Source organism: Struthio camelus, chromosome W (genome assembly GCF_040807025.1).
Source record: "Struthio camelus isolate bStrCam1 chromosome W, bStrCam1.hap1, whole genome shotgun sequence".
NCBI lineage: Eukaryota > Metazoa > Chordata > Aves > Struthioniformes > Struthionidae > Struthio > Struthio camelus.
In genome coordinates, this window is record NC_090981.1 from 16,756,977 (window position 1) to 17,012,367 (window position 255,391).

The 255,391-nt window shown below is 41.2% G+C and overlaps 1 long non-coding RNA gene across 1 annotated transcript; it reads left to right on the top strand.

The window, feature by feature from the left end:
• Positions 1 to 18,197: 18,197 nt before the first annotated feature.
• LOC138064215 (uncharacterized) lies at positions 18,198 to 143,607 on the top strand. Its single transcript, XR_011137491.1, has 3 exons — positions 18,198 to 18,254; positions 75,649 to 75,726; positions 143,473 to 143,607. It is a non-coding gene; the product is annotated as an uncharacterized lncRNA (long non-coding RNA).
• The last annotated feature ends 111,784 nt before the right edge of the window (positions 143,608 to 255,391 follow it).

Sequence of the window (255,391 nt, forward strand, 5' to 3'; positions counted from 1 at the left end):
TGAATAACACTAAGAAGAATTTTAAGTCAAATAATAAAAACTGCTAGAAGACTATAGACTGCTGTAGTGCAATAAAGATGATTGGGAAGGGGTAGGCAAAGGATAGTCTCCAATTGCTTGTTGTGTCTATATATTGAAATGAAATAATACACAATTAGGTAGGAATGGCAATGATATATTTATAAAATTCTAGCGGTACACTTGAAAATGAATTCCATAACGAAATATCTTTGCAGAGTTGCAAATAGAGTCCCAAATAATATTCTCATTTAATAAGATATTGCTTATAGATGACACAACCACTGCAGTGGATAACACGCTGTTTTTCTCCTAGTAATGCAAGGTATGAGGAAGCTGAATAGCTCTCATAAACAAAGCTCCTGGAGAAAAATTTATATGTGCCTCCAGCTTGGTCTCCAGGCTATTTCAGGTGTCCAGCTTAATAAAGCTCCGATGTTATTTGCAGTGTAATGAATATACTTAATGGGCTTTACTGTTTGTGCATTACAAGGAGTCAAAGGTAGTTTGTTGTAGAATTGCAGAGTTTATTGTTGTGGGATTAAACTACAGATAGATGTTAATAACTATCTGTTCTCCGTTCAACCTCCCGTGATGACTGACAACAGTCCTCGTATGCAAGAGGGGGGACCCACTGATCACTTGAGGTTCACGCTCGGGACTCTTTCATGTTAAGGTTTGCAAAGAATATTTCAGTTGGAGATGCTCAGTTTCGTCAAGTAGCTCGCTACCACGAAGGTTGTTTGTTTGTTTGTTTTAAAGGAGAAGAATGATTTGTTTGAACAAGCAAAATAAGCTGATGGAAATGAAACCAGAGACTGATTGCAAACTTCCCTTTCAAGAGTCTCAGGAAGTGTTGAGGATTCCACACAACCTTGTAGTTATTGCTTAGGCCATTTTATGATTTTTTTTTTTCCTTTCACTACTAAAGCTAGTACACTTTAAATTGAAAAATGAAAAAGTAAAACTTTAGGGATAGATTAAAAACCAGACTGGGGGGTTGAGGGGGGGGAAAGATAACTGAACTTGGTAAAAATATAGGAGTGGAAATAGACTGGGAATTCAGAGCTCTAGGTCCCGTTTATATTTCTGCCACAGACTGTTTTGCAAGAGCCAAAGTGACTTTTAAAAAATTCCCTGTGTTTATCTAATTCTAGAGTCTTTAAAATCAAATGTGATTCTTGATATCTGTGTCTTAAATGTGTAAATCAGTGCCGACCACTCTTGGAAAAATCTCACCTTTAGTGTCTGTAACTTCTTTATTTGAAAAATAATTGCAGTATTTACTTTTTCTTCTGTCAAAGATCTCTGAAAGCTGCTAAAAACTCAAGCTCTTTTGAAGTACCTAGCTTCCACTGAAGTAACCAGAATTAAGTATTTAATACTCATGGGGGCCTAGGTAAAGTTCACAGGACTAGGGACAGTCTTTTCTGCTCTTTGCTATGGTTTGCATGGTACAAAGACAATTCGGTGGCACTGTAAAACTGAACATACAGATCTTTTTTTTTTTTTTTTTTATTTTAAAAAGACAATAAATAGTCAAGCAGTAGGTTATTGGTTTCTATTTCCATGGTTTCTATTTGTTGCTGTACAATGACTGATGGTGACCTTTGATATTCACTCTACATTCATTTCACCCATTTGCAATGACAAGAAAACTCTTCCTATGAGGGAGGTAAATACTGTGAAGTTAATAGAGAGGATGTCTTCTGAATCACCTTTTCACAGATTCTTAGCAGGTTTGATAAGAAGTTAAATTACTTTGAGGCATGAGATTGTAATGAGTCACTGAACAGTAGCCTCTGAAGGAGTGCACAAGGCAGAATGATTTAGTGGTGACATAATTATGGGAACCGCTCAGCAGAGAGTGGGGCTCGTACTGGTCCAAAAGGTGCAAAACTGAAGAAGGGAGGAGGGCGAAGAGCCAGGGAAATAATGCCTCAAAACCAGCAGCCCAGTAAAATGGTTTTCACCAAATTACTTGAAATTTGTGGTCTAGCTGCAATTTGCTTGGCATTCGGCCTTTTCTCTATGACTTATCTGTTTAGTTCATTTGAGATTTGAAATATAGTTTCCAGTATGGGGTCGGAGAAATATGCGAGCCTACGTACGATGAACATAGAAGAGAAGACAGACAGATCACCTTAATTGGCACCCTGATAAAGAGCTCAGCTGCTTAATTGGGAAAATGTTATGCAATGTATTTCATGCCATATTTCTTGACTCTCACTAATGAGATCACAGGATATTTAGTCTATTTAAATGACATTTTGGTCTTGCCTGTCTCTAATTGACTGTAGTTTAACAGTTATGAATAGACATTTGCAAACACAAATTTTCTTTTGTGTGGCTCCGTTCAGTTCACTCTCCTTCCGTGCTTGACCGTTAATGAACGTACTGTAATAAGATTTTTATTTCAGGCACAAGTTTTGAAATTGGACAGCCTCAAATCAGACATTTAAATGCAATGGACTAATTTGCAAATGTCTCACCAGTCTTTAAGGCAGGGGAGCCTGAGCAGGCCTAGCTATGGTCACTTCAAACACCTCTGGCCCTAGCTGCCTGCGCAAACTCCCAGTAATGTTCACCACCTCCTTTGCAGTGGCGTCGGATAAGATTTGTGGCTGTTTTAAGCTCTAGGAGTAGTATAGCGGCACAACAGCCCTGGATCAATAGCTTAGATTAATACACTGTGCTGCAAACCGGAGTAGCTAAAGGAAACAAAAAATTTTTCTATCGTTTCTGTGGGTATGGTGGCAAAATCACCACATCACTGTAGCCTGGCTTAATATATCAGTGCAGTTGAGTGCAGAAAATTATGTACCCTCTTCCCCCCAAAATACATCCCCAGCCACCCCAGGTAATGTTAGTGTGAAAAATGAAGAAGGTGAATGGCACTAAATATGCAGTATTCAGCAGAATCGTTCCCTGCTTTACAGTGATGTAACTGAGAAGAAAACTGGGCCCACAAGAGCAGCCTGGTGGGAGAGACGGGTCTGTGGATGGGTGTTGCCATTTTTGGCACTCTCAGCAGCCCTAAACTGTCTGAAACGCCGTTCTCGGCCTGAAATGCCAGACAAGCGTGTCCTGACGAGCGTTGCTCCGTGGGTCGGGTCCGTCTGCCGGCTCGCAACGCAGCCGGAGACGCTGCGCGCTCTCCCTACCCGGGGAGCGAAGTGCTCGTGTAGCTTGCACGAGACCAAGAAGAGACCAGGTCATCATTATATCTGTTTGTGTTCAGGCATAATAAATAATTCCAAACATCTATGGGATGGAGAGGTCAGGGAAGATATCTTTTGCTGGTCACGTTGAATGTGGGAGGCATTGCGCATGCTATATGGCTGCTGTTTCACTGAGCTGCTGTGCTTTGGCACACATTAGTGTTTGGAAATTTATAACAAGAAACATCCTACTGGCCAATTAATATGTTCCTGTCCTTTATGGCTCCCCTCTCTAGGAAGTACCATAGAAACCACAGAAATTGTACATGCGGCATCATTGTGAAAGAGATGAAAATAATGCTGGGGAAAAAAAGGTTAATTTATGATAGTATATCTTTTATGTATTTTTCTGGTTTTAATTGTCATTAATTGAGAATTTTTAGATGATTAAAAAGCTGCTACTGCTAGTGCTGGGCTTTACAAAGTTTAAGAAAACAAGGACCAATTTAGACTCATGTTTTTGCCAGGTCTCTGCACATTGCTGCTTTGTGGTGGTGTTAAAGTACTTTCAAAATAGCTAGCTGACCTGTACCTATTGTCTGTTTCTGAGCAAAATTATTGGTAAAAGCAAATAGTATTACAAAAGTTGTTCCGTAAAGATACGATCCGGACTAGATGTGACTGAGACATAGGACGATACGGTCTGGGTGCAGTCCTTCTAATTGAAAAGGGCTTCCCAGGAACAGATATTAGATCATATTTGTTGGCAGGGAGCCCCAGGGCTGGACTTTTGACTCCAGGTAGGATTACACTTGGAGCGGTGTTGCTGCTGTTTTATTTGCATGAGGAAGCCAGTGCAGCTCCAGAGTAGATGTGGTCAGGTACATATATCAACCAGACATGATCCGATTGAATCCTTCTGTCTTTCATCAGTCCACTTGAGTGAAGGTGGCAATGGAAACCTTGCTTGCCTGCTTGCAAGGTGATTTCCCCATGAAGGGAGCGTTGGCGGAGGGGTGGTCCTGGAAGTGCCGGGAAGTGCTAAATCATCAGAGGTTGACAAAGACGCATGAAAATTTCAGAGTTCGGTCCAATGTCCCCTCACGCAGAGAGGTCCAGAATGTAAATAGCAGTGTTAGTCATCTTTTTGCAGCACCTATAACATTGCCATGGATTTCCTGGCATATTTGTTTAAATAAAACATTTTAATAAATAAATTGCTATATCCGATGCAAATGACTCAATCGGAGAGCAACGTTTTCCCAGCTAGTGTTTCATCAGATCTTTAATGAGGGCTGTGTGCTTAAAAAGTGGATTTCTGCAACACATCACTGTAGGAGGCAGAAGAAGGAAGCGCTGAATTTCAGACGCAGTGATTAACCACTGCAGAATAAACCCAAGGATTACTCCCCGAGAAACACTGATGCAAGATTCGCACGAAATTGCACTTGGCACAGCAGTCACAATCTGGTGTCAGGGCAAGAAATTTGGTAGCTGAAAATCTGAGAAGGGGAAGGGCAGGGGGGAGATAGGGCGATGGGGTTTTTCATTACCGGATACCGACGTAATGGCCGTTTATCTGTTTTGCTCTCTATATGCCCCCAAACACATGCACATACACAGGACGTGTGACTGTAAGATAAAAAGCATTACATAACTCACGGATGAGCATGCCGTGCTGTGCTGGACACAACGCTCAGGTCTCGTTGCCTCGCAGGCTTACTGAAAGCCTTTCCAGCCCCGAGAAATAATTAGCCAAATGGCTAACGTGTACCTGGTTCATCCTTGCCACAAAGAACTCAGTGTGGGCAGCCAGGTTAAAGCTACAAATGCCTGTCAAGAGACCTAATGGTGCAATGAAGGTGGCTCCGCTTGCAGCCACAGCTGCTCCAAGGAGGAGCAGGGGATGAAGGTCACCTTCGCCTCGTGAGGCGCAGCACACTTAACGTACGACATGGCCGAGCCTTGCCGTGCTGCCACGTCCGTTCTTGGCATCACGTGGCAGCACCATCCTGATTTAATCAAAACCCTTTCTGAGGAGGAAGTCAGAAACTGGTGTCAGAGTAGATGTGACTTCAAGCTTGAGCCCTTTTAATTTTGCTCCAAGGATTGTGCACTTGGCTTGCCTACTTTAACTGACCCGGAGGCTGATCCAAACATGGTTATTGAAGTGGAGCGGTCTTATTCAGTATATAATTCCTTTGGGTCAGAGATGGTTTCAGTATGCCTTGCTGTTCACGGTATTACTGAAGTTAAAGCTGGCAATGTTGATCCCCGGAAGGTGTTCATGGAAATCAGGGCTAGCTGCCTGCAGCAATGAACAGGAATCCTTAGTGCCTGCTGTGACTTGCTACATATTGCTGAGCATTAAAGGCCCATCAGGCAGGACGGTGGCTTTTCTCTTGCATAGGTCTGCTTCCCAGCAGGCTGGACCTGAATGTGTCTGTTTATTATGCTGCACGCTTCGATGAGCAGAAGTCTATTTTTTTGGCTCTGTAGTGCGGCGATATCCTGGTCCATTTCTGAGGAAGCCAGTCCTTAATGCTGAGATAATAACGGTAGTAAAAGGATGTCTTGCGAAATCCTCAGTTCCTCGGAAGCTATGATTTTTAAATGGAAGATATTCAGCTGCCTTTACCACACGCCGTACAACTCTCAGACTCTTTCTGTTCTTAAGAGTGCTCAATTGGCTTCCATACCATACAGCTGCTATACTTTGAGCCTGTCACGGCAAGAAGTTTCTATGTTTAACAGTGAGTGTGTTTGTGTGTGTTTTTTTTCTTTTTTCTTTCCCGCTCCCGTGTGTGCAGTGCTATACTCTGTCCAGGCAATGTATGTTGTCTCTTCTGAGCCTCAGAGAAAAAAATTGTGGCTTTTAAACTCTCTCAGCTTTCCTAGCTTATTGAAGCAATTATTTCCTAGGGCTTTGCTATACTTAAAATACCCTTTTCCCTTTTATTCTTTGATACCTGCCTTGCGTTAAATTACATCTTATAGTCTTGAATTACCTGTTATTGTACAGATATCAGGGATATATTATCGTGCTAGCAGGCAGTCTGGAGATACCTGAGTGAATGAGTTCCCTGATTCTTTGGTCACTCTCAAGGATTTAAACCTCATTGCGCTAAGAATGGTCTATGAATAGATGTTCACCCTCAGAGATTTTACAGGAAAAATTTGTCACTGAACATACTTAACGTTCTTGAGTTTTACTGAGTTTGCATAACAGGCAAAAAATAAAGCTATGTCTAGAGGTTTTCCTCCAGAAGGGAGAGAGGGTTTGCTAGAAAAGCCTGTTTCCACAAATTGGGCTTCCAGGTCTAATTTTCCTGTAAACAAAGCGTAATTAGGAAGCGTTCCTGCTCGGGAATGGCTACTCTCCAAGTCTGCATGGCACGATGTGGAGTGCCAGAACGCCATCCTTTAGCTTTGGCCCAACGCTTCCAGAGGGCTAGAGCTCAAAAAGGAGAAATCAAGGCTGAAATGAGCTGGAATCGTAATTCACGGACACGCAAGTTGAGAGTCCATTGCCTAAATGTAGGCATCTAATGCTCTTTGAGAGGTGGATGCATCTTGCCTGGAGGCTCCCCAGGTGCTTCTCCAGAAGGGTGCAGAGGTCCTGCACCATCTGCCAGCCCCATTCAGATGTCTCAGCTACCCCTCAAAATATAAAGAAAGATGTCCATGTTTCAGCACTAGTATCCCACTTTCAGGAGTTTGACAGTGAGTTCACATAGCCTTGGCCACACAGAGCTGTGAAAAATGTGCAATTACTACCTATGTGCTTGAACACAGATGTCCATACTGTGTTTTTATGCACCAGATCCAATTTGCTGCGCATACTCATAGGCCCTTTTAGAGCAGGAGATAATGAATGCAGACTTGCCACAGGTGAAGTTTATTTTGGCACTTCTGCTTGGTTTGTAACAGAATAAAAGCATATGCTTTCAAATACAAATCAGTGCACCACTTTACCCCCACAGCTGAGCAAATCTTGGCCTTAGAAATCTAGCTAATCTCTCTTCTTTTCTTTCTTCTGTGATAATAATGTGTTTCTGGGCAGTAAAAAAAAATCAATGCATCTTTTTAGAGTCAACCAACACCTTTGAGAAATACGTATAGTTTACTCCTCTAAAGAAGGTACTGGTGATGAGTGCACTCTTCTGACTTGACACGTTACATGTGGAGCTGGAGAACGCTTTTATCTGGAACGTGAAACATCAACAGGATATGACTTAAAGCCACAAATCTCAGGTCAAGATTTCAAATGTGTTCACAACTTTGGGAGTTTTCGGTCCAGCTTGGTATGGTGATGGTGGGTATTCAGCACATGTGGGCTGTACAAGCTGGCTCAGGCCCCACTGGAGGCTGGGTGAATGTGGCAGCCAAGAGCTACTTTATCCTCTGGTCCCTGGCAGCACGGTTCCTTCCAATGCTGCTGTAGACTGTCCTGTGGTAGTTTTGGGAGCTCACACAGCACTGCACAGAGCTAGGTAAGTCTATCCTTCAGCAAAATCTTATTTGGGCTTTTAACACGTTATTGATATGCGGCGTTTTCAGGCTTGGGATCCTCTTGACCGAACATGGTTCAACCCTCTTACCTTTAAAGTCATATGCTCATGTGTGAGATCCCTGTTGTGGATATCTCAGAAATACATAGGATCTTTGTTTTCATTAATGCTTCAGCAGCCAAATGATTAAAGGACTGATTCCTCTTTCAAGCCATTATCGACCTCGGGATAACTAATTGCAAATAGCCTACAAAAAGGCGTATGAGGAGATTCTTTTGCAGAGTGCCCATGTCCTGGTGGTAGGAGTGAAGCTATGGAAGTTCTTACAACGCACACTTAGTTGATTCCTTCACTGATGCATTAAAATTACTTCTGTTCTCTTCAGACCAATTGCGTTAAATCTAACTGTCACAAAATCCCACAGAGTCATTTTGGGAAGAATGGTGGGCGAAAACAGCTGGCAGCAGTCTCTTCTGCTATAAGTTACTGAATACCCCAAATTCTGAGAAAACTTCATGAGGGTAGACAAAACAGCACTAACCGAAAATGGACTATAATTCAAAAATCTGCGAGGTACACTACCTGATGATCAATCACTTCCCACGTACTGTGTTTGAGCAGTAAAAGTCAAACAAAAGGCTTCCTTTGAAGCAAAGCAGACAAACTTTCTCTGTGAGATTTTGTGGGTTTCCCTTCTACAGTCTATATCCCTCCTTGCCAAACTTTCTTATCTTTTAATTATGACAAAATAAAAGCTGATGAGGGACTGATCAAATGTAGTGTCATAGCCATGAACTATTATCTTCCTTCCAGTGTGTCATATATCCACCGGGGGTAATAAATCCTGCCTTTAGACTGTGACTTACCAGAGCAGAATTAGTCTGCATCATGTATGTACAGTGATCTGGACATTCACACAGGGATTGTGTCTTCTGGCGATGTGGGAGACCAACTATTTCTTTTCTCGACTCTTTCCTAGCTGTGCTACCAACAAGGTTTGCCTTGCGTTTCCCTTGCGCTGGGGCAGAGTCAGATGGGAGCGCAGTAGGATACAACCAATCTCAGGCAGGATGTCGGCAGCCCCCAGCACAGGGCTCAAATCTGGCAGCAAATGCACGGTATAATTGTGCTTTCCTTGGCCGGGGAGCGTCGAGGCCTGGCTGTGCAGCTCTTGATATGCTTCCTATTTACGTAGCACCTCCTAGTGCACTACGCTGATGGAGTATACCGGGATCAATACATCTGCCGTTGAAAGTGCACACCACTGAGGTGAAAGTGCATTAGTTGCGCTGTGCCAATGGCACTATGCAACAGCGGCTTATTTGTGTGTGCACACAGGGACGGAGGGACAAACATAAAAACTACAATATGCTAAGTGAAGTAGGAATCTGTTTGAGGAAATTATTGCTAAATGTACGTCAACAGGGTTACCCTGCTATGAATAACCTTTGTCACCGTTCTTCCGAGGTTCTGGGTTCCCGCGTTAATGCAGTAGATAATGCTTCAGTTACGTGTATCTTAGCCAAAGGGCTAGTGCAGCGTTCAGTGTGTGTGCTTGTGGCAATGCTTACCTTCTTTCAGGCCTTTCTTCTAGCTTGTCACATGCATCTCTGCTCCCTTCCTCCTTCAGGTTGGCTACACAGAACGAAAGAGCCCAAAAGGAGTCTCGCTTCAGCTTAGGTTTTTCTTCTAGTGGCTAGAAGCAGAGTGGTTGATATCAGTTTAGGATGAAGGATTTCCTGGGAAAAATGACCATTCTCTCCTATAGAAGTCAGTGCTTTCTTCAGTTGATTGTGAACATGCAAATGATTTGGTCCAAGAGTAAACTGGCTTTTATAAGGAAGGATAGTTGGCACTGAAGAGGGGGCATTCATACTCGAACTTTGGAAAAAGAGGCAAACGGTATGCTATCCCTGTTACCAATAGGGAAAATTGGGTACATATCTCTTAGTTGCACTGATTTACATAATTTACCAGAGTTAGTGTCTTCTCTCATGCCTTCTAGTATATTTTACATGTTTATTCCAGACTGGGTATGAAATGTTTCATCCCTTTTATAGCTGGATAAATGGATTGGTTCAGCTGATTTAACCTACTGAATTTCTTACTTAAAGTTTGAGATGGCAGGGGTACGAGCTTTGCTGAAACAGGTCCACCGTCCCTGACCAAGAGGCTCAAGTATATCTGCTAGCTGTACTCTTTTGACAAAGGAGTCTGTGTTAATGGCAGAAGTGAGAGTGTGTTTAAGGCGTGGGTATAGAATTCTTATGACCATTTAATTTCCAGCAGTGTGCTTGGCTTTCCAAGGGATCAAAATCTCTCATTTCAGTGAAAAACACAATGAAGTCTGAAGTGATTATCCCCTGCTAATCAAGCCCTTGGTTCCAGTTTCAAATGCTGCTAATATCCTGCCATGCTAATAGCGTTGCTTCTCAGCCACCTGTTAGAACAGCCAGGAATATATATAGCGTTTGCTTTTGGTGCAACCATTGTCCCGAACGGGATGTGTTTCCGCTTATGAGCTGCAGTGCAAATAAATGCTGAGCAGTGTTGCAGAGACACAACTGGGAAATTATTTCCTTAGCACACCTCAGAAATCAACATTTGAAGGACTGTTTTCCTCTTCTCATAACTCTCTTGGTTAATGAGGGGGAGTGTCATATTTGCTTTTAAAACAGACGAAAACAGGACCGCTAGACAACAAATAGGTATCTTTAACCTTATTCTGAATTAAAAACTTTTTTTTTAAATGAATAACAAAACAGTGAAAATAACATTTTAGAGGAAACTTCTTTTGAAGGCACGGGTGGGTCTCAAAATAACAATGATTTTCAAAGGGTTACCAGCTGTTCTGTCTCTAGAGAAACCTCTGGGATCTCAGCAGCACCCCTGCTATGTCTAACGGAGAGGCCCCTCTCCTGTGCTGGAGAACTGACGGAGAATGGTCCAGCAGAGCGCAGAAGGCTTGGTAATGATCTTTACGTTAAAGATGGGAGAGAATTCAGATGAGAGGGGAAGAAGGAGGAGAAAAGCAAAAAACAAAACAAAATACCCCCTCCCCGCCAAGCTTCCCTATCACAAGATTTAAGCCTGATTTATCACATGCACGTTCACCTCTACAGCCTGCCCGGCAGGGCAGGTATGCCTGGCTAGACTTTGTGCCCTAGCCGGGCTGAGCTTGGGTTGCTTCATGCTCATCCCCCTCTGGCTGCCTGCCGCTGTCACATTACTGTAATGCTCATCTAACCTTTGTGTTATTACATCAGGAAAGTGAAACACCTTGAACAACCTTGGCCTCAATGCTGGTATCACTCTTGCTCCAGCACGTGGTAGGATCCCGTGTGCCCCGCAAGCATAGTGGGGTGACCTGGCCCTCTGTGCTCCTCTGCCTTGCCAACTTGAGTCAAAAGCAAAGAGAAGTCATCTTCAGTCCCTAAAGTAAAGGCTGAATAAGTAATTGGTTTTCTCCCTCATAATAAAATAGTGGAGGAAGAGAAACTGTTCTTTGAGCTGCACATGGGAAAACACAGATTTTATTTATATAAAAGCTTGTTCATTGCAAAAAATTAAAAAACAGGGGTGATGAGTCCCTGCTAAATGATTGGGGTAAAAGAAATATATTAATAACTTTGCTGGCCAAGTAAACTGTAGGAGGATGTGGGACACCACGTGCTAAAGGAGTTTGAGGCCAGATTTTGAGATGCTGTGAGTATAAAAGGTGTCTTGCTACTAGGAGGTAGAGTAAGAGTGGGGAGGCAGAGGGGAACATGTAGCATGCATGTATTTGAATTTTCATTGACTTGTGAATCCTCTAAATACTTGAGGTTTGCTTCTAAACTGTAACATAGTATGTACCTGAAAAGTATCAAATAGTTTTTTTAATAGTTAATGTTATCTTCAAAATTTGGGACTTCCAAAAAAAAAAAAAAGAGAAAAAACTGGCAGACAGATTTGTTTGGGTTATTGCCACAATCCAAGCGAGTGGCTTGAGGAAACTCACCTGCTGTGTTTGATGTGTCTTGTCGAGCCCGAAATGGGCCCGGGGCAGGGAAGATAACTCGGTCGGGGGAAATCTCAGCTCTGACAAAGCCCGTGTCGGCATCTTTGTGCCTCTAGGGGAAGGCAAGACCCGAAACTCGTGGGGCACTGGGAGATCTGGGTGGGTTTCTGCCGGCCGAGCCCAAGCGGCAGGCAGGAAGGTCCCCCCGAAAGGTACATGTGACGCGGCTGACAGCCGCGAACGCTCGACGTCTGAGCAGGCACCGGCGTCAAACCCGAGCTCTGGCAGCCGACGCAGTCGAGATCGATTTGACTCCAGGTTGTGGCCTTTAGGGCGTAGGGTTTGGTTTCCCCATGCTCTGCCTCCAAACGCGCCTCGCGGGCTGCACGGAGCGGCACCAGCCCGCGGGCCCTGATCCGGCAGACGGGTGTTCGTTTTCCTTCTGCTGGCGAGGACAGACGGGCACCTGCAGGAGAGGGCACAACGCGGCATGCGGGACCGCCTGCTCCGTGTCAGTAACAGCCGATAACTTTTAAGAGTCATGCAAATGATTCTTAATAACTCTTGGCAGGCGGAAACAGCACTATTTTTAGTTTCTAGATAAAAACACATGACACATAATTATTTCCTTTTTATTATTTTTAATATCATGTGTACTTGCTTGACCTGAGGAGGAAGGGTTTTTTCTTTCCGTTTTTTCTTTCCTTTTTTTTTAATAGAGTTTTCTTTCTTTTTGCTTGCAACACTGCACTAAATTTCCCAAACAACCTCCGAGAATAAAAGCTAACCTACCAAAATTTAAGGGGCCAGTTTACAAGGAGTAGACAAAGATGTGTTTATTCCTGCTCAGGCGCTTTAAACTCAGATTAGGACCCACTTTTCTCAGAAAAGTATTGAAACGTCTAACACCAATTTGCGAAGGACGACTTTCACAAGAGAAAACTTCAGTTTCCGGATACAATCCTCTTTGATCATCTTTAGGTGACTGATCTTTATAGTTGGAAGTTGCTGCCAGTGAACATTCATCTTAAAGATTTGTACAGCTCCTTTGTTTTGTAAAGATGAAAAATAGCTGACGGTTTCGAGCTTAGCATTGAAAATCTTTTGCAAACTATTTAGAGCAGCCAAGTGATTTTATGCAGTAATTGAAATCAGTCATGAGACCGTACGTGTGCATTGCTACTGTAAGTCTTTAGAGGTGTTTAAGAATATTAGCATTTCTTCCTTTTAAACTACTAAAGCTGGCCGTGCTCTCTTCATGCCCTTCCTCTACCTGACATCTCTGTGGTCTCCTGATCTCAGCAACGGTATGAGTCAGTTATTACAGGACGTGGATTTGAAGTCTTAATGCTAGGCGAAGACCCTTGGCAGAGTTTTTGCTTGATTAAATGTTCCTTTTTTTTTTTTTTTAATTTTTTAACAATAGGCATATTTGCATGCAATCTGGCAAGGTGTTGCTTGTGCCTTTTGACGTGTGAAATCTGCAATGTCAAAATCTTTTTCTTGAGGAGTCCCAACTTGGAAAAAAGATAAGATCTGGATGTTTTTTGTTTACTATCTTATGTTTTGGTTTTTTTCCCTCCTCCTGTCACAAGCTGGGACATTTTGCTGCAAAGTAGAAGTCTGAATAACAGGAATGTTTTCTTAGCTTACTGCATTTGTGAAGACTGCCTCCGTTTCCTTGAAGGCAAAAGAAAATATAATGTTCTGTGACAATGATTAAATTACTGATCTCTTTCTCTTTGATAGTCAATGACCAGAGACGCCCATAGGACCATCTTCAATACGTACCTCTAAACCACCGCTCATAGTATTGACTTTTGGTTTGTTATGTTGCCAGCTCAGGAAAGCACAGTCTAGTCCTCAGGGACTAGGTCCAAGACCTAGAGCTCTCAGTGAAATTGAGGAGACTGCTGAATTCACAGCATCACTCTGGGCTTCCTCTTGGGACACTTAGGTCCCAGCTGAATATTTGGCTTGATAATGTAAACATATAAGTATGCATACACAGGCTCATATGCTTTCCACGGGTGATGGTCATAAACCTGTGATTGACTGAAGCGCTATGTAAAAAGTTAAACTTACTGTATGCCACTGACTGCTGCAGTTAAATCCTGACTGAAAGGCTAGCTCTACTGAAATTACTCTTTCTGACCTTCTATGTGGACCATCCAGGTTCAGAATACATTTGCAGGTGGAGGTATAGGACAAACTAATCCAAACTGACATTTTATAATTGTTATTAAATGCTGTTGTAGTGCTTATTCGGTAAGGTTTGACACATGAAGAATATGGTGCTGTATGAATTGTATAGTCATAATATCTGTAAAGATGTTGCTGGACCCTCATAGTTTGCATATGCCCTGCTAGTCTGAATGTACATGACAAAGGACACGCTGTACTGTTGCCTCTCGTTTACGGGGAGAAATTTAAATTTAAATACTCATGTCACGGCAAAGGGACACTTCTTCGTGTCCCATGCTTGTGTGCAAGTTGCTGGTTGTCTCCAAGTAGGAGAAATAGGGTGGCCGCGAGCCGCCGATGGCATGGCTTTGGAGGTGAGGGCATTGGCAGGTCTTCCAAGCCAGCTGGTGCAGCACCCTCAAAGTACCTGCCCTGAAGTTCACAGTGAGTTATAGAGAATGAATAAACTCAGATCAAAATCAGGTTGTACAAAACCAGAACCCTTGGTGTGGGTACGTGCTAGCGAGCAGGAAGGTGGCAGCTTGCTCCTCAATGTGCACTGCGCACGTGGCAGGGCAGCTTCTAGGACAGCCTGGCCGTCTTGGGAGCAATGCTGGGACTCGAATCTGAGCTTTCATTACTAAGGCACAGTGTCAGGACAAATTTCCGTGACCTCTTTTATACAGGAAGGCAGTAATGTGCAAATATTTTGATTTGTACTTGCAGAATTTTCAATGCAAATTTCATCCTCAGAAAATGGATCACATGTATGTTTTTTGCAAACTGCTATGCTTGTCTAGTCAATTTTCTAATGTTTAATACTTGAAAAACACAGATAAGAGTATTGCCTTGATGCTCAGTGCAATCAATAAGAATATATCAAAGTTTGTCAAATATAATCTCTGAAGCCACATGATCAACCAATGACAAAATTATGCAAGTCAACAAGCTTCAAGTGTAGAATTAAACTGCCACTGTCAAAAAATAACAGCTCTGTAAACTGAAATGAATCACAAAGTGCAGAAATTAAGATCTTCTGCGTAGTAACAGAAGATAATGCATCCATTTTTGCATGTAAAATCTTTTGTCTTGAAGAATGTTTAATCAGTTTAAATATAGCGGAGCATGTGTAATACTTCTACAACCAAAGACAGAGGTGACACTTCCTCAGATTTGAAGGGAAGTGCTTTGGGATTATTGCCAAGCAATTGACTTATCCAGTGAAGAAATGCAGGGTACTTTTGAGGACAAAAGGTGAGCACCACCTTTTGCATGGCCATGACAACGTGGCCCAGCTACTTACGGCAGCCGTGCATTTGGCTTAAAGGCAACCTGCCCTGATGGTGCCTTGCAGCTGTGCCACACTCAGTTTGCCTCATTAGTTCCCAGTGCAATGTCAGCATCTTCGCAGACAGGTATCGTTCCAGGGTCAGGGCCTAGAGCGAGAAATGAAGTTTACTGCAGGCAGTTGAACCCGCAGGGAGAATACCAGTCAGGCGACATAACGTTTTCCAAACTGGCCTTTGGCCAAGTCACTGGAGTCAATAAACCTAGGTTGACTGAAGAACAAAAAAAAGCACTGCAGGAATCTTTAAGGGAAGTTTTCATTCATTGTTTAAGCTCTTGTGCTCTTGCACGGTGCCAGATGTGGCACTGAGGACAAGCACGCTTTTAGTTAAATAGATAACTTGACCAGCCCGGCTGTTGTATTCCTGATGCCCAGTGAGTCCCAGACCTGAGCTGCAAGAACCTATGCCTGTTCAAACCCTTCTCTCTAATTCTGTCAAAGTTGTGAAATGCACGATCAGCGTTTCTGAAGTGTGGACAGTTGGTTTCAATTCAGTTTCCAGGGAATGTGAGACTCGCCTCGCAGGAAAAATAGGCCCTTCTAGAAGGGAAATTTTCTGTCCTTCTGAAGGCATACTGGCGAACCATTGCTCCAGTGTTTGGAGAAAAGGGCCAGTTACTTAGATAGACTCACATATTTCAGGGCCTAGATATTTCTCATATAAAAGTCACATATAAGTCACATAGAAGTCTCATATAAAAGTTTTTTTTTTTTTTAAGGCTGTGAATTTTGCTATAGTCCAGAAAGGAATGGCTAAGGCCCAAATGCCCTTTATTTAAGGTTCTTCAGGAAACGAATGCATTAGAACCAGATTTAACTAACACAAGTGCACGAAAATAATAATCTAATAAAACCCCATTTGTGGTGCATGAATGAATCATTATATAAATAGATTCTCCTGTAAATTTGAACAAGGTAAACAAAAATTAATTTGCTTCTTTTGGAGTCTGGAATAATCTCACAAAGCTCACCTATTCTTGACAGCTACACTGATTTTTCTCGTGAGGTCCACTGTGGTATTTGATCTAAACGGTAAATTTTAGCACATGTGCAGACTACTACTACTAATAAAAAAGGCAGTCCTTTTTGTTTTGAGGTATGAAAATGAGTGAACTGGAATAATTTGTTTTCTCATTGTTACCCCAAAACCCACCACCTTTTATACTGAAGAAGAATGGCTCTGTGAGTGTATTCCTTGACATCTTACCACTGCATATGAATCCACAGTTTCTGTTCCTGCAACTTTTATTGCCCCATTTGTTTGCAGGTAGGAGATCTCAATTTGCTTCTCTTGAGAAGTGCACTAAGGGTTGTTCTCAGGCTGCATTTGAAGTCTATTTATCCAGCACTCTCTTAAGAAAGCATAATCCACTTCAATTGGACTGAGGTTTGCAAATGAAAACTCACTTTGCAGTGTCAGGCCTGTTTCCAATTGACTAATGCTTTAAAGATACAGTTAGTCAGAAGGCACAGCTTTAAAGCCCTTAACCACATCAGAAGGAGAGGAAATACGTGTACGCAGGCTCTGGTGCTTGTGAGATACACAGACTTGTAATAACGCCAGTTAGCTTCAATTTTACACTCTGGTGCAGAATCTATCCCGTGAGCATGTGGAAAAAGTAATTTTGAGAATTGCAATCTCACAAAAACTTCATTTCTGCAGCTTCTAGTGGCCTACAGAGGTATGGTAGTGCCGAAGAGGTACAGATGTGCCAAATTCTGCTCCTATCCCTGCTTGTGTTGTTGACTTTCTGTGTCTTCAAATGCAAAAATTTTTACTTCAGTGTTGGTGTTTCTTTGAAAACGAAATGAAAAACCTCACCAAACTTGTATCAGCAGGGACATAAAACTGATAAAGATGTCATGAGGCTAGTTTGGCTCTCGGGCTAGTATATTTTTGGAACCATCCTGGAGTTAATGAGGGAGATTTATATGCATCATGATATTCTCAAATGGCTTTTGTGTGGCATGGGTTGCAGGATGAGTGGGGCTGACATGGTAGGTGTAAGAACCGATTCACTGAAGTACGTTGGGATGTATTTTATGGCGTTAGTAACTATAAGCTATGTCTCGGAACACCCTGATATAAAAGCTACAGCACCAAAAGATGCGACTCTGCAGTCAAGGGGAAGGAGCTATGGGAGAGTATGAATATGACAGCATTTTGTGTGAGAATGAGCAGGAAAAAAAAAAACATTGGGAGAAGGAGAACAGGAAGGGGAAAAACAAAGGACTTTCAGAAAGCCAGATGATAGCTTAGAATATATACAGGAAAAATCCAATAGAAAATGTGTTGGGGAGGGAGGGGAACCTATTTAGTAGTAGGTAATTTCCTTAAGGGAAATACATTAAGGGTCCAGCCTCAACCTATCCCAATGTGGGAGGATGGAAAGTGTAGGAAGTAGCTCATCTAAATCTTGAATCTTGACCTTAAATATAAAAGGAAACATACAAGAGTTGCAAACTTTTTCAGGTAGCTAAGAATGGATATGAGGGAAAAGCATTAACAGGTAGGGATGAATTTATAAAGGTCAGGCCATGGACTGAGGTTCGACAGGGTACCAAGGCAGCATTCTGTAAGTATATGAAGAGTAAGACGAAGAGAGAGAAGATGAAACCATCATTTAATGGGAAGGAAGTTAGATGGTGCTGAGAAAACTAAAGTGTTTGGTGCTTGTTATGGTTCGTTCTTTACTAGAAAGGCCAAGTGCAATCACAGCTGACCTCAACAAGTATAGAAATAAGTATCAAGGACAGAATAAGCTAGAGAATATTTAGCTAAGGCCAGTATTTCCAGACCCTGTGGACCTGACCTGAACTTTAAGAAACGGCTGAGTCCAGCACAGAACCATTGCCTTTGGGAATATCTGACTGGGGACTGCAAAAAGGCAATGGTAGCACATAGCTTTAGAGAAGAGGAAGAGGAGGAGACTGGCATTATCAGCTCTGCTCTAAGTTTCACTTCAGTTCCCAGAAAAGAACTGGAACAAATGCTCAAACTGTTTGAAAATACCCAGAAGATAAATATGGGGGTGAGTAACAGCCAAAATGAACTTGTTCAGGACTTCAATATTTCTGTAAATTATCTCTGTGGTGGAAAAGAGAGGGAGCTGAATAATTTCCTGTGGCACTGTGCCAAGAAGAGCTAGCACTGCACCAAGGGCTAGAAGGCAGGGGAAGGCAAAATGATCGTGGCAAATGGCTTACGATTTTAAAAATAAGATGCAATTCAGTAAGGGCTGCTTCAGGGAGGATATAGCGATAATGACATGGAATAAATCTAGGATGGGCAAACCCAAAGTAAATACCAATTTTGCAGAAAAGGTTCCAGCAGTAATAGCAGATCACACACTGAACACAAGTCAGCAATGTCATTCTGTTGTGTAAAAGGTAAACATCATCCTGAGATATCTAACTGGATCTGTCATCTGCAAGATGCATGACTCCTGTGCTCAACCCACACCCGGGGTGCCGGGTCCTGATTTGGACACTCTACTTCAAGAAATAGATAACTACATAAAGTCCAAAGTAAAGCAATAAGAAGGAGGGTCTAGAAAGTGTCAGGGGTGAGGGCAAACATAAGGAACTAGAGTGGAGAAGTCTAGAGAGAAAAAGTCTGAAGGGGGACCTGACAGCAAACTTCAAACACATGAAAAGTAACTTCAGAGAAGGACATCAACCTCTCTGGGCCCACTGTTGCTAGAAAATGAGCTAAAATTGCAGTACCTACTAGAAAGCAGCAGGTACTAGGAAAATATTACTACCAGTATGAGATAATTAGCTGAGCATTGTAGTAGACTGAAGGGGCTGAGGATATTTAAGGACTCAGGATATTTAAGCATGTTACAAATATCTGTACCCCGGAATAATAGAGGAGATGGACTAGAGGATCCATCTGGTGCAAATTAATATATTTGAAAAAATAAAAAAAATTGCACACTAGAGATGGCTGCTGTGGATACGCAGATGAATATACATGTTTTCTGCCTTATTGTTGGCACAGAGTATTCCAGATAAAACCACTCAGTGGCAACTCCTTTGGCATCCCTTATGGCCTTTTTGCATATGCTATGAATCTTTCTGTCTTATGGCTTCTAGAAAAATAAACCAGATAGAGGCATGTTCAGAGGTTATTTTATTTTATTTATTTTTATTTTATTTTATTTTTATTTTTATTTTAGGATCCTTGTTTCACTGAGGAATATCTGGGGGTAGAACAGAGTAGAACAGATGTCTGCTGCAGATACTTATTACATGGATAAGACATGTGTAAACCTTAATGTGTGCTTGAAGTTGTGAGCAGTAAACTGCCTCATAAATGTTTTCAGCTAATCTGATCTTTGAGAAGAACCAGAAATTTTGCTCGGCCTTTCAATGTGACTATTGGTGATTACGATGCCATATTCTTCCCTAAGTTTCAGCAAGCAGCACATGCAATATTTGCATTGGGCTAATGTCTTTTGACAAGTTGATATGTTTTTGCCCCCTAAGTGATCAGTCTTTCTCTTCATTTTGTTCTTTCATTAATAACTCTTCCAAATCAGCTGTTCAAAACAAATCAACAAACTGGGAAGGTTGCAGGTCTAGTGGTTTAAAAATCCTGGATTGTGGTGGTGGGGTCCATCTTTCATAGGCTATCAGAGCATTGCCTCTGAAACCAGACCAGCTGCTTATCCTGTCTGCCTTTCTGCTTATTCTTCCTGACCATACAGTTTTCACTGCATTCCTGATGAAGACTTGCACTAGGCTTAGACAGCTGGATACGTTTATTTTTTTCGTTACTAGCGGATAAAATGTTGAGACCTGACTCCGTCGTTTTTCCAAGAGATGCTGCACCTGCAGCAGCTCCTTCAACCTTGGGCTCTTGTTGAGGAGCCAGGAGACCGGAGCGAGCAGGCCTACTTTTATTTATGCTGGATATAAATCCCAGCTAGCTTTTTGCATGTAAAAACAAGAAGTTTCTGCCTGTCCCAAGTCTGACATCTTTCCTGCTTTTCTCTCTCTCTCTCTCTTTTCTCTCTCTTTTCTTAAGGAAAGGATCGAAAAGGCTCTGTTACCAAGTAAGGAACTGCAGGTGTTTTCCTCCTGAGCTTTACCCCCATCAAGGCTTGTTGTTCCTTGTGAGCAGCCACGAGTGTGATTTTTGCCTGCGTTGCATAACATGTTACATAGTCCTTGGTTCAGCTGACAACTGGGTAAGGTCACTGGCAGGCTCCCAGTAGGTCTGCTTAGAGGAAATCTTTGCTGGGCTAATACACTGCCAAGCAACTGCAGATTTAATAAGGAACTTTGCGAGGGAATTGTTACTTCTGGTGCAAAGAACTGCTGGTACAATTGCTAAGTGAAGTTGTTCTGAAGGTGCATTTCCTGTCAGCTCAGTAAAGGCATTTAATCTCCTCAAGACGGTTACAATTTTATCTGCAAACTACTACTTGCTGTGCCAGCTAAATGTGGGTGCATGGGGCAGGTGTGGCCAAGGGTGTGCGTACGCTTCTATTTTCATCTCAGGTGTAATAATGAGATATGTATGTCAGCAACCTGAGATAATTCACTTACTTCCAATTGCATCAGGAAGCACAACAAATGGAAGGAGAACTTGATCGTAGTCGCAACGTTATTCATTGAATATCCTTTCGGTCAAACACTGCGAATTTTATTGGAGCTATAAATTCCTTTGAAATTTGTGGCCTTGCCCTTATGAAGAAAATGAGCAAGAAATCTGGTCTAAGACACCTGGATCTTGGGTTTTTGAGATAGGTTTAAAACATGAAGCAAGTTTGCCCTTCCTTATTTTTTCACTGTCAGCAAGCCTGGTCCAAAGCCCAGTGATGGAAAGGATATTCATTTATGGTATTGACTTATGGCTCATAACCGTATTAAAAAAAGGGAAGAAGGGAAGGGATTATGCAGAGAAGGACTGCACATTCTTAAAAAGAATTAATCTATAATTCAAGGTACTTTGCTCTCCTAATGTAAGGAGGGCCCTAACCTAAATGCTTGCTCTTCCAGGCCATCGTAATTCAGTGGAGGGACAAACGGAGGCTGCGGAGGTGGGCATTAATCCTTAAAGCGCTCTTATCTCCATAGTCTCCTTTCAGATAAGAGTGCAAGCCATTGCACATGTAAGTAGGAGTACAGGTGGCACACATTAGTACTTGTATCCTTCCTATCACAAAGAATCATGTGATTGCACAGCCTGGCCTGCACAGTACAGTTGTCCTGGTGAAATCTCAGTTAACCTCAAAAGTTCCTTGCGGGAGTGAGCTGAAAATGGAAATCTGCTTTTCTGCTTTAGCTCTGTTTACTGTTATCTGCTGTCACTCTGCAGAGCTGTTACATGATGTTGGTGATGTAAGTGGCATTGCATCAGGATCACATGAGGCACAGGAGGGGTTTGGAGAGGTAACCCCAGGGCAGCCCCGAGGACAGCAGGGCTGGGCTGAGTCACGCTGCTCAGTATCTCGTGCACGGGCACCGCAGGGTGAGCGTCGGCCCCGAGTCCGCGTCTCCTGCAGCTCTGAGTCACCCTCCCTAAACATCTCAGAGTTCACGCATATTTTCCCCAACGGACAGGGTGTCAGAGCCAGGCTGGGAAACCCAAAGCGTCTCACTCAATCACGGGCAGCCGATCTGCTGGAAAGTTAATCCTGCCCCAGAGCTGTAGGACTCTAGAAAGGCAGGTGGCGTGGAGGGAACTCCAGGCCACTGGGATTCTTCTTCTCTTTTCCTTTTAATGTTAGTTTGCATGTTAGTTCTCAGAGGCATTTGAGGAAATCTATGGAGGGAAATGAGAATGCAAAGGAAACTAAGCTGCGGAAGGGATAGGCTGAATGCAAGCTGAAAGGAGCAATAGCAAATATGTGCCATGAAAGAGGCTTTTAAAGGGGAAAAAGAGGAAGTGTGAACTCTTCAAATGGGGAGAAAATCACAATTCCGCAATTATTTTGGAAGTTATCCAGTCGAATATAACAATAAAGGCTACAGTTCAAAGAATCATCTGAAACACATTCTCTTTGTTATTGACTATAAGAATAAAAAAAACACTTTGCTATTTTATGGTGCTCAGAGGAAGCATCAACCCTTTCCATACAGCATCAAACACAAATTTATTAGGGCTATTAATGGGGCAATGGCCTCATTAGCACCAGCAGCCATGTAAGGGACTATTTCTGTGTGCTACAATGTGGTCGCTGCTATGAGACCATGCAGCTGCCTCGTGGAGCCTGTGGTCAGTGTTGGGTAGGAAGTCTCAGTCTCCCTGCTTAAATTTCAACTACAGCAAGTGGAGGCAAATCAGATGGTGGAGGATTCAAGTTTTGGCAGTCTATTCCTAGAGATCTTTCACCTGTGCAAGGGTTAAGCCATACTGGCTGGCAAAACCCTAAAATGTGATAGGTAACATATATGAATAGGAAAAGACTAAGTGTTTTTGAGGCCGTTTTTGTATCTCGTCAAGCTGGAGGAGGGAGACCCAGGTCTGGTGATCTCGAAAAAGGGAAATGACGACTTTTTGTCAGAGAAGGCTGCTTTAGCAAAGCAACATTGTTTTCAAAGGCAGATTGGGTCTGATGATCCTTTTGTTTAAAAAAAAAAATTTCTTTTAAAGCTAAGAACCAGTTGAAACATACAGTTTTGACACTTCCTACATGACAGATTTTGAAACTTTTGTTTAGTTATAATTGAAAAGCGAGAATATAGAAAATAATATTTTGGAATTTAAAAAAAAGTACTGTCATCTTAATTGCTCTGTTTTGGTGCATTTCCTATACTGTTCATGAACGTGTCAAGATTTTAAATTCTTCTTTCCAGGATGTGAGTATTTCTTGGAATTTCAGTATCTTAATTATGGCCATTGAAAAGCTCAGGTGATCATGTCTTCAACAGGATGCAGAGCATAAAGTTCTGTAACACGGACCAGGAGAGTGCATAATGCAACATTTTAGATTTCTAGTAGGGAAAGAGACTCCAAGGGGAGAATTCAGAGGTTCAAAGAGAAAGAAAAAATATTTCGTTTGTTTAGTTTCAGATGGACTGGAGGAAAAGATTAAGAGGACAAACAGGGTTTGTGGTTAGCAAGACGGACAATAATGTAGCTGAGGTTTTTTAAGGGTGGTTAGAAAATAATTCTGTAATAATCCAACTTCTAGGTGCTTGGCATTGAAGAGCAAGTTTTGCTATCAGCAAATTGTTCCAAAGAGGCAAGTTGCAGGGATACTTGTACATCCTTCTGAAGCTCTTGATAATAGCTACCACCAAAATGAGAAGCTGGAACAGACTCTTCTTTTCTGGCAGGACAAGTCTTGCATCCTAACAGTTGATGAGAAACTATATAAAAGATGCAAAGAATAGCTATATTAATGCCAAACCCGCTCTTGACACTGCCCTTGAAATGTAGTAATTACTACAGTAATCACTATAGTATTACAAAAAATGCGTGTGATAGTGACAGTTCAGCCATTCACTTTGGGCCTCCTGCAAGAGCAGCATCCCTTTTCTGCCTTTGAGTGGTCCCTAGCTGCTTGCTGCATGCCTGCATAGGCTTTTTGTGATCGATTCACTAATCATCGCTGCGATGTACGATATTTGCATGAGCTTGGGAAGAAGCACTGCTCTTTCCAGCAGACGCTTTGGAAGGGATTCACATTTCACATGCAGCGTTCTGGTGCCAATCTGCCCTGGGTAGGGAATGACATCAAACAAACAAGGGATTTCCTTGGAGTGTGTCCTGGAAACCTGAGGAGTCCTTGACGGCATCTGACATCCCATTTGCCTTGAAGTTAACGTTTTCCTGACATTTTGCCTGGCTGTACCTTTATATAATTGTAAGCCATGGATTTTAAGCTGTCTGAAGGAGATTAAACTGTTCTCCAGACAGCTGCCACGGACTGATGCTTGGCATATGGATAATGGATAGAGTTACCAGCTTGGAAATGTGCTGGAAAATTAGTAGATACCTTTTATTAAAAGCAGTGCAGAGAGATTGGTGAAATTACTCAGAAAATTAGGAGACGATTGCTATGTTCTGGCAACCGTGACAATTTTTTCCAGAAGACGACTTGCTTCTTGCTTGTTTTCAATTTCCTATCCATGTATAATATATAGACACTCATATTTTCACTGGCCACCAGGGAAAAAAATGTTGCTGCAGATACATAAGACCAGATCTTCATTTTGCATAATGGATGAATTTTCTTCCAAATCAGTGCAGGGCTACTGTTTTACGCTAAAAGAAGATCTGATGTGTGGCCAAGAGTTATTGCTGCTCTCAGAACCGTTCCATGATAAATACTGGTGACTGGAGATATTCATATTGATATGAATATCTCTTAGCTGGTATTGTATCCTTCTTTAGCAATCCCTTTTCAAATTAATTCCTGCTGTAACAGCTGTGACCGCAGGGCTTGGTGTGCGTTTCCGGGAGGCTCCTTGCCGCTGTCTGCAACGTCTGGGAAGGATGAACTCGGTGCACACTGGAAAGCAGCTCACCTCCCATAATGCGAGCTTGCAAAGCAGCCTTGGGTCTGCCAGGATGTATCAAACTGATATCGCTGGCGTGCTGGTGTCTCGCGGGACAGGCTCACGCAGGCTGCGCGGGCGCAAGCAGTAGGTGGGAAGCAGAGCAAACCAGGCACGCAACCACCTTGAGGAGCCACCTTCTGCCCTGGTGCAAATATAACTCTCTCAAAATATTTTCTTGCTATATCTTCTAGCTTCTCCTAAGGACTCTAAATCCTTAGGACTTTTGAATCAAGTTCAAAAATTTGCCGTTCTACTGCAAAATTTGGTAACCAGCTGGCAGAAATGAAAGCCAATTGAAAACATTAGGGTGGGGTTTTCACAGGCATAATTTCCATTAAGGCTATCAATGCACTGTTGTGCAAAGACTCAGGAAAATTATCTGTGCTTGTCAAACTGTGCAAGTGGATTGTAATTTGCCACATGTTTAAGCTTTGCAAGTCATGGTGTTACTGAATGCAATGTGACCCAGTTTGGCGGAGCATGACGCCTAATACCTGCTGGTAGTCCAGGTATTTCAGTGCTCTGATATCAGTAGTGTTTCCCTTTCCATGGCGAAACATGAGTTGTGATATGCAGCTTTTCCGAAGCTCTCCTTCCCCCCTCCATTTAAAGATGTATTGTTTAAAGATAATTACGCACACAATGTCCAGAGAAGTTGCAAAGTTTTATTGCCTTATGAATGAGGAAACTGAGACAAAAATATCTTAATGTCTTTCAGAAAACCATTTAAATCAGGGCTGCATCTGTGTCCCTCTCCAAGAGACATCTTGTGTTATCACCACGATATTCCCACTTAGTGCTTCTGTGTGACCTCTTCATTTGCAGACAGGTCCCAATCAAGCAAAATCTTGGAGGTGAGTGTGTCTGAGAGTTAGGAAATCCAAACTTAATCAGCTCGAACAAAACCTGGGCAGCAGTGCAGTGCAGCAGCTGAAGCAGCGCTTCTGGTCTGCGCTTCCTCTTTCCCAAAGACATTGGACGGCTAACAAAGAAATTGCCTAAACCAAACCGAAACAAAAGATTGCCCTGTTGGAGGATGATGAACGGCTAGATCTGGGGCTGCTTCTAGCCTACAGAAGCCTTGGCAATGAGGCAGTGTCTCTGCCCAGTGAACTCTGAAAATACAGGTTATAATTCGAAGCCTGCAGGTAGGCCTGCATCGCATGTGCAACCGGGTGAAATATTGCTCCTGAAAGTGTAGCATCCTGAAAGCTTCCCGCTTACAGGGGTGTGGGCTGTGACGGCATAGCTGTGCTCCTATTCATGTCTTGTGGGGTAAAGTCTGATAGTCCGGAGTCCAGAGCTGAAATCCTTGGCCACGTTCCTGACAGCTCACACAAATGAGAAGCACACTGCAGTAGGATATCAATTTTAGGAATGTAGGAGTTGCCTCAGCAGTTACCAAAGTCGTATCTAAGACACTGATTAAAAATATTCTTCGTGTAGGTTGAAATAATGACACACATTGTACTGAATTGGGGAGGGGGAGGGAAGAAGTAATTGGATTTATTTTCAATAGGCAGTGTTGAAAGGGATCCAGCATGAATAGAGATATTTTCTTTTTAACAAGTTTCAAAGCTAAATTAAGCTAAACTTAGATAATGAGGGTATTGCTTTTATATTTGGGAGGTGCAAAATCTTTCCATTATTAAGATTTATAAATAGAAAATGACATCAGAACATTGCCTTGGGCATGATGCTACTCTCCCTGGAATTTTGCCATTTACTTCAATGCAAACAGTTCCTTCAATGACAGTGAGATGTCAGAATAAGTACTTAATAAAAAAAATCTTCTGAAATATTAATAAGTTTCCTATTGTTACAAAAATCAGAGAGCTGGAGAGTAGGCTAGTGAGGCTTAGGAAGGTCACAATAAGAGATCAGAAATATGACGGATGAATAAGAGAAAAGGAGGAGCCTGCTGAAACATGGTAGGATCCTGAAATTTCCATCCTGTGACAAATGGACAGAGATGCACTGAAATGATTTCAAGTAACGCCAGGGTCCGAGAATCCTATCTTTAAAATGCATCCCTCCACCAGGTCTTTATACAGGATTGTGTTGTTATCGGCTCTGATTCTCATGTCCGCTGTAAATTAAGAGTAATTTTAGCGAGCTTCTTGTAAAACTTACGTGAAAGTGAAATGAGACCTGTGGTTTGTGCTGTCACAGAATTTCTTGACATTTATTAACTTTGTAATCTATTTTGCCAAGGCCTTTCTTTCATCACTATCTGAATTAATGGTGAAGGGTTATATATACACTGATTCAGTAGCGGTAAAGGGGTTGTGTACTAGACTTTTCACATCTTGGCAATCTTTGCACATCAGTGAATACTGTATTTTAGCTATTAAGAGTCATATTCCCATCAGTCTGCCTAACAGCTGATTGATGTTATGCGTAGTGAAAATAGGGCGGAAAGGCAGTGCTTCAGATTTTTTTGTCTGCTGAAGTGACCGGAAGTAGAAGCAGCTTTAATTGTAATAGATGCTCTCTGGGCTCTGGAGGGGAAAGCTGCTATAGGAAGATGCTTATTCCTTGCATTGCGCTGACCACGGCTCTGACATCGTCTCCATAACCTGAGAGTGGAAATGGTATAGCAGTTTTCACCGCCCCCCCCCTCCACATCGTGTCCTGTTGTGTGTAATCCACAACATTAATTTCGTGCTATGTGCATAATCCAGAGGTGAATCTAGGTCTATGGTTTATAAGAGCTCTGTAATCAACTTGTCCTGAGCATCCAAGGATGGATCTGTGGCAGCAGCTATCGACAAGGCATCACGTGGCTTGCGAGGCAGTAGCACCAGCAGCTGCACGAGTTTTTCCCTTAGAGGCCGGAGCGCTGGGCACCTGCACCAGTGGTGGGTTACCACATTTTATGGCTAGATTTTTAGTCTGTTCTTTAGAAATTATGATTATTATTGTTGTATGTGTTTTACAGAATGCATAAAGAAGCTTGGGGAAGATGGAGCCTAATTAGCCTGCATTTTTAGATGGAGTGAATTGGCGTAGATGCATTGGCTTCAGTGGAATTGTACGTTCCCTTGCACCAGCTGAGGGAAATAACATAGCTGTACGAATCAGCTGCAGATGAGCTAAAAATGAGAAATGAATCCCCGCTGTACCACAAAGTGCGGGCTGCAAGAGCCAGCCAACGTTTGTAGTGCAGCTCATCTTTGTTTTTCTGGCATCAAGTGATTCCTAAAACTCCAGATGTCGCAACTCAAGTCTCCTTGCTTCTGGAAGGGAGACAAAACTCTTCTTTCAGATCAACAAGGTGCTATTTAGTTTGGAGACTATACTGTACTTACTGTACACCCAAGAGAAAGAGGGGACTGCTGCCTTAGAGGTCCACAGGATTGCTGGGCTCCCATCCAACACTGACATCTGCATAACGTTTCACTGACCTCCGAGGGCTGCTGAAGTACAAGGATCTGGCCATAGGTCTCTTTCCTGGACTTGGGCCTTGAAAGAAATCAGCTGTTTTTATCAGTCAATGCGGACTCAACCTTTATGGGAGTTAAGAGGGGAATCGACGAAGGTGCACGTGTAGAAACGGTGTTCAGTAACTTCAATGGCTTTCATTACTCAGACTGCTGAACTTGAGATTCGTCCTTGTGTCTTGCGGGCAGGCTGGGGACAGCAGCGGGCTGGTTTGGCGGGGCTGGTGCAGACGCTGCGTGGCGAGATGGGGCTGCAGAGGGAGCAGGGTGTGTCCACCGGGCAAAAGGCCCTCGTGCCTGCGTGCATCACCCCGCCAGGGATCCCTCGTTCCTCTGGAGTACAGGGTACCTTCTCCTGGTTCAGGAGGAAAGTGACTTCTGCTCTCTGGCTAGTTTCTTTGGTCTCTTCAGCTAGATACCTTAGCTTTATTTGCTACTCACTTCTATTCCCCCCCCCACACCCCATAATAGACTTCTGTTAATTTCATGTAACAAATTGATGTAAGTAGTTTTTCTTCAATATGTAACATAGATGAGAAAATGCTTTCAATAGTTGTTATCTGCATTAACTCATGAACAACTTTCCTTTAAATTCCTAGTAATTGCAATAGTTCTTGACATTCACCGTGCCTGCCTAGGTAGTTTTTGAGAAAAGGGTATTTTTGTTTGGAGAGTAAATAGGAGTTCCTGGAAAAATGGAGCAGACCTTTAATGTCTGTGCTGATTCAATAGTCAATGCATGCAAACCTTTCCTTGGTTTTAACAACTTTTTAAAAATCAATCTATTGTATCAATGTTGCTGCTTGTTCAGTTAGGTATGCCAAAGCAAGAAGGGTAAGCTCTTGTTAAAATTTTAGAAACGTTAAAGATTCATTTGATGGTGTCCCTAGGCTTTGTGCATGTTGTAACGTGAATAGATCTATCTGCAACTGAAATTTAAGAAAAATTTTAGTTGTATGAAATGTGAAAGAAATCTTGTAATTAATTATAAGTTTTTCCCTCATTATATTTAGATAATACTTTCTGCAGGATTTGAGTGAATCCCATAAGAAGGGATAAAAGTCCTTGACCACATTTCTAAATGTACCTACTTCTGTATTTGTTGAGATTGCAAATCCTTTTCCACGGTTCCTTTTTACTGGCATTTGAAAGGCACCATTTATGTATACAGTAGTATACTGTATACATAAAATGCATACCATTTATGTATACAGTAGTGTAGTTCACAAAAAGGCGTTATCTTCAAATAGGTGACATAATTCACTTGGCTGCTCTCTTAATTTTTATTGTTAAATGAGGAGTTTCAGTCCTGTACGAAATCTAAGAAAACTGAAGGTTAGAAATTTTTCATTTGATAGTCTTGAAGAAAGGGATATTACTTATGCAAAGAGCGCATACCCTTTAAAGAGACAAGCAATGATGTCTTGAACTTATGAATTCATTGCCACTGCTGAACCGAAGCTGTGGACCAAAACTCACGGTTTGGTCCTTTCATATGACTTTTACAGTGGTACCTCAGTTTAATGAGCTACATTGCAAAGCAGCCATGAGTGAGCTGGGACCTTCTAAGGCAAGGTATACACCTATGTGAAGATTGCTTCTGTCTATTTGCAAAGCAGAAGGGGTATATCTTCTGATGAGCCATTTCCTCCTGTTATCTTTCAGGTAGATTTGCACATTACAGGCTGATTGCAAGTAGTTTGCCTTCTTCACTGAAGTTAATGACTTCGCCCAAAACCTCATTTCATTCTGAAACTTTCATTTAAAAAATTCCCTGAAGGTTATTCCTAAGACTTCATCAGTGATACTAGGAATGAAGCTTTGTTTCTGTATGAGAGATGGCAATTGGATGCTCATAGGCGCATAAATATAGCCATGTATTTCATGCGCTATACACATTATCTACAGACTCCTGAAAAATCCCCAGGAGGGGGCCTAGACGAACAGGTCTTTGTCTAAAATATCTTTTAAGTCCAGGCTCCTCTAAGCATGTGACACTTTTTTGGAATAAATCATGGAAGTGCTGAAACGGGAACAGCTATAGAGGGGATTGCATCATTCACTGCCTATATTCCTACCTGAAGCAATCTCCTGAGCTGTTCTCGCACAGAGTGTGCTGATAGGCAAACACAGTCATGAACGTGTGACAGCTGAGTCAGACGTGACTCTGCTGCCTCTATGACTACTTTAATTCTCCAGGCAGATTATATGAGCTCCTTACAGCACCTTTTCTGGCTATGAATAATTTGAAATACTGTAACCGACATGACATAAGTTGACTATTTTTTTTTTTCCCCATTCTGGTATACTCAGTGAGGGTTATGTAGATGTCTTTGTCCCTATTGGATAATACTGTATTTATAAGCATAGTGTGCCTGGAGTGGCAAAGTGTGAGTGCATGTGGTGATAGTGTTGCTGATGAAGCAGAAAATGCAGTGGCTTATGATATGATTGTTTTAAAACCGTTTATGATGGGCGAGTGTAATTAACTTTCATCTTGATATCTTTCGGTTCTAATCCTTTTTGTAAGTGATGTGAGAAAGTTGGAGGCTTATACGTTAATTTTAGTAAGTCGTCTTGAAGCATGCCGTAAGAAACGAGGAAAGGCTGATTTCTTTCTCAGAAGTTTTGCACCAGGATGTCCCTGATGTTGCGCATAGATCATAAGGAGTGGTGGCTTGGCGTGCTGAGAGATAGTTAGCACGTGCTTTGTGGAAACTTTGTCCAGAGTGGTTTTTGTCCCCATTTAATAAATGTAGCCAGGTGATGTAGAGGTAAAGTCTGTGCAAACTGAGACGAATAATTTTGCACAGCTCCAACACAGTTTGCTTAAACATGTTCATACACTGCTTGGGAATTTATTTTCTTGGGTAAAGAGAAAGTTTTTTAAACAGCCCATATATCCACCTCCCTTCTCAAGCCAAAATTTCTTGTAGGAAGTGAATAAACACATATAGTGAGGAAACAATCAGTAATATGTGAGCTAAAAAAACCTAAGACCAAAGAGAGAGGGCTGTGGAGGAAGTTGCTTTCAGATGCCTCCAAAATCTACGATTTCTGAGCTGAAAAAGAGGTGGAAATGGATCCTACCTTGCATGCAGCCCCAGGTCTCACCCTCTCTTTAGCTAGCCAGCATGAAAACATACCAGCCTCCAGCAAGCAGGGAAGTTCCATTCACATATCTTTCTTTTTGCCCTTAATACAAAATCTCTTTGCATTTTAAAACAGAGTGATTATCATAAATATCATTTCTAGTCTGTTAGAACAAATTCCCTTCTGTGGACAATGAAAACCTTCTGAATGGGGTTCCCCAAAGCTTCCTGCAGAAGGCTCTTATCTAACCTTCCTTCTAACTTTATTCCTTCTAAACCTATCTAACTTTATTTGCCCACCAAATGGGTGACAAGTGAGCCTTGCTCTTGTCCACCATTTTCCAAGTTATGGGGAAGAACTAAGGGATATGAACTTCTCAACCCGGAAATTTTTACATGTGTACGCAAAATGCTATATGCCCTGTCAGTTTTGCTGGAACTATTTAGACCTTTTATGATCTTGGCTGTTGTAGTACTCTGCTGGAAGAGAAAAAAAAAATTGAACTCCACCTGAGGTGTTTAAGCTTTGTAGTGAAAAATCAATGCCTGAAGTTAAAAACAGTATATGAGAGGAAGACATATTAGTATGTCTGTTTAAATGCACACTGTTTCTTGCTGTTGTCCTGCAGCAATTTCAAAGATGTCCTTTCTTCAGTAGATGAAAGCTAGTAATTTAGCAGTTTCATAGCTATATGCTAGTGTTATATAATTAAGTCAAGAGGAAATAAATGGAAATGACAATCAACTGGTTTGTTTTATTGCTTTTACTTCTGTGTGCAAAGTTTTTAATTGATTTGCTACCAAAAAATTCTCCATCCTAATGGTGCTCTGGCTGTTTTGCCTGTTGCTATAAATGTTACTTGATAAGCCAAATTGTGCAAGAGACTCTACAGCTCCTTCTATACACCAATAATTGCTCAATTGCTCTCTTTTTTTGCATTTTCTTTCCCTTTCACAATGGGAGGAAACTGGAGTCTTTTAATATGTTTTCCAGGAGAAACAAGAGACTTGTCTTGCTTCATTACAACTACTTGGACCTGAGTTTAAAAGCAGATCACCCTGCTTTTGGGTGCTCTGTACTAGGATTTTCTTAGTCCTTTCTATTGAGGATGCTTTCCACCCAAATAATTTAGTATTAATTGGGTGAGGGAAGTAAAATAAAACTGACGCTAAATCTAGATACCTTGTATCCCAGGGTCTTTCCTTGGGACATAAGGCTGTCATGAGCAGTCCTTAAGAAAAGAAAGTGTAGTGCTGAATACTGGTAGCATACTCTGCACTCCAGAAGCTGGTAACTGGGTGCCTAAACCAATAACAAGGTCAATGACTTTTTGTTTTTTAAACTCCTCCCTTTTCAGAGGGCAAAGACAAATAAAAGGAAAAGGAACAAGCCAAAAAATCAAATGTAAGTGAAATCCCCAGCCACTATAAAATAACTCTTCCTTCCCTTTGTCTTCCCATGCCCGTTATCACTCTTGAATTTCACTGTAGGCCTAATTTTGGAGGTGGTGACGCTGAAGCTGAATGGGAAGGATGATTTACCTGGCTGTGCTCTTCTAAGGCTAGCTGGGATGGACAGCGGTCCGTTCCTGTTCCATTCCAGCTGCAGGGTTCGGCTGGCTGGGCGTCATCCCAGATGACACAAAACCCCATAGTGCAGTTCACTGAGCTCCTGCCTGCAGCACGGAGCCATTGGGACCATGCTTTCCCTTGGCTTCCCTGTGCAGCTGGTTTTCCCCCTTGAGGGTGTTTCTGGCCATCGTGGTGGTCCCCGCTGCCAAACACAGAGCTCTGCTCTGCTCAGCCCCAGAGCCCATGCCCTCGAGGGAGGCAGCAAGCAGGCTCTCCATGGGACCTGCCCTGGGTCCCTGCATCCCCTGGATCATGGCAGCTGCTGGCCAGAAAGGGACTCATGCCTCTTGTGCTCTTTAATGTAAAGAGATCTGCTCACCCTGGTACTATGGGTCAACAGGAATTTCATGTATTTTCAGCGTTTCTCTGAATATTGTTTCTGCTACCTGCTGCAGAGCAGTCCTTGATGTCAGCATACATGCCTGGCTGGAATAAGTTGCTTCTGCTCACCTGAATTTGAAGAAGTTTAAGGATGTTTATGAGAAAGGTTGAATAACAAATGGTTATGCAGCATAGAGCAGTGACACTGTATGCTGTGTACAGAACCCCATGATTCAAAGCCACTGTGTCCCCTTTGGTGACCTGAAGTTGAAGTTTTTATGCTTAGAGAAGTTTAGGTACCTGAGGTTTTAATTTTCTTGGCTGCTGATTTGGAATTAATTTCTTCAGGTGCAATTAATGTGGGCCATTTGTCTTTTCCATTCTGCCCTGTCAGATTTTTTTTTCCCTTGAGATGGCTAGCGCCTGGGTCAGACCTCCTTCCCAGTCCTGGTCCTGCCGCTCGTTGCTCTCCCGAGTGGTACGGCGTGGAGGCATTGGAAGGCTCCTTTCCTTCAGCTGAGCTGTCTGTGTGGCAGCAGCCTTGTGCGAGGTTTGTGATGGCTGCCGTTGTGGCCTGTAAATCCCAAGGCCTGCAAAGTCAGCGGGATGACTCTGGCTGATTTTGGTGGGCAGTGCGTGTTTGGCTGTACCTGGAATCAGAAAACTGGAATCAGGAAAAGTCCTGCTAAACCGGTAGAGTTATGCTGGTTTTACACCAGTGTGGGTTATGCTCCAGGAGTTTAGTATGAAGTACACACGCTCTCAGTGTTTGCTTTTGTGTATACGTAAGAATAAATAACCTCTCAAAACTAGACGCTCTTTGGAGACAGAAATGCCTTTTTCTTCTGTATTTAGATTGTTCTTATCAAGACACGGCCCAGGTTTGTGACCTGGATCCCCTTAATACAATTAATAATAAATAACAAAGGAATGACATAAACCTTTCTGGGCTAACATTTACAGACAGCATGGGAACCTCACCTCACGTCTGCATCTTTCTGCCCCCATCTCCTCTCGTGTCCTCATGCAAGGTGGTCTCTGCTGAAGAGGTTTGTGTCCACTGCAATATGTAAGTTGTCATCATAAATGCATATTCCAAATATTCATAGCACTTTTTTCAAGCTTCAGTGTGCACATGCGAGCTTTCTATCTTTGCTCTTTCCACCAATAATAGAGGCTTTCTGGCCACTGCCCAGGACCTTTTGTAGGCATCTGAATTATGGGATACCTTTTTTCCTCATTGGTAGGCCTCCAGCACCTGCAGTTGTATCCCTGAGATGTGTTTGGATAGAAAATTCTAACTTTTATTCTGGGACTGTTTTTGCTTTGATTTCTGCTTGTCATTAAGTTTAGTGAATGTGGTCAAAACCTGTCTAATGCAGGTGGACATCAAGGGCTTCATCTTTGGGGTTCTTGTCCTAATTAATTTTAAACTCTACTTTGCCTGCTATTTTTGCTAAGTTTATATCCTTTTAGCTTTTCTAGGATAATGCTGAGTAGTAGAAAGTTACTGGCAAAATATAGGTCTTTATTTTCGGCTATGCCGGTGTTTGAATAGGCTTCATTATCCATTATTAGTAATAACACTAAACAGCAGTAAGCGAAGATGCAGCCCTGTTTCATGTCACTTTTAAACGCTGCTGTGTAGTTGTTCGCCCCCGGAGAGAACTTGCTTTCCACCTGGAAGCTTGAGCTTAGCTGATGATTTTAGTCAGGACTTGGTAGCCAGGAAAGGTGATTGCTGACGCGGATCTGCCCAGTTGGTCCTGTGCGGGGGGACATCAGCGCCATGGCGTGGCTGGGTCACGGTGTTCCCAAAGTCAGGAGCGTTGCCTCACCGCAGGTCTCCCACATGGATTCAGCTAGCTCCATTTAATGAATGCCTGCATCTTTCTCACTGCTCGGTGTGTCACACTGAGAAGACTTCCCTCGTGGTAGAGAGCAATTTGATTTCTCTCCAGTTGCTCTAGTCAGTTGACATATCCCTTTCTGGGGTATTTTAACAATGATTTGATGTTTACGCTGGCCTGGAGGTGTGTTCTCCCCCCTCTCCCCCTGCACTTAATTAAGGAGGTTTTGGATGGTGCAATCAAGTGGTTTTTTGCATTTTTTCTTTGATTTGATCATCTCCTGCCATTTTGTTGTTTTTCAGCTTCTCAATTGCAGCCTGAGCTTTAGTAAATAGATAAATAAAAAATAGAAGGGGAAAATTCATCATTACCTAGAAATGTATTTTTAAATTGAAATTCGATGGGACTTGGTGAGTGAAAAAGGCCCATTTTTCTAACAAAATGTCAACTTGGTGCTAGACTTTGTATTGAAAGTGGTATAATTGGATTTCTGTGGAAAGAATATTTCGATATAAATTCATCCTTAAGTGAGATTCTCTTCAGTGCCTTATACTTCATTACTAAAAGGAAGGAAGAAAATTTCAGGAAGGGTATAATGTATTAGCACAGGATGAATAGAATAAATGTCACACTGTAGCTAAGATAAGATGTAATTCAGGAGCTAAGCTAACTTGCAAACACAAGACCTCCACACCAAATGATGTTTCATAGACCTTTTCCTAGATAACCTACGGAAAGATGGCCAGGAAGCCTTAAGGATATCCACGCCAGCAGGCAACTAACCATCTTTCTGAGTTTTATTATCTCTGTAGTATTTCTCAGGACGTGTACTGTGCCTGGCATGTGACATGCCTCAAATGTGCATTGAAACAATGAAGTGCTCTGATGAGACTAATGAACAAATGAGGTTGATGGCAATGTTTAAACTTGCAGATTTTAGAGATCAGATGTATTGCTTTGTGCTTAAAACAAACAAACAAAAAAAGAATTATATGACTATATCCAGGCTAGACTGAGCGCTGAGTTTAAAAATCCTTGATATGGCCAGATTCGCTGACTTGCTCTTGGCCTTCAGCACATCCTTTACATCACATTTAATATCTATATAGCAAGCAAAAAAGTAACTGTGAATGGTTTCTAAAATGAATTCTTACTTACAATCATAAGAAAACTTAGATAAAAAGTGTTTTGGAAAATATCCATTGTTACCCAAATAATAATCATGAGATAGTTTAGGCTTTGTGCTTATGCCCTTGCAGATGATAGATATGAGCAGTCATACAAAATATATACTTTTCAAGGATTCTTTAGTGGCTTGTAGTTAGGTTTCAAGCCTGGATGCTGCAATGGGTTCTGCACAGAAAGACAGTGGTCTCCTAATGGGTAGACTCATTGGTTTCTTGCAGAGGTCTCTATGGATGGCATTTCTAGCCACTTTGGGTTTTCCTCCATCTTTACAGTTTCAACCTAGAAATGTTACGATATCAAGTTAAAAAAGAAAATCCCTCAAAACGTGTTTGTTTGATTAGGCTTAAAATGTTCTTTCTTCTCTGAACCCCTCATTTGGAGAACAAAACAAAAGATAGGACTAATTCTCAAAAAATATGCCAGGTTTAAAAGAGGTCATTGTACACCTCCCCATATCTTTCCGTGAAAATCTTCCCATTTCATTACATGTTCTCCTTCTACTTCAAGACCAAGATTAATTTGTTTGTAGGGTCAGCTGAAAAGTAAGATAGTCTAGAAGTATGGAATCTTCAACTCCTTTCTCTTGCTGAAAAGGTTTAAAATGGAAGATGATCAACTACAGTTGAATGCTTTTCTCATTTTTGTCCTAAATGCTGTAAGTCAATCCTGATCTCCCTCCTGTTGCTGTTGCTTCTGTGCTGTCACGGAGTCCCTACAGCTCCACAGGGTTGTCCTTTAGGAATCAGAACACCCCCTCTATTCTTCTGGCCTGATGAACGTGTTTTTTTTCTAGTATGAAGTGGAACAACTCCAAAAGGAGACACTGAGAGTGTCTATAAAGTTTATGCATTTGCTGATAAGAGCCGCTGCTCTTTCTGGCCTCCTCCTCCTGTGTTTGGTAGTATAAACGAAACCAAAGGAACCGACTTTGGAAATGGCACTTGACTGGGATTTGGGATACTGAGGTCTGATGAGCCAAGCAGTACAAGGGAATATCTATAGTGGGATCAATGAGTCTTTTCCTTTATGTGAAAATAATTTGCAAGCGTCGATTTTAGCCCAGGAAGAGCACTCTGCAGAGGACCTACCCCTCTGGAGATCAGAAATGAGCTAGAAAGGAGGCCTGACTTCCCTCACTATGCGTCTTCGTCCTAGCCCACACCAGTTGCTTGAGCTCTAGTGATTTATCAGTTAGATTTTTTTCTTTATGGCCCTGAGTCACAAGCCTGACTTTGTCTTTCACAGCACTTGAAATCAGTAAAACTTAATAGCTTCAGCTCAAAGTTACACAGGCCTCCCCCCACTGAAAAGAGAATTAAGTCTTTCAGGCTCGCATGCTTTTGGCATAGGATGAGAGGGTGTTTGGTGGGGAAGGGTAGCAACGTTATTGTATGACAAGCCAGGCCATCTGCTGCTTTAGAAGGGATTATACTCTAGGGGATGTTATTTCTACGAACTCAGCTGCCCTGCCGCTCGGTCAGGTGGCTAGCTGGTTGGGTCCACGGAGATAACAGGTCACATCGCTATTTTATGTGAAACTTACAGGATAATACGGAAAAGGGGGATGCTCTCCAGTATTTGTGGATACAGCTGTTTTATTTATTCACAGTTACTGAGGTTTGTGTTGCTCATTCTCAATAATGCAAACCAGATTGCAATACCAGCGGGCAAGAGTCGGTTAACTTATTTTCCTTTGCTGCAGGGAGAGGTTTTGGTGTGAACAGTTTCACAGACTGCTTTTTAAAAAAAATCAGAGCTGGTTCTGCATACAGGGCTGGAAACTGAGGAGTTTTTTCCCTTAATCTGCTTACCAGGTGCAGGAAAAGCAGCTGTACTCTGTATTTTTTCATCTTGCCCTGGCGATGGCTTTAGCTGTAACCTACAGCTGTAGTACTCATGTTTTTACTTCATCCAGAGTCTCCTTCAGGCACTGACCTCGCCTGTGTTTCCAAGCTGCTGGTATCAACTAATAAGTTGTGATAGCTGAGGCCTTAAATTCCCTTTTTATATTTCACGTATACCTGCCACTAAGCTCATTCTGTGACTTCAAAAAAAAAAAAAAAGGAAGAAAAAAAGGGCAGCTTTCACCATTTTCAGGTCTAATGCCACCAGCACTTTTTCTTATCTTAGAAAAACCTTTTGAGAGTTTTTCAAGGCATTTTTGTATTACAACAGTATTTATAAATGAAGTTATTTTAGAAGATGTTTCCTTATTAACAGGTTTGTTAATCTGAGTGCTCTCTCTCGCTCCCATGCGCTCATAAAATTAAAATATAGTTAAAATTGTACAGAAACCTGTCATGTATAGCACTCTGTGTACACAAACTTAGCTCAGAAAGGGAGTACATGGGAAGCTGCGGAACAAAATCTGCCACAACAACTTCTCTTAGCAGTTTTATACGTCATGAATAAATACAGATGTTTTTCCTAACAAGTGCCTGGTTCACAGAGGCAGCAAAAGTACATGGGTTGTTTGGTATGTGGAGCTCATCAGAGAAACACAGAAATGCCCATCATAATGCAACACATGACGCTCTCCAAAATACATATGAAAAATGGCAGCTGAAATGCCTTGGCTACTAGTTTCAAATTGCCTTCTTGAGTGTTTGAGCAAGCAGAACCCTAATGGCGAGGTTGTATCTATAATATGGTGTCCTGCAGAGGACACTGGCCACAAGTTGATCATCCCAGTTCATTTAGTGGAACTTTATGGGAGGAAAAAGAAGAAACTGGAGAGGAGACTTATCTAGTATTTCAGAAAAAATATTAAGTAAGACTTCTAAAATGTCAATGCAAGGTTTTTCCCAAAATTTTCTTGTAAAAATTTGTGTTGTTTTTGCCAGCAGTATTATTTGCTTCAGATAATGAAAAGCAAAAGGGACTACAAATACTCTTAACTACTGTTATCACTAAAGGGAATGATCGGACTCCTGAGTATTTTGCAAGATGTGGGAAGAGAGGCCCTATTTGAACATAGCCTGCAAGGTCATCAAGGAAGTGAATGGGTTTTCTTCTCAAAACAGTATGTCTTTATGTAGCTGGTGTCGTTCCAGCTCTGCACGTGTGTGCATACGGTGAGGGAGGAAGTGGGTTCCCTGTTCCTGTCCGTATAAGCTCTTTGCTGACGATGCAGCGGCTTTGCTGAGCTCTGCTGAGGAAGGTCCCGCAGATGCTGTGGGTGAAGGTAGGAGTGCTTCCTGCAGCCTCTGTGCTGCTCATCACAAAATGCTCTGGGCTCATTGCTTTTAGAAAATAAGATGAAAAAGCACCCAGCTGATGACAGCCTTTCCCAGGGAATAAGGACTTGACAGTGTTAAAATATATTGTCTTTTCCACCAGTTTTTCAGAAGAGGTCCAGATTTGCTATGACATAGGTTGATGCGCTACAGTCTACAGTTCACGTTAACTTGTTAGGAGGGGAGTCAGACCGTAGTGTCTGTAGCAATGCATGGGTAACAGAAAGGCGTGGTGTTTGATCAGATCCCTCTTTTCCTTCCCCTTTTCCTCCCACTGTGGCTAATTACGGTTTCCTGAAAATATTACTGCCTCCTTAGAGCTGAGAGATGAATTGTCAAGCAGTGCCAGCTGAGGCTGTTGTTACACCAGGCTGTGCTTTCCGATGCTTCTAGACTGTGTGCTCATGTTTAGAAATCCAAAACTGGGTTCCCTTGGTGTTCACCCAGTGTTTATTTGTGCCACTTCCAGATGTGTTTCCTTGAATACTCTTCTCATATTCACTAAAGACAAACCTGGTAGCACTGTAAGTTTGGAAGGAACATGTGCTTATAGTGTGAAAGCTTCAGGTAAAGCCTCCCAAAATATCCTTTCCATCTCAGATTCAGAAGAACAAGAAACAAAGTTAAAACGTACTGGAAGCTTCATGAAGGCATTTCTTTATTTTCACTGATGGTTCATCATCTTGGTGTTTTAGCCGGTTTTGCTGTGAAATGGAATTTGGGCAGAAAGTCTTTAATGCATGTGCCTCACCACTAAGGTGGTCCTCACCAACGTGCTATAGTAGCTGAATCCTGTATGATCAATGCAAACTGTAACGCTGAGCTTAAGAGCTAAGACTGTTTTCTCAGATGTGAAAAGCTGGTTATGTATTACGTGCCACTCCTTCTGTAAAAAATTGCATTTCTCTTATGATTTGAAGATGTGCTGAGTCACTGGGTTTGCACAATACGTGCATAAGCTTTGGTGAGAGATGCAAGCATGGTGCTTGATGAAAACTGGACAGAAATTGGTGTATGAATGAGTGCAGCTGGACAGGACAGGGCAGCGTATCTGGACAGACTGCTGGAGACTGCTCTCTCTGCAGAGTTATGGCACAGCTTTATTCTCAGGTGCTGTTTGGAGGTTACCAATCAGGAGGTTCCCCTGTGCCGGAAGTGACTTTCTCAAAAGGATGGGTGTAGCGCACATTTTTACGTGCTTGACCATTTGGCAGAGATTCCCCTTAGGGTAGCCATGTCTATGAGGATCCTGGTTTGAAGCTTTGCTAGTGATCAGGGTGCATACACCATGAACGCTATTAATTCAGCTCATCAGCTTTTGTTTTTGACCACCGTTTTGGCATGCCCTGCTGGCAATGACAGCAGAATTATATTCAGGAGAAGACAGAGTCTGTAACTAAGAGTGGAAATAGGGAGAAAACTGCAACACATGCAGATCTGAATTACTGCAAAATTTGGAGTATGTAGATTTTTTTTGATTTAGTTCTGGCCATAAAATTGAAAGTGGAGCCAGACCATCCGAGACTGCGCTAAACAGTTTCCTGTGCCAAGGACCAAGACATGACCAAAAGCTGCCCAAAACTTCACCTCCCAAACCAAAATTTTCTTTTCTTCCTTAGTAAGTGTTGTACATAGAAGACACTGTGTAAGGGGGAAAGAAGCAATAGAGAGACTATGAATATAACTGAAGTTTCTGTGTGCCAAGAACATACAGGGTACAAATTAGGGATTTGAGAAAAAGAAATTCAGTAGGATAGAAAAAAAACTACAGATACACTTCTCAAAGTGTGGTGGGGCAGTGAGTAAATGCTGACATGAAGCTTGAGACATCTCTCTTCACCCCCTTGGTCTCTCACAGATATTGTAGATAACCTTGGACAAATTTCTTACACAAATTTAATTCACAAAAGGATGGAGACACCTATGTCTCTAATGCTTCTGTGAGTCTCAGCATCCCACCTCAGCTACTGCCCAGCTCTGAACTGCTTTAATTTCTGCTGACAGGTGTAACCAAAACTAGTCTCAACATAGCTGAGTGACCTGGCAGCCTCGACCATGCCCAAGTCTTGGCATGTTCCTCAAACTACATATTTCCTGCTTTCATCATGATTGGCAAGAGGTGTTTTGGAAAACTTACAAAAATGTTCATGTTTATGTGGCTTTTTCCAGGGAGGTGTGAGCTCACCCTTCCCCTGCCCCAACAGATGTAGGGTTCCTCGGCTCCCTCCAGGACAGTCAGAATCATGTAACTCTCCTGGTCCTGTGCTGATCCCTAGATGTGGTATCTTGCCTTTCAGCAAAATTTACTAGTTTACGGCCAGTGCTGAGCTAACTGTGGTTTTATGACTTCTGATTTGCAGGAGTTCAATGTTACAAAGTTAAAGGTTGCAAAAAGTAATTCTTTAGCCTTAGTTTTTACGTGTCTCAGTTCCTTACTTGTAGGCTAGGGGTAATATTATGGATATCACTTCATCCAAGTATTATGAAGATAAAGAGATTCAGATTTCTGAGTTATAGTCTACTGAATTACTCAGATACAGCGGTCGTGGGTCTCAAGTTAGAGAAACATTAAAAGTCCAGTAATTTGAGTTGTGTCATTCAGATTACATCAATACTAATTTTAAATTTTTCTTTTTCTTTTATACCATGTTTTTCTAGAAAGGTAGAGCTGGTGGGGGCAGGAGGGAGGAGTAAAAATGACTTGAAGAGTTGTATTGGGTTTTCCCAGGACATTTTCAAGGAAAAGAACTAAACCAAATTCGGCCCCGTATTAATTTTTTTGCTGCTATTTCACCTGAAATGCATGAAAAGAATTACATGGGGTCATAGTCTTACACGTGTTTCCCCTCCTACTCTGACACTCTGCCCATTCAGAGGAATATGACACTTCCCTATATTTCCTGGTTCTCCTGTTGCTTTATGGCAGGTTATAATATAGCCATGCAATAAGCCTGAGATCATCTTTCTTCGTCTAATCAGAAAGAGGAAAATAATAAGTAGTCTGTGTTGGAAAGAATCTAGACTTTTCTAAGAATCTCCTCATAAGCTTGTACATAAGGCCACCTCCACCCGCCCCAACTTCGTTTTACTTTAAAACTTATTACGTATAAATTAATTAAGAATTGATAGTGCAAGCATCGCTACTAGTGTAGTTAGTCGTAGACCCTTTTTCCTAATGGAATTTCACTCATTAAACAGGGAGATTTTCTGTAACAAGGATTTTAATCATGAATTAATAACAATAGTTAGCAACTTTCAAGCTTAAAAACCCAACTGAGCTTCATCTAGTCCTTCTTACATTACAAAATAGTAAGCGCTATTTTTATTCTCTAAACAAGGAAGCTGAGACTGAGCGTGTAAGTGGTATGCCCATAGTTACGAGGCAAATCTCCGACACCGCCAGAGTTTGAACTCAGAATTTCTTGGCATCAGGTGAGTCCTTGGTTTTCTATGTTATCAACCATATGATTGTTTGCATGCAGCAGGAATATGAAAGTATATTTAAAGGTCAGAGAGAAATCTGCCTAAATTATTTTACGTAACGCTTCCCTGGAGTTTCTGCCAGCTGTAGAAAATGAGGGTAGCCTTGCAAGAAAGGCTGTGCATGGTATTTTTCAACTCCTCTTGGCAGCTTCAGGAGAAGAGATTCTTGGGAAAGGCTCATGCTAAACGTTTTGGTGTTCATCAAATTAAACTGTTGCATCTTTCGTGAAGGGGCTTGCAGAACAGGCACTGATTCTTTTCATGATAGTCTTTTCTATGCAGAAGATGCCACGGAGAAAATGACTCCTAAGATAGTCATATGGCCACTAGGCAGAGGGATCAAGATAGAACTTAGGGTTGCTCTACTATAACTACATTAATCTTTTATTTTGGACGTTTGAAAGCCATAGCTCTGCTTCATGGACTTGACACGACACCTGAGGGTTTTAGAGGGCCATGTTTCCTAGGCAATGGATGCTACAGAGAGCAGAAAGCAAAGCTCCCTTCACCTCACAGAAGAAAAGAGAGGAAATGAGTGTTTATCTTCTGTTTTCCTGCAGAGAACATTATCTGACCCAGATTATCTGCTGTCTATATTATCCTGCATCTCGCTGAAGGCCAGGAACACGTGCACACCTTTAAACTTGTGAATGGTCCATTATATCCAACTACCTATTTTTTATATTCCTTATGCCAGCCAACATACTCACTGATAGCCTTTCAGAGGAGTCTGTAGAGAAGATAAACCCCACAAATGTTGCCCTCCACTACAGTAATGTTCTGTAAAGTATCAGTCACCACTTTTCCATAAATAATAAATGATCCTGCTGTACAGTTTTTATGTGATGGAACTAATTTCACTTTACATTTATTTTCCTCCCTCTTCTGTGGGATACTAAGATTTAAATGAGTAAGCTAGAGGCCGTATCTGTTCAGTGTGATGCCTTGCTGTATAACTACAGTCTGTTACTCAGAAGGAGGGATGTGCAGGAGGACTTTTGCTGTTTGCTTTATGAATATTCATATCCTCCTGGATTTATTTGAAAACTTCAGAAAGAGATGAGAGTTTGTTATTTGCAAAACATGTTGTGCCTCCTTTACCTGCACCTTGAAAAATCAGCGGAGGTCATACAAAAGAGAGGCAGGTGAAGTGGTTCACAGCTGCTATGGGCTATGAATGGCTATGCTGTATGGTTGGCACTTACACACATAGAGCACTTTTATCCCCAGGGGCACAAGAGTGCTTTAGGATCTATGTGCATGGTGCAGACATCATTTCCACCTCTGCAGAGCACTTGTGAAGCTGGGGTAGGGAATAGGTGCAAGTGACACTGTAAATGGTGCACGGTGGGAAGTGGCGGTTATGCCTCCGTGTACTGTGACGGCTCTCTGCTTCTATGGAAAGTGCCCGGGGATCTCCTAATGGCCAGGGAGCGCTGCCAAAATCTCCCTTTAAAGCCTTCTTGGGAAGCAGAACCGGTGCATAACTCGCTGATGGATGACGAGGCTACAGTAGTAACTGGCTGCGACTGAATCGTGTGGACCTACACTGGAGCTAGATTGTGAAAATTATTTCTGACAAATGTCTTCTGCTCCCAAAAAATGCTGGATTTCAGTAAAGGAAGGAAAAACAAGCTGTGGGTGTATGATATGACAAGAGAAAAGACTTCAGTGTAAGGCTAGTGCTTCTCAAAAGATAGTTTATTTTACTTGGAGTCTATGGGGAGAGATTAGCATTTTGGTTTTTCTTCCATGAGAATGCTGTTTACATGATGAGAGAAAGGGCTAGAAATAAAGATGAATGCATTTTAACTTCTGTGTTAGAAGTGGGTTTCTATGAGCTGTCAGAGGACAATCTTGCAGGAGATGAGGTCACCAGCTCACTGTAGAGAGAAATATATATAAATATATGTGTGTGTCTGTGTGTATATATATGTATATTTTTCTGATTCTTGCATCTTCAGATGTATTTAAAAACTATAGTTACCTTGATTATTGAGGGATAGACCTCAGCATTAAGGTATTAAGTCTCGGGGTATTTATTTGCTTGTAGGCACTTCTGCATCAGAACTCTCAATTCAGCACTTTGAAAGAAGCAAATTCCATTAACAGCTCCAAAATATATGATTAATTAACATCACTGAATGCATGATTTGCTCTTATAGAGCATCATAGCCCACAAAGAGCATTTCAAAAGCATTTGAACTTTATTAGTCCTATTTTTTATATATACAAAGGGATTAAAGGTGTGAGCAAGCAAGTTACCATAAAGTAAATTAAGGTGTGCTCTTACAGGCTGTCAGCTGCTCCCTGGTAACTGCATGTGTACGTGTTCCTAAAGCGCAGTAGATGTCAGGTAGATTACAGCTCAGAGGGATGGGTACGGGACCTCGTGTTTAGTGAACAATACTGCAAGACAGGAGCGTGCACACAAGCACTTGCTGCAGAGTAGTGGAGTCACTGAGAACTTGCACCACAGTTTCTATTACAGTAGCTCGCTCGTTTGCTTTTAAGTCTTAATTTCCTAATTAAGCTAACACCTCAATTTTTAGTAATGTCCCTGCTTCCTTCTTAGGTCAGTTCAGAGCTCTCTGAATAGCTCACTTAGGAAAGTTTATCTGGACTTATAATACATACATATGTATTTTATATATAATACATACATATATTTTGTATCAAACACAAGGAACTTCTTTACTCAGAATTAAAGTGATATGTATTGGGTTTAGCTTACTGTGGTCTAACTCATTTGCCTACTTCCTGTGCCTTAAGTTTCACAGGTGTGTAGAACAGTCCTTATATAGACATAGCTTTCTGAAATGCTTTTATAATTGAGGATGTAGAACATAAAATAAAGTGATGGCTGCTTCCTATTAGCGTGAAAGAAGTGAAGCCCTGTGCTGTAACGGCTTGAAAGAGTTCAGTTTTCAAATAGAGAAAGGTGGAAGTTAGCATCTGTGCCAAGCATAGCGATAAGCCATAGACATCTGTGCTGTAGTCTGCTCAGTATGTCTTAGGCTCACTTGCAAAACAGGGAACGTAAAACAGTAGTTTCACTGAGGCGCGTCCTCCAAATTGCAGTTCATGCAGCAATAAATTCTCCTACCTTGAGGAACTCTGTTGAATCATAAATGCACAGAGCTGGAAGAAAATTTTCTCCAGAGGTCATCCAGGTTGATGTCTAACCTGTTCAAGGAGAAACCCTTCAGTGAAGGAGTCTTTGCCACTGTGTTTCACTACACTTAGAGCTTAAAAAACATGCACCCTTTTTTGGAGTCATTTTTAAGTTTTTTTTTTTTTTTTCTGGCAAGTCTCCCAGTGGACACAGGTGAGGATTTTTCACTGGCTTCACATGTTTACTTTACAAACCTCTAACTCCAGATCCTTTTTCGTTATGTACTGCCGGCTGGCCAGTTATGCCCTATTCACTTGTGCATTTACTTTTGCTTTTTTAACTGTAGCCTTTTGCAGTTCTCTTTGCTGAATTTTATCCTGTTGATTATAAACCATCTCCCTAGGTTGTTGGGATCCTTTCGCACACCGATCCTGTCCATGCGAGAGCTTGTGATTCCCCTCACAATGATGTTTCCAGCAACTTTCTCAAATATTAAGGAGTGCTCTGTCATGCAAGTTGTTAATGGAAGTTTTGAATAGGATGAGATGTGGGACCAGTCACTGGAGCTGACCTGCCCTCCTTTCTGATGAGATTAATAGCTTGAATGCTCAGCTATACTGCTTTCCTATAAAACGTTTGTGCTGCTACACTTATTATTTCTTATTATAGTCTATTGCTAGTTGCATGGTTGTGCCATGTAGTTTGCTGCAACCTGCACCCTTGGCATTAGGCGGTGTGCAGACACAAAACCAAACGATAGTCACAGACTCAAAGAGTTTACTTTTGAAGTAGCAAAAGCTAACAGATCAGATAAAACAAGCTGTGAGGGGAGCGCAATATGTAATTATCTGTTTGGAAAATGGCTTCCAAACAACTGCATGCTGAACAAATACAGTGTTTGAGGTGGTACTGTTCAACCTAGAGAGTTAAGATGCCCAGATATGTGACCAAATGCACATTTCCCCTTGCCAAAATAGAGTATTTTTAAAAATTGCCTGAAAGTTCTGTTCCTGGTGTGTGATAACATATATATTCTTTTCAACTTTTCAATCCTTGTTTCATTTTAAGCACACTTTCACTGAACTTGTGCCTGTGCTGAGATTTTATAAATGGTTGCAGCAAGTCTGCAGAGCTTATGAATTTAGTGATTCAGGAAGGAACACCGCTGTAGAATGAATGCAGGTGTAATTTATCTTATCATTGGTGAACTTTTTTCCTTGTTCTTAGGGGGAGAGGCATATTTTGCATGCGATCTCTGTAGGAAACTTAACATTTTTATTACCCTTTTATGACACTGGTAAAATGAGTTTGTTCCTGTGTGTCTGTTTCATGTGATCACACCAGGAGGGTGTACAGTGTGTCTATCCTGCTCTCTTAAAGAAATGAGGCTTATATGGTCACATCCTAAGTGAATCTGCATGTGCCATCCCTCCCCCATTAATAACTTGCCAACCTATAAGTCTACTGTTGTCTCAATATGAATGCTTTGTGGTGCTGAGACATTTGGAAGTATAAACATATTTCATGAAGCTAGGCAGCAGATAAAGGGAGAGATTTTTGGTCTTATTAAGAGGAAAGTGGCAACGTGAGCTTAATTAACCCATAGCTGACACTGGAAGATCTATACATGACAGCCAGGTTAGAGATGCTGCAGCGACGGGAAAAGCTTAAATTGGACCTTTCACCAATTAGAACCTCAAGAATCCACTCAGAAGACGCAGTCGGTAGGAAAGCAGGCTTTGCTTGTTCTCCTGCTGACAGAAAGCCTTGTTATCTCCTGCTTTGATTGGTATTTTTAAATTTTAAGGTTCTGTAGCCTTTGTGAAAGCTGTTAGCTCAGGGCTAGGAAGCAGAGAGATCCCTGAGAAGAAGCTTGAACTCTAGGTTAGCAATGGCTCGTTCAGTTGAGATGGAGGTACCAAAAGGAAAATAGCCATTACATTAAGACTGCGAGCTTCTGAAAAGGGTCAAATACGTGAATAACCATCACCAGCACCTGCTCCCAAGCATGAGATCCCTATAATTCCCATCCGATGAATGATGCTAGCATCAAAAAAAAGTCAGGGCTCAAAGGCTGAGCCAAACAGTGACTAAGTTGTGGGATCCAGCAAAGTTCTCAGTTCATTTTCAAGTTAGATAGGACATAGGCAGGCGGTTGCCCATGGCACCGTTCTGAATTACTTGGAAAAGTTTATTCACAGCCGGAAGAGTGTCTATGCACATTCAGCCTTTGGCACTACTGCCAATGCTGTTGAAAATCGAGCAAAGTTATTGAAAGATAGGTAGCTTTCTGTTGGACCTGCACAGAAGGCCCTAAATCTCTTCCCATGGGCAACATGACAGCCTGTTTTGTCACGTGATCTGCAGGACACCTTTTTTTTTCTTGTAAGCAGAATAACCTGCTTTGAATGCAGACTGGCATAGTATTCCCTCTGAGAACTGGGAAGGCACATTTTTTTATGCGCAAAGAACAATGAAAGGAGAGTGAAATTTTCTTACAGGAGATGTTTTCCATCCATTTCTGGCATGGTGCAAAAGATAATACTCCGCCTTGGCAAGGAAAAGAATTGCATTCGCTTTGGAAAAAATCAGCCTGGGTTGGGTGTGCCAGCTATGGGCTTTGCTACGTGAAAAGGAATGGAAATTTCTCTGCTGCTCTTGAATAGAAAACATGATGAAATATTAATAATTCCATATTGTCTTGCTGGAACTTGTTACGTTTTAGAGAAGGAAAATAAGCAATGAATGCAAAGAAATGGTTGCGTTCGTTTTAGTTCCAGGACTTGTTTTTTATCATGCACATCTAGTTCTCGAGGAGGAAAAATAGCTGTACATCTGACAAGTAGCTTTTCATGTGAAAATGTGCCTGCATCTTTTTTTGCTAGTTTGGGAAATATACTTTGGATGCTGACAAAATTCATAGCACAAAATCAGTCATTTTGTGGAGAAGGAGTATAAAGGCAAATTCTGCCTCTGCCTTAAATAAGAGTAAGGGGCAGCGAGCTGCCAGGATCTAGCAGACACTGGGTAGCTCACTCCTCCACACCATGGCTATGGTGTGGCCCTGGGTATAAAGTGGAAAGAGCATTTGGGATGGATGTGTTTGTGGCATAACCAGTAACATGTGCTGCTGCTGTACTGCTGAGACGGTCACGCAGAATAACAGCCCAGCTCTGTAGCCAGATGCGGTGGTGTTGCTCCCCGAGTCAGGTGCATTACTCAGTGTGAATAACAGTGACAGACTCAGCCCCAGAGAGGGGTCTAGACCATGGCTGGTGCCAAATGCTGCTCGTTACAGAAGAGTTGCTGTTTTGCTGAAACGAGCCATGTGAGGAGGCACTGACAGCTTTAGTAAAGATGATGCACAAAATGCGGTGGATTAAAGGGTCTGCTTGAGAGCTGTTTGGTTTCCTGACTGAAGATCTGAACGTACCTTTAACACAAGGCAAGAAAACAACAGCCTAGCTTTTTTTTTCTTCACATTTCCTGGATGATACAGCAAATTGCATGAGGCATCTTGTCTTATGCAACTTCATGTCATGTTATACAGCTGATGCAGCCTGATGTAATTATGCTGGCTTATGCTGGAAGTCAGACAAGAAGCAGCACATGTTTCTGAACGGCGAGACATTGTAGTAGAAATCTCAGTGCTGTTTTGTTGCTTCGTGCAGTCGCGTTGGCTGGCAGAGAACAAAAACCTAGACTTTGCGGTGACGAAGCTTTCAGAAGTGGGAGGTGATGACATGAGCGTGACGGGACAAAACTTGAGGCAGTCCTGTCTGTCCTGAAGTAGGGAGATGCCTTTCCCCATACCAAGGAGAGACTGGTTTCATTGGGGCTGCTGTTACCTTCCCATGTTTCCCGAGAAAAAATGGGAGAGCTGCTTGCAGGTTAGGGCTTCAGTTCCTCCATTTCTTCTAGGGCCAGATTTAAGATCGGGCATCCAAAAGAGGTTAAGAACTGTTAATTACGGTATTCATGTCATTTCTGATGATGAAAATGGTCTGTACATGTCTAAGTTTTTGTGACGTACTTGATGTGTATCGCTCCATTCCCCTGATTCTCCTTCACTCTTGCATGCTTACTTGCTTTCTCTAGATGGGCAGATAACGTGCACTTCTGACTTTGTGCTTTTCTGCATACAACAAAACTGCTGAGGTTAAAGCCCTATCGCTTTCCCATGACAGCACCAAGCTATTTGATGATCTTTTCTTCTTCATAACCTCTCTTAGCCCTGTTCCACATGGATGCTTGATCCAGTAGAAACAAAGCGTAGCAGAAGCTGTATGACTTGCTCTCGCAATTGAAGAGGCACGGCGCAATGTAGGACATCAGTCAAGAAAATAAATATTAACCTGAGTGACTAGTGGAGAAAGGTATTCAGTCATGCATCACATGAGGTGTCGTTGCTCACTTGCGACTTTCAATTTCAGTGATCCAGGTACTTTATTTAAATACAGCTGAAAGCTAATTTCTGCATTCTTTCTGGCAGGTTCTGTTTTGGGGTACACATATGTGGCTGGGGAAGGGAATCTGAAGCTTGCCAAAGGCAAAATTAACTTTGTGCTGGGTAGTTTGCGATGTGTAACCATGAGGGCTGCAGAATAGCATGCCTTGATTTGACAAGGTACACCATAGCTCACCTTTTCAATCACTTGATTTCGTGGACCTTGTCAAACTTATCATGTCCATGGACATAAAATCTCGCATAACTAAATGTTAAAAACCGGGTTGTATATGACATACAGAAGCTTTCCCACGCAGCTCTATTTCAGAGCCAGACATGTCAAGGTCAGGCTGGAACATACAGCTGCTCAGGACTGACTTTGGGCAGGGAGTCACAGGACTTCCTCATGCTATACAAAGTTCAAGCAGCCTATTTTTAGGCCAGTCTCTGATGTAATAATGTGGGAATTACCATCGTATGTGACCTTGCCTCAAATGGATGTGAACACATGTATTAAGAACCCATATATTGCTTTACTAGCTCAGTGTAATGAAGGTGTGCCTGCCAGTCTGCATATGCTGACTCACCTTCTTCCAGTAAAATCTTTTCCATTTTATCTGCATCCCTAAAATACGTGGAAATATCTGTCTCGCAAAACATTTGAATCCACAAATGCAGGTGTTAAAATCTTCCTGTTGTGTTATGAGAAGAGAATAGCGAAGTGAGAAAGAGCCCTCCTAGACATGCGCCAGCCCGGCTGTGAAAGGAAAGAAATTGTTTAGGAGCTCAAATCTCATTGAAAATCTCTAACAATAATATTGTATCTGAATATTGCTTTAATCTGGCACTGTTCCCGAAAGGAGGAGCCCTGCCCTGCCACCTTACCCCAGTGCCCTGTCCTTATTCCTCCCCAAGTGCTGCTCTTCCCCTTGGTTTGGCATAAGCGCTCTGTTAGCCATGTGGTTAGGCTCCTGTCTGAGGGTGCTATTGAAAATCGAGTCTTCAAGTCTGCATAAAACATAGTCAAAGTCAGAACTGCTGTCCCATATGAAATACTAATACTTCAAAATTCATTGCCAAACCAAATGAGGACAAAGAGTTGAAACAAAAAATGATGTTTTCCCTGGAATGAAAAGTTCTGAAAAAATGATTCATAATTGAGCTGCTTCAGTTTAGCCTGTTGAAAGTGGACCAACACATTTCATTTTGAGTCATTTCAAAATTAAACCACATTTCCCTAGAGGAATTGTTTTCTCTCAGCAGTTGCAGTTCACATATCTTGTGCCCTTGTTTTCTCCCGTGAGTTGGATTGCATGTTGAGACTGCATTTCCCCAGGCATGGAGTGGCCTTCTCTCCCACTGCAGTTGATGTTTATGAAAATTTTTCAGTTTGTGAAAACTGTATTTTCTATTGAAAACAGAATTCTTGGCCATGTCTAATTAGTCTTTCCTCCAGGCCCTTTAAGAGTTTTTGTCCATGGCCTCTTTTTTCCCCTGCTCCCTTACTGCTTCTTAATCTCGTGTGTTGGTCTATATTCTACAGAGGCCATGTCTTCCCAAATATTTGTCCATCACCCATGGTGTTCTAGCCACTGTCATTAAGGAGGAAATTGCATATTATTGTTATTGTTGTTATTGGGCGTTGCGTCATTACGGTATGTTGTCAACATTTGGTACTCCACCAACATGAGTGGTGGCTGAATGTTTTTGTCCTACCTCTTTCTTAATCCAGGGAAATGCAGTTGGCGTCTGATGACTGAAGGCAAATATATTCAAATTATAGTCTTAATAATATTTCTAAAAGGCTTGATTCTCCGTTTCCCTGCAATTATTTACCTGTGATCAATACATCTTTACACTTGAATTTGATAAGCTTTTCCAACTAGTTTTCACTGAGGGAATGTTCTTGGAGAGACGATGAAAGCAGGCTGGATGTGGGTGCGCACACGCACATCGGAGAGCTCTGGAATGAGCATCTATTCTTTAGCAATTCCCTTAAATGCCTACATGGCTTGTTTGATTTTCTATTCACAGCCTGAATGAGTCAGCTTTGCTAAGGGACAGAGTAGCGCAGAGTAGCTCTCGGTGCCTGAGCAAAGGGCAGGACGGCTCCGTGCCTGCCGTGCCAGGCAGTCGGCCAGTAGGATCCCCTTTCTCAGTACCTGTCAGAGGAGGATGCTCTTCGACTCTTGTGCACAGCCACAGCCAGGCACACGGGGAGCTTTCCTGGAGTTGGAGGGGTTTTTTTGCACAGGTGACCCAGGAAAGGCCCAACTGCTGGAATTTAGGGCAAGTCCCTGCATGATCTGCAGTAGGCAGGGTCTCCTAAGGGTGGCACGAAAACAGGTGGCAAAAGGGCTCCTGCTCTTTAGCTCTGAATTTTATCTGCCATATCAAACCTCTGCACGGTGCATTATCAGCTTCACTGTGTAAGCTGGGGTGGGGGACTTTCTTTCCTTTCCACTTCCTTGCAGTGCTGGGCGTGTCACCCAGCAGGACCCTGACGTGGTTTGCAGATGTGGCCTGGGGCACTGCTGCCATTCAGGACCAGTTTGGGAAACCCTATTCTCTGCAGTCATGGCAGACTGATGAAGCTACTACTATTTTTTGTAATTCTCTGACATGCTTAGAATTTACAATTTTCTTCATTTCTTCCCCTTTCCAGCTCTCAGATATATATGGGAACTGTTTCACTAGCTGGGTCTGAAGTTCTCACAGCTGCTTTTAATTACTCAGTTTCCCTCAAAGTTATTTTTAAGACTCTTTTTTTGCCAACATTTGATATTCACACCCAATTCATAACTTAATTAAGAGCTCCACCCAAAAGTAATCTGAAATAAATTCCTTTCTAGGTGTTATCATACCGAGATTGTATGACTGGTGTCTCTGCCAAAGCTAGTATAAATTCCAAGGCATGGTTTTCTTGATATTAATAGACAATTATTTTCTGATATATGTTATCAGTTGGATCATGTTACCCGTTTGTATAGGATGCAGTAAACCTTTCTTTTGGTCACAGGTAGGAATCATGACCCTATTTCTCTGCTAGCCACTTAATTTGCATTATTCAGAAACCCACATAAATTAAACCCGTTGCAGTCAGCTGCATTCTCATACCTGTCTGGGCCTATTTCTCTTTCACTCTGTTAATTAGTGTAATTAATTATAATTAGAGAGTCATTTTCAAGCGATACTTCAAATAGTGTATCTGACAGCATTTCCTGAACCTCCAGCGGCTTCGTCCCAACTGTGTCGATACCAAAAGCTGCCGTGCAGGCTGTGTGGATGGTTTAGTGTCTGCTGTTTTCACCCAGATGTTTAATCCCATTTGCCATTTTGATTTACACCTGCATGAGAGCTGACTGTGGTTTGGGAGCTCCTGCTGCTGTCATGCTTCTCCTTGAAGGTCTAATGAAAATTCCCACCAGGAACAAGATGGCTGTGGGAATACGGCATAGCACAGGTGCCTTTATTTGATGTTTCAGTTCACCTGACAGCGCACTCGGTGTCCCAAAGCTGGGTCATTTCTGTCCTCCTGGAGCTCACCTTCACTCAGCTAACTTGAGATAGCCGCTGCGGCTCCGGCTGAGCTGAAACTGCGTTAACTTTCCTCGCTGAGGGACAACTTCCCTGCTTTTAAACCAGCAGTATCTCATTCCTCTGACGGAACTGCAGCCCCTGGCGTCTTTCTCCTCTCTAAGAGGAGATAGTGTTTTTGCATGGATGGCCCTGCAGGGTGGCCCTCTCTGTTTACAAACTAACTACCAGATTGCTTGGCCTGTAACTCCTTTTTTTGTCAGCCTTGAGATCACGCTTCGTGCCTTGCGGTAGTCAGCAAGCTTCTCCCTCTTGGACCAACACTTTGCCTTCTTCCAGTTGCAATTCGTGCTGTTCCAGCTTTCAGGTTGGGGAGCCTGGGATGAATGAGTCAGTCAAGCTGCTGTTCCCAGCCTCTCACATGCTTCAATATTGCTTTATACGTTTCCTGCTGGGAACTTGGTCTCCTCTTGCTCCTCAGACTCTCGCTGGAGACTACTGCCTGTGGCTCCTCAAATCCCTGCTGGTCAGCCCCTGTCTCCCTTCAGTGCTTCATCTAGTTCACCCTCTGTTCCATATGAAATAGAAGAAAAGGTCTTGAAATCATGAGGTACAAAGAAAACCACACACAAAGCAAAAATAAGTAGAAGCAGGGAGGAGACCAGTAGGAGACCATGGAGACAAGAAAAGAGAATATGGGATGGAAAAACATATTCTTCTGAGATGAGCAATTAAGTAAGCCTCTCTCTAGAGGGTTGCTCGTGGCTTCTCCATGATATAATAGCACAGCTTCAAGTGCACCGAGATCTTGCTTACTTATTTTTCAATTAAAACATCTGTGAATTGTTGGGCCAAATGATGTTTAGAAGGAGAGGAGAGAGACACTCGGTGAACTGTTTCACAGTTTCAGTGACCTTACATTTAGGTTAAGTATCTAAAGCCCTGGTCTTTTCAGGTCTCCTCTTATTTCTAGAATCATTTGAGATGTAGACATTGTGGAACTGAAATCCTTTTCACCAATGAAAGCAAAAGTAATAATAATGATTAGTACAAGTAGTAAACTCTTTCAGGGGTTCAGATTCTGTCAAATCTGCAGAAACGTGTGTAGGATCTGTCCATTACCTCTCCGTTTGTCTGACAGTGACACATGCTATGAACAGATGTTACCTTTCATTTGAGGAGACACACTTTAAGAAGCAGATTTTTAAACAATGGTCTGTGTTTTCACAGCAGCAAATGCAGGCACCAGTAGCTGTAAGGAGCTTGACATCAGCTAGACATCTAAATATGTGATTGTGCCTGCAGGCAAAGTACTCAGACATTTAAATTGTAGGAATTACATCTGCAGCTAGTTGTGTGTACAAAAGTGGGTAGGTAATGCTTGATGCAAATCCAGATTCCAAGGGTTTTATTTTGACTGCATTTGCTCATGGAAGGTTCTCCTTCCATTTTCACCATTCCTACGTTACCCAGTGGGGGTATAACACTGGTAAATATGTTATAAGCTTTATATAAACAGTGCCATCAAAAGAAACTACAAACCTAGAGCTTTACCACTTGCCTTGCAGGAAAACCCAGTTTTTTCTTGGTGGCCAGTCGGTGGCATCCAACCCTTAGGGAGCAAATCCACAGCGAGAGGAGGGGAATGCCCCGGGCGCGCTAATAAAGCTGCACGTAGGTCAGACCTGGTGGTTGCATGAAGTCCCACTGACCCTGCCAAAAATCTCCGGGGGTGATCGGGGCTACCCAAGCGTGCAGCTGCAGTTGCATTCTGCTTCCTGATTTATGTGTGTTCACTGAAACCACCTTGTTCTCGTGGGGTTTCAGGCCTGTGTTCACCAGCTACTCCCTGTGTATAATCTACTGACTGGGTGACCTTCCAGCACTGCTTTTATCATTCCTTACCTCTGTAAAACACAGGATGTATCCATTTAAGGTGGCGATATTTTTCGTGTGCTCCCAAGAAGCTGCTCCTGTTTGAAAAGAGGAAGAGGCAGGGCTGTGAAATAGCTGGCAGCAGAGCCTCCTGCGCTCACCTCACCTCACCTCGCTCCTTTTCTCCTCTGTGAAAACGTGTGTATTTGTGACTAATTCCCCGCAAGGTCAGGGGCGGGGGGGGGTCTGGGTTTGAGAGAGATGTTATTTCTGTTAAGTAGCATAGCCTAATGGGGTATAATAACCTCTGGGGAGACCCGCTAAAGACGGTGTACGCTAAGTACACTAGCAAGCTCAACAGGGGGAAAAAATAAACTCAAGGGAGGTAATCAGTGTTCAGTGTGGGAGGTAAAAGTGTCTGGTTGCTAATGACTCATGGGAAGTAATGTAAAAATTTCCGCTTCCTGGAGGTAGCAACAAATGCATTAAATAAAAACAGCTTTTTTTTTGGAATTTTGCAGTGGGTGATGTCAGGGCAGGAACCTCAGTTTATGTTGTGGCAATATGAAGTAAACTGATGAATTTGAAGAATTCCTAGCAGGTGAAACAAGACTGCACTGATAACCTCTAGTTTTCTAGAGCAGCACAGGCAGTTCAAGTAATAGTTACCAGATGCAGCTTGGTTTTCCCATTGCTAAATATGGTCAATTCTTTTTTTTTTTTTTTTGAGGCTTACATTATTGCCCCGCTTTAACCATTTTTGATGCTAAATGGTAGCATGAACGTTGCAATTAATAGGCATCCCATGGGCTGCAGGTCAGAAATCATTCTTTTCATTCATCTGTTTGCCATCCTACCCCTTTGGGCAGAAGTTTTAAGGCACCTAGTTCGGCGAGCTGCTTAATTCATGTTGTGCTGTGCCCTGGCTCCGACAGGGACGTGGCCAAAGCCATGAGCAGTGGGAATGCTGCTGCAGTGGTGACAGGGGTTTTGCAGCAATTCAGCCTCTCTCCTGTCATGTGCTGCAGAACATTTGCCACTTATGGGAATAAGGAGGTACCGTGGAGGGGCTATAACCTATTTATCTCACCTCCCTTAGGAAATCTGTCCTGTCAAATGTGTCAGTGTTAAGGTATTTTCTTTTGTCTTTGCTAACCAGCCTCTGCTGTATTCATAAAACTGAGCCTATATCACAGGATAAGAATAGTAATACAGTGAGGTCATTTTCCTTTTTTTCTCCTCCCCCCCCTTTATTTTTTTTTTAAATAAACCAGATCTATAGTATGTGGTTTCTGATTCTTCCCTTCGGATGTGCTGCGTGTAGCTTGATTGGCACTTGAGTTACAGCCACTGTGTTGCTTTCTTAAACCAAATAATATACAGTTGTAAAAAAAATTTGTTTTTAAAGCTTTGGGAAGAAAAGATATGGTCTTATAACTAATGCTAAGCCTAAATGACAGTCACGAGCGTTAAGGTAATATTAGAACAAAGAGATCCAAGAGATCCAATTTATTTAGCCATAAAGTGCTGCTGCACTTCAAGCAGTTGCTATAACAAAGTTTTGTTAATGAACAGCAGTCCTGCGTAACTGTTCAATAGCACTCAGGGGCTTGCCTGGGTATGGAGTTGCTTCATTAGTCAGATAAGAGTCTTAATGGTGTTCAAAACAGAATAGCTCAAAGCATACAGTAAGAGCTGCCTAGGACTCATATTGATTTCAGACAGGTATTTGCCGTGGTAGCTTCATGCAAACTGTCCTTATCTCATGTTTACAGATTCTCCCATCTGATTGCACTGGGTTTGTGCATCCCATAAAGGATGTTCATCATGCACTCCAATACAGTATAAAGCAACGAAAGGAGGTAGAGGTGGTATGAAAATGTTTAAACTGCGAATGATACAGGTGTATTATACACATATCTTCCATATAAAACAGCAAAGCAGGCCCCAGAATTTTCTCCAGAGGGCTACGTAAGCAACTTAAAAATAACATGTAGATGAAAACTTAGATGGAAGCATGTGCCCGCGTGTCCCTTGCAAGGTGAGTGCAGCTGGCGGCAGTGCGGGGCAGGCCGCCTCCTCCGCCTCACGCTACCTGCCTGCTTCAGAGCTCGTGCAAAAAGCAAACCGAGCTCCTGCTGCAGCAGTCGAAGCAGCTGCTTCGCACACAGGTTGCTGGGGGACCTGGGTTGGGGAACCCCCCTCAGGAACCCCTCAGAAGTGAGTAAAAGATGCAAGTTTTAGGGCTCCCCAAAAAGATGCTTGGGATTCTGGGCAAGGAAGCTGCTTTTTATTTTTAGATTTTTAGTGCCCTCAAGGAAGGAATATGTTGTGCAGCTTCTTAAATAATTGAGATTGCAACCAAAGTCATACCTGATCATTCATCCAGGTCTCCTCCTGGTGGAAAGAATTCACAAGGTCTTGATCATTAAGAGCTCAAGGTCATATGTCCAGATGTTGATGCAAATTTTGAGTGTATCTGTTGATAAACATGTGAAAATTCAAAGGTTGGATCATTTTAGTTGAGAAAGGTCATTGCAAATCTCATGAGACAAGGCTTTCGTAAGAGATTTCCCGTAAGTGCTAAGATCATTTATAAAGATTTTACATATAACCTTTTTTAAGGCTTTGCGTTTTGAAGCTCCCAATCTTTCAATAAACTAGAGATGCTAATATTACATAAAACAGCAATCTAAGATTTTTAAGTGCCTCCTCCTGCTCTTGCCCTCCTTCACCCCCCCTCCAAAGGTTTTGTTATGTTTTAAGGGTCTTGAAAGTTGAGTTGCTTCTTGTTTAATTGTAATTACTTTGTTCAATCTTACTTGGTACAGCTCAGGCATTCTGTTGTCCTCATTGCTGGAGATAAACTATTCCAGTGTGGTGTTTGTTTCTGCAGGCCCGAGAGATATTTTTAAAAGAGTGGGAAACATTTCAATCAGCATACTTTTCAGGGCATGCTGTTAAATGCCAGTGGATTGCAGAGGTGTTTTTCTGATACCAGTAATGATATATATGTAAAGATACCAGTAATAATTCACAATTACATAGCATTTTCCATCTGACAATCTGTTATCACTTATAGAATTCATGGTACTCCTACAAGTTTGATTCTTCTGTCCCTATTTTACAAGCAAGAGTTACTCCAGGGATTCATGCCAATTTTCCAGACATGCATGAGTTTTTTTTCTTCTCAATTCAAATTCTTAACTACAGAGAGCTGTAGTCCGATTTTTTAAAAGAGCTGAGCAGCCACAATTGCAAAGACGATGGATTAAGGGCGTCTAGTGCTTCTGCATGCCTAAAGGTCCAAACATCTTAAACTTTGTACTCTGGAGTTGAGTGATGTTGGCACACAGTGTGGCTATAGCCCTGAATTAGAGTCCAGGAAATTCTCAGAAACCTTTCCTCTGAGTTCTTCAGTTGAAGGAGAATATTTCAAACTCTTTATAGTTATTATTTTGTCAGCTCTTATGTTACTATTGGTTCTTGTTTATGTACGAGAACTGTTATGTTCTGTGCCTCTGTCAAGCATCGCTTGCTAATCAGGTGGAAAATAATTTCAGTAGCTGCACCTCCAAGACAAATATTAAGATACAAAACTGTCTTCAGAATTAATCACTCTTCAGCTCCTAAGATGCTGGTTTCCCTTCTCTGAGAGCCTTTGTGCGCTGAACTGACTTCCCATAAAAGAGGCATTTCAAACTTAGCATGGTTTAGGCAAAATGTTGTGAGAGGGAAACACACAAATCAATCAGAAGGGGAATTAACCCAAATTGATGGTATATACCTAGCTTGTGTGAGATCAGTGCCAATGATTTAAACACAATGGCATTTTCCAGCCCACGAGCCAGAAAAATACTTTGGAAGACACGGGTACACAAATTGTGTTTACAGTTTACAAAAGGTTAATGCTCTTGGACTCCTGCGAGTGCCGTGTGAAGGCTGGCTGAAACTTTGCTCCAAAAGGCAGTCCTAACACGGACAAAACAAAATGTTCCCATGGTCCGAAGTGAACTTTCTCCTTATGTTGGTGCGCTTCTGGGCAGAGAACTTAATTAAGAGACTGCTGCACCACCAAAAGTGTACTTTGCAAGTGCACCAGTAATCTCAGAGAGGCACGCGTTAGCATCCTGAGCCAAACCATGATGTCAGGGTCATAATTTGAAGCCCATACCTCAGCTCTAGTCAATGCTGCGATAACAGCAGTGCATACTTTTACATGAAATACACTGCAGCTCAAGTCAATGAAAAAAGCTCTTTAAGGCAGCGCGATGTGCAGACAGCATGATGCTGAAGCATAATGTTTTCATATGCTGCCTGCAAGGGAACTTTCCATTTATTATATCTTGTAAACAGTTTTTCCTTAAACTGCCTAAAACATCTGCTGGAAAGGTCATGAGGAGCTTCTGGACCTCAAGGCTTGTTAGTACTGTGGTCGTAAGGAGATAAAAATGAGTCACAGTGCACTGACTTTTCTCAGGGAAATACACAACCATGAATCTAACTTCCTAACTTGAAACTAATTAGGAACCCCACTGTTTTGTAAAATATTCATCAGTCCATGTGATAATATTGACTCACCATTCTCTTTTGTGTGTTGCGTGTCCTACGATGCCAGAAAAAGCAAAGCAAAGCAAAACAGATTTGTTCCTCCAACTCAGTGCGACTGGTGTGTTTGAATGCATAGAAGGCGGGTAATATACAGAATATCCAAATATAGAGAATATCCAGAGTATGTGTATAAAATGAACTAAAAAAGTAAAGCAACACCCAGTTGAATTAGAATACCAAAAAATTTGAGAAAGTAGAGCAAAGAACTACCCTGGAGATTAAACATAACAGCAGTTTTCTATCGTGAGATTTCACAAGGGCTGCAAACTCCTTGAAACACAGCTATGGTTACGTTTTTTCCGTTGCTTCCACAAAAATGAAGGCTCTGCCATTTCCCAAAGCTTTGAGACAGGAATCGGCTTGAGCTTCCCACCAATTTAGGCAAAAGAAATTGCAAAGTGGGGGCAGAGCAGGGCTAGGGCAGGAGGAAGAGGAGAGGGCGGCCGAGCGGGCCGGTGGGAGCCAGGAGGGCCCGAAAGGTGGCGCAGAGCTGCCAAATTGGGAGCTTGCAGGGATTCTGGCGAGCCTCTCCCTGCCTCTAGGCTCCAGTAAACCTGTTTCCGTTGGCCTCGTGGTGCAGAAACGGTATCACCCTATCTCTGTAAAACCAATTTTAGCAAGTGTCCGTTTGCTTTTTCTTACTGATCGTGTTTGGCAGATGTTTCGGCAGTACTGGAAGTGGCTCAACAATGTTTTCATGTAGATTTATAAAAACATCTTTCAAGGTTCATCAGTAGGAGTATTGCTATGGATGTGTTCACTTAGCTGCTTATAAGACATATTGCATGCAGTGGCATTTTCTTGGTGGTGTGCCGAGGATCGGTTTGCCCTTGCCTTCTGGGTTTGCCCTGGTAGCAGTTACAAGGGTTGTCACCTCTCAATATTTTTATCATGTGTCTAGCAATATGTGGTGTCCTCCTCAGAGCTTCAAAATCTCGATTTCTGGAAGCCTACTTTTATTTTTGGCATGTGCTAAAGAGAAGCTGGAAAACACAGCTTCTCAGGGACCTGAAACACTTAATACTTTCATACGAAAACGAATGGCATTTTTCAACTTGCTTAGAAGTCAGCGCCCTTGTGAGACAGGGAGCTTGATAAAGTCAAGGGTCTTGGTAACATCCATTATTTGATTCTGGTGCTCAGTGTACAGAGCTCCAGAAATCGCATAAAATGACACCCTTTTTGTGTGTCAGCCCTGTCAAGGAAAGGCCAGGCGAGCGTTTTGATTACCTCTAGGAACGTTGTGCTGTCATCTTGCATCTTCCTGAAACGTCGCAGGATACGGTAGGTCTGATTAGTTCAGCAGAATTTGGGGATTTGGGAACTTCTGTCATTTTGGAGCTGATTCCTTTTTGGGTAGAGGAGAGGAGCTCAGATACCACAAAGCCTGGGGCTTTCCCCACTACTCTTGGCCACTATTTTAATTTGCCTTCTGGGCTGTTTAGGATATTCTTAGCCAGGATCAGACACATAGGTTGGTGGTCTTGTATGAAATCTCAATTGTGAGGCCTTGGAAAGGTCTTCTAGTGAGCTCTCAGTAAGTTTTGAACTTTTGGATGCTTCCTTGCTTTGAATCATCCAAATTCTGGACTTTTTAGAGGGTCTCTCATCATTCCTGGCAGAGACTCGTTCTACTGCTTGCAGACTGGAGCGCTTGTTGTAACACAGTCAAAATGATAATTTAATTAAAAGCAGCAGTAAAAACTAAAAAGATGTTACTAGTTATAATGCCCTTTAAAAAAAAAGCCAAACAGATTTGTTCTTAATTAAAATTTCATAAGCTGATATACAGGGCCACAATGAATCGATGTGGGGCCGATATCAAATCAGCAATTCAATGGAGCTTTTTAGTTGATTTATGTTTGTAATAGAGCCTTTGAGTACTTGTAGGTGCTGTGAATGTATGCTCCCCCTCTGGCATTTTTAACACAAGTTCTTGTGTTAATTATATTTGTTGAGGCGCTGCTCAAAACATTGCTATAACAAGCTTCTCCTTATGTATAGTTACAGGAAATTTATGGCAACAGAAACCCCAAGCTTTTCCATGGGCTGAAATCTATGGTGCCACAGGTGTTCAGAAACTCCAGGTCAAATCAGGTGAGATTAGTAGGACAAAAAACACAGTTCTTAATGTATTTATCTCTCCTTTTCCCACTTTCTGAATACTGCAGATTGCTTCTCTCGAGTGCCTTAAACTTGACAGAACGCAAACACACTGTTGTCAGCCAAACCTATGGATCTTCCTGCAGGTCAGGAACAGTGGTTTGTTATCAGCTAAAGCAGAAGTAGCACTCAAGGCTGGGCAGAAGAGTTGAGGAAAAATAGATAAATTCTATTTATGATCTCAAAAACGACTTGCTGGTGATGAAATAAGCTTCTAAAAAGCCGTAGGAAAAAATCCCCTCCCTCAGATGTCGATGGGGACAGTTGCTGCAGGTAGTGCGTTCATGTGACTGTAATGTTTGTGACCCTAGGCAGGGAGCGTGAACTTCCTACACTTATCGCTGTACAAGTACATAATAAAAAGAAAGCTGCAGTGCCACAGAATTTGCAAACATTACTCAGGAAAGGATTTATGGGGAGGTGGAGCTAAGCAGGCTGTAGCTCAGCCAGGAACGTTACCTGGTACGAGGTGAGGTTTTGTGCATCGCATGATGTGCTCCCTGCTCATCTCGGAGCTGCTCACGCCCCTGCAACTTACCCACTTAGATGAGTCCTTCCCCAAAGAAACTGAATCTAATAGGCATAACCAAAAGTACTTAATACTTTGATTTTTAAAAGGTAGGCTTTATACATAGTTGTTAAGGGTGTAGTAAAAAGCAGTATGACAGCAAGGTGGATGGAACCCAAATAATCAAGATTTGGCTATTTAAACTGCCCCAGAGGATGACAACGTTCTGGTCACGGAGGTGGGGTGAGGAAGGACTGATGTGCTGTTTGTGTGTCCCAGCCAGGGCTGGGCAAGGGACTCGCCTTTGAGGTGCCAGAACTGTCCTGACATCCCCAGAAACCCTAGTTTTCAAAGGACAGGTTTCTGAGCAAGTGGAGCCAAGAGGTATTCTGTATTTTGCCAAGTGGTCAGATACAATATTAAAAAAGCCAGCAGTGCTGGAACACTACGTAGGAAATCCCTATTGCTCAGCATCAGGCTGTTTGCTTGGCTTGATTTATTAAAGGGGAGATGCTGAGTGAAAAATTGAAAACCCTCAGTCAAGCACTCTCCTCTTCCCCTGTCCTCCATCCCCCATCAGTTCAGAAGAACTCCTACAAATATCTGGGACAACGGAGGAAGATGACTATTTGTAAAAAAGGGTTTGGTTAATGTGTGGAAGAAAGCTCTTTCAAATGAAACTAGGCTTATTTCAAACACCTGGATTGCTATTACCAGGTTACTACTTTTCTCCCTCACCCAGGCAGGGCACTTTGCATCTGACTAACTTGCCTTTGATTTTAATGCATACATTATACAAAGCTAAAACCACCGAGTGTAAAATCTTGAAGACAATATTGATTATTCTTTTAAAAAGAAGATGGCAAAATATGACACTGTAATAATGCCCAGCCAAGTCTCTTGTAATATAATGAGTGTTGAGCTATGTAGTGCTTTGTTTTTAATTAGGTTCTGGACTGGTCAAACAGTGAGGCACAGTGCCTGTTTAAGAAAAAAAACATATCTGTTAGAAGTATTGCATATGATAAGTATAGACCTTGAATATTAATGAAAAATGGGTTATTGGACAGAAACCAGGGTACATACTTTGTTAAATTAATTAGAAGAGACATATAGTGTTTGTTCATGTGACTTCCATGTATTTATGAAATAGGTACTAATTTGCAAGGTAACAGTCACATAGAAGGAGACTCTTTAAGTGCTGCTGATCTTTAAGGGCAGAAGATAATTGATCACGAGGAGGAAACCTGTATGGAGTTGTACGGGTTAGCGTGCTGGAGAGAAGGACAAAGGTTGGAAACCTCTGGGCAAGGCTAGGTGTGGAGGCGCCAACAGTGACTCCAAGTCACAGGATTGGTCCAGTTGGAAGCCGGAGATCACTACGTTCATTGAGTGTAACTGCACTACACTGCTAGTTATAGTGCAGGGTTTGGTGAACAGCGGTCTGGTGAACAGCAGTTTTGCATTCAGCTTTTTCAGTGCGTTTATAACCTTGCAAAGCCCTGGCCTTTCTAGTCTGTCCTCACAAGGGAAATGCTCTATAAACTTGAGAGGCTGAGACCAGAACTGCACACAGCGCTCAAGATGAGGGCAAGCCAAAACTTTATACAGCGGAGAGATGGTACCCTCTGTCTTTTCTCGGTACCATTCCTGAGGATGCCTAGTATTTTCTTGGCTGTTTTGGCCACCACTGCACATCGAGCTGATGATTTCAGAGCACTGCCAGCAATGACCTTGTGATTTTTTTTCTGTGTTGTGGCTGCCAGTTCCAAGTTCAGCGTTATTTAGGTATGGCTCAGGTTATTTTTGCCTAGATACTTTACTTCTATTCAGATCACTCATTTGACACTCTTTTGCCCATTCCTATAGTTGTGTGAGGTCTTTCTGGAGTTCCTTGCCAGGGTGATGACATTTCACTGCTTCCAAGAGCTCAGGCTCCTCTTTGGACATCTCCTTTCCAACTCCATTTTCAAGGTCGTTGATGGAGATGTTGAATAAAGCTGGTCCCCGCACTGATTCCTGGGGGATCCCACTGCTGACTTTTCTCCTGTATGGCAAGTTACTGATAAGCCCTACCCTTTGCTTCCTACCCTTTAATGAGTACAAAAGGCCACTTCCTCCAATCCCCTGGCAACTTTGCTTCTTTAGTAGCCTTTTATTGTTTTCCTACCAAAATCCATTTCACCATACGGGTAGCTTTGACCTCTCCAAACCCATGCTGTCGTACTTTGGCCCACCTTTACGCAGATATGTGTGCTTTTTGTGGTGTTTTAGTTGCTATGATTTCTCTGTGTGTATGAGTCATCTGAGTATAGAGTAGGCTGCGACAGAGCTGTGCAGCCTGGCTGTTGCTGGAATATGTATTCTATCGTATCTCCTCCTCAGTTTCTCAGGAGCGTATTCGCAAATGCTCAGAATATTTGACAGTGCCAGATAATACATCTGACAACATTGCAGGGTTTAATACGGCTGGAGGTGAGAGCATTGTAGCTGTGCCCTTCAAAATTAACTCCTAACAAAAAGAAATGGAGCAAACTTGCATTTCTTTTGGTGTACAAAATTGTCCAGTTTAGCCCCAGATGTTTCTCTTTTATTACCTACTTTTAAGGATGAACGAGCTGGATAGTTGACTCTTGATCCTTCTAGAGCAAAAGACGTCAAACTATACATAATATAAACTAAAGCTTACTAAAGAGTTGCCTTACAGCCCACTTCCCCTCCTTTTTTAATGAGATCGTGACTGTATGAAGCTGCATGGAAAAGGAAGCTTAGGTGTTTCTCCAGCATGGCTTTTGAGCAGCATTTAGGTATTTTGCATTGAAAGCGCAGCTCTGAGAATCCATGTGCGCTTGTCGCTTCACCAGCACAGTTCCTCAAGTGCCTAGTGCTCTGCTCCTGCAAGTGGACGTGGCTGCCCAAGCTCATCACACCGGAGCAGGCTAGCACTCTCCTGTCCCCTGAACCTGACTGCACTCCTCTCTGTGATGCTGTCCCATGGCCTCTCCTGCCATGAGTTGCGCATCTGTCCTACATCCGATAGATTTTGCTCCGTATGTGTATGTCCTGAAGGTCACACTTTTGGCACACTTGCAGGTCTACTGACTGATGGATACTGAATCTAGCTATATTGGCAGCCCTGAGCTGATCCTTGGAAGGGAATATAAATGTCTGTTCTGGTGTGTGCATCCGATGTCAGTGGGATGGGGAGCAATGCCCACTGCTTCTCTGAGATGAATACCTCAACATCTAACATGGTAGTGGGTTAGTGCTGTGCATGGCAACACCTTTTCTCAGTAGGATTTCCAGAAAACCTTGCAGCCCTGGGGCAGTGAGATCTGCCAGGATTAGGAGCGAGTCCTCCACAGTCTTAATTGAGGAAAGCAGCTTAGTCTCTGTGCCTCATCTTACCCATCAGTAAAACAATCACAGAATCTGTGTTGGGGAAGGTTTTTTTTAGAGGGAAGACATAAACTCTTGGATGGAGGACACAGAAATATCTCATTGGTAGAAGATATTGGCATAGATGTTCCTATCCTGTTTCTCTGGTGATCATACCCCTCTTTCCACACCTGCTGCTAGCGATGGCTTAGTTCTGATTTTGAAATTGTTTTCAAAGAGCTTTTTGTAGCAGAGTGATGGTGAATGAAGCATCCAGAGGCCTTATCTTATTTTTGGCTTCCTTCCATTTCTGGGTATGTTGCTGTCATGCCGTCCTGCATAACATCTGTTCACTTCTTTGGGTGTATGTTGTACAAGACAGCACTGAAATGGCAAAATAAACCTTGTCTGCTGTGAGCAATTAACTCTTCTGCAAGTTATATATATCTGGAATGTTTTTATGTGTTCATAAGCAATAGATTCCATATTTCCTTTCTCACTTTATTATGTAAATGGCAAGATAAGATCTTGTATCAGTACTAATATATATATTTAATCAACCTTTTTTTAGTAATGGAAACGATAGTCAGTCCACCTACCTTTTTGGGTCTTCATTCAATTCCTGCTACTATGGTGTCTGAGTTTTCATTCACAAGCTGGAAGTTTCAAAGAATGTCCATCTTTATTTCTGTCGGCATCATCCATCAACTACTAACCACATTTTTCCCTTCTAGTTTTTATTATTGGTATTTCAATGAAATAGGAGAAAGGATTCTAGTCTATAGCGGGTGAGGATCATATTTCAGAAATGAAGAGGCAAATATTTCTAGTTAAGCAGTGATACTTTTTATTATAGGAGGTAGAAAGAATATGGAAGGGAAAATTCAATTCTAAATTTATTTTTCAAGGCCTGTGCTTTGGTGGGCACAGTGAACAAAAAGGCAGGGAAGTTCTTGGTCTGGCAGAAATTCTGCAACATCTAGCACTTAGGCATTGAAAGAAGCTACCAGAGGCCAGTTACTGTGACTGTAGCTCAGAAGTTACTACGGATAAGATTTTCAGGCCCAACGTGGCTTCTCCATGCAAACGCTATGGCCGTGGTAGACGTGGACAGAGGTCTTCACATGTTGATGCTGGCAGCAGAGGGCTGGGAAATTGGGTGCAGAAATATTTGAGATGGCTGTGTAAGCAGCATAGTTTCGTTCATTCGTGTTAACTCTTTCTGAGAGTACAAATACGACAGTGCAGTGTCAAGGGTCATTGCTACCAAATTGCATTTGTAACTCCCCTCCAACCGGGCACTTTCAGAATTGCCTCCTGCCATTTCTCCATTCAGCTCTTCTTACTATGTGAATTTTTTTCTCATCTCCATCTTCTTCAGTTTAACCACTTTCTCATATTATAGCAAAAGTTTTATTGCAGTCAAGATCTATGAGACTTCCTGCATTTCTAATTTATCTTATTAGACATATCCAGTTAGTCTGCCATGATGAAGCTTTGGCCTAATAATGCTGTATTTTTTTCCCCATTTAGCATGCATCTTCACTCTTTAATTTTATTCTCACCTCAAAACGTTGGTGAACGTGGGATAATGGGCATATGGTTTCTCAGATTACTTAACTCTTTTTCTGAGATATAGGTACGATATTTGCTATTTTCAGGACATCTCCCTGGTGATGCTAATCAGTTTATTAAAAATCCTTACAATTTTAGGTAACAGTTGTTTTTCCATTGAAGACCTTTTTAAACACTCTGCCTCTTTGCAGTGAACATGTAAAAGTGCTCGAGCCCTTTATAAAATAGAACCATTTGGGGAATAGATTTAAGATAAAAATCTCTTAATTATGGGCTTTATATATGGTTACTGCTGTTGTTTCAGTACATACAGACTATTCATACATTACAGCCTTGATTATGCAGCCCTGCTTTTCATACTGGACTCTCACCAATTTGCTATTTTCTATAATTGATTAGGCTTATTGTGTGCTTCTCTTTTCCTTTCAGCTTTAGGATAAATACACCTGTTACTGTGAGAGAGATTTATTGAAAGTGATGGAGTCACTTAAGATGTTGCAGCTGTACTTGCACCAGACATGAGCCGAAATGTTCTCCAATAAAAAGCAAGAGGCAATTAGACCATAAGTCATATGTCAATCTATATACTGAATACACTACACCCAGCAGTTAGCTTTACAGCCAGTGCAAGTCCGCTGAATCCTGTGGAGTTGCACCAGGAACAATCTCAGCTCTGTGAGTTTGCCACAAGTCCTACAAAAACAGAGACTCCAGTAAAAAGTTTGGAGATTCCTTAGAAAGAAAGATCAGCCCACAATCTTAGACAGTTTCTTATTGAATATTGCTCTGCTCTAATGCAGAACTTTTTCTGTCTTTGACGCACTTTCAAGCTGGGTCTTTTACTTAAAAAAACACTGCAATGTTCAAACTGGAAGGAGAAGGGGAAGAAAAAAAAGAGATTCAGTGCTTCTCAGAATTAATTATTTCCTCAGTTAAGTCTCATGACTTTCCCAGATGAATTTAGGTCAAAATAGTCAAGTATTATGTCTGTGGGAACCTGCAAGTTAATTTTTCTTCTCTGGTGCATAGAAATGGTGAAAGGGGAAAAATGAAATTGCTCACAGGTGGGAGAGGACACTACATTTCCGTATTCCTTGTTTGTTTAAGGCCTCAGCTGCGCTGTAAATCAAAGAATACTCAAGAGGACACTCTCCCCTGAGATATAAGATGACTCCAATGGCTCATTTTTACCTCCAGTGTGTGCCAGTGTGTGCCTTGTTACTGCCCGAGGGAGTTGGGCCCTCAGGGGAGTATGGTTTCGCGATCGGGAAGATCTGAAAGGGGCATGTTGTCCTTTCTGCCTTTGGACATGTGAATCCTGCTACATTCCTGCTCCTGAGAATACGCAACAAAAAACAAAAGCCACGTGGGATTATTTGTAAAAGTGATTGCTTGAGGGTTTTTTTTTTTCCCCCTATAATAGGATGCATAACTAGAGTTCACAGGCCACTCAGAGCTGGAAAGAAATCTGCAGGCGCTTTCAAAATCCTTCCTCTATTCCATTTCAGACCGTTCTTAACTTATTAGAGACTTAAAGGGCATCTGGACTGTCAAGGACGGGGCGATAGGGGGAACAAGGAGATAAGTACAAGCTAAATGACAGGGGAGCCTTCTGCAGGGACTAATAAACAGCCCGGGGGGGGGAAATCAGAGCGGGTGTCTGCAGCGTACAATGGGGACTGGAGAGAGGGCTGCAAAGAGGAGATTAACTCTGGAGCCTGGATAACCTTATTGCCTCTGATAACAAAGATTAGACGCTTCAGCCACTTCCTGCTATGCGCTGCGCAACCAAGACGAGAAGAAAGTGGAATTTGCAACATGAATAATCTTGGTTTCTTTCCCCCCCGAAGCCATTTTGGCCAATGCTGCCCGTAACAAGCAGCTCTTATTTGAGCAACAAACCATATCGATTAAAAAGCCCATTCGCTAAATGACAAAACAGAATCCGTTGAATCAATAAACTTGAAATATCAACACATTACTGACTACTGATTTTGATTGCTATTATTAGACAGCAATTGTTGCTCATTTTCTTTTTGTTTGCACTTTAACTGAATTGTGTTGCAAGCGTAAATTTGCTGTCCTTACGTGCCCTCTGCAATGATATGCCTGCTTCTTCTAAAGCAAAATATTAATTAATAAACTACTGTAAAAGAAAGCTAGGAATGGACTCCACAAAGTCACCTACAGGTACAACACTAGTAAGCCCTAGTTTTTCCTATTCACATTGTTTTTATCCAGCTTTCTGCAGTTAGCATGCTGTGGCTTATCTGCTGCTGTCTGAGGGATCAGGGTTTCTGAGATTTAATCACGCTCCGCGATGTTAATTCCCATTTCAAACAAAAGATCCGGATTTTTGGAGTATCTCAATCCAGAGAGAGTGACCTAGTAATTTCAAATCACTCAGTGGCTTGTTGTGAGGCAGTAAAAAGTGATGTACCTTTTCACTCTTGCTGTTACCGGGCAATTTCCACCCTGAAAAGAGAAGGAAATGAGTTGCCAGGGCTTGGAGTCTTTCACTAAGGCAAGATGTATAAATACAAGCCCAATTTAATCTATATAGTGCATATTTTTCTTCCCCTCCATCTCTGTACCCTAGTTCTCCTCTGCCATTCTGTCAACGTGTGAAGGGAGGGGGGAAACCCTGAAAAATGCCCCAAACTTGCCCTACTTTGGTTTTTTCCTGCCAGATCTGGGTTGTTTGTTCAAAACATTTGTAAAGAAAAACAAAACAAAAACAAAGTACAAGCAAAAATCAATACCTAGTTTCAAATCTAGCAGCTTCCTGCTAATGACTAAGTTGAAATTCACCAACAAATTAAAGTATTAGAGGGGGAAGAACGTGCTTAAAAGAACTAGAGCTGACTGTAGCAAAGGTGGAGCAGAGCTTTAGCTTTGGTACTTTTGCATAGTCCTACTGACGTGCTGTAATTGTACTAGTTTCTGCCATGTGAAAATATGACCCTATATTAATGGACAGAGACTAGCTCCTGTAATGAAAATACGCCAATATCTGTATTTCATGGGGTTAATTAAATACTACAGGAAATACTGATTTCAAAAGTTGTTTCAAGATACCTCGATAGCATCCTTCAAAAAAAACAGTGTGACGCAATATTGTAGAAAGAATGACATGTCACAGAATTTAAGAAATAGATTTAAAGGAAAAATAGTCAAGGTCTGTTTATCTACACACAAGCAGACATGGACACACGTGCGCCCAGAGTTAGCTAAACTTTGGCCTGAGCCAGTGCTCAGATTGCCCTCCATGTGGCTGAGAAGCAAAGTATTTAGGTGATCTGGTGAGATGTGCTGCAGAAAGGTTTGAATTAGGATCTGTGATTGATTTTGATAGTTCTACTGCAGTTTTGCTTTTCAAAAGTCCCAATCAGGCATCTCAGCTTCCTGTTTTGAACACTTGCCTGTCTATCTCCCCACGGTTGTGACCTTGGGAAGTTTTGTTTCCAAGTTCCTTTGAAGGTCCTGTGGTGTTGCTGGTTCGATATGATTTTAGACTTGTTTTCCTTTGACTATCTTAAATGTTTGCATCTTTTCACGTTTCTGGGACTGAGCAAATCTAATGAACTGTTACAGAGAATTTTGACTTTGGAAGAAGAAAGAATTAAATAGAAACAAGTATCCCTTCCTGACGTAGATATGCACGAGCATGCAAACTACTGGATCAGATTCAGCAGAGTGAGATAGGGAATAACTGAGGTTGTTTTGTACAGGTATTTTCCTTTACAGTAACTGTATCATTTTCTTCCCCCTTATACCAAAACCCATTAAAATATTTCACTATTTACTGCATTTTTAGCACAAGAAAGTGTAACATAAGGGAAGGTCAATTCAGAAGTGTTTTTTCAGAGGAACTCCCCAAATGCCTAAATTAAGAAGCTCATGCTTTGGTGCCTAGGAAGCCATTGGCATCCCTTCGTGCGGTGGCAAGCGGAGCCTCGTCGCCCCAGCAGGCCAATGGCCTTCCCGTGGGAAGGCCTTCCTGCATGACCTGGAAGAAAGCAGTGCACAGCTTGGCAAAGCATACTCGATTAAAAAATGTCCTGCTCTGCGATGGAATGTCAGGGTCTGGCATTTTTCAACAGACATCACCCTAGACTTCGGGCTGTTTTGGCAGATATAGGAAGAATTTGCCCTCAGCAACCACGAGGGAAGCCTGCTTGTTGCTATTCCTTATCATTGACTGTCGTATTCTAATTGTTCCCCTGAACAAATACGTTCAGGGGAAAAAGCTGTCCTCTTTGGGTATGTCTTGCTGGGAGGCACTATGCTCGAGGGAATTCAGTATTATGATTATATAAGAGATTATATAGCAGAGGGGCAAAATGAAGGAGGAAGCATCGAGCCTGTTGCCTCTTGCCAGTTGCTTGCCCCAGAAGCAGCTGAACATACCAACCCGTGGACATAGCATTGCCTTTAGGCTGCCAGGACATCGGCTCCTGTGACTTCAGGAGTGCAGAGTATACTCCTTGAATTTACGACCAACAAAATCTGCTGTAATGCAGAATAGGAAAGCTTGAGATGCAAAGCACATTCCTGTTGTAAACATATTTGAAGTAAGTTATTTGTGTTATCTGCTGAAGACTTTTTAACCAAGATCCTCCAAATTATTTTTGGGTCTGACTCCTAGCCAATCACTTTGGGGATCTGAGGCCTTCACGATAATCAACGTAATGTGTGTGATTCTCAGTTTCTCAAGCTTAGATCCACTTGGTGAAAGTGCAAACCGAAAAGAACTGCTTTAATAATCTAATGTGGCCTCTCTAAAAGATAGGCTATTAAAGAGAATTACATGTCCTGGGCAGTGTTTCTTCAAAGTAATGGTTCTCTCTGTAACTGGTATTTAAGAAACCTGGTCCAAAAATAGTAGGAGATGATTATTGTATAAACTTCAGTTGGAAAATTGTATCAAGCAAATTAATCTTCCAATTACCTCTGATCATAAATAAGTATTTTGGTGGAATGTGGTGTATCCCTTAGGTCATGTTAAGAACAGTCTGAAAGTGTGTTATAGAAAAAGTAGATATAGCATATCAAGTATGAAATAGTAACACCTTGCCAAGTGTCCTAGAAACACACCTCGCCAACAGTTTTGTCCTATTTTCCGAAGACCTTTTAAAAAATGTAATGATGAAAACGTGACAATACGGGGGAGGAGAGCACAAAGTAGGAAGGTCACAGACATTGTCTTTTATGTTAACATTTGATTAATGCAAATATTTAGCAGATTTTGTTTATCCATTGAGGTGGAAATGAAAAGGTGGGGGATCATCAGAACAACCTGTGCAACATGGTGAAACATTTGCTTTGTATCTTGTTAAAAGACCTAAGAACATCAAAACAAATGTGCAAGGTGTTATGGAGAAGGATGTGGGCTACCTAAGCCTGCCCTTGGGCTGACAAGAAGATTTGGGAACTGCACCTAGTACAAGACAGGGGTTGTTATAGCCTGGTTTTCTGTAAGGCTGCTTCTTCAGCACAACCTCCCCGCTGCCGAGACCATGGCCAAAATAACGTGTGCCTGCCTGCAAACGTCACAGAGGTGTCTCCTGAATCTTAGTTTTCGTTTCGCAGGAAGATGGCTATGTTTGCTTAGATTTTGGATAAATGGAAGTAGCACAGAGAAAATGTCCTTGTGGGTGAGCGGTGTAAACTGGAGCAGATTTTCTCTCTCCCCCTCTTTCTGTAAGTTTCGGGTTACATTAAAACATCCCTGCCTTTCCACTCCAGTAGGGCAGTGAGGTGAGAATGTGTACGGTGAAAGGTGACCAAAAAGAGAAACAAAATGCTTTATGATACTGTAGTTGTTACTGAAGTGATAGGAACGTGACAAATGCTTCCAGCCTGAAGCTGGCTGCTGACAGAGGCCCCCAGGGAAATCTATGCCATCTCCAATTCCACTCCTGGCCTCCTTGGCGTGGCTGTGAGGTCCAGTAGATCTGCAGCAGATCAGCCTGACGGGTCTGGAGCGACTGCTGGAGCCTTGGAGGTCATATGGGGAAGTCCCAGGTACACAGCTAGTAGGGTTGCGAGTTCAGGATTCATGCTGAATTCAGCACATCTTGCTAATGACAACAGTCTCTTTTTTAGAACTAGTGTAACCAGTGTGTATTGGTGTATTTGCAAAATTGTTCATGCTACGTGAAAAAAAAACAACCCACAAATATGATTACTTCTCTCCTTTTGGACTACCAAATAATTTTGTCTTGTGTTCTATCTTGGTGTCAAGGTAGAATCTTCCTAGGTTTTAATTTTCCTCCTATCACTGTTATCTTCTGTGACAAAGCAAAAATAATCTGTTAACAGTAAATGCTTGCAAAATCGTGGTGAAAATTCAAGGAAAAGAACAAGGAATATGTGCATCTTGGGGTTATAATGCTAATGGCATTAGCACAGACAGGTCTTTCGAAGTTTTGAAGAATATTTTATTTCTATTTCCTGTTATTTTACATCAGTTGAATTACTTAATTAGCTTACTTACAAACGAAACACTGACTGACTCTGAAGCAAGTCTACAGCAATCAGACAATCGTGTCTGGATAGATCATGTATTCCTGGAATTTTTGGTGGAATTATGCCACTTTCATAACTGAAAGGGCAGCTCATTTGTAAATGAGGTACAAAAGGGAAATATATGAGATGAAGACTGCAGTAAGTGAGCATAAAGCGTTAAAGATCTTATTCTTAGAGTGTAACGTCGTGTTAGGTACAAAAGGTGCTGGGTAGGATGCCAGAAGATGTGGGGGGAGCAGCATGGAGTTGGTGGCCTGGCACAGGGCTTCCTAGCAATGTGAGCAAAATCAAATTTTAATTCCTAGAGAAGAGAATAGAGTAACTCGCTGCTGTCTTCAGTGGAGCAGCAAAACTTACTTTTCTTGCAGCGTAAAAGTTTCTGGGTAGGGGGAAAGGAGATAGCCAGCAGGGTCTGGGGGTCTGGAGTGCCTACGGCAGAGGGTGGGAGACCTTCTCTCAGATCACCCCGGAGGAATCCCTAGGCAGCCGCCTGCTTTGCCTACACATAATCTGGCCTTGCCAGGAGGCTTTCTAAGAAACAAACTTAAGATGGTAGTTAAGATGGTAGTTAACAAACAGCTGGTAGGTAAGAAATGGGACCCTCTTCGGGATTCGTATGGCAACTAGTGTGAACTGGGATACAGAGAAAAGGGGCAGCTGGGGAGGTTGAGGAGCGAGAGAAACATGCTGCAGGGTAATTCTCAAATGGTGCAAAAGGCAGGAAGGTCTTGCAAACATTTGGATCTATATATAGACATATCTTAGATAAATGGTCACTATGGTGACCGTTTTGATTTTTTTTTCCATAAAAGCCAGCTGGTTTCTGAATGTATGTATTGTTTCTTGGAGAAGAGAACACACAGGACTTCTTTGTAGTGAACACAAAAGTGATTTTTTTTCCTCTAAATTTAATTTTTTGCAGGCTGCTGAACACAGATAAACCATGTCCTTCTCAGATTTTCAGGCTAACACAACCCAGACTGTGCTGCCTAATGTCACGGTAAGTCCTAGGCTGTGTTAAGCAGAGGAAAGCTGAAGTGAAAGAGGAAGTCCTAGGTAGAGTGACCAAGGACCTCCCCTAGCACTTGGCCATGGCCCATCTTGCAGGGAAAAGAATTAATGGCAGCGACCACACTCTGGCCTTGCCCTGCTCGACCTCGCTCTTGCCCTTGGCTGCGTGAGAGAGCTTTTTCTCCTGTGCACAACCCCGGAGGCAAAAACTCAACCCCATGTACACGCTGAGCTTGGGGCAAGAACAGGGGCTTGCGCTGCTGGCAGCAAGTGGGCTTATCGTAACTGTCTATCATTTTGAGACGCTTCTGTAATGCCCCAAGAACAAGCCCTTTGCAAATATTTGCCTGAAAGATACCTGTATGCTATTTTAAAATGATACATCATCCGATAATATATCTAGTAACCATTCTATGACGTGTAATTAAACCAAGAAGCCATTTAGGCAGAAACACTGTGGCTTTGGAGTGGCTGGCTGATTACCTGTAAAGTGTTTTTTCAGAGCTAGCTCTGAATCAAAAAAGTGTATGATCATTACAAAGTTGTCTATTTGCTGCTGGTGTTCCAGTATAGTAGTCCCTCAACATAAAAGATTATGAACTAATAGCTTTGAAACACCATAAGGACAGTAAGATACCTGTACAGGAACTGTAATGCATAGGGACCGGCTTTTAGATGATAATGCTTGCCCTTGCTGCATCCTAACCACGCAGTGGATTTATAGAGATAATACAATTCAAATGTGTTGCAACCAAATCTAAATGTAGTTACTCAAAATAGTCATTTTTAATTCTTCTTTATGTCCATCTCTCTCCCTCTTTTAAGCCTTTTAACCCCTATCAAGAGGCATTGACATGTATTATGTATGCTTTGCATTACTGTGTGTCAGTATCCTTTCCTTTGTGGGGAGGGGATGGAAGATTTTCTCACTGGCATTGAGGCTGATAAATTTAAGTGTAGTGCTTTTATCTCTCCTGGATTGTGTCTGTAATCTAGATTTTGCCTCTTGCCTGCGGTTTCCATATTTCTGTCCTGTGGATTCCTGTAGCTCTCCAAAACTGGACTGACAGCTTCTTTTTCAATAACACTGCATTAGCATCGCCGCTGTTTATTTGGGTTTCTTAGCACAGAGGGTCACATCCTAAAACTCTGCATGTACTAAGCAGGAGTTCAGAACATACAAAAAACTACTGTGACCAGAGTTCGTCAAAACTGCTAAGTTTTTTTTTTGTTTTTTTTTTTGTAATATAGGAACAGGGAAAAAACGTTCTGTGGCTGCTCGGCAGCCTAAGGAATTGGAAGAATCCCTGTAGCCTTTTCCAAGTTTGCGGCTTGCGCAGCATGTTCTCCCTGAGCATCAAGTGAAACTCTTATTGCCATAATAGCTGTAGCAGGAAAGCATCGTTGAGGACCTCTCCCCTAGTAGAGTGCTGTGCTTGGGACAGATGATCTGCGCAGTCTCGTTTTCTCTCCCTGGAGAGAGCTGCAGAAATTATTTAGTGCCATCTATGCCTAAGGTGAACTGGCACTGGCAGTTGCGCTCAGACCTTTCCGGGTTTTCTGGGGAAGGAGCGGGAGGGAGGAGGAGTGAGATTTTGTGTAACATTTCACGTATCTCCCAGCAATGGTACATTTGTGCCATGTTTTGTTGCTCCAGAGAGTTAGGGGATGACAGTTAGGTGGCTTTCTACTGGAGTTAAAGGCCACCTGGAATGACAAAATGAATTAAATGCCAACCATTTGCTCCCTGAAGACCTTTGTGCTTATTTATGATGACAGCAAGACAGTAGGCAGAGGAGAATGCATGCAATTTAGAGAAACAATTGAAAAAAATATTGGAAATTAGACCTCTTCCTCTTCTTCATTCCCCCTCTTTGCTCCTACACATGCAGTATGCATATCAAGTGTCACTTGATATGCATCGTGCCACAAGATCCTCAAGTGCTGGAGCATTTCATCCATGTATACCAAAAGAGAATTTGACTGCACACCTTTTGTAGAAAAAAATGTCGTTTCTGTGCATTCTGCTATCTAGGGCAGTGCAAATCTTACTAGGGTATTGACTGCTCTTAAAGCTTTTGGCAATGCATGTTCTACAAAGATCATGGTGTTACTGAAAATCCTGAGGCTCTTGTTTCACTGAAGTCTTTGACCAGCTCTTCAGCTTTCTCAGGGAAATTACAAAGTTAAATAAATGGAGGCATGCACCCCTAGGAAGGAAAATCTTTTCTTATTCATTCTCCAGCAGTAGCATCCTGCCCTTTTCTGGCAATGCCTAGCATCTCCTTTTTCAGCTTGTAGCATTCAAGTTCCAAATAACTGATTTCTCCATCAGTATTTCTTTAAGGACCAACACCAAGTGCAGCAACGGAAACTTTGAACGGGAGTTTGCAACAATATATTGGCAACCTCATATCTTTAAAGTATTCTTGCTCAGTGATCACAATGATATATTTTTTAGCTTTAGTGTGGGTGACACAACCTTATGCAGGAAGACGGCTGGTTATTTTTGCTGGAATTTGCAAGCACTTGTTTGCCAAACTTCAGAGAAGTTTTGCAAGGGAAAAATGTCCACACAAGTTGAGGTTGGAGGGGGGCAATGTTGGCTACTGGGAAAGTAAGCTTACGTGCACTTCTGGTAATTCTTCAGGATTACCACATAATTGAAGCTTTCAAAGTGTGTTAGGCAAATAAGGTTTCCCTCCTTTTGAAAGATGTGGAAACTGATGCACAGTTTTGTAGGCAGATTTCAGGCTCTGTTTAGCTGAGGAGGAAAAAAAAAAAAAGCAAAACCATGGACAACTTCAGTTTTTAAAGTTACAAACATAGCTCGGCTGAGTGAGGAGAGGGCACTGCTTCCTAAAGCTTGATTCTTCAAAAAACATCTGGTTCTACTTTTTATTGACTTCATGGGCCATTGGAAAACAGTGGCATGATTTCAACTGTAGTGATCCATTTGAATTTTTTAGGCTTTCTCTCCTCCCCACGAGTAAGCTGTAGTTCTTCTTTATATTTTTCAGCCCTTCGGACATGGAGTGCACGCTGTGAGCTCTCAAAAGCCTGGTCCACCTCCTATATTGTAAAGTTAAGGGTGTAGCATTTTCCTACTCAACAATATTCCTGAATTACTGCTTTCCTACTTAAACAAACTGCCCTCTAAACAATCGGTGAACTTGGACCGGTTTCAGTAATGTGCTAGTACAAAATGTTGTTGTGTTAGCAATAGCAGTGCAGGTCACGCGCAACAAGTGCTTGTTCTGGCTCCGTCGCAGTTCACTCTGCTTGTCCCATTGCCCTCTTACGCCGCAGCTATAAAAAAACTTTGATAATCACAAAGTTCCCCTCTATGAGACTGGAAGTGGAGTTATGCTTACTGACAGGTACCCAAATACATAAGTGAGCCCTTCCAAGAAGAACTTGGTAGGAGGTGGCTTGCAGGGAAAAAAATCCGGAAGCTCGGTTCCAGTAAGGCTCGGTATTAAACGGTCACATTGGCTGCAAGGGGATTTAACAAGCCTGATTAAAGTCCACGTGCAGAACATTTTTTCACCGTGCAGTATCCCACAAGTGGAGGGTACCTTTACAAACAGGCGTTTGTGTCCTTTCTGTGCTTGCAGTGCTGTACAAGGACGGCGGGCTGGGAGAAATTCTCCTGGGCCATCAAGTCCAGGCTTCCCATCACAGGCAACCCTGTGATATATGCCTTTTCCTAAATTGGTGCAGCTCCATCTATCAAACAAGCACTGGTTTCGTCATGTCATGCCAAAGAAAGGAACCTATTTAAGATGCTTCCTGTTGTCATGGTTAGCCAGCTTCTTTGAACTGTCAGCCTCAGTTTTATGGCTGGATAGTTTCTATCCCCTTTTTCTTTCTCCTTGCTAGTTTCTTCCTTTAGTTTACATACTTCTCTCTGTTCTTGATGTTTGCTCTTGATTTATAGCACAATGATATCACACTTTAGGCTCCTTTTTGCCTCTCCAGCCAGGTTACTTGTCTTAGTCCTCTCTCACAAGATTGCCTCCCCATACTTCTGAGGAGCTAAGTAGCTTTTGCCTGCAACCATGCCAGACTGAGCTCAACTTTCCACGGCACAAAATAATTCACTTTATTATTCTGACAACATGATGTCTGAGGGTTACTTGATGAGTATATGATGTTCCTTAAGCAAAAGGCAATAAAGAGATATGTTGTAAAGAGAAAGACTAAGGACTTCACAGAGAAGCAGCTTTGAGCTTGAATAATCGGTCTCTCAGTTTCCTCCTTTTCTAGTGGGTAGTAAATTGTGTCGGAGATAAAACTGGTGCATTGCATGGCCCTTACGGCGTTGCAGGGCAGTTAGGCCATGCTTGGAGATCGTACAGCCCTCTTTCCCACCATGCATCCGGTGGTATAGATTGAACAGAAGACTAAGAGGATGCCTTATGTTTTCCATGCTTTATGGTCTAGCACAGCCTAGTAACTGTCTAGCTTCAAATTGAGGGGGAAGGGCCTGTAAAACTGAGGAGGAGGCAAACACACCATCTGGTTCTCCGAGTTGTGTCTTTCATTAGGTAAGACTTTGATCTGGGCCTATGTTAATCAGCAGCAGTGTAATTATCTGCAAAGTATCATGTCCACAAACCACTGAAGTATCGTGCCCTTAAAATCAATTCTGCCATCAAAAACACATGTGAATCTCTCAGTGAAGTAAAGGAGAAATAAGTATATATGTGTACACATATAAATATAGTGTACGCTATATTTATATATAATAATATATCTAAGAAAAAAAGCTTTTATCTGTGGGGGCTAGCTAATGCTCCAGGTTAGATGGACAGTACCGACCTATATTCATCATTTCCTTATCCATATAGAAATCATCTGGATATTTTGTGCAACCCTCTCAGACAAGTATTGAAAAAATAGAGCAAGACTGCAGGAATGATCAAGAGCGTGGGAAGACTCAGTGTGGTAATGACTGGGATGGATACGCTGGCGCCAGGTCTGCCCTGCCGACTTTTGCCCCTCTAGCTATCAGTCGCGGTGAGGAGAGGGTTGAGCCCTACTCATGTAGCTACACTGGCAGAAGTTTATTGTGTGAATACAGCTATGTTAGTAATGCATTTTTATTAGCACAGTTTGATCTTTTGCTTGTGGAGGGGCAGTTTTACTGTAGGCAGAAAGAGTGCTGGTACCCGAATAATGACATATATGTGAGACCACAAATGACAGGGAGTACCATGCAAATAGATGAATCAGTGACGGTGGTAGCAAAGACAGATCAAGAACTCTTATTCTCTGTGTTCTGCAAAGGAAGAATAAAGTGGCACTTAAGAAAACAGCAAGAAATGCCAAACTGATAAATAGAAGTAATACGCAGGTGTGAATGCTAAGCTCTGTAACTCATTGTCACTGGAATTACTAACGTCATATATATATAACAAGTCTCCAAATTAATCAGTCACATGGTTATACAGAGAAGGAAAGTGCCTAGTGGTGTTATAGTTCGGGGAAAAACATTTTGGAAGGGTTTCTGGACTTATGCCAATGTCTAATTCAAGGATGAGATGCCATGTCAGGGGAGGGAGGGATTGCCCTACATTTTGCCTGCTCCATGGGTTTTACACCTCCTTTGGTGCATTTGCTACTGGCTACTGTCCAAGGTGGGAAACTGGAGTAGAAAACCCTGGATCAGCTCCCCTGGATTATTTCTTGTGTGTGCTTCCCTCTGAAAATACACCTCTCCGCAGTTTGGTGTGACAGCAGTTCGTTTCCGAAGGGCCAGATGGCACAACGGGGGGAGCCCCTGAACCTTCACCACTGGGAAGTGCTCCCCGCAGTTGCAACTTCTCCTGCGAACCACTTCCAGCCCCATGGGAGGCTCTTCAGGGTTCATGTTACAGGATTTACCAGTGGCTAGAGACAAACAGACCTCTTCCTAACATTTTTCAGTGACATTTACCAAGTAGCATGCTAATAACGTGAGGTCAGTTTATGTAACAGTGATGAGTGGCAGGATTGCCAAATACCTGTGTATGGTGGCATTAGCATATGCTCTTATGAATTAAGGTACATTTAGATATGTTTTCTCCAGTAGAATTAACTCTGGACTCCGCATCAAGAAGCTGCTGTATCAGACAAGCTCTTCCCTACCTACATCTTAAATGCAAGGGAATTATCAAGCTTAAAATTGGGAGGTTTTTCATAATAGAAATATTTCAAATTGATTTATAAATAAGGCTTAAATTGGTTACTGTTTAGCAGGTTTTATCTAAAATCTCACTTTCATTGCTTGCTTGAAAATGTATCTTGGTAATAGTGCGCAGAATTGTTTGTGTTGGAGGTATTCAACTTGCCTTTTCACAAAATGTTCTATTACTGGCATTGCACAGTTCTGCAGCTTAGCTTTTTAGCCCACTATGTGTTGTACAGTAATTCCCAAGAAGCACAGCGCATTGCAACATGAAAAAAAAGCATAACATTCTCAAGGCTTTATCTTGACCTGCTTGTTCATGTTGACTTAAATGATGCAACCTTCAAATAATTAATGTACCTTTGACACAATGAGCATTAGGGTCAATGAAAGAATCCAATGTAAATATTGCGATCATCACATAGTGACTGCCTCTAGTTAATGCAGCTTCATTTTTCATTGTCAGGAAGGTTATAAATGATTTGTTCTCAGCAGGTCAGAGTAGGAAACGCAGTTGGACTTTAAAAAAAAAAAAAAGTAAACAACTTCCTGGGAAACTAGTAGGAAAAGGCATATGAATTCCTAGCCTTAGGAGGAGTCTCAGACAAGGCAGCGCAGGCTTTCCCAGTCTAAAAATTCCCCATGGGAGAATTTCTTTGCAGCCTTAATTTCCTCTGGCTGCCCCTTTCCAGCCTCACTTGCACTGGGGGGCTCTTCACTCTCTCCCAACCCTAACCCTAGCTGAGGTGCCCAGTGGTAGGAGAAGAGGCAACAGTTGCAACAAGGGAAATTCTCATTAGATGTAAGGGTTTTTATTTTCCCCTGCCAACAGGGTGCTCAAACATGGGAGATTGCCCAGAGAGGTTACGGACTCTCCATCCTTGGAGATACTCAGAACTCAGCTGGGCACGGCACTGTGCAGCCTGATGCAAGTTGCCCTTGGTCTGAGCAGGGATCTGACCAGATGACCTCCAAAAATTCCTTCCGACCTAAGTTATTTTGTGACTCTACATGTCTTGTAGAAGACATGTTGTCATCCTAGCGCAAGCTTTAAGGGGCACAGGGCGTGAAACAGAGAGACAACTTTGATGAGATTTTGAGAATGAAATGTAGGGAAAATGGGGGTAAAAGTCAGGGAGAATCAACTCTGGTGAGGTATGTGATTACAGATAGAGATTTATCCCTCCTACTGACTATATTCAAATACCTTTGTTTCCTGTGGTTACCCAGGACTGCAAAGAAGAGGAGTGAATTTTGGTGGGAGAAGAAAATTTTTTCTCATGATATTTGTCAGAACAAAGAAATCTTAAGGTTTACCAAGTAGGACTTGCACATTGATTTTGTTGTTGTTGCATGTGTGGGTAAATTTTTGGAATATTTAGTTGTAGGTACCTCTAAACCCCAATGTGTGATAGTCCTCAATTCTCAGCTCACACAATTAACACTTTCTCAAGTCTGCCAAAAATTAATGTGAAATAGCAGAAGAATTTTAAGTATAATCAGAACTCTTTTCATCACATCTTTATTTACATGTGCAGCTCCCTGTTAAAGGAAGGCTGAAGGCACTTAGGTGAGGGAGCTTATGAAAGTGGCTTATTGTCTGGGCAGGAGAAGAGTTTCTCTGCGCTAAAGGGAATCTCTTTGAGATTGGCATGAGTTTCTGTGTGTTTCTTTCCTACTGAAAAGAGAAACCAGGTGAATTAGCCTAACTTTAGCTCTTTAAAAGATCTTCTGTCCATTTAAAGTGTTGAAACCAGGGTCATGCTGACAGTATCTCTGTCAGTTTTTAACTATTTATTAGCCAAAAGTCTGATCATGCTTGTGTGTGGAAAGGCAAAGGCAGCCTGATTATTTTCTGTAGAGCTGCCAATTTGGGTTTTCTTTGGCTATATGGAGTTAGCAAATGATGTGTGTGCGTGTGAGAAGACAAAGGGAGAGGACCTGAAAAAATGAAGACAAATACACGCCAGGACATGCTGGTGTCCTGCTATGGCAGATTAGCAGCTGCTTTGCCTCCTCCTCCTCTTCCTCCTCCTCCTGCTCCCCACAGTCCTCAGGGAAATGGACATTAGAGCCCAGCGTCCGGCTGCTTCCCCGACTGGGAAGGTCAGCGACCTGACCCGGCTTTCACCAGCGCCCGCTCCCAACATTAAATGTTTAACAAGGTGATAAGAGCTTGGAGGATTAGTGTTTGGGGGAAAAGGTTGCGACCTCTATAATTGGGCTCTTATTGAATAAAAACGGGCGTAAATGATGTATTTCAGAGTCTCTATTTAGCAGGAGGCGATGGAGCAGACCGCGTGCACTCGGGCCTGAGGGGGAGAAGGCCATGGAGCGATGGTCCCTGACGTGGGGGGAAGGAGATGACAGCTCCCCTGGGGCTCGGTGCCAATGGCTAGGAGAAGCAAGGGACGTTTTTGATGAACTGGAACCTCTCGGGCTATGGATTAGCTCAGCCACCTGCCCACCTCTTTCCCCACTGCATTTACAGAGCATTTAATGGCAGCTGGGAGGGTCCCTTCCAGACCTGCTGTCAGATACGGGCTTTCTGCTCGCATCAATCTACCTGTAGTTAACATCGCTCTGGTTTTAGAATGAATTTCACCATATTTCATTTCTTTTTTTTTTTTCCTTGAATTCAGAGGATTTGACCTTTTATTGAGACTCGGGGTCTAAATCGACGCAGATGCTGATGCTTGGTTATAAATTTTTGTCGTATTGCGGTAAAATTTTGTACGTGTGTGACCTAAAACAGTGTCAGAAAGAACTAGATTTACTTTGATATCTACACACACCATGACTGCAAAATATAAATATATATGTGTAATGCATATATTAGAATTCTGTTTTAACTGTTTTAGTAGGTACTCACACTTTTGCACTATGATGTTTTGGCGGTTTTTTATCTATAGCTCCAGTTTTCAAGTCAGCAAAAAAAGAAAAATACCCCATCACTAGATTTCCACAAATAGTTTACATAACTGCATTTCAAAATAAAGCAATATATTAGCTAAATATTCTCTGAAGAAAATAACTGTGTGCAATTCAATTACCACTGGAATTAGAGCCCCTGGCGGTGACGCTGTCTCTGACTATGACGACACAACCGGATTCTGCGTCCGTTTGAGTCCTGCTTGTGCCGCTGCAGCCGTACCCTGATTCCCTGCCATGACGGCTCGGCTTGTGGCTGGGGTGGGAGGCACAGTACGTGCCGGCAGGCCCCCCGTCCGGCTGCTGCCGTGAGCAGGGGCATCCTGCAGCACCGCTCAGCAGCAGCGACAGCAAGCAGACTTTGCAACCCTCTGAAGCCTTCCCTTCCCTCCCCTTCCCTTCCCTTCCCTCCCCTTCCCTTCCCTTCCCTCCCCTTCCCTTCCCTTCCCTTCCCTTCCCTTCCCTTCCCTTCCCTTCCCTTCCCTTCCCTTCCCTTCCCTTCCCTTTTTTTTCTCATTTCTCCTTTCTTTCTTTGCTCTTTTGTCTTTTTGCTCTTCTCTTTTTTCTTTTCCCTCTTTCCTCTTTTCCCTTTTTCTTTCCCTCCCCTTCCCTGCCCCCTACCATTTCCTCCTTTTTTCTTCCCCCTTTTCCTCCCTTTTTTCTTTTTCCCCTTTTTTCTTTCCTCCTTTCTTATTTTTCCCCTCTTTCTTTTTTCCCTTTTTTTCCCCTTTTTTCTTTTTTTCATTTTTCCAAGTCCTTGCAGTATCTTTGCTGACACATCAACTGCAACTGTCAGAGATCAGGATTCACCTTTTGTCCTTTGCTTTCGGAAAGGAACTGAATGAATACTTGACATTCATAGTGGGACAGACACTTGATGTTTGTAACTCAAAGCATGCACTAAATCCTGCAGAAACTAGGCCCTGGTATTTGTTTCTTGATACTTAGAAGCCTGTTTCTATTGCCGTGTTCTTTTTTGGTTTTTTTTCCCCTTAGCAGTTAGTTTGTCTGACTAACAGTATTTGGAAATAATTTCCTTTACTAACAACTTCAACACGGTAATATTTGTACCTGGAAATATTAACTTCCTTTTGGCTATCAGTTTCTGTAAGTTTTTATCTCAAATCCTGTATATGCTCCGCAGTACTCTTTTAATGACTTCCTTCTATGACCTATCCTCAGAAAACAAAACTCTCTTTTTAGCAATGGGCATGTTCATTATCTCCACTGACTAATTTAATATGATACTGCAAAATAGTCAAGACAGTCATGAACATAACTAAATGATAAAAGCGGGTATTTTTACCCCTAGATATGAGATTTTTATTGCCCCTGCCCTTTTCTTTTTACTGAAGAGAATTGCTGGATTCAGCATTTGCTGACTTTATTTGGAAAGTACTTATGGTTTGTGCTAGTGCAAATGATTTAGAAATGCAAATAGTATATTTTGAAAGCAGTAAAAATTCCTAATGTACACAGGGTTAATGTGAGTTTACAGAGAAACCCTGCTTACGGTAGGGAAGGTTTGTTCCCAGTCACTTCAGTGCATGAAACATTTGAGCTGCAATTTTAATTATAGTGAATGTGATCTGCCTGGAGCTGCAAAGAAAAGTCTGAGGTCCCCATGAGATGTTTCCAAGTATATATGTGCTCTTAATTTTCTGCTATAATTTGTTTCAAGGAATTTCTTTCAAAGCAAATAAGGGCACAGTTAAAAAGGAGATGGCTTTCACAGAAGGAGGACAAACATTTCAAGGAAAACACCCATGCAGGAATAAACAGCTGGAAACAGCTGGAAAATGACAGACACCTCGATTTGTCTTTTGGGATCAAACTCTTGGGGTCTGTGGGCAAGCTGGGGCTCCTGTGACTGAGTCAGTGCTTTTGGACTATTCATTATGAACAAGAGTGACACTCTTTGTTTACTTCAGATTGCAGTTAGAGATTTTCACTAATGAGTCATCATTATGGGCGGTCGCTGCTGGTAAAAGATCAAAGGTAAAATCCAGTGATGTATAAAAATAAGAGTAATGGTCAAAATCCCCAGGAGGGAAAGGGAAGATTAGGTCACCCACCTCTGTGTACAGTCAAATGGCATCAGTTTGCTGTCTGCCAGCAGCTAAAACTTCCTCGAGCCCGTTGCACCCAGCCTGGCAGAGATTAACACGTAGCAGCATTGCACTTGCAGAATGAGGCCTCCAGCAAAGGAGGTAGTCAACGACATCCTGCTGAGGCTGGAAACATAGGCATCTGATTAGGCTACTTTTTAGCAGCAGAGCAATCAAGCAATCATATCATTTTGCTGGTTATGCTGCTACATCCGCTCATATAGGCAGTTGTGGAGGCTTCTACATCCTCAGAAGTGTTGGCATCTGATTGCCAGCAGCGAGCATATGCTGCCTTACGCATCAGTGTAAGTCTTGGCCTAACTGACCCGTAATTCCCGTTACTAGAGAAGGAGCGGGCCTCATCCCAGCTCCATACCCTGTATGGAGCCTATGTGGGGAGAAGGGAATAAAGAGATGGGCTAGGGGCTGTGATCACGCACTGCCTTGGCAAAGTTCTGCCTGATGGTTTAGGCCCAAGATAAGGAATGCCTTTGTGAAGCCATGGGAAAGGCGTTTTAATGTCTTAAATCTAATCTAGTTTGGAAAAAAGCGAGATTAGCAGCAGGGCATGTCCTTAGCTAGAAGCATGAAAGCTCAAAACTGACAGACTCTTTTGACTCTCCCAGTTGGGCATACTACCCTCCGCAAATATGTCCAAATGCAGTCTCTGATCGGCTCGGAGTTATGCCCATCTGTCTGGATAATAGTGGCATTAACTCACTTTCTGCGTCTTTGGATAGCACCCAAACCCGTTCTGCTCCTCCATGCAGGGGGCAAACGCCAGGCCAAGAGGTGCCTTTTATGGGCAGCCAGGATAGCCCTGAACGTGACATCTGTTCTCCAAGAGGTCCTCTGGGTCTCGCAGAGCCTTTTGTTCATTTTTGCCTCTGCACCGGGGAAGGAAGGATGTTCGCATGCCTAGCTGCCAACAGCTCTGATTGTTTTAGAAGCTCTGACAGCATCTCAGGGTGCCAAAATACGTGCTGTAATAAAATACTGCCCCAAATCCTGGAGCGCTCAAGCCGTACAGTGTAGGAACAAAATAAATTGCAGTAGGGGGCATGCAAATGGTTACTAGGTAGGTCTGGCGCATCCGGTTGACCAGGAATTTGGATAAACTTACAAGGTAATTTTTGCCTTCTAATGTGGAGAAAAATGGAAAAGAAATACTTGAGCCTTGGGTTGAAGGAAGTACAGGTTTTGTGAAAGATGTGGCAAAAGTGTTCCTTCTCTTTCTGTTTGTGACAATGATCATTGTGCTAGCAGCAGGATTGCAAACGGCTCACAAGATCTTTCCAGGCCAGCTTAGTGCAGCCAGACAAGGACGACTAACGTCGAGCCAGGTGTCCCCAATGAGAGCATGCACACAGGTGACCATAGATTGGGTGGGAAAGTGTGAAAGGAAATGTGAGGTCTTGTGGCATGGTCTAGGGCAAGCATGGCATGGTCTAGGGCAAGCACACAGGAAGATTTTTGACAGTGACTGAAGTGATATTAATCTATAAGCTTGCTTACCTGATAGTAACTTACTCCTTTGTCTATTATACTCTGTCTCTCCAAGCCATACTCATGGGTATTGCTAGAAGGCTTCCTGGCTTCTGTCAGCTACAGATCTGGTTAAGGCTGATATGTATGTTACTCTAAATAAACCATCAAATATATTCAAGTGTTTACTGTGTAAGGTAGAGTGTATTTTTAAAGTTAGCTGCTATTTTTCTATAATAATTTTTCAATAACTTTAACATTTCAGGAAAAAGAGAGTTGTGATTTTTATTGCTTTGAGGAAGACAAAACTGTGTTTTCATTCTAGCCATCAGTTTCCTAGATTGACTTTGCTGTCATGAAAAAAACCCACAAAAATTCTTGCTTCTGGACCTTTGGAAAGTAAGGCCAAGCATGTAGAAACCTAGATGAAAATGTAGGCCTAATTTTTCAGGCACGCCTTTCTTAAAATCTTGGTCTGAATGCTTGGAGTGTTTTGTGTCGCTCATTGGCCTTGCAGTCAGCAAAGTTTAAAAAAAAAAAACACATGAATTTTGAGACTGAAGGAACAGCTGCATTGCTTCTCTGCTGTGGCAAAGCTAAGCAAAATACCAGAAAGCATCAGGTAATTTAATAAGGCAATTGCATATGAGACTTAAGTAAAGCATACCAGATACATATGAATGATGCTATTGTGTTATGCTGCTGGTTTGCTAAGAAAGCATCATTTAAATGACTGTGGAATTCTAAGGTTTTATTTTGATGGGAAAAAAAACCCTTAATACACGAAAATTACTGTGATTTGATTTAGAGGATTTAATATATATTTTTCCAGAGTAAGTCAGCTGATTTTTAAAAGCGCACTTCATTCTTCCTCACTTCAGCACTGCCACTGATGTTTTACAAACAGGGCTAATGTCCTATGCAATTAATGTGAAGGTTTGTTCCAGGAGAAAGTCAAAGATGGTAACATCCCTCTTAAACAAATATCCCTTTTGACACTCCATCTGCAGTAATAGCTTTGAAGACTGTAGCATCTGTCTAAACTGTAAAATCCTGTGTCCATACTATACAAAGAGATAAAGCAGAATAAAGTGAATTCTGGTTAGGTTAGGTTTTCAGACCTGCGTTTATCTTTACAATGAATGTTAATTAAATGGTAAATGGAAAGTTCATTCTGAAAAGCATGAAAACCTTCAGCTTATTTTTAATATAGTTGTAATTTGACGGAAAAAAGTTTAAGAAAATCCAGCAGAAGATCTCTGCCTTTAGTCAGAGAATATAAACCAGCGTGTCCAGCCAATCTCTTGGTCTAGGTCTTATGTGTTTTATCCATATCTAACCACCTATACTAGTGCAGATTAAAGGAAGCAAATATTTGAATGGCACCAAAGGCCAAGAACGAGTGCTTTCTTTACATGCAGCCAGACAGGCTCCCTGAAAGGAAATCTGCTGAGGGTTACTAAGCACAGAGCAAACACCTTTATTTCAGTAAGGTGCCAAGCCTCAAGCTGTTGGAAGCTGGGAGAATATGAGGGGAAGCTCTATATGCGATTTGTCTGCTCTTCCCCTCTCACTTGGGGCACCTGCTTCGGGCCACTGGCAAAGACAGCATTGCTGGTTGCAATCGACCTTAGGTCTCACCCACTATGGTACGCTTACGTTCTTAAACTAATAGAAGCTTTGACTTTCTTCCTTATCGAGCAATCACAGCAGGGTACAGAGCCCTCTCTGGTCAAGAGTATGAAAGAGAAAATGGCAAAGGACCTCGGTCCTGCATTAGGTGGGCAGTCAGATGCCTCAGAACGGGCTTCTCAAGTCAGGCAAGCTCGTTAGGAACTAACAAAAGCTAAAGAAAGAAGGACACCAAATCTTAAGCCTCCCCAAAGCTGATTCATCTTTTTCACCTACCTTTGGGTAAGTAATCACACACACCTATGATTTTAATCAATGGAGCAGAGGTCACTACTTCTTTGTTAAACAAAGCAGGAAAGATATTTCTGTACTAGCCTTATGGTTAAAACATTTAGCCTGGAAGTGGGACACCTGAGTTCATTTCCTCTTTCCCACCAAAGCATTTCAAAACCACACTGATCTCCTCTCTCCAACCAGTAGAGTGTTCAAACAATCAGTTGACGGGCTGTTTTGCTTGGAGAGATCCTTCCTGCTGAAATAATGCCTTTCTGTGACACAAGCACAAGATTAACTGGGTTTGCAAACGGGTAGCATGATTCTTTAGCCCAGTGATTAGGCTGCTCATCTGAGTAAGGGAGTTTGGCAAGTATTCCAAATATTGATCTGTAAGTTAAAAGATGGGAATCACATCATCTCTATCTTTCTGTGTCTGACAGCATTTTGTGAGAAGTCCAGCTTGGTGGGTATGTGGGAGGTGTGTTTAAAGCTTACCTCCAAGGCCTTAGGAGGAGAGGGAAAATTGCTTAGGGTTTTGGTTCTTCATTAGTTAAGCAGGAGATAGAGTGACTCAAAGTGGTCTTTCTGCTTACATGCAGAAGACTTGGTGCCTAGGGAACTTTGAGTCAGACAGATAGCCTTGGGAAACAGTGGAAGTTAGGTTTTCAGAATCATAATTTCAGCTTCATAATTGTATATGCCAGCAAGCTTGCATTAGGATCTCAACATGAGAAAAGCAAATGCCCTGCAACTGATTTTATGTGCAAATCTGATTCCTTTCATGAAATCAGAGCCACGTCTAGAATGGAAAAGGTCCTGTGATTGCACAGAGCTAGCTCAGGTCTGGAAGCAGCATGGCTATGTTTGCGCAGCCCACTCAGCAGAGCTTTTTAACTTGGGCACAGCGTCTCCTAAGTACAACTTCCTCGCAAGCCTGCACAGCTCTGCGCAGTGTGGGTATACCAGCCTGGTAACTCTGCACCACTTGTCTTTGCACGGTATAGGCCCAGTCTAAGTCTTGTGTCAGATTTAGTGCTTAGTTTGAATTTCCACCGGTATTTAGCTGTATAACATGCTCAATTACATATGTCTTATTCTAATAAACGCTAGTGTCACTGTATACTCAGTGAGACAACAAGCCTGCAGAAATCATAGTTGATCAGGTAATTAGAGCATGCAATGACTTTATGCAAACTGTAATATGCATCCAAAAAGCAAAAATAAATGAAAGGACCACTCCTGTCCTTCCTGAACAAGTGCCTTTAAAAATTCTTCATGCACATTGAGGTAGTTACTCTTGGTTTAGAGAACTACCATCTTATATCACCCAAAGGGTCAGAAATAAGCAGCATATTTCAGGAACATTTGTCTAACCAGTTATACAGACTTTTCTTTCTACTTCGTTTGTCTCATTTCACCACATATGCTAGAATATGTAGAATATGTATACTCCAGGAAAATAATATTGGAATTTAAAGACAACATATTACCATTAATTCTTATAAAAAAGTATGTTCACACTCCTTTTCAGTGTACTTGAACTAGTGGTAGAAAAAGTAGCTTGGTACTGCAAACTATGTGAAAGCTAAATTACCCATTGCAAGGAGTTTGTAGTGTATGTTTGAGAACAAATACATAGTTAATTAGTTTAAATTTCAAGTTAATTAGTTTAAATTTCACAGGAAGCACTTTTTGGTGAAGTATCTGTTCACTGATCTACTGAACGTATTAAAGTCAAGTGAAAGAACTTGTGATATCCTTTAACAATGCATCATGATTTAAAGCCAGATAGGATTTTGTGTAACTTACTGGAAGAGTAGTTGCAAGGCTCTGCAGGATAAAAATGAAATTTTGATAACTACAAAACTCTCTTCCTAATGTTCCTTTTTGGAAAGTACATAGGAAATAACATACTCTTCTGAAATAGGCCTTCAAATTTCAGGCTGCAGATGCCTGCTTGCTTTATGGCAAAGTTTTATGGGGGCATGAAAATGAAGCTGATTATAGATATGTCTGGAGTGATTTTCTATCATTTTTGTTCTGTGGAGTTTTCTTCAGTTAATGTAGACTCTACCTACACTTCTCTGGTGTGAAAGTGGGGAAAAAAAAATCTCAGGAGCCATAAATGTAATATGCAGCTCCATACACGCTGGTGAAGAATTTCTGATAGCATCTTAACAACTGCTTCATGCTCTGCAGCATGTGGGATGCTATGCTTACTCCTCCAGTTGAAACATCCGGTCATAATTATGAGCTTATGATCAAAAAATAATTGATTCAGGCCGTTTAACAGGAAAAACTGCTGTTTTAAACTGCTGAGAATATCTTCCAGAAGAGAAAATGTGGGCTTGGCCTTGGCGGGCTGCTGAACAAAGAAAGGTGCTGTTCATTCTTCATTCTTCTGTTATTTATTTATTCTGCCTTTGCTACTGTTTCACCTTTTTACGCACAGATACCGTAAATGTAAATTGGCTATGTGCCATTTGTAATCCTTGAAAATGTTGTTTATTGTTCCAGAATTTTTCTCCGTATTTCCTTTGCTTTTGCATGTCATTTTCAAAGTTCACTTGTGTTCTTTAAATATATGTAAGTACTTTTTGTGTGCATGAAAAAAACTCTTTGTTTAGGTTAGAAAGGAGAATTGCAGGTACATAATATTTCCCCATAATTTCCTAATAGTGCTCCTCGGTCTTGCTCAACTATATGTTTAAGAGACAAAGACTGTGGTGACTTGATGGGTAAATGTTGAAGACTTTACCTTTCTGGAAGCAGAAGGGCAGAACATACTAGGAAATGTGATCTAAGGCTGAAGGTATCAGCAAATGTGACACCTCATCTTTCAATTCCTTTGGAAAATGCCTGTAGAATTGGTTCTTTGGTGCTGTGGCTGCCAATCATCTGCTGCATCTGCTGCACTCACAGAAGATTTTATTTTTTAAAGAATGATTTCGTGTCAAAGGAGTGAAGTATGGGGTCAGAACATGATTTTTGAAGTCATAATTTGTCCAATTTCCCAGGGCTAATACATTCATTTGTCTTCAAAGTACCATGTCAAATCAAGTATCATAAGGGGCCATCTTAAAAATGCACTGTTAGCAGCCCAGGTTGCTACCATTGGTTTAAGGCTGTGACTCCGTAAGCCTGCTCAGTTGGCAATACAACATTGTCCTGCTGGGCTCTTGTCCCTTCAGTGACAGCTCAGCACAAGGAATGGGACATGATAAGACCTAGATGCTTTAGGTGTTATGGCAGAAAACTTAGTACTGAACATACCCTTTGGCCTCATGTAATAAAATATCTTGTTTTTGTGTGCAGGGTGTTTTCAGTTCCCATACTACTGAGGAAAGAGTGGAAGAAAGCGTCATTTTTTTTTTTTTATTTAAAATACCAATTTTGTTAAAATCAACACAAGAGATCCTGGTATTAGCAGATCTCAACACTCCTGTGAGATCAGTGTTGAGGTGCTTTGCTTAATCAAAAAGTGCTGCACCTTATTTCTCTGTATTTCAGTGCTCAGAAAGCTCTCCAGCTGTACAGCAGGCCAAAATTAATACTCTGTCTAAAACAGAAGCCATCAAAAGCCTTTACTGTGAAAATTTTTGGGTTGAGATCTCTCTTAATGTTACAGGTATCACCAAAGGCTTAAAACGTGACCAGCTATGGCATAAATAAGAAGTGCTCCACAATGTTTGAAGTCTCCATTCACCTGCTCCTAAAGATCGTTATTTTCCCTGAGCATACTGAGCTGTGCAAAGGGCAGAACAAGGGTCTTTTCAGCTATCCTTTTTGGTACTGGTCTGCGAGCACTGGAAGGCTGTTCCGGCTGGTCCCTCTTACGTGCACGCATTGGGCAGGGTAGGGGGTCCCCAACTGTTTTCGATTACTGAGTCCTTGAGAAAGTCCCTCTTCTTGTCCTTGATTTGTAGCTCACTCCCAGTGAAAGAAAGTGGATTAAGCGTCTTCACAAGGAGCACCGGGCTGGCCACATTTATGGATTCTGTGTTTAGTATCTCACAGCTAAACACATCAACAGCTCACATCATCCCCCCACGTCACGTGTGTGGCAGGGAGCTATGGAGATTGGACGGGCGCTTGTGCCGAGGGAAGGGTGTGCGTTTCCCAGCAGCTGGGAGCAGGCAGTGGCATGGGATGCGGGTGGGAGCAGGGCTGGCATAGGCCGAAAAGGCACTTGCGACTCCCTGGGGGAAGCAGCTGGGCTGGGGAGGGCAGGAGGAACTGGGGAAGAGGCACCTGGTAAAAGGGTGGAGAGAGGAACCTGGTTCCAGTTCCTTCAAAGTGCCAGTGAAAATTTGATTTTGCCTATCCTGTTGGGAGGTTTGGGGCATTTTGTGGCATAAGTTTCTAATGTCTGTGAGCAATCTGAGCCTCTAGGCAGGGTCCCTGGAGAGCTTCTATGCTTTTGGTTTTGCAGTGTAGACGTGCAACATAGTTAGGGTCCCACAGAGGCTTTCAGTCTGTGACCAGTTTGTTTTACTTATGACGGTGACATTAAACCACTGATTATATAAATCCCAATATCAGGATGCAGGATCAATCCTGGTGCTTCTCAGACTAAATACAACTAGCTAGCCACTCATTGCTTTGTTCTGACATGGAAAATTTTGATGCTGCCTCACGGTCTTTTGCTTGATACTGATACAATGGTATTTTTGTCACACTACTGTCAGAGCAGAGAAGTTGGGAAGTTATGCCAGACCACAGCTGAATGAAGTTTAATTAAACTTGGAATAAGTAACTCTGAAAGATAAAATTCTTTTATGTTTCAATTATGATGAGGAGGCCTTTTATGCTAACCAAAAAGCTGATTTCAAACTTCAAAGGAATATTTGGAACAACTTCTGTACCCTAAAAATGGAGAATACACTCAGCTGTCTTCTATTCCCTTGCTTCTCTCCTCTCTCCCCCACCAATTGTGGTTTCATTTGACCCAAAAGCATTTCACTTTTGAATCTGATCCTAGCTCAGACTGTAAAAGCAAGTCTTCTATTAAGGCAAATTGTTTAATTGATCAGATTACTTTCAAGGAATGTACAACACTTATTACTTTCCTAAAATTCCATTAGTGTCTTTAGTAAAACATTAGTGGCACGATAACAATATTAATTATTAATCTGCTATTTAAATGTTATGATTTAAAGTCCAATGTCTGCATGTTATGATTGAAACTAAGTAACAGAGCTTTCATCTGCTAGGTTTTCCATTGCTGAGAGGGCTGGTGTCAGAATTTGTGGTGAAAACCAAACTGGGAGAGTTGATTGGAAAAGTTCTCCACCTCCACGTTTTTGCCAGCCTGGCCAGACCTGCAAAAACATGTGCAGAATTGTACCTACTTAATACTCTCACTTTTTCTGCAGGGACTGTTCATGGGCTTAGCAATATTTCTTTACAGAACTGGAATTACAGACATAAGTCCTTACATATTCAACGCCTGACCACCTCTGTAGCAGGCACTGAATTTGTGGCAGACCTTTCTCCAACACCGCAGAGAACAGTGGGGTTTGAGAAAGGGATTAGAGGAGAGGAGAATTTAGGGAGATTACTGAGCTAATGGCTCAAGATATTTCCTATTTATCTGGTTGTAAGGACAGCATATCCTAGGCTAACTGACTTTTAAATGTGGAGCTCCCCCAAAATATCATCTAATTATTTCTAGCTCTACCTACTGTGAAAGGTGATAGGAGAAGGAAAAAAGTTACAGTTTGACTTGGCAAAGCTCCAGTTCAGCTGTGGACTTAATCTCTGTGGATATTTTATTGGCTTGTAAACCTTAGTGCTGCATGCTAGTCCTTATAATACGTATACAGAGGGGTGTACCGTGGTATTTTAATATCTCCGCATGATCCCTGCGCACTGAGAGATGCTATAACCACCATGGAGAAGATTTCAGTACAAAGGAAATCTCCATTTCAAACGCGTTCAGTGTTTAGTCAATAAACTCATCTGGCTTTAGGCTTAAAAAGACATCTGTGGTAGTATAAATCTGGCACCATCACTTTTAGGAAGAAAAGATCTTTCTGCTTCTTCCCTGGCACAACTTGTCTCTAAAGAAGCATCACTCCAGAAAGAAAATCCTTTTCAACAGACAAGCACTCCCAGAAGTGTGTATTAGCTATCAACTCAAATGAACCTACATGTAAAGGACACTGAAATCTCACTTGCCACCCTGCCCCTCTGGGTGCTGTATGGGTTCCCAGGCACATTAATTATACTTTGCTTGGCTCTTCCCCAGAGAATCCTGAATAACAGGGGCAGAGGCTGCTGAGCTCAATCACCGCAGCTTATATTTTGTTCCCCTGAGAGCATCTTTAATTAATGCGATGCTTATTCTCAGCAAACATGTCAACTCTTCCATCTCATAGTCATTTATTAGTGGCGCAGCCTCATGTGTACCACTGATGGAGATACCGTTTGCTGGTGTTATGTAAATAAACTCTTGTAGTTGTGGGAAGTTTAGATGTGGGACTTGAATGATTAAATATAAAGAGATGCTGGCAAGGTGGCAAGCTGCTAAGTGTGACCTAGTTCAGCTTCTTTTATCTGTTTGCAAAGCCGAATCCCTGTGGAGTGTTTTTTGTGAATGCTGTGGTGATGGGAGCTGGAGAAATTACTGTAAATGCTGAAGCTCGTCTGAGAAGAGCAGTTTGCAATGACTTTTGAGATTTTAACATTTTGTTCTAGCTTTCGATAAAACAGTTCAGGTACACATTTTCTTTTCTCCTTCCCTATGGAAATTCCACCCTGGAGTTGGAAAATGATCATCAATATTAGTATATTCTTGCAAAAATCATTTTTGTGTTAATAAAATGGTGTATTTTGAGGAAAATCATATTTGGAGAGACTGTATGTGACTAGTTGTACTGAAGTGGAGAAAAAAGGAAAAAATTAAGTCTTCCCAGGAGCTTTTTGGTTGCCTTGTTATAACAAGACCATATATCCCTAGTTATAGCTGATGTCTTTTAAACCTCTAAAAAAGCTGCTATTTAATACTCCATTCTGTAAAGCACTTACTCATACCTCAACTTGTTTTAGGCTAGAATTTAAAAAAGGTTCCCTAAACTTAGATCCTACAAGGTTTTGTGTGGCTGATGCCTAGCGTGGTTTTTAAATGGTAGCTGTGCGTACAACACTGACAGGAACAGGAATATCTTCGTTTGTGAGTTGTGTGCCTGGAAAGCCAAGTGCTCTAATATCCCTACGGTTGTACTTACAAATGTAGAGGGCTTTTTAACTGTTGAGGCAAATCTGGAAATTTGCCTTGTAAGCACTTCTCCCACCCTACTCCAAGAAATCTGAAATTTAGAGTGGAAAAAAACCCACCCCTAACTGTTCAGCAAGGGTGTGGGTTGCTTTTTATGATGGGTACAATGCCTGAGGGCCTTGTGAGACTGAGAGAGCAAATCCAAAAGTACAGACAGCACCATCCTCTTCAAGTGGAGCTCATAAGGTAAAACAGCTCAGAGACCTAACATTGTTAATTGCTGCTTCTCAGAGCTTTATGAAAATATATTTTGGTTTATGTGGTAAGATCTGAGCTGGCTGCAGTTCTGTTTCTTCATGGCAAGAGAGCGAGAACTGGGTATAATTGCTGACTGGTGGTATAAATACTTACCTCTCAGCCCTGCCAGCAGTCAAAGGCTGTTAGCAATTCCCTGCCTCTGGTAAACACTTACAGTCCATAATTATAACCATTTCTCACCCCTCTCCCTCGGTGGAACTAACCTGCTGCCAGCTACCTGATTTTTGCAGTACTTTTGCAACCGAGCTTTTTATGACAATCTGGAGGGTGTGAGCCATCATGTGGAAAGCTCTATTCTGGAGATAGGACTAGCAATGAGATGCCACTATTTGGGGTTATAGCATGTGCTGTTTTGCTGGCTCAGTGACATCCCAGGGAGGAAGGACATGCCTTGCCTTTCCCCTTCCAAAAAATGACTGCTGTTTTGGCTGTGTCCTGACTGTGGTTTTCAGAATTGCATCCTTATGGTTTGGAGAACTTTAAATATGAGCCACAGGAGAAGGTAAGGTGATTTTCTCCAGAAGGCTTCTCTTCAGGGCAGAAGACGTTTACAGAGCATTGCTTCTTGAAGGTTGAAACAGCTCTGGTAAAATGCCTTTCCTGTTAAAATAAGAGCAGGATGGCAAGGGAGCGAGTCAACAGCAATAAGCAGATGCGTGCAGAGCTTCCCAGGGCACCGCTTCCCAGGGAGCTATTCATCCCCTGTCTACCCCAGTCCCTGTCTCAAGCTCTGCTACTGAGTCACTCTCCTGTCCGGCTCCATGGCCAGCAGGCACTGCTACTCTTCCCTTGCTTTTTCTTTGGCTCTGCTTTCTGACTTTGCTGCTACTTTAAAAGATTCACCTGAAGCACTGGAGCCTTACAAGCTGCTGAAGAGAAGATGCCGATGCTGTTCAGAGAGCGGGGAAGGGAGATGAGCCCAGGAGGTGAGCAGAGGTGTACCATTGAACCTGAGATGGCCAATGATCATAAGCGATTATTTAAGGATGTTACAACTGACAGTCATTGGCTAATCGATCATATATTTTCTCTTCTATTTCTTAAGTACACAGCTGCTGTGTTTGTGCCATCCCACCATCAACAATACACCACTGTTGTTTCTATCAAAAAGACTGCTCTGTGAACTCTTTGACAAAAGGATGGCATTTGCCACTACATAAATAGGAACAATGAAAACTTTCGAATCAGGGACTTTCTATTTAACCTTCGCCATTGCCATGTCTTCTGAAACCATGACCTTTTTCAACCTTATAGCAACTTTGCTAATTTTCATCTTCTCTAGCTTCAGTGGTATATTCTGGCATAGACCTATCCTGATTGCTACCGATGTCTAGAAATAGATAGCACCGCAAAAAAAAAATCAAATCGGCTATCCAAAAACTTTATCTGGACTGTCATAATTTGTCTTTGGTAACAATTTATTGCTTTTAATTTCCTTTCTCCTTTTTCTCCATGTCTTCAGTGATCCTTTTGCTCAAAATCTGCCTAAAGCTGCTCTGTAGAGAGATGATGCCTCACTTTGGAGATGAGGCCAATTCACACCAAAAGTGCAAATGAACACAATTTTTCTTCTGCTCTTCTATATTTCTGTATTACAGGCATATACAACATGACTTGGCACAAATAGTACTTGTGGCTCCAGAAAAATCCTCTCAGAACACTATAAAGCAGTTTTCATAAGCAGAATTTGACACCACAAAATTTCCATGAATATTTGATCATATAAAAATAGGTTTGTTTTGGCTGTGTTTGTCATCCTTTCATGTAATATCATTGCAAATATTCTAACAAACAAGTTTGCTGGCAGCTGTGCTAATGGGAAGAATACATTCTAAATGAATTCTAGACTATTCACATGTAACACGCTTTGAAAGTGCTTTTGGATATCTCTTGCCATGAATCTGAATTCAGTCTTATTTCAGCAACGTTCAGATGTGCTCAACATCTGAACTGATCTCTTTGGAGTTATCTTCACTGGGATACAAAAGCAGTATCGTGGCTTTTGTCCACTGAAAATTAACAACTTTTGTATTAGAAATATCGATTATACAACAAGGAAGTTACTGTGTACAGTCTGCTTGCCAATAATTATGTATGTGGAGTCATGGCTCTGCTCCAGAAGTAGTTCTGGAAAAAAGAATTAACATGAAACATTAGAAACTGGATAACTACAGCCTTGGAAAAAAATGCTAATTATAATGAATTATTCCATCCACTGTAATTCTAAGTTAGGATTGATGTGCAGTGGAGGAAAATTGTTTTGGAAAGAGTGTTCAGAATGTGTCTATGTCTGCTCAAGCCAACATTAATTCTCCTTTTATGACAAAATGAATCCCGAATATAAAAAGGATAGTCCAAAAAGTCCTTTGTTGCGATTTCTCTTCCTCGGTTTCTGAGGGGCTTCCGATGATAAAGCCCGTGATAAAGCACACCTGTGAGCAGCATCTGCAACTATCAACTGTGTTATCGGAATGTTTTTGTTACATGCAGTGATATGCTCTGAAAAAGTTTTTCAGCAACATATACTACTTGCCCACAGCGTATCATTGAAAACAGTGTTTAGGACTAGCATCTTAGCATTCAGAACCAGCACTCTGAGAATTCTGTTTTTGTGCAAATCAGTTGTGGTTTATTTTTTCTACAGATGTCCATTCTATTCTTTCAGAATAAGAAGAAATCTAGTATAAATGCTTGTGTAGATTTTATTAAAACAATTAGATTAGTTCTAAGCTTACTTTTAAATTTAACTACATTGACTGCTTTCTAGTGTATGAAATTACTCTGTTAGTCTTATACTGCTGGGTTTTGCAAGTTGTCTACTATAAAAGAAAAGGATAATATCTCTGCAAAATATCTGAACTAGCTCGGTAAGTGTTTGCTAAATAAAAAAAGATACAGCACTTGACATTCTTTTCTCACCATTCTTTTGAAAATTCTTGTCCCTGCTCGGCTGTCTCCATAAAGAGGAATAAAGCTTGAATCTCTCTTGTTGATGGTTTGCTGTTGTGACCGTTTGGATGAATGTCTTGATGTTTTTATCAGTGTTAGTGTCACCCCGTTAAGAAAGCAGTAAAACGCAGTATACCTTTCTCTCAGCTTTTCTTAGTATTGTAAAATAAATGCATACCCATGGTGTAGTCCAAGTCTCACATTGGGCACTGGTAGATATCTCGTTACTTTTTTGCATGAACAAAGAGAATAGTATTACCAATAATTTGTAATATTATTTTCAAAACTTGTGGCAAATAGTGTTTGTTCAGGTTATTCTACATGCCATAGTCTCTTCAGCGGTGTGGAAAGATACTTGGGTTATGCCCAAATGATCTCGCTTGGGTGCTTGAAAGTATCGCTGTGTTCACAGTAGTGAACCTTTGCTAGGAACTAATTGGTTTGATTCCTGCTTGAAGCTAATTGTTCTGGCTGGGACATCTCACCAGCAGAGCCAGGCATCCTCCTGTTTATGAAATTAGCTCACCCAAAGCTGACGTGTTTCGGAGTGGCCCTGCTTTCTGCTGCCTGGGTGTCTTGGGAAACACTTGGAGTGTGCTTGTTAGTGCAATCTATTTGGGGCTGCAATATTCCCTATATACTAAAAAGAAGATATCCCAGTAGGTGATATCCTCTCCACATTTCTGGGTGGCTTCTTGCCTTCTGAGTCCTGGTCACCCACTGGGAGACCCAGGAGTCTTTGCACTGGCTGGACAAGGCCCTTGGTGCTTCTGCGGAAGAAACAGAGCAGGGCAGGCTTTGTGGTCACGGGGCAATTCCTGGAGTGCAGGCTGATAGCTGTGTGTTACTGTGAAGTGCACACAACCACAGAAAAGCAGATGCTAAGAAGAGATAAACTCTTTAAGGTTGAATAGTGAGATATTTTATCTATACTTTAAAAAGCAGAAGATAATAGTAAAATTAAATGAATTGAAACCCAGAAAAATTGAAAGCAAGCATGTACTGTCCTGATTCTACTTGGGCAATGCTGACATCCTGCATCGCTTAGCAAAATACTCACTTGTTTGGAAATCACATTTCTCTGGATTAGTTTTGGGCTTCCAGTATTTCTTCACAGTGTCACAGGACTGGAGAACGTGCGTGTGACCTTTTCGATGTTTTGCTCCTGAGCACGTGTCATGCAAGGTGCCATGCAAGCACACTGGCAAGGATGTAAACTCATCATGAATCAAAAGTGTGTACAGCAGCATGCTTTTCAGCAAGAAACACACAGCTGGTCAGAAAATTTCTGAAAGAACAATTTTCTATCAGAAAATGATTAGCTTGAATGAATACACTCTTAGCAATTTCTGCATAACGAAGAAGACATCAAGCTGTCATTTAGGCAAATGCCCATTTTTGTGGCTTTCTAGACTGCCCCAGATGCACACCTGACAAGTACAGGTAGGGCTCCCTGGGTTCCCCAATGCCTGTGCCTGTGGCTGTGGGCTGCTCGGTGCTGCACTGGCTGTGCCAGACCGGAAAGCCGGGATCCCCTACAACCACCCGGAGACTGGCAAAGTGCACAAGTCCCAGCTTTCCAACTCTCCAGGTCCTTGGTGGCGCTCTTGGCAAAGCTGGGAAATGGAGAAGTCCTGTGAACTCTTTTTTTGCCTTCCTCCTTCTGAAACATTGAAACCTCCCCCTTGGGAGAAGTCTTTGGTGTTTTCAAAAATCCACGTGTTCAAATTTGGGGCTTATCTGCCAATTTCGGTGCTAGAAGAACCCCAGAGCCTCACTTTTTCGTGGACGTGCCCAGCCGCTTCACTGCCGCTGCAAAGTAGGAGCTCTGCCGGCCATCTGTGACCCTCTGCGCCGTCAGAAGCGGTGCGCCGAGTTCGGCAACACGGCCGCCAGGAGCCTCGCGGGCAGGCCCGGGGCGGCTCCGCCTCGGCGAGGCAGGATGCGTGAGGCGGGGGCTAGCCTTTTCCTCTGACTTCTTGACGGCGCTGAGCTATAAAATAGTCCTACACACCTGACTGGGAGTTTTGCCAGAAATACGCGCTTTCATCTACACTGCCGCCTTCACCTCCTCACGCTGCCGGACGGGGCTGTAGCCCGTCCTCACCACCAAAACCTCTCTTATGTATCGGAGCGCTGGCTCGGTCTCCACGCCGTGGCGTTTTCCGCAGTGCCGCTCGGTGGTGGCAGGAGCTTCCCCCGCTCCGTGGGACGCCGAGGCCGGGAGGCGGCAGGACCTCGGTGGGTTTCCCTCTCCCTGTGGTTACATCTCGTGCCATTCAGCTCTTCGGGGCTTCCCCTTGAGGCCCGCTTCCTCCACCGAGCTCCCGGCCCTTCTCCCCCGATTAAGCCTCATAAAAACATATTTCTGTCTGAACCTCCGGGTGCGGAAATCACCAGCGCCTGCACCCTGCCGGCTCGACCAACGCGCGGCACCTTGAACTGGCTTGAACCAGCCCCGGGGGCTGGCGGGTGGGTGGCCCCATGCCCTTCGCAGAAGCGGGGCCACCTCTGCGCAGAAACCGCCTGGGGCGGCCGCCGCAGGATCCTGCCGCCGCGGGGCCGCCTCCCCGGCCGCCCCCGCCGCCCGGCAGCTTTCCAGTAACAGCCCGGGTCGAGGAAACCCCGCCGCTGCGCTCGCCGCCGCCACTTTCTCGTAAGCGGCCGCCCGCCCTCGCCTCAGCGTGCCCAGCGTGGCGGAGCCTCCTCGCCGCTGCCCACCTGGCCCCGAGGGGCCGATCCTGCCGGCAGGGCACGGCCCGTGTGTTTGTTGGGAGGGGGGGACACCAAAAAAGGGCATTAACCCCAGAGAAAAGAGGTGCCTCGGCCCATGAGCGCACCCCGGAAACGCAGGGCCCAACATGGCCGGCGAATCTGTAGCCCAGCAGCGGAGAAGTTTGCTCTTCGCGCCTCAGCCGCGCTCGGCATGGGGACGTTTGTCCGCGAGCGCCCGGTGGTTGCCCCACAGCGCTGTTCGCCAGCGTTGGGTTTTGCTCTGTTTTTGCCTCGCCGGTGAACGATGAGCCTGAGCCAAACCAATTCCCTTTGGCCTGCTCATAGCGACACTGGGTCCTTCGGTAGGATTTAATACCCTGTAGGCCCCTCTGTTTTGGTGGGTTATTGCTGCTTGAAACCAGTTTGAGGCGGAGAAGAATCGGGCTGCTTTCGCTTTCCCCACCAAACCTCTGGAAAATGTTCAGGACTGGAACAATATCCTATTCTAATGTTGTAACTTCTTGGTATAATAATCCATTTTAAAGAGCACTCTGACTGACGGCGTAGCCCCGTTATTACAGCTGACCTGCGAAGATAAATTACTGTGTTCTTTGAAATTTATTACAAATGTACTCTCCGATCAAATGCAAGGCAATTGGGAATAAGCCAACGTATTAAATCTAGGCTTTTTCACTTACGGGGATATCCCAGCCTGCCTCGCCCATCCCTCTCCTGCTCTTTTTGTGCCCGGTTTTCCAGGGCAGCTGGCAGTCGTGGCCTGCTGGAGCACCCCTGCCACTCCAGCTGTTGGAGGAGCGAGCTGTCCCCTGACAGCAACCTAACGCCGTAAATGAACCGGAATTGTCGCAGATAAATTCCTGGTGTTGTGTTTTGTACCCCACCCTTTCTCTCTTGTGTCTTGTCACACATGCCTGGCTTGCAGACCTTTGTCGTTATATGTAATGAGTAATACCTGCTTATATCTAGGCACTTACCTAGTTTGTATCAAGATTCAGATGTTTGCCGTTTCTATGTTTTAGGTTTATCTGCCTATTTCAGAAGGTTAGCTTCTTAAACTGATTTACAATTTATTGGCTAGACTTATTTTTAGTTCACTGTGCTGAACTGATTTAGGGTTTACGTTTGAAGGTGTGGCTTGCTGTAAGACATAGGCTTACTCTATGGACAGCTGAACTGAGCTGGTGCTGTCCATATGATAATGGCGTGCTGCTCCACAGTTAAATATTCTTTCCTGCACTGCTCCCTCAGTCAATATTTAAAGAACCATTAATTCAAACATTAAAATCGAAAGCCAGCTGGCATAGCAAACTTGACCCAGGGTTGTACCAGGTTAGGCAACATTTGTCCTACATAACAAAGCCGAGTATTATACATCCTGGAACACGCTCATACAAAACAGTGTAGATGAAAGAGAAGCACGTCAGCCTGGCCTGTAGCTGTCTGCATGTGCGTATACAACCGGCCTCGGTGCAAACACCGCTGCAAAAAGCACATCTCACAGTTCTGCTGTTTGTCAGTAGCTGTTGGAGGCCACCATAGCAAAAAGGCACCTAGTCAAAGAAATGGCTTTTGAAAATTTTAGCTCCTCCCAGCTCCCGCATATGAGGGAGGTGAAGTCTTCCTCGGTTTGTGCACTTCACAGTGCCTGGCATTTGAAATAATTTGGTAAAAAGGAAAGAAAGAAGACTTAGTTTTAACAAGAACTGGAAAAGATAGCTGAAATCAGTGATAATTTGATGTATTAAACAAGTTAAATATCCATTTCCTTAAATGTCTGTGTATTTACCCAACAACATAATTAATGGTTGCATAGAAAGTGAATTTAATACATTAAGCAAAGCAGCTGTATGAATTTAAGGGTTATATCTTCTGTTTAAGCAACTAATACATCCACTCATTTTTCATACTTATATTAGTGCACGGTAATAGGAGTTTCAATACACTTTATTTTCAGTACATAAATATGGGACAATCGTATGTACAAAACATGAATACTTTGCACAGAGGACCAAAATAACAGCATGTAACATTTCAGTTCCTGTCATGTGTTTTTTAGAGATTTTTTCCAAGTAAAATAACTTATGACCATTTTGCTGTATTCATAGTACACACCTGTATATGTGATTTCTATATACACATATTCTTTATTTAGAAGCATATATAATATTATTATCCTGAAAGGTGTTAATGATTTTCATTCATTTCACAGATACAGATCTTGCTAAAGGATACGCTTCCTTTGAGGCAGATGAAAGCTGCAAGTGATCCTGATCCTCTTTTCATAATGATAGCTGAAATCCGTGGAAGCCATCACTCTTCCTCAGTCGCTTCTTGGTCGCAGTGTAAAGTCAGAGCACTGACTGATTTTGTCGTGGCTGAGATTTGTTGAAAATAAGTAAGCGTATCTGACGTAAGAGAGCAAGGGGTAGAAAATGGATGGCAAAAGAAGAGTTGATTGAGTGTAACCAGAGAAATGTGCTAGCTCCAGTTGGCTTGGACCTGCTGAAGAGGTGAACATGGAAGCTGTGAGCAATGAAACAGCTTGCTACTTGTTTGTAATCTATTCATGGAACCACACTTAGTTAATTCTTTGAAGATCACACCAAATAATTACCTGATTTGTGCATGTTGTTTTCTGTGGCAAATCACCACCACCTGGTTGATCCGTCAGGCCAGTATATACGAGGCACAATTTAGAATATGTGATGCTCCAGACAAATCTTTAAGCCGCGTGAAGATATGATAGATAAATGTAAAAGAATTTAAATGCTGAAGCCAGGGTTCTGCAGAAGAAGAGGATTCTGTTCTGGCTTGTGTTAGAAACAATGAGTGCCACTAGGGTCTAGTATTCATCTGCAGATGAGGTTGTGCGTGCTTCTTTTCATAAAACTTTGTTCCTGCTTTGTTCCCTGTGGGTTTATCAAAGTTCAGATTGAAATTTTAGGGTCTGCACAATTCCTGACTGAAATGAGTGACATTTCCAAAGCAGATAGCTGAGCTTGGCTTCTGTTTTGGATCAGTTCCAACTAGAAATGGTGCCACAGTTCCCAAGAATGAAATCGAGGAGGAGTATTTTTCCATGTGGCAATCAGAATTAAAATATTATCTGTGCAGACAGCACCATGCTTTGGAGCAGATATTTAGTATTTGAAAGCAAGGATCTGCCCTGAGTCAAGGATGCATCTCTTGAGGTCTCCTCTTTTTTGTTTTTCCCCAAGCTTAGCCGTGTGATGGGGCTTAGTCTAGCTGACTGATTTTTGACAGAACTGCGCTGAGCACGTGCTCTCAAAGCTTCAACCAGTGATTTCCTTGCTGTTCTTCTTATGGGTGGAAGGTATGGCCAGAGCAAGGAGAGCTCCTCATGTTCTAAATGCTCCCTCTGCTGGTGCTGCCTTGGAGGAAGAGGAGGAAATGTCATGATGGAGTATCTGGGGTGGGAGATCTGGGAACGGAGGGAGGCAGGAAACGTAGCAGAAACGGAGGTGGTCTGTGGAGCATGTTGTTCATAACGGAAGGGAGCCAGGAGCCAGGGTACATGGACAAGGATAGGAGACAAAAAGAGAAGATGGAGCTCTGTGGAGAAGGTGAGAAACAAGAATTGGGAAAAAGCAGAGAGGGCAGGAGGCCGAGACTCCATGGGGGACGAGCTGAGGTTTGGCATATGGGTACCCAGTGGCAGGAGCACACTCTCCCTTCAGGAGATGACTGAAGACATGAGACTTGATAAGAGTGTTGGAAATTTACCCAAGATTTGTACTCTGCCTGACGAGTTGGGGTTTGGACAACGATGCTTGGGATTATCTGCCTGACGAGTTGGGGTTTGGTCAACGATGCTTGAGATTATCAGCCTTTTGTGGAAAATTAAAGATGTTGTGTTTAAAACATTCAATGTTGTAAAAACAGTTAACTGAGAAGTGAAAAGCTGTCAGCCAAACTTGGAAAAGTTCAGTTAGGAAATGTCACATGGTGATAGACTTTGTAAAGGTGTAACCGTGTAACCTTTGTAATGCAGCTTTGTGAGATGTAATACATATCTCAACTGCATGAAAAAAAAACCTTTAGAGCCTGCTATTTAGCACTCTTCACTCAAATGCTTGAAATTAAGGAAATGTCAAATATTGGGGATTCTTAGTCGACTTTATTTTGGCCTTCTTTTCTACCCATTGAGTGAAACAATTTTACAATGGAAAAAGAATGATTTCGTTAGATAATTGTGTCATAATGTAAATGTGCAGGGTCTTGAACGTGCTTGTGCGGACAGTCTTAATAACAGCATTTCATAACTTCAGGGTATGCTGCATTTCTTTTCCTATGTATTACAAAAACAGTTTCCTAAGATGTTTTTTAAACTAGTACATCCTTCCACTTTTTCTCTTCACCTGTAAAATCCCCCTAGCTGCACGCAACAGGCTGGGCTAGGACGTTGAGTCTCGGCTGGGGTTCTTACTGCAGCACGAAGCACAGTCACTGGCTGGGGAGGCGGCTGTCACCTTATAGGTGCTCACTCATGAGGAACAGTCCTCCTTTACCTATTTCTTTCGCAAAATGACAGTGCTCTGGCAGTCGCTTGTGATGGTATCTGATAGTGGTGGTGCTCTTACGATGCCCCTGGCAGCGTAATATGCCTCCACTTAAGGGTGTTTGTGTTCATCTCGTGATGGTCAAAATTTTCTGAAGGCAAATGGACATTTTCCCAGGTGCCTATTTCAGTGAAATTGCTTGGGGAAAAGAAAAGGCATCGATATACTCAGAAGGCTTTCTGAAATTTGCTGTATTTCTAAGGCCTTCTTTCAGGCTTCTTTGTATTGGAGTTGGATTGGACTGAACAAACCTGTGGACCTTCTGTTGGTGATGCGAAGGCCCTAGGATGCTGTGTGCCAGTCTCTGGTGGGCAGCAGGGTAGGCTCCGCGTACATTGCTGCTCCTGCCTGAGTGTTTGTGAGTTGGGATAACAAGTAAAGAGAGGATATGAGGAATTAGGCGAGTCAAATGTGTGAGTTCTGAGCTCTTGGATACATTCAGAGAGCAAGACAAATTGAAAGAAGATAGGAGGATGTTTGAAAATAAACAGGACATGGCCAAGCAATCAATAACTGCCTGAAAAAAAAAACCCAAAACCCTGTTAACTCAATCAGAATCAAGGTTCTCAGCAAAGCAAATATATGTAGCCAGTCTTGAAATACGTAAAAGGGTGCTTTAAAAAAGAAGAGAACAGTCTGTCTTCCATGCCCATGATAGTGAAGCACTGGAATGACTCGCTTGGAGAGACTGTGGTGTCTTCCTCACTGGAGGTTTTGCAGAACAAGCTGGACAAACAGCAGTCAGCAATAGTCTACGTATAGTTGGGACAGCCTTGGGACAAGGGGAGGGATAGAATATTGGCCCCACGAGGTAGAATGACCTCATGAGGACATTTCCAGCCCTATTTTTCACCAATGCTGTGATACTACCACTGTGCTCGTATTCTTGCTTGTCCCTTTTTTGCTGCACTGCCAGATGTGCCTCACCGTTGTGCAACTTCTGCAAAACAAGGTTGTTTATGCTGAGCAAGGCCTTTTGCATATTACTGCAACAACACTCCTAGGAGCAAAATTGGGGCAGGTGTCTTCTGAACACCAACTCTTCTTAAAATGTCGATGAGCTGTTTTAAAGCATTTCTGGAGTATGCTGCATGTACTGCATGGGTTGTTCCTAGGTATAATCATTCTGTCTCAGGTCAGCCTGTACAGAGAGCGGGAAGGGGCACACCTCTTTGCAGACTATTCTAGCCTTGTCCTTCCAGATCTAGTTGTTCTGAGGAGAGCAAGGGTAGAGTCTGTGCCACCAACACAAGGTAGACATTGCATGTTGCATCTGTCCAGTGCCCAGTGAAAATGTCACAGATCATACGGTGCTTGTAATCAGTAGCAGCTGTCATCCTTACATGAAATAGAAGTAAGGTCCCCTTTTTCTCTTACATGCAGACCCTTCGTTTGTAATTTGTGGTATACTGTCAGACAGTATAAAGAGGCACTGCAGTGTTATAATACTGCAAGCTGCAGACCTGATCCAAGAAGTTCTTTAGGGTATATGAGCAACCCTGTTTATTGGATTCAATGAGACTATTCAGATGCTTATAGTTAAGCATATGCATAAGCTTTTTGCAGGAGGTAGGCTTGAGGAAAAACATTTTCTAATATTTTTATATTGACAATTTCCATAAGCATCAATTTACTTTATAAAAATCAAGTGTGGAGCAAAGCAACTTTATTAGCACATACCACAGCAGTACATATGTTGCAATTTCGCTATTGCAACAGGTGTTTTAGTTTGTTAAGACCTAGGGATCAATAACTAAATTTACAGAAAAGCCAGCTGCTTAGGAGGAGAGTTAGGGGCTGTTTTAATGTGTCAAGTACTATTTCCTTGGCCAAAACTGAGCCTCTGAAACAGTATCTTCCAAAGCATACCAATAACAGCCTTCTTCTTCTGCAGTCTCAGACTTAAAAAAAAAAAAAACTGCAAAAAGTATTCTGGCACACTGATCTTATTTAAACATCTCTTGCTCCCAAAGAATACAAGGTCACTGAGCCCTGCAGAATTAGGTATTTTCTTATTAGGTCTTCCAGTGCAAGCTATTCAGTTAACCAATGCATGAAAAATCAGTAATTGTCTAGGATGTTCTCTATTCCATTTATAATTCTTCTACAATTTAAAACACGTGACATGTACCACTTCTTTGAAAGAAGTTATGGACCTTACATAGAACAGGCCAGTATTGCAATATGTATCATTGTGCTAATCCAAAGCCTAGAATAGATTAATTCTGATGGGTTTAAAGTTCTTTAGGAATAAAAAAGGAATAGCTGGAACTATATTCATGTAAATATGTATAGATATACTTGTGTCTGTATTTATAAAAAAAAGGATGCTGTGGATTACCTCTATTTTGGCAATTTAAAATGAATGGGATTTTTTTTTCTGAAATTACTTGGGAATAGTAAGAGGAAAATTTGATAAGAGTCATCTAGGAGTTGCATTTAGAAAAGAAACTGGATGCAATACATACTGGAGGAAAGTTCCTCGATGCCAATAGGTATATAAAAGTGTAGCTGTGTTTGGTACTCACATTATCAGTAATCTGTTCCCAGCGCTTGTACCAAGGGCAGCTTGTGCCCTGCTGCCAGGTAACTCCCCAGGGAAGTACAGAGGCCACAAACCCTGCTCCTTGGCTGCCGTGGTCCTTTTGACCAGCCTGTGCCTGCCGTCTTCAGGCCTCGCTCCTGCCTCCCCGCTCTTGGACTGGGCCAGCGGAGCCTAAGTAGCCTTCCTAAGGGCGTGCAAGCCCCCTTCGGGTCCAAGGGTTACAGAAGGAGTGCCAGTGTTGCCTATCTGCTCGCCAGGAGGTCTGCACCCCTCTCGGTGAGGTACTCACCTTCCAGAGTCTGCTGCGGTGCCCATGAAGATCAATGGGAGGACTGCATTCGACCTGGGTGCCAGGGAAAGTTGCTGAATGAAGTGAAAAAGTGAGCAAATACTGTAATGAGTGCAAAATGAATTAGTTTTTAGTATTATCTCTGATAGAAGCTAATAAACGGCCTTAAAGTCCCACAAGCCTAGTAATTGCCAGTTTTGAACTTCAGGATAGGGCATAGTTACACCGCCACTTGGGTTCACAATGTGAAGAGATGACTGAGCTATGACCCCTGTCTAGTACAGTAGTTTTCAAGTTCTTAAAGGTTTATATTTTTACCTGACAAATTCCTTGACAAATATTTAGTGGGTCTTTTGTGAGTATCAACAACAAAGCTGTAGCTTTGTTTTAAGAAAAAACTCATAGAACAGGAAACGCTGTCTGAAATAACTTCTCTTTGACACTCTTGTAAAATTCGTCTGTGTAATGCTGTTGGGTTGCAGTTACATATAGTTGTCTCAGCACCAACACCTTTTCCCTGTTCTGGTTTCTGTGACTTTTTGCACTCCAGAATGCGGTCACAATGTTGACATGTCGTTACATTCAATGAGTCTGTGGTCTGTAATTTATTTTTTGATTACCAAAAAAGAATAAAGCTGTCTCATTTGAAAAGTAGATAGGTTTGTTCTACAAACATTTATATGAGTTTTTGTTATGATTTATTCATTTCACCCCTAAGAAAGATAAACTGCCTGCAGTTTGGTCCCATTTCCCCAAATGTTAGGTTGTGAGGTGCTTTTTCACAAGACCAATTTAAAACTAAAGCACTAATCTACTGCAAAAAACATTTTGATCATCATTTTGATGATCAAAAAATCCTTTAAACATCTGACTCCAGACTCAGGTGGATGTGCAAACTGAAGCTTTCTAAGTGCATTTGCATTCCTGACAGTCAGTTTCTGAGTTCAGAATTATTCTCTTCCATTTCCATGCCTAATGTCAAACGTTTAAACTGAACCCAAGTGCACTGCCCTGAACTCTTTCCCTTGTCAAGTGAGCATGATATCGCCAGCAGTAAAAAGAAATAAAGATTCCTGAAATCGGGACTTAAGGCCAAAGAAAGAAGAACAAAACTGACCATGAGGCAGTTTAGCTTAAGCGATCTTTGGAGGATGTTCGTTACCAGAAACTCTCTATCTCCTCCAAACGTAAGACAAGAAAAATAACTGTAGTGCTTCAGTTCTCACAGAATTGCGGAATCACGGAATGGCCAAGGTTGGAAAGGACCTCTGGAGATCGTCTAGTCCAACCCCCCTGCTCAGGCAGGGTCATCTAGAGCATGTTGCACAGGATCATATCCAGGCGGGTCCCTCTTCCACTTAATGTTTCCTACCTTAACTATTCCCTCCTTGGAACCTTCTGCAGCTCCTAGGATGGGGCAGCTTTGCACCTCCTCAGACCAGCTGCGCATGAGAATGGCATTGCATGGAAACTCGGCTCTAGATGGACCTCAGGAGTCACAGCTTCTCCAAAATATTCAGCTGCCAGCAGCCTCCTATTTATTTCAGCTGCCAGACTGGTTTAATACCCTACAATTGGAGTGAAGAGCATCAGGCCTTTCCTAGCAATTCATTCAGTTGTAAACAGGTACAGGAGTTTCTTTTTCCTCTTTATCCTGCTTCAGCAGGCAAGACTGCTCCTATGCGAAACGCAGGCGCCATGGCAAACACTGCCTTCTTATCTGGGGAGTTCTCTCCTCCTTGCTATCTGCTCCTGCTTGCACAGCAAAAGGGCTGAGTAATGATCGGTCTGAGGGGCCTTTTCTCTCCTTCATGCCGTGTGTTTCCTGTGGCCTCTTTAAAACTTTTCCTTGATGATTTTCTCCCACCGAATATGTTCCTCTGACATCGCTTTGGAGTGCTTTGTGCGGAAGACTCCTTACTTAGCCTGCCTGAGGGAGAGGTCATGGCCAACTGTGGTAGATCTCTCTGCCAGGTCTTTTTAGAGTGGGATTTTCCCTTCCCTCTGGTGACCAGCAGGAGAAATGGCGACTGCAGTGAAGAGCTGAGAGCCTATCTCCAAGGGGTGACACACTAAAAAGGTACGCTTTGGCTGGGATTCGGTCCTGGGAGAGGCATGATGACTTAAATTCTGGCCAGGAGACTCCTGTGCATTGAGGTCCTCTTCCCTGGGAACATGATGAGGCAAAGGTAACCTTGCTCAAAGATGAATGCTTTGTTCTAAATCAAAAGACAAACAGATGCTGAGAGCAAGGAAAGCGTATATGAGGTGACTCAGAGCGAGAGGGTGTACCCTTTGCCTCGATGACTTGGTCCTTGAAGCGTTGGTAGACATAGGACTAGATTTATCCAGATGTCGGTGGCGCAGCAGTCACAGCACTAATTTTACGCTAATGACTTTCCCCAGATCAGAAGTGCAGCTCTCATGCCTTCAACAGCTTCCTGTACAGTAGTGCCTGGCTGAAACGTGCCACTAACACTCTGCTATGTCAAAACTGATGTGCCTTTTCCTCCTGCCCTCACTTTGACTCCTCTCTAAAATTATCTTTGTTCCTGTGTACTCTTCTTCCTGTATAAAATGACTTAGGTTCTTGTCTCCTATTTTAGACAAGGCAAGTCCAAACAGCAGAGAGCAAAAGGCTTAGCTAATCTCCTGTGAAAAGTCAGTTGCAATTCATGCTGGGACCGCAGAGGAATTTTCTGGACATCTATATGAACTTTAACCACCCTTTTATGAATTTTATGAGCGTCTGTTTGTCAGGAATGGTGGGACTGTGCATTTAAAAACAAGCATCTTCTCTAAGGCAATGTAAGGGCCCCATCTTGCACTTTGGCTAGTGACACTGCCAACTCTAACCGCGACTCGCAGGCAGCAGGGTTCCTGGCAGGCGAGGGACATCCGCAGTGCAGAGCGCAGAAATGCTTATCCCAGGGTACAGCTGTGTCATCATGAAACTGGAATGTACAGTATACGCTTTCCACGAGCATAGCTCTGAGCACAGAAATGTGTATATGATCAACAGCACCTGCCCCTCTGTGGAGCAGTTCAGCTGTTGTGATAGCTGATGAGCTAAATTTAAGGTCTGCACATGCTTCATTCTATTTAATACCAACCAAAGGGAGGTTACAGGAAAAAAACCCCAGCTTTGGGATCTACATATGCAGGGTTTTGAAATATTTTTTCCTCTTTTATGCTTATATTTAGCTGGATCTGAAGTCACACCATTTTTTTTTAAAGTAAAAATCCTGGTGGATTATGTGCGGTTCCCCTTATTACACGATATAACGTGACTGAAAATAAAGTTGTAAGTGCTACATGATACTATTTGTAGTATTTCTCTTAGAACTTCTTGCCTTCTCCTAAGATATATTGCCACATTTTTCAAGACATACTTTCAAAATCGCAAGGGAGCAGGTTCATTCTTGTTGAATTTAAGAGATACAATATAACAATTTTAACTAATTTCTTCATTATTTCCTCAGAGTATAAAAAATGTTATGACCACATCTTCAGAAAGATATTCAAAGCATCAGAGGCATACACTAAATGTGGTTTATTAATCATGGAGGGAATTGAGATGCTGCATGTAAGAAGCATGCTTTCAACTTGACTCTGTGCCAAAAAGCCTTCTTCAAATTCTTTTCCTGCTCTGGCAAAGCATAGCAAATCATCCCACCACACAGACATTTCAAGGGTATTTTGAGTACTGGCAGCAAAAGCAGAGGACTGGAAGAAACCTTAAAGGCACAGTACCTATATTTGTAAATTATGAAGTCCTTAGTCACATTTATGACTATGTGTGATGCTACTGTTTGTCAGCAAGTCGTATACAGACATTTATACTGCAAGAAAGTCATGCTTCCTACTAAATTCGCATTAAAAGTCATGTTGCCATACAGTTCTGTCCCTCTGTACAGCATTACTGTAAACGAGATTCCCCTCCATGTATTCGAGAGTGAGTTCATTCAGGTCACTTGATATATTCCAGGCGTCGTTACGGGCACAGGTTAAACGTTAAACTGTTATCTGTCTTTGAGAAAAAGAAACAGGATGGAGAGAACTGAAACTTTGCCCCGTTTGACAGATAAAAACGAGAACAACTCCCAGTCACTCTTGGGTTGAATTTCCAGGGAGACAGAAAGAAGCATTTGCTTCCGACAACTAAGAGCAAAGAATATAGAGAGGCAGGCATGTCTGTCCAGTGTTTTGTGAAAACAAGTGTTTGCAACCAGCTAAACCCTGCCTCGCAGTTGTAGTAAACAAGCAGTGATGAGGCCGGTGCCATGCTGACTAGCTGGTGTCCCCGAGCAGGTATTGTATGTCAACAGCCCCGCGGTGGCAAAGCCAAGTTCGAGTGGCAGGAATTTAGCGCTTGGCAAACTCGTGACCCCGAAGAAAGGCCACTGTGCTTGTCAGAAACATAGCACAATTGATTCTGATTAAGGAGGGAGAGGTAGAAGCCTCCACTATGCATTGGGATCATACTCTGCTTGGTATGAAACATGCTATTTGTGCTGTGAGGGCTGCTTAATAGTTGTTTTTTTGGGTTTTTTTTGGCTTTTGAGCTGCATAGCCAGATGTATTCTCTTTCACTTGATTTAGGGAGATTTAAGATGAGCTCCTTTTCCTTCAGCGCTCAGAAAATAGCACTTGTATGTAATTATCTGATGCAGATTATGACCTTTGGTTTGTTATAAGTAAAGATCTGGATCATTTTCTGGCCTGTACAAACTGATTGCCCTTTAGGAGTACTTGCTTAGCACTCTGCAAAGGGATGTACTCCTTAATCCGAGTTATACTGTAAGTTATAGTAATATTGCCATTAATGCACACAAGAGTTCCTGTTGAATCTGGCATGAGCGCAACCAAAACGTTAGCCAAATTCTTGAATATATTCATGGCTGTGCACATTTCACTGTGTATTTTTGCAAGTGAGGCCTTGAGTAAGGCATTTTAAATTACCTGTTCTGAGTTTTAGATTCATTGAATAACTTTGGTGTATTAAAATGGCACCTAAAGGAGGAGGAAGTTACGTACGTTGGAGACTTGACAGCCATCTATAGTGTATCACTGCCCAGCACAATGTTTCCAAAGCACTCTGTTTTCAGTCATGTATTGCTAATGCTGTTGTAGCCATCATAGGTAACTGATTTGAGAGAGGCAAGCGTGACGGACAGAAGAGCAGTCGGTGTGGCGGAAAGCTATTATAAGTTGGGCTGCTAATAAGCTTTTCCTTATTCCTACAAAACCTTCCTTGCCTTTTAAAATCTTAATTGCAATCACAAGTTTCATATAGTTGATTTACTAATATTACGCAGGATCTAAGCATGTGTAAAACACCTTATTCAAATAATGCTGATTTTGGTGGTTAATTATGGCACTGACTAGTGTTCCTGTCCAGTCCTTTTCATGAGTTTTGCTCTCTGAGAGAATATACATGGATTGTGTTTGCTTTCAACAGTTAAAGACGTTGGGAGCGTTACTTGCCATGGACTAGTGCAACAATGAAGACAATATGGAAGCAGTTGGCCGTCAAGTAGAATTTAGCACTTGGTGCGAGATAAATACTGACAGCAAAGGTTTCCTTTCCATTGCCTTATTTCTCCCTCTCTCTTAGTGCACGGCCTTGCCACTTTTCACCCACCATTTTTTCTCTTCTGTAATCTTCAGAATTGTACTACGTGTACTAACATTTACAGATATGAAAAGCAGCTCATTAATCAGTCACATTGATCCATATAATGTTATGCATCTGTTATATGAGAAGGTAAATGGATCCCAGCACACGAGTGAGAACTTTTTTCCCAAGAGCTGCGCTAAAAAGGAGTAGAAAGCAAAGCAAGAACACCACGGCATTGAATAGCATTTAACGTTAAATAACTTTGCCTCCAGATTGTTGACTGCAGCGTAACCTCTTATTTGTGTCTGTTGTGTGTCTGGTCCAGCAAATAAGTACTTAGTACTCTTTTAATGAAAGAAGATCTCAGTTCCTGGTAGAGAAGGAGGCACAGTGTTCTTTGCTGAGTCTTCTGTGGCATTTCGGCAAAGTGCTGACTAGCACAGCCTATTCCCTTGAGGCAGTCAATAACAACAACCCTAGCAGTGCTTTCCTCTACAGTCTGTGGAAAAGACCAAAGAGGCAGCCAGAGACTGAACCTTAAAGCTCAGCGTAGGAGAGAAGGACAGAGAAGAGCAAGACTAAAATAACCAGTGGCTCTAATATAAGCTAACTACAAATTTAACACTGAGAAAATGTCAAGATTCAGGATTTCCTCTAATCTGCATCCAAGCACAGTTCTGGTTTAGTAGAAACAGCAGTCTGAACTGTGCAGCTTGTGTCGTCCCTTATTACTGTATTGCCATGGTGCATGATGTTGTACTAGAGAAGAAATAGAGTAACAGAATGGAGGAATGGAGGAGCAGATAGAAAAAATGGAGTAACATGCTGTAAAGCCCTTAGGAAGCATAAAGCAGCCAAGGTCTGTGTATACTGGAATCAGTGTAAATCTCTGTTCACTTAGGAAGTAAGTAAATGGCAGAGAACAGCAGAATAAAAAGGAATTTCCTCCAATGGAGATTAGCCAAATAAAATCAATCCTGCATTTTTCCTCCTTTTTTTTTTTTTGGACAGAAAAGGCTACTCTTCATGTTGTCTTGGCATGTTTTGAATTCCTAATACATTATTACTTAGCGCTGCTGAGATTGGAACGCTGCTCCAAAATGTGGCGTGTGTGGGACACTGCTGTTTGGTCAAGGTAACGTTAACTTAGTCTGGTCAGATAGAGGTTTATTGAGTTTCCACTTTATTGCTTCACTTGGGATGTGAAACTTGACTGACCTAAAACTTCACCTCATATAACCTAGACAGGACGTGGATAGCCCCTGTATTGTCACCAGTTTAAAGAACGACATTTTTGAAAAAAACAGTCCAAAACCCATATTTACCTGCTGTAACTGCTTCTGAGTATTTTGCTGTTCCCTGTGAGTAAAAGTCAATGTTATTTATCCTTATAACATCTCTGTGGTGACTCTTAATTCATATGGATGAGGTCTTTTTTTGGATAGCAAAGTAAATTTGGCTTAAAATAGGAGCACAGAACTATTACCATAAAAAAAAAAAATTTAATATGAAATACAGTTCTAAAAATGGTTTTCTAACCAAAGGAAAACTGTGCTGGCAGCTGTATAATTGCAAAAGTAAATTTGATCTGTGCCTGAAAAAAATTACCAATTAAGCCAATTCTAAAATGCAAAAATAACAAGAATGGTTTTGAGAAATTAATAAGAGCTACGACCATCACCAATGGCCTAACCCAGTAAGATCAGGATTTGCTGTTAGTTTTTGCATATTTTTATGTTTACAATGGTAAGGGGCATTCTGGAAGTGTTCTTTATAAATGGGAGGCTAGCATTCCTAGAGAACTGGAGAGCGGTGATCCTAAATTTATTTCCTAGAAAAACAGTAGAACGAATAATAGTGCAGTAAAGCCTGCAACATAACAAGAACACAATTAAGGGATAGCATGACTCTGTCAAAAATAAGTCATGCTATGGCTGGTAACAGGCCTTCTGCGTTGGTCAGAAGCAGTAGCTATGACATACCTTATATACAGGTTTTAACACTGTCTCACGTAATATCCCACAGGCAAGCTAGAGAGTTACGATCTGCACAAAACTGTGGTTGAGTGCAGAAGTACTTGGACCATCATAACCAGACAGTAGGTTTTGGGGGGAGAAAATGATTGCTGAAATGAAAGGAAATATCAAGTGGGAATTTGGAGATCTGTGTACTATTAAAGAGCTTCATTTATGACTTCAGTGATGGAATAAGGGGCTTATCCAGTAAGTTTGCTGGGATATCAGCTTGGGAGGACCCAACTGGAAAATTGCCTGGTTTAGATGCTGCATTTCAAGAAATATGTAGACTAAGACAAGAACCCAGTAGAGAGAAATGAGAATCATCAGAAGTGTAAAACACATGAAAAACAGGAAAAGATTGGCAAACATGCATTAGTTGAGTCTGGGCAGGAAACTGAAATAAAACTGCAAATCTGCAAGGGATATTTAGGCTAGAAGAAAAACGTTTAAGTGTAAGGCTAGTTCAGTGCTAGAATATGAGGGTTATGAGACCTTGTTTAGGAAAGTGCTGTAGGTTTTTAAAGAACGTGTTAGATAAAGACCTGTCAGGACTAACTTTAGTATAGTTAATGCTATTTTGGGCAGAGGACTTCTGGTACTCTTTTTTATGGTTTTTTTTTGAAAATACTGATTTTTTCTTAAACTTTTGTCATTTTGCCTCAGTCATTAGTGCATAAACTCAAAACATGATACATTTACTCACAACTGGATCAAATCTGATCCTAATTCGGTAGCTTAATTGTTTCATAATATGCACGACGGAGACCTGAGAAGTGGTAGTAGAAAACCTCCTCTGTCAGTTTGACTGTTCCTGAAATAGGGTGATTTTACAATTTTGAATGCCACCAGCATTGTTTGTCTGCACAGGTTAAAAGCTCTGTGACACTGCTTCTTCAGTATTAAGAAGAGGACTAAACAGACAATTCAGTTTCCTATCCTCTATTCAGTCTTGGAATTCTCTACTGAATTTAAAAGTAAATGTGCTACTGTTAGGTTTTTGAATGTGAATACCTGTCTTGGGCCGAGACCTGCACATTAATAGCATGCCAGTCTTAAAAGAGCAAATAGACAGTGGTAAGTCTTGTTTGCAAATGATCTGTCCCGGATGAGAACGGATAACAAGGGCATTATCAGTCATCTGTGGTACCTCTGCCACAGAAATTATAGTGGTACGATTGTTAATTGTTGAAAATCATACATATGCTCCTAAACTGCACAAATGCAATGAGTTCAGCACTTGTTGGGAAGCTCCACACCTGTATTTCTGTGCTATAGAAGTTGTCTGCACATGATTACTAAATGTCACATTTCCCATAAACGCCATTCTCTCTGTTCATGCACTGAGGAATTGCTATATACTTCTGCAATAAATCCAGAATGCCACAAGCATTAGATTTACTGCAGCATGCATGTGACATATGCTTCTTACAAATCTCAGATTTGCTGTTTGTGTTGTAAAGTGGATGCATATAGGTAATGCTGGCATTTCTGACTGGCTAATTACTAGAAGTTCAGATATTCTGAAAAAAGGCACCTTCCTTATGCTGCCTGAGAAAAAAATTGAAAGTATAGAAGTACAGTGTAGAGGATATGATTTGGGACCTGGAATGAATGGTGACCTTAGGGAAGGAAACTTTTATTTCTTTGTATGTCACAGGCGTATTTCCTTTTTTCTTTGCAAAATTGAGACTTGAGCCCAGATGACTTCATAGATTCATAAATAATATGAGTAATTGATGAAGGTTGTCCTGATGCTGTACAAAAACCTGACTTCTGTTGCAGTCAACAACCTTTCCTGTACTGTCAGGGCCAAAAAGCTGATGCAGTCCCATCTCATGAAATGGTATTACGACTGCCACTCCAATTTTCATGGCCTCTTATGAAAAGTGCTGTTAAGCAATAGGACCTAACTAGGCATGAATCCTGCTGGGCTGACAGCCATGCCTTGCATGTTTGTATAAGACAAAGGATATAGGCAGAATGCCATAACCGACTGGAGCAGACCCGCGAGCACGTGACCTCCTGTGTGTGTCAGTTCTTCCAGGACGACAACATGTACTCTGGGTGTATGCAAATAACATAGTCTAGAGTTGGTTTATGTTCAAGTTTTCAAAGGGTGCGCTTAGAGGGTTGAAGAGGGAAAGGGAATTATTAGAAAGCATTGTTTCCATTGTTCTTTTCACAAAATACGCCATGAAAGCTGGAGAATGCTGGGCAGCCACCTTCTTTGTACTTCTCACTTTTTTCCTCTCTCTGTTCTTGTTGTAACATCCTGGGCTTAATGGGCTGGAAAGTGATGGAACTGCACGATGTCAACACCTGATCAAAACCAAAGAACAGAGAACTTACTGCGTCCATTTGACCGCACTGTTCAGATGAGCAAATCTTCTTCACTCCACTGGAGTAATTTGCAAAACTCTCCTTAACAGGGCCAAGATTTCATCCCACTTAAATGCAACTGCTTGAGTAATTTATAAAGGAGCTTTGGCTGAGAGGACAAACTCTGTGTCACTTTTCAGCATCTGCATTGCTACTCCCTACTGCAAATTTTTCAAAAGGGAGAAAAGCTATATTACTGCAAAAGGTGACTTCAGCAACAGACCTGATGCCTGGCTGGAGTAAATTGGTGTGAACCTATTGATAATCAATGGATCGGCATCAGTTATTCTCTCTGGCTGAAGAAGTGTAACACTAGATGTGTGGATGTGAAAGGAATTACATGTGTTAACATTTCAGCTTAGCTGATTCATAAGGCACCCTTCAGATGATAACAGTAACAGTAACTGATGACTCGCTTTCTGTATATACACATATCTAGACATATCTATAAAAACCTGTACACGTCTAACCTGATTTGCAATATCCAGCAGTCGTGTGGCTACTACCAATTTCAGAGTTCTAAAATCTCTGCCTACAGCTCACTTCACAGAAAACATGTTAGAATGATGTTCTAAAAATTACCTTATTCTGATTTTAAATTTACTATAAGCAGCAACAAAATAGTATAGCTAAGAAAAAATTCTGTACGGTTGTCATCTTTCGAATGCATTTATTTTATAATATTAAAATGAGCAACAAGATGTAACTCTATAGGAATATGCTATATATTAATAAGCTTCTTGATTTTCAGAGCCAGCTGCGTTTCAATTAAGAACTCACAAAAGGTCACATTAAAGCCCTTTGTTGCCCAGGATGGCCAACGTATTTTGACCCAATTCACTTTCTATCTCTTAAGAAGATTATTCAGTAGTCACAGGTAAAGCAAACCTGCAACTTTCTCAAGTTTCAGCTCTAAAATCTGCCAATGTAACTGACTGAGCAAATCACCATGTTTGATTTAAAATGTTTAGCAATCTAAATAAATAGAAAAAATGAAGGTATTAAGTAAAAAGTGACAAGTGCTTTATATTAAGTGTTAAACAATATGTTAAAATAGAGTCTATAAGCCGTGTCTGAAATATAATATTTGAATAACCTCTACTGCTAAAAAGCATAAAGAGAACATGATCCTAACTTCATCTTTTCTCCTGTGCTTGTCTTTCATGGGAGCTATAACACACAGAAACAATGAGTGTAGCAGTTGCATGGAGGATGGCACTTACTGTTTTTGTGAGAGGAGAAGTGTTGCCTGAATGGCACTATCTACAGTTGGCCCAGTACACTTACCCATGGGATAAATGTTGTGTCTTCGAGGCAGGGGAGAGAAGTCCCCAGCTGGCTTCCAGGCCTGGGCAGATATGACATGGGGCTGTCAAGCCCCCTCACAAAGCAGTGCCCCTCTTTTTCTTCCCAAATCTCTGCCATCCTTTATCCTGTCCCAGATGTCCTTTCACAGCTGCCCAGTCCCACCTGATTCATGTTTGTAATACTCCCAATTAAAAAATTAGTAATTAAAATGAAGCCCCCTTTGCCCATATTACTCCCAGCCTTTACACTGTTCCATCTGCCCATTCCCAGTCCCGTTCTTGTTTTTAAAAGACTCATTTGCATGTGATCTTGTCTCTGCCAGGATTCCCCAGTGCCATCTGCTCCCTTCCTAGATGATCAGTCCCACCCAGATCACTGTTTACCGTGTACCGAACTCCAACACATTTTTTAAGCATCGGTTTTGGAGAATGCTTTTGTGATTCTCTACCAAAGTGAATTCCTGTCAGCCTCTTCCCACGTTGCCATGGCCATAGAAACAGCATTGTTCCTTAGATGGTCCAGCATATTCCCAGATAGGTGGTGCCATTGTCAAAATAACCTATCAGTGTCCCTCAGGCTACGCAATGCATTTAGTGCTATTAGTCATTTAAAGTGTTCTAGCTCCAGTTACAATGACAAAAGAGTATCTTCCCAAACTCAATATCCTCTTCATGGAAAAAAAATGTGTATACCATTAAATCTTATTTCTTCCAATGTTATAAAAAAATACTAAGCTCACATTATACGGCTTGGAAAAAATTTCAAAACATACCTCTTTCTTTCATTTTCCCTCCTTCCAGACATTTTCAAGGCATGCTCTGTTTTTAAAGAGCAGCAGCAAGTGGCATAGTGCTGAAACATTTATTTGGGGAAATAGTAATTGTCTATCCCTTCCTCTTATCAGAGAAAAGTCTCTCCTTATCCTTGTTCTGGCAGTGCATGCGGGTGACCTGCAATGCTTCTGCTACTCTTTTCCCCACGCCCCGTCCCTATGAGTAAAGTGGAACTGTGGTACTTTCCCATGACCACCTTCCTTCCCATGAATGACCAGGGGCTTCTTTTAGGTGACGTGGACTTCAAAAAATGCCTGCACATGATATTGAGATCCATGAGTTTCATGCCAGCACTTCTTTACTACACAACACAGAGGAGATGTACTCCTCACCACGGGCTGCCTGCACCGTGCCAGCTGTACAAATTCTCCTTGAGATAGCAACTGTATCAGAGCAGGAAAAAATCCAGGAGTATTTTAACCTACTTCAACTAGCTTTACACAGCCATGCATTTGACACAGTGATGTGGCTTCAAGTACTGAGTATCACAGAGTTTGCCCTTCTTTGGATCCAGACCTGTGATGCTGGGAGAAGATTTGCTTGTAAAATATACTGCTACTGAATTTGAGGCCAACAAATATTTACAAAGAAAAAATAAAATGTACTTACATTTTTATATGACTTCTTGATGGCTGTGGAATCTGTTACTTTGAATGTGGCAGATCTTTGAATTTGAAAAGACATTCACTTTCCTCACTTGATGTTACCCCGATGGGATCTGAGGGTGGGATGGGGAGAGGTTGTCCCCTGTGATTTGTACACACTCAAACCATTGATGTGTAAATATCTACAGGAATTATGTCAACTCAGAAAGTAGATTTTTTATTTGATATTTGAGCGTCTTCAATACAGCGGTGTTTTGATAATAAACACAAGGTTGCTGATGCTATCTATGAAGTACAGTCATAGTGTTTGTGTCACTGTTGCAACTGCCTTTATGAAACCTAGATTTGAACTCAATTTGCATTGTCTCCTCTTGTTTCCCAGTTGAACTTAATATATATTTCTTAAAAGTAGTTTTTGGAAACTTTGTCTTAGTATGGTTTCTATGGTTTCTTTGCTGTCCTGCAGCTCCAAAGTCTTCTGTAGTTTTCTGAAATGAAAAAAAAGATAATGATAAAAACATCTGTAATGCTTTTAGAGCAAAGGTTCATAACCATGCTTCATCATATAAATCAAAATCACCTGCTTATTTCTCTAGCAATTTCTTATTTATTATAAAATAAATAGTAAGATTGTAGAGTCACACGATCATGTTGTGAACTTGTTTATCTGACGACCAGGATCTTAGAAACTATAGCCTGTGCACACCAACTAGAAATGTTCAGACATCATATGTTCCCAAATATACATATATTAAATTAGCTTAATTACTCTAGCTGTGTACATCTGAAGATCGGACAAGGTGTTAAGCCCTAGAAGATCACTGGAACCAGTAATTCCACGTAGGGATATAATTATCTTCAAACATACTGTAAGAACAGACTAAAGTGCTTTATTTTGGAGTTAGCTTACTTACTAAACTTTGTAGAATCAGTTGGAAGACGAGTACTAGTAGATGTGGCAGGTGTTTGAATTTGAAAAGACATTCATTTTCCTCAGTGGATGTTATCCTTGATGAGATCTGAGGGTGGGATGGGAGATCTTACAGCTAGTCAGATGAGTCTGCCTGAACTCCCAAGCAAATCGACGGGGAAAAGGGGTAAGATTGAGTTTCTAATGGTATTTTTCTAATGTTTAGACTATATTGCACAAGTGTTGTACCTGAGCAAGGCTCTCAGTTCTGAAAGAGCCTGAAATTAGTCATTAAGGGGGCAAGCTGTTTGCTCATTGCCACAGCCCTTCATCAGTTATCATGCAACAAAAACCATTTTAAAGAAAACTCATTGCAGGAATGAAATGGGCCAGTTGCAATAGCACTGTGTTGGAGAGATCTGGCCACATAAACGGCTTCCCTTGCTTTCTTAGATGGCCTCGGAAAGAAAGAGATTTACAGAACCCATAATAACGTTACCTGAGGGTCCCGTCTAATAACAGAGTTGTAACTTACTCCTCGATTTATTCCCACCTTTAAAATCACTCTCTCAAAAACTTGCAAAACACTGCAAGGCTGACAACTGCTCATGCTCAGCGAGGCCCTCTGGGAACGTGCTCTCTCTGCCAAAATCTCGCTGTGCTATCATCCTTCAGCTATTGGTGAGCCTCCTTTTCTTGCCGCCCTTGGCAGAATCTCGACAGTAAATTCTTTGCGCTGTGGCCATGTCTGTTGAGAGACTAGCGTACTCTTCCTTGACCCAGTGTGCAGGCGGTAGTGTGATTCAAATGGAAAAGGTCACTTCACGGGATAATGTCACTTTAGGCAAGGTATATCTTCTTTTCCAAACAGTTCCCATATAATTCTCTAACACAAGAAAGTTATTTAAGACTGCTTTTCAGGGTCTAAAACCCACTGTAACACAGTGGGACAAGTGGGTGTAGTTAACATTATATAAGTGAGCATTCTTGGTTTACCTGAGAACGCTACCTGAGCCACTTATTTCGCAAATGGATGTATGTGTAACTGTCTTTAGAGTTAAGCACGAATTAGCCTAACATCAGGAAGTCCAAAAACTTGTTCTAATTGCTCAGAAACCTCAAAAAACTTCTATCTTGTATTAAAAAAGAAAACATAGTGGTGTTATGCCCCGGGTTGAACAGAAAATTTTCTACATATGTGGTGAGACTGCAATTTTAGTATTACAGCAAAATCAGACACAAAACAACCTACCTCATTGCACAGTTTCTCCAGTGTTCTCCTAAGACATACAATCCCTGTTTAATCAGACTGTATGCACATGTCTTTTATAAAAACTATAATTCCAGTTTTTAAACTGAATCTAAACTTAGAGGAGTGGCTGTGGCACTCAAGCAAGATTTAAGCACTAAGAAAAAACACGGAGGTACAAATGCGAGTCTGAGCACCCACAAAGTATATCTGGACATTGATACATTAAGTTGACACACCAGCTAACCGTGGTTCACTGAGCCCTTTGTTTCTCACCCCGTGTTCAATACAGATCATTAATAACATCTACATATTGTGTAGCGTTTAATGGTGTAACTGCCTACTTCAAAGATTCACTAATATGTAATAGGCTTCTCCTGCTGCTTTTGAGGTCTGTTAACTGTTGGTTTTACTGCAGAATTAAGTTTTTTAGTTTGGGTTAACGCCCTCTGGCACTGCCTCCACAATATACATTTGCATTATGAACCTGGTGCAACATCACCCAATTCAGCAGCTTGCTGTAATGATCTCTTACCCTCGCCACGATTCCCAGTCACAGTATGCTTCACATCTGCAAAAGGTCACTGTGCTGTGTCTTCTCCTCAATTAAATTTTAATTGATAGCACAGCTGCAAAAGCTGAAAGTTCAGGTAGGAAGCCCTGCAGCGTACCCCAAATCAATGGTCACTGCTTCCTGTTCGTGGGCTATGCCACTGGCATGGGCACTTCTGCCATATAATTTGATTTATTGGCTCATTACCATGAATGTTTATGGATTTTAATTGTGATAGCTGGGCATTGTTATTATTAATATTTGTACCCCTTTTGGGTGGAGGCTACTGCGCTTGTCTTAAGACTTGGCCATAATAGCCAGTGTCAGCTAGGTCACATTTACTTGTGAATGCTGCCACCTACTACAATTTCTGGGTTGTTCCGGAAATTACAAGTTGGAACCTGTGTTTTATCACGTCGCTTTGTAACCGCTGCTACCTGGAAGAAGTGTTGCTACAGTACTAAATGAAGAGGGACGCTAGAGTATAAGGAAGTCATTATAAAGTTATGTGGCAATTGGTTGTGTATGAAGCAATTTCTAGCAAGTATTATCTTAACTGATTGACCTGATTAATTCATATTAAATACCGACAAAGCTATTAAAAAAAAAAAAAAAGAGTTCCCCTTCCCTGCTATGAAAAACTAAGGTCTTTTATGATTATTTGGAAGAGATTTATAAGTACCTATATGAACATAAATGCTCAGTGCAAAGTAGTTCCATCAGAGAGTGAAAAGAAGAGGAAGTGATGGAAGTAATTAAAACGGAATGAAATCTTTTAGAAAGAAAGTGAACTGACATTCAGGGGATATGAGGTACAATGAAAGAGAGACAGTAATTGCATAAGATCTTAATGTACTTGCCAGCTCTCCACGATGGTGACTAACTGTACCACAGTTTACTATGCACCCTTGAACATGAAGGACAAATTGAATTCATCACCTTCCTGGTGCTGTCATAATCATTCCTTGCTGTTTCACAGAAAAGCAGGAAAGTGATTCATCGGGAAGCTGCTCAGTATGTTGTGGGAGTACATAAATAACTCCATTGACCACAGAGGCAGTATTATCAAAATGCATAAAAACATCAATAATACGGATGTACTCAATAAAGGGAAAACACATTCAGGGAATAATAAGACTTTGTCTTATCCAGTATATACTCAAAGATCAAGGATCCCATGCTTCTGCACAGTAGGGCATGGTAAGTGTGTATTAGGGGATGGCATATTTTGTGGTAATCCATTCTGAATGTGTTTTAAGAGACTTCATGTTAAGTAGTAGTCTTTGATTTCTTTTTTAAAAATCAGCAATTTATTGAGTCTTCTAACAAGATTTACATGAGAATAGCCTCAGGATATTTGTTTTAATTCAGATTCATCTGAATGTACACTGAATGTACTTGAAAATCCCTGAACTGAACATAGTGGAGGCTGAGGTCTCTCCGTTGACCCATAGAGCAATCCAACAGACAACAACTTCTACCCGCTGTTGCCTTGTCTCCGCACCTCGGCCTCTCCCAGCAAGACCGTGCCTAGGATGGGTGGATAATTCAGTCTCTGCACCCATCAGGATGTGTAGGAAACTCACGGCATGGTAATTGCCTCTGAAAATGTCACCAGATTCAGAGGGACCTTCAGCAAAAAACAACAGTGTAACGTATGTTTTAAGATATATATATATTTTTGCACAGAGCGGTACAGCAGGTCCTATTCCTAATGCAGTGGTACAAATGGGAAGAATGGACTCCACTGAGTCTTTGCTAAAGCTGGGTCTCCCAAACCTGCATTCGGGCTGTTGATGAAGTTAACTCACAGTTAAAGTTTATGCATTCAAATGTAGCAGTTCCTGTTCATTTGAATTTGTGTTGATCTTTGTGAGCAAAGCATGTGAATTAGAGCTGTTATCGTAAGTGTGGGGGTTGTTTTCTAGCAAAGGAACAAATGTTGATAATGATGAGGACAAGCCCACACTGTAGTAAATACCTTTCTGCTTGCCTGTCCTCATTTGTGGAAAACTAATTCATATGCTTGTACTCTACAGATTTTTAAATATTTGTTCAGAGGAAGACTGTTATTATCCTACGCAAATACTCAAATGGATGAGAGTGTGTGCAAGAAATCTTCCCTTTCCTTAGCCTTAAGTTATGACTGGGTAAAAATGCAGTCTTGTTGTTGGGGACCACAGTGGCACTGCAAGGCTAAGTGAGTACAGCACTGCTTGGAAGAGGCAGAAGGAAGGTGGCTGAAGCCTACACATGGTTGCACGCTCAGCTCTTTCTACAGAGGAAGAGTTAGGTTGTACTCTTTCAAAGCTACACCTTTCTACATTACCTTGGGCCATACCTGTGTAAAGTCCATATTCCAATGCACTTATATGTGCATTTAATGGCAGGCTCAAACTTGAACAAAAGAGTAGTAATTTCTAGGAGAGAGGATATAAATGGATATTATTGAAATTCAGCACTTCAGTATTAGCTATTTCCCCGCTATTATTTGGGGCAAATGGAGGAAGATACATAGTGCATATTAAAGTGGCAAGAGTCTAACCATTATTTTCCACAACTGAAACGTACGATAGTAACTTGAATAGAGGAGAGTTTTGAGTGTATATGTGATTGATTCATATATTTTGCTCACAGTCCTAGAAAGGGACCAGTATTAATGCAGCTGTATTATACCCTATATCACTGAGACACTACCCATGGATAATGTTTAATATCAGCCGTGATGGTGTGTTTTTTCAGATTGTTCAAATGAATATGATGTTCATCCACCTGCATTGCAAACAGCAGGCTGTGGCTAATTTGGGAATGTCTGAAGTCCTTAGTAGGTAAAGTGATGTGAATACATCAGGATGTGAATTTACAGAGCACTAGCGACTCTCTACTGATTCTACTAGCAGACAGTGTTAAGGCACCCTAAAGATGCCTGTATGCAAAATAGTTCTCTCCACTTTGAAAATTTCATGTATGGTGGTCATTAGAAATATGCATCTGGGAATCAGTGCCGAGCAACTAGTGTGCTGCGCGTTCACCCCCTTGTCTCACTGCCTTTTCCCTGCGCAGGCTCTGAGCAGCAGAGTGCAGGCACGGGGTCCAACACAAGCAAGCTGCTGTAGCTTAATGAGTTATTGCTTGTCACCAGCGCCACTGCAGCTGACCCTGTGTATGCTGTGCTGTTACACACACAAGCTGTGAATTTTTGCCTAAACATCAAAGAGGGGAGGTTGACACAAGCGTACTGTGACCAAGCTGCTCAGTTGTCTCAATCATTGGCTAAACCACATTTGGTTGTACGCCCATAACCTAGCATACATATTCCTAACTTATTACTTAGGACTGTTGACTCCTGAGAGCCTTCTTGCCAGGCCACCTCTATACCAGAAATTTTTTTACTGTTATTTTCCAGGTTGCTGCAGTATAGGCTGCCTTTGGTCATTCTTACTATTCTGAGCAAGACCAAATGGCTCAGAGGTGAACCTCTAATGAGTTGCCTAAGCTGCACTTTTCATTGCTGCAACAAGTGGTGATGCTGCAGCAATGGAGGGGTATGGGTGTGATGTTAGCAAGTGCAGTAACGTGCCAACTAAGAATCAGGAATTTAGTGAAATTTAATTTAGTTAGGACTTGGGATTTACTTAGGACTGTGTTGACTTGAGCTAGAGTGGGTCTAGCCTTGAGTATTCATACAGAGAAGAGAAAGTGGCAAGAGCACTTCCCCAGGTCCTTCCGCAAACCTGGCCACAAGCACAATCATTGCACTCAGATGGAAAATGGCTAGGTGGGGAAAGGGAAATCCTGGTTTCTACAGACCTGGTTTTGGCAGCAGTCAGCTTGAAACCAACTGATTTTCGAAAGCTCTTTGGTAATCTGAGGATATATGGGGTAGAAATACAGTGTTTTACATGTATTTATGCATTTTCGCCTAACCTCAGTCAAGCACCAGTTAAAAGCAGACAGATAGCATTAAAAATTCAGGACATTGGCTTTGCAATGCTGACACTGAGGTGAAACATTAACCTCAGCTTGGCAAGTTGGCCATCTCAGAGAGTTGCTAAAGAAAAGAAGAAGAAGCAGCAAAACCAAACTGCAATTATCTGCCTCTTGTTTTGCCTGCAGTTTTCCCGGGATATTGAATTAGGAAGCCTAAATCTCCTACCTTTTCTTTATTAGTGGTGAGTTTCAAGTGGCTGGTTGACAGTGGGATCTGTTCACATCTATATTGCAAGAACCAAAATCACCTCCTGTGCAATGTCTGAAGCAGGAGGAAAGGTCTCTCTGTGTATTTGGCTGTACTTCTGCACAGTCAGTTTTCCTATTTTCTGGTTTGAATAAAAAATCTGTTTCCCTTATCTTTGTGTAGCACTTTCCCACAGAAACACAGGAGTCAGGCATGTTACAAAACCATTCAAACAGGAAAACTGACTTAGAAAAACACAGATATTTGTAGACTTATAAAAAAATCAGAATCACTTCCATTAACTGAAAAGGCTTATTTCTCATTAAATTGACCAGTTTAAAGCTGACAGCAGTGCTTTGGCTGGTGTGATGAGGTATCGCTGCTTCTCAGAGGGCAGAAGTCATTATCTGATCGCATATGAGATTGCCACTGCCTCCACCCTCCTATGCCAATTGCAAAGCCTGTCATTAGAAGCAGCAGCATGTAGCTGGGTTTTTCAGGAGACCCATATAAAGGGACAAAAAGCAGCAGGCTCCTGGGAAAAAACAGAAAACTTGGCAGATTTGCCTGAGATAATTGTTGTTCTCATGGTTTTTCTGGTCTAGCCTGAAGCAGGAAGAAACAGAAACAACACACACAGAAGTGTGTAGCTATTCTGTTTCCAACCTAGTTTCATAATCTCAAGAGGTCTGGATAGGTTTCAGAGAATCGCCAGAAGTTCAGATGCTTATCTCAAGAGCACCTCTGACCCTTTTAAGGCTCACCGAGCATGAGGAGTCCTGTGTAATTCGGGCTAGCTGCTGAAAGGCCTGTCCTTGTGGGGTTTGGCACTTTGCTGTTCCTGGTGAGAAGGCAATTCAGGAACACTGTGTAGAGCTCAAGTTTGTGCTGTACCTGAAAAAAGATCTCAAGTACTATAGCCTCTTTTCTATTTCCATTGCCCGTGAATGTTATTTAGTGTTTTCGTGTTATGTAATACCTTCAAAGCACTTTTTAGACATTGGCTGATTTTCTAATTTAACATATAGCATTAAAAAAAGAGGGAAAAAAATCTGGCATGTTATCTAATCTTCCATCTTCTCATACATATGAGAATTATGTTGTACACAGAGAGGTTTTGAAAAAAAAAAAGAAGTAGGATTTGCCCTTCTAATAGGGTGCACGTCTGGCATGCACAAGGGAACCCATGTGGGATGTGCCTGTGAGAAATCTTCTGTAGCAAAAATAGGTCTCTGAAGTGGTGCTGTTGACTTACAAAATCAGGCTGCGGTCCAGCAAGCAGTGAGCCTGATGACTGTGCATGTGTACGAGCCCGCTGCACAAGATGGAGCTCTACGTTTGTGCAATATTACGTTTGTGCTTATGTGTTTGCAGAATCAGGGCCCAAGTACAACTGCTAGAGAGTAAGATTTTGTGTGAATAGGAAATCAGAAGCTGTTGAAAAAAGGCCTCACAATCTCTCTGCGTTTTTCAGGCACAACGTTTATTAAAGCATAATCAATGTTTATGTGGCTAGGGGAAATGATGAGCAGGTTCTTTAATACTTTGACTTTTATGGCAGCAAATACATTGGATGAAAATTCTGCCCCATGCACAGTATTAAAAATAAATTCACAAATTTTGCATTGTCTTTTTTTTAGAAAGTGAAACAAGCAGCCAAGCCCCACGACCACTACAATGGGTGGGTATATTAAAACAATTCCAAATATTTTTTAAAATCCTTTAGTTCTTAAGAACTCCCTTCTGCCTGCGCTGTGAAGTGACATCGCCTATGTCAGCTCTGCAGAGCAAAGCTGCAGTGATAGCGGAGACAGACCTGTCCATGGGGCATTTCTGCAGGCAATTGCTCTGATGCTTGTCATTCAGCGTCCGAGTTCAGGTGTGAGGGCAGTGCGTAACTTGGATTTTAACATGGTGTCCTAGCTCCAGCCTGGGGAAGGAGCTGTGCCGAAGGATAGTGTCCCTCTTCTTCCTCCTCCAGAGCTAATACTTGCTAACAATTCACATTACTTTGGCTAGCAAAGACACTCAGTTAGCGACTGAGGTTTCCTGTGCTGCTCTGTGAGTTTGTAGGTCTTTCCTGGCGCACTGCCTTCATGGTTGTCACCTAGCAATAAATGTATTTGCTCTGGCTGAATGTGAATTGGGCCTCAGATATTTTCAGCTAGCATGTGCTATGCTTGTCGTGTTTCTGAGGAAGCCAACGCAGTGCTCTTAACTTTCCCCTCCATGAAGGCATGCCGCTTGTCAAGCTATCTTCACGAGCCATAAAACCTCTTTGTTCCCTCATGTAAACAAACAAACAAAAAAACATTTCTTGCAAATAAACAAGGAGCAAGGCAGAGATATTTGGCATCCATACACAGCGAGTACTGTTGGTCCGACATTCCTGCTCATGGGTTCAGAGCATGGGGCTGGAGCTGTATAGCGGCCACAGCAGAAATGTTAAACCATCAGCCCAAATTCATACCTTGCAATGGAGCAGAATGGCTAGTTACTGGAAAAGAAGAGTTTAAATCTCTCCCATGGAAGGAAGATTGCAAGGTAACTGCCTTGAGTAAAGGCTTTTCCAAAGTAGCAGGACTTGGCCAGCTATGAGAAATTGGTGGGATATGCAGAAGGATGTTGCTGACCAAATCTTTTGAGGAAAGTTAAAAGACAGGAGTTCGCAGGAAAAGAGCTGCAGATTAAAGGGGGACTTTCCCTCCAACATCTGCCAAGTGATTTTTCCATAGAGTGCTGTGCAGAAGTTTCCCTTATAGGAAAATGATTGTAAAAAGTGGTTCCTTTATAGTTTGTTCCTTAGGTTTTCACTGAGGAGTTCTTAGCTGTGATTGTGCTTTGCTCTTTGGAAGGGCATTTTTTTCAACTTTCGGTTGACACTGTGTGGGACCGCTGTCCTCAGGGGAAAATGAGCATATGTCCAACACATGCTCATTTTCCCCCGAGGACAGCGGTCCCACACGGTCTGTTTTGCATTAGTCACTAAATTGTTGGATTGAATTGATGTTGGAAACATCCTATCTCCTGACTGCATGCACAACGTTTAACATGCAGGCACTCTGGACCAAAAGGTCCATTCTGTGCTACCGTATTATAGCTGCAAAATAATGATGAATGCCACATCCTTAACCTTTGGAGTTTTTGTCTGTAAGAGAACTGAGAATCCTCTACATTAGTCTGTGCTGATGTTTGATTGATCTTCAAACATGTGGGGAAAATAGCTTAATAAGGAACCTTGAAATCAACATTTTTTTTATTTACATGTTTTGGTCTCCCTGTCTTATACGTTAGGGGAAGTAGGGTCTGACTTATAAATCTAGTTCCTATTCCAAAAAGCTTTCTTGGACCCTCACAGATTGTTAACAAGGAATATTTCTTCCTACTCACATTTTGTCCAGATTATGGGCACATTGCTAGGTTAAGCACTTTCCAAATGCCTAGACAGAGTTAGGCAAAGAGTCTATTAATGTGACCTGTGCTAAAGCAGGAAAACAATTCTATCACATCATTTGAAAAATCATAACTAGTTCTAAAAATAAGGTTAATTTTTAAAAAGGTGTTTTGGCAACTTAATATCTAGTAATTGCTGTAACTCAGAGGCTATAGAAAGTAAAACAGATAAAACCAAAGGATAGCGCATTTATCATCACCTGTACGCTCATAAAATGAAGGGCCTGGAACTGATGATAATGATATAGTAATTTGCGATAGGAAAATCATTTTTGTGGCGTTTTGTTTGTTTGTTTGTATGCTTTTACATTACCAGCTATTTGAGTCAATTGTGCAGAAATGAGGTTCCAGGTGAGTTTTGAACTCTTCTCATGAGTTTGTGAGGTTCCCTGGGAGTTAATTTAAGTAGAATAATTTCACTGCTCTTCTAGTGATGCAGGTGGAAACTGAAGGTACTTAATACCTCGCAGTACTGCGAGTACCTCGCGTGCACACACACGCCGCTGTGTGCTTATCTCATATATACGCGCACACAGGCGTGCGTACAGACACAGACATCTTTTCTGGAAATGTGTACATATTTAAAACACACATATACACACCTAAGGGTTTTAACCTGATGAGAGTTGAAAGAAACTGTCTTCTGCATTGTCATTTTTTTCAGAACAAGAATTTCTCTGCAAGAAAGAAGCTGAGATTTCTCTTTTAGAGTGAAATAAACCCAATTGTTTAGTACAATTGAACAGAGGCTTCTCCTCTGCTCTCCCTTAAGCCTTGCACAACTCTGATGAGTTGTAGGAAATTCTCTAAAGCATGTGGTAGCTTCAGCTGTGCTAGTTTCGGCTGATTTTTTTCAGAAATTGCTCAGCCCTTGGCAATTTCAGGGCCTATAATCTCTGACACGAAACCTGGCTCCTTGAAACTGTGGGCCAGTCCTGCAGCGTGGAATCCCACAGGCAGATCCATGCAGAGATTAAGGAGTATGAGCCCAAGTAGCTGGGGGTGGGAGACAATTTCTGAGCTCCTCTGCAACTTCTGAACTTGATGCACAGAGGGGAACAGACCTGCTCAGGTAGGCAGTTGGCCTTTCTGTTTCATTTAATATAGGGCTGGTGTTTTAGTCATAAATGAACCACTAAGTTAAAAAAAAAACAAAGACAAGCCCCCTCCTCTTCTGTTTGTTTGCTACTAGTGGGAGGCAAAGGCTGACCTGAAAATCATACCTTTTATGTTTTGATTTGCAGCTTCTCTCAGCAAGGTATTGATGAGTCACGATGGCTCACATTCGGCTTCTCTAAGTCCTTTTGTATTATTTCTCCTGATTCTCCTGCTTAACTCCTCTCTGCTTGCAGCCCCCAGCAAATGTCATTATTGCCAGGCTCTGCCTCCTTCTCCGGTCACTAGTTGTGCTGCTCCTCCAGAAAGAGCGAAGGGCAGAACAACTGACTAACGACCCCGGAAAGCCCGTGGACGGCAGAGGCTGGAACACCTCGATTGCTCACAGAATTACAGGTTGCAAGTCAGCGCGTGGAAGAGGAAGACAAGGGGTGAACAAGCTGTAGTGGGGGAGGCCAGCAGCGGACCTTTGCCGGTCTCCCCCATCCTGTGAGCCATGCTTCTCCGGGGCAGCAATGTGATGGCTTTTTCTTCTCTTTTTGGGACAGAAGAAGGCAGAAGAGACAGAAGGGGGCATCCCATCTTGGAGCCCTCCCTCTAGCTCTTTTCTTGTCCTCCTTTGGGGGCAAATTACCTATGTTGTGCTCCTATGTTACCTATGTAACCTATGTTACATGTATTTTCACAAGGCTTGGGTGGGTGCAACAAACATCTGTGCATTTTTGCTACATTATTGGCTTAATTATGGGAAGCTTCAGTGCCTCCTTTTTGCCACCTTACGGCAACATGTTGGCTGCTTGTGTGTGTACATTCATGCGTGATTGCAATACATTTGGGTATCCACAGCACTTGGGGGTTTCAGCAGTATAACCTTGTGTTTATTTTAGCCTCTGTGGAGATGGGATGATAAAACTGTATTTTGGTATATGTGCGTTTGTTGAGTGTAGCTCAAAGCTGCAGCTATGGTGGGAAGCACACATTGCTGTAGGGCCAATTTCAAGTGTACAACAGGTCTTCAGCCTCTAAAAATGATTAAGTTTCTTTTCAAGGAGGGGCAGGGTTCCTAAGGAGAGCTGATTTTGATTATACCCAGGAGGATGGGAATGGGTGAACCTCAGGCTATAGTGACACTGTTAAAGCCAAAAACGTCTTGAGTCCCATTTTGTTTCGGTTCTGGTACTGGAAAATCAGTTGTTTGATTTCTCAGTGTCTTTCCACATGTGCAAGGCATTCTTCTTGGAGGTACTGAGTTTTCCCTGTGTCACAAGTGTGTTTGCTGCTTTAGGGTTTTAGAATGAATACGCAATTTCAGCATTTCAGGCATCAGATTTCAGTTGTTCTTTCACTTGAAGACATGAATTAGTAGCTTTCTACCCAGTCCACCTCCACAGCCCTTTCTGAAATGATCCACCTCTCTGTTTCTAATATTCAGAGCGCATTGGTGAAACTTTTAACCCTACCCTCAGATGTGAAGAGCCCATTTATATGAATGGAGTGGCTAGCAGTCTTTCTCCCCAGTTTGTCACCTTGGCAGTACAAAGAAGGCTCCTGCTGTCCCTCCTACTTCCAACGTCTTGGATTTGCCTCAGAGAAAATACTTTTAAATACCTCACTATTTCGACATCACTTTCAGTGTGTTAGCTTCTGAGTTGATTCACACAAGCTAACCTGATGATCTGAAAGAGGAGCAATTCTGAGTTTCCTTTTGTTTACTGTGAAAGTTTCACTTGTTCAACAGGAGCAGTTTTTTTTTTCTCTTTTGGCTAATGTAAGTAATTTCTGCTTCTGCATTGTAAATTTATTTTAGTGACTTGAGACTGTATGATCAAGTTCAGCTCAGTAGAAAAAGCGCGTTTTCACTACTCTCAATATGAAACAGCTGAAAATAGTGTGAAAATTAGCTTGCAGGTGGAAAATATAGCAATTACCCTAACTGCTTATAACTTTGTAAGGAAGTAGAATAACTCTGGTAACCCTCATACTGTCAAATAACTGTACAGATAGAGTACTTTAGCCCAGAAGGAGAAGTTCACAGGAACAGGAAAAAAGTGGAAGAGAGTAGGTTATCATTTTGTCTCAGGTACCCTCACTTTGATACTGCATGAGTTTCCTGGAATTCATGAAATTCTCTTGAATTTGAGTTAGTCATAAGAGCAGAGGTTCTGGGTCAGCCCAAAGGTAAACTTAGACAAAATCCTGTCTCTGAGAGCTGACAAAGAGGGGTGTGTGTGTATGTGTGTGTGTGTGTGTGTGCAATATTGTGCTTGCTTCATTGCAGCTTGAAGCATCCTGTTTGCTTTTGAAAATTTTCACTTCCTTTTGTGAAGTACCATGCATTTTTTTTGCTTTTCATAGAGTAAGTAAGATGAAAAGAGGAGCACAGGGGTGTGTGGGCTGCTACTGAAGAGCTGAGCTGCGGGCCCACGCTTTCTCGTGGTACTTCTCGTGTCCCCAGACGTCGGGAAGGAGGAGAGGTGATCCCAAACTGATGTTTGCTTCCCACTTTTCTCTGGGTAGATCTATCGAACAGTGTCTGTTCTGCCCCGAAATAAATGATGGAATGCATTTGGCAAAGGAGGACAGGAAAATAAAGATTCTAATTTTTATGTTCTTTACAAGATGTGTTAAAATTTAAACTTTCGTGTGTGGCTGCACACACAAAACCTTTTGCTAATCTAACTGAATCAGAAATGATCTTTTGTCATTTCTCTCCCTGCTTTTTAGAGTGGCAGTCAGTCTCAGAAGATCAATTAGCTCCTTAAAAGAATTGCTCTGTAGTGCCATCTGTTTTCCTCAACGCTGTAACTAGACATAAACACAGATATACCCCACATATATGTCAATATATTCATATATTTTTTTATTGGAAGATAGAAATCTTTGTATAAAACATCTCAATTAATGCAAACATGCATGGGCCTATCTGTGCATTCCCAGCCATGCACTGTGTCCTTAACATCTGCTAGGCTCCATTTAAGTTATTATCGTCCATATGGTATGGCCGTGAAAGAATGACAGATCAGTGATGTAACTGCCGGCAATAGCTGCTGATGCTTGCAAACTGTTCACTGAATGAAAGCAAGAGATAAGTGATTATTCAGACTCATGTTACCGAGAACAAATCTCTTCACTGAGCACTAGGTTAATTAATTTTCTAGTGTATTAATTATGTAGCTTTGCCTGTGGTGCTCTGCTGCAACTCGGTGCAAGCTGTCTCACAAAAGTAGTAGGCAAGGAGACCTTAGCAAGGGAACAAGCTATTTCTAAGTAAGTACAAAACTCAATTTTTTGACACAGAGGGATGCTCGAATTTCAAGCCTGCGATGCCAAGCTGCTGAATGCAGCTCTTGAGAGCATGAGAGCACAGTAGAGGATATGTCAGAATTGATTTCGGATATCCTGGGACCTATGCAAGTTGCAGTCAGAATGTGCACCCTCCCTTAGCTCTTGGTCTTGAAATTATTTACAGAATTTCCTTAGCTAATTATTTGCTATGCAAATCAAGTATTTTCTTTTAAATTTGTTGCTTTCTAGGTTCAGTGATGTGTCTTTCCCTCTTTCGTAGTTATTAGGTCTGGTCAGGACTTTTTTCAAGCAAAAATCAGTAGAGTCAGCATTAGCGTGTCAAAATCCCTTTCTTTTTAGGGAAAAGGGACCTAACAGGTCCAGTTTTAACAGGATGGGCCTCTCGCGTACAGTAAGGAATTTCTGCTCAAAACCTAAGACAGTGAGCCTTCTCCTTTACCTCAGCACCGTGGGCATCCTAGAAAAATGTACTTGCCTGTGGTTTCAGCTAGACAGAGTGGCCCTCTGCACATAGGTCTTCTGTGTCCCGGTGCCTACCCACTGGGGGACTGAATATTTTGAGCTCGGTTACTTTTGCTTTCCTGAAGGTTTTGACTTCATCTCAATGCAGAATAGCAATATTAAAAAAAAAAAAAAAACCCAACAACACTCACTTTTTGCAGAGTAGGTAAACAGTTTAAATTCCGGGTCTACCTGGAAGTGCAGAAATAGGAAAAATATGTGGATTACCTCCTTGAAAATATTTCTCAACTGTGTGCCTTTGGTTTGACCTCTAATTCATCTCTTTTTTCCAGCTAAACTATCCTGAGCATCTTAGTCTCTCTATCTTTGCAACTTTTGCTTTTGTTACAATCCTAATGGGCTGACCAAAACTTTATTTCAGGTGAGTTTTTCATGCACCGATTAAATATAATGATATACTATTTTACTTCTTATAACATTTTCTTTTTTTTTAACCTTCTTTTTAACCATCTTTCCATTACATTGTCCACAGCATGGGGAGATATTCTTTTCTGAATCATTCCTTATAACTAGCTTAGGACTCGGTAATGTGAGCAAAGTACTTCCTCCAATGTACATTAGTTCACCTTCGTCAATGCTAAATGTCATCTGCCATTATTTTATCTGTGTATCTAGCTTTGATGGGTTCTTCTGAAGTTCTGGCCAATTTTCTGTAATTCTGTTTAAACAAATTAATTTCATCATTGATAAAATCTGGCACTTCCCACTCCTTTCTCCTGACTATTCATGACTTCTGCTCCTAACGTGAAAATCTTTTCAGTGCTACCCTTACAAAGTTTTGCCTTCCCGACTAATTTTTATTTTCCTCTAATCACCTCTTTTAAGGGGTATTCTCAAAATCAACTTTTGAACAATCATCTATCCTGTGCTGGATAACTGATATCCTATAAACTGCCTATAAACTGACCTAAAGTCACTTTGATTAGACTGATAAAGATGAAGCTGTGAGTTTTCATTCTCCTTTGTCACTTCTTTCAAAGTGTATTTCCAAGTCCTTCTCTATGGACCTTCTCAATTCCAAGGCAAGGAGCAGAGGCTCCCTGCCGGGCAGGTTTCCCCCCAGCCTCAGGCACCCTTTAACCCATGCCACTTCCTTTGGTATTGGCAGCACTGCCTTTCTCCTCATGGTCTGCTTTGCCCTCTCTGCAGCAGTCCCTGGTGTGAGCGTCAGCGGCTCTGCCACGTTACAGATGTGCAGCATGGTCTGCTGGCCTGCGCGTCATGCCACAAGCCTGGAGAGCTTCCTCTGACTGTCATGGTGTTGCTGTTGCCTTGGGCAAAGAGTTCCTTCTCTGATGCTCCCCCTCTCCAGGGGTCTAACAGCTTACCTGCTTTTATGAGAGAGTTGTGCAAAATAATCAGAAAAGTTAACTTAGGTGTCTTGAAGATGAGAAGTATGAATTTCAAACCAGCCTCCAGATATACGTACAGCAGCATGTCTGGAAACATGTGTCAACACAGAGCATTTAAAAAGGGAAGAAAAAAAAGGCCTAAAATCTCCACCCTTACAGTTTGTCACAGTATTCTTCTGTTTATTCTCCTGTTTATTCATTATTCTATTCTTCTGTTTACTCCTTCTATTTATGTGTATTCTTCTGGCAATAGACAGTAGAACAGGATATGCAGGAGGCAGGGGCTGAGTAATTCAAAAGGATTGAGTAATACAAGATACCATGTTGAAAAGATGTAACAGATTTATAACTCCAAACTCCAGAAGCAGTTCCCTTCCGGTGCTAGAGGCGAGCTTTTCATTACAGCAAAAGAAATTGATCTGACCTACATGTAACAGCTAATTTAAATGTAAAGTATGGGGTCTTTGAAAAATTGATCTCTTTTTCCCTCTCACAAGTCAAAGTGGCTTTAAAAACCAGATTCATTTATTTGTGTGTTTCTATTTCTTGTTAGGGATGGCTTCATGTTAAAATTTTTATTAACAAATAAATGAAGCAGAGCTAGCAAAATGCCTGCAGACAATTAGATAGTAGCATTAACAGCATTAATAGCACTGGTTTGTAGTTCTTGGTCTCCCAAATGCTTTACAAATTGAAAAAAACCACCCCCAGAACTTGAACTGAGGTATTACGATTTGGATAAAAGGAAACAGGAAACTGAACATTCCCAAACGAGTTTTTATGCTTTAGTTTTGTTTTTCACAAAACCAAGAAGCTGTGTTTTTGCAAGACCACAGCATGGCCTACTTGAACATGTTTTGTCTTGAATCAGATATGCAAGCATGCACGGAAAGCTCATATTTCAGCCAGTGATCACTTGCACAGTGGCCCATGGTAATTTTGCAAGTACTTAGCAATGACCTTAATTATTCCAACATTCTGGTTATTGTTTGGGACAGTAGCCAGTAAACAGAGTAAAGTGCTGAGCAAAGGAGGGCAGTTCTGTTGCTGCTGAGGAGGCCGAATTCAAGGCTAACAGACACAGAAAGTTGAGCGATGCCTCCAAACCAGCAAAGCAATTTTCAGGAAACTGAATGCGGTCCCGCTCTTTCAGAGCCTGTTGCAGTCTGTTGTCGCTCCTGCTGGTTGCTGGCTTGTAGAGCTGATCAGAAACGGGACTGCTGTCCCACAGGGATGTTGCCTATTTCGATTCTCTTTTCACACTGAAATGAGACAAAAAAATTGAAAAGAGGATGTGGTAGAGAATAAGAAGAGAATGAGGATGTACCTAGGGATGAAGAAGTTAATCATGGGCTAGCGGGTATTTCAGGAGGCCAGAGTTCAGTTTTAGGTTGAAGATTTGAGAGCCTGTTTTGGTCAAGGGAATGTGGTTGAGCTGCTGACCCCTCATACAAGCCGAGGAGAAGTGCTAAGGAACAGCTTGGCATGAGGGAAGGAGAGGAGAAGAAGGTAGTGAGTATCTAGAATAACTTAGACCCAGATGTTTGGCCACTTCAGTTCTATACCTTCATGCTTCATCCTCCTAGACATTAAAAAATCACAGATCCAAAGTGGCTTCTAAATTAAAAATGTCACAGTCCTCCATGACCGAAATATATTTTCACTGTAGAACAAAGGACAAAGTGAAAATGTGCCTCTGTCGCTTCTCCCACAAAATGTGGTGGCTGCTTTCTTAATAGGGCTCCAAGAAAGCACTAAACATAGCTGCCAGTCACTACCTCCTGCAGAACGGTGCCAATGAGACCTAAGAGCAGAGATGCTTTTCTCTGCACCTTGCCATTCTCCTGCCTGCAAGCCCATGCTTTATGAGAGAAGCCTATATATTTGGTATTTAAAAGGGGGGGAAAAAAAAAGAGAGAGAAACTTGCATTTCACAAGGGACGTCAAGTGTGAATCCATGTGCCTGCACTATCAGCTTTGCATTCCTGAGTGTGGTGTGTAGAGTGTGGAGTAACACGTGTTAACTGATAGTAAGCCACAGAGCAGGCTACAGCCAGCGCTCAGGGGAGATTTAATTTATTGTTCAATGGAATGAATGCTATTGTGCGGTGACAGCTGGTGCACTGAATGACACACAGTGACTGCTTGACTGACTCACAACAATAATGCCCCGAGAGGTTTGCACATCAGACTGTCTCGGGGGAATGCAGAAAGGAGGTGTCTGAGGAAAACAGGCTCTGCTATGTATTGCCTCTGCTAGTGAACCACCAGATAGCTTTTGAAAAAGTGAAATCTGCTTGTGCCAAAGTGGAACAGACTTTCCCTCTAACTTGAATTCTGTTTTCTTGTGGTAGGTGTTTTTGCCCTTCCTCCCACTGCTCAAGCTACAGAACTAGTGAATATGAGCAAGTAAACTTAGTGCATGCTTCCACGTGCAAGATGTTCTGCTTTTTCATGCTTGAATTTCCTTTGCACAGAGATTGTTGCAGCCTAACTGTTGGTGTCTGCAATATTTGTGTCCCACCTTATGTCTTAGGGACCCCTATTGTTCTCTGCACTAATTGCAAAAGGCTTGTTCCTGGACCTACGCTTTTCTGATATGTATCTCTTTCTACACCAGTGTACTGGCAAGCCACACCTGACATCTGCATACATTCAGCTAGATTTCTGTCTGAGTGGAGATAGCTAAGTTGGTTCAGAACTGTGAGACTGGGCTGCAAGTTGCATTGCTTTTCCGCTTGTTTCCATGTGGATGGAGTGCGTGCCATATGTTTAAAAGCAAAATTGATAAACTGTTGATGATGTTCTCATACAACATAATAGGCTTTCACTGCTGTGCAGGTATTCCTACCAACATGTCTAACTGAAGTATATGAAATTGTGTGTCTAATTCAGATGATGCAAAGAACTGGAGTAATGAAACTCAATTGCTTATATTGTTCAGGAATGGCAAAACATCTGGGGCATTATAAGCTGTATAATACATGTTTAGGTATTGAAGAGCCTTTCTCTCTCCTACATTCCCCCAGACTAAGGGCTTAGCATCTTGCCTCTATATTCCCTGCTTACTACGCTTTCCATATCTGCCTTCCAGGATCCTGAGCTACCAGAGACTTGCACCCCCAGCCACCCGGAGATGCTGCACCCACTACCTTTTACATACCTAACTCATAGATCTCCAGGACATGTGATAGCAAGCAAGAGTGGCTTATAAGGACTTAGAATCAGCACCTACAGCTGCAGGTAGGGTTACGCCTGAATCACTGCCAATCACTGAATCACTGAATCACTGGCAACGCTATTTCCTTCTTTTTGCTACATTAATCTATGGGGCAAATGTAACGTGCTTGCTTACTCTAATGTGTGATGAGGCAACATCTCGTCCCTGATTCATGGCCTCCTGTAGAAAGATAACAGCTGGGGCTGGTGCACTGTAGCCGGTACAACTAGATCTCACAATCAGATTGACGCCAGTAGAAGGCACGTGTGTTTGGCTGTAGCCTTGCACTACAGTCCTTCCTCTCTCCTGTCACGGTGGCGGTTGTGCTTCTTCACCTCCTGTAGGCTGTATATTGAATAAAAGATGTGAAAGGGGTGGGAATGGCAGCAGCCAGTGAGCTGAACAGTGAGTTGTTGTGAGCTGCATTTTGATCACCACCACATAACCGATGGAAACTATAAAGCGGGCAATCCAGACCACCTACACTAAGTGGATCACATATTTGGTGGAAATATTTGCTTGCAAATAATATCAGGTATTTTCTAGGAGGTCACGTGAACAACAATGATCTTAGATGCATTTGGGGGCTACGTGAAGATTACTTCATTATATGCTCTGGTTTAACATTTCAGAAAGTGTGATATTTCTGCTCTGCAGACATGCTGAGAACTGGGGTATGATTGTTTCCATTGCTCAGTGTCAGAGGACGCTAGACTGTGGTCAGCTGGTGGAAGAGCTTGGTTCCTAACGAGATTGGCACTTTACTGCTTCCATTTGCCTGGAAAAGTTGTTGCATTCTTTTAAGCAGCCCGGGAAACCATCCTTAAAATAAACAGGAGTCACTCAGGGCCTCTCCCCCCACATCCACCAGCTGTGCTTTGCTTGCCTAAAGAAACTTCTTCTCTGTTCCCTCCATTTTGGACTTTCATTTTACAAAACATACAGGTGTTGAATACGCCTCAGTTGCAAAGCCCAGCAGAAATGGCTGTGTTTGCAGAAATTTGGTGCATTACAGTGTCAACAGTACTAAAAAGTCACTACAGAAGAGCCATTGTCGCAGCTTCACCATGACAAGTGTGATATCACTTCTAAAAAGGCAGTGATTTTACTTCCATTCATGCTAGTGTGACTGGCAGCAAAGGTTAGCGTGATATGAAAAGAAACTTAATCTTTTGACTTCTGCCTAGATTTTATCATTCTGCAAACAAATGATGTCAGTTCGTTTGACAAAGAACTGTGAATATTTGACTCGTACACATTTCTCCTGTTGAACTGTAAATTTAGGTAGTACATGATTTTCTATCTGCTCCATTTATTGCTGGGGAAAAAAGGGACGTTCTTGGACAGCTATCCATTTCTTCTGAGGCTTCTCTGAGGCTCCTCCCACTCGATTCTACTAAGTCATTGTTGAAATGCCCTCAGGAGAGGTATGTTTTCTGCCCGGCTAACTCCACGCTCATTTGCACCGTGCAGATATCTGAGAAAAAGGCTTGTAATGGGTCTGGCTGTTCCATCTAAGATGCATTCCTCTCCACCACCTGTTTTTGTTTTAAGTTCTTTAGCTACAATACATAACTGAGCAGCCTGAGAAATAAAAATAAAGCATAGAAAGGTGAAGAAATGGAAACGCACACACAGCAGAGAATATTTCAGAGGACAGTCTATGGTTTATGCTATAATTTGCATTGCAGACTATTGGTAGTTTGGCAGGTGATATATATCTGCACATTTTAATGTGGCAAGCAGTAAAAAATTATTATAAAAGCAATGTTTCTTTTTCCACATAGCTGTGAGTAGGATTTTTTTTTTTAATTTTTGACCATAATATAAGGGAACACTTTAAGACTGTATTTTGGCCCTTTTAGCAAAGACGGCCACATTACCCAGGATTATGGTTTGCTTTTCAAAACTTCCTTGGAGTTCTCCGCACAGCAAAAAGCAAAGTGGTAGCGATGATGCCAGAAGATAATCTGCTGGCAATAGAAGGTAGGAATGTTGTTTAAGGTGCATGTAATAATAAAATATCATCCTAGTCCTGATGCCATTAAGTTTTATCAGCTACTTTCTGACTGGTGCAGAATCAGAGCAGTGCAGAGCTTTGTGCTGGTGGAGGCAGGGTGGTCGTACTGGGGTGTGTGAGCTTTTCATCTCCGACACAGAATTTCTTAAGTACTTTCTGCCAATCGTACTAGCAGACTGACAGTGCCGTAGTAAAGCATTTCGGTATTCAGGGCACCATCCGCCAGGGCACTTACCCTCTTCCCTCTGTTTCCCTCCAGCCTAGTACACTGTGGGCCTTCCTTCAGATCTGTGGCCACCTTACTGGGACACTGCTCATGGCAGCCCAGCTGTCTGGCTATCCATCCCTCACCGGTGCCCCTCATCCCAGCCCTGCCGGGACTTGCCTGTGGGTCGGGTCAGGACCGGGGCCTGGATCAGTGGGGCCGGTGGCGAGGCAGGGGTCCGGGTGCAATGCCACAGGGGCTGTTGTTGCTCAGGCGGGGGCCAAATGGGGTCCTCAAGGAGAGGCACCTCTGAGAAATGGCACTAACTCACATCAAATGGAGTTTAAATGGCTCTGAATGCCTCGTTGCAGGATGATCCCTGTTGGTGTAGACTGATGGAAAAGTATCTTGCACTTTTTTTTTTTTTTTAAGTTTCTCTGCCAAATGTTTGGTACAACGGGCAACAGTTTAAAGCTCAGTCTACCAGGCTAGTAACTAGCAAGGGAAGCAACCCTTTTCTCTTGGAAATGCCACTGTGCCACACCGCTCACTATTAAAGGTGTGAAAGAGAGAAAAAAATGATATACCACGGGATAGTGCAAAGACTGTGCGAGACACTTTCTCCGCACCAATATTCAGCAGTTTGTCTGACTGCCATATGGTAGGGCCATATGATTCCCAATTGAAAGTGATATGGAAAGGAAAATGAACATCGGAGATGATGTATGGGGTGCATGTGTGAGATGAGTCAAAATAGAGTCTAAAACTATCATAAAATTAGGAATGTAGATTTCCCTCTGACTAAACCTCTTTGTAGAACTGGGTTATCATATATTTTTATTACTGTAGTATATCACAGTTGTTAAAGGCCATGCTTTGTGAGGCAAACAGAGATGAATAGGTTTGGTAGCAGTTAAATATATTGCTGTAGAGAAATAATTGTCACCTACAGCCTATTCAAAAACTACCAGGAGAAAATGTTCTGTATTGCTCTTGGTGACCCTTTAAGATTGGTGCACACAACTACATCTGCCTTACTGATTGATGGCTCAGACATGACATATGGTCGTGGTGTAGGAAAACTGCAAATACCATTCAGCTTCTAGATGGGATCTTTACTGTCTATGTTTGCTCATCTCTAGGTGCATGCGCAACATATATATTCCAGCAAAGAAGCTTTATTACAAGAAACATTTTTTTGGAATTAAATTTAAGTCTACACACTTACCAAAAGCACATTTCAAAGTTTCAAAGCAAACTTGAAATTAAGCAAATTTCCAGTTGCTTGGTAGCTGTGCAATGTTTAATTCAAACTTCAGACTGTTATATATAGAACTGGTTTAATTGGGTGATGCAAAGAAAAGCCTATGACTTCATGGGGATTGTGTAAGCATTCGTAGTCATCTAGTCATGAGAGATGTTACTGATAATCACTGTGAATAACTGTAAATGATGCTCTGAACTTAGTTGATGAGTGGGGAATCATTAAAAACGGCAGAACAAATCAGACATTCTGAATAATTTGCTCAGTTCTGTTCTGTACCAATATCTGATCGATAGTCTTCTGCTGGCTTTTACATGTTCCTGCATTTCTAAATTTACCATCTCTCTCTCTCTCTCTCTCTCTCTCTCTCTCTCTTCCCTTCTTCTCTCCTCTCTATACCTAAATACATTGCTCTCCCTAGTGAAAGCCCTGCCTGTCTCCCCAGCTACATTGCAGCTGAGGGATTTCTGGTGTTGACTGCGACTGGATGTCTCCACCTTCTGGCTTTCCAGCCTGGTAAGCAGTCAGGGGAAAGCCTTCTGCTCTGCCTGCAGCCTGGTTAGGCCAGGGGGCTGGCCACAGGGGCCAAGAGCTGGGTCCACCTAGCAGCGATGTGGGGTGGCTGTGAAGGTGAATAACTAGGGATGTCTCTATCTACTTGCCCTCATGAAGGGCTCCACAAAATCCGGGGTGTCTCTTGTTCTGTAAAACATTTGGTTCAATAAAACAGCAGTATTTTAGGAAGGAAATGCTTTCTTTAGTTAGCCACAGACATGAGTATTGTGTCTTCTAACATGACCATTTATTAATGCTTAGACTTTTTTCTTTCAATTTGGCTAAACATTTCTAATCAAGAGCTCAGAGGCCTTGGTGGCTGCAACTTTTTGGTCTTAGGTCACCAGTGACTGCTGGTTTGCAAATGCCCTATTGCCTTTCTTGCACCCCCTTATCATTTACCAGGAATATAAGAAGGACCAGGATACGCTCATATAGGATGGTGCCCTGTGCTTTTTTATGATCCCACTTATACCATATCCAAGACTTCAGGTTTGTTTAGCGCTTGCCGTATGCTAAATGTTTGATAATACAAGGTAAACAGGGGACCTGTTTTGGCACCTGCTGAAGGTTTTGGCATCCTGTGCTGAAGGGTTCAGCTTGAAAAGAGCTGGGAAAATTTGAGCTGAGAATACCATTGGCAGTGGCTTTTACTGTTAATCACAGTGGGAAGCAGGTTGATAATCTAGTGCTCAGCTGTGACAGACAGGCACTACGGAAGAAGTAGACTTCTGCACTGTTGGAGGTGTTTTTGGAAAGTTCAGTACTCTACTACCCTTACCATAAGAAGAGATTAAAACTGGAGATTAGAGTGAAAAGTCAAATAAGGATAAGTTTATTGGCTGAATTATGTGTAAAAAGATGGGTATTACCTGGTATTACCTGTGGTGAAGCCAATGCAATCCTACTTTCTCAATCTCTCTCATTTTATACTTAGGTTATCAATCAGATCTCGAGAGGTGTGAAAGTATTTCAGTACAGCCAGATGAGGACACTGGGATTCTCTGTTGCTTGACTGTCATAATACCAGTATACAATCGTAAAATGACAGTCCTTTCTGAAGTGATTTAATTGTGAAGACAGTACCTTCATCTAGATTTAAAATAACCTGGCAGCTACTGGAATTTCTTAGCTGGTCTGTGAAGCCATTCACTGTACCACACTGCTGGTGGTTTCTTCTTGAGTTCTCTTTGCCACTGGCAGGCACTTTTTCAGAAATCTGAGTAAGATGACAGTAAATGAATATACTCTGCGCTCACCTGTCTGAACTGAGAGCCATCAGTACGGGGGAGATCAGCATCCAGGCATGGGAAAATTGCATTTAAAGAGAATATTATATTCTACATGCAGTATTTGTTTTCTGCTTATAGTGTGAGAACACGGGTTAACATTTGAGTTTTTCTGCCATCTAGTGGCAGAAAATTGGTCATGGGAGGCACAGCTGTGGTTTTGTCGCTGGGAAGAATAGACATTGCTTCTGGGATGAACATACATTTCTTCCTTGGAGAGTTTAATGGTTAAGCAGTACTCTAGCACCAATTTTCTTTGAGTATTTTACCTGAAGAGAATCAGAAAGTAGATCTGCATTTCTTCACCAAATTTTCCAAGTCTATATGCAAGTCATTTTGTCCTGAAGACTTGAAGTGCGTACAGGGAGGAGTCATCACTGTGGTCAAGGGCCTGAGTGAGGCAAGGGTACGAGAAAGGAGGAGGTGAAAGAGGGAACGCAAGTCTCTGAGATACTGAGCACACTTATCTGGCAGTCCTCAGCACTTCTCAGATGGTGCCCCACGGGCTCATTTAGCTTTCCCCAGTGTCTCAGTTGACATCAGAGATATTGCCTTTCAAAAACTCTCAAAACTGGAAACTCAAAAGACAATACATGCAAGTGCATCTGAAAACCAGCATGGCCCTGTCTCAAGTGCAATAGCTAAATGAGTGAGACCCCCTGAGCACGGGAGGCTGTGACTGTCGTTCTGTAAATACTGTAACACTGTCACTCTAAACAGTTTTCTTCAGTGTTACGAATTTGGAGATAGGGGTGAGAGAAACAATAAAACAGTGGCTTGTTCTGCTTCTACCCTTGCATCCTATTCCTGGTGCCTGTTCTTTATTTATGCCATGATTTTTCCTCCATGCTACAGAATGAAAGATGCTTCCCCATCATCCTTTTAAGAGTCTTATTACAAAGAGGTATAAAAATATCTGCAAGAAACTAGAAGGTGAAATCTAATATTGCTTAGCACAGGGAAAGAAAAATAGTTCTCTAGGGAGATGTGTAATCTGGCAGTGCTCATCAAAGCAAGAATTTATATAGCACAAGAAACATCACTGAACATTGTTTTCTTCACTGTATTTACTGGAAATTTATTGTTTTCCTGGGAGGGCCATGCAAACAGACAGAATCAGGGCCTGGATATTGTTTTTTTTTTTTTTCTTGTCAGATGATGCTTTGTTCTTCATAAAAAGATGAATGTCTTGTAAGTGCCTGAAAGATGAAGAGACAGTAATTTGTTTGCTGACTCCTAATGGAAATACTTGCATGGCATATTTCAAGCTGACCCTCTAACACAGCACGTTCAGTTCTCTGTTATTCCTTATTTTAAAAAATTCAGGACTCTGATGAAAAATCTTACTCTCCACAATAGCTATGCTGACATCTTGTTTAAGAACTGAACTCTATCATTGCGGTTTTCTTCTGGTTTGTTTGTTCCAGTTTGAGGCAAAGGCTTCCCAAGGTCACAAACTGAGCTATTTAGCTTGAGGAGTGACAAATGATGAGGGAAACTGAGGAACCAGAAGTAAATCAAATATTTGGCTGTGAAACACATAAATAATACAGCATCTTAGTGCATTCTTGTCTGTGAACTTTCTGTTACCATTGCTCTGAGATAGGAACGCCATGGAAAATAGTTGATGTTATACTGTGTGGAAAAGATGAGACCACTACCAAATAGTTGGGAAGATGTTTGTGTTCTTGAAATCAAACGTAGGAGAGGAAAGGATGCTTACCTCAGAAAAAACAATGGTGCCACTTTTTGTCATGCATCATGATACAGTTGCCTGGTCTTTAGGGTATAAGCTGCAGTCAAGTCATAAGTTTCACATAGACAGTTAAGGATTCCATAACAAAACTCTGATCAGCATTTTCTACAGGTTGAATTAAAAGTGGACTTTGGCATGGGACAAAGGGTCTCTGTGACCCATGACAAATCCCTTTGTCATTTTGTTGATTAAAACATTCTTATTAACCTGAGTGTAGTGCTTTCATTTACAGAAACTCTTTCCTGATAATAGCACTTTGAGCATAGCTTGAGTTACTCTGTCTCAGATAGCTTCCAGAAAATATCTCTTCTCTTTCCCTGTTTCCAAAAGCTGTAACTGCATTGATGCTCTAGCAGGATGACTGTTTCTCAGCTGATCTCAGCACTGATTTTTTTCTCAGGACACTCTCTGAAATGCTGCTGACTGAACAGTGTGTGACTCGAGTTCCCAGAAAAAAAAGTGTCTTCCCAGCAGTAATTACATTTCTGCGTACTGCCAGGCACTACAGAACTGTTGTGAGAACATGAAGTCGGGAAACGCAGTGTCTGCTCAGCACAACATTTTCCAGTAGCATCATTTTCAGCTTCTCTTCATCATCAGCCTCCACTGTGTCTTAGCTATTTGCCATCTCTATCAGCTTCCAGACATACCCTTTTAAAGGCCACAACACGTTCAATTGACTTAAAATATCTAGATTGTCTTGGCATCCAGTTGGAGGTTTTAAAAAATCTCTTCCTTCTCTCTTCATATAATAGATGTTAATTCCTTCTGCAGCCTTTATATAAACAAAGAGTATTTTAAAATTATCCCCGTTTTTGTCAGATTTTCATTTTAGGTTGGAATGTCAGCACGAATCCTGTTATATTCTCTGTATCACAGAAAAGAATTATTTCTAGCTGAAAGATGATTTAAATATTGTGTACTTGCACGGCACAGAAGCCCCATTGCAATAGTATCCATCGTAGAACTGGTGGTTGACTTTGTACATTTCTTTTCTTGTCCGTGATAGCGTGGTAGAGACAATAGGAAAATAATGCCCAACAAGTCACTCGCTGTCCTACTGCTGAGCTGCTACTGCCAGCTCTTTGCTAGTTAGCCGACAGCAAGACATCAAAGGGCCTTTTTAGCTAATATTTTAACAGAAGTTCACAAGGGCTGGGTGATAAAAGGCTTGTACTCTATTCTCCCAAAAATCCGGGTGTGGGTTGGGAACTGGGGAGAAAACAATAGGAGCTTCTGTGTAGAAGTGTTTGGAAGGGAAAAGGCTAATTTTCCAGCAATGCTGGAAAAGCAGAAAGAGGGCTCTCCGTTACATCAGAAAAGGAAGAGCTTAACTGCCATGTTTTAGCTTGTGTGTGAAATAGCTTACAAGCCAAGTCTTGAGCGACTCGTCCTAACTGGTTTAAAAACTTTTCTGCTTATATATTTTTTTTACAACAATCCTAGGAAATTTTCTGAAATGAACATTTCTGCAGGAGACGCTGATGGGAAGATTTATGTGGGGGAAAACAAGTGAAATGAACAATCCAGTTTTTTGATGTTCACTAACGCTTTCATGTCTGGTTAAAAATTCAAACACTCTGAGAAAGTTAACAACATTAACTTTCTAAAGGGTAGAAGTGGGAGGAATTAACTAGCTGTATTGTGTATCACTCTTGCAGACAGGGCTGCATTTGCGCTTTAGAGAGGTTGGGACATGACAGGCTACTCTTTCTTAGGTCTTGAGTAACTTCAACAAGCAGGGTGGCTCCAGTAAAGGGGATTCATATAGTCTAAACATAGATTCATAATTGGATTAAATATCAAAGCCTAACTTAGAAGTACTACTTTATGAGCTACAGATATAAAAGGAATTTTTTTCCTTACTTCAGTGAATCAAGGAGATCTTTAGTCATCTTCTGAATTCCAAACCTGTTAAGTCGTTTCTTTTCCCTCCCCTTAGTGCTTTGCTCTGAATTGTGAACAGCAGCCTGCCTACCAGGGAAATAGAGAACAGGAGGTAGGCATGGTACAGTCTTTCCTTTCAGTTGCGTTAACATCACTTTTGCTGAGTTGCTCTAGCCTAGAGTAGAATTTTGGCAGTAGAAAACCCAGGTAGGGCATAATGCCTCTGTTCATATAATTGTTGGATTATTTAGATGTGTTTTGAAATTATTGTTTTGTTAACTGTTCTATTTAGCAGAGAGAAGAAGATGTGGGGAGCTGTACTTCTCTATGGCTTGAGCAGGTGTGGCGTTACAGGTAATGTGCTGCTACTGGTCAGGCAGTAAATGGTTCCTGTCAGACCGGGTTCCAGATGACTTCTGAGCTCGCCATGTCCCTGGTGCTGCTGTGAAGCTTTCCACAATATATGGCTTTCTCTTTCCTTAGTGGTTCTCCTTCTTTTGTCACATAAGTCTTTTGCTGTTCTGTACGTGTTGTTCAAGTATTTCTGTGAGATGATGGGACTGCGTTGCCGTTGCCCTGCTTGTGATGTGCTGCCTGCATGTCACACAGTGATATGGAGAAGGAGATCAAGGGCATAAAGCAGAAGTCTCAGTCTAGTCCTAAATCTCAATCTAGCTTTCTATCTGCGATGTGAGGAGTCAAGCGTTGTAGCCCGGATTGTACGTCTTTGCCAACGCTCACCTCTCACTTAGCAACAAGTTGCTGCTTTTAGATATAATTCATACACCCCAGTGATAGTCCCCAAGAGTCAGATGTTGAGCTTGCTATTTGAAGGCTTTTCCAGTGATTCAAAGAGAAAAAGAGAATATCTTAGCCTAATAGGCGCCTCTGCTGCCTCCACAGAGTCACAAACAGAGCAGTTTCACCTTCACTTGAGCTCACCATATCTCCCAGCTTCTGAGACCATTATATCTCCCATCTGAGACCATTGCTGAGGGAAAAGCTTCACGTAACAGTATTGAAGGTCTTTCAAGGTCAGGCTTTTACTTACAGGGCTAGAAAGAAACGAAACAAGCGTATAGTTCTAGCTTATAATTAATAACAGGGCTAGAGATTCAAAGCTTGCAGCTATACCCATAAGCATTGCCTTAGGCCCTGAACAGCCTCCATTTCCGCTCATATTGCTTTGGGATTTGGCTTCATTGCAGATGCCTGGCTGGTTCCACTGCAAGTGAAATATTTTGGGTGCTAATTGTGTCTCCTTCCTCACTTCATAACTGGTCAGCCAGCAGGTGTATGAGCTATAAAAAAGGTGTTGATGACCCCTCTTGAGATGGGTGGCCTGGATTTTTAAGGGGTTTTCTTTTAGCTGATCACAACTTTGTCCAGTCTAGCCTGCTCCATTGATACAAAACTATGAATAAACTTATGTTTAACTTTTCACATGACACCAGAGGTATGTCTAGGTTCTACTAAGTCCATGATCTCTCTGTTGCCAGCTTTTTATAGAGATCCTGTTCTCAATACACACATTAGTGCAGATGCCAGACTCAGTAAAAAATACCACATTGAGATATTCCCATGAGAACAAGCCTTTCAGTTCTCCACTTTTACTTGGTGTTTTGTGTCATAGAATGTCACTCATGTTTTGGATACAACCAGAATTTTTTTTTTTCAAATTTCTTTGCAAAATGAGAATCAATATTATTTTCCCACTTCTTTGAAAAATGTAGATAAAAACATTTGTGTCCTATCATTCCCTAAAAATTTAGTTCTAGGTATAGGATAGTTAGTTGTATTCACAAACATTTAGTACTTTTGCATCATACCCAGAGGTAGAGCAACAGATACATAAAAGAGAGTTCTGCTCATCTCAAAGTCTGTACCAAACTACAGAGAATTTACGTAACTTTAAAAAGAGTTCAAGGAGCCAAGTGATTCGCTTGCTGAGTAAGTTCAGACACAGTGGATGCAATACCTCATAGAGAAAAGACTTTAGTAAACCTCAGTTTTCAGCATTTGTTACTGCTGTGGAAATGGGGAGTATTGTCTTTTGCAGATGGATAGCATTCTCCAGGCAAAGGCTGTTCTCCTTTGGAGAATAAACACTCTACACTATTACAATTGGGACGTTTACTGCATGTAATGTAAAGATACTTCACAAGGTACCTTTTAAATAATGCTAGGTACAATTCTACCTTGCAGTAATGTATTTCAGTATATGATTACCATCGCTGTCAGGATCTAGGTGCCCTACGCATGATCCTGGACTTTATCTCTCCAGATTTGTTTAACATCTGTCCTAATTTAAAAAATACCTCATTGTATTTGTTGATTAATGCTGATTTATTTTTTATTGCTGGGTATTTTTTGAGCAGCTGACTTCCAAAGTCAAATTAAAACACAAGTACAAAAATAATGCTTGAACATCAAATTTTTATATTCTAGCAATATTAATAGCCCTGTTTTCCTATAATTATGTTTACTGTGATAATGCTTACAGTGACCTTTTGGGTTTTTTTTTCTCATTAACTCATTTCTAGAGTCCCAAATGATGTTTTTCTTTCTAGCTATTGATTTCTTATTTTCTTGCACTGCACCTTCAGTTCATACGGTCTTGCCGGTCTCCAATCTGCATTCAAAAGACATAGACATGCAACTGATTGAATTCATCTTCAGAAAAAGTACAACACACGCGTCCTTCTGCAGTTGGATTATTGTGGTTTCAGCGATATCTCAACTAGCCAAATTTTAAGGCTTAGTCATTTCAGTCCTCTTGGCTTCTTTGCTAACGCAGGATATTATTTAGCTTAATAACTGTTGCTGTCCATTCTGCGAAGTATCAGGCTGAGAATGGTGAAGTCACCTCACCAAGGCCATGAGAAGGTGTGCTGGACACGCTGTGAGCTAAACATCTGTCTGACAGGCTTTAGCACATCCCGCAACATCCTGAACAGTCACCCATCTTTCAAATTAATGTCACTACCTCGTTTTAAATTTCATGCCGCAGAATGAGCTGAGAGTGGTTTTCACCTCAGCTTCACATGCCCATGCTTGTCTGTGCAGTGACTTTTTTCTTTCTTTTCTTTCTTCTCCATTTGTGTACCCAGACTGGACAAAAGGGTACCTAAACGCACGTGTAAAAACTGCCCCCTGTTCGGGAGGCTCTAGGGACGATGGCGTGGAGACGAACAAGCCTAAGTTTAGGTCCTGCAGGGAGACCTCTGTGACAGCTTGTCCTCGTCAGGGCCCCAGGGGTGCTAACGGGCTGTAACGGCCTCAACTGGCCTCACCTGGGGCCTCCCCCACACCCCACTGGGGCCATTTCAGCTCAGGCCCACGTGAGGTGCCTGCTTCTGGCCACCTCCTTCCAGTGCTGCTTGCTGCCCTCCCTGTGCTGGGGTGGCCCTGGCCTGGTGTGTCCAGCCACCCTGTGAGATCGGGCCGGAGTCGGTGCCATGAGCTGGAGGCAGTGTGGGGCCAGTGGTTTGCTGCTGCTGGGCTGAGCCTGCTGCCTTCTCAGGTACTGTCTTTCCCTGTGTTTCTCCTCTCTGCATGCTTGTTTTGGCCCTCCTTTACGGTCAGGAGGGCTTTGAGGTGTGGCAGCGTGATGTGTGTGTGCTGTAATGCTGGTGTGATGTGGGAACAGGTGAACAAATGTGGTGGGTGTGGATGATTGGGTGAGTTTTGGTGAGGCTGGAGAAGAGGCTGAGGTTTGTGATGTGCCCCAGTGTGGGACAGGTGAGCTGGGGGCAGATGATGGCATTTTTGGCAAAATGGCCCATGTGATGTGGGGTTTGTGCTGATGTCTGTGCTGCCTCGAGGAGACAGGCAGTGCGTGGCTGGGCGTAAAGCCAGGCACTGACCCTCCTGTCGTGGGATGGTGGTGGCAGCGCCCCCACCAGCTGCTGGGGCACCCCCCACGTCGGGGTCTCTGCCGTGGCCCAACGCGATGTGACTCGGTTGCTGTTTTTCCCTGTGGTCTGAGGCTGTTCTAGCCCGGTGCCGCGAGGTGTCAGTGCAGGCTGCAGCTGCGCGGAGGCCTCCACTGCTGCCGAGGCCTCTTGGAGAGGGTTTTGCACAGTGTTGTCATTAGAGGTGGTTTGACTTCTGGGCTGAGGCCTGTGACAGCCCCAGGCAGGTTGCTGCTCTCAGCATGTCTTGGGCTCAGTATCAGTTGCTAAATATGAGATAGATAGATATAGATATATGTATTTTTTTTTTCTTTTTTAATGCTTCGTCATGGAATTTGAGTTCTGTAGAGATGCGGGCATTGCCGCATCCCATTGCTCTCCTGGCAAGGCTGCTCCTCTTCCCCCTTTATTATCCAGCTGCTTAAGGAGTCGAGGTGTTTTTCTCACTTCAGCCAGCTGACAGGATAAATATGCATTTTTGCGTGCTCGAGTATTTCTCCCTCTATTAGAGGGTCAGTCTGCTCTGCCTGACGGGGCAGCAGCCTGCCTCCTTCCCCCCTCGCATCGTGGCTAAGAGTAGCGCCTTTCAGTGAATGAGGACAGGGAGCTAGGTGGAGATGCGTCCTGCCTGCAGGAGCCGCTAGTTTTTATCTTCTGTTTTCCAAAGACAATTAAAATGGTTCTGAAAGTGCTCAAATATGGCAGGTGGTGGTGTGTTGCAAGGGGCGTGTGGAAAGCCCAGGTGAGCTGAGCTGGCGTTACGGCCCCAAGTGCCAGCTCAGCGTGTCTGGCTGAGGGATATGTGAAAGTGGCTGGTGATGGGGCCATAGAGGCTTTGAAAATGCAGGTAGCATGCAATGTTATGGTGCTTGAATAGCAGCAAAAACCTACTAGTTTGGTCAAACTGGCAGAGACCTTGGGTGGTGGCTCTGTTCCCTGAACAGAGCTATGGGCTCATTAGTCTAAAGCTGGGTTTCATATACTGCTCGACTTTGGTTTTAATGTGGCCACTGCATCACTATTTGCACTCTGAGAAAATTTAAGTATGTATTTTTTTTCACTCTTCAGTGCTCTTGAGGGGGTTGCGATGAAAGCAGTCATTAAAGGAACATAAACTTAGTTCAAGTGTCAGAAGATGCAAATTCTTGGGGATTTTGTCATGGCTCAGTCTGTTGCAGCTCAGTTTCCCATCATGCTTGCTATATATTGTGTCTAGGTGAAATGATCTTTTTCATTTTAATCATATTGCAATGTAGGTGTCTTCCGTAATCATAGTGACTGTGTATTACAACTACAGCATTTATTGTATCCTTTACCTTGTTTAAATGTGGGCTCAGCTTTCAGCTATATATGGGACAGACAGGCAGGCAGGGGAAGCACTCTGCTATAGGAACTTTGCTGACAGTTTGTCAATCTGAATAGAAAAACCTGAAAATGTAGGTTGGCAGTCTACATGAGACAGACTACATAATAATGCGCTTTGGGAAATGTTATTATTAACTAGAATTATTATCTAAAGACTCTTATATTCTGAGGCTGCCACTTTTATCATATTTTTAGTATTTATTTTACTTTAAAAAGCCAGAATATGACAGCAGGTGTCACTCTAGTAGTAGTAAAAGTGAGAAGAGTAATCTTTTTCTCTCTTTCTTGCCAAATGTTTTATTCTTTACAGTCCTCATCAGAGAAGAGGATCAAGAGCACCATGGTGTTTGTCCTGGTCTCCTGACTGTGGACTTATCGGGAGCCCGCTCGGCTTGTGTCAAAACTTAGCAGCCTGAAGAGGGTTTGGGAACCTTTAACACAGCAAGATAAGATGTGATTATTTTGCTTGGAAGCAAGAGACAAGAAGAGACATTACATTTTGGCAATAGCCTTTTGTACTTTCTCATTTTTATTCGAACCTGAGAATTTTAGTGAAATTAAAGCACAAATACTGAGAACCAGCCACATACTTTTAACTTCCATATTTCAAATAGTGCTCCAGGCTACTAGCCTCTAGCTCTGTAATGAGGCATGTAAACTAATGCTGTGATGTTTAGACTTGCAGGGCTCCCTGGAGCTGTTCTGTCTTTCACACTTGACCAGTGAGCTTTCTAGGCTCAATCATTCTGCTTTTAGCCTTTATTAAATGAAAAATTCATGTCTGGAAAATGACAGGTGAAAGCCACTGAATTCCACAGGATGCTGCTGAAAATAGCATCTTCCTAAAACAAGATTATAAAAATGGAATAGAATTTTTATTGAAATGGAGAGTGATCAGTAAACCCAGGAATCGATCAGCAAAAGATACCACATTTTAAATAACTGTAGCTTTTTAAGTGTTGAGGAGCTGAAATAATGCCTTGGTGGGTAAAATGGACAGAAATAGAAAATAGTGATTATATCTCTTGGTTAAAATAGAGATGACAGGTCTGTTCATTTGTGTTTCATTAGTGTTAGCTGATTGCGAGCTGAGGAAAAGCTTCAGAGCTTCAGGAGGGTTCTTCTTTCTCTCCAGTCCTGGTTGTGGAATACAGGACAATCAGGTATGCTTCCTGATGCTGTTCTTAAAATTACTGGTCTCTCCTGACTACTCTAGCTTGCTTCAATATAACATTTCTTGTGCTCCTGGGAAGCGTGCTTCAGTGTGTAGTGTGTTGCCCATTACTATCAGTATTTCCAGCAGGTTTTGTTTACTCCAGCCATCCTTGAGGGACAGATAAAATATTTTCTGGAATTATGTTATGGCTATGAAAAGAATATAGGAAAAAAGTGGCAACCAACCAAAGCCCCCATAGCCCTGTGTCATGAATCGGTGTTTCCAATGGCACTTAAATCCCACTACTGTACTAAGTAATAAAATACCTCCTAATGCAAAGTGAAGGATATAAATGACTCTAGCAATGTCACAAATCAATTGAAATCAATAGCCAGCCTTTCCTGAATTGCAGCGGCTTTACTTTACTAACATAATTTATCTTTACAAGTGTGCTGCCTCAGATTATAGGTGCCAAGAGGAAAAAAAACTATTTCAGAACTGGGGCTGCATGAAATTAAGGGGCAATGAAAGTGGTTTAAAAGAAATGGAGGAAATGAGAAACCTGGCTAGAATTCATGTGAGATCTGAACCAATGTAAATCCTATCCCGAAGTTCAGAAGAAGTTCGGCTGTGCCTCTTCAGTGTTGTTTAGTGCTATGTTTTCATTCTGCTTTCCTAGTCCTGGCCAAGATACTGGCTGAACCACCGTAGGAGAGGATGTCCTCGCGCTGCTTCCGGTACCTCTGGAGACAAATGGTGCCTACTCTATTAAAAGGGATTGGTTTTTTACAGTTTACCTAGTTAAGACTAGGTAAGCTAAACCTAGTATAGGTTTAACGCAAGTACCACAATTCTAAAAGCATTTTGAACAGCTAACAGCTTTAAGAGTAGATTGTAAAGTCTTAATTTTAGTTGATCGTTTGAGGCCAGAGTCTTTGCAGCAAAGGAATGGATCTGGCTGCTCATCAGTGTCCATATTGTTGTGTGTAATGTGGCTGACTGCAGGAGAAGAACTAGAAACAAGAAATTACACTGCTGAAAATTTTAAGCGCATGTGTTTTAAAACTAGTGATTAAATTAGAAAACTGCTGGTGAGGCACACTGAGCAAAATCTGTGGGTACTATAATTCTACCTGCTTATAGGATCAAGAACTTCAGGAGAAAATAACGCCTTGTTATATTTCTGAAAATTTCAGCTTTTTGTATACTACTTTTCTTTTTAACTTTTTATGTCTTCCTTTTACTGGAGCTTTTGTCTGGGGATTTTGCTATAGTTTGTAAGACATTTAAGAGGAACTTGATTTCAATCCAGATGCACTGTGTGCTTTCACAGTCAGACCAGATATTGTAAGCCACTGCCTTCATTTTCTTTCTGGAGATGTACTGTGTGGGCAGTATCTGTTTTCCGCTTCCAACAGAAAGGCTAACAGTGTCTGTAATAAAACTTGTAAAGAATAAAACCTGTTGGGGGAAAAAAAACCCAAAACCTGTTTTTCTAACAGCAACAAGAAAATACTGCTTAAAGTTAAGAACATTCTGTTCTAAATAAAGTGAATGTTTTGCTGAAGATGAATACATTGCAGGGGGAGTGGAGAGAGCATCTCATCTGTGTTTTTAGATCATCCTTTTAAAAGGAAGAATCTTTTGGGTTTTGTTGTTCTAAATAGCGTAGGGAGCATAGTAGATGCAAAGTGTCTAAAACCAGTTCTGGAGTTACCTGTACTCTGTTATTTTCACAAACACAAACCCCTGTTTCCCCTGCACACTTCCCAGCAAGTATTCCTAAGCTTTAAGGAAAACAAAACTATCTGCCTTGTATTTCTATCCCAATGGGTATTTGAAGTCTGCCTGCATTTTTAAGTCTACCTAAATAAAACTTCACTTTAAAATCTCTTGTGGGAAGAGAATTCCATAGCACCAACACAGCCAGCATTGAGATTTTGTACACAGTGCTTTAGTTTGGATCAGGAGCGCACTTTTGAAATGAATCTCCCACTTTTGTCCTCTTACTATGCTCTGGTTTGGGTTATGGAGCTGGGGGCAGAGAGGAAGGTCAGTTGACTGGCGTAGGGTGAGTTTTATATTGGTGGGGAGAACTGGGAGCTCAGAAGAGGCTCCGCTGTGAGAAGAGCTGGTCCAGACTGGGCCCCAAGGAGGTGGAAGTTACTAGTAAGGGAGCACCTCTGGGTCTTGTTTCGTTACAAAGGAGGAACAACTGCAGAGTTGTGATGGGACAGTGTTGCCTGAGATTCTGGAAATTTCTGGTCAGCTGAAGCCTTGCAAGCAGTGGGACTGCAGGTGACTGAGCGATGGCAGCGCCTGAGCTGGAGTGGGAGGAGGTAAAGGGGAGCAGCTGATGGCTACTCTGATCCCCAGCACTGCTGGGACACAAGGGGCTGTGCAGGTAGGTGTGTGCTTCCACTGTCCCTTTCTTTAAAAAGAAAAAAACTAATTTTTTCTTTCCTTTTTTTAATGCGCTTTAAATCATGTAGTGTTAACAAGGATGAAGCCTCTGAAAATATCTGCTGGCATCTTGATTTAACATCCACTGAACCCAGTGGTCCACCTGTCAGAGCTGTAGTTTCAGATTACCCTGTGATGTGAGGGGTGGGGGGGGGAAGTCTTCAAAATGCAGTGTAATCAAAATGAAACTGTTTCCCTTGTTGCACAGCTCCTTAGGTTTCATTCCTCCCGCAAGTGTAAGGAGAGCCAAGAGTTTACCAATAACTGTAAAAGGCTGTTCGAGTGTCAACAGTTGCATGGGTGTTACATTCTGCACCAGCATGAATACACAAAGCTCCTGTGGTACCACCCAGATCCCTGGGAGATTGGTTTTTGGGATCATGTTCAGGACACATTATTTCTTCCTTGGCTTACAGTCTCTGTCTGCCCATGGGGATATCCAAGCAGATCTCATGTTATGCTGTTACCCTTGCTACATGTGTTATATGTGATACTCTTCAGTTAGGGCACTGCTTGGTTTAGCTTTGCTTCCCCCTTTTCCCCACTTTAAATTCTGTATACCATCACCATACTATATATATTTATTTAAGCAACCGAAGCCTCACAACTTTAACAGCCACTTCTTCAATATATGGTAGTCTAAGGGAGGTTGTAGCCTTCCAGAAGACTGCACTGGAACTACATAAGTCAGGAAACAAATCTGTGATGATTACAGTAGAGAAGTAGGTGTGAGCTCCCTGGCAAAGACAAGACTATGATAGTCAAGGTTTGAAAGGTGATGATTAATTGAAACCCTGGAGTGTGAAATGAGATGTCCAAAAGTAACATTTGTGCCAAATACTGTTTGTAACTTACTTTCTGCTGCTTGGTATATCTGTAAATGGGAAGTCCTTCCTTCAGCAGAAACGTCAATGATTAAAGCTCTGTAAAAATCTCCAGGAATGGAGAAGGAACATTGGAGACCAAATGGTTCTCAGCACTGTGTAACAGTCATCACTTTGATCTGCCTCAAAGATGTTTGCTTCAAAGTTATTTCTAAAAGAAGAAATAAAACTTGAAATAGGGAAGAAAGGGAAAGCAGTGGGTGAGCCTTAATGTATTAGTTTTCTGTTCTTCAGACTGTTTGGTTTCTGTCTTGGAGTGAATGCAACATGAAAAAAACATACATGAACCGGGGGGTGGGGGGAAGCAATGATTTAAAAAATAACGATGGTAAATAGCAGTGGCATTGATCTGGTCATTTATTTTTTTTAATCTGTTAGGCTGTTGACCACTGAATCTACCCAGGGAAATACTGGGAATATTACATTTGAGGAACAGAAGAGGGGGAGAAATGGAGGAAAGGGGAGTATTCAAGGGGGCAATATTAAGCATCTATAATAAGCACTAATATTGGTCATTATCACTTGATTACATGACATTTAGTCTTCATATATTGCATAAGCTCCTGTAAAAACACTTTCTTACCTGAAAGATTGTATATTACTAACAGTTTTATTCAGTGGGCTAAGCTGTTGAGATTTAGCTATGCTATCTTCAATTACAGATGACTAAAATGTACTTATGTATGTGTAAACAAGATGTATTAATCAGATGCTGCCCAGCTGATTGTCCAGCTTGTGAACTGCAGCTGTCAGCCTAAGGCACTTTTCTTAAGCATAGTGTCTACAGTTACTATTTCTTAGATTTTTATGAATAATTAATTGGTCCCTCCTTTAATGAAAGGTGCACAAATAAAGTAGTGCTAAGGCATTTATCCAAATACTTGACCTACCTCCAAAAACTATGTGACAGGCTTGAGTGATGAGTACAGCTGAGATCAAGATTATCTGGGTACTACTTCTACTTTCCTTTAGTTACACAACAATTTTTATTATAAGGAAAAAACCCTGTTTTCTGAAGTGATCAGATAAGAAGTTATTTGCTTAGGAAATGAGTGACACTTGGTTATGTGAAAAACTTGTCAGAGGTTCTAATGAAATAATGTATGAACAGGGTGTAACTTTGGATTTTTTTCTATTAAAAGGGGAAATGTGTGGAAAGGGGAAATGTGTGGAAACTACTTTAGAAGATCAATAGCATTTTGAAATAAGGTTGTCCAAGCTCATCATATTAGTGATACCTGAAGCATAAATGTCTATAAATAAAAACTGAATAGCTGACCTGTTTTAAAAACAGCTTACTTCTCCTCTGAGGTGTGTTCTGCTTTTTTTTTGCATTTTTTTGCAAAGCAGGCAATTAAATGCCCTTCCTGACACTTTATACATGCAAGAAACTGGCAGAAGCTCGCTTGTCAAGAAAAGCAAATGACATCCTATGCATGTCTAGAAGACGGAGTTTAATTTGAGCTCAAGTGGGGGGAAATTATATAAAAACTAATTAGTTAAAATTTAAGGAATATAAATACAAGGAATGACTGTTTTCTTCATCTATTTTTATACAGCTACTTCTTCCAGAAAACAGGAGTTTGTAATCACTCAAATGTGTCTCCTAAATTCCTACCATGATTCTTTCATGTAAGTGGGAAGAGAACTATACACTCCACAAACTCCAGTACTGGCTTGCTGACAATGAATTTTGCTGAATCTAGGATCAAAACTGGAGCCAAATTTTGGTCTCTCTCTGGATATGTATACAAACTGAATGGACAGTGGGGACTGAGACAAACATAAAACCTCCAGCTTATATCTAGTAGGCTTTTAATGGAGCATGAAGTGTGTAGCCTTTGCACCAATGGTATCATTGTGGGTTTTGCCTTTATTTCAGGAAAGTGAATTGAGCAGTAGATAAACACAAATTCCTCAATAGCCAAAGAATCATCCAAATGGTTTAGGGTGCTATGAAGAGGGCTAACCATGCAGTGTCTTGGCAGTGTGGTCTACATGAAAAACAAATGAGAGAGGGAATTAGACTTGTGGTTTTAACTAGCTGCTACTTCGTGATAGATTTTAGCTTTTGTCTTTGAAAAAACAGATTAATCTCTGAGGAAACACATTTGGAGTCTGTTGAAGTCTTAATCAAGTAAATCAAATCAATAATAAAAATGATCTTTTGGACATCTGTTTTTCTTGGAACACTTGGTGGTCATCAAGGAAAATCAAAATCCGCCTACATATTTGGAGTACACTTTGCATCTGAGGAAAAAATGGAGATAAAATTGTTTATGGCCCAAAGGCTTGCCCTTTTATGGGAAAAGCATACTGAGATGATGCATTGATTGTTCTAGTACAGCTGTGACAACCCAATGATGCAGTATTTATGGTATTGATGGACTAGTGAGAAAGCACTATATTTTTCAAGGAGCTTCCTATTAATGTTAAATCCAAACCAGGGATCCATAGGCAGTATTTCTTATGCACCCCAGAGTCACAGAAGATGCTGAGCAGTGCTGTAATGACTTAACCTGTGACAAAGCCCCACATCTTATTTCCTTTGGTTAAGTGCATGAGAACTGAGCCATAATAGTAATTGACCACTAAAATCTACAGCTGGGTAATAAACTTTCTATTTCCCAATATTTCCGTCCATTCAGTCTCTTCCCAGAGACCTTCCTCTGTAGTTCTCCAGAATTAGTTACAAAAAGCAATTACTTTTTTATGGCAGATTTAATTAAGTCTTTTTTGTAACGAGATAAAATTATCAATCCTGCTAATATCACAGAATGATTTCGTAGGTGGTAATCTGTAACTTGTGAGACTTTTAAAAATTTCTTATATTTTCCTGTTCTGGGTTTTAAGCAAGGTCATGGGAAAGGAACCCTAATAAAACCAGGGAGCATGGGAAAAGTACTTGCTTTTGTAGAGGTAAGCAGATCCTGCATACTCTAATGTTAATGAGCTACCATGCCACACAGGGTCTCTTAAAAAGCTGAGAAGACACTGGAGATTTTGGAATTTGCATGAAAACAGTGGTTATAGTTGCAGTAAGACAGGCACTATCAGATAGGAAATGCGTAAACATTAATCAATTAGTTTGGCTTTAACTTCTTGAAGCGCTGACACGGCAGCTATAAAAATGCTCCAAGTGGAACACTTGAAGACTGGCAAATTTTAATGAAGCTGTGATCTTGGGTGGGAAGCAGCACAGCTCCCTCCTCAATGCATAACCTGGAAGCACGTGGCCCTCTGTAGCAGTGGCTAAAATGCTTTTAATTTTCCTTACTGCATCCCATAAGATTGTATGGCTGTGCTCAAAAACTTGAGCTGCCAGAATCAAGGCTCTTTATATCAATTCAAATACTTGTTACCCTATATATTTATGTTGTGATCTGTAGTCATAAACTCATTTTCCAGAGGATGTATACCCTAGCTGTTGTATAGCATTAGTGTGTCTGTGCGGCTAGTTGGTATTTGCTTTTGCTTATTGTTTCTTTGTGACCCTTACCCAATGCATCTTGCGTGTTCTCCAAGCGCTTATCTGAAGAGTTATTAGTTTCCTTGGGGACTTGCTGTGGTCCTCATTGCTAGAAAACCTAAGTGCTTTACAAACATGAATAAATTCACTAGTCTGGATCCTCAGGGCAGCTTCAGCTGCTTTCTGCTGCCTTTTTCCAATTCCCTGTAACGGTTTGACTCTTCCAGTGCGTGCCACCAAAGAGGCAGGGACTATGTGTACCATCCTTAAGCCTGTCGTTTCCAAACTATGTGCTTGGCTCCAAATCTTTATATAGATTAGTGTGTGTGCTGAATGCAAACCCATCTAATTTGATCTTGCAGAAAGAAAATGATCTTACGACTTTTACTCATTCCTTTTTCTTACAGACATCTAGATCAGCGGGTTGTATTTGAGGACCTGTGAAGAAGTCATACTAAGGATCTCAAAAGAAACTCTGGTGCACAAACTGCCCTCTTTCTAGTCAGCAGACAAACTTACTCCTGAAGGTTTTTACTTGTTAAATATGGCTTTAAGTGATTTGGTCAAGAGTAGAGTAGTAGCATTACACTGTAGCTTCATTCTCTTTTCATCTGCTCCTGTCTCTTAAAGCAATTCTGTAGAAACATTTGTCCTTGCAGCATTTTTCTTATGGCTAATGTTTCTGTACAAGGCTTTTTTTTTAAAAAAAAAAAAAAAAAAAAGCTGATGCAGGTACATGAGGTCTAGTGTAGAAGGCTAGCTATCTTTAAATAGTCAAAAGCACCTTAGATTTAAAGTCACAAGAAGCTTTAAAAGAAAAATATTTAAACCAGAAGACAGTCCCTGTAATGATAACAAGCTTCTCCTTCTGTACTCATTTTCTTGCTTTGACTTTTGTGCATCAAGTTTGCATGGCAAACCCAAGGACTAGCATCATTAAAAAAAACCCAAGTAATTGTTTTCTTCTAAACTCGGTCCTCTGCATGTAGATTTGTCTCTAGGGGATCTTTTTGCTTACATTTGCTTTTACTTTCTTTCCCACTCCTGCAGTTCTTTAGGGACAACTTTCAGTTGAAACATGAGAACTTAATCCTGCAAGGCTGTCTCCTGCTTTCTTTTAGCCCCTTTTAAGATCAGAATGTGAATTTAATGGGGAGCTCCCAGGAGTTCCAGTGGTGCCGGTTAACTAGTGCATATCTGCATGTGTGTTTTTTCCTTCTGGCTAAATTTCAATGACAAGGTATTGCTCTAAATGCATTCTCTCTTGAAATATTGGAGTAGTGGCAGGAATTCAAATGTACACACTTGAATAGCCATCTGTTAGCCATTCAGCAATGTCTTTGTACTTTGCAAAAGATGATATTAAAATGTTAGTATTTGTTATATTTAATCAGCATAGTAAGGTAGGTATCGCTTTTTCACTGCTGTGCTTTTATTAGGAATTTTGGGCAGCAACCTTGGGTGCCTCAGACCTGTGGGGTGCCTGACAGGGTGGAAAGAAGGGGGGTGAGTAAAGTGTCAACTGGAGTGTTGCTGCTGTCTGAGGCGGTTGCGTACGCCGTCCTGTGAACGCACTCTGGGTTGTTTCTTCTGCATGCATTTATCATTAAGAGTATGCTGCTTTAGCTGACAGTGTGCTGCTCTGAATTACAAAAATAGCATCCAGTTAGAGTTTTCCATCCTAGCTGGAAAAACAAGAAACTGGTCCTCTCTCCCTCGACCTCTTTTTGTTTCTCTCCTCTCCCTCTTCTCAGCAATATGGGTATCCATGTCTGTTCCACAGATAAACTGAAGTTCAGGGATACAGTCTTTATCTAGTCATATTATGATATATTTATAGAGAAGAGCATAAAGCAAAGGGAATCTGCCAATTTTTTGTGGTAGTTTTTAGATTACAGTTGCAATACCTGTTGTGCTTTGTTACTCCTTCTGTTATCTAAAAGTTGAAAGGCAACAACTTCTGAAAAGCTTCTGATCTAGCTTTTTCCTATTTGCAATAGCACTAATCTTATCTGAAGCACTGAAAAGGACTGGAACCTTTCAGAGAAGATAAACTATCTGATTTCTGTACTCCTAGCATTACTTGATATGTGCAGGCTTTTGGATTTCATAGTCATGCAAAGTTCTGCTGTAAATCATGGCTGTCTTCAGTCATTAAACTGAATCCTTTCTGCTTAGGTTTTCTGCAGTGTTTTTGATTAGTGAGGGTGCAGTCACTGGAAGAAGTTTGGAGTCCAAGGGGAAAAGCTTTTGCTGAACTGCTAATTCACAAGGTCGTCTAACCTGTGTGTAGTGTGGGCTTGCTTGACTTCCATTCCCGTGAACTCTTTTCCCTGAGCATACTGTAATTGGTTTATTCATCTATAAACCACTGTTTTTTCTTTCCTTTCTGGAGAAAGAAGGGGAAAACTCAAGTTGCTGGAGCATTCGGTGGTGCTGGTTGGGATGGGGGGAATTGCTGCTTACTGCATTCAGTGTGCTTTTTAGGAGCTAGCCATTTGGACAGGCAGGTTCAGGAACTGGATCCTACCTGCTAGTCCTCATGGCAGAGTCTTAAATTGTGTCAGCTTGTTTGCAGTGAGCTGGAGCCTTTGAGCTCTCGCATAGCTCTGGTAAGGTCAAATTCAATTCCTTAGTCCAAATTCAAATCTTATGCAAGGCTCTGTACCCTGGGGGTCCTGCCAGTGCCCTTGCCAAGGATGGATCATCTCAGAGGATAGAAAGGGAGATGCAGATCAAAGCTGTGGGTCTTCTTTCTTTTTTCCTTCTCTTTTTCTTCATATTGGTATCCTGATATCCCTCAGCCCCTTTCAGCCCTTTGGGATAATCATCCAGTCAGGCTTAACACAACCATAATCCTTCCTTTAAACAGATTCCTTCCTTGTACTTGTCTTACAGTAAAATCCTTTGCATTTCCTGTTTGAGGCAATGGGATCATTTTGATAAGCTGGCTGCCTTCACTATATAAATGTTGGAAACTTTTTCTGGTGGTTTATTGTTAGTGGGAGGACACTATCCTGAGAACCCAGATAATTTCCAAGTACAAGATAGTTCTTAGAAACACAGCTTCACTTTCGTGAGATCAGTATTATCACATTAGACCTGCAAGATGGTGGGATTTCCCTTCTAGAGACTGGAATACATGGCCTGGTCAAGATAATTCTGTCTCTGATTACTTTACTTCATTCAGCTTAAATCTCCCTGTGGGTTTATTTTACTCTTTGGTTTTTAGCAATAGACAACTCTTATTTCAGGGGGAGAGAGGCAAAAGGAACCAGCAGTGAGTGATAGCTGTACACATGGGGGAAGTGGGCTGGGTTCCCTTGTCTGTAAAGAAAGATGTTCTTCCAGAAGGTAATCCCTAATGGGTTCCCAATGTAGGTGTTCTGCATCAATTTCAGGAAGAGCTTTGCTTCTTTTGAACTTAGTCTCACAACTTATGTACCTAATTTAGAGGCTAACGTCAGCCTGTGCACACCAGATTGCCCATGTTCACTCACAGTGACAACTTGAAGCAAAATTGGCTGAGAATTGCACGGCAATTTGCAGACACACAGGAGCAATAAAACAAACAAAAAACCCCTGAGCCCCTTCAGTACTCTAAAGCACAATGCACAACACCAAACCACACACTTGATACTTTTATTTGCATTCTCACAGGAAAACTAAGGATTATATAAGTGCGGTGGGACCAACACTCCTCATTCCTGTTGGATATGTGTTGTGGGATCCTGGGGCATGGCAGTTGTTTTCTTGTCCTGATGTGCTTAAACTGTTCCAGGGAAAATTGTGATCCCCTGATCAAAGGGAGCTGTGGTGTATGTTACAGATGCCAATTTCATTCTTTTTTATCGATTTAAATACGAAAGGATATAAATTGCCATGTGGTTAAACTACTTCTTGCTTTTTATTTGCACTGGCTGGTTTCTGTGTTGACTAGGATATCTGGGTGCATGAGATGGAGAAAAGAAGGTTTTTCTCTTGTTATATTTAGCTAAATCAAAATGCAGGAGTATTGGACTTCTCCCGGGGTTGCCTGTTGCAAAACATCTTCCAGACAAAATGTCTGACTGTGAAGGGTTAACTGAAATTTTAAGTTTTGGAGAACTTTCTCCAGTAAGCATATGCAACCTTTTTTTCCTCCCTTTTTGGGGTGGGGTGGGACAATGGAGCCAAGGCAAGAGAAGCTGTGGGACTGCTGTAGTTTTATGCCGAGAAGCTGCAAAGCCAAATTCTGTGATTGTGCAGAGCTCTCGTGTGTCCCTTAAGTCAGTGATACTCACTGGAGTTCAGCACTTAAAAGCTTGTCTCCTCACTAGCCTACCCATTTCTCTTGAGCTCTGATTCTTTGCACCCAACCCTCTTTTATGCACTGCTTTCTAGCACAGTGTAATGAGATTTGAAGTCTTCAGTAAATTAAACCTGGCTGCTTCAGACTACTAACACTGTTTGCAATTTCACAAGGCAAAGGTTCAATCAACCCCGTATCAATGCAGTGCAGACCTCAAGTCACAGCAAGAAACTACTCCCATACGCTTCATGGTAACACACTAGAAACCTTGGCCAATACATGCAATCCTCTGTTACATGACATGCATCGCTAATAAGGGTCTGATCCCAGTATACATTGGACTTTTATGTGATATCCCTCTTTAGAATGCCACCAGCTTTTTATTACTCCAGCTGTGACTAAAGCTAGCATCGGGGAGAAGAGTATTTCATGTGCAGCTGCCATATCTCTAGCAAGAGATCTTTTACCAGCTGGGTCACCATGGATGACTTTACCTTGGAGGCTTTTTATGTACCTCTTTTCATCTGCTTTGGCAACTCTCCTGCATTAATTGTAAAGTGGGTAGAAAGCAGGAAGGATTTCTCTTCTTCAGCATTTAGAAGACCTTCTATTCTCCAGGCAAAGCCTAATAGGCCTTGATTACACACAGGAGAAAAGAATAATTCAGCTGAAACTTTGAAACATTTCTAGGTCATGAGACTACAGTGAAAGAATAATACTTTTTAATGGCTGGTTTTCAGAGTTTATGACCTATATGCAATCATAAAAAATGCCAGCGTAATGAAATCAATCTTTATATCTTTGAGGCAAGTTTGGAGTTTTGAGTGAAACATCTGAGAAGGGACAGTCTGGTTGTGAGATGGGATAGAGGAATGGGACGTATGTGCAAGTAATGCTGTGTCTCACAGATAAAAGGTGACACTGTACCAAGGGAGTAAAGAGACCGAGAGCATTAGCCCTCGTGCTCTCCTTCCCGTATAGCTCTATGCCTGATCAGAAGTTGTTTTTGTGCCCAACTCTAACAGTATTGGGGGGAAGGGAGTCAGGGAGGCAAATGTTTCAAAAAAACATAGCTGGATTATTCATATACTATATGCTGGTTAACAGCGTAAGACGACTTCATGCTTATGACACGTCTTCTATCAAGAAGCAATTTTTGTATGTGGATTGCAACTAAGCTTTTACCTGTTTGCATGCATTTCTAGCACCTTCTTCAAACCAAGCTCTTTTCCCTAAGATCAGCTCAGGCTCCTACAGTGGCTGGCAGTTGCTATCTACCTGGTGAAGATTCAGATATCCACTTTGCCTACTTTTCAGCAATGACAAGAGTTTGTCATGAATTCCATGCATTGCAATTTGGTGTAGCATGATTTTTCTTAAAAGTAACTGGTGAATAGGGTTGCTATTCCTTTTCAGTCTTCTGTAGAAGGTTGAAAAGTCATGTCTCAAAATAGTGAATATAGTATTCATAATGTCATTGCAGCAGAAAGCTTTTTGTTTTCTTGGTAGTATACACTGGACTAGTTCAACGATCATGTGTTGATTACATTCAATGATCTTGCTGGCCCTTCATCTTGCCAATTTCACTTTTCTTGCTTGGCATCCTGGATGTTGTTTAAGCCAAAATAAAGCAATGAGTCTCATTTTAATTTCTAGTTATATTTTAGCCTCTTTCGGTGTACATAGACTAAAAATTGAACTAAAGGACTATCAACTGGCATCCAAATCTTAAATGGTAGCTGACAAATCTATTCTTCTCTTTGATTTATCAGCCCCCACTGTTCTAATGACAACATCATCACTGATTAAACAAAATGCAAACTGAATTTGCTTCCAACTTCTAGCTTATTTTACAAATATGCAAAGTATGCCAAAGTGAAGGAAAATGGTTGTATTTCACTTTTTAATCTGCAAAGATGGTTGTGTTTTCATAAAGAAAAAGGAGCAAGTTTGCATATTATTGTACATACTAATGAAAATACAGGTCAAGTCTACAGTTTCTGATGCTTCTATTGAGAATAGGATTCAAGTATCCTTATGGAAAAGATGATGTGATGTAGTAGTGTCTTTAATAGCACAGGTTGGACTCCATGCCCCAGGCAGACACTGCTAACTTCTGTTCCTCTGAAACAAAGGAGGACTTTGTTGCAGGACTCTGCGGGTGCTTGCATGTGGTGGGTGCCATGTTTGGCAAAGTGGCCTGTATGCCAACAGCAGTTCAGGTAGGAATGTGAGCGTAACGCAGTTTTTTTTTTTGTTGACGTGATACGCACGAAGGGTGTTTGCCCCAAACCAATCATGTTAGAGATGATTGTTAGCTGGACTAAACAGTAACTGAGGGTGAGTGTGCAGGGCATTGCACTGCTTGGGACTTGTTACAGAAGGATACTTAGAAATTTGTATGTGTTCATTAATGCTGTCTAAGGGGCTCGTACCGTATTTTTTGTTTTGTTTGTTGCATTACTGATGATCTTGAATGTATAGACTGCTAGTTAATTGCATGTCATTAACAAATCAATAAACCACTTGATCCTGATTTGGTTTAACAACATGGACCAAGTGGTTTTTTCCTGTGACAAGTTTTATTCAAATAACTGGACAGAAGAAGGGCAGGCCTAATAAGCCAGGAAGCTTTATGGAGAGTGTCTATGCATACATTACATATAGCTCTAAATGAACTAAACCACTGCAACTCCAGAAGAGGTCTTGATTTGAGCATCAAAGAGACTATGCCATCAATTTTTGCTATATGCAAGCCTGAAAGTAAGTCTCTATTTCAAGGATAGAGCCCTTTCAAGGGGAGATGCCTGACATCTGCCCAATGCACTTTGTTGTTGTAGTGGCCTGGGTGCTATTTTAAGTCTAACACAACATAACAGACGTTTGGATCACCTTTGCTGACAAGGCCAGAGACTTTCAACATGTTGAAAAATGACGAGGAACATTAGTTCTGTTCCCTTCCCTAGAGCCTTTCCTTGCTGTGTGGTCTTAGGTGTTTATGAGCTGGTCTGCTTTTGGACAAGCTGTTGAAGGAAGAAGGGTATGGTGGGTTTTAGGCAAGATATGAAGTATGTGTGACAGTGTTTTTTTTCTCTCAGGAGAAGCCTGAGGGGTCTCTTCAGTTCTGCTTCTTTGGCAGTATGTGACTAAGCTTGAGATGTTGGGGTCAGGCTTCTGGCTGTCCTAGAAATGACAGGGAGATAGAGCTGGTGCTTAGATTTCAGTTGTCTCCAATTGTTCATCCTTTCTGGCATGTTTCAGGGCTTTTTGGTTATTCTCTGTCCCCCTGTATATGTTTGTTTATATGTTTATGCACGCATACTATATACATTTATGTATACTTGAGTGTATACTTCCATACTTCAGTATATACTTCTGTTACACATGCTTATGTTCTTGGGTTATACTCTCTCTTTGGATCTGCCTAACTAGGTTTAACAAAGGAGATGATGGGAACGTCAGTTTTTAAGCATGCCAAATTACCTATTTGTCCTCTCTTTCCTCTGTCCTCCTAGTTCTTGTGCTTTACAGCTCCTGCTACCTTAACAGTATTAATGCTCATTTCATGAAAGTAAAAGCTTGACTGACTGGGTTGTTCCTTTAGGACTTGCTTGAATATTACATAAATTCACTTGTTTGGCCAGAAAATGTGAATTAAAATAGTAGAAAAGTGTCAACAAAATATCAACTGAGTGGGCAGGGGCGTGGGGGGAAACTGTGATGCATTACCTATCTAGGGTAAAGAAAAGGGAGAGTAGTAGACACTGGACTCCTCCAAAGTGGAAGTCGAAATAGTCCAAGCTGTGAGGAAGAGGGTGGTATTGCTTGTTAGCAATGCAGATGCAGGTGATCCGTGAGTAAAAGCACGGCTTATTGGTAGAGATGGTTTATCTGGGAAAAAATGCATGTGCTGTTAAGCATATACAGCATAGAAACAACTTCAACCTGTATCCACAAACCTTGTCTTTCCTAGTCTGCCGTGGCTTCAGCATCCACGCCCGTAGAATTAAGCAAAAGATTATCATTAGTTAAAGCATCTGAGTATGCGTGTCCTACGAAAACCTTTGGATTTACTTCAGTGGCTTGTTTCACATGCTTCTATGGTTTGGTTTATCAAGGAGTCAATGTAATTTTTTAAACAAACTGGGTTAATGACCCAGTGAGTTAATGACACAAAACTGAAGTAGTTGGGGGGGGGGGGGGCAGGAAATCATAAAGGCTTCTTAAATTTAAAAAAAAAACAGTGAGGAGCAAAATCCTAACTGAAACTAAGGGAGAAATGTAAAGATAAACCTAATGCCAAATTTCTTTTTCTAATACAACTGAAGTGATACTATCCTTTCAATGAAAGATTCACTTGCATCTTGATGTGTCATTTAGTTAGCAGTGAAAAAGTTTCTTTCCTCAGTAGTCAACTATGAGAAATCATGCCGTCTGTGTAGATTAAAATACTTCACATCCAACAGCAAATGGAGTTGATGAAATGGAGACTCAGTGTCAATCTGTCACCCATAGTATCGTTTCCTTGTTTTAGCCAGTGAATCCTTTGCTGCGGTCTTTCAGACGGGGTATCATCAGGCTGCAGCACCTACTTAAAAAACCCCAGGATCAGTCCAAATGTGTTGTGAACTTAAATTACTGACTGTAAAGCTGGCCAGCTGACTGGAAATAAGATGGAGAAATACTAGCTCAGATAGGCGACAGTGCTAGTATACTTATCTAAAACTGCATATAAAAGGTGTCAGAGAAATGGGAAGGTGGTGTCTTCATGCACAGCCATGGCAAACCACGTGGAGCTGCACTGAGTAATGAATGATAAAATTAGCAGTGACAGCAAGGCCTCTGACTGCAGTCATCTTTCTGAAAATAAATGGAAATGTAATGGGTTTTTTATCATGTATTCCTCATTCCAACTAGACATCATCCCCCAAGAATATTGTTTGGACGAGCCATTGAAGGGATTTTAAAAATGCCTATGTGCTGTAATAATGTACTAGGCAACATATCACTAGATAATAATTAATTGTCTTTCATCTGTCACATTTTATTTCAAGGTTTTGATCTAGTAGTATTAGTCTCGTTTCTTTTGCTGGCCAGAATTTTCTGTTGTAGGATTGTTGTTTTAATGTTGTTTTTAGTCCTAAAGCAAAGAAGAACTTACCAGCTCAAATATAAACAAATTATTGGGCTGATCAAACCTTTTTTCTCCACATTTCTGCTTTACTGTAGTCACTCAGGATGGACACAAAATTGTAGAGATAATATCGGAAAACTATTTCTGGGATACTTTTGCTGTGATTCTAAGAAGATTGAGTAGATGACACTTGCACTTCAAGAAAGAACTTCAGTCTTGATGGAATTAATGGAATAAAATATCATTTTATATGAATTTGAACGCATATAAGAATGATGTTACATTTTCATAACCCCAAATAGATAGAGATCTAACTTCTGGACATGTTTGAGCAGGTTCTATGGTGCTCAGGGGTTTCGTCCTGCAGATCTGTAGTGTATCCTTCAAGATATGTACATTCTTGATGCTAAACTGAGCTCTGAACTCTATTTCCTTGGTGATCTTGCAAGGAGAAGAGCCTACCCTCTGACTCTTCTCTTTGTGAGTGACCTGTCAGAGAAGTCCACTGTGGGCTTCAAAATGTGTTAAATAAAGGGACGTCTCAGGGTTCTAATCTATTGAAGTAATTGAGCGGGTATTCTCTTTCTGGTATTGTAATAAATCCCAATTGGTTCTCTAGCAATAGATGCATTAGCTAAACACATTATACCTTGGCATTAGGTGTGTCTACTCTTTGACACAACTCTATTAGAAAATAGCATCGTGTTTTTTATGTACTCGCCTTCGAAGAAACAAAAGCTAGAATTCTGCATTGTGCTCTTAGAAAATACTGCTCAGGAAGTGGGTAGAGCAAGAGGAGAACAGCTATCACTCTTTTCTCTTCTCCAAGTGTTTCATGGCAGACATGCAGCAAATGTTCATGTTTTCTCCTTCCTCCCCACCAAAAAGCCCTCTATAAATCAGTTTTCTTTCTGACAGAAAATCTGTCATGATGTGATGTATTAAACACAAGGTAAGTCGTGGACATACTATCTGATTTGAAATTAACAAAACTGATTGAAGTTATCCTTTTACTTAAGTGGTGTGCTTTTGTGATTTTTTTTTTTTTTAATATACTCCTTAAAATGACTTTCTATATAGTAAGAAAGTTCCTTAACTGATCTTTTCCTGCTGGCTGCCAAATAGAACTATTTTTGGTTTGTTTAATCTTTTCTTTGGTTTAGACTTTGCTTTAGGTTGAGCTTTATAAAATTAAACCTTAAGATAATTTTACAAACACTGTGGTCTACCAACAAATCAATGCAGACTTAAAGATTATTTACTGGCAGCTTAGTGCAAATATTAAAGCATATTTAAAGTTCTTCTCTCCTGAAGCCATTACGATCCCAATTGATGGGATTCTAGGGTTGAAATAAACTGAATTCTTGCATTATCTAATGCTCTTCCCCCCACATCCCTTCTTGTTAACATCCTTTAAAATATGTGTGTGTGTGTATAGGTATATATACACACATATATATTTATATATAAAAAATAGACATGAACTGACCCGTGTGCTCTGTTGCAGACCCATCCTGTTTTTTTCAGTGCTAGGCTGATAGGGAAGTAGGGAAAGCTGCCAAATTAACATAGAATGCTTTTAGTGATTTAGTTTACTCTTCATAAACTGTTAAGGCACTGATTACTGTGCCTGACAGTTAATCAAATGGCTGAGTGATATTTCCATAAGCCTGGAAAGGATTGTGTAATTGCCTCAGCAGAGATCTTATACGCCGCAGATGCCTCTGGCAGGATAGATGCTGTTGCTGCCTTTTCAAATGAAATGCTGCCTCCTCCCTTTGTTTCTGTGACAAAATAACATCGCATTTAACAAACTGCCTTGGCCCAACAGTTCTGCTGCGAACAAAGATCCATTCCGGATAGCTCAGAGACTTGCTTATAGCATTGCGGTGATCTCTAGTTTATGTTTCTACAATTTAAGCGCATCAACGAGGAATCAAGAACTTGGCTTGCTCTTTTGCCATTGCTTTGGAGAAAATTTGACTGTTACGGTAATCAATTTTTAATTACCCTTTCTGGCACTATAATAACATGGTGATTAGTATTTCTGACAGAAACCTGGAAGACAATTATGCAACATGAATTATTCAGAAAAGTGAAGTGACTGCTTGGGAAATGAGTAATAGCTCCAGCATTTTCTCACCTGAAGGGATCTTGGAGGAAGCCCTGAGCTTGTGCATCCTGTGACATGCTGTGTTTCACAGCCGTTCGAATCGCGAATAACAAAACTTGTCTAAACAGTTGTTAGTTGTTATTACTTTGTGCAATAAAAGCTGCTATTAATGCCACCATCTAGCAAATTATGTATGAAAACATAAGGAAAGATTTCTAAAACTAAAAGCTTTCCTCATGATTTGCATTCAGCTTCCCTGCCAAAAATTTTGGCAAATCCGCTCCGCATGGCATCTTTGTAATTCTTTTCTCTCCAGTTAAGCAAAACTGTAACTTTGTTAGTGGATGGTTCTTTCAAAGTGGGTAACTTTCTGCTTCCTGGGGGACTGATTGTTAATTGATTTGTTTTAGGCTTCCTTTAGGCTAACATAAGGTGATGTACGCATGCAGCCATCATGCCACTCGCTAGGTCTATTGTAGTGTTTAAGTGCAGTGACTGTTCTTATTCTAGCACAAAATACAGTTTTGTGCTTTTCTATCTGTACAAGCAGTAGGAGGATGAGTTTGTACCTGATTTTTAATTATAAAGTCATAATAGAAGCAACTGTGAATCAACCACAGTGCCCCTAATCTAAAATTCTCATTAACTTCAACTTTTCTGGGCTGGGTTTTGATAATCTAAGAAGGTGTTATTAACCTCAGAGAAAGATGTGCATTTTGAATTGATAAGAGCTCCTATATAATATAGAGGAAATATTGCCCAGATAACATGTTATGGGAAGCAAGTGAGGAAACAGTAGATCTTCAGCTGACATCTGTAAAAGTTTCTGGAATCAGAAGAGATGATCATGTACTAGCTAATGGCAAGTAGAAATGACCCCTCTGAAAGGCAAAGCATTTGCTGTTCATGCTCACATTTCAACTGTATTTGCCTAAAGGAAATTTCCTGAAGGGACTGCCTGCTTCATTTCTCCTGTTTCCTGCCTGTCCCCATGAAAGAGACAATCTTTCTCAAACATGTTAAGTTCTTTTCCCCCCTTCCAGCAGCTTATCAGGTAACAGAACTTCCAAGGCAATTTTAACTTTTTTTAGGTTTTGTGAAAGTGTAGGGTACTTAACCAGGGTACATGGAAGTGTGTGCAGGGCTATGGCAATATTACTCGAGTCCTGGTGCAACGCAGCATCATGCTGGCAGCGGAGTAGCATTAGTTGAGAGCAAGGGATTCAGGTAATAGTTACACTGATGAGATGAATCAATGCTTTGGACAAAGAAGCTAAAGAAGAGAAAGGCCCAAGTCACAAAATATGGATCAAGATTATTTTTATATATATGTATATGTATTTTAAGGAAAATACAGAAGACTCTTACAACAGAGAACCTTATGGGGCAGTGGTGGGGGGAATAGGGGAATGCATGTCTTATATACAGATCAAATGATCTGCAGTAGGATACTGGAGTTGGTCACTTTCTGCTCTAGGCCAAATGTGAGATTTCATTTTATTTAAATAGCTTGTGTCTCAGATATGACGCATGCTGTCCCATTTGCTTTGCAACTTCCTTAACCAAAGGAGATGAGAAGCCAAAAATACTGGCTGGGCACTTTGGCCTGACAGCTGTTTCAGGTCAGAATAGTCCTCAGCACAACTACCTCTTTTCCAAACAAGGGTGCCTCATTTTGCCTGCAGATAGAGCTAGAATGTGAGCACTGCAGAGGAGGAAGGGTCCAATCTGTGTCGGCTAAATGCAGATAAAGGAAAGGAGTATATTTTTTGCAAAAAAAGTGAAGGAGACCTCACCACTGTGCTGTAGATATAATTGACATTGCTCTTGATTTTTAATGTTTGATTATTCTTCTCTAGTTGCTAATAAAATTCTTAGGTTTTATCTGAGAGATCAGTGGGGAAGCTGGAGGGCAGAGTGAATGTAGCTTGTCTGAGGTGACTTTGCAGGCTAATGGCAGGGTAGCAATAGATTCCTGTTCGGGCTTCTGTCCTAGGCTGTGCTGGAGAAACTCTAACTTTGTTGTTATTATATTTAGCTAAAAGGAAAGGGCTTTATTTTGTGTGTTAATAACTAGTTACATGGCTTTTTCATGACGTTTACGTTCTGAAATATGTCTTGGTTGGAACGTGTTCCTAGTTCCCAGAGCTCTGGTAGGTAAGAATGGGAGGGGTGGTATGTCTTTTCCTTAATACCAGACACTCTCCCTAAGCATGTGGCAGACATAAGAAGCCCTAATTTTTAGGATTTCCAGTTCAATTTTGAATCTGACAGTCTTTTCCCACATGATGTTTACATAACTTGCTCAGCTTTTTAGGCTCAAATATCATCATTCCACATTCAGTTACTGTTGCTTGTACACAGTTTTGAAATAGCAGAAAATCAAAATCCAATAATCCAGTTGTCCTCAAATTTAAAACTGCTGCACGTGTAGTTGGACCATGAGAATATATTGGCACTCATAAAAGTCAGTTTTAACTGAGCAGAAATAATTGAGACAGGCATCCAACAAAGCAGAATTGTAAAAATAATAAAAAAAATTGCAGATCCAAACTTTCTCCCTTAAATCTCATCTTCTGCAACTAAACTTCCCAAAAAACTCCTAACATCAAATTAATTTTATACGTACCTATATATATAAGTAATCAGATGAAAGATAGTTTTAGATAAGAAACAAAAAATGTATATTTTCTCGCATGCTCTTTTGGGATGTTGATTAAAATGTTCCTGAACGAACACATTTCAGAACAAGTCCAGATTTTCCATGCATACATTGGAAAAAAGCTTTAGTCCAAAAGTTCTACCACAGGATATTGCGACTGAATTTTAATCTCTTCCACTATTAAATATTCTAGCTTCATATTATAACTGTGGAGTTTAGTATCAGTCTTGCTAAAATGCTTTAGTTTCCAATCCATTAAATTGATGCGGGAGGTATGGCTTTATATACAATTGTTCAGCTGAAAACTGTGTTCAGTCTCACTCTTAATCCTTTTCCCAAATACGGGAGTGCTGGAATGAGGGAGCTCACTTAGGGGTCTGCAAGCTGACCCTGATTCTGCGAACCGCTGTAAGAAATGCATGCAACTTTGCTTAGTTTGAGGTAGCTGAAGTCTTTGACAGTTTGGACACATTTAAATGATGTGATGCAATGTGAAATTTTTGATGTCTGGAATCAGTCTGGGTGTGGAAACAGCTGGATTACTAATGCATGAAGTTAAATACTCGAAGTGGATCTTTTGTTTTTTCCAACTTTCATATAACATTTGGGCATAAAACCCTACAAAGGAATAAGGGGATGAAAAGGAGAAAAAATTTGGGCTGATTGTCAGCAAACTTCTGACAATGAGATTTTTCAGGCTATGGAACAGCCTCCTAAGGAAACCATCTGGCACTGGCAAAGAGACTGGCAGAGTCTTTGGCAGAGTTGCATCCATCACTACTGAGTGTAATGACTCAATTTGGTTTTATATTTTAATAATAACATGGTGTTCTCATGGAGAAATGAGTGATGTCTGCTTGTCTTTACTGCCTTATGGTCAGTTGAAAGTATACGCAAGAACAGACTCAATCTTTTGGTAGATGTAAGAAATCAGTTAAATGAAATTCTCATGAAATTCTCATTAGTGAAATTATCATTTCTGTGAATGCTTTTGAAAGCTTTTGCTGTCAAAGCTCTGTGTGAGGCAAATGCCAGGTGGTAGATTCCGCAGAACAAACTTTACAACTGTATTGTATGGAGAAGAATATATAGCACAAATCGAAAGCATGTTACTTTCAGGCTAGTGAATTTAGAGCTTTTAATATATATTTATGTAGCTAATATAGGCAGTAGTTGTGCAAAACTGTTCTGATTTAATACAAACATTTTGAGGATAAATACTATAAAATACAAATTGACATGAACTTGAGTTTGAGTGGTGGCTGAACATTGTGCATTTTAGCATTGTCTTTGTCTTGTTAATGTTGTCTACTCCACTCAAAAGTAAAGTGTAATGTTTATGGCTGACCTTAAGCTTTCACACACTCTTAATAAACTAAATGTCAGACAGAAGCTATAAGGTTTGCCCTATCTGTGAAATTTCAGGTTGTTTCCAGCAGCCACTGAGTGGCATGAAACACTCTTAAACCCTGAGGATTTAAGACAGAATTCAAACTGCTCAGAGGCCAGGTCCTTCTTAGAATGAACAAGCATTACTGTGGTTACCATATTTTCAGTCCTTTAAATTAATCCATGAGGAATATAAATGAATATAAAAAAAAACAAATGTAAAAAATGAGGTCTTCCTCTTTTTTCTTAGGCAGTGGTTGTACTGTTGACTGTCAAAGGTCTAACTCGGACTCAAGCTGTGGCTTAGCCATATTTAGGATACACAACAGGCAATATCTTTAGTATATAGCTTATCTGAAGCTCAGTGTGTGTGAATTCATTTGAAGCTATACCTTCTATGCAATCTTGCCTCCCTAAATGAGGCTATATTCTCGGATAATAGTAACTGGCTGGATGATATAAACTGGCTCTGTCAGCTGAGGATAAGGGACAGACCTGAACTGGTGAAGTCTCAGGGTGAAGGCCAGGCACCTGAAGACCTTGCAAGAAAATGGTCTTTTTATGCAGAAATGAAGAGACAGGCTGGAGGCAGCATTCTGCAGAAAGGAAATCTGCTCTTGCTGCCAACAAGGGAAGGAGTTGCTTCTGGTGGGACTTAGTATATACCTCATTGCTTGCCAGGTGTCAGATTAGATCTCGTGAACAGTCTCTGAGGACCTATTAGGTCACCTCATTGACTATAAAGCCAGAGGGCTTGGAGACCTGAATTAGATGTGAGAAGGCACTCTAGGAGAGAGGCGTTAGCAAAGGCTCTTTCCAAAGCAGGTACATTTGAAAAGCACAAAAAATGCTTCCTTACGCCATGGGTTCCGCAATGAGAAAGACACTGCATATTTAGGCTTATTAAAGTTTGGAGGAAGGAACTGTCAGATTCAGGGGTTTGGAATAAGAAAGCATTCTATATTTGAGTAACACTGATCTTGGAGCTTCTGAATAGAGTATCTTATGTTTACCATGAAGTATTTTTTCTGAGATAGGCTAAAGTGACAGAATCACATCTGTAAGGCAGCCAGAATATTTTTTGGCTAAGCAATTAAAGTTCATGCAAAGAATATATACTTGAATCCGATCAAGCAAGTTCTTTTAAGCAATTAGACAAAAAATAAGAATTCAAGATCTTAGGCAGAAATCTACTTTTTTTCCCCCCTTTGTCAATTCATAGTCTTTGGACAAACATCGTGTTCTTATATAAATCTGTACAACATGCAGTTCAGTTGTTGCCTCTGGGCCTAGCTGTAATTTAAATGGCACGCTAACTGGTAAACCCTTATAAACTTGATTCACTCTGTAATGGGCAACCTTGCCTCCTGCCCACTGATGGTAGTTTTTCAAAAGTCAGGTATAAAGTCTTGTCCATTCAGAGCGTGAGATCCCTTTAGCTAAACTTTAGGGAACATTCCCGATTTTTTAAAAAAGCTCAGATGTGTACAAAACTGAATTGTCCTCTCAGCCTTTTAACGTGGTCCTGAAAAACCACGGGGCGGGGGGGGGGGAGGGGGGTCTAAAAAGTCTACAGTCTGAAGTGTCAGTTTATTCTTTCCTATAACTACCATGGATAGACAAGTTCTGTTGATAAATAGTTCAGCATATGGGGACTTGGGCATGTTTTTGGTGAGTTAACGTTTCATACATGAAACTCTTATCGTCTATGGTTAAGCAGATTGTACACCACATTAGCAATTATGCCACTAGGTCTGGCTGGAAAAATGAGGAGTTAGGCTGCTTTTCTTAGTCATCCCATTTGAACTGTCTGTCGAACAGTCAAATATCTTTTCATAGTGCTTTCTCTCTTTCAAAGTGCTGCTAGGTCTTCTGATCTAACATCTTTCAGACTACCCTACTTTGATTAGTTTCCATGCTTTCTCTGCACTACAGCATGCATCTTTCATTAAAGAAAAGCCGTTTTTGGCATGAAAAGGAGCTCCTGCTGTTAGCTGACTTGGGAAGCTCTTATAATGCTCCATTGCATATGCTGAAACTTGGCTAGAAATGAAACCTTCATGTTCCTGTTATGTAGACTCTGTTCTTCTAAAAATGGAAGATATTGGCCAACCAACCACTCTACACATTACAAAATGAGCTTTCAGGTATTCATCGGATCTTTTATAAAACAGTTTTGTTTAGGGGGGATTCAGCTTTCTGCTGAAGGTCCACAAGCTCGCTGCTGGCAACTAAAATGCTGCTGGAGTGCTTAATACTGCACAAATAATGCCGAGCTGCTGTGTGAAGGTTAATTGTGCACCCTTCAAGTTTTGGTCATCTGAGCTTTCTTGTCAACATATCCCAATAAACTGTTGGGCTAGGGCCATTTGAGGCTGGCTCTATATTGTGTACAGATTACACTAGAGATCTGTACAACATAAGGGCATAATAGGACTTTCTATTTCAGATGCAACTTTTTTCCTTCTTTGTTTGAGAAGGCACAATATTGTTAAGTTGCATGTGACAAAAATATACTAATTTGGAGGAACTAAATGTTCTGAAGAGTGATAAATAGCTGAGGGGTCTCCTCTTTCTATCACCAATTCATGTCAAGCTGAGCCTGAACTCTTACCAAGTAACAATTCTTTGCTACCTTTTCAGGACTGACTGAATGGCTTTATGGCAAGGGAGAGAGATCTGCTAGAAAGTGTACCCCATATTAGCAGTGAAACCTGAGCAGACTTGACAAGGAATCAGTCACTGAAACATTGCCTTCGCTAGCCAGAACAGAGATTAAGTATGCAGGTGTGCTTTGACAAAGAGAAAAACACTCCTGACGTGATGATGATAATGAACCTCATATTTGCCTAAATGAAGTTTCTGTTACAGTCCTCTGCTTTATCCAGAGTACTGAACAGTATTGTGCTATAAGCTTACTTGATTTCTTTTTCTTGAGCTGCGAATTTAGTTAACTTGTTCCTTACTTCTCATACACTTATTAGCAGCTCTTCTATTTGTGAGGTTTGTATAATGGAATAGGATCTCTCTCATTAGGTGCTGCATACTGATGTTATTAGGGAAAATTAACAATAAACTAGGGGGAAAGAGGACAAACTATTACTGCTTTTTTAATGAACTGTAAATCTTTAATGAGTAGTTTGAGACTAGTGGAAAATGTGATTAATTTTGTCTTTGACTTGATGAAGACTAAAACCATTATTGTTGTCATAAAAGTCAAAACCCCTGGAAAGGGTCAAAAACCACTGGCAGAGGCCCATCAGCAGTGTACTTCATAAACATCATTCAAAATTAAATATTTTAGGTGTACAGATGTATGAACCATAAAATAGAACAAGAGAGTTTGGAGAGAAAAAGAGTCCAAGATGAACAGGCAACTAGCACTGGAAAGCAAGGGATCTGAGTGAAAGAAGACTTGAGGAGGGAAAATACTTAAGGTTAAAAGCATTAGGAGAGGAAGAGCATTTTTAATAAACTGAAAGAACATAAGAGTTGAAGAGAAGAAAATGGAGAATAGATTAACTGGTAGGAAAGAGCAAAATAAACTTTTTTAAGGCAAAATAAGATCTGATAACGTACTTGGTAAGACAGTTGCTCAGGATGACACAAACCTGAGGGTTGTGACAGAAAGCACCACTGTCAATGACGGATAACTGAAGAACCATCAACAATGATTTCAAAACAATACTTAAAAGCAATATAGGCTGAAAAGGACTATCACTTTAACTGGGTGGTAATCTCCAATTAGACAGGGTGCGACTTCATGTACCTATCTCTGAGGGGCTTTTTTGGCCTTTAACTGAACTCTCTGATTCACCATGAGTGTTTATTTTAAATATCTTAAAATAGATAGTTGAAGGACAGTGGCTTGAATCATTGTGAGCAGAGGACAGATGATTGCATTGACTTCAACATGTCAGAAGATAGAAGTTGTTCGATCATCAGTGTGACTTGCTTTAAATCACCTCCTTTTGCCTGTTTCCTCCTCCCTAGAGGAAGCTTGAGCCTACTTGGTCTCGTAAATGTTCATGATATTAATAAAAGCAGGATGTGCTCCACAAAGCAAAAATACTTGTGGAAGCAAGCAGGAGTTTTGGAAGGTGAACATGAGGCGAAGGAAACCCCGATATCCTCTAAGGGATGGCACAGTGATAGCATGCTCCAGGGTGGCGTTTTGGCCTGGCCTCACTGATTTCTTCCTACCTTCCGGGGACTGAGTTTGTACCGTCCTTTATCTAATCACAGGTTAAGGAATAACATAAGTATAGATGTTGTGTATTTTGAGGAAGAGTGTGTTTTGCAAGAAGGCAGAGTAAGGACTGATGACTGTGCTTTGTGTTAGTTTCCTTCATAATACAGATTTTGGGCCAAGTCTGCCCCTGTTGAATGAGACCCTTAGCTAGGTATATAGCCTAGCCGCTTTTTCCTGTAGCTTCATACTTGTGTTTGGATTGATGCCCAGTTGTGTCTCAAGGCTCAACAAACTAATGCAGCTGCCACGGCTGAGAGGTGAGGGCCTTCCCCCAGGGTGAACCCAGCTCTCCAGCCATGGGTGACCCCTCCGTGCTGTAGAAGCTTCTCCAGGAAGGGACCTTGAACAAAGGGTCACGGCACTTCTGAGCACTTCTTCAGCTGGACATGCAGGTGTAGCGCCTCCTAAAGTGCTGAAGTGGCTACTGTGGAGAAGGGGAAGAAAACACATCCATAATGTTACTGCCTTTGACTAATACCAGTGGGACTTGCTTTGGTGCTCTCCATATGCAGATGTGTGTGTGGGCAAGGCAGCCTCGTGGATGAGTTTCTAGTTGCTTACCAACAGGTGGAAGCAGAGAACTCTTTACCTTCTCCAGGGTAAAGCCGCAAGGTTTAGAGGTTTCTCCCTCCTGGCTTTGCTGGCATGTTTAGCTCAGATTGTCTTCTAGTCTCGATTGCTATTCCTCATTGTAACAGAAAATGCTTCTGTCCTGCGTTTTCTGTTAGCTGCAGAAGCAGAGTATATTACTGCTTCTGTAGATGGACCTTTTTAACTGGAAGCAACTTGCAGCTAAAACCTGGCTTAGCACAATTCTCGAGTACTGTGTGGTATGACCTAAATTGGTAGGAAAAGACAGACTTGTACAACCATTATTTGGTTGTACAATGGTCTGTAATGGATATTTTGAAGAATGTTTCCTAACCACCCTTTTAGTACACAATCAGCGTTTGTTTTGAACAGACTGCTGTGGATTTACAATAGTCTACAAAATGAATGACAGCTCTGCAAGACAAACGTGGCAATCCATATCCTGTTGTCTTTCAATTTGGCATCAGATGGAAACAGCATCATTTGGCTTTAACAGTTTTTTCCCCTCCTTTTTATAGCATATATTTCTTTACCTGTGACTTAAGGGACGGTTTTTGTTTTTTTATTAACACTTTTTCTCTCAGATTGTCCATGTCTTCCTCTCTGTGTATCCAGCACTGCTTATGTACAATTTCTTGCAGTAATCTGCTACATGTATCACTTATTTGACAGATATGTTTTTTCTAGATTCCTTCATTTACATTACTACTTTTCCAAAGGTACAAAATCTTGGCAATTTTCAGGGTCAGTACTTGAAGGATTTTATAAAAGAGAAAAATATACCCTCAAATCTAGAATAAAAATATATATATAATCCCAAATTCTAGATATAGCACACTCTTTCACAGTGATTATGTTCAAGAAGTTGACATCTTCAAAAAAAAAAAATGTTAATAACACTTAAAACCTAAAGGCATGCATTTTCTTCCTTACCTGTCTTATACACAGGCCTTGATTCTGGCCTCTATTTCAATTTTAATTCAATTTACGTGCATGACTCCACCAGACTCACAAAATTATCGCATCCCTGGGCTCTAGCTCACGGGGAAAGGTCTAGTGTATGCAAAAAGCAGTGTCAGCATATGGCTGCCCTCCTTTTTCTCTCCCTCTGTCATTGCACAACTCATTTGCCTGTTTCTGTACAGCAAAGGTAAAGGGAAGGCTTGATTATTCATCTCCTAGTTCTATTTTCAGTTCTACGATGGCTTCTGGTCAGAAGGACACCCAGAACAGCTCAGGCCAAAAGTCCAGCCAGCACCATCCCCAGCGCCAGGCAATGTCTTTTGGCAACAGATATTGAAGGCATGTATATGAAAAACTGTTGGTTGCTTATGTTTGATCCCTGGCTAGAAAGAGAAGCTATGCAAATTCAGTCAAACTTATGGACTAAATATTTAATGCTGCTGTATAAACTTAGAACTACTTTAGGTTTTTGATCCATATGGAGTTGTAATTTTAACTAAGTAGTTAACACTTTCAGCCTGTTACAATTCAATTAAAAAGAAATATGAATATAAAAAAATAACAGCCTAACATTGACAATGGTTAATCATGTGAGTCACTTGGCTGCTTATTCTTTGCTTAAAGTTGCATGTTCAAGTGCTTGAAAGATTTGGTAAATGGACTGGATTGCCGATAAATATATGATGGAAATCTCGTATCTGCTACAGTGTAAGTGAACTTTGTCCTCTCATGCTTTCTTACAGATACCTAAGTTTTTTTGTTGCTAAGCAGTAGTTACATTAGAAAGAAACCACTTTGTAATCTTTACATGTTCTATTATGCAAAAGTGTGTTCTGAAGTCTGATGGCGTGATCAAACAAAGGAAGAAACTTTGGGGTTAAGGCTTATAAATTAACTCAAGAAAACATTGTTTTTTCTTGAAGTAATTACAGAATGGATATAACAAGAATAGGAAGCGAAGCTAGCTAAATAAAAACTGAATTTTAAACATTATTACATTGGTAGGCATAGAATAAGATTCTTAATGTTCCCGGTCTTTGCCTGTATTTCAACTGAAATACATCTTATTAAAATGTGGTTGCTCTTAAACTCTATTTTGTCATTATTATTCTTTTCATATACTTCCATATTAATTAAGAGAATAAAACCAGAAGTATTTAAAATACCAGGCAACCACTGGACTCTATTCAGCTCAGCTGTAATTAGAAACCTGAGAACCTCAGTTCTGAGACCTTGAGGAAACTTGATTTGTGATAACAGGAAGGAAGTAGACTTTTTTAAATCTTGTTGATCAGAATAATTCAAAAAGTGCTAGACGTGCAACGCATGGTTGCTATTCTAATGGCACAAAAGCTTGCAGTTCAATGCTACCCCAAATGTCCTCCTCTCTGAAAGTGTTGTTCTAATGTGCTTTTGTTTACTGCTGATTCTGGGAAAGGGGATGGAGTGGAAGTACATAAATTGTGGTGAAAGAAAAGAGTTGAGGCTTTGTCTTGAGTGGTACATGTCAAAACCTGTTATTTCCAGATCATGAAACTCTCTTCAGATTCCTGGTAAACTCAGGTCAGAATATCAACGTTTTATTTCGTGAAATGAAAATATCAGAAAAATAAATTCCAAGCTGGAGAAATGGTTTGGATCCGCTCAACCTGTTTGTACCTTTACTGAAATGGGAGTGCTCTAGCATCTGACACTTTTAGACTTCGGACTCGCAGCACAGTGGGATAGCACCTGTGAGCCTGCACGCCAGGGCTCTGCCCCGTAGGGAGATCTCTGTGCATGAGTAGGCTCGCTGGGCAAAACCTGGCCCTTCAGGTTGCAATGCTGCACTGAGATGTGGTTTTCATCGCAGTAGAACCATTATCCAGTGGAAAAGGGTCTTTAGCAGTGTGGCCACGTGTTTTATTCTCATTAATCGTGATGACTATTTAGCTAGAAAGGAAGCCCTGTCTTAACCTGTGTTGTAGAAATGGAATTCAGGCCCCTTTCAGAGAAGCCGCTGTTAAATTTTATGAACCTGGGGAGTAATGGCTCTTCAGAAACACTCTTTTTGTGTTACACAACACACAAACATGCATTAACTGTTGTTGGCTAAAAAGGCAGGAGAAAATAGATACTATCCTGGTTTTGCAAGTGGGACTGAAATGCACAGGCTTGCCTAAGGCTGCACACTGATTTTGTGGTACAGACAGCTCTTCCACTCCAGTGCTTTAATTCCAGGAACAAATCATCATTTTAAAACGTGGGTTTACCTGAATCTCTTAGAAGCGACAATTCTTACATTTCTATCAGTGCTGCTCATTTCTGATGCTGCCTTTCTTTGGTAGTTATGCAGTCTCAGAAGAGCAGCCTTTTTCCTTATGTTTTGTTCAGGTTATGCTTGATCTATTAATAATAAAATAATAATAATAATTAAAGCTCTTATCCTGCTGAAGTTTGAGTTCTAGAGTAGAGTCTCTTGTGGCTGTTTAGACTAGTACATCATCCCCAAATGCAGTGAATAATCAGAAAAACTGATATTCTTCTAATAAGAATACAACCTTACCCAATGTTATATGATCAGCCCCTTTACTGAATTTGCAAGTTAAGTAATATTAATAATCTCCTTCTCTAGTCGTCTTGTAGAGGGCACTTGTGTGTACATGGACCATTCTGATTTTCTTGTTTATGGATTTCTTATGCCAAAGTCTCTTTAATGCACGTTGCTTTAAAAAAAAAATTTAGTTATGGCAAAGTTATGTGGTGTTTTGAAGTTTTTTGGGGGGAGAGTGTTTGAATGGCTTGGACACTGAGCGACCAATATTTGTCCTCAAACGTTAGTATTTCAGTGATGAATCGGTCTGCATAGCATTTTGTGAAGATGCCCATAAGCACAAGTTCAGTCATCTTGCTGTTTATATCCGAGGGAATAATGTTCTTTTGGAAAGGTTTTTCACCTGCAAAGTACTGGGTTGGACCACTGTATGCTTAATTAAGATTGCTAAGCCAAGGAAAAAGCAAGTAAATCTAGGGAAATAATTACTCTCTTGTAATTAAAGTATAATATGCTTTAATGGACAAGCATTTACTGACAAGTTAGAAAATCCAATTAAATAACATCAACTGGGATCATTAACAGAGCAAAAAAAATTTCCATAAAACAGATGGCATAATTCATTAACTCATGCATTGCTCATGAATTGTACTTCAGGTACCAGTTGAAGCCAGGCTTTGTCTGTATTCCTCAGCTTTACACAGATACCTTCCTGTTTGGGACCCTTCCACAAATACTCTGTCCTTGTTCTGCATTCTTTGTCAAGGGAAGACCTTGTGGTCAATCAGTATTTTAACAATGGATTTGCCACTCTTGTATAGAAACCAACACTAGTTCTGAGCGTACTTTCCTCTTGGAGCAGGAGGACTGTGCTTGCCCTTGGAGCTGTGGGGTCATATCACTGTCCTTCTGAGGCAATTGATTATCTCTTTTTTTAGTCACTTTGATATCACTAATTTAGGAGGACAGATTAATAGTTTGCAAAAAAAAAAAAAAAAAAAAAAGGTCGGGTGATAAAAGATTTCCTGGTTTTCTAGCCAGGCACACAGAGTTTGCTAGAAGCATAATGAATTATTCCTGCCTAAAATTGCTCACACAAGAATCTGAGTCCATAATTCAGATCTCTCCTGGGAGTGGGCAAGAGGGAGGCAGAGCTTCTGAAGTAGTCGTGTAGCTCTAGCCAAAAAATGAAGTTACCGTGCAGGCTTCTACTGAATTAGGGGCAATTTTCTCTTAGCTGATAGTTATGAGGGGGACTTGCAGGTGGTCATAGAACTGACTCTCTGGTGGAGGCAGCACAACAAAATGCAGCCAGATATTACCAGTAGGAAAGGTGCAGGGCAGGATGCTTTTGTTTTGATTTATTCCACTTAGTAATCAATGAAGTCACCATGAATGGTAATGGTACCCTGTGACCACTTCCTAGCATCTTATTCTGTGAAAATGGTTCTTTGTCAAAGGTTTTAATGCTGGATTCTTTTTTCCAGAGTTACCAGAATTTCCATTTGAATAAGAAATTTTTATGCACCTAATCAGGCTTTCTTGTGAAAGAGGGAGATGAGAACTAAAGTGTGACTGTCATTCAGAAATAACAAACAAGCCAAAAGGAGGATATCTGCATTCAGGCTCAGTCCTTTTGCATATGTGAGCCTTCAGAACAATTGTAGAGATAATGATCCAAGCCTCTTCATAACTGCTGACTATAATGAAATGCAGGCTCCTAGTTACTTTGAGTTTTACTTTTGATAAATTAAGTTTATATTTAGAGAGACAGGTTTAAGGATGTAGAACAGGATAAAAGGATTGCATGTGCCCTAAAGGAGCTTACACCATCAATGCTGAACCGGTGTTAGAGGAAGCCCTACCTTCATTAGACATGGTGCAGATAAGGAGTTACTTAACCTGAACAGCTGAAATGTTTTTAAAGCCTTGTATTTGCTGCTTATTTTTTGCCTTGTTTTGCCATTCTTTGTGGTCAGATTAGGTAGATAAGTATGGAAGACAGTCTAAGATGAAGGATAGATGGATTTCTTTCTCTGCTTTGTCAGATTTAGAATTCATTTCCTTCTGAATTTGACCAGTAATTTTGTCTTGGAATGAAGAAAGGATGATCTCTGGTTTGGATTATTTCCTTATGATTCTGTTTTTTAATCTGTTTTTTATATACATACATACAAAAACACAAAATCAGAATCAAATAAACCCACCTTGTCAGTCTCTGCAGTCTGTGATATGCATGCTTACAACTACTTATTCATGTGTCCTGTGGTCTTCCCCCAGCATGCTCTCCTGCCCTTGGCATGCAAAATATGTCTGTATCTATGCATTTATACATAATGGTTAGTTAATGTCCTGTTAACACAAGGTGTGTATAGTATAATATATGTTATATATAACATTATAATGTGGTATGTTATGCTGTGCACATTATAATGCACTGCATTATAACTTTTATGGAGGGGAAGATTTGAATTGTTTAAATACCAACGAAAGGGCTTTCTTTTTCCTTTTAAATGTAAATAATTCATCTGAGTGCTATATATGATAATTTAATACTTTTCATGTGTTCGAAGCAGTGTTAGATTGTTCTTGTTACCTACATAACTGCCTGACTTTTGTCCTAAAGTAAAAACTGTGTTTAACTTTAAGAATGACTTCATTTTATTTTACATATAGTTTATTAGTGTACTTGTTTTAAAGGCAAGGAGATATCTGTCATCTTTACTTTTCTTTACATCTTTACAATCACAGAATGGTTGAGGTTGGAAGGGACCTCTGGGGATCACCTAGCTTCACCTAGCTGGAGATCACCTCCCCCCTCGGTTGGGAGGGGTCAGCTCAAGCACATTACCCAGGATCACGTCCAGGCGGGTTCTGAATATCTGCAGCGAAGGAGACTCCACAACCTCTCTGTTCCAATGCTCTGTCACCCTCACAGGAAAGAAGTTTCTCCTCATGTTCAGGTGGAACTGCCTGTGTTTCAGTTTATGCCCATTGCCTCTTGTCCTGTCGCTGGGCACCACAGAGAAGAGTCTGGCCCCATCCTCTTGACACTCCCCCTCCAGATACTTGTACACATTGATGAGATCCCCTCACAGTCTTCTCCAGGCTAAACAGGCCCAGCTCTCACAGCCTTTCTTCATAGGAGAGATGCTCCAGTCCCCTAATTGTCTTTGTAGCCCTCCGCTGGACTCTCTCCAGCAGTGCCATGTCTCTCTTGTGCTGGGGAGCCCAGAAGTGGACACAGGACTCCAGGGGAGGCCTCAGCAGGGCTGAGGAGAGGGGCAGGATCACCTCCCTCGACCTGCTGGCAACACTCTTCCTCATGCGCCCCAGGATCCCATTGGCCTTCTTGGCCACAAGGGCACACTGCTGCCTCATGCTTAACTTGTCGTCCACCAGCACTCCCAGGTCCTTCTCGGCAGAGCTGCTTTCCAGCAGGTCAACCCCCAGCTTGTCCTCGTGCATGGGATTATTTCTCCATAGGTGCAGGACCTTGCGCTTGCCTTTGAACTTCAGGAGGTTCCTCTCCGCCCATCTCTCCAGCCTGTCCAGGTCCCTCTGAATGGCAGCACAGCTCTCTGTGTCAGCCACTCACCCAGTTTAGTATCCTCAGCAAACTTGCTGAGGAGGCACTCTGTCCCTTCCTCCAGGTCATTGATGAATATAATGAACAAGACTGGACCCAGGACTGACCCCTGGGGGAACACTGCTAGCTACAGGCCTCCAACTAGACTCTGCGCCATTGTTCACAACTCTCTGAGCAACGGTATTCATTTATTTTGACATATCAATTTTTGATGTTTCAGCATAATTAATGTTAATTAACATCTCCTGACCTGTATAGATAATGATTTGCTGGGCAGTTGCTGTAAATCTGTGATTTCCCAGCTTTCCCTCCTTTGGTCACTTCCAGTATTTATTATTGGTTCACCTTTAATAGAACTCCTTTATTATCACTTCTCTGCTTTTTTTCTATACTTCTTCTCTCCATTTTCTTCTATGCTAAGTTGGCCTTTTCATCATGTTTATTGCTCCCCAAAGCTGCTCATTAAAAACACGTTGTAAATATTGCACGTTTCAGTGGTGCTTAGCCAATACCAGGAGCCTCGTAGAGAGGGAGATGCTACATTTCTGAAACTGATTGGTCAGGGCACAGGAACCGGCCACACACAGCGGTAGTGTATGATTCTGTAACAAAGCTGACTGCAGCACAAGGGAGCCAAATTTAAATTGTTCTGTCTAAGTGGCTGTTGGGAGAGAAGGCCAAGCTTTGCAGCTTACTGGTTGAGAAGGCTTTAGCAGAGCACAACACATTGATCTTTGTTATAAGCTAGCCAAAAAAAAAAAAAAAGAATACTTGTGGTGGGTGCTCTCTCTCCTGAGGTGTCCTCTGAAGTTCTTTCCTCCTCTTTGCGTGTGTCCAGATTTTAACTAGCTAAGACATTGGTAGCTATACCAAGGTTTCCAGCAGTAAAGGGAACCACAGGTAACCATAAATAGAGAAGCAAGTGTTTCAGACAAGAATAAGACAAGAAGAATCAATATATTTGAAAGGATTAACGTGTGGAAAGAGCAATTAGCTACTCCAGTTTTGGTTCCCCTTGAAATCAAAGGAGGAGTGTTGTCAAGAGATCTGTTCTTTCCTAGCACTGGCCATAGTATAAGCCAATTAAATTTCATGAAAATGTAGAAGACTGTCTACAATTTCAGCCTGCAGCAATCCTTGATTGGTTTTGTTTTATTTCAGAATACTATTGTATAGTTTACAAGAATAACTACTACATATATGTTAAAGCTATCTTGATGTTGTGTGTTGATGTGTTTTACCTACTGATAGCGTAGGAGAATGTCAACTGTATTTGTAACATTTTCTTGAGAATATACATCATTATAGCGCTAGAAAACTTATCATTGTGATCTTTGCTATGAAGCATTCTTCCTCTGCAAAAAGCCTCAGGTCTTTATTATTCACTTGGACTCTCAGACTGCTTATCTTTTAAAAATACCTCCTCTGGTATCTTTGGAAATCCTGGTATGTCCTGATTTCCCTGTGGAAACACCTAGGGAAATAATGTAAAAGATTACCCAGCTGTAATGTGGGGCCTACGGAAGAGATTTAACTGTTTCCTTTGCAGAAGTATAATCAGAGTTAAAAATACCCACGAAAGCTATATGCTGGAGCTGTGCGTTTATTGGCAATATTGGAACTCCATATCAAATCAGTTTGAGATTAATATGCTCTTGGATGTGAATTTTGCGAGAGGCTCTTTTGTCTCACCAAGCTTCCATGAACCAATTGCAGTTTCCTCAAATGTACTAACAGTTTACTAAACATACCTTTTAAACTGCCTTAATTTCTCCACCTCCCTATAGATTACCCACAGCACACTGCCAGCAATGTCATGTCTAGACAAAGTGTGTATATTATTCTAACTTTGAAAATGAAGCAGGCAGGTCATCAAGTTTGATGAAACTTAAGTCCTTTGATTGGCAGTGCTGCAAGAACTCTGATTCAAAGAGGATGGAAAGGGTAATGGTTTAACTATGGCTCGGAACTGGTATAACTTATGGGAACTGCCTTAGCGTATGTGCTTTGGGAACTGAGTGTTATTACTTCAAAAGTATTGAGCAGAAAAAGAAGAGTCTTGTATGTGTGTGCATGTTATGTTGCTATGATAATGCTTTCCTGTCAACGTATACCTTTCCTCACTTAAGCAATGAATGCACGCAAGTAGTCCTCAGCGCCCCTTTATGATTCCTTACTATTAAACAGGACGTTAGTTGTATGAACAGTTTGTTTGAGAAGCATTTCTATTGCTAGATATGAAGTGTTAAGAAATAAATCAAAAGAAAGCTTGCAAAAGGCATTCAATACAACTTTGATTTTGTTTTTTTTCTCCTTCACCCTCCAAATGTTGTTTGATCTAAGCTAAGAACTAGCCATGCTTTTCTACCTACCTGAAATCTTCGTAGTTCATGTCAAAAGAAACATAGATCCCCATACTAGCTTTTGGAACTTGTAAAGCTTTGGTTTTGAATTACTGTTTTTCATTCCTTATGTCAATAAATAAATTTTCATCTGTTGGCTGCCCTGAATCAAGAGTTCTAGATATATGATTTGTCTGCAAGAGTGGAGTGCTTTTGCAGTATTATGAAAAAAGCTGTGCTTAGATACAATGATGTATTTTTAATTTTGGAAGCATTGTTGTAGTAACAAATCGTAGCCTGCTCTGTAATCTCTTGACAAATGGTTAAACTTTTGTCTGGATCATCACCCTTCTTGGCAGTGGGTTTTACTGTGTCTTGCTGGCAGTGTCTGTGTTTATAAAACTTATATGAAGCCTTGGCAGGTGACAATGTATAGGCAGAGCTGGTTAATACTATATGAAGAGAGATTTCCCAAAGGTGTTTCTTGGTATAAAATGCCTCATTCAATTGCTTTTGCCTCAGGCTATTTTACTGTCCACTGCTACAGTGACCTTGCAGATAATTATGGCTTCACACAAACTAGCAGTATTACAACACAGAAATGGGCATTATGACAGTAAGTTAGCAGTTATCTACAAACTGCACTGGAGAAAAAAGATTTGTTGTTACTTCCTTCCAGCTTCACAAAAATGTGTTTAAATAGCTGTAATACTTAGTTTCTGTTAGATAAAATTAGATAAAAGCCCTTTTATATTTCAAGGTGAACACCTTGCAGTGAAAAATATTGAAAATTACATGTGATTTATATAGCTTTGCTATAGATAATAGTATAAATTTCTCATTTTTTTTAATACAGTCAGTTTAGAGCCCAAAGAATATATATTATATCACTCTATAATGAAGGAAGTGCAGAACTGGTGTTCCCACAGAATTTGTAAGGCTACTGCTGTTCTTATGCCTGCCTTGGGTATCTGAATTTCTTAGCAGCAGGCCAACGATAATATATGTCCTTTCCAATGAAGGACATATAACTTTCTTTGAGTTATATCCTGAAAACACATTTCTGTAGAGTTGCACATGCACACAGCTGTGTGATCATGTCAGCAAAGGACTTACTGATGAAGTGCACATGCAAAGGAGTAGTTAAGCTTCCTGGGATAGAGTGACATAGATTAGATTTTTGGATGGTATAAACTGTTTCATCTTCCTTCAGAACAATAACCAGATAGTCCAGATAACTTCTATTTTATGTAGGATTTTCCAGAACGTGTTCCACATGTAAGAACACTTGGTGTTCATTGGTAGGTCTCAGTCTCTCATGAGGACTTGGGGTATTCTCCATAAGGATAGTTTCTGCATCCTGGTGGAGGCATGAACGTAAGTTTCTGATCACAAATTAATTGTGAACGAGAGCCAACAGACCCAATGAAGAACACTGCATGAGGGGAAAGGCAGGGATGAAAAAAGATCTTGAAGAAAAGCGATCTTAATGTACAAAGATATTATGGAGACCAGGTCAGACAACAGTGTGCAGGCTTTGTGTTTAGTTTCACTTTTATTCATTTGTAATATGGGGGGTTAGTGGTCTGGTACTAGTTAACTCACCTTAGTCCTCTTCATGGAATAGCTTCTTTGGCCTTCCAAAGTTAGTTTATATGAAGGATTTTGTAGAAGAGGTGTTGATGGAATGGAAGAAAGCTGCGGACTTAACTATACTTTATAAATAATATATATTAAACCTTTCTGCTCTGTCTGAGGGGGAAAAAGCATTCATAACCTCAGCAGAGACAAACTGGAGTATCACGTTCAGCCACAAGAGCTTTAGGGAAGTCCTGTTCTGACAAAGCTTGTCCAGGTTGTGGGCATCCTTGGACGGTCAAAACAGTGGCTGTACATAACTTCTAAAACACTCTTTCCTGTATCAATCACACCTTAGATCTGACTTAAACATTCTCATTTTGATACTCTTATTATTTCTACAGATTGAGATAGCAGCTTGTCTCCAGTGGGTCAACTCTGAGCAAAATGCTTGGTGTTCTTTGCTTTTGTTTAAAGCAATTACAAATAAATTGCTTTGTTTTTTGAGAAGAATGCTTCATTCCTTTGCTGTTGAGGTAAAAGTTAAAGCCAGAAAGTGCTTTCTTGAATGTAGTATCCTGGATAAAACAGCTTCCTCATGAAAGACAGGAAACAAATTCATTGCCCTGCATTTTACTTTTTCACAGCTAGACAAAATCTCTTTTAAAAAAAAAAAAAGCTAATTATATGGGAAATCATCTCGGGAGAAAATGATTCTTTTAGAAACTGTCAAAGAAAGCATCTACCTTCAAGAGTTCACTTTTGCTTTTGAAACATATCTACTTTTTAAGAATAACATTGATTAAATCTGTTATCCCTGGGCATCCAGGTTGTAGATTAAAACTGCTGGAAGGAAAGGACACTTCAGCAATATGTTTAAGCCAGTCTGGGTCCAAAAGAGAAGTTGCCATTTTTGTATGGTGCTGTTCAGAATTGGCTCAGATTGATGCTGCTACTTGCCTCTTCCTTATCTAGTATGGTGTCACTTTTTCCTGGATAATACAAAAAAAAACACACACACACAACCCATACATTGTATATTCCAGTTAGATTAGACTGTGCCTTTAGGTCCACATCTGTTGCCCCTGGCTGCATCCCCTAATTCTTTAAGTCTAGCGCTTGCATAGCCTCGTGCGTCATAGCCCTTGGCTGTGTAAAGGAAACCTTCTCTAGGGAAGCTGCTAAAGCATATGTCTCTTTCTTATTCCAGTCGTCTTCCTTTAATCATCTCCTTAGTGACAATATATACCCATAATGTACCTTCAGCAAAAGGGAATTGGGAATGAGAAAGAACAGAGAGGCAGCTTATTTAGCGCTAGAGGTCTAGACGCTGCTGGGCTTTCTGTCGCATACTGCATCTTCCAAGGATGAGCAGGACCCAAACGACCACTCATGCCCATATAACAATTGGCTTCCAATACATCCTAAATCCTGCAAAAGCCCTAAAACTGGGATGCGCTTAGATGCGCGACCACAAAAGGTAGGCATTGTGTCTGAAAGGACACATTCCACGCTCTACACCAGTTTTGGCTGAAACCACTGTGTGAAAATTATTTTTATATCCTACCCTATCGTTGTAAGCTTAGAGGTGCTGAAAGAGATAAACTACAGTTGTTCCATCTGTGAGGGAGTCTTTGAGTTTATATTGAATGGGTCTGTGGGAATTCCAATGGGTAATCAAAAAGCAACATAGAGCGTATGGAAGTGTTATGACCACAGCTGCCCTCCTGGGTGGAGGAGGGCATATGTCATACAGAAAAGCTACTCTTCCAGAAAACCCAGATCAAGGTAACAGTATTGATCAAAAGTGTGGAGCAGCTGCTCTTCAGCAAGACTTTCAAAGGATTAAGATTCTTCTTGAAAAAGGGATGATTTTGGGAAGAACATGACACAAAGAGAAAGCTATTAGTAGCATGGGGAAAGGGAATAGGAAATAATTGCTATTTCTTGCCACACAAACTAGGAAGCAACAAACAAAATCATTCACTAACAAGTAGAAAAGAAGACAGTATTCTCACAAGGCATAATTAAAAAGTGAAACTTATTACTACAGGATATTATGGATGACAAAAATAGATTTAACAAATTAATGGAAGTCTGTCAGACATTATTAAGCACAACGATGTGGGCTCATCTAGTTCAGGATAAACCCAAAGTTGGTGGGATCAACTTGAGGAAGTGTCCCTGAGTGCTTGCCATGTTCTTATATGCTTTGTGTGAGCATCATAAGCCAATGACTGACTGAATAATCATAATAGTAATTAAAAAAAAACCCTGACTCTGAACAAAGAGTCTTTTATGGTGAGAGCTAAATATAGTTCACAAAATGATATGCAATGGGGGTCTCCAGATTTTCCCTATACCCTGTAGTGCAGTCCTAATCGCCAATAACAAAGATGAGGCAAATAACAGCCTTTGCGTCCAGGAAGACACTTGAGAAACCAGTATCCTAACACACAGGTATCAAGTTGAATAGCCTTTAGGTTTTCCAGTGTTAAGTCCTGTAACTTCAGTGGTATATTGGTGGGAAAAATTAAAAGTGACAAGCAGTTAGAGTGCCTTTTTCCAATGTGTGATAGGAGACATGAGTAAGAGTCCCCTTATTCTTGTACTCTTATCCTTGAGTGCTTGCTCAGTTATTTCTGAATAGTTGAGCTCTTTAGAGTATCTTCAGTTGGGTCCTTTAAGTGACTTGGGTTATTTTGAAGACTGCTCTCCAAGGCTTTCATAACAGCTTATTTTATTACTGTTTTCATCTGCAGCTCTGTTCTGCTCCAGTCTGCAGGGTGTCAAGATTTTATTCTGCTTTGCAATGAGACAAGATTTCTCAGGTTGGATTGATTTAATAATAATAAAAAAAATGTGAGGACATCTAAAGATATAAACTTAAGGACATATAAAATAATTATTTTAAACTGATTTGGGGTGACAGATGTATTACAATAGTTGAATTCCAAGGTTATTTTTGAATTCAAGGGAGACTGCATTGCCTTTGTCTAGAAGTATGCATATAGAAAAATGTGAAAAAAGTAGGTAACTTAAATCCTATATGTAGCTGTTTGTAGCAAATAAGCATGTAGAAAGCAAGGAGGAAAAATAAGTGATAGAGCTCAGTTAGCAGGGTGTTTTCACTGTGTAGAATGTACAGCTCGCTCCTCAGTGTAAGAGGACCTCGATATAAAAAATACTTGGATAGCAAATGAAAGCTGTAAAATGAAAGAGGGGCCATGGGAATTTGGTTCAGTATTAAAGCTCAAAGCATGTCTTTGCCTCAGTAGTGGATTGTAGTCCCATATATAATATTTGGGAGATGCGAGGGATTAAAAATTCTCTACGATGATAAGTAATCTTGCATGCAAAATAAATTACGGTGAATGGCAAATAGAACGCTTCTTTTAATGAACTCTTTGACCTTTCAGTAAAGAAATATGCTGACTATCTCTTCTGGGTAACATATTGCAGCATCACAAGCGATACCTAAAGCGTGCCTAATTTTCAGAGAGGGCAGGTAGAGAGTGCTCCCCATTTAGGCACTGGAGGCAGAAACATAATGCAGCAAACCTTAGACCAACAAGTTAGTGCTGTCTTGTGATCTTCCTGCAGAAGCTGTTATGCAAGGATGATTATAGCCTACTTTTATGACAAATTGTTCTTGTAGCTGAAACTAAAAGCATACCCTGTGAAGACTGTTTAAGTGGTATGAAGGAGATATGATGCTATACATAAAAAGCTTTCCCCCAGATTATTTATGGGTACATATTGGAAAAATGGAAATTACCACATTGATAAGATGGAAACTTAGAATTGCCTTCTAACAGGGTTGTTTCCTTCCTAGAGTAAGTGCCAGTGTACACATACAAAGTGTTATATTGTTCCATTCTAGTCTTAGTGGGTGTGTGCAAACTGCTCTGCTTAAATTTGAGGAATTAGTTGAAATTCCCTTGGACTGGCTTACTATTTTGTATCTGTAGTGCTCATTTCGGTTAGGGAAAGCTCTTGGCCTAATTTTCGGAAGGTGACAGTGAAGAGTATTTTCACTGGATGCAGCATCCCAGAATTTCAAGGACTCTCTTCACAAAGCCAAGCATAAGGTTAGCGTATCTCTGGGGATAGAATTTTAAGTTATAGCTAATAAACTCTGGATCCTTCTGCCCTTAAGGTGCTTGTCTGCATCTAGGCCAGTCCAGGAATGTTTGTTTATTCCTTTCTGCCGGGATACTTGTCTGCCGGGATAGACTCCCAAGTCTATCTTCAGACTTGATTCTAATTCCCATGGCAAAACTCACAGGTATGTCTTGCACCAGCTGACAGATGCAGGAAAGGCAGAGTTTGCACTCTGTAGAGGCTGAAATGCCCATTTCCCACAGCTTGGGGTTGAGGTGCGTTGCGCACACGGGAGAGCTGATACCTTATTCCTGGCTTGTAAGCAAGCCCATAACTGGGACAGTAAACTAACACATTTTATAGGACTAAATAACAGATTTTCAAAGTAGTTTTAACTTATATATGCGTATGCTATCTATAGCATTTCATAATTCTGTGACTTTTCTTATTTCTTTCATACTGTCTTGCCCCCAGTGCTGTGTCCTCTTTATGTGAATCGGCTCACAAGAGCGTTGAAATGAATAGCTTCAATGTTTGCAAAGAGCTTGTCCAGCTTTCTTGCAGCTGAAAATGTTCAGCAAAACCTGCTGTTAGCTTCAGTTGCTTTGAAACTGATTTTTTTTAGGTTGAATGACTCACTAAAAGGCAGCTTTCCCCAGCTTTACATGTAAGAGCAAATAGCGCTTTTGCACAAAGATCAGTGGCTGCAGTTATGTGATTTGTTTATACAAGTGATTATTTATTTATTTTTCAGGTATTTAAATAGTTTTCCATATACTTTAGAATCAGGAAAACTTCTTTAATTTACTGTGAAAAAATTCTATTAAAATATTATGATTATCCTTAAAGCCAGTGCCATGTATTTCATATAAATTGCTAGCACTGAAGTTAAATGTTCATGGATTAGCTCTAACTGGCAAAAATCTCCTTTTAAATTGATTGGACTTGCCCACTGGTCCAGGTGTAGAAAAATAACAATTTTTGATCCTGCAATTTCAGTGAAAGTACAAAAGCACTTCAGGCAAAGACCTGGGTATGGCAACAGCAACAGGATCCTGCTTTGGCTAATCCCTTCCTGTATTTAAAGCTTAGCCATAGCTATCTGCGGTAGATCTGCAAAGAAAGCACTTGAAATTACAACAAATGTGAACGGCTGGGAAACGCGTTGACCCTGGAAATCTCAGCTTAATCTTTTCTTGCCTTCCATCAGCAAATCGGTTCCTGTTATGCAATGAGCCTTGAGAGCTATCAGCTGGGATTTCAACTGCAGATTGAAACTGGTGGCTGCAGATATGCCATATGGGTGAAAAGGATTATTTAGTATGCGGTTCTCAGGTTGTACTATGTATGTTATGCTTAAGGTATCCCTTTTTTTTTTTTGTATTGCCCTGGCATATGGCACATATACTTTGGATCTGTCTTTATTCTTTATAACAGTTTTTGTCTGGTGTTCTTGCTTTTGTTTTTGGTCCAGCAGTGTTTCTGTATTCCCCTTCTGGAGCACTCCCATATTATGTTTCCTTGTGCCTTATCAATGTTCAGAGGAACCTTGCATTCAGTCTAAAACGTACTATTACAGTGTAAAGCTTGGAAAACTGAGGAAATGGTCTTACCATTAAAAAAAAAAACAGAACTCTGCTTTCACTGACCCATCCACTAGTTATATAAAACGTCTAAAATATTTTCTAAAAAAACTAATAAAAAAGGTTGTAATAGGATGCCTTAAGATGTTTTCCTGCCCTCTGCTTGGTGGAATTGTAGTCTATTTTTTCCTCCCACAAATGTAGCATGTGGGTTTGTTTTTGTTTATCCTTTTTTGATTATGCTGTATTGAATAGTACAAAATAGCAATTCTTAACTAAATTTTGAACGATATAGATAGGCATGTGGCTCTTGGAGTAAATAAATCTGTTGCCTGGAATCCTGTACTGCAGTATGAGTCTACCTTTGATTTCAGTGCTGAGACCCACTGATTTTGGGGCAATTCTGTTGCCTAATATAGGACCACTGCATATCAACACAGATGCATATCGATGACTATTTCGCTATTTTAAAAATATAAGGCATCAACCAAAGGCTAAGAGCACTGTGCTTTCTATAGGCAGAAATACTGTTCAGTAAAACCATTTTGAAGTGTTTTAATTCTAACTAGCTACCACTGGGAAGGGAGGATTTTGGAGAGAGAAATTTCATGAGGAATTTGTCTTTTTTTTTTTTTTTTTTTGGTCTCTGACTCTGACTCTCCCTGTAAAATTTCTGCCAGCCTGGGGCAGTGGCAACTGGTTTAGGAATCTCAGTTTTATGCAGGTATAAAAAGAAAAATATGATCTTTGCGTGGATAGATATGCAGCCTCATCCTGCTGTTTGCAAGCTGGAGTCTTGCATGCTGATAAGCTTAAAACCTTACTTGAGGGGAAAATCTGTTGAGCAGCCTTTCCTAATGAAACACTACGTAGGAACAACCGTAAAAGTTGTACGGAGAGCGTATTTAAGCTTAATCTAATAAGTCACTTTATTAGTCAAATGAAAGACGCTGGTCTGAAGCAGTAGCGTGCAGCATCATTAATTATCAGTAAGTTCTCGAGCTTTTTGCTTGACATAAAACAGAGGGCATGATATGCAAGTTGAGGTCTGATCTTTCCTCCTTTGCGAGATGTGTGTTATGCTCTGCCTTCAGCTGCTAGTTAGAGCTTTATGCATTTTGGGTGTCCTCGGTGACAGTTACTGGCCACTCATGGATGAAATGCCTGTTTTCTACTGTCAGAAGTCTATTGGAGAGATGTCCTGAATATTTTTTCTGTGGATTTGTGTAATATGTCTTTCTGAAGCAGTACGAAAAATATGTATTTTTTCCATTTGAGAATAGTAAAAAAACTGTTGATGAGAATGTTCAGAGACTTCTTGGAAGGAATATTCATTTAATCCTACCTAACTTGCCTCTTACTGCAAGTTTCCAGGATCCTCTCCTGTGCACAATCTCTGCTGCATAATCAAACTTTCAAGTCACAGCAGTGAAAATAGCTGTTAGGTTGCTGTCAGTTGGCTGTGTGTGAGGAGCAGCTGAGATCAAATAGATTGCCGTGTTTATATTCCTTGATCTGATGTTAATTATTTCAGTGTACGTGACCTGTTCAGTCTGTCCTAAGGGAGGACAGTTTGAGACATAATTTGTCTTATTTTTACTTTTTTTCGCATGTTATATGTCCACTTGGAACTCAAAGACCAGGTTTGAATGTTATATATGAAAAACGGCAAGCAAAATTTTAAAAAGCCTCACAACTAGTAGGTGCCTACCTAAAGTGCTGTCTAAGCTTTCAGCTGCTCACAGGTGAACTGAGGGAGCTGTTCATTCTCTAGAGCACCACTGAAATGCTGCTGTTTCTCATAGCCTCCCAGCAAGTCTTGCACAATATAGTGCATCTTGTTAAAGTGCAAGCTTTGTTTCACAATGGCCAGGATATGAGCTGTCCTTTAAAAATTTGGATTCTCGGCATTGAAGGTTGGAAAAAAAGCTTGAGAATGTGAACTAAGTTCACTGTAGAGGCTCAGAAACCAGAGGATGAGTTAGAAGAGCTTAAACTTAAAAATTAAAAATAAAACCACGATAAAAATACAGGTTATCCTATGTGAATGCAGGCAGTTTGCCTTATTTCCTCCTCTACCCTGCTCTTGCATTGCCTACTTAAATTAAAAGTCCCCCATAACAAGGACTCTCTACTAATAGGTTTGGCCAGCACAGCAGGTATGAGTTACTGCAATACAGCTATATCCTGTACCATTTATATACACATCTCATAGATTGATCTACTGTACATATTGTATAAATTATAACTGTCCATGCTTTGCTAACATGGACTTGCATTATAGTTTAGTCAATCATGCATTCTTTCTCTGGGCAGTAATAAGACATGTCACTTTTCAGTGTGGTGTTCAGTTTCCTTTGTTTTATTGACAGACAGGTCCTTCAGATGCTCTTCAGCAAATCAGTTGTATTGTGGTTAGTGTTCTAGTCTTTTGGAGGAATGGAGATGTATTAATGGGAGTTTCCTCAGCTAAATCACTAAAATGGGAAAAACTATGTGAACTATTTTGAGAATTTTCCACGTTGTTCTTACTACCCTGGATCTGTATTTCTGGGCAGGATTCGTTAGCCTATCAGATGAGTTTAGGTTATATTTTTTTCCTTTTAAAAAAACAAGGAGAAAAAGCTTACATGTTTATAATCTTCACCCTATTTGAGAAACAGTCTCATGTTCCTTTCATATGACAAAACCCAGACCATGAGTCTCACTTATAAGTGGAAATTATTGAGCTTTCCATTTGGTGACTTTCAAAATGTAGAGAAGTTTATATTTTCCTAGTTTTGCTGCATTAGGAAAGTGAAATGTCTTAATCATAACATCTTACTGGAGAGACTTTTATGATTGTTAATGTCTTTAGAAGTTCTCCATATGGATTGTAAAACGATGGGGCGGGGTGGGGGAAATCTCCTGTTTGCATATGTCCTGATGAAGAGGATATGCTAGGTTTTGCTACGCACCTAATTATCTGAAATTCCTCCAATAAAATGCTTTCTGATGTTTGCAAAAATCTGTGCAATTTCTCAGATGTGCAACCAATGATATCTTTGACTATGTCTCTCTTTCCGAGCAGAAAAGGCTTCAGTTTCCATTCTGTTTGATGTCAGGGGAAAGACTGAAATAATTAGCAAGAGATAAAGCAGTCTTTAGAAGGAATTGAAGGTTTCACTGCAGCCTTTCCAACCCCCAGAAGTGTAAGGCCTCTTCTACCCTTCTGTAATTGGTACTAAAACACAAGAATATTCCCAAAGCTCTAGGCAGGGGCTTTCTGTTGCTGGAGGGTCTGGAATTTGCATATCCTTTTCTGGACCCTCTTGGCTCTTTGGTGTGTTGATGCACCCAAGAAGACACTTCTTGGAAACAATTACTTCTAATGGATCAGCCTTTTTTTTTTTTTTGTTGAGGAATATCTCAAAATTTTTGGGAGAGAAAATTAGAGGAAACTTTATATCTGCTATTTATCATAAACTTAATGCCTGATATTGCATGTGCAATTTATCTGGTATTGCCTACTTTTTCTTAATCTTTGAAGATTGTTTTATTCTTCATTATTTATAAAGAATGTAATGTACTTTTTGGTTATTTTAGATATTATAACTTAGGCTGTCAGAGCAGTATTAATAATAGAAAGATCCTATATTTAAAAGTCTGCATGCATGGTACAAAGTCTAGGGATATGTCAAGTATAGTCCAAATTAATAGTGCACGTGTTCTGTGGGAGAGAAATTTAAAGATCTCAAGTGCCTTGCAGTTCAGGAGAACTGCTAAACTTCCAGAAAGTCACTAGCATATGAAATTAAATGCCTTTGCTGGAGCTCTCTCTTTTTTTTATGCATATACTGACTGAGCTATGTAGTACTGAGTTGATTTAGAAGACTTTTTTTTAACCCTTCTGGTTTTAGGTGTTTTATCAGCAAGACCTTCATCCTTTATCATTTTAGTATTCAAAAAATAAAAAATTTTGTAGTATAGACAAAAGAAGTTGGTCCCAGATGGCAGTAGTAGTAAAGGTTTACTTTCAGTTATTTCCTGAAAAAAATAATGGTACTTGCCTAAAAAGAAAACAAGATAGTGTGCTTTTAGCTGACTTAAAATCAGTTTTGTGAGAAGGGGATATTGCATCTTGCTCATATGCAGAACGCTGTTCTCATGGAAAGAACCCTTGTTGACTGAGGAAGAGCAGTAGTAAAGCGGAGTGTAGCTCTGCCTACCGACCATCTGGGGGTAGGGAATCCACCAGTTGCTTCAGCACGGTTTGCTGGAGTGAATGAACACAGTGCTGGATATTGTGGCATGGAGCGACCAGTGATGCCTTCTGCTACACCCTTCCAGGTAAAATTCAGGCTTTGGAAAGATCCTAGGAATGCAGGCTTCCTTATGAAGTAGCCCATATCAGTACTTTGTACTTAGGACATCTTTGGATAGCAATGGTTAAATGCCATATAAAACCAGGAGGTTTTTTTTCCAGTGAAATCTGGTTCTGGAACAGCGCTGCGAACGAAGGCCTCTGTGGCTTGTTTTGCTGTCGTCTGGCTCAGTGCCAACTCCTTATGTGCTCTGGATGAGACTGGATGAAGGAAGAGATATTGAAGTGACTGACTAGCCGTCAACCATGAAACAAACCAAAATCGCCCAGCAACACATATGAACTACTGATTTCTTACTCCTGAGGAAACCTCAGTCAGGCCTGCCAGGTAGTAGGAACAGGGGCCGATGGGCCAGAATTTGCCTTAGGTGTGTGAATCTTCTGCAGTTACAATAATCTGAATGTGTTCACACACAAGTACATAAAGCAGTGACCTTTAAGGCTTGAAGGTTGAATCTCTGAGCTGATCTTGAGCATACACTGCATATGACACTATTTGAAACTACGGCCAGTGACTGCTCCCCATATGGTCTCCGACGAGTAGAAGGTGCAGATTTGAGCACGATTTCCTAGATCTGCCCGATTATGCTCTTTCTGGTACATGACTGGGAGTATTTTGAGCTACTTGCCTGTGGTTCCACTTACGGAGCAGTCTGATCCCCTGATATCGGCCAGAGCTCAGCCTCCCTAGCGTTGTAACACCTTTCTGCAGAAGACTTGAAGAAAACGTGAGCTCTAGCTTCTGTGACCTCAGAGATTTAATCCTAGGCAGATGGTTCCAGCTGGTATGTCGTTCTCCCCAAAACGGATATATTAAGCCCAAGTTTGTCTTCCTCCAATAATTATTAGCTGTGTGTCTCTGTGGGTGAAGAAACCAGAGCCATGAGAATGTGAAGTCCCATAAGAAAATGTTGTAGACCGCAAGATACAGTATAATTGTTGGACCTAGGACAGAATAGTCCTGAAATAAATCTAAATCTTTGTTCTTTGTTTAATCATGCTGTTAATGCGTATTCTTTTACCCAGCTAGTCCTTTTCTTTCTATTCACTTCTGCTTTCCTGATTTCTGAGGGTTTGGAGATGGTGAATATCACTGCAGCTGATAGAACTGTAACTGAGGCTTTGCTACCACTGCTAAAGATAGACTGTAGAAAGCTAATTTAACAGAGACTTGAGGCATATTACAGGTGCTAATAACTTTTTCCTCATCAATCAATTTAATAACTCTATTGAGTTATGCATATGCCTAAGTTTGTAATATTAGTAAATCAGATTAGTCAATGAAGATTAAAGTAGCAGCCTCCTAAAAGATTTTAAAATGTCTCATGATTTTCCCTTCTTCATACCTTATTAAATGTGCAGAGATAGAGAAGTTCAGAGAGCTACTCGGGTTTATTTGCAAGTCTGTCTCAGAATCAGGAAGGAGCTTTCTGAACCCTCATCAGTAGTAAGGGAAAATATCAATATTTGAAGGCAAATGGCTTTATAATAAAGTTGAAAGCCACCATCTGAGCACCTGAATTTTGCAACCATTGTTTGAGGTACAATAGCAGTAGAGCAGCCCGTAATTTAATGCAAAGAGTTTCCATCACAAAATGAAAGTAATCCTGAACGAAGTTTGAGAGCTTAACTGACAGCTTGAATGAGGAAAGATGGCATTTGCAGTCTACAAAAGCCTAAGATGAAAAAGATGTAGTAGGATAGCATTGCAGAATACAAAAATGTTGCTATGGTAACTGTGTTTTCTGCACGGGCTCTTCTTTCTAAGAAATGTTGTATGTGGGTGCGTGCTACAAAATTGTATATGTGATGCAGAGAACAGAAAGGAATTTTAATCACGATTCACAAGAAAACTGGCTGCACAAACAAGCTTTTATACAAAGATGTGGGTGGTTTTAAATGGTTGCTTAAATTTCTAATGAAACAGATGTCAGAAAAGATTTCTCCATCAGCTTCTCAAGTACCAGTCTAACTGATTTTCTTTTGTTCTAAAATACTTTCCCAAAAGTATTAAAAATAACTCCTTTTTTTGGCTCCATGGAGGACTGCTACTGGTTGTAGATGAGCTAGGGAGGGGATTGTTATTTTCTGAGTAATAGGGGAGGATGCAAATTGATAGGGAATGTGAAAAAAGGAAAAAAAAATCCCTACTTCAAAAACACGTTTTTTTTAGTTTGCTTTTCTCTTCACCTGAGACAACGAGGTGCATGTCTTGAAACATGTTACTAGTGGAAACTTGTAGTGACATGGAGGGAAACACCTTTAAGCCAAACAGCCTAAGGCAATACAGAGTTGTGTTTATATTTGTGCCTGATTTCCAGGTCAGTATGGGTACGCATACATATGTAAACATAGGACTCAATCCCTGGCATACTATTGAGTTCTCTATTTAAAAACGCAAAACAAAATAATCAAATGACAGAGATTCCCACTAAAAAAATAAAACAAAATAAAACCTGGTCCTTTGCCCTAGATTTCACTTTTTAAAAGGAGCACACTTATCCCAATTCCTATTTTAAAGACAGAATTCCCTAACTCTATTTCTAAAATGAGATAATGAGTTCATCAGTGAACCAAGCTGTGTTTCTTTCTCCACCCTCACCAAGGAACGTGCGACTAGCCATGCAGCATCACATCTGTGCTCCATCTGCTTCAGGATTCTGCCCCAAACAGGCGCCAGTGCTCCTGGGAGGAAGGTGCAAAATTCCGTATTTAGATACGCGAGAATCTGCATATATTTACTGAGTCTTGTGGTTTTCAGTATACCTTTCTAATTTATGTGATGCGATATGCATCATGTGGTTTACTTCTCTTTTAAAACTTTTGCACTAACTCTAGGCAGTCTTGCTAGCAGTAGAAATATTCTCTCCCTTTTTAAACCTTCCAGAGCTCTTACCTCTACCCCTTTCTGTGGTGTATAGGAACAAAGAAGCAGAAAAAGGAAGCCCTGAGGCATCGGGGGAATGGAATGATATATTTTGACATTTCCTTTCATATTAGTTGAGAAACGTGTCCAAGGGACACCGCTGGCCTGAGCTCTGAAGGCTTGTGCTTTGCCTTGTGTTAAACCTTTGCTTTCTCTCCGCCTCCAGGCTGAGGGAGATGGACTGACTTCTGGCTGAGCAAAGGTAGCGAGTATTGCGTTACGTTGTAGAATTCATAGCGGGGGAACTCCAAAGCACGTGAAAAGGGTAGCCAATAACGTTGACAGTTTTAAAATGTGTGTGTGTACATATGCATGTGTATATTTATTTATATATACACAAATATATAAATGCTCACCCACACATGTGGTGTAATATAATATACTCTCTCTAGATACAATATATAAATACATACATACATGCAGGCTAACCCAATAACCCAATATCAGGATATCTTGAAGCAAATTGCATGAGAGGGAAGACTTGCTTTTAATTTCCGTGATGTGCTCCAGCCTGCGCCACAGAGGCCAGGCTGTTACACCCAGTCATCCTACACCTTCTAAAGCTGTTAGTCTACCAGATAAAATGCTTCTTGGCTGTCAGATAACTTCTCCTGGAGAAGCTGACAGGCACATCCGTGAGAACGAGGAAAAAGCCACTGGCCTCTCAAGCTGCTCAGAATACTTCATGTGAAGGAAAGGCAGGCAGTGAGCTGCTGCATGGGTCAGAAGTGTCGAGGGGAGAGCTCCTCAAACTGAACGACGACTTCTCGTTTTAAACTTCTGTTGTTTGAAATGAGTCATCATTGCTGATCTTGTGCTTGTATCGATTTTATTTATTTTGTGCTGATCTTTCAAACTTGTTATCAAACAAAGACAGGTTTTTAATGCATCCTGTTTTCAGTGTGAGAGACAGTCTTATAACTATTTTCAGTAGAACGTTTCCAAAACTGTTTTGAGATACTGGAGAAAGGAGAAGGTTTTCAATATTTTCAAAAATGAACATTTTCCTCTTCAAAAGTGAACCCTCTTTTTTCCTCTCTCTCTCTCTCTCTCTCTCTCTCTCTCTCTCCCTCTCTCTCTCCAAAAGTGAACGTTTTCAGAGAAATAGTTCTGCTACAGTTGGATCTTTAATTTGCAGTTATTTCTGTTAGATTGTATTGAACCACTTTTTGAAGTTGAAGTCAGTGGGGCATTTTCATGATCAGAGTGAGAGAGCCAGATTAAAAAAAAGAAAGAAAGCTTCAAGTAAGACTTGAGTAAAAGAAGGCCAGAAGCTGGAGTGGGGAGGATGGGCAGGATGGAGGGAAACTTGGTCTGGTCTAATCACGCAGGATGGGCCAGGTAGATCAAAGGGAAGGTGAGGCAATAATAAAGCAAGGTGTGTACATGTCACTCGTTTAATCAAGTTATGGTTACAACAATTTATAAGCCTTCTGGTGGGGAATGGGGGGGAAGAAGGGCAAACGGAGGGGGTCAACAGTTGATGTCTCCGTAGTTTCCAGGAGACTAACCACGTGCACCAGTCTTTCTTACCTGCTGTGCCCTCGCTACCAGCTAATGCAGTTTGAGGAGACAGCAGGATGCACGCAGGCACATTACCATGCAGGGATGTGAAAACAGGGCACTATCTTTAGAAGTGGCTGCAAAATGTATGCCTCCAGGGTGACTGTTTGTCATCATCAAAAAAAGAAAAAAAAAGTTATTTCACCCACATTAAAACTTCTGTGGGAGCCTACAGCTTAAAATAAACTTATGGGAAAAATTCCATATTGTGTACATTGGAAGAAAGATTTTGTTTTGACTTGTTTCATTGTGGCTTATATTTTTAATATTTAAAGAAAAAACTATATCTATCAATATACATGTGTTTGTGCGAGTATGTGTGTATATATAGACAAAATGTGTGTATATATATTGGTGTGTATGTGTGTATATATATATGATTTGTCTGTCTATATGCTATCTAGAAGCAAATCTATTGGAATTAGCATATAATGCAGAAGACAAAAATGCTGCGTCACCAGACTTGCTTATCTAAAACAAAATAGTTTAAACTGTAGTGAAGCAGACAATATACGAGTATTTTGCCAACAGAGATGAATTAAAGGGATACTTTAAATACTGATATCCATGATTTCTAGCTAAGCAGACAGTATAACTGATCTAATATGGTGCTCATAGGGATTATATTTCAGTAAATATCTCAAACAACATTAACTTCTAAAGATAAAAGTAATTTGGAGTTCAGCTAAGAATAAATGTTTATCCTAGGGCTTGTCCTTTACCTTTCTTTTTGTCAATTCAGTTCATGTAACAAAAGAGTCTTAACTTTAACCCATTATTAATGTTTCACTGCTTTCCCTTATCTTCTGTGGTTTGTATTCTATATTTCTATGGATCATGTATGAAGCAACTGCAGGTTTGGTCTGTGTAGGTTACTTTCGGTTTGGTCCAAGCTCAAAAGAGAATACTGAAATGAGTTGTAACAGTGTTAGCCTGTGCACTCATATCACACTTGATCTGTTCATAGAAATATCATTTTAACATGAAATTAATAACAAAGACATTTGTCACAATAATAATGATTCAGATATATTAGAATTTTAAAAAATGGTTTCTATTCTATAGTTCTGACTTGTCTTGCACTGTTTTGGGTTGTAAATCAAGTACTTTCCTCTATGCTTTCTCTTGCAGAGTGTTAACTATGCTTTAGGTTTATTTTACCTTGACCTGCATTATAGACTCATACCATATCTGGATTTTGACTTTCTGAAGTTTGAAAATGTTCCTTTCTTTATCTGATATGAAACTGGGAACTAGCTGTGAAATTAAGATCAGGATAGGGTTTCAGACTCTTCTGCATTGTACCTCCATGGCCTCTAAACTCCATATTAAAATGCATTTATAGGTTTTTCTTAATTGGTCCCATTTATTTAAATCGTATATACTGAAGCTGCACTTTTGGGAGATTGACTGAAACCACATCTGCCAATGCACTCTGTCAAAGCAGAAGAGTAAGGTGGTTAGCATCAGTGTGCCGCCTCAGGCTGGCTTGTGCTCCTGCAATAGTGTTCTCCAGTAAGATATTCAGTAGCTCCATAGGATCATTTGTGTGTTTGAAGTTACTTGCAAACAAGTCTTTCTCGGGTCCACATCAGCATGCGGGGAATATATTTTGTGAGTTATCTTGCATATACAACTCTTTTATTCACTTCAAAGCCTTCTACATTGTGGAGACAATCAGGATTTGGGTGCTATTTTATCCTAACTGGAGTCTAATATGCCTTAGAAAGGAAAGCACCTTGCACTGCACTTAAATGCGCTTTGCAGTTGCTCCTTTGGTGAGGGGGAAGGTTATCAAAATAGCAAAAGTCTACTGAATGACATGAAAAAGGACCACAGAACAAACAAATACTGGTGCGAAGCAGGCAATTCACAAGGGAGAACTTTGAGGGGGTTTTGTTGTTTTTCTGTCCTCTCCTGGAATATAGCTGACGGTAAGAGGGTGACACAGAGTCAGACCTGACCCTGAGTTATTTCTGTAGACTGAAGAATAACATGGACAAGAACATGAAATTCAGAGCTGAAATTTCTCTGCTGATAAAGACTTGCAGACAGAGCAGCTGTGGAGGAACAGCAATAAACTAAAGACCCAAAAGGGAGATAGATCGCTTATCTGTAAGTAACTGAATCTGTATTTTCCAGATAAGGCCTAGCGTGAGCAACCATTGACTGTTTTAGAAGATAAGAGAAGCTGGCAAACTGAAAAGCTTGGCTGATTTTGATGAAAAAGCCATCAAGTTCTTTTTATGGCTTTATGAACTCGGTAAGAGTTAAAAATAAAGTTTTAGTAGGGGGGAAAAACCAAGCAAATACATACAATTGCTTATCTTGTAAGAACATTGCTTATCGTCAGAGATGATGATTTAGTAGTCAAATAACTTGTCTGGGAGAGCTAGCATCAGGATTGTGGAAACAAGCCAGAGCCACAGGCTGGTTTCAGGCCTGAAGGAAACTGGGTGTGGGTTAGACTAGAGACTTGGATAACAATTTTGTGAATTGTCGTCACAAAAAGATAAAACAGAGCAATTAATAATGCTGAAATACAGGGGAATTATTTCAATATAGCATTCAAATTAGTGCCCATGACTACTTCTGTTCAGAGTCACAGATGGAGGTTACGTTATATAATTGCAGCTGACCTGGAAAAAGACTGTTAGTGAAAGCAGCAGTGTAAATGACAGTCTCTGACTTTGGACTGATGAATTTGGGGAAATTAGTGTATTTACATAGTTTTGTCATGTAGTTTTCTAACCTCAAAGTACTCTGATATTTTAGGACTGCCTTTTCAAGCCAGCCTCTTGAAAGGTGTGTGAAAACGGAAATTCTGGTCAACCTACAGTGACTCACTGTCATGGATGTTTTACTGGTCAAATTGGGAAACACTGATTCTGGAAGTGAATCTCTAAAGAACGCATCCTTGAACTATTCATTTCAGTGTCATGAATCAGGCTCATAGACCAGACTACTTTTATTGGGAAAATGTTGTCTTGAATAAGCATGCCTTAGTAGTTGGAGTGACACTCTCTCTTGACAAAGGAAAATTAGGTTTTTATATACACATAATGTCTCTCCTAGCCTCTGCAATTTTGCTTGGCCTGCTGGGGACACCTGGGACCTGCTGTGGGTTCCCAGCTGTCTATACCTGCACACACAGTGTTGTTCATGGGGTACCAGAACAGCTATCATGTTAAGGGAAAGGCATGAAAGGAAATTATTCTACCCAGCTATAAAGGCTGTGCAGATTTACTCCTGCGTAGCTGTTTATGTGGAAATGAGTATTCTTCTCCTGGCAGCTATGGACTTGCCTGTGTGTGCAGGTAGCATGTGGTCCTCTTATGTGTGACACTTTCAGCCCCCACTGACCCTGGCTGGGCCCATTTAGTTGGTTTTATTTGTATGCATACATGCGATTCCTGATGCTGCTGAGAGCTCAGGGTCATAGCTCCTATCTACCGCCTGGCTTAATCCACAAAAGACTTAAGTCCATAAGTGCCTCTGACTCATCTATTTAAGGAGATGCTTAATTAAATCTTTTCAAGTATTTGCAGTATTACATACGCATTCTCAGTTATTAATTGCATTTTTCATATGTAATTACAGTGTGTCATTAGGGGTCCTTAAAAGGTGGCCCTTTAGTGTTGTTAACTGATAAAGATTGCATGTTATGGCACACTGTTCTTACCATTTCAAAATAAGTCTCAAGAAAAAAGCAAGGAATGTTGGATAACTTAATTGTGTGGCTTACCTTCAAAAAAGTCATTATGTAAATATGATATGATATACTGAGGCATAAGATTTATCCAGTGTCTGATGGAAAGACACTGTTCTTAGAGATTGTTTACCCTATTTGGGGAATCCTGGGTTAGGACTACAGACTGAAACAACAAAAACCTCTGGGATACAAAACTCTCTGAAACATGCAGATAATTACTGGACAACTGCTAGTATGGGAAATGAAGTGTTAATTCAGTTTATTCCCTTACCACAGCCAATGGCTGAGGCCAAGGAGTAATGGGGCTGAGTTGTAGCAGGGTCTTTTGAAGCATATCAGGAGATAAATGCTGCTAATGGGTTGTTTCATGAATATTCTATTTTACTATCCCAAAGGCAGTTTGAGATAACTGGGTTTAATTTATGCTGGAATTTGTTGCCCAGTCAGTAACTACAGAAGAGCAGAAAGAAGAGTTGGTTACCATTTCCTTTACATTTTTATGACTCAGTCCACAAGCACACATTTACTTATGCCCCTATTAACAGGAGCGCTTGTTTACAATGATTTGCATTTAAACCAGTAATCTATTTACACATGGTACTTAGTTGCCGGTTAGTTAATGATGTTCCGGCATTATAGACTGAGGTGACTCAAAGGGTATGTGCACCCTTAGGTGAAAGGTCTCCTAATATTTCCTGATCTATCTAGTGACTGGAAGTGCATGGGGTTTTTTATGTTTTTTTTTTTTTTTTTAGCACAGCCTTTTCTAAAATAAGATAATTCGAATTATTCATGGATTGTTTGAATCTGCAGAAGATTTAGTTTTTATATGTGTGCAATGAAAATGCTTTTCCTAGAACACTTTTTCAGTATTCTAATATTTAAACTTTAATTGACGCTAATCTTCCGACTAATTAGGTTTCTTTTTTTCTTAGGCCTTTTTGCAATTACAGCTCTTTTCATGATTCACTGCACTTCTGTCTTTTTCTGAGCCTTCTGCAATTCCTCGGTTTAGAAGGTCACTGTCTGTGGGGAATATAGAGACAAAATTTATGGGTAGGGTTTTTAAAGAGGTGCAAGTAACTAGGCTATCCAGGCTCTCTGGGGAAGCGTCTGTATTTAGAGCAGTGCAGAGAGGCACGGACATACCTGCGTGGTACCTTTACCAGCTTGTGCAAATCACCAGCCCTAGGTGCACGCTATAGATGTGTAGTGCTGGAGGACCACACATCCCCATTGCAGGTGGAGCGCTCTCAAGGGTGTCCTAGGTGCAGCTTGAGCCTTGTTCCCCAGGAGGGAAACAGCTGGGAGCTCACTGCCAGGGCACTCACAGGCAGCATGGAGACTCCAAGCCCAGACATGAGGCAAATTCACACCAAAACCAACCCTGCTGATCCACTAACTTGGTAACAGAGAGGGACTCAGCCTGATATCTAGGACCAGAGCCAAAAAAATGATTTAGGTACCTAAAAGGGACTCCAATTTTAGGAGCTACATCCAGGAGAGGTGCAATCTGTACCGTGTCACTGACCGAACAGCTGAAGGCTGGGAAGGTACACAGTGACACGTTGTTCGTGCTAGCTCCGATCTTACACTCTTCCCTGGGCATCTGCTTTTGGTTAGTGCCAGAGATGGGATCCTGGAGATCCAGGTGCACAGGCCTTTGGGCCCATCCAGTGTGGCTGTAGCTCTGTTTTGATGAGCACTTCAGTTAGCATTCAGATGTACAGTTGCTGGAGGAAGAGGTGCAAGGAGCAGTGAACGTTTTGTTTCACGTTTGATTATAGTCAAACGTTATTGTAAATAATATGTAGTCACGAAAGGAAGGTACAAAGCCGGAGACTCTTCATTCCCAACTGAGTACCCCAAACGATAGATATAGATCCAACCAGAAGGGCTGAGGATTTCTGTGGGTGTTGCCTGTTCCATAGCCTAGCAGACATAGTGCCATAGAAAGAGGGAAAAGCAGATTTAAATCCCTAAAGGTAAGGAGGCCAAGTACAAGTTCCATTTTCTAGCTGATTGCTTTTACAATTAGTTTATTGAGAAATGCATGCGCTATCACCAGCGGTTGGGTTTTTCATAGACATAAGTTTCAGTCTGCCTATCAAAAGAAGATTTATCTTCAAGGCTTTTCAAAAAATAATAAACAAACACATTTTATCAATCTTAAGTGGATCGAGATGCCTTTGTTCAAGCCTAGTGCAGGTCACTAGGCTCTGGAAAGGATTGGGAGTTTAGCTCTAACTGATAATTTACTTGTTTTCCTTGAAAACAAGCATGCCTTGGTTTTGTGGTGCAGAACGGGACTAAACGTGGCAGGACTTCAGCCTTATATCTTAGCTATAATTCTGTATCACCTCTGTGGGGGTGGGGGAGGAGATAGATTTGCCATTCTAAAACCAGAAATACGTTCTTAGAATATGGCTCAGTCCTAGGGAAGTGAAAAATAGACAAACAGATGCCTATGCTAAACAGTACTACCCTTTTAGAATAGCACAAATTTCTATTTAAAACTTGTATTATTTTGGGAAAATAAAGGGGGAGGTGGAGGGCTGAGGAGCTGTAATGAGTAGAAGAGCTGCCCTTGGAAAGTGTGCTGTGGCAAACACCCTGAGCCCTGCAGGCAGTTCCTGTCTTGTGTTAGTCTCTGTAGTTTAGATGTAAGCTGCCCAAAGATAACAAATACAATGTGAAAAAGGGTGCAGGTTCTTCGCTTCTGTGAAATTTAATCAGAACGCATCTACATAACCACAAAATCCTCAGTTTATTAGTGAATAAAAAGAGCAAATGGAAGACTATTTTTCTCCTTTTCTTCCTATATAGGCTCACAAGACCTAATCTCAGCTCAGTATTTCACCGATGAAATCATTTTTACATTTGCCCAAAATCTTTTAGTGTTTTGGATGTGCACCCCAGAGTTCCTTTTCCAGTTCTACCAGAATATAGAGAATTTTTGCTTGATTTCCCCCCCCCCTCCCCCCCATTAGTTACAGCTTGTCTGCCTGAAGTTAACGGTCTCCTATGGCTTGGTGGTCTAGTCTGGGATCTTCGAAAGGTTCATGGTTCTAGGTTTTGATACCAAGGGCTAGAGCTGAGCAGGGCACTGTCTGTTAGGTGCTGGTAATATGCTTTTATAGGGTATGTTTTATTTGCAAAATAAATTCGGGTGCGTGCTAGCTTCACTACTGCTCGGCACTGGAAGCCAAAAGGGGCTTCTTGCCTTGCGGCCCAAAGGTCTCCTCTCAGTCTGGCATGCATGATTCCTGAAACAGTCACCGATTCCTTGCTATTTCCAAGAATCCCAATGATATTCAGTATGTCGTCTAGGAAAAAGCAAGGCGAAAATTGTCATATGATTCTAGCTGGTATGAACAGGGCAGTGGGGCAGCAGAGGAGAATTGTTTTGGCTTAGATTTGTTCTGTAGACTAGAATAAAAGGCTGTCACAGATGATAGATTAGATCAGCCAAGAAATGATTCTTTTTATTCCGTTTGACAAATGTTTTGCGGAGATACAGAACTGTAGTTAATGCACAATCCTGGGCTCTGTGAAAAGGGCGAGTTTGGGGGTTAGATTGGGGCGGGGATGGGGGGTTTTTTGATTTTTATTTTTTTACTGTTGTCTTTTTCTGCTCTGTGATCCAATTTTAATCCTACTTTTTATTCTGCTAAAGCTGTCTTTTAATAAAGGTCAAACATGGGATTGTGTTTAAGTTTCCACCGCTTTTTTTTCTGCATTTCTCTCATTTGAAAAGTGCTACAGAAATTATTAATGTTAACTTTTCTATTTAAAAACAAACCCTAAAATTAGAAATGTTTTACTTCTAATTGGGCTTCTACCAAGAATGAAAGTTAAGATGTGCTAGTTATGAATTATTAAAAGACATGATTCACTGGCAATTTTAATTTTAAAATTGGCATTTTAGAAATGGTTTCCTCAAATGCATATGGAAATAACAGTGATGTTTCTTAGTCACATTAGTGACTAGATGTTTTTTACTGGACTATCACATGAAGATGAGCAATCTATATGAAATATTTTCTTTCATTTTCTTGTTTGCCCTTTTGTCACTGAAAAATAATAATAATTTAATATTTCAAAAAAACTTTAGGCAGGCTCTGATTCAGCAAAATAATTAAACCTGCCCAATCTGATCCAATGCATCTAGATGAACTAGGCTTTAAGTAATATATGATACCTCCCTACTATCCTCCCGGTATGCTTGATACTGGCTATATGGTGTCAATGAAGTGATGGTGTTGTACTGTATGTGCTAATTACTCTCAGACTGCAAGAGATGATCAGCGTCATCCTGCAGGTTTGTGCAAGATCTGCAATTCTGAATAGTATGTTACTACCTGAGAACTATCTCTTCAGCAAAAATCATTGATTTGTCTTCACTGATTAGTTGGTCTGTGTGAATAACTTCTCATTTATGATTACTGTGCCCCCACTGTACTGGGGGTGGGGTGAAAAAGAGCTCTTCCATCAGCTACTGCAATAGCTCCTCTTGAGCAAATGTCTCGTTTAGTTCAGCATTTCCTTTTGTCCTTGCTAGTAGGACACCTGAAGACTAATGATAAGTAACTAGTTGGTTCCTGCCACTGCCAAGCCATTGCCTGCCCGTCAGCTTGGCTATCTGGGCTAAGTTCAACTGTCATGAAATTGGAGACAATTCCCCTGAAGTTAGTTAAGTGTCTGGGATTACACGTTCATGCTTTTCTACCATGGTGGTAAACCTCTTAGCAAAATCATGGATAGAGGGATGTTACCACCATACAGGAGTTAATGGTTGAACCTGTAAATCTGTGCGCCTGACTGAGGATAAGGATACACTGCAGTCAAAGGTGTGACTACAGCTTCAAGCCAGTTGGCTCAGACACCAAAAAGCACATAGCTGGGATAGCCCACACTGTGACAAATATCTGATTTGACTAGGTCCTGCAGCCCGCAATGAATACAATATTGCAGCTGAGTTAGCTCTTGTACAGCTGCCCAAGGGACAGTCATCCTTCGGTCTGCCAGGGAGACCAAGCCAGCTCGTGTTCAGGCAGGAATACTTGCTCTGGTGGCCCTGACAGGTTTTAAACAAAAAACAAAAGCCAGTCGTTCTTTGCTAGTGCTGTTACTCAAACTGGACGTAGGGAGCAGGGCCAATACACTGCAGTGGGTTTTTGGGAGGAGGGAAGTGGTTTGGGGAGGGTCACAGATGGAATGACAGCTCTACACTGCTTTTCTCCTGCCTTCCTTCATGCTGTCTCATTGAGTCATGAAGCATTACAGTCTCGCAAAGCACCCACAGAGTGACTATTCTCAAGTCACAGGAAGATGAAAGGTGCACCCAAGCTGGCATTTCCATTACTCCTAGCAAGTGGGATTCACTAGATACAGATCACTAGATAACAATTTATTCAACATAAGGGATGATTTGGCTTTAAAATAAGAGTGGACTAGCTGCAACACTGTTGTCAGCGTCTTGTTTTCATGAAGTGACTGTACTATCTCCTCTACCTATGACAAGCAACTTATTTTTCCCTGGTTCCCTGCCTCGCCCAGCAGCTGTGTAACATTTTTGAGGGTCTTTGCCCCCTGAGAAAAACCTCAAAAATTAAAAGCTCTTTGGAACATGTCCTGTCTTTTCCTCTTGTTTGTATAGCAGCGCCTTGTTCCCTGAGGCATTCTTTCATTATAACAATGGAAAAACTAATAAAATAATTTTATGAGGTCAAATAGGATCTAATGAGTCACTGACTCATATCTCAAAAACATTACCACAAATTCCAAGATCCGTCATTAGTCATGAATTGTCACGGTAAAGGATGGAGCCCTGCAGATCTCTTATCATTGCAAACCATTTGCAGGGAGAGTTAATAACTTGCATTAAGCCAATGATACACTTTGGCCAAAAAAAATGAAATGGGCTCAGTATAAATCCTTCTCCAGACCTACAAAACATTGCTGCTGTTCTATTTGTAGAACTGTGCGATATTCTGGTCTATATTCCTGGTAGCTGCCAGGGTTGTTTTATATGTTCATTATTATAATAATTCAGCAGATACTAATTCTAGCTTATTAGAAGTTTTGAAATAAAGCAGATGGTTGAAAAGTAAAACTATACTGCTTTTGAACTGTTAAGGAATACATTCTCCAGCACTAATATCTTCATTTTGCATGCTGTAAATAAAATATGATTTATATTTACAAACTCTTCTGAAAACTTTTGCAATAGTGTATCCTTTTTTTTTTAGGTGTCTTTTATATATTCACTACGTCTCATAATGTGTCTTCCTTCAACAGATGGTGTTGTGGAAAGCCCAGCCAAGTTTTTTTAGCACCTGTGAGAATGGGGAAAAACATACTGTCCCAAGATATCCATAACCCACACATAAGTATTAGGAGCCAGTATATGAAATTAAATGGATACAGATGCTTTTTTGTTTTTACATCAAGAAATTTTTCTGTAACATTTTGTAATGGTAATCTGGATTGCCATTTATAAAAAGACCCTGGCTGTGTATCTGAAGTAATACCGCCAGATGCCGATGATTGATTAGGCTAATGAAGTAAATGACAGTCTGAGCAAACACACTTTATTTCCTATTTACAGCTAGCTAGGGAAGTAGAGGCGGTGAGTTGTTTTGGCTCAGTTGACAAGCGGCAAGTCATTAAGCCACGGTAACTTGGTTACTTTCAATTATTTGCCCATAAAGTTAGTGCAGGAGAACCTTGATTTAGAGGAAAACAGGGCCTGAACAACCTAGCGTTCACGGGAGGCTTCGCTTCTCGGGGCTGCCCTTGTACAAATAGACCCACTGAAATCATTAACGCTGTCTTCAGAGGCAAGTTTTGTGCAACTGGACCTGGAAGCGGGGGGGAGCAGGAAAAGCACTTTGCAACGTTGTCTAGTTTTATTGGTAACTCGGGTAACTTTTCAGGGCCTCAAGGCTGCAAAGCAGCTATAAAGCCAGCTCATAGACTGGTTAAATGAGATGTTAGAATTGTTTGATGTTATCAGGATGGTAAAGAATGAATATGCACGTCCGCAAATCTGTCTCAGTCTTTTTATGTGTTCAGTGTTTTAAAACTTTTAAGCGCACACGTGCAGTAACAGGCAGACCAACGGATTGTAAAAGGATTATGTTTTTAATGTGAGCGCTTAATTGAATGAGCTGCCCTTGCGTTTGGAGTTTGCTTTTTAAAAAACGTGAGAACAGCATGTAACATCTGTAGCCTATTTACCCATGCAGAATTAGAATGGTGAGCAAGCATTGTTCTTTTTACGTACATAAAAGGCTATTACAGGGCATCCAGCATGTGCACGTCTAACACCCTGGAGATTATAATAAAACAACTGATTTTGCTCTTACTGTGGCAATGCGTGAGTTTAAAGCGAAGGCACGCACCTAATCCTATCGAGTAATGCCTTTAAAAGTGCTAAATGGCGTTGTGTTAAATCCTCAAATATAGTCAGTATTTTTTCTCTTAAGGTCACTTTGGAAAACCATTGAAATGTAAAGCTGAAGTCTTTAGTGCCAGCTTTGCTTTTGCTAATTGCTGTGATCAAGAATTCTTTATAAATAGTGTTTAATCAACGCTCTCGTTATCTGAAACTGACAGTCTGGCTTGGATAATTGCTTACTGCATTTTATACAAATTCATTGCTTTTTACTGTTTTGAGTGAAACTGAAATTAAGAGTTAAAAGTAGATCTTTTTCACTGTGAATGTTTTGTCTGTGTTGAGCAGAAGTGCCGTGTTTACTGCCTAGGCAGGCAGCGGCCAGATTGATGAGGGTGGTATAAAGAGCTGCGTGAGAGCAGCACACCTCTGTGTGGTACTGCCTGAAAAGCAGTGCTGAATTTCTAGGATTTAATGGCATTACTATAAACGCTCTCTAAGGAAAGCAGAGAAAAAAAGGTTTTTTTTAATTCATCCCCTTAGCAACTCCCAAAAACAAGTGCCTGGAAGCAGCAATATGACCTGCCTTCTCCTTCATGGTAACTTCTTCCAATGCAAGCATCCAAGCAGGTATAGGAAATATTAATCATATATCCAAACATTGCCTTAGTCTTTCAAAAGTTCCTGTCTTGATGCATGAAAATAAATTCAGGTGTTCTAAGTTGATCTAATTTAATTATAAATATTAAATATTAATACAGTGCAATTAGTGTGTGATGTCAATTATGGGAAATTAAAGTCCTTAAGCATTCTAAAATACTTCCTGATTCTAATGAGGAATAAGAGGACAGATCTACAGTGTAAACTAAAACTGATACTGTCTTACAGAGATTTTTAAAATTCTCTTTTTCTCCTCACAATGTCAATGAGATGTGAACTGACGCTTTCAGAAATACTTCCCCTATTAAAAAAATAATTTTCCTCTAATATATTCCTCTAATAAAAATAATTTTTTTCTTAAACACTCTCCCTCCCCCCCAAAAAGGGGAAGCTGTTATGAAAATGCAAATATCATAAGTTGCTTTTACAATTAAACCCCCTCCCTTGGGACTTAAGTCTTTGGATTGTAATGTAAATGAAGAATTGTCATGACAAATATTTCTTTTCTGTTGTCTCTTCCATGTTAGTAGAAGAGGACTTGATTAAGAAGGTTTCTTACAACTCCATAACAGAAGGACGTTTAAAAAACAAAGAGATTTAATCAGAAGAATTTTACAATCTATTTAAAATCAGTAGGAGATCTAGTTAGAGGAGGACAGTGTTTAGGTGGAAAAGTGTAATCTGCTATCACTTGAAAGGTTCTTTCTGAGCTTTGTTGAACTTGGTTGCGACTTAGCTGGAAGACTTCTAGTTCCTCTAGTGTTGCCATATTAACAGAATGCATACGAGCCTTGGGGTTTTTTGAAAGATGTCCAGTTTTATAAATGTATAAGCCTTGCAGTCCACTATCTTTTTTCCTTACTTGGTTAGTTTGAAGATTTGGACTTACAGGAGTGGTAAAGTATAATATGTGAGCTAGTTCAGTGATAGTTTTTATGTATCACTGATTATAGGATTCCTCCACACACAGTTTCTAACTGCCTTCCGGAATTAGTTACTTGTGAGAGTACGATGCCCTGTCCTCTCAGGAAATTTAGCTCTTGAAATGCAAATGATTACGTTTAGTTCCAAAGACTAACCTTATACTTTCGCACCATTTATTTATAGACCACGTTATGTGGCAAACATAGAGCAGAAATGAACTCTGGCATTTTCAAAGGCTGTTATATGTATGGGTTGGTTGGGCCACAGTAGGATTTACCACAAGTGTTAATTGTAAAAACATAACCCACTAGAATAGCAACTGAACACTGCCCAGACTATCGCTTCTATTTTTGAAGACTTTTGAAAGTTGTTGATTTTGAAGATTTTGTAGCTTTTAATAAAACTTACAGGCTAGTTTAAGGGAGACATTAACCAAAATTAACTTTAGACACCACTGATTTAGGTGGTGCAGGCAGTGGGAAAAGAGGCTCTTACAGCAGGCAGTTTGCAGCCCCGGGAGCCTAAGCAGACTGACTTCCTGCACTTTCTGCACTTCTGGAGACTCCCCAAGCCAACCCAGCAACAGCAGAATCAGAAATATTCCTATATCTGAAATAACACATGTGTATCTGTGAAATAGTGGCTCTTCTCCCATTCAGGAGGTCCTTTGTTGAGCCAGAAGTCAGGTATAACTTCACCAAAGTAACATAAAGGCTGAAGACAGCCTGTGAAGTCCTGAAGTATGACCTCTACCTACCCTCAAGTTTGGCCCATTAAGAATATAGAGTGTGGAGACGGGTGATGCTACCTGGTAAGAACCTGTCTGTTGTACTTTTCTCTCCATCACCTATTAGAGCTGCAAAACGAAGTCCTGTTCTTAATTTAAGTACAGAAGAGCTTAAGCCTTGTGAAAACTGGAAAGGATCCAAGAAATATATCTTATTTAATATTTGGAGAGTATAGCATGCTGATTTATAGATCGTACAAAGATGCAATGGGCATTTCTGTAACACAATATTATGCTCCCAAGTGTAATATTGAAAATATTCCCTCTGCACACAGACAGTTTTCTCACAAGAAATGGATTTGGTTATGCTCCAATAAGTAGATCATAAATCCAGAAAAGAAATCCAAGGTGATGGGATTAGTAGAGTGATAATGCCAAAATCCTGTTAGGATACAGTAATGTAACATAATGGAGTGCAATCTAAATTTTCCAATATGAGCTTGGAGCCTAATCTTTCTGTACAGATAGCATTGCTGAAAACTTTTTGTTCCATGCCATAATATTTCCTTACCGTAGTAATCATTATACCTATGTTTGTATATTCCTCGTAGTATTTCTGTGTTTTATACCATATTCCCCCCCAGTCATTTTCAAGCTGTCTCACAGAAATAGTTATGGCTAACTGTAACTTTTGTGCATAATCAGTTTTAAAATACCCGTCATTGCCTGGCAGAAATTCTTGTTAATATTAACGGGAACGCTGTTTGCAGTTTGGATAGTACTTTTCTATCATAGCAAATTTATTTTGGTAGCTTGTTTTGGAGGACACAGTTAAAATAAAGGATTGAACAAGAAATGTTTTTCTTGCCCCTAAAAGCATTTTACCAATTTTTCCATTGCAAATTATGATTACAAGTTAAAATTGCAAACTTTTTCATAAGTGAAAATAAGTAAATGTGTAAATGCTTCTGTTCTGGCTAGGCTTAGAACTGCATCTGGGTGATCATTGGTCTGTGGTTTAGGCTGGTACTGACAGCAGCATTTAAGACTAAAAGGAATAATGGCACATGGGATAAGAATGAGGCCTGTGGCAAGTGTTGGTGCTTATGCTTGTAAAGGCTAACGAACCAGACTTATGGCTGGAAAAGGGAGAATCCATCACATTGTATTTAGAAGTGCCAGAAAGTTTAGCAGACTTTATCTTTGAGCCTACGGCTGTGAAGAATTAGTAGTGTAAGTATAAAACTGGGGTAGAGTAGTAGTTGGGTTTGGCTTTGCACTAGGAAAGGCTGAAGAACCAGCTTTGCACCTTGGCTCCTGTAGGATGAGTGAGCTTTGGGCTTACGCCAGCAAGGATTTTTCTGTATTTGGGGTTGGGGATTCAAAAGGGTCAGTAGAAGCGTTCAGGTTTATGCTAAAGGATGTTTTGGTTATTGGGTCCACGTGGAAGACGTGTTTGGAGCTGTAGGAGGTGGCTGGGATGAGAGAAATACAGGGCTGTGTCTGGTCGAGCTGGCCTAGAGACACGTCCACTGGGCTGGCTGAGCTAGGCGCACTGCCAGCGCAAGGAGCATCCTGCCCAGTTTCCATCTGGGGCCGGCAGGAGCAGCAGTTAGAGCTAGAAGGAGGGCTAGGGTTGTGGGGCCAGGCTTGGGCATGGTCTGGGCTGATGAACTTGTTTCAGAGGAGTCGTCTGGCCTTGAAGGCTGGGTCCTTTGCTCTTAAATCTCACTGTGTTTAAGACCATGGCTGGGAAGGTCACTAGCTCAGGATTAAGTCTGATATTAGGACTGGGGTTTGAATCAGGAGGGTCCTGATGATCCAGGTTTAAAGCAAGCTCCAGAAAGGTTTGCCACTTGTTAAACTGGATTTGACCATCACCTCGCAGATATCGTTCATCTTTGTAAGTGAATTAGCATCCGTATATTTTTGCTTAACTTTGTATGCCTTTGTGCTATGTACATGGAAGGTCTAACCCTTGAAACCTTTCTCTTGTGAACAGCTTAGATAGTTGAGGGGTGGGGGATTGATTTGGAGCTTGCTTTTGTACACCAGCAAATGCCTTAAGATTACCATAACAACAAGATTAAAACAAACAAACAAACAAACTGCTTTTCTTACCCAGTGCTTTCTCCCAAAGTACCAATTATTTTTGTTTCCTTTACGGTATCATCAGTCAGTGTCAAGAGTGGGCCCCACCAGGTTTTCTAACCAGACCCTCCCCTATAATTCTCAAGACTGCATCTCCGCAAAATGACATATAGCTCTCAAGTTCACTCTGGGTCGTACGCAAGCACGCTCAATGTACGTAGTGCACAACTGATAACGTATTTAGCCAGTTACATAGCAGTTGATTTTTTTTCTAGTGCTGAAAACCAAGACTGGGCCTAATAGACAGGTATATAAAGCTATACTAAACTCAGCTAATCAGTGCTGCCTCTGCTGAGAAGAAGACGACAGTCTTTTGTGGCTATTGTATTCTGTCAGTTTTTCTAAAAGCTTCATGAAATTGAATTTATGTTTGACTGAATATGAAGGCAGCTTTCCCTTGTGATTCTTGCTCCATGTGTTAGGTTATTTTTTGCATCGTACATGCAGATCTCAACAGCAAGGTGCGGAGATCAAAAAATCCAGTGTGCATCTAGATTTATAGGCTGGAGATTTTCAAGTATGGAAGCAAGATGGTGTAAGACACTTTCTGGAGTTTGAGGTTAAGCTGTCTATGGAGACGTAAACTGTCTCACTCCAGATTCTTAATTCCAAAATCCCTCTAACTCTATAGGAGCTTTTATCTGATTACACAGTTTGACTGTAAATCTTTAAAAAGATGAAGTTTACCAGAAATCTTGTTTGGCAGGATTTATCTCAATTTCTGTACATGACACCCGCATCAAATTTAGACGGTATAATTGATGACCAGAGGTTTTTTGGATTTTGTTTTAGTAGGAAAGAGAGATAAGTTATTGACTGGTTATTACTCTTATTTGTAAGCTTAACTGAATACATATGCTTCCACATACTGACATTTAAAATGGAGCTGGAATGGTATAAGTTATGTCCAAACTCATCCTCTTTCTGACTGTGACAGGATCCTACACTTTATACTATAATTTTGACGTATATTATGCCTGGAGTTTTTGATCATATGAAATCATGGATGCAGCCAGGTGCAATTCTTTTTCTATTAGATAGTTATATCAGTATCTGAATTTAAAATAGGGAATTCTACCCTCATACAAGCAGCTCCTAAGTTATATTCAAAAAGATTTATTTTGAAAGCACCACAGTGTGTGAAATGCGTTCCTGAGCAATAATGCATCACTGAAAGTGTGCTGAGAATTACTTTCCTTTGCTGTCAAAGAACAGTTACTGCATTGTGTTAAGAAGCATGGTGTGCTACCAGTCTGGCTGGATTTTTACCAATATGTTGGTGAGCAATGGATATAGAATGAAGGCATCAGTCTTCAGCAAGTCACAATCCCTACCTAAGGTGAATGTCACACTTCAGAATAATGACACACTGAAATATTAACTTTCTATCTGGAAAAAGAAATAGTTTTCACGCATCGTGTATGAGTCTTAGTTATTCTCATTCTGAACAGATTCCTAGTGGAGAACGTTGCCTTTTCTGTTGTGTTTACAGTCTGACTATCAGCAGAGAGTTATGAAGTACTATATTTTTTATCTTTTCAAGCACAAAACCCGTCTTTTCCTGAAAGGACACTGTATCCAGAAAGGATCTTCCTTTCCTTCTCTGATTAGAACTAAGCCCAGGTGTATGCGGGAAAGCACTTTAATCCTGTGCTTAGCTTTTAGCAGGGGTTATGTGCAATGGCCTCATCTGTGGGGATGTTTTTGTTTTTAGCTTTTCATTCACTAAAGAGGCACGATCAGATCCATAGGGATTCGGGTAACTAACCATAGTACCCAGCCGGTAATGAATAGTGAGTAGCCTAAGGACTGTTTATCAGATTAAATTTATAAATTAATTTGTGAATGTTCATGAATAACAAATGATTATCAGATATATTTGAGCATTTGAAGAATGGAAATAAGAGCTGTCTTGGTCTATGCAAGTATTTTTGTTAGGTATTACAAATACTTTTTATTTTTTCACTGAGAAGAGAAAAACTGTAAGAAAATAAGCTCTCTGAAGGTATGTTTTATTGTTTATATTCCCAGTGGAATGGAAAATAACCATAGGAATCGGGATAGATAGGCTTTTAGCAGCAGTATTTAAGGTGATTTAAGCTAACCTCTGCTGTGACTGATATAAACAGCATGTGCCAGTGGGCACACATCCATGTGCAGATAAACATGTGATTTAGGCACGTATTTGGAGCCAGAAATACCTTATCCACCGAAGAAGGCTATTAGACATTTACATTCCATGAATTTTACCCATTACAATTACGTATACCGAATTTTGAATTATGAAACAACAAAGATGTTGTTAGAAGATTTACTGTATTGGCGTCACATTAAATAATATTATATGTATTCCTCTAAAAGTGAGCATATTAAACCCTCGTGGGGGCATCAACTTTCTGCTCAGCCTGTCTATAGGACTGCAAAAAGGCATTTCTTGTTGCAAAGCCAGGAACCAATGAGAAAGGAAATTTTTACTGTGGCCCTTGAACTGGTACGCAGTTGCGTTGAGGGATGTTAGGAAGCAAGCATGTAATCCATTTCTGCAATTATCCTTCTCCCTGTTTTAGCAGGGGTATGTGGACTTTACTGTGAGCGTGACTTTTTGGTGGTGGTGATACTCACGCTAAACGGGTGGAAATTATTCTGGCAGGGGGAAGCCAGCTGCCGGGATCTTCCTGGCACTGCTCCTTTGTACTGGGCTTACTTTAGCCCAGGTGACAAGTGTTTATGGACTGTCTATTTGGTATATTTATGCAAACAGCAGGAAGGCTGTACGTACATTGCTCTCAGGACGTGGTATTGAATGATCGTGGCCCCCACCTGCTAAAGACACGTAAGCCGAGATGGTTGCGTTATTTCCCTGCTGGCAGAAGTGGATTAGAGGCAAACCGACACTTCCTGTGTTTTGAAATAAGTGATGCACCAGTCCCCTTATTTTTCTCCTGGTGTTTCATTCACCCGTCAACACTGACCGCTGTTCTCACTACCCAGAAAGGATTTATGGGAAGGAGTGGCAGGAGGTGCCAGGCCACTGCTGCAAGGGTGCAGTGAGCAGAGATGCCGGCCTCTGCGCTGCTCTTGCACCAATCTCCTGAGCTCCTGCTGTGTCACAGCTCAGCGCTGCAGGGGCAGAAAAGCCGGCCAGAGGGAATGAAAAGGACTGCCGAGTGTAAAGTTAGGAGAGCTGAGGCTGTCAACAAAAGGAGCCCTCACCCTTTTTTATAGCTGTGTGAAGTTGCTCTGCAAGAAGCCCAGTGTTCAACCTGGACACTCAGTCAGAAGTCTGTATAGAAGAGGTTGTTTACTGTTCACTGAACCTCTTGTGAATTCCTCTTTGCACTGCTAATTCTTGTTATTCCCATGCTGGATTGTGAGATGTGCTGAATAACACCTAATGCCCAGCCCAAAGACATGGCTCATGGTTTGCTGTACTGTCAGGTCAAACCTTCCATCCCTTAGACACCTCTGGAAACTGTTGGACGATAGTGGTTGAAAGTGCTCTGCTCAAATGATCCCACGTTCTACCTGTGAAGAGCACACAGGAGAGATTTTTAACGTTAACACCTTTAAAACTCATCTCTTTAAAACTCATTTCTTTAAAAGAGATGAGTATCTACAGGTATCTATTATTGAAGCCAAGCAAATCGTCTTTATTTAGATGGGCTTATCTGAGTACAGTTGAAAAGCTAAAAAAAAAAATACATCTATATTGTTACTATATATTTCGGGTGAAATATTTGCAGGAGGAATTAAACATCCACCAAATGGTGTGAGTGGCTAATGGATACAGGGGCCTGGGAATCAAATCTGCAGGAATTTGTTGTTGTTTGCGTTTTTTCCCCAAAGTCTTCCCTGGTATTCTCCATGGATGTAAGAGCTTCCCAGGGTTTATGGCATGCTGGGATGTAGGAGGCTTTAACACACCCACAGATGCGCTGCTTGACTACAATGTGAATATGTGTCTACTTAGGGAGATGACAGAATTTTACCCAAGCAAAATGTATTTGCAACTATGTGTTGGGGAGATCCCAAGGGTAACTTACAGCCCATGATAAAAGCTGCAGGTGCAAACATTCACAAATTCCCCTCTTCGTATTTTATCTTATGTATTTTATCATATCTAAACAAACTAAATTTCCAAGAACGCAAGTTTCATTTTTTGCAGTAAAACTGTCTATCAAAATACAAAAGCAACACTAATCTGTACATTGCATCTGCCTATAATTTTTTGAAAGATGATGTGTATGCATTAGCATGCCAGCAAATACACGAGTGCGTGTTCAAGTGATCTCTCTCTTCGTTTTTTGAATGGTACAAAAGGATTGGCCCAAACTTTGCAGAGAAGTTTAAGGAAAAGGACTCTCTCCCAAAGAACTCAGGATGACTGGCATCATATGAATAATCAACTGGACATAAGAGAGAGCAAAATGCAACTCAGCTGAACAGATGAGCTTAGCTTGTGGCTCACTGTTGATTGGCCTTGTAGTTTTGAAATTTCTTCCTAGTGACCTATAGTCATTCCACCTTGTTAATATTTCTACAGTGGAAAGATCAGAGATCCCAACAAAATTGGAGAACAATTTGAGGGAGGTAAAAAGCCACCAGAGTCAGCACCTCAGACTCAAATGAACAGGGGTTTGTAGCCTAACTGGCAATACTCTGTCCTGGAAAGGTGATATTTGCAGTTGTGGCTCATTAGGCATCTCATGTCGATCAATCAGCCACCAGGTAAAATATAAAATACTGCATCTTTCTGCTATTGTGGTGTCAAAGGGAATTCAATCCCAATCCACCCAGCTTTGTGGGGGTTCGTACAGTGTAACGAACAGTCTGGGGCAGTCACAGTGTCTTTGCTACACCATGTCCCTTTAGCTCTTTTAGACAATGTAAGCAGCATGACCCTTAACGGCCCTTGAAAAGGCCACTTTTGGACTGCTCATAATGGCAGGCTGATCGTCTCAAATGACAGCTTTTGTGAGATTCATCTTTACGACGGAGGCTCAGAGTAACTAGGTGAAACCAGAAGGGCACTGAAGATGCAGCTATGAGAACAGAAGAGGCCCAAGCCAAAACTGAAGGTCCTTGCGTTTCCTATAGTTATGCAGTGGCTTGTCCTGCTTTCTAACCTAGGTTACTGGACCTATCGTAGTGAACTGATTGCTCATCCCCCAAAGTAGCCCTGGTATAAAATATGAAGTGAAGCAGTGCGATAATTAAACTACAGATTACAGCTAGGTACAAACAATCCCCATCTATTTCTTCTCTTTTAGCTGTTGCAAAAAAATGTAAAGAAAGCCTATTAAGATACCAACTTTTGTGAATCCATGATAATCTAGCAACAACTTTTGTCTTCGGGGACAGAACACTAATGACACTGCAGTGCATTAAAATTCCTCTCAGCTCTTTATTATTAAAAATCTGTTTTTATAGCCATGCTTTATCTAACCTTTTTTGCCCAGTAGGATGAAAATTAATTTTGACTAAAATTCTCAGTTAATTAGTGTGAAGTGCAATTACAACTGTTATGTCATCCAGGTTTCTGTTCTCGTCAGAAAACATTTAACGATGATCATTTGCGGTCTACTCTTTAAATGAATATTATTCAGGTAATTTTTAAAAATGGAGTGAAATGTAAATGTTAAATTCCCTGTAGCTTTATGGATGAAACGGGTCTTTGTTTTACCATAATTATTAATACTTTAAAAATAGAATATGAAGTCAGCAGAATGATTAGATGGTATTCTAACCTTTTTATAATATAGAGGAGGCTAAATTATTCCTGTATTACCTTTTTTTTTTCTTCCAGCAGAATCTACATTGATCATATCATTCAATTCATGTTTGTCAGAGAGGAGAGAGCCTTATCTGCAGATGGGGTTGAAAATGGTGAGTCAAAAAATCTATATCCTGACATCCATTGTCTGATATACTTTACAGTTTTTGATCAAGTCACTTCACCTATATTTTACTTTACTACCTTGTCAGTGCTTTTCCTTATAGAAGCGTTAGCTCTTTTAAGCAGGTCTGACTTTCGTACACAGCACAATGGAGCCCTGATACCCAGTGAGGGCTTTTAAAGAAACATATTAGACAAATAATTAAAAGCAGTAACAATAACTAGATTGAACTGGAGCCAGAGTGACTGCTAGCATGGTATGATCTGTGGCTAATCCCTGAGGAGTTTGACTATCAGGACGATGCAGGATCATTAACGTTATGTGTAGCAGTAGGACTGAAGACGAACTGAGAGGCATGATAAACTCCTAATGGCTGAGGCAGACGCTGAGGAGCGCAATTTGTTATTTTAGTGTTTAGCAGTTAATTTTATTAATTATGTTGTCACCAAAGAACACCTGTTTAGTTTGTACATTTTTCTCAAGAGTGAAGAACACCTCCTTGTTGTCTCAACAGGAGAATAGCAATGAAAATGGGATATGGCAGGCGGATTACTGAGGAAAGGAAGAGCTTGAGGCACTCCAGCTAAAGCCAGAGTGGATCTGGCTGAGCTATTTCAAGGCTGAATTTTCAAAATGAGGGCTTTTTTTATTTGTATGTCCAAAAAAACCCTTTTTTTCCTGAATTCTTGATGCTTCTGTGTGCACAGAGATCTGAGAAGAAGGTCAGAAGAAGGAGGAAGCCCGTTTGCCAACCACTCTTTTTAATAAATGTACAAGCTGGAAAGCAGGGGACGTTTTGAGACCTAGTAGAGGTGCCTGAAATGGAGTGGGATTTTTTGTTTTCCTTTAGTTTTTTTTTTTAAACAAACGACCAAACAGCCAGCTCTATCATTCATGCTGTGTTAAGGGAAGGAGAGGGAGCTTGCATGTAGAAAAAATCCAAATTGCTGATGCGAAAGCAATGTAACGCCAGGAAATGATGAGAAATTCTGGCCAAGTCTGTCCAAACTCCTGTCGCAGCATCTCCTGCCCTGCCTCATATTCCATGGACAGTCTGTCCTTGCCATGGTTCAAGCATCAGTGTCGACTCAGCCACAAATTGCGCCACTTAAAAAGCAGTGCACGCTTCAAAACAAAATGTGCTAACCGGTGGCTACGAGAGGTTTGTAGTCCATGAGCTGTAATCAGTCTTACTACTAGACTATCAAAGGTCTTAAATCATTGGAAAATCCTCTTGGGTGTAGCAACAGCAGCATGCTTGTTCTCCTCTGCCGCCACTGATGTCCAGTGGTGAAGCACCACCAGAAACAAGCATCAGAAATGTTAATTCAGGTTCAGTGTTCTACAAAAATATTTACTCATTCTGCTCAGAGTAAATATAGATAGCATAGAAGGAACATCTAGCTAGGCTAGTGCCGAAGCCATCGTTAACGCTAGGGCAGCTGTCACAGTGGGTAGTTTAAAGAAAAATGCTAATGTCAAAGCCCCTCTCTCAGGGGGCTTCAAACCCTAATGTTACACACAGTATTTGGGTGTAGCTTTTCTATGAAGCATTCCTCTCTCTCCTTCTCTCTCCCTCTCTCTCTCCCTCTCAAAATTACATTGCATTAAATTGCTTCTTTACCTATGTGGCAAGAGCAGCTAGTCCACATTGTACTCTGTGTTCTCCAAAGCACACCTCAAGCATTCCAATTACTGTTTTCCTCTTAGCTCCAGTGCTAGGTTGTTTATGAATTGCAAGCTTATTAAATAAATCAATCCACTGGGATGTCAGGCCAAAACTCCCAAAAACAAAAGGCACAAATTAATTTAAATAGCTTTTTTTTTTAGAAGTTTTATGCGTAATTATAAGTAATTCCTTGTGCCTGCAAGATGAATCAGCAATAGAAGATTGTTTGAAGTACACTGATGAAATATTTGAGCCTAAGGCCTTGATTTTCATTACTCCTAAGAAAATTTTATTGCTCTTGAGTCTGAGCAGGTATTTTGAAATGATGCAAAGAACTTGTAAATAACCTGAGGTTTATTTCCTGTCACTTGGCCTTCTTTCTTTTTTAGCTGAAATGTAAGGCCTTTGCCGACATATTTTGAGCTTCGAAATATCACAAAATGGGAAACTCATTTAGCGCTCATTTAGGCAGGGAACAAGACAGCATAGCATGCATAGCACTTTTTGTGACATACTACTGTTGTAGTTCATAGTAGCGATGTGCGTGTCTGGGGGTGTTCTTCATTTGGGGGGGATGTGCTGTTGGGCGCCAAGGCCATGCGGCGGCATGGGGCTGTAGCCGTGTGAGGGTCCCTGCTCTGTGCAGACCGCCAGCACCACGCGCACAGAAAGCCCAGCAAGCAAAGAACAAGATGCACACGCTCATCCTCTCTGCTTTCTTGAGCATACTATCATTAAGGTCACTTTAGGGAGGGATTTTACCTGTTGCAGGGGAAGGGAGAGGAGGATGTTACTTCTGTGCAAGATCTTCTCGCCCCTGTGGGGTATGCGAGAAGGGTGTGTGCAGTGAGTGGCCGTGCTGAACTGCCTGTGCAATTATGACGTGCACCAGAAGGAGCCTCTGCGTTAAGGTCTCTTGCCGAAGGTCACACTAAGGACAGTCCAGGGCCAGCGTAATGTATGTGCCATGGCTCTGGGGGCACAAGAAGTCCTCGGTATTTGCTAATAGGAACTGCAGCTCCTATTCTAGCTTTTTCTTCTCTGGGGAAGGGACTTTTACTGCTATTTAGTCCCTGCGTCTGAGCTGATGATCATTTTTCCCTCCTCTTCTATTCTGCATAAAGCCTGAAAAATCAACGTTAAGTGAGTGAATTTTTCTGTGCTATAGCCAAAGGGAAACAAAGGTAGACAGAATATGGGCAAAATGAAGAGTGACCACCCAGCACAGCATGAAACACGCACATTTATCCACTTGCTGTGTACTACTATACAGTGGGGCAGCTCCTGGGCAAAGCTGTTTGGATTTTTATTTTGTAAACAGCTTTTGCTGTTCAGATGTGTTTTCCATTTGATTGCATTCCTCAGATCCTCAACAGAGAAAGAAGATTCAGATCAACACCACTGAGGTTTTTTTATGGCAATTCAGCAGTTGTCCCCTACTCACATGTGATGTTAATTAAGCTTGCAGGGTTTGCCAAGTAAGTATAAAGGCTGTGGAGAAAGAAGTGCTGCCTTTGATGTTTTCCTGTACTTTTTTCTGTTACTTCCAGAAGCAAAATGTCATCATTTCTAAGAGACATTTCATAGAGAAAATATTTTTGCATAATGGTAGTAGGTGATGTTGAAAGGACTCTTTCTGATTGTAATATTTACAAAGCTTTTATTGTGCAACCTTAATTACAGGTTAAGTGCATTTTTAGTTCCTAAGATGGGTAATAAATATAATGCAATCAAAGTGCTCTTTGCAGTGGTGGTTTTCCATTAGTGAAAAATGCTACGTTTCCATTAATTATGAATAGTAATAATAATACATAATTCCAATAATATATTTCATTTAGAAAGCTCTTCTAGGCAAGCACACTGCTTGTTTTCTGTTGTTGATTTAAAGAAGAATGTCTCTAATACAGCTGTAAAAAAAAAAAAAAAATCCAGTTCACTTCTGTACATCAGAATGTAACATTTGTGGGTGTTTTCCTGCTTGTTAAAAGTATTAGGTAATAACCCTTGTACTCACTAATGCATCATGGTGCTCTGGTTATTTCCAGCCATCAGGAAGGAGCTGCAGGACTACTCGTGACCACCAGTGTTTTCCCACAGGCTTCTTCTGCCTTCGGCCTTCGGCCACGGCAGCACGGCGAGGGCTGCAGTCGGACGCAGGCAGCAGATGCACTGCAGCAAGGCCCCGTGCGCAGTGGGTCTGAAGGGCCCCGCCATCCCCGCAAATTGACACCAGCGCTTTGGGCAAAAACCCTGCCGTGGCCCAGAACGATGGGCCACAGATGCCTGTTTGTGGAAGCTTAGCCAGGTAAGTCTGTAACAGCAATGTGTTTCACCTGTCTGTGTCTAGAGCCAGGCCAGCACCTTCAGCCTTTAAATACAATATGCATCCCCTACCTGCACAGCAAACAGTAGCTCATGTCTTTTGCTTGTTTAGGTCAATTAATCTCTACCTTGACAGCCACAAGCGCTCAGACGCTTTAACCAAGCTCTGGACTGCTGCCACATTGCTGCAGGGTGGCAGCCGGCCAAATGCTGCCTCTCCTGGCTGGCTGCGCCCCGTGCGCCGTGCTGCAGTGAGGCCCCAGATGGCCCCCAGCAAGGGCTGTATCCACGTCATCCCCCCAGCTCCTACGTGTTCCCTGCCATCGCCCTGCGCCATCCCAGGCAACTGTCCCCTCCCACAGCCCCTCCTGAGCCCTCGTGGGGTTCGCCCCTCTGCCCATCCCCAAGCAAAGGGCCCACCACGTGTCTCTGGACTTGGCTGAGCTGGTGCACACATGCTGGGCTCACAAGCCTTAAAAGGGGAGCTACCATCATGAGGAAGAGGAGCAGCTTGTGTTATAAAAGTTCTCCTCTCTTATGCTGTCCCCTGCCAGGAGCTCCTCTGGCCCTTGTGTTTGAGCCTCCTTGCGTGCTCCTTCCCTTCCTCACGAGGGGGGCCAGCTGTGCTCAGAAGTGCCTGTGGGAGTGTAAAAGACCCCAGGAGATTTTCCCAGATTAAAACATATATGTGTAAGCATGTTTAGAGTTAGGAAAAAACAGTCAGGTATGGCCTTATATATGGACACAGGCAATTAGGAAATGTGTATCCCGTGAGTTATTTTACAAGCCAGCCTGAGAGAAGTCCTCCTTGTAAACAGAGCTATCCTAAGCCCAGATATACCCTGCTACAGGAGACTGAGGGACACCTAGAGAAACGTGAACTGTCTGGCCCCATGGCAATGCAACGTGCCAAATTTGGCAGCCTCCCACCTGAGTAATCTCCTTCAAAAACTACTAGTGAGGGGTAACTCATGGCTCAGCCTGCTGGGAGCTCAGCTCCTGCTTCTGCTGAGGTAGCCAGCAGTTCCTGCGCTGCCCTTGCATGTGACATCTTCTCTTCCACCCATGTCAGCGTACTGCAGTGTAGCTGGACGAGGAGTTGCCACGCAATCTTCCATACTTTTCCTCATATTCTGGCTTGGAAAGTGTTCATGTTTCAGTCCAGAAACTGTCCTGGATCATTAGGATGTGTTTAAAACAGACCTATCTTCACCTGGCCCACAGGTGGAGCATGTTTGTGGCTTGGGCATGCAGGAAAGCTAACGGATGCAAGACCTGCCTCTAGATGTCTTTGAAGAAGTGAAAACTTGCCCTTCATTCACAAAAACTATATATGCAATACCATAGCGCCTTCAGATGCTCCTGCTGCAGCTCTTGCAAGGTAAGGCCACAGTTTGCAATGAATTATGTCTTTGTCTGTCCTTATCCTTGTGCAGCCCATATCCCAAGACCATCGCTTCGACAGGAGTTTCTTGTAGCCTAATCCATAAACTGTAGTGAATTTGTGCTGGGGATTAGGAAAGAAGTCTGGATTCAGAGCTGGGGGTCTAAACACTGCAGGAGGACGGGTGGAGACATGAGAAAAAGGAGGAGGGAAGGAATAAGTTTGAGTGTTTTTATCAACTGGTGGCACTCTCCCACTGTGTGCGCCTTTCTTGCTCAGGCCTGGTAAACCTGAATTTCTCAGACATGTCTTCATTTAGATCAAACAGAGGCATAGGTTGGTCCATGATTTCAAGGGAGAATTATAATGAGTAAGGCACATCTACATTCTTCATGCCGGAGGGCATGAAGATATTTAAATAATAATACAAAAAGTGAAGCTGTGCATGAAATTTGATTTCCCTGTGTCTGCATTTCTTTTGCGTTTAAGTGCTCTATTTTTATTGTCATGATTATATGCAGTGCGCTTCAGCAGGAGCTGTCCAAAGTGCTCAGTATGGCCTTATTTTCTTCCCGCTGAAGTCAATGAGGTCAGGTTAGCATTCGATGTTTTTGATTAGCCACATGTTCAGGTATTTTTCTCTCCTGGAAAATTGTTTCCAATATTTATGAGGTTCTGTTTGAGAGGTCAATTCCACTTCAAAACAGAAATCAAATTCTGTCCTGCAGTTTCTGGCATGATTGAACAATCCTCCAAAATATTACGATCTATAGCCTTATTATATTAGCAAAATAATCCAGACCTGTGTACCACTCCTTTCTTAGAAGTAAACTAAAGGTGTTCTGTGGTTTTCAAAACGTGCGTGTCCTCTATGTCATCGGCTCCATTGGCTCATATGAGCCACTCTAGGTGGATATATTTGATAGTTTTAAGAAAAGCTGCTTTACAGTTCCTTAGTATAACTATAATACATTGAAGAATGCTAACAAAAGGAATTATTTAAGGATAGTAGTAATATTTAAAAGTAATAAACTTACTACAAACACATTTTGAAATTATTCAACTTCCTCACTGCCTCTCAGATAGCCAAGAGGCTATTCCAAAACCCACAATGTTAGTAACATGTTACATGGTAAACAGGTTCACTTTGTTTTCCTTGGTTTGATATGCACTATATGTTGAGTGTGGATAAAGCAGCAAAATATGGTATTTATTATTGGTTGCATAAATATGTACTTGCCACACTAGCATTATGTCTCGCATAATGCTTAGCCTCAGGATGAAAATGTCATTGATATATCCTAGTCCTCAAACTTTCTCTGTAAGTTCTTTTATTTCCTCAGTAGTCAGAACGTTTTTTCTCTTTATTGCCCCATTCTTTCCCTCTGGAGGAGAAAGACTAATATACTACTTTATATACTTTGTCTGGCAGGACAGGGGAGTGGTCTATGGATGTAATGGATCTTTGCTCTCTGTGACTTTTAGCAATACTTTCATCAACTTTAGTGTATTTCCAGAAATGGACTTTCAGCCAGAAAAAGCTGAAACAACAACAAAAACAAACCTCAACATAAAAAGGGGATAGCTGAAGTGCTAAAAAATTGAGATGGCAAGTAAGCAAAGAAAGACGCTTGGTGACTGACAGGTGCAGATATTTTGTACCACAGAAGCTGCTTTGTGCAGAAGCCGCCCAGGAGATGCTGCAGCAGGGGTCAGCTGTGGGAAACGGCAGGGTGTGGGGGATAGGCTCAAGGAGGAGCTACTGGAAACGGTTTTTCCCTACTGCCTTCTTGCTCTTTGCAGAGAATTTTTCCATCAGCAACTAACGATGCACCGAATAGCATGAATTTCTACTTTGCAGGTAGCCCTCCTGAGCCAACATAGCTGCACTGCTGAGGAGAGGGAAAGCTAAACAGCCGAGAGTGGAGAGTGAGCCTCCCCTTAGCTGCCTGCAGACTAATGGGTTTCTCCACTGACTTGTGGGAGAATGGTAGGCCCTCATCCTGGCTCTGTCCCCCTGGCAGGGAACCACACTGAAATGGTACGCCGGACTCCAAATGATGATTCCTTAGGTAGATTTTCCTTCACAGGGATATTTATTTGTGCAACTCTGCTTCCTAAAGTACTTATATGGGAAATAAGTGCTTCCTCTTAACCTACACATCTGTAAATTGTGCTCGGTCTGTTGAGTCAGTCAGCATGAAAAGAAACAGTGCTAAGTGAAGTATCCAGGGAAAAACTTAGTTAGGCAATTTAGTGACAAGTTAGTGTTTTGGAAATAAACAAGCTCCTTTCTCTCTGTGGTCTAACATATATCCAAAAGCACAAGGTTACAAGTACCAACTCTACCTAGCATTGCCTCTTTTAATTTTATTTCAAACAGGCAACACAAGCTACTTGCTAAAAATGCTGCAGTAGATACTGCCACCCTTTCTCACGAGAAGTAATTTCCTGTGCCTTTCACAGTCTTAGTTTATAAGAGGGAATTCAGCAACTCTATTCATAGAATACTCAATGTGACGTCAGGTGGCAAAATCCAGCCTTTACAGCAATTACTCTTTTAACTAGTAGAAGAATTATTTCTGTTATGTTTTTTAATGAAATAACTTCTCTAAAGTTGTTCTTCAGCATAATTTTCAGCATTGCTCTGCAGTCTCAATTTCATCAGTGCTAAAGACAGCAGGAATAAGGGCATAGTGTTTGTCCTGGAAAACATGAGAAGCAAGCATTAGAAAATCAGTGCTTTTCATTTTGAAAACTTCAGCTTTCACTTGTGCCTTCAGGGCATTCTTTTTCTGCAGCATGAGACTCATTTCTTTAGCATATGAAAAAAAGAGAAGCCTGTAGGGTGGGTTGATCAGTTTCCAGGCCAAGAAGCCTATATGTAATATAGGAGCACTGAGCCCGTAATTGGAGCACTGAGAAATTAACTTCTACAGTAAAATGTTACGCTTAGAGGTGTAGAGTAATAACCAGGATCGAGGCTCTTGCAAAACTTGAGCAGTCCGGACTTATCTTCCAAAGGGCACCAAAGTAATAATCTGGGACTTGAGACAAGAGGAGCCAGGAAATTCTTAGGACTTTAGTGCTGAAAGACCAGAATGTGTTCTAACATAGGGGATTTTTCTCCTTGATGTAGCCATACTCGTACACGAGTATGTACATACTCGTACATACATAAAAACCTTTTATTCTTTCATTCATGGTCCATAAGCCTTGAACATTCAGGGTGTGTGTCATCTACTTCTGCTTCTGTTTGACAAGCTGCAGTCCTGGATTTTGTTTGGTCTTGTTTCCTGCAGACGCTTTTTGTTCTGATAATAAATTAGTAAGATCTTTTGCAAATGAGTATTTGGCATGGAGCAGGCATGTTACATGAAAGGATCCAAAAAGTGAGGGAACCTTTCTGGGTCCATACATGATCAGCGCCCTCAGCGCTGCTGATGTAGCAGATCCCTGCTACTTCTCCTATGTTTGGAATTTAGTCAAGTGAGCAAGAAGTGGGTGCGCTGGGGTGCCACTGCTAATTTTTTATAACCGTTTTTTCATTTTCATTGTGCCAATGTCTACACGAGGAAATGGAGAATGAGTTTCTAAGTCAAGGCTGTGACATGGCTGGAACCAGCTCAGAAAGGGCTTTGAAATCTCATAACTAAAGTTTTGGATGTTGTTTTGTTGTGTTTGGGTTTTTTCCACTTCAAAGAAGATAGTTATGTAACAAACTCATCAACAAACTCTGCTGCGTTTTCTACTTACGTCGTGTTTCCTCTAATAATGACTACTTCTGCCCGGTTGGAAATCTTCATCTGGGAAAGGCCTAGAGTAACAGGAAAATTTCAGGGCATGAGCAAACTACATAAGGGCAGTCAGGTGTGGAAAATGTCCGTAATCTCTTCTGAAGCAATCGTAGCTGCATTGGCCATATTCATGCTCTCAGTCTTTTTCATCAGAACTCTCCCATCTCACTACTCAAAGAATATTCAAAATATATGGGTGGCCTTCAGAGAGGTCCCTTGAAAAAAGCTCTATTTTTAATAACAGCATGGCTTTGTTGTTTAAAGGAATTTTCATCCTCTTAGGAGAGCCTTAATCTAGTCCATGAATTAGCCACTTATCAAAAGAACTTCTGCTTTTATAGTATTTCAAACAGATTGTTAGGCACTGGGGAGGAAGCCTATTGTAAACAAAATCCCATGGCTGATTTTTAAAAAGACTATTTTATACCATGTCCATGAGTTCTACCTCTTTGTATGAGGATTATCTTTCATTTCTCTTTCTCACATAAAATGTTAATACTTTCCCAAGTGTTTTTGTTTTGAATGTTTCTCCGGAAAGCTGCAGACATTCAAGCAAAAAGTTGGAACAAAACTAACCTGAAATTCATCATTCAGGTTCATGCTGGGCCTTGAGGACTTGGAGAAAGACATGGTTTTATACCCTCCTTGGTTTTGGAAATGATGTTGATATAGCAGTCACCAGAAGTTGCTGACTGAATGAACTGGTACCAGGACCAGTTTGTGTGATAAAATAGGGAAAAGTGTTACTTGAAAGTATGGCCTAGTAGATGACATAAAGGCTTGATTTAGGATGAGAGGATGCTGCTGCTGACCTGTCTGCCTCCTTCCTTTCTCACTTGGGCAGATCCTTTTGTTTCTTTTTACTTTATGTGAGTAGGATTGTATAAAGATGCATTCTTCGCTGTTTGGAAGGTGCTATCATCTTTTAATACTAAAATCCAAGTCAAAGTGAATAAAAAATGTTGAATCTTAAGGTCTGGAATAATTTCAGGAGTAACATTCCTACTTCATTTGTGACAAATCTACCCTTCCTGTAGTCTGCCTTTTTACCTCTTATACCTGTTAGGGTTAATAAAATGGAGCATTCTAATGCTGAAGCTGGATAACTTTCTGTGAATTCCCCAAATTTATGAATAACATTTAATGATTTGAAATTCATTGAACTTGCTATCATGGCAATAGTTAGAGAACTGTGAGCATTTCTATTGTCAGCACTGACTTTAGCTTCACCATCTCAGCAGCTTCTAATTTCATAGCACTGAACTTTCACAGGCAAGTGTAATTCTTTTCCAAAAATTGTCAAAATTCATTAAGTCACTTTTTGTTTAAATCTGGGAAGCAACTCACTCAGCTGTTGTAGTGAATTGCAACATACTTTGCCAGCTGTAGCTAAATGGAAAATACAATAACTGTATTATTTTTTTAAAAAGGCAAAATTAATCCAGATCCCTTTGTGTTGTTTAAAATAGGAAACATTTGGGATTATGTTTTACATGCTGAACAAATAGCTATAGGAACCAAGAAACTGCTACTTTCTAACGTGTTTTTAACTAGCATCATTTCTACATTGTTCGCTATGCTTATCTGTCTGTTTGTCAACCTGCAGGTTACCCGTTAGTACAATAAAAATGTTTGATCTTGCAAGTGCCTGAACACTAGAACAGCTGCCATGGGACATGACGTATTTGAGAACAGATATTACATTCTGAAGCCTTAGTAAGTTCTTAGGGACGTGGAACACCTGCCCTATGTTCATTTACATTGCTACCTTGCTGCAGACATCACAGGGCAAGCAGAAGATGCCTCCCCTTCCCCCAGCCTCCCAGGTTACTAGGTATTTTGCTGCAGATGTTTTTACTGTATGAATATAATGCTACACTTTTGGCACTGAAACCTGATTTGCACCAATAAAAACATGCATACCGTTCTTCTGTAAGATATTGTCTCACCTGCTAGGGAAGCTGGGAAATACAACAAACCTCATGATTTACTGTCTGTTTCTGTGGGGCAGTATTATCTCATGCAAATGACCATCTGGCTTTTGGGTCTTATTCTCTTCTGAAATTGGGATGAAGTAGCTGCAGGACAAGCATCTTTACTTGTTTTACTTCGATTTTCTTTCAGTATTAACTTGCATTTAAATCTTTTTGTTTTACAATTTCCTCTATGAAGTTTAATTAATTCAACTTTCAGCTATATATAAAAGTGCTGTTTTACACAAGGGATTTTTCTTGATGTTCCTGGGTAAGATTTATCAAACACTCGCAGCAGCAGTCAGACAGGCTGCTGTTGCAGAGACAGATCCATCTCCAGGCGGGATACGCGTAATGTCATCTTTGGATATGTTCCACTAGGATCTTCTGATTCTAAAGATAGTGGGGAAACCAGTGCCAGAAGCATGTAGATGAGTGATTGCTTGGCTCTTGCGCAAGAAGCTGTCTGAAGGCAAGGTAATTGCCTTGTTTCTATTTTCCCTTTTCTGTAACAGAGTATTTAGAGGAAGGGAGTGAGATTATTTGGAGGTCATCTAAAAACCTTCTACTAGCTGCACTTCTTTCTGATAAGGAAACGGAAAAGATAGCAGTCCTGGCAGGGATTGAATTTTTAGTGATGGAAAACAATCATGTACCTGAAGACAATCTGTAATATTTTCCCTAAGGCCTCAGCAAAAAATGAAAATAAGCCTAACTTGTACGTGTAAGGCTGGCACTAGCATGCTTCCTCACAAAGGGTATTTAAGCAAGGCTTGAAACTGTTGATACAGAGCCTAGTTCATTGCCATCAGGGGAATCTCAATGGGCAATTACATTTCTGAATAATAGCAGCCTAAGCTAAGGAAAGCACTAACTGTAATCTTGACTTCTGGCACTTAAGATCAGGCTCCACTATATTTTATATCACAATTGTATTTATTTTTGTGTGGAAAAGAGCAAGGAAAGGGAAAACCAGCAACAGGAATCTTCCTAACTTTCTTTTTCAAGGAGCGGCATGTTGTAAATGGTGGATTAGACTAAAGTAGGGAAAAGAGATAGAATAGAACGATGAGACGTAGAAGCCTATAAAGAAAAAAAAAAAGAAAAGGCTAGCAAAAAAGAAGAGGCTAGGAAGGGGTGACCAGAGGAAATACTCTCTCATCTACACTAGGGTTGGAGGGAGGAGAAGGGCAGAGCCCTTCCCTTTGGGAGATGGCAAGATCTTTCTTCCTCTGTAGGTTACTAACCTTGTGATATAAGGGAGCTGCCCAGCTCTCTTGCTGCTACAGTCACCTCCTGTTGTTTTTTTTACAGTTGTGAAGGTTGGTCAAAGATGAATTAATGAGCAAACATAAAAATGGCAATTACACATTCCCCCTTTTTTTCCCAGAAAAGCTGTTTCCAGCCTTTCTGACCTAGGAAGTCCTCCTATTCAGTATGCTTGTATTTTGTTTCAAGGTGGTCCAGTAGAAGCTATTACCTCCTAGATCTTCCATGGCTAGCATATTAATAAGCAGAAATAACCAATATTCATTGATCCTAAAAGCTGTTACAATCCCATGGAAGTTCACGGTAGTTTCAGGTACTGAGTATCGTTTGGCATTATATCCTAATTTTTGTTAAGTTTATGGCAGCTTGGAGTACTCACTAATGCTCAGAATCACAGCCTATTTTTAGAAAGAAACTAAAGTTTCTGGTTACTCGAGGCCTATAAAACAGTCCTTTGTTTGTATCATACCCATCCTTTTAAAAAATAGGAATCAGACAACGGTTGTAGTAGACCTTTTTGCATCATCTCCAGCAGTTGTCAGTTATACAGTGTCTTTATAGTATTTGCAGTACTTTATACTTTCTTTATAGGTAAACAGTATTCTTTCATATGGGGGTATGAATGTTTTTATGAAGCCTTGATTTCTCATGCCAACAATTGAAGTGTAATGGGTTCCTTAGCATTTGCTGAAGCTCTGCTCTGGGAGTTTAAACGACACAAGCAATCACTTATATTCATCTTGGACCCCCTAAAGTTCATGGTGCACTGTCTGAGCCCAGCCATTTACTTGCATAAATCAGTTGACAGTAGAGGGTTTTTGAATGGTTTCTAAAAACCCTGGATTCTAAACACAAAAGTCATATGTTTTTGTAAGCTATCAGCTGTTGTCTGCAACATATAAATAACTTAATAAACATGTGCATTTTAAGTGCATTACAAAAATAATTCTAAAGTCGATGTTAAATGTCTGTTTGGGTTTTCTCTTCAAACCTGAACACGTCCAAATGGTTTGGCTTGAAAATGTATCTTCTCTATTCAACTCCAGTAATTATTTTAGCAGTTGCAGCCTGCTCTGTGGCCAGATTTCAGCTTGCAAAATTAGGACAATCGCCTGGGGCTATGAATCATCCCTGGGGGATTTGTGGATGTCTCACCAGCTGCTCTTGTTTCACATCCACGCTGGAGAGTAAACGTTGAAAATAAGTTCTGTGCAGCAGCATCTTGCTCGCTTTGCATGTGAGCAAAAGCTCAGTAAAATGCACACAGTCCTGCTAAAACATGTGCAATGCTATGCTCCTAGTGTGCCATTTGATTCTGCTCTTCCTTTCAGTTTTTAGCTCCTGGTTAACTACTTCCAAAGTTCATTCGGCTTTTCCACAGGAAAAAAAAAAAAACATCATCTGTTCTGTTTTTCCAGCTAATGAAACCAGAGCTTTTACCTTAGTTGGATGTGAGAATAATATTTACTCTGGGGTTCTAGAAAAGATGGCATCTGTTCGTTTCTAGAACCAGAGACTAAATATTTAGTCAAGTTCTGCATCTGCTGCAGCCCCCTTTTACCGTGATGGTGTGTGGATGTAGATTATCTAAAAATATTTGCCTCAGGTCAGTATTGCCCTGGCATAGGTGGTTCGTGGTGGAGAAAAGCTGCCACGACAGCTTTGCATATGGCCGCGTTTCCCGGTGAGCAGTGACTAACAGCTGCTGTTCAGGCAGGCCCGAATCTGCTGTAAACAGCAGCACAGCGTAAGTGCACTCCTCCAGAGCCACCAAATTCAGAGCAGTGCTAACTATCAGTAGATCGCATTGGGATTAGTAAATAATGAGAAGATGGCTTATAACAGTGGCCACGTTACTTTTATATTTTAATGAATGTGAATCTTACAGCAGGGAAGATTTAGCAGTAGTTTGGTAGAGGTTTAAAGAAGCAGCATGGTGAGTACTCGGGGCTTGTAACTCTTTTCTTCATAACTGTCTTTGGAGCAGTCTCTGGTATTTTCGGTGAATTATGTGCCATTCTGCAGTGCTGTCCTACAGTGTGATTTGAACAAGCAGTCCTGTTGATTGAAAGGGAACAGATACTGGCCTGGATACTGATTTGTGAATTCCTTCGATTCTACACAAGCAAAGGGGAAAATGAAATGAATTTGGTCACCCTCAGGGCTGTATATCTACAATATTACTCAGTACTGTCAGGATTTAGAAAGAGTCTGTATCTGAGGATGTCCTAGATCCATTTTGGGATAGGACTTGGGCACATGTGATCCCTCGAGATCCCGCCTTCTCCTCCCCTACCATAGCAGAGAAACCTAGGCTGGGACCTCCAACATGATCCAGCAAGACCAGTGATGTACTGGCATGAACCTTCATGCCTATCTAGTGTGCTGAAGGTAAACCACTGCTGTTTTTGTCTCAGAAGTTACTGTCTCCTAAACAGAACCTCACTGATAGCTGCAAATATAGGTTCTCCAAAACTTGATTCAGAGATCTGTTTCAGTATTCGTAGCAGCTGTATCACTTCAATGCACGTTCCAAATCAGCTACCATTGCGTAGCATATCTTTGGGAAATGACAGCGTTACTCACTTTGTAGGACTGTTTCCTAATAAACGTCTTCAATTTTTCACACAGACCAAAATATCCTTGGGCTTCCCCACCCCATTTTTCTGTTTTTTAAATTCCATTTTTACTGAGTAGGTTTCGGTTCTTTAGGCTCCTTCCTCCCAATGGAGTTTATCCCTGCTGTAGCCTCTGTAGTGTAACGTACAGTTCCTGATGCAATGAATAGTCCACTAAAGTGGTCAGCTACGTTAGATTTTTTTTTCCTCTACATAACACAGTATCAGCAAGAAATTAGCAAACGCTGTTGAGTGTTTTAACATTGTGAGTTGCACACCCTAATGGCAGGGTAAAGGCTTGATCTGAGAAAACTCATGGTAGAAAAGAAATGCCTAGACACCTAATCTATTTGGGGATGATGTGAAGGGAGTGTTCAGAGGCTGCTGTACTGAACTCTTGCAGTCATCATATAGGATATCCTGGCTTTTCTGGACCACACAGTGTAGGTGATATGATGTGCTAATGGCTGTAGACCAGATATTCAGAGAGAGACTTCTGCATTTCCTGCTGTCTTAGTTAATCCCAAGCGGCTGAGACTAGGCCTTAAACGCACATGCGCGTGCGTGCATCCACCCACCCACCCACACACACACTACAGGGAGGGAAAAAACAGAGAATGATGAAGAAGAGATGATGACAATTATTTGAGGAACAGAGTATTGACTTTTGAGGGATGAAGCATGGAACAAGGAAGGCTTGGCACATTTATTTTGGGGAAGTAGTGCTTGCTTCCCTTAGAAGATGCCTTATTCTAGGGAAAACTGTATAAACTAGTTTTTATTCTGTGAAAACTGCACGAGGTATTCTGGACTGAATAACCTGAAATGTTTTAAAGATATTGTATGTGACAGCTGATGCAGAAGTACTTGTCAAAGTGAATGTTACATAGACTGGAATACCCAAGAACACCCGTGCTATCCTGGAGTTCTCAAATAATCTTTCTATCACTTCCTTTCTCCTATTCTTTTAGTGAGGAGATACAATAAAATAGCTATATGCATGTCTTTAAAGTTTCTCTTTAGCTTTATTTTTTTCTTTTTATGACCTCTCCCCTCCCTTTTTTCTTTGTTTGCGCCTTCCAGTTGACCGTTCCTCTCAGATTTTTGCAATAGTGGGTAGTAGTCTCCTAACCTACCAGAGCTGATGATTGAGATATTGAGGCCTTTTGGCTACCTAGGCTTCCTCTTACAGTGGTTCCCTGTAGCTTATACTCTGTAAATGTGCCTTAGGCGCAGGTTAGGACTTTTCCTTTCTTTTCTTCCTTTAGATATTTAATACAAAATAGTAAACTCGATGAAGTAAACTTTTGTGAACTGAACACTGAAAGCTTCCAAATTTACTGGTCTCCACAGCCTACACCTTTAACAGTACTTCACTGAAACTTCTTTTCTTATTTTCTAAAACAGAAGTCACCTCTAAATCCAAAAATGATAACCGCAACGACAAAACTATCCAGCAACAAAACCCACTAGTACGCAGAGACCTAGCAGGTAAAATTGAACCATTTTATTAACTATATAGAAGAAACTCAAAGCACCTAGACTCCTAGATTGTATCAGTACCAGCAAATTAAGCCATTGTGAGCATGTTTCTGCACAGTGAACCTTGACAGTAAACTTGCGTATGCTGATAAATTGTTAGAATGACCGCTGTGTGCTTTTGGTTTATGCCATCTGAAATACTCCAAAGCAATTCTCAGATGTGGTTCAGGAATCACTACTGGGCACAGGCCACACAATTTGGATGCAGTTACCCTCTTTTGGAGTGGAAGGCAATTTGTAGTATGAACACGGCCGTTTTGCTGCAGTGATAGAGAATGGGTAATTTAATTTACCAACACAGAGAAAGTTCATATGAAGCCACATAAATTATTAGATGTGCGGTAGTATGAATACTTGCATCTCAGTGGCAATCTGTGCTCACTGGTTTTAGCTGATTTCTGTGGGCGCAAAGCTAATCTTTGTGAACAGCAAAGAGCGGTACGGTTTAAGCACAAGCTAGTGCAATTCCAGAAGAACTGGCACCCTTTGATGTACAGAACAGGTTGCAGTGGGTGAAAGCAATTGCAAAGTGAACAGCACTACAGTTTTCTCTTCGGCTCTGCTGTTCATGATCATCCTGTGAATGTAGCTGTAGGAAGTCAGGCCACTTAGAAATAAATTAATAAAGAAACTGAGAGCCTGCAATCATAATATCTGTTCGTTTTCAACTTTATCCATCCATCCATCTAGTGCCTCATTATTTTTTTTTAATGAAACAATTATTTTCTAGGAAACACAAAGACCTTTAAAAACCACCATGATTTAGTTAATTAGTCCCTCAACATATCCCAGGGAGTAAACAAATTAACCAGCAGTTCCCCCCACTGAAACCTGCAATTTTTCTCTGTTTCTTTGATCACTGTAATTACCAGAGGGATTAATGCTATTGGTGCTGTCAGTTGCCTATTTTAAAAACACCCACATGAGGAGCACAAGGTCATTATGGTTATTTACTAGATGCATAGATAAAACTAAACTCTTTGCAGCTAGCTCTGAAAACACTTTTTTCCCCGGGGCAGTGTCACAGAGGTGAGCATTTTCTTTCCGGGCTGTTTTTGCCATATCTCTGCAGATCAGATCCATGGTCTTGTGCCTGTTTGGATGCATGTGTGTTTCTGTAATCTATTCACGGACACGTTCTCATCCCTGAGAGCAGTATAACTATCAGTTCTCTGTTCTAGGGAAGCAATGTCAAAAAATGTCTGTGTTACCCTGCAAACAGGAGTAGCAGCTGTAAAATGGCAGCCCATAACGTTTGAGTAGATGTGACACTGTGACACAAAACTGTTTTATAAGGATATTTCTGCAATGTTCTCTTTCTCTGGTTGAAGGCAGCAGGAGTGTATTTCTTTTGAAAATATAGACAAACTAGTTTCCTCCTTTTCCTTCTCTTTCTCCTTTTATGTTCCTGAATGCAATTTATTTATTGCACTTTAAATCACATTTTCTGCAACTCTTTTTTTTTTTTCCCCTTGAATTTTCCTGAACTCATCACCTGAAATTTCAGCTCTTCTTTCACAGCTTTGTCATCCTCCGGAAACACTGCAAACTCTGTCAGCCCCACATTGGAGGGGGGAATGATTGGAGCCCTAATTCAGCTCAGATTTAATCTAGAGGAGCCTTTTTATTGAGACTCCATTGGGAATCATACCAGGCTGTTGGGAAACTGATACCCCCAAAATTGCAGAGAGGGTGCTAGGTGTGAGGGCAACCATGCTGAGTGTCATATGGGCAGCTCATTTAGTATACCATGCAGAGTTTAAATTCCTTCAAACAGTGCCAAAATCATTGTGAATATCTGTAGAAAACCTCAAAAAATATTAGGTAGCTAGCAAGACAAAGTACAAATACACAATAGTCCATCAAAAGTAATATATAAAACAATCTTTCACTCTACCAAAAAATTAGAGTAGATAGTTCTTTTTCCCCATAGCAGGTTTCTGTTAAAAAGAGGCAAGACTGTGGTCCTCCTTATTGTTATTGGCAATTTATTTCCTTTCAGTTTTTGATTGATACCTTTATTTTGAAAGAAATAATTCTTGAAGTCATTCCCAGCCTGAGTGGAAGTCCATATAAACCACTTTCTGAGGTGATCTGCTTGATTAGATTTCTTTAACTGTCTGCCAAACTATGCCTTTGAGAAAGCATTTTCAGAACCAAAGCAGGACCACAGGTGTTAAGGTCCTTCTGTCATCCAGGCCAGAGAAAAAGGGGTTCTCTTCCTCATGGGAACTTCAGCAGGTGCAACAGAGATTCCCTTTCTCTCTCAGCATAGGCACACAGAAAGAAAGATCCCTAAATACCCAGGGCTTCACATATTCTCATATATATGTCTATGTGACAAGGATAAATCCACAGTGCATCCTTTTTCCACTTGTGCGATATCCCTATTTGTCTCTGAAATATATGTTTTCAATCTGTGTGGAGATTCAGGTGACCTCACTGTAGCAGTTAGAGCTGAAACCAATGTTTGCATGCTTGTGTCTGCAGCCACAGGTTCCACACTGGTGCTTGCTCTGGAAACCTGAGTTTCTAATATGATCATATCATCACAGTCCCTGGGGCCAGAGGCACGTAGGATTTATGTCTTGACCTAGTTCTGGCTCGTGATAAACGTTGGTGCACAGCAGGGAAAGAGCTGTGAGTTGTTATACGTTCATGGTCCTGGCCAGCTGGCCATAGGGTTGTTTAAAGACACTAGTATTATTCTTCAGTGGGGTAGTAGTAGGCTGAAATCCACCTGGATGATATCAGATGGATCAGACAAGATGTGCCGGAGGAGGTGAATTTCAAGCTTTAACACACCTCGTGACACCACAGGGGATCTACACAGCAGCTTTGCTGCCTAGCGGTTCTAGGGACCTCCAGATCAGGGCCTGGATGCAATCCTTTATCTTTATACTTTCCACACCTGCTCATTTTTATGAAGCTTTTCTTTTTTCTATCCATAATATTTTTATGCTTACTGTAGTGTATTGAATCCATTTTGGAAAGAGTTTAGGCATGCTTAATAATAATAACCATACTGTATAGAAGGCTTATGCGTAAAAACATGGAACCTTATGCATAAGGCATATATGAAGCTCAATGTAAAACTAGATCAATAATTCAAATGCCTGACTACATCCTTATGAAGCACTGATTGACTGAGTCTTGAGTTTTGACCTAAGTTGCCAGATATACGTACTAGCTTTGTATTTGCACTTGAGGTGTTTAATGACCAGGAAATGGCCATTGTAGCTTATATAGAAGTATTCAACTTCTTAAATTAAAACTAAGTAAAAATTCTGGAAAGTTAAGTACAGCCAGGATCTGGGTATGTTTCCTTACTATGCAAACTTACGTTCTGCATCAGTCACAAATGAAAATACAGTCTGGGTGTTGGGGTTTTTTTTTCCTAACAGTCATTAAAAATTGATTTTACTTTGGAACAACTGAGAGAAATTATCCAATACACCATGCATTGTAGGTAGAATATTTTCTCAATAAATGATGCTAGTTGAATGCTAGCTTCCTGTGGCACAAAAATCCTTGGTATCAATAGATGTTTTTCTCTGACAGTCCAAAAAAGCCCAGTACGTTGTTCATAATGGTAATTTCTTCAATTAGCTTTTACAGTTAATGAATGCCTCAGCTTTTCTTCAAGTAACATGAAAACAGAATTGCAATTATTTACGGAAATCTATTCTGTCTTTCAACCGTGAGCTATTCTAGGAAAGGTTGAGTGAGAAATAGTTCCATTCTAATAGATCTTAATAGCAAGCATCTGAGGAGAAGCAGTTCTAAAAAGAGTTCAATTGTTTAGCTCCTTCTATAGCATCAATTTGATATTAAGGTTTTGAATAAAAGAGAAGTGCAATTGTTTCTCCTTCCTCCTTTCACAATGATGAGCGTCTACATGAAAAGATCAAGGCAAGAAGTGTACCAGCTATTTAGACATCTAATTGTATTTCAATGGCAGCCAAAGATTACAAATTTATAAAGAATTAGACACCCAATTCCTGCCTACTATTCACTTTAGCATGGAGGTTCGCAATGTCTTACTGCAAGTAGCTAGCTTAGGTAATCTGGATCGTTCTCTGCAGAATTCATGTACTGTATAAAGAGCTTGAATTAGGCACCTGAGAGCTAGGGGCCTTAAAACTGGATAGTGCGACTGTCCTCTTCCCTAGGTGCCTCTGTCTTGACTGCTTTATTTGTCCTAGCATTAAAGTCACTTTAAAATAGGTTATATGGAAACCTATATGGTACCATTCTGGGCACGATCAGAAGCAGGACTTTATGCTTCCAGAAATTAAAACATGTGTGTCTGAGTCTTTTATAATGATTATAAGTTCTGTTTCTGAGACTGCCTGGAGCATCCTAATGGCTGATATTGCAGACACCTGAGCACCTGCATTGGTTTTAAACTTCGCCAAATCCTAAGGTATTTGTCTGTGACCCCCGAGGAGCAGACATAAACCAAGCACCACATAAAATACAGCGGGAGAGGGTGCTATTACCTGTTTCTCTCCATCATTAGCACTGCTTGTTCCTCTTTTCTTCAAAAAATTGGTAACTGGAGCACTCACACAGGGCGCGGGAGCCGTTCGTGTCCAGCTCCCCTTCTGGCTTGAGCCAGGGAGGGGGACTTGAGCCTCCTCCCTTTGCCTCTCTCACAGAGAGCGCCTTTATCAACAAGTTAGAGGTTTTTCTTGTACTGGTATGTAGCTGTGTTGTGCTAAAAGGTTAAATAGTCTTTAGATAGAGAAGAATAATAAGAGTGAACATAATTATGCTACCTAGTGATGAGGGACTGACTCAGAGGAGGGGAGACCTAATTTCCAGTCTCTGCTCCAGTTGTTATTTAAGCGTTTTATCTAACGTCCATTTAATTTGTATTGAAGCAGCAGAGAAGAGCTTTTGTTGAATGCTGAGCAGCCGGAAAGCCTATGAGATTTGCAAGCGTGAGAAATATGTTGTGCTTGAAAACAGGAGAGAAGAAACAGAATTTTTGTGGATGTGAGGGGCAGACAGCACGTGCCGTTTAGCACTTCTGTGCTGAACTGTGTCGGTGCCATGTTCCACTAGCATGATTCTTCTTCAGAGGTGTGTTGTTAATATAAAAACCTTTGAGTAGCAGCCTGTTTTGTTCATACTTTAGCAGAGCCCTTCTTGAGCTTACTTCCCAAAAAATTTAAGGTGCAAGAGTGGAGGTTAAAACTTAGGGTTTCACAATATTGTAAAATGAAGAAAAATAATGCAGAAGCATAATAAGCATAAAGTATTTTTAAGCATTGTGAGTTTCAAAATGTATTGCTTTAAAAATATAATTGTGTATTCTGGTTATGCAGTGCCTTGTCTGAAAAAGGAAGATGAAAAGGAAAAAAGCGCTTTGATATAGACCAGGATTTTGCTAGGTGAAGACAAGCTGAATGTGCTGGATTGTCTGGCTAAGATGAAAGTCACACAGCTATCTCTCTCTCTCTCTCTGTCTCTGTCTCTCTCTCTTTTTTTTTCCTTCTTCTACTGTAATTTATGCCTTTCACTCTGTTTGTGTTACCCAA